Source organism: Mercenaria mercenaria, chromosome 1, assembly GCF_021730395.1.
Source record: "Mercenaria mercenaria strain notata chromosome 1, MADL_Memer_1, whole genome shotgun sequence".
NCBI lineage: Eukaryota > Metazoa > Mollusca > Bivalvia > Venerida > Veneridae > Mercenaria > Mercenaria mercenaria.
In genome coordinates, this window is record NC_069361.1 from 20,267,578 (window position 1) to 20,542,356 (window position 274,779).

At 32.6% G+C, this 274,779-nt stretch overlaps 9 protein-coding genes, 2 long non-coding RNA genes and 3 pseudogenes across 18 annotated transcripts; 1 reads left to right on the top strand and 13 right to left on the bottom strand.

Moving 5' to 3' along the window:
* Positions 1-14,788: 14,788 nt before the first annotated feature.
* On the bottom strand, positions 14,789-20,749 carry LOC123544841 (tryptophan--tRNA ligase, cytoplasmic-like). Its single transcript, XM_045330912.2, has 8 exons — positions 20,520-20,749; positions 19,985-20,099; positions 19,437-19,556; positions 18,358-18,543; positions 16,655-16,862; positions 16,242-16,415; positions 15,697-15,849; positions 14,789-15,501 (listed from the first exon to the last, which is right to left on the bottom strand). Exons 1-8 carry the CDS (start codon positions 20,614-20,616, stop codon positions 15,346-15,348), a joined length of 1,209 nt encoding a protein of 402 aa, XP_045186847.1. The 5' UTR covers positions 20,617-20,749; the 3' UTR covers positions 14,789-15,345.
* A 12,743-nt stretch (positions 20,750-33,492) lies between these two features.
* On the bottom strand, positions 33,493-43,032 carry LOC128556424 (uncharacterized). Its single transcript, XM_053541587.1, has 5 exons — positions 42,625-43,032; positions 38,137-38,183; positions 37,025-37,096; positions 36,607-36,689; positions 33,493-36,323 (listed from the first exon to the last, which is right to left on the bottom strand). The coding sequence occupies exons 1-5, from the start codon at positions 42,655-42,657 to the stop codon at positions 36,028-36,030; spliced, it is 531 nt and encodes a 176-aa protein (XP_053397562.1). The 5' UTR covers positions 42,658-43,032; the 3' UTR covers positions 33,493-36,027.
* A 5,119-nt stretch (positions 43,033-48,151) lies between these two features.
* LOC123524174 (tryptophan--tRNA ligase, cytoplasmic-like) lies at positions 48,152-53,407 on the bottom strand (annotated as a pseudogene).
* A 147-nt stretch (positions 53,408-53,554) lies between these two features.
* LOC123544840 (tryptophan--tRNA ligase, cytoplasmic-like) lies at positions 53,555-59,914 on the bottom strand. Of its 3 annotated transcripts, XM_045330911.2 has the most exons (8): positions 59,518-59,905; positions 58,971-59,079; positions 58,485-58,604; positions 57,876-58,058; positions 56,404-56,617; positions 55,875-56,048; positions 55,502-55,642; positions 53,555-54,450 (listed from the first exon to the last, which is right to left on the bottom strand). In XM_045330911.2, exons 1-8 carry the CDS (start codon positions 59,630-59,632, stop codon positions 54,286-54,288), a joined length of 1,221 nt encoding a protein of 406 aa, XP_045186846.2. In that variant the 5' UTR covers positions 59,633-59,905; the 3' UTR covers positions 53,555-54,285. The 3 variants fall into 3 exon arrangements, with proteins under 3 accessions (XP_045186846.2, XP_053397568.1, XP_053397570.1); XM_053541593.1 differs by lacking the exon at positions 55,502-55,642 and having other exon boundaries at positions 59,518-59,914; XM_053541595.1 differs by lacking the exon at positions 58,971-59,079 and having other exon boundaries at positions 59,518-59,902.
* A 12,639-nt stretch (positions 59,915-72,553) lies between these two features.
* LOC128556439 (tryptophan--tRNA ligase, cytoplasmic-like) lies at positions 72,554-84,295 on the bottom strand. Of its 2 annotated transcripts, none has more exons than XM_053541619.1 (8): positions 79,855-84,295; positions 79,388-79,495; positions 78,888-79,007; positions 78,210-78,413; positions 77,380-77,587; positions 76,298-76,456; positions 75,757-75,867; positions 72,554-73,707 (listed from the first exon to the last, which is right to left on the bottom strand). In XM_053541619.1, the coding sequence occupies exons 3-7, from the start codon at positions 79,001-79,003 to the stop codon at positions 75,856-75,858; spliced, it is 699 nt and encodes a 232-aa protein (XP_053397594.1). In that variant the 5' UTR covers positions 79,004-79,007; positions 79,388-79,495; positions 79,855-84,295; the 3' UTR covers positions 72,554-73,707; positions 75,757-75,855. The 2 variants fall into 2 exon arrangements, with proteins under 2 accessions (XP_053397594.1, XP_053397596.1); XM_053541621.1 differs by having other exon boundaries at positions 79,388-79,509.
* Positions 82,333-115,545, top strand: LOC123544778 (tryptophan--tRNA ligase, cytoplasmic-like). 2 transcript variants are annotated; one of them, XM_053541613.1, is made up of 8 exons: positions 82,333-82,463; positions 104,970-105,078; positions 105,433-105,552; positions 105,810-105,995; positions 106,458-106,671; positions 113,342-113,518; positions 113,740-113,880; positions 114,168-115,545. In XM_053541613.1, the coding sequence occupies exons 2-8, from the start codon at positions 105,074-105,076 to the stop codon at positions 114,324-114,326; spliced, it is 1,002 nt and encodes a 333-aa protein (XP_053397588.1). In that variant the 5' UTR covers positions 82,333-82,463; positions 104,970-105,073; the 3' UTR covers positions 114,327-115,545. The 2 variants fall into 2 exon arrangements, with proteins under 2 accessions (XP_053397588.1, XP_053397585.1); XM_053541610.1 differs by lacking the exon at positions 82,333-82,463 and adding an exon at positions 104,010-104,288.
* On the bottom strand, positions 84,325-117,011 carry LOC128556445 (uncharacterized). Its single transcript, XR_008370674.1, has 4 exons — positions 116,291-117,011; positions 90,854-90,900; positions 89,823-89,894; positions 84,325-89,723 (listed from the first exon to the last, which is right to left on the bottom strand). It is a non-coding gene; the product is annotated as an uncharacterized LOC128556445 (long non-coding RNA).
* On the bottom strand, positions 93,773-99,622 carry LOC128556442 (uncharacterized). Its single transcript, XM_053541622.1, has 3 exons — positions 99,131-99,622; positions 96,647-96,765; positions 93,773-96,088 (listed from the first exon to the last, which is right to left on the bottom strand). The coding sequence occupies exons 1-3, from the start codon at positions 99,170-99,172 to the stop codon at positions 95,773-95,775; spliced, it is 477 nt and encodes a 158-aa protein (XP_053397597.1). The 5' UTR covers positions 99,173-99,622; the 3' UTR covers positions 93,773-95,772.
* A 4,109-nt stretch (positions 117,012-121,120) lies between the features above and the next one.
* On the bottom strand, positions 121,121-142,756 carry LOC123544751 (tryptophan--tRNA ligase, cytoplasmic-like). 2 transcript variants are annotated; one of them, XM_053541634.1, is made up of 9 exons: positions 142,432-142,737; positions 138,889-139,023; positions 129,979-130,087; positions 128,726-128,860; positions 127,267-127,449; positions 126,253-126,460; positions 124,822-124,995; positions 123,846-123,929; positions 121,121-121,730 (listed from the first exon to the last, which is right to left on the bottom strand). In XM_053541634.1, the coding sequence occupies exons 1-9, from the start codon at positions 142,481-142,483 to the stop codon at positions 121,587-121,589; spliced, it is 1,224 nt and encodes a 407-aa protein (XP_053397609.1). In that variant the 5' UTR covers positions 142,484-142,737; the 3' UTR covers positions 121,121-121,586. The 2 variants fall into 2 exon arrangements, with proteins under 2 accessions (XP_053397609.1, XP_053397616.1); XM_053541641.1 differs by lacking the exon at positions 127,267-127,449 and having other exon boundaries at positions 142,432-142,756.
* A 781-nt stretch (positions 142,757-143,537) lies between these two features.
* On the bottom strand, positions 143,538-193,118 carry LOC123544769 (tryptophan--tRNA ligase, cytoplasmic-like; annotated as a pseudogene).
* A 13,636-nt stretch (positions 193,119-206,754) lies between these two features.
* On the bottom strand, positions 206,755-213,808 carry LOC128556449 (tryptophan--tRNA ligase, cytoplasmic-like). The gene is made up of 8 exons (XM_053541643.1): positions 213,611-213,808; positions 211,374-211,482; positions 211,017-211,136; positions 209,692-209,874; positions 209,277-209,490; positions 208,952-209,125; positions 208,584-208,724; positions 206,755-208,313 (listed from the first exon to the last, which is right to left on the bottom strand). The coding sequence occupies exons 1-8, from the start codon at positions 213,723-213,725 to the stop codon at positions 208,155-208,157; spliced, it is 1,215 nt and encodes a 404-aa protein (XP_053397618.1). The 5' UTR covers positions 213,726-213,808; the 3' UTR covers positions 206,755-208,154.
* Positions 213,809-217,434: 3,626 nt separating this feature from the next.
* Positions 217,435-223,337, bottom strand: LOC128556460 (tryptophan--tRNA ligase, cytoplasmic-like; annotated as a pseudogene).
* A 2,555-nt stretch (positions 223,338-225,892) lies between these two features.
* LOC123544844 (uncharacterized) lies at positions 225,893-256,843 on the bottom strand. 2 transcript variants are annotated; one of them, XM_045330916.2, is made up of 5 exons: positions 256,435-256,842; positions 229,936-229,979; positions 229,704-229,775; positions 229,275-229,357; positions 225,893-228,541 (listed from the first exon to the last, which is right to left on the bottom strand). In XM_045330916.2, the coding sequence occupies exons 1-5, from the start codon at positions 256,465-256,467 to the stop codon at positions 228,246-228,248; spliced, it is 528 nt and encodes a 175-aa protein (XP_045186851.2). In that variant the 5' UTR covers positions 256,468-256,842; the 3' UTR covers positions 225,893-228,245. The 2 variants fall into 2 exon arrangements, with proteins under 2 accessions (XP_045186851.2, XP_053397645.1); XM_053541670.1 differs by lacking the exon at positions 229,704-229,775 and having other exon boundaries at positions 256,435-256,843.
* A 2,438-nt stretch (positions 256,844-259,281) lies between these two features.
* On the bottom strand, positions 259,282-273,346 carry LOC123544787 (uncharacterized). 2 transcript variants are annotated; one of them, XR_008370687.1, is made up of 7 exons: positions 272,453-273,346; positions 272,163-272,209; positions 271,195-271,266; positions 263,331-268,681; positions 261,567-261,755; positions 261,116-261,250; positions 259,282-260,718 (listed from the first exon to the last, which is right to left on the bottom strand). It is a non-coding gene; the product is annotated as an uncharacterized LOC123544787 (long non-coding RNA). The 2 variants fall into 2 exon arrangements; XR_008370686.1 differs by having other exon boundaries at positions 261,567-261,743; positions 272,453-273,255.
* Between the last annotated feature and the right edge of the window lie 1,433 nt (positions 273,347-274,779).

The window sequence follows — 274,779 nt, forward strand, 5'->3', positions numbered from 1 at the left end:
GATCAGTTAATCATTCACTTAACTAAACTAGCTGCTGCTTACAGAAAAAGTTATAAATTTTGTGGGAGAGTAAGTACCGGATTATATATTACAGCCGGTGTCTTTGGTTGTTCAGCTGCATTAGCACTTGTTCCAGCTATTCCTATATTTATAGCAGTTGCTGGCGCTGTTCCATCAGTAATTACCATATTTACTAACAGACTAAATCTTGACGACAAGAAATTTATTTTAAAAGCACATCATCACAAAATAAAACAACTAATAACAAAAGCACGGATTGGAAAAGTAAATAAAGAAGAAGAGAAACAAGTTATTCAGGATATTTTTACAATACTATTAGAAATGCAGAAAGAAAAAAATATTCAATGCCTTTTGAAACGTATATGAAGGAATTTAAACTTAACGGATATAAAAGTAAAAAAGAAGAAGAGCTGTATTAAATTTTACGTGTGTTTTTAGAGATTTTTTTCTATAAGTATATTATATATAGATGGTTAATAGAAAGGTAGATAGAATGATTATGCCAAAATTATCTAGCACTTTAGGAGAAATAATGAATCCAGACAAAAATTCATATAAGAAAGTTCTTAAAAGAAGAAATGTTATTAAATCAAAACTTGATCAAATAGTTAGCGATGAATATAAAAACCATGTTATTGATAAATTACAAAATGTTATAGATCCTTATCTTCGTAAAAGAACTTTATTTGAATGGAACTGTGGTTGTTTATTAACTGAAGAAGAAAATGCTGTACCCTCGAGTACTAAAACCTCTAGTTTTAAAAAGTTATGTGATTGTCCCAGACCAAATAATATTCGAAACAATCCTAAAAAAGTTATTGTAACCGACTGTGATACTAATGAAGAAAAAACATATAAAAGCAATTATGCAGCTTCTAAAGACCTTGGCATTAATTCTGGGTTAATAACAATGTGCTGCAAAGGAGAAAACCGAGTAAAATGTGGAATATCAAAAGTTAATGGAAAAAGATATAAATTTAAATATTTTATTTCTTCTTAAAGATAATTTAAAACTTTATTTATTTTATTATTTTTTAATTATTTTTTTAATCCTTTTTTGCTTAACGAATTTTATTTTCTAAATATAATATATAGATGGAAATCGAGAGATCCACAAAACAATATTATAAGAAATTTGAAATTAAAATTACATATAGACAAGATCCAAAGAATCAATTATATTTAACTATAAACGACTCTTATGAAATACTTAAATCTGAATTTAAAAACTTTAAAAGGTATAAAAATAAACGTTGTTTTAAAAATAACTTTTGCAAAAATGGATAAAACTGATACAATATATAAATCAGCTTATTTTCAATCAAAGGCTTTAGAAATTATTAACACAAATGAAATAAAAAAAACTTTACATCAAGCTTTTGATGAAATAATAAATAGAATTGGTAATTGGATTTCTGAAGGAAGTGACTGGAGAATAGAGTCAGTTGATGCTCATTATATAAATAGATATAAGTATAGTCCATTGGCTGCTTCAAGTTATTTAGAATTACCAAAACCATTACAACATCCAATGAAAGGATTAATAAATATAAAGAATGATGATAACGAATGTTTTAGATGGTGTCATTTAGCTTACAAATTTCCTGTTGAAAAAAATCCTCAAAATATTTCAAAATATAAAAAACATATAAACGATCTTGATTATACTGGAATTAAATTTCCTGTTACATTAAATCAAATACCTAAAATAGAAGTTTTAAATGAAATATCATTTAATATATTTGGATATGAAGAAAATAGTATTTATCCATTGTACATATCAAAATATCAATACGAAGAACACTGTGATATGTTGTTAATTACTAATGATAAAATAAATGATGATGACTGTAAGCCCTCAAGAACTGTAGTCCAACATTATGTTTGGATAAAAGACTTTAATAGATTAATGTTTAACAAAACCAAACATAAAGAAAAAAAATATTTCTGTAAAAGTTGTTTACAACATTTTACATATGAAAGAATATTAAATGAACATATTCCAAATTGTTTAGCTATTAATGGTACCCAAGGTGTAAAAATGCCAAAAGAGGGAAGTAAAGTACAATTTAAAAATTATCATAAAGGTTTAGCAGTACCTTTTGTAATTTATGCTGATTTTGAATCAATAACTAAAAAAGTTTTAACTGCTTTACCATCAACTGAATCTTCATTTACTGAACCATATCAAAATCATATAGATTGCGGTTACGGCTATAAAGTTGTTTGTTGTTATGACGATAAATATACTAAACCAACCCAGATTTATAGAGGCCCTAATGCAGTTTATAAGTTTATTGAAAAAATGCTTGAGGAAGTGGAATATTGTAAAGAAATATTTAGTGTTAACTTTAACAAAGAACTAAGAATGTCTAAAAAAGATGAAATTGAATTTAAAAAACAAAAGTTTTGTCATATTTGTGAAAAAGAATATATAGAAGATTCAATCAAAGTACGTGATCACTGTCATATAACAGGAAAATTCAGAGGAAGTGCTCACTCAGAATGTAATATTAATTTTAAACTAACACATAAAATTCCTGTTATTTTTCATAATTTAAGAGGTTATGACGGTCATTTTATTATGCAACAAATAGGGAAATTTAAAAAAGAAATTAATGTTATTCCTAACAATATGGAAAGATATATGGCATTTATGATTTCTGACTTGGTTTTTATTGATTCATTCCAATTTATGTCTCAATCATTGGATAACTTAGTAAAAAATATTCCAGAATTTAAATATTTATCTCAAGAATTTAATAAAATAGAATTATTAAAAACAAAAGGTGTTTATCCATATGATTACATGGATTCATTTAAAAAGTTCAAAGAAACAGAATTACCTTCTAAAGAAGAGTTTTATTCAATTTTAAATGAAACTAATATTTCTGATAATGAATACGAACATGCTAAAAATGTTTGGAATAAATTTAAAATTAAAACAATGGGAGAATATCATGATCTATATTTAAAAACTGATGTATTACTTTTAGCTGATGTATTTGAAAATTTTAGAAAACTATGTTTGGAGTACTACAAATTAGATCCTTGTCATTATTTTAGTAGCCCTGGTTTAGCTTGGGATGCAATGTTAAAAATGACTGGAATTAAATTAGATTTAATAACTGATATTGATATGTATCTTTTTATTGAAAAGGGACTGAGAGGAGGAATAAGTTATATTTCAAACAGATACAGTAAAGCAAACAATAAATATATGAAAGATTATAATTCAAAAGAAGAAAGCAAATACATTATGTACCTTGACGCCAATAATCTTTACGGTTGGGCTATGTGTCAACCTTTACCCTCTGGAAACTTTAAATTTATATCCGAAAAACAATTCAAGAAATTAATTGCAAAAGGTAAAACTAACTTTATAGTTGAATGTGATCTTGAATATCCAAAAGAATTACATAAAACCCACAACGATTATCCTTTAGCTCCTGAAAAAATTATTATACCAGATCAATGGCTTTCTGATTATAGTAAAAATATTAAAACAGAATTTGAAATAGGAAAAAGTAATGTAAAAAAATTAGTTCCAACTTTAATGAAAAAACAAAATTATGTAGTTCATTATAAAAATCTTGAACTATATACACAATTAGGGTTAAAAGTAACAAAAATACATAAAATATTAACTTTTGATTCATCTCCTTGGTTAAAAAAATATATTGATTTTAATACTCAAAAAAGATCTAAAGCAAAAAATTCATTTGAAAAGGACTTTTTTAAGTTAATGAACAATTCTGTATTCGGTAAGACGATGGAGAATTTACGCAAGAGGGTTAATATTAAATTAACTCATGATGAAAATATTTTATTAAAATACATAGCCAAACCTTCATTTGTTAGTTCAACGATGTTTAACAAGAATTTGTTTGGTATTCATAGAATAAAAGAAAGTTTGTTATTAAACAGACCTTGTTATGTTGGAATGTGCATTCTAGATTTATCAAAATATTTAATGTATGATTTTCATTATAATTACATTAAGGAAAAGTACGAGGATAATTGTAAATTACTATTCACTGACACTGATTCATTATGTTATGAAATAAAAACCAAAGATGCATATGAGGATTTTTATAAGGACAAAGATTTATTTGATAATAGTGATTACGATAGTAATTCAAAATTTTATTTTGATAATAATAAAAAAGTAATTGGAAAATTTAAAGATGAAGCTGCCGGCATTTCCATTGTTGAATTTGTCGGATTAAGAAGTAAAATGTATTCTTATTTATTAGAAAATGAAGTTAATGTTAAAAAATGTAAAGGAATTAAAAAACTTGTTGTTAAGAAAACAATAGTTCATAAAAATTACAAAGATACTTTGTTTAATTCAACCCAAAGTAATCACACTTTTAAAGTTATTCGTTCTAATAAACACAATCTTTCCAGTTATGTTATAAATAAAACATCTTTATCATGTTATGATGATAAAAGATATATTCTTGATAATGGTATTGATACATTAGCTTATTCTTAAATTAAAACTTAAATTAACTCTTAAATTAAAACTTAAATTAACTCTTAAATTAAAATCTAAATTAACTCTTAAATTATAGAACCATAAATTGTTAATTGAATATTCATAACATTTAAAGAATTAATATAAATAACATCATTTATTTTAAATTCATTTGCATAATTAATAGAAATAGATTATTTTTTCTGTTATTTTTTGCATGTAACTTTAAAAGAATTACATTTTCTTTATTTTTTATTTGTAATTTAGCTTCTCTTTATCTAATTTAATTGCATCAACAAGAATAATTAAAATGCAATTAAAATTAATTCTTACATTATTACCATTTTGAACTAAACCAGGACTAGCATTTACAGTTTTCCATTGAAATAATCCACCATCAGTATCTTGGGTATAACTTGTTAAAAACAATGGAGGTTTTCTTATTAATTGCCTTTCTATTTTATTTACTTTTTCATTTATATTATTGAATATTCCCATTATATTAATTATTCCAGTTAAATAAATGTCCTTATTAGTTAAAATAATTTATAATAGTTTGTTCATTTTGTTTTACATTATTAATTTTTAGTATTTTATACAGTAAATCATACAACGGTACTTTATCTTGTAACATTTTAATGAAAAATAAACAATAATATCCGCAAAGCATACTTATTTTGTCTTGATATTGAACATTGTTGTATTTTACATTTGGTATATACTTAATTACTTCTTTCGGCGGAGGAAGTCCAAATGGGTCAAAGTACAAAGTATTCAAGTAACAAACCCAATGTGTTCCAGGACCAATAGAATCGTCCAAATTTATAATTCCACACTCGCCCTTTACTTTTAATTTTAATTTTGGTAGACCTGTGGTCTCCGAGAGTTCACTCTTGGTAAATTATTCTACTAAACACACCCCTAAAGTTTTTAATTTTTAATTGTTTTACCATTGTTCAATTTCAAAGTTAGATATTGGTTTGTTTATAAATTTTATTTTTTTTTTACTAAATTTTATTTTCTTTTTACTAAATTTTATTTTTTTTTTACTATAGGAATTCGTCTGTAAGGTCTTCGTTGAGAATCAATCTGTAATCCTTTCCACTTAACAAAGATGTAATCAAAGGTATCCCTAGACTAGCAGCCAACATACCTAAAAACCCACCGTTCTGTTTTTGTTTTTGTGTTAATTTAATCACTCCAGATCCTACTAGTTGCTTTCTTTGATTAGGTGTAAGATATGGTGATATCATATTTCTCTTATCATTAGCTACTGAAATCATACCATTTCCAAGTATTTTACTAACACCAGTACTGGCCAGTCCAGAAAGGGCTCCAATGCCTAGAGGGGCTAATATTTTTGGAGCTATTTTTGCTGCCATTGGAAGAATTGTTTTTCCTAACAAACCAGCTAAAGCTCCTAAAAATCCACCATTTTGACCTTGACTGGACATTTGGCTTTTTGAAATTATAATTTCTAATCCCTTCTTATTTGCAACAGCTTTTTTAATTTGATTAATTTGTGTTTTTGTTAAAAGTAAAGGGAAGTTTCCATGTAATTGTTCATGTTTTAATCTAAAAGTATGTGGAATTTTGTTGTTGTAGGCTCGGGCTAAATTTTTCTTTTGTCCATCTGTAAGGTTAACTTTATATTCAATATAATTTGATGTCATTATATATAATTTATATTTATTTTATTTAATTTATATTTATTTTATTTAATTTATATTTATTTTATTTAAACAATGACAAGTTCATTTAAACAATGACAAGTTCATTTCCAATAGTATTTATTTCAACTGTTTCCTCATATAATACAATTGCGTAAACACGAATATTAGCTGCTGGTGGAATATTTAATTTAGCTGTTAATGTAATATGCTTAGGATCTTCTGTTATTACTTCCTTTTTATATTCCAAGTTAAAATGAACAAATCCATACAAACTTTGAAAATTAAATCTATTTAGCAGACTTCCAGTAGTCTTGTTATTTTGTTTATAATAATAATTAATTACATCATCATATATTCTTGATATACTTGTGTATTCTGTTTCTGGATAAAAAACACCATTACCAACTTCAAGACGACAAGAACTCAAAATGCAATTTTCATTTGCTGCATTAATTTTAAATGTATCTAACAAATGTGGATTATGTTCTTGTGAATTACTTTTATCAGGTCGTTGTAAATAAATAAATACGTGTTGTGGTTTTATTACACCAGCTGTTATTCTAAAGGTTATATTAGTTTGTTGTGTATCAGTTGATTGTGTCACCATTTCCCTAAGGTATGACCATCTTGCTTTTGTAAATCTTTCAGTAGCAATTAGATCAAACCCAAATTCATTAAAAATCAAACGTGGAACCCATAGAATTAATTTTGTTACAATTACTCTACCAGCATCAGCAGCATTAGCTCTAAAAATTAATTCATCATCATCTGTCAGCTGTAGTGTTATTTGAATTTGACTTGAGGGTATAATATTAGTTTCTAAACCCTGAAAAAAATGAATAATTATTTAGTGGAATTTTAGCATTTACCTCTTTACCACCTTGGAGTAATTCTTTTCTAAATTTGAAACCTGAATTATCAGCAGTAGCAGCAGTATCAGTAGTATCTAAATAAATAAATTCATTTGTTCCAGTTGATTTTGCATAATCTTCAGATAGTTCAACTAAATTTTTTACATTTACTACCTTATATAAATTATTACAATCATAAACAATTTTTCCATTTTGTTTAACCACTAACTGATCAATTAATGAAGCTGCATTATTAATTAGAGCAATTTGGTCATCAGCATAATTATTACCATTAGCAAGCTTATTTACTTTAAAACTTACTTCAAAATAACCATTAAACCAATCAAAATATGAACTTCTATCATTAATTGTAAAGTGATATCCGTTTTTTTGTTGTTTAACATTATTTCCCAGGACAGATATTAATGCTGTATCTAATTGAATAGGAGTTAATTCATATCTTTCACAATATTGTTTTGTTCTAAACATGTATATATTATATATTATTTTTTATTTTATTTTTTATTAAAGTTAAAACTTTAGTTTTTATAAATTAATTTGTTAATACGTTTTTGTCGAGCTAAAGCCCCAGATCCTGACAATAATCTATTTAATCTTATATTAATATCCTCCTCTTTATCATTATTATTTTTATTATTATTTTTACTGTTATTCTTTTCTTGTAATTCCTTAGCAATTAAATTACCAACTGCCGGAGCAGGTTTCTTTTTAAGTTTTTCAACAATTTTATCAGCAGTTAAATTTCCAACTTCTGTGCCAACCTTTTTTGTTCCACTTTCAAGTGCTGCTTTTCCTGCTGTTTCCAAAGTTTTTTTTCCAGCTGTGCCAATTGAAGATGCAACTCCGCTTGAAAACAATTTCGTTAAAGTGTCAAAGATACCTGTTCCGTGTATGATTTCTTTTCCTGTGTGAGTATCAACATAAATAAATATTCCTTTATTTTTGTCATAAACTTTTTTGTACATTATATAAAACTAAAATTTATAATTTCATAATTAAAGTTTTAAAACTTTAGTTTTAATTAATTTCTTTTAAAATTAGTGTAAAACTTGTTTCAACCTCATTAAAATTAATTATTCTACCAAATACATCTGTAATATATATTCTAATTGAATTTATAATATATTTATTAATTTCAGAATATCCAACTCTTTGTGGTTCTTTTGTAAATGGATAAGCTCTTGTTAAATCTGCAGTACTTAAAGCATAGATAATATCACTGAAATTACCATCAACAAGTGAATTATCAATAAGATCACAATGAATGTAAATTGTATCAACAGAGTTAGTTATATTTGGTGTTGTAGTTCCCCATTCGGTATTTCTCAATGCTTTTTTTCTCAAATCCAAGCAATGTATGAAATTTGACATTCTTAAATCCAACATAAAATTATCTGTAATTGAAATCAAAATCTTAAAAACTACTTAAATCAAATTCCAACTTATTGGAGCAATTTCTGATTTATTAAATTCAAAATCATCATTACTTATTAATGTTTCCCTAATATAATTATTAATATCTGTGTAACTGTAAGAACCATTTGTAAATATAATATCTTTCCATTCTTTACCATTATGATAACGAATTTTTTTATTGTCATATTCATCACTAATATTATGCCAAGAGTAGGTCATAGTGTTAATACTATCCAAACCAACAACATAAGTTTTTTTTTATCTAAAATTAAAGAACGACTAAATCTGATTGTAAAATCACTCGGTTTATTTTTATTATCTTTAACTGTTTCAGAACTTAATACTATTTTTTGTTCCATTTATATATTCAAGAAAAATAATTTTTATATAACATTTCATGTTGTTCTGGTAAAAGTGAATTCATTTTTAATAGTTCATCAATTATTCTAATACCTTCATTTTTTAGTTCCTCATTATTATTTCCAGCATCAATTGAACCACAAATTAACTCCAAGTCATTAACCAATTCTTTTGGATTACATGGACAAACGTCATAACCTTGTCCCCTAATTACTTTTTTAAATTTCATAGATCTTTTATTGATAGGTAATCCTGACTTTTCTGTTAATTCTTTAAATATTTTTCTTGAATGAATTGAATGCTTTTTCTTATTGTTATATCTTTTATTAATCAAATCAATTAAATCATCATCAACTTTAGTGTTAATGACTTCTTTTCCAGTTATTCTATCCTTAGCAATTAACTTATTTTGGCCATAAAGTTTATTTAAGTTAATAATTAAATTACCATATTGTCCATTTGGTGAAACTTTATATGGGTTATGATATCTTATTCCTTTTCCTTTTTTAATTACCTCTGATTCATCAATCATTTTTGTTAAGCGTTCACCATATCTTTTAAGATTTTTTCTGTCTAATTCTAACTCCGAAACATACTCACCTGCAGCCATAGGTTCTGCATTTGTAAATTCAACTATTTCATCTGGATTTGTTTTACTGTGTTCATTTATTTTACGAGTACATCTCTTTAATTTTTCGGTAACCTCTTTTCTTGTTTTTATCCAATCATCTTTATTTTTGTTTATTATTAACTCTGATAATACAGGTAACTTCCAATCTGATAATACATTTTTATCAATATTTACATCTAAATTTACCTCAAATTCTTCTGATTTTTCAATTGTATCTTTAGTTGTATCATCAGATGTTTCAGTTATTCCCATCTTTTCTCTTCCGTAATCTTCTAATCTTTTAAGTTCATCTTGAGGAACCCATCCGACAGGTTCATCCCCCCAATCTACTGGTATATATTCTTGTTGTCTTTTAGATTTTTCAACTTTTCCAGGAGACCCTGTAATTGGTGGTGGTTCTTGGAATAGCTGTGGTACACCCTGGTATGTTTGTATGTCTTTTATTTCATCACCTAGTAATGCTAATTGTTGTTTTATTCCAGGTAATGCTTTTAACTGACTTGATAATTGTTCTTTTTGACTTTCTATCTTTTCAGTAATTGGTTTATAAATTTCAGTATACATATCCCGATTTGTAGCTTTTCTTATTTTTTCTCTCATTATTTCTTCTCTAAGAGCTCTCATCTTTTGTCCGACTAATTTTTTTCTTATTCTTATTTCATTAAGTTTCGATTGCATTTATATATAATAATGTAAGATAATGTAAGATATTGTAAAATAATGTAAGATATTGTAAAATAATGTAATATAAAGTTTTAAAACTTTAGTTTTTAATTATATAAATGGAAATTCCAAATTATGATACAAAAAGTGATAAATCCAATAACTTTAAACAATTTTATCCTTTTATGCCAGATTCATGTTTTAGAATGTTAATATGTGGATCTTCTGGATCTGGAAAAACAAATACATTAATGCATATACTTCGAAAACCTCTTATATATTATGATAAATTATACTTGTATGCTAAAAACTTAGAACAATCTAAATATCAAGATTTAATTAACCATTTAAGCCAAATTGCAAAAAAATTTAAAGTAGATCCAAATGAAGTACTTGAATGTTCAGCTGATCCCAACCAAATTGAACCTTGTGAGAATCTTGAATCAGAAAAACAAAAAGTAGTAATATTTGATGATTTTGTATGTGAAGATAAAAAAGTTCAAAATGAAATAACAAAATACTTTATTCAAGGACGTCACAAAAACTGTTGTGTTATTTATTTAAGTCAGTCTTACTATAAAACACCAAAGATATTCGAATTAACTGTTCACATTATATTTTATTTGAAAGTCCAGGTAAACGAGAAATGATATGATTTGTAATGAACAAATGTAGATCGTGATACTTTTGCTAATGCAACAAATCAAAAATATGATTTCTTATATATTGACAAACCAAGGAAGTTTTTAAGAAAAAACTTTACTGGTAATATATAATGGGAGTTTTTAATGATACAAAACAAATAAGTGAAACTGAAAGTGTAAGTAAAGTTAAATTTGATATTGATTTAAGTGATTATGCTACTAAAAAACAATATAAAAAGCTTAGAAAGGACATGGAATCATATCTTCACAGAAATAAGGAACTTGATAACACAATGAACAGAGCATTAGATATGGGAGGTAATAAAATAATTAACCTAGGAAATCCAGATAAATCCACCGATGTAGTTTCAAGACGGTTTGTGTATAAAAAAATTCAAAGTGTAATAGATGACTATAATCTTGAAGATATTAAAAGTATAAAACCCGACACTAGAAGCAAAAGTAAAGAATATTGAAGAATTACAAAAGATTTTAAAAAGAATTTTATTATTAATAGTTGAATTACAAGGTAAAATTGAAGAAGAAATGAAGCTATGACTGATTCTATTAAAGAACTTGAAGAGAAATCTGATTTGACAGATGACAATATAAAAAAAGTATTTAGAAAATAATTTTGAAAAGTTATACACTCAAGTTCAAGAATTAAAAGATAGTATGATTAAACATGAAGAACTAAAAGACAAGATTATTGAAGCTGAAAAAAAGTTACAAAATATGTATCAGTTAGAAATTAGAACAGAAATAAATAAACTAAATACTGAAACTGAAAAAAAGCATAAAGATTTATTAGAATTAATTTCAAATAAACTTGCAGAATATAAATCTGAATTGGAAAAGGCAGCTTCACAAAGAGGTGATGATCATGACACAGCATTAGAGGATTTTAAAGAAGAAATTAATTCTAAAATAGATGACTTTAAAAAAACAAATTCGAAATTTGGGTTAGTATTGTTGACAACCGTCATAATTTAAAGTATGCAGACTTAAGTAATATTACAAAAAAATTACAAGAAGATATGACACAGCTTAATGCTAAAGTTGAAGAACATAAAAATGAACTGGACTTTGTAGTTGAAAAATCAGTTAAACAAGGAGAGTCAATTACTGCTAATACTGAAGCAATTATTGCTAATACTAAAGCAATTAACACAGTTATTAATCAGATAGAAAATTTGAAGAAACAACTTGTAGACCTGATTAATAATGTTGATGCAAGTCACAATATAAAGTACGAAGAGTTAAGTAAACTTAAAAGTTTATTACAAGAAGATATTAATAAATTTAATAATCAAATTAATGATAAAATTAAAAAAATAATAAATGATTTGGACTCTGTAGTTAAAATATCAGCCAAACAAGGAGAATCAATCACTGCTAATACCCAAGTAATTACTGCTAATACTAAAGCAATAACCGCTAATGTCGAAGAAATTACCACTAATACCCAAGAAATTACAAAAGTAAAAAATGTTTTCTTAAAACAAGAAACACAATTAGCTAGAACAAAAGGTGTTGTTGACAATTTATCTGCTTCTGAAGTTGCTACAACAAAACGAGTTGATGATTTAGCTGAAATAATTCTTAAACTTAAAAAGAAAGACAGGAAAATAGAAAAAAGGGTAGAGGAAGTGAGACATGAAGCGTTTCTCTTTGAATACTATTATAATCATACTTTTGATTACATACAAATGAAAAAGTATTTTGACCGTCGTGGTGCCTGGATACATTCAACATATAAAAATATGGCCGATCTGAACTATTTAAATATATTTGAAATAAGACCTGGAATTATCTTAGATTATAAAGATTTTATAAGCATAAACCAACAATATAAAATAGATGTACTAGATATGCTTTTGAGTGGTGTGTGTTTATAGTCAGAAAAACCGGAACTTATATAATAGATATTAAGATTTTATTAAAGGGTGCAAGCTCCCGGGTGAACCGTATAAAACCGACTAAAAGCCCAATATCACATTTTATATTTAGGTGGCGAAATAATAGGCCTCAGGATGATGTTTTACTTTTTGGTATATTTGATAATGTAAATATAACAGCTGAGGCAGCTGAGGACTTTGATACTGATAAGTTAATATCTATGTATAAAAAAAAAATTAAAATTTATCTAAAACAAGGAACAATGTTTGATATTCACCGTATTTACGATTCAGCATTTACAGAATTAACATTTATGCTTTTGATGGGCAGTTACATCAAATTCTACATATCAGATGAACCTGTATCCTATGATAGAAACAGCCTTTTGGATTAAAGGTTTAATTAAAAGATTAATTAAAAGTTTTAATTACTATGTGTACCCTAATAATATACTTACTAATTGAAAATAAGATCAAATATGTTGTATAAACAACTCCTCGGTATATGTTTATATTAAAAGGAATGCAATAAATTATCTGTTTAACTTATAATATTGATTGTAAACACACCGTGTGTCACCAAATTACAAAGCTATAATCTATACGTTTAATGGTTTTAAAAATTTTTATGAATTACAGCGTAATTCTCAATAAACTGTTTCAACAAAAACTGACACATATGTCGTCTGCGAAACGTTCTATACTAAGGTCATTAAGTGCAGACGGATTACAGCGTAATTCTCAATAAACTGTTTCAACAAAAACTATTTATCAACACCGGTGTCATTTTCAAGTTTATCAATATCAACAACTTTAAACAAATATTGGTTTAATGCACCGGTGCCGCTTTATTGATTATTGCAAATAACAGCTGATCAAAGGAATGTGATAATGAATCGTCTGTTTAACTGCGGTATAATAGTTAGTATATAAATAAGAAATTCGAAAGTAATATTACAGGAGGTACATTTTATAGTTAATTATTTTTAATATATTTTAGATTTTGTTCTCATTTTTGTTAACTGGTAAGGTTTTGTCAAGTTAAAGCAACCTGAAAACCTGTTTTTTTCTTATTTTTTAAATTGTCCGGCATTGGTCAGTTCGGACCAAAGACTAAATCTTTTTTTGGTTAAACCAAAGGTTTTCATTCGGTTTAACTAAAGATTTAAAAGATTTTCAGGGTATTAAGTAGTATTCTAAGTTTAGGGCAAGGTTAAAGTCCACTTATAGAATAGGAACAAGGGGTCAGGGGGGGGGTTAAAATGCCAAAAACCCCATGTATCTAACTACTGCCGCTCCAAATCATACAACACGGTTTCAGTATGAAATGAGTTTAGAAGGCGCCAAACTTTAATGAATCGTTTCATACTTCGGTGCATCGCAATAAGTTTTTCAATGCGTCGTTCCATATTTAAATGGATGGAATGAAGTTATGTATTAAATGGTTTCAAAATACAATGCGTTGAATGCAAATATATTGGACGGGATGGAGTTTTAGACTAGACGTCATTGAAATGCACTGCACTGACTGACTTGATTATGAATGGATTGTATATTTACTAATTTTGGCGGTAAACGCCGCCCATACAAAATGTATTCAAGACTTATCCCAAACTTGCAACTTTCTCCAACTTTTGAACATGCGCAAAAAATTTAGCGATCCGTAGCCATTTGAGCGTGAATTTAGTCCAGCTTGGTTAAAACATATTCATCCGTAGTTACATTGTAAACGTACTAAAGAGTAGTTATCCTTACTGAAACGTACCTTGACGTAGTTGAACGTAGTTATCCGAGGCTGCCCGCGTTCTTAAGCGTACTTCAACGTAGTTCACCGTAGACCCGTCCACTCGCTGGGCAAGTTGCCAGTCGCAGTAAAACGTATACTTTCGGGATATATACTCGGGCAAGCAACGAAATGTCGCTAACTTATTTGATACGGGCCACAATAATAACAGAACTCAAATTTGTTAGTGTTTACGTGCAGCTCACTTAGCCGACGTACGCCGGAGCGTTTGTTCATTCAAAACCAGCGGGATTATTTCATTGCTGCTCATTTGACCGGCATACCGAGTTGGCCGAAAAGAGTTAATCCAATAAGCATGATCCAACATCAAGACAGAAACAGTAAAATAAAACAACTAATTTACTATATAAATCGAGAGACACTCGTGAATATGATTATGATAATTTTTGACTTTCTTTGGTTATCTTTATATTTTAGTAATATTTTTGACAAACATTATAAGTAAAATCACTTCACATAAACAAATTACATAACAAATGCTCAGCCGGAAACACAATGTGCACATCTAACTGTTTTAACCATACTGAATACGAGCATCACTTTATTTAGTATGAGGAGATGCCAAACTAGAAGACTCTTATTACAATGCATTGTAAAAGTGTAGGTTTTCAGTATCATTATTGAATAGAAACCTGTTATATACACACATATAATTCATTGATTTGTTTGGAATAACATTCTATAGGGAAATCAATGTCAATGAGATACTATTCTTTTCTAGGTTGCGTTGTACTCTTCCATAGCTTTTGCACATACTGTGATATTTGACAAAGCACGTTAATGATAACACTCGTCAAATGTTATATTAAATTCTGGTTACAAGAATTTACACTAAACAAAAGCCGCTGTTTCAAGAACGTTTTAGAAAAAAATGTGTTTACTTCTATTTGTAAGTAAGTAGTCTTGGCGACATATATTTTGTCACAATGTCGTCCGTGACGTTTTCACGCTTCTCTTGAATTTCTCTGATTGTTTTCTTGAGAATTAGGATCAATTTGTTCTTCAGTTCCATCGATGATAAATTCTCTTCTTCGTAAGCCTATAAAATACCATATTAATTGAAATAAATACTCTATAAAATGTGTCTTTACAAATAAGAGGTCACTCATCTTTGAGAAGCTTTATTTAGGAACTACTATTTCTGTGATTTTTTAAATTCGCTTTTATATCATGTGACTATTTAAGTGTAATGCAGAGATAAATTCATTTATTGAAATTACAAAAATAGTATCACCTGTTTGATTCCGTTCCATTCCGTTTCATCTTCAACAAAGAACTTCGCCAATTGATAAGGGATGTCTGCTTCTAGGCTCTTACCATAAACTGGACCCATTTCGCTGCTAACTGTGTCATTTCCCTGAACCTTCACGTCTTGTATCTTATGTATCTTAATGTAAACATTAAATACACAGTTCCGACGTTACATTCAGGCTACTAGATATCTGTTTACAGATGATGAACACACATATCATCCGATTTGCAGTCCATATGGTAATAACTACTTAAACATGTACAATACAGTTTACTAAAGTTAGTGACTCGTGCTTAATACATCACGAAAAATGTATTCCTGAAGCACACGTCAGCTTCTCCATTCTTCAAAATCATTTTATTAAGTTATAAGCATTGTCTGTTTAAATCGTTAATTGAACACGCTTAAAAATGCATGAAGAGACAGTATTCAAATACGTGTCGCAATTGCGACGCTATTATTTGAAAATGAACTCGTCCGCATGTTGTTAAACTTAATGAAAAACAAATTTAAATATCAAAATATACCTTCTCTTCAATCTCGTGTTCTCCGTCGTTGAGAAAAATTGCAGTACTTGCATCACTAGCGCTCATTTTCTTTATGGCTCCACCAAGAGCAGGAAGGAAAGTAGTATGGATTAAAGCTGGTTCTTTAACTTTCATGAATCGAGACGTTTCCTTTGTTACTTCAAAAAAAATGTGCTGGAATGGGTATAAAATGGTCTCGTATAAAAAGGTACTGAATTTTACAAAAATAATTCATTTAAATATAATCTTTAAACCATTTACATGAAGGTTTCTAAGACATTAAATCTTTATATATTTTTTACTTGTATCTCCTTTATCTATTAGACGAATAAATTCATTAAAGGAGTATTTTAAGGTCGATATTTCAACAAACAATTACGTTAAATACCAATATTGTTGTAAGAATTAGTAACCTGGTCTAAAGCACAAGGAATAAGACACGCCATGTCCTCACTGTCACGAAATATTCCAGGGAAAGAAGAGCTGAAACTTGGGGCGGCCTGTATTGCTGGAAAGCTGGTCTTGCCTATCGAGTCACGTTTGCTAATTCCGAATTTGTTCATCACTTCTTCATTTGTGACTAATTTCTCAATTCTGCAGATGTTCTTGTAAAAAGGGGGACTATAGTAATGTGTAAAATAATTGACTGTTATTATAACGATATGTTTATTATACATATGAACATAAAAATAACTAACTTAGGAATTATACGAGCTCAACTGGGCATGAAAACATAAGTACATATGAATATATAAAACTTTCAACGTTTTTGACGTGTGTACTCTAGGTTCTTCAATTATTTTCGTACTTTTTGTTTGACCAGATACTTTTATTATATGCCCGTTTTGAAATAAACGTATTGTGTGATGGCGCATGCGTCTGCCTGTCTGACCGTTCGTTACAAATCCTGTCCGGAGCATAACTTTTTAACCATTGAAGATATTGAATGTAAACTTGGAATGTAGTACAGGGCGATGTGACAATGTGCAGATTGCTTGATCCGGCTCTGTAGGTCAAATGTCAAGATCATCAATTAAGCTAAACGACCAAAACTGTCCATATTTAGTGTATGGAGCATAAGTAATTATATGTGCAAGGTATTGACTTCAAACTTGGTATGTAGGTAGGTGGTTGAAAGTTAAAGTAAAGAGCACAGAAACCAGATCTGTAGACTAAAGGTAAAGGTCACAAATTGAGTTCAAATGACAATCTGTCCTTCATATTTCGTGTGTCCGGGTTATAACTTATTACTCGTTCAAGGTATTGACTTCATACTTGGCATGTAGGTTGGTAGTGATGAGGCTATGTGTTGAGAATATCAACTTGGTCCGTAGGTTAATCACCAAGGTTGCAAACTGAGCTAAAAGGTCAAACTGTCCGTCATATTGAGTGTCCGGATCATAAGTTATTAACCATTCAAAGTATTGACTTCAAACTTTAGATGTAGGTAGGTGGTGATAAGTCGATGTTTACATTGCATTAATCAAAGTGGAAGGTCAAAGGTCAATGTCACAGTGAGGTCAAATATGCCATTCATACTTTGTGTCTAGAGCATAATGTAAAATTATTGAGGTATGGACACTTGTAATATAGGCAGATGGTGATGAGACTATGTGAAACCTGCAACAATCTACATTCCCCAACACATTAACCCCGTCCCCAAAACATACACACATGCGCACACTGCTTCAGCATTCTCCCCCACCCCCTCCAACACACTCCAAAATGAATTTTTAAATTTTATTCTTTCTTTAAATTTTACTTCCGTCGTCCACTGATATAACGTATATTGCCCCGTTTAGCGGAGCTCTTGTCTTCAGTATGTGATCGCGAGTTCAATTTCAGGTCGAGGCGTATGTTACCCATGTCATTCGTCCTAATCCTCTGATTCATGAAAAAAAAGTTGGCATTACTTACAAAGAACGGGTTGGCTCTTCTAAAAGATCTAGGAACACTGATTGGGTTAGCAACCCACCGTTACGTAACTGCATTGCTGTTAAAATAAACAACGTTCAACTCAAGGCGAATAAAACATAGTTTAGAACCCAAAAATATACAAATACATCAGAACATAAAAATAAGCAGAATAACTCAAGTCAAAATGATATTTACTTACCACATATATTCGAAGTTAGAAAATATAAATGTTTTCTTCTCATCAAAACCAAATGCTATTATGTCTTTCGCATTCTTACGTGACAGATTAATTGCTGCTTCTGGTGTAGGAATATCCTTCCACAAATATTTTTCATCATCAGTCAACTGTATTACAAGAGGTACGTCAAATGTATCTTGCAGCCACCTGAATGTAGCAAATATTGTAATCAATAATATGATTCGCAGCCATTGGAATTGAATTTAAGTATGCTTTAATACTTCATTGACATTGTTTGTGCAAGCTTAAAGGTCCATTACTAAGGGAAAGTGAGTTGGCAATTTTTTCATAGCCAGTGCATAGACTTCTGCAAGACACTAAATAATGAAGATTGGCAGGTCAAAATTTACAGAAGGTCTTTGGAACTCAAAGAAATGTATGTGTATTATGTTGAAATTTCAATGAATCGACAGAATGACCCCCCAGGTCTTTTTAACTTTCTCCATACTTCATAGAAAAATAATTGTACATATACTGCGATTTATTTCGAATTTCTACATACCAACTTTCATTTTCCAATAAAATGAAATAGTTTCTGTGCTTTTTAAAAGAAATTAAAATGTTCACTTTCCTTAGTATAGGACCTTTAACATTTTTGAACGAATGTTGATCTTTCTATTGGAACAAACTCAAAATAATAAAATATAATAAGGAAAAAGACAAAAGTAATTTTTGCCATAAGTTCTAATGTATACGTTTCTGTCTAATTCACATATTTTCAAGCTTAGCTGGAATGTAATTTTATTCTTAAAGGAGTCAATTTAGAATCACGTTTCGTTATTTGTTTCTTACCTCTATAACATGGATATATACATAAGATCTCAGTAAATCAATCAAAAGTAAAACACAAGTAAAACAAAAGATTATTTTGGAACTTGGATTTGTGCTGTAGTATGGTTATTATGTGGTTCTAAATTAATATTTTTGAACAATTGAACAACCTTTTTTATGAATATTTGAAATATGAAGAACTCGAAGAACACAACCACGTAACTTAACAATAATGACTTTAATTAGTAGTTATTTTTTACAATACATACTTTGTAAACTGAAAAGGTACAAGATGCCCAACATGCAAGGATTTTGACGAAGGCCCACGTCCTGTATATAGGTAAAATGGCTTTCCCTCTTGGTACAAATCCAAGATGTGATGCATCATACTGCCAAAATAAAACTAGCCCAGATATCATATCAGTACAAGTTAAGAATTTTACATTTAGTTTACATCATTGAAATTGAATAAGAAATGAACGGTTTTGTTTATCATAATGACAGCTCAGCATATAAATGCATATGTGATAAAGCGATGATATTTTACTGTCCGGCATTATTTCAATAAACACTCAAACTGACAATTAAACCATCTGTTTACTTTTTTGCTATATTTGCAAATGAACGTGCTATTTGCTGCAAAGGATAACGTATGAAGTGTGGGCTGACACCTGATATAAGACATTGCTACCTACGAAACAACCTAGATCGTAGTCAATGCTACAAGTATTTTAAAGCAATGATGCCTGCTCTCCCTGGACACATTCAAGACTTAGTAAATAATTGTCTTTTCAATTTCACTATTGCTTAAGCATACCTGTGAGAAATGACAATTCCTCGTTTCAGAAAGTGATGGGCTGGTTTTCCAGTTATATCTTCTATCCTTTCTATCAACTCCTCATTAATCTTCTCACAGTCTGCATAATGTTCTCCTGAAGAATGTATGTTATACGTATATTTGAATAAAGCCTAAATCTGAGTAGGTCTGAGCATGTCACTGCAACAATGGTTGTAGATTAAAAGATTAATTCCTAATATTTACGACTAAGATGTAGCATAGAATTGGGCTTAACTGATCATAAATATCTGATCTCACCTTACATTAATGACACAGAACAGGAAGATCAAACAAATACAAGAAAGTGACATGAATTTCACGTGACATAAAGGGCGTAGCACAGAATATTCAAACAAATACAAGAAAGTGACATACAATTTACCTGACATAAAGGGCGTAGCATAGAGTAATCAAACAAATACAAGAAAGTGACATACATTTAACCTGAGTGACATAAATAATCAAACAAATACAAGAAAGTAACAGACATTGCATCGTCAAGAACAGAGCTTACCTTTTAAGAGTTTCTCATAGTCAATTCCACTCGCCGAGGTTGCTACCACTTCCCACGGAGTAACAACATCTTGAACAGCAGCTTTTTTATTTGCCATAACAACAAAAGTATTAATACAGCTATACGAAGTACTAAACGAAAATACTGAATCAACTTATTCGCGTATAATCTTGTAAATTTAGCGGGATTTATTAGGTTGTCAGTCGATCAGGTTTCGACTTGATAGAAAGAGCAAAAGATTTTACACAGAAAATGATATGGCAAAATCTTTGGAAATGTGCCAATAGAGTGAGGTCGATATAGCATGAAATCAAAGTAAAATCGTCAAAAAAAGGTAGGTTCAAAAGTAAACACAATGATAACTAAACCGTCTCAAGCATGGGCATGTAAAGTTCTGCACGATATAAATGAAAGATAAATGGAATAATAAAACACACATTTTAACAAATAGATAAAACATGCATTAAGTAGGATTACAACAGGGAACTGCATAGGAACGGTCTGTGAAACTGAGGAGGTTAAGCCAATTATTTGTGTCATACTTCACTCTTTATCCATATTAATCATTTGTATAGTACGTGACAATATGAATAAAATGGATTCCCGTGTGGTGAATTCCAAACATACGAGACATGCATATCCCCATATATTTAATATAAAATAACGCTGGCAATTCGCGAAAGTCGGAGATTGAAACAAACAATCATAGCGCTTGTTGATACAATCAAAACGTAACTAAAAAAACTAATATCAGAAAATATGTTTTGTTACATCGCTCACCTGCGTTTCACAGTTTTGACAGGGTCACGCAGGGAAAACATCTGTGAAAAGATTTTGAAATAGGGTTTGTGTTAATGATATAATGCATTTTATTCGACCCGTTGAAGTTAATCTCTGACTTTTGCACATAATGGAAATCTATAAAGAACCGAGCAAAATAGGTACAGCAAACCGATGACTAAAATTCAACGCTACTTTGGTTACAATGTAAGGTAGATGACCACTGAATAAGAAATCAGGTTGCCGAATATACTACATGTTCTGCACAATAATGCAGTGGACCGTCGCCCCGCCAGGTCGATTAAAACGCACTATAGGAAGACTTATAAAACTAAACAAACGGGTGGTGTGTGTGGATGGTGGCGGAGAAGACGACAACAGATGCTGTGGCATAATATCATAAAAATATTTGAGGACAGGATTCTTAAGGGTCGGGGGATATGTGGGTTAGAATTTTATACTGAATGATTTGAGTTTGAGGGTCACAAAAGGTTAGCAATTATTTAGCATTAGGGCCAGTGGTTTTAGAGAAGATTTTCAATGTTCAATAATGCAAAAAAGAAAATCACTAGCCTCACCATTTGGTAGCCATGTTTTTAAGAATCTGAAAGATTGGAAGGAAGTTTTTAGCGTCAAGTAAGGGGGCGGCCAAGTTTTTCAATTAAAAACTATTATAAAAAGGAATTCACCAAATATATCTCTGCGAAATCATTTTGAAATCAGAGAAGTACTTTAAGAGAAGACGACTTTCGAAAATTTCAAAATAGCCGCGAGGTTTTAAAATGCAGTTCGTGGTGGAAAGGTTGTCTTTATTATCTTTACTAGCTATGAAATTAGAACATTCGTAAACTTCTTTATGTTGAATTTAACGTTTTATATCATATATCCGTGTCTTTTGTTTGGTTTTATGTCTGAATAGTTAAAGTGATTTATGGTCTTTTATATTTTTATGTCTACTGTAATGCTTTTCCTAACGTATGAAAATATTTGTATAATATTGTATAAATCTAACATATAAAATGATAATCGATAAAAACAAAAAATCAGTAGGGTGTGAAAAAGCTGTATCTAGATTTCAAAGCCTTTCAGCATATCGAGACTACTTCAACAATATAAGTACAATTGATATTTTAAACTTTTACCCAAAATATGTAAATACAGTTTAGTTTGGTCAATGTTTTGTCACATTAGTTATGTATGTTTGCTTTTGAATAAAGGCAGAAAACAACGAAATAGCGGATTAAATTGTAAAAGAACATTAACTAGGAGAGGGTCTAAACTATAAAAAAAAACCCAAAGAAGACATTGTCATAAATGTAAGCAGTATAAAGCTAGAAGAGTAATTCGATGACCTTGAATTAGTGTATCTATTTCTCAATATCACACAAAGAAATGTGTTTCAAGTGCAAGTAAAACTAGTTTTTATTTATAGATCGTCCTTCATTTTTCGTGGAAACGTAACTGAATTCCGAAAATTGATTAGTAGACCCATTACAAATATATGTAAGTATAAGTATCAATTAATATGCCTTTTTTAAACTTGCATCTTATCGATTTGATTAATATAATGATGAAATGTCGCTAAGATACAAAAATATGTATGTACATTCAAATAATTCTCCCTTGGATTTCGCATTAAAAATATTAAAGAATCGATGTGCAAAATCGATACAAACAAAATATGTATGTAGCCTTACTCGAGAGGTAGGGCTTACAGCCTTACTATGTTTTAAAATAAAATTGTTAAATGTACTTGAGAGCGACAAAGAGTACTCCTCTCTTCGAACAGACCCGTTTATACACAGATAAAATAACTTTGTTAAGAAATGCATGATACATAGCTTATTAAATCTGAAGTCATGGTATTAAAATTTTCAAATGGTACTTGATCATAATTACCACACCTACACCGCGGACAACACAATTTCCATTGTCACAAAGTGGTCCTTTGTTCTGCTTGATTGACAAACAGATGCTCTCATTCCGAGTTCGATCTTGGCATTCAACGCTTAAATGTGTACGAAGCATGAGGTTCGAATGTCAAACACCAGTGTATCGCCTCAGTTACCTTCATTCATTAATGATATTAGTAAAAGGCATACAGCTGGCATATTAGCAGTTTTATTTTCTTTTGATATTTGTTTTCTCTAAATTTCAAGCATTCGCTTTGCCTGACATTATCACACAGTAATTGCATCATAATATGAAATGTCTACATATTGTCACTGATAGGAAAGAAATACAACCAATCAATATTGAAACTCTTATTCATCTATACTCTGACTACTGAGCTCAACATATTTGGATTATCGTTGATTTTTTTATTGTGCGCGGAAAAGTAGTTATATGAATTAGCCAGTGACAATTGATCAATTGATCATTAACAACACATAGGTTTATTATAGACATTGTGTCTGAAATCATTCGTCCTCCACCTCTGATAATTCATGTGGGGAAGTTGGCAGTTACTTGCGGAGAACAGGTTTGTACTGGTACAGAATCCAGGAACACTGGTTAGGTTAACTGCCCGCCGTTACATGACTGAAATACTGTTGAAAAACGGCGTTAAACCCAAAACAAACAAAAACATAGTTTTATTACATTTTAATGCGAAATTTTAATACGGGTGTTAATTCGGGATCATTGATTTCAACTCATTTAGATTCGAAGAGTGAATACTGCTTATGCCGGTGCTAGGGTACGTGGGCAGTCTTGCATTTTCCATTACTGTTCATGAACAGACTCAATCAAACCAAGTCTACAATTTTCACTGTTTGCATTGTTCTCGGTGCTTCCGAAGGATCTAATTTCCAGATTACATTTATTTCACAACAGCGGGTATTAAAATGTCGCCCCGACTTTATCTTAGTGTTGTTATATTTTCTGGTCCTTGGGGATCATTGATTTCAACTCATTTAGATTTGAAAATTGAATAATGCTTAAGCCGGTGCCAGGGGACGTGTTACATTTTCCATTACTGCTCATGAACAGACTCAATCAAACTGAGTCTGCAATTTTCATTGTTTGCATTTTTCTCGGTGCTTCCGAAGGATCTACTTTCCAGATTATATTGATAAGATATTCATGAAAGAAAAAAGGATTTTTTTCTTATTTTGCTAAAGGAAAAATTGAGAGAGTTAGTTGCAGCTCCTTGATTTTTTCATCCGCTTCTATATTTAAAGGCATACCAGTTTCATTCTCAGTCATTGAAAATTCATTTGTCTCAGTATTACTATTTACTATGTATTGATAGTTCCATTGACGTGTTGTTTCCGATTACCCGTCTTTCTGGCTCTCGAAAATCAAATTTTGTTGTCAGCACTTCAACTTTTCAGAATGTTCATTACATCGATGAATGTTTTAAATCCACATACGCAATAACAACAATTATGTTGTTAATACAGTAATCATTTATGGGTTTTTACTGTACAACGATGCTCGTTCACCCTTGTAGAAGATTGACTTCCTTTTCTATGGTAACATGTCGGTCTTTCGAAATCACTTTGAATCCTCTAACACCGCTGAGTAATTTTGACAGATAACCTCTAACTGATATCGAATGTAAGCTATTTGTATACAATATCCCGAAACAACCTGCAGTTTAATAGTATTTAGATGTGATCTGACTAGAATCATATCATTAACTATAATATTAGTACGTAGCAACCTGTAAACCAGCTATTCAATCTTTGATGATTTATTTCATTTTAACAAGAACAAGAGTCTCAGAAAAAGGCCATCTTACAATAAGTGAAATTGCTTTGCAATACAAAGTTTCCTTCCGGGTACATCCTTTAATACGATCGAGTGTGATATTTCAGGTTCTGCTATATAATACTAAATTAATAATTTGGATCCAAAATGCAACATTAATTTTCCCGAGTCTTACTGTGTTAAGAAATTGTGTAAAATGTGTATACAATTATCTAATTGCGAAACAAAGTTATGCTCCGGACACAAAGTATTTCTATATCCTCTAATAAGAGGTTTGAACTCATAGTTTGACTTTAGAGCAGGGCCTTGCATGTACGACACCGTCTTGCTATGGTAAACGTTTGTGTAAATATGTCAATATCTTTAAAAAAATAACAAAGTTTCGGACAAGAATTAGTGCTTCATAAACTGATGAAGTAATGTAAAATTTGCATGTTGGTTAATACAGGTAGGTATCAGGACACAATATATAACACTGAGCAACATACTAGAGACCAAAGTGTGACCTTTGCATAAGAGGTACCTACCTGAATGTGTATCGTATATCCTTAATTTATGGATATTACTTGTGTGAAGTCATTTGAAAACCTGGTCAAGAAATTGCAGACGAACGGACGCAAGGATGTACGGAACAAGCGACAATCACTGTTTTGTGACCAGCAGGGCGGTTAAAATGGTGTTTATCAAGACATTATTAGAAATAGTAGGAAGGGATCATTCATAAGTATATAGAAACGTGTACACTGATTGCGTATGCACGCGTATAATCAAATAAAAACAAAAGAAATTGCAAATTAAAGATACATAAAATATTTACAAAACTAGAAATAGTGGAAACTCTACAGGTCACCAAAAATATGCACGAGTAGGGTATCTTAAAATGACAACTAGACCGTGTGCACTTGTATTCTCGATAGCCAACATAATTTACAGCTGCCTGTTGTATTTTAGGCAGTCCTGTTTTTCACCCATATCTAGTAAACGTCTAATTTCTCTCCAAAAGGAACGTAGAACCAAGAAATTTCCAAAATGACACATCTGTTGAAAACGAACGATTAAAGCTTTCACAGAAGACACTTGCATAAACCTTGGATTTTGTCGAGTCTTTTAGACTGAAAAAGAGTTGTTCGGAAATTTCTAAACACTTAACGATAGTGCTCAGACTGGAACACATGAATGTAAGGTATGCCCATTCCTTAACGAAACTTTTAAACAGTCTTCATATAAATGGAAATCAATGAAAAGCTCAACCCTCCCATTTACGTCAGGTCTAATTTAATATTGGACTGCATGTGGAAAAAACAGGACTGCAGGTGGAAGAAAACAGTATTGAGCCCCACTGAAAGCAGTCCAGTAATAAAAGTACAAATGAATGACGTCATGACAGTGTTTCAAACTATTAATACAGAGATAATACATGTTTTTGTGTATTAATTTAAGCAGAAGTCCGTGGAAATGTTTGTGACCGAGCCGAACCACGAAATTACACACATATCCAAACAAACGAGTATTATCGCTGTTCTCGCACGAAGACTAAATTTATTGATTTAATGCATGATGATCTTACGACTCCGGTACAATTTTTAATTTCAATTCTGTTGTATTTGGAAACGGTAAACATGTTTAAAATATCTATAACCAGAGTCAACAAATCAACACCACTTCCAAAAACATGTAATGAAGGTTTTTAGACTTTTTTTAAATTCTCGTCATCACATATATGACATTTCGCATATTACATAAAATTTGGTTGTCGGGTAAAAGTAACTTAACATTCGGGATTTTTGAGTACATACACTTTTCAAATACGGATGAATACGATTGTTTGACATACTTTTCAATATTTATACGAATTCTGTGAGAGATAAGATAAGAAACATAGCGCCTGATACTTGCGATTCAATACACTCACGGTTATCGACAAAAACTGAACAGACGCTGAGTTAAAAAGGTAGTAAAAAGAGGGAGTACCGAGTAAGTACATTGTTAGATATGTAGGGGGGTGTCAGTGCGTTTAGGGTTGGTAACTGTTACGGTAAAACATACTATAGATTATGCCACAAAAAGATATTATTATGGAAGAAACAAGACGCAGATACCAGATGTCCATCTGCGCAGGAATGAATGTCCGTCCCTGGCTAAGCACTTCAAAAATAAAAGGCATATATTAAGAGCACGTGAATCGCCTTGTTAATACATGATTTTTATAATTCACGGGCGGATTAAGTGAAAGAGGAAAATATCTGTAAAAGTAATGGATGCTCCCTAAGTATAATTCACAGACTGGTTACATATTTTACGAATGTTGAATAATCAAAGGGCAATATCTCATTGAAAAATCATTCCGACAGTTCATGAAGAAAAAATGCGCATCACCCCTAAGAGTGAAGCATCCTGTGAGAGTTCGCTGAATTTTAGCCTTTGGATGTTTATAAATACTCCAGATTAGGATAGTGCTATAGTTTACTAATGTTTAATATAATATAATTCTTATCCGGAGTATTACTCAGCAACCATTGGTTGGATTACGCTAAACTGCATAGGAAGCTTTACAATCAAAGGGAGGTGCGCATATTGTCTTCGTGTTCCGGTTGGATGATTTTTCTTGTGCGTTTCAACATTGATATACTATAGTACCATTCTTGTCCGGAGTATTCTTTAGCAACCGCCGGTTTGAATTTAGCCGAACTTCATTTAAGCTATACTACCAAGAGTACATGGACATATTATTTAAGTGTTGCTAAATTCCAAGAAATACTCTGGACATGAATTCTAGTATAGGATACTACTGTTGAATAATTATCTACTGTTTCTAGTATGGCTCAATTCCAACATATAGCATGTAAAATGTATTATTTAATGTATTATTGTAATCATTTAATGTGTCGTTGTTTTATGTATTATTACTCAATGTAAAATGTTACTGTTTTGTTTGTATAGTATTACATGTGTAATTGTTGAGTTCTGCTAAAGCCGGGCTTGAGGGCAAGGACGGTAGCATCCACTTTCACTGCCGTCCACGAACAGACTTAATCAAATCTTCCTTGCAACATTTTCAACATTTTCTTCTTTTTCGTGTTGAGCGACCTGTGGAATTTCATTTTTATTTCAGTTTAAACAAAATAAATGCGTATTCAGACATTTATCGAGTATAATGCAACTTTGATGCATATTAGAATGCAATTTCTTTAGACTGTAAAAATGAAACAAAATCGCTAGCTGTGCTTGATAGACGATGAAAATATGCAATGTATTTATTGACAAGAAGGTCTACAACATTCCATGTTCGTGCATATAACTTCCACCATCTATAAGTAACATTTTAAATGCAAAGCCGTGCTTTTGGATACAGTGTCAAAATAACTAATTGCAAGACTGTTGTTGACCTCTACTCAAAACCTATCGACATGACAAACGTGTAAGAAAGCATCGTGAAAGTGAAAACAGCTCTGAATGTAATAGAGAGAACGTTCTCACAGTCAAAATGGTTAAAACGTACACAACTTGCTAGTATCTTAGAAACATATTTTTTGGTTGAAGACAGATGTCGGTGTAGTATGTCAATTGGTCTGTTGCGTCAAGTGTGGTGTGTTGTGTGCTTGTCACCTTCCGCTTTCAGTCTCCGCCGCTGGTTAGCCTTCTGGTGAAAAAGGAGCCGAGTGCGTAAGTCTTCCCTGCAAGAACATAGCCTCTCTGCAGACAAGCCCTTTTGCAGTGCCTCCGAGTTGGAGCCATCCGGTAACTGAGCACCTTGCGGCTTCAGGCAGAACTACAGGGGACTCGGACGAGGTCTGCCCTCAGACATGTGGCATGCCAGGCTCACCGGTGTGTGAACACGCACTGATGCCTATGAACAGACCCCCAGCTATGGGACAAATAGCTCCTGTGTTCCCAGGATAGGGTTTTAACTCAGAACTAAGGGTGAGGTAACCCAGAAAGAAACCTAGAGAGATGAAGACAGAGGTGCTGGGCCATTGGTACTCTCTTAACGAACCACAGCACCATGCAATATCGCTATGACTACACAGCCATCCGGTATTCAACAATGTGGTGCTGAATCTCTGAGGTCCCTCCAGGGGGATTCAGTGCCGGGCGGCTCTGAGCCTCGACAGAGTCCACCCACAGCTACTCAGGGTCCCTCCTTCAATCCACAATTTCAGAGAAGAAAGAGGAACATACCATGGAGAAGAATCAATCCGCATCAACCTTTCAGGTTGATGCATTGGAATGCGGAGGGTGTCTTCAAGAAGAAAGCTGAACTTGAGCATATCCTCCATGAGAAAGACATCAATGTCTGTTGCATTCAGGAAACTCACCTACAGCCAGAGAAATCCTTCAAAGTCAGAGGATACCAGTGTTTCCGCTGTGACAGAATTGGCAGACGAAAAGGAGGCATCATGACATTGGTCAGGAACAACATCAGCGCCAACAGACCAACACGCATATTGATGACTCCGAGTTCCAAGTTCTGAGCCTCAGAAAGAACGAGATTAGTTTGAAACTTGTGAACATATACTCTCCAAGTGACAAAGCTCTGTCCCTTGACAAAGTTACAACTGATGAAACCAGGTTCATCATTGTAGGAGACTTTAACAGCCACTCACAAAGCTGATGATCACCTGGATAAACGTGGAGAGGAAGTGGAGACCTGGCAAGATGATAACAAGCTAAACCTCATCAACAAGCCAGACGACCCCCCCCCCCCCCCCCCAACTGTTTACTCCAGAAGCTGGCGGACAACATCAACCCCTGATCTTGCTTTATGTACTGATGACATACATGGATATGTCAAGTGAGAAGTCAATGAACAACTAGGAGGTAGCGACCATCGCCAAGTCCAACGTACAATGTACAGTATAGCCTCTACTTCACCTTACATCCGCAGATGGAACTACAAGAAGGCCAGGTTGACATTTTACCAAAGTCTGAGTGATAAGCTCTGTAAAGACATCAGAGTGGAAGGTAGAGACATCAACCGGGTTGTCAAAGACTTCAACGCCAGTTTACTTAAGGCTGATTACAGCGCCATTCCAAGGGGAGCAAGAAAAAACTTTAAGCCCTACTGCAGTGATGAGTTGGAGAATCTATAGGCAAAGTTATCAGAAGCCAGGGAGGAAGCAGAAAACAATCCCTTACAAGAAAGTAACCTCTCTCTACAGCAAGCCAAGGCCAGGTACAAACGGGAAGCACAGAGGAAGAGCTGGAGAAACAAAACAGCCTCGCTCAACCTAGAGCGAGATGGCAAAAAGCTGTGGAGATTGACGAGACAGCTGAACGATGAAGAAACAGGAAGAGGCTCAGTAACTTTTGAAGAGAATGGAGAACTGTTGACGGATAAACAAGCGGCAAACACGTTTGCCTCTAACAACAAAGATGTTTCCAACATCCCCATCAACAGGGAAGGCAAAGGGAAGCCCGAAGAGAAAAAAGGGAAAGGCAGACAAGCCAAGTGACACCAGACTTAGGCAGTTGAAGACAAAGAAGTCTCCTGGACCAGATGGAGACACAAATGAAATGCTGATCCATCTAGGCACTGAAGCAATTTGCAAACTCCTGGAAATTTACAACTACAGCTGGACTGCTTCCACAGATATGGAAAGAGGCAGTCATGATCCCCATCAATAAGAAAGAGAAGGATCCAAAGAAGGCTGCAAGCTACCGCTCAATACACTGGTCTTCCGTAAGCCAGCTGAATGGCTTCCTCACATGAACGAATTCTATATCCAAAGTAAGGTTTCGAACAAACATAGGTGAGGGTAAGTTACCCGAAGTCAGAGACATAACGACTAGGTCCCGGAGGAGCCTCCATTTATAGATACTTTATCGAACTTGTACGTTTATTACGACGCAATATGAACTTGATATCAATCAATGTTGAATAGTTCTACCGAGCTGCTATCGGTGGTATTTGCTTTTGGTCCGAGAGCTCGCGGACTTCTATTGCATCAATTGAGAACAAAAGAAGTTTATAATTTTTGGAAACAATATTTCATATCTTCCATGAAAACCCAGTGTCAAAGCCGTGCCTATCTATATTTCGTTCACTTATGTTTGTGATAGGGGAGCTAAAAATCACTTGTTAAAATTTAAGGGATAGGGTAAAGTTTATGACCATTTTTTTCACTGTTTAATTACAGTAACTATCTAATTGTCAGTAAATGTATATATGTTAACCAATGTTACATTTACTTTTTCTAACGTTTTTAATATGTATTCACTGAATGTAATCCGTTTAAATGTCTGTTTATCAGGCAAAGTCAGCAGTACAAAGGTAACCCCAAAACTGCCAAGGGTAAAGCTTATATCAAAGGTCAAAGGTCAAATTTGTTTGAAAAATTGAATGAATAGTTTCCTGTTTGAAATAAAACAGCTATTTCTGATCATTATTTGTAACTGCTCGTGATTTATTTTAATGTATATATGTCCCACAATGTCAGTAATAAAGATATCGTCTAAAATCAGACAAGTTCAAATGTGATATTAAGGGTCAAAGATCATTTTCAAGTAAAAGGATGAAAAAATAGCTCTTTAACTTTTCTTCTTGTTAATGCTATTTTGTAGATATTAATCAACAATATCAATTCATTTTAATGTATAAAAGGTAGGCGATGTCTGATATGCATTTACTATTACAAAACATTCAAGGTCAAGCACAATTTCAAAGGTCAAAGGTAAAAAAATGAGTAAAATGTTGCAATAATATCACCTGTTTGTTATAATTTTTATTGTTTAAAAGTATTTGTTTTGTCATTTTAGTAACTGATCGTTGTTCATTTTACTGTATATATGTCAGACGATGTCATGGAAGAGAAAATAAGTCATGGTCGAACCTGGTATGAAAGGTCCGGAGTCATTTTTGTGTAAAAGATCGAATTATAGCATACTTACTCATTACTTTGTTCAAAAATAATAGCGCTTGTTACAATTTTTCTGTAAGCAATTTATTTTAATGTATACGTGTCAAGCAAGGTCAGGAATGTAGGTCTTATCCAAATAACGCAAAACCAAACCTATGATCAAAGGTCAAAGGTCAAATTTGCGTGATAATTAGCCAAAAAAAAAACAGATTTTTTTGCAATGATTTTTCATTATTTTTTGAGGGTATTTGAAAACTATTAACTAATTATTATTCATTTTAAAGTATATATAACAGATGATATCATTCTTGAAATAATAATGAAAAATTAGACAAGGTCAAATCTGACACTAAAGGTCCAAGATGAGGGCTTTCAAAAATCTCGCCATTATGGAAAAACTTGCTGGAACAAGTTGGGGAGTAAATGCAAAGATCCTCTGCAATTCTACACAGGCAACGTACGTCCCGAAGCAGAGTACGCATCAACCTTATTGGTACCTGCTTCCAAAACCAGTAAAGATAAACTGGACAAAGTTAAATTTCAGGTCTGAGGATAAACCCGGGGCAATGAAAACAACTCCAATAAAAATTTTCTGTTGGCCAACCCTCTAATGACTGTTGGCCAAATTTTCTTTCTGTCGATCATCAAATACACACCATTAAAGATGAATGTTCATTTTTTAAAACATGCCAGTAATACTTGTTCAATGCAGAGTAAGAATAATATTTTGACACACACAATGATGAAAAGAGGGTGTTCTTTGTTGTGATTGCCATTGTAGAATATGTGTTGATACTAATAATTGTAAAATCTAAACTAGATGTTTCACATAATCCTCTCCTAGAAAACATTATATATGAACAGATGATGTATATTTATCTGTTTCAAGCACTGTTCCTTATTTTCCTAAGGCAATTTGATAAAGTAAAACTTCTGTGTTATCATTTTTAAAACTCGTAAACACAAACTAATCGGAACTTTTGGTTTCGGTAAATATATTAAGATCACATACAGTCACGGGAAACCGGTAAAGTAAAAATAAAGAAGGCTCACTGTGGGTCTAAAATAATACATTAAACATAAGGTTGCTATAATTATTTTTTTTCCAAGTAGCTTAAGCTTGACGTCGAAATTGATGTATTATGTTGGGAACTCGGATTCTACACCATCTCATTTTCAAAGTTCAATCTGTTTTGTTTATTCAAATCAGAACATGTTCGCTACATTCTAATATGCTTTTCTCTGTCAAAACACATTACAATGACAATGCCGTCACGTTAACGTGCGATGACGTCAAAGATTTTGATGCGACCAAGAAAAAACGCTTCTGTATTTTATCTAGTGTTTGAGATTAAGGGATATTAGAATCGAAATAATTTATAGCACAAGCGTGTTTTAACACTTTTTACACACTCGGTAGGTAATAAGTCGTTCAAATAATTTCACTCTGGCTGCGCTCTCGTGAAATTATTACGCCCGACACGATGCATACATAGTGTTAAAGCACGCTTTTGCTATGAATTATTTCTTAAATTAAATCACGGATGTTGTGTAAGCTTTGTCAAGCTTTACAAACGGTTTACATAGCAGAGTAAACAAAAAGTAGAACAAAACAACCAAAATAAGATAAGATGAGATTTATTCGTGAATAAAAATTAATGGTAATCACAAAAATATCACAGGTAGTTAATTATCACAAAGGTCACATAGTTGCTGATACAAATATTGTCACATAAAAAGGGATCAATCTAGTTAAAAGCTTTATATGTTTAGAGACATGTATATGACACAGGATAACCCATTACTGTTTTTCAACTTATTTCCAGTTGGGTCCTTTAATATAAAATAATACAACTTCTGATTTCTGAAATTTTATAGCGTTTTTATTCAAAACTGTTTCAATAAAGTACGACTAAATCTCCTTTATATGTCTCACTATATATAAAGATTGTGTACTTACCGAAACTTAATTTAACCAGGTAGATGATTACCTGTCTTTCCTAGAATTTTGCAACAGTACAAAAAAAAATGAAAATAACGTTATGCGTAATGTCATTTACAAACATGCAGTCCCTAGTGATTAGTACGTTTGTATGCAATATTATTCTGTTAAACCTAGTATAATTACGCCTGTATTATAGTCAGCAGGGGGGTATGACGTGTCGAATATTTATTAGAGGATTGAGAGAAACTGACATACTGTTAAAAAACGGCTGTTTAAACGTCTGATTCAGTATTAACATAACCAGTGCTCCTGGATTCTGTACCATTACAAACTTGTTTTCTACAAGTAACTGCAAAGGTAACCCAAAACAGACAAACAAATCATAAGATGAGTATGTAGGCCGAGAGCCTTTGTGTACTTTAAATTTCTTTTTACTGCGGTCCGCGTAACTTGAATTCTATAAGAACTATAAATGTTTATTATCATAAGATTAATAAGTAGGCCAAGAACAATAGCTCTCTATTGAATTTGTCAGCATTATAGACCATTTTGACTTAGAAAATCAGTACTTATTGGTTGTTTGTTGTTTCAGTTCACTTTCTTGAATACCTACTCTAGCTTTGAAACAAATTTATTAATTAAGATGAGTGAGAAGGCCAAGAACCATAGCTCTTTTCTTGCATATTTTCCAGCACTTGCAGACAAGCGATGACACCCGCAGGTGGTGCTCTTGTTCATTTATCTATCTATCTATATGTTGAATAGAGTGACATAATAAGGTTGATCTGCATGAAATTTTGAATGATTAGTTTCTTAGAATAATGCGTACAGAAAATATTATGCGGAGTCTTTTAAGAATACTTCCTTATATCTTTATATATATATCTTTTTAGATCCAACATATTAGAATAGTAATGTTTTGCTTTTTGAACACTTTCTGACACATAACAGCAAATGATGAATCTGTATTGATATCACTCAAAACAGTATTTTCATTATTTCACAACTGGTCTGACCCTTAAGAGTTCTCTTCATTACTATCTAAAACAGGGTACTTATGTTATAGCGTTTTCGTTTGTAATTTGCTAAATGATCACACAACACATACAAAATCATTTAACTAAATTCTAATATCTTAAAGAATGATAAAGTTAATATGTTTTCTGTGATGCATCATTTATCTTTCAAAACCAACATTTGTCGGCGTATACTACAAACACATGACATCTCAAAGACTAATGAATAAATAACAAGCTGGACTAATTGTCAAGTTTTAAACTTATGACGTAACACATCCTGACTTTCTATCGGATTTTTAAATTCTGTCTTCCACCCAAATGCCTGGTCATAAATCTAATATATAATACATTACATATATATCAAATGAGTGTAAACGAAACAACTCAGAATGTTCAGAATGTAGCTGACATTTCTTATGTCACATACTATAAATTAGATATACTGTACATGTTTAATATTTTTTTTTGTTTTTCAACCCTGAAAAAAAAACTAGACCATTTAGTAATACATACTCTTCTTGACAAATCATATTTTACCTCAGTTCAGTCCTAGTCATAATCGCGCTAGATAACCTACCACCTATGCTTTATGTAAAATGGAACTTATTTAAAAGATTGACCCTTTTAAATGTATTTGATATCTCGTGTAAAACGTTGTCAGTACTGATGAAATGTGATGATGAATAGTTTCAGTCAAAGGCACTCGCTGTAAAACTAGCTCAAAAAGTTCCCAGATTAAAGCTGTGTCTAATTTGAATTTTGAAATGCAAATATATCATAAAAACCGACAGGCAAAGACACACTAAATGATTTCAACAAGATTGTGTCAAAATAAGGGTAAATGACATGCAAAACAAAGAACTTGAAAACTGTATGAATCCGCTATTTTGCAACTATCATTTTTAGCTGGGGATTTAGCTATGTAACGTTTATATACCCGAATAACATCTAAGTTCGAGATGCGTCATTCAAACAAAGGTATTGAAATGAAGAGTGTCTTATTTTATCATACATATGGTCAAAATGTTGAAAAAGACGAACAACACAACACTGAATGAATATGGAAGAACAATAATTATAAAGTTTAGTACAACATTTTTACATATAAAACAAGAGAAAAGCACTTGTACAAACTTGTAGCACTGCATAATGTAAACGTTTCAACAGAAAAATATGTCACACACTAGTAATTTTTATTCATGCATGGAACTTTCGGAAGTCACACTCACGGGTTTCCCATCCCAGTGGGAATCATGAAGCAGTGGTTGCTGATCATGGGAACTAGCAATGCATTTCTCTATTTTGCTGCTTGGTAGTTTGAACAGCGATTCTGTGAACGAGATGCTCGAGAAGTTCCTTGGTAAAACAAAGGTCTTGGTACTCTTACCCTTCCCAAAATCGTCAACTTGAATGGTCACAACACACTCCTTAGGGTTTTGATTTGCTGAAAGCATGTTGCTCACGCGTTGCTGTTGCGAACCAAGGATTTCTGAGGAGGTATAAAACCATTTATTACAACAATGAAATTATACATGACGTTGGTAGAAGCGGAAGTAAGATCTAACAAAGACATATTCAATCGCAATGCAATCGCTTTGTAATCGTTACATACTGTTCAATGTATTACTAGATAATAAAGCCCGGTTTCGGTCAATGTACATAATCATCATTATATTGATTTGACGTTTCAAAATATCAGTGAACATGGGAAGTATTTGAGGTAAATCAATTACAAACCATGGAATAAATCTGTTTTGTAAAAGCACACGTACCTCTGTTCCTTTTACGTCCATGCATGATATACCAGCAGGCTCCACTGATAACAAGTACCAAAAGAAGTAGTGCTGCTCCACCCCTGAAATACGTTTTTGATTAATATTTCACTAAGTTCAAGACAAAGCGGGTGACATCAGCTATTCTGTCACAATCATATAGCAAACATTTTCTTATTTGTTCTAGCTTTCTAAACGAAATGTTTCTCATAGACAGTAATTTTTTTTCGACTCTTATTCAAACAGATAGAATATTGAAAACTACAATTAGCTATTAATCATTAGATTTCCTATTGCCTAGTTATTCTATTTTTTCTCATATTCATAGTTAGTTTGTAAAAAAGGAAGTTTCTGTTTTTAAGAAATCTTTGCAAAATTTAAGAACCACACTTTGTCGAAAATAAATACACAGACATACCAGAAGAGATATGTATCCAAGTTTTCATTGTCGCAACACCGCGACTCACAACACCTCTGTATGGCATTACATCTGAAATAATTCACGTGTACACTATCTAAATATAATTTTAGTACAATTTATATACATGTAAAATAAAGCTTTCACGGGTTTCTATACTGCGCATGACATCCATTTAATACCCCAGTCACGGCGCGGATAGCTACGTCTAGCCATAGACAGAAACGTAGTAATCCGTATCGATCCGTACCTGAGCCGTAAGGATACGGATTACTACTTTATGGTACGGCTCAAGTACGGATCGATACGGATAACTACGTTTCTATCAGTAGCTAGACGTAGCTTTCCGCACCGTATGTGTGACTGAGCGTTCTTTTTCAGGATACCCGCCATTTTTAATAAGAAATGTTTCTTCGAATATTTTTTTCTAACAAAAGGTGTGCCAAACATTAATGCTAAATAGTTGAAATATGGCTAATAATGTACCATTTCACCAAATAAATACCATTTAACCAAATATATTCTACTTTTTGCGAACAAAAATAGTTTCACCCTTATTTTTGGCTGATATTTAAGATTTACAATGGAGTAGGGGTATGTAATTTCAAATATCTATTAAAGTAGATGAGGTTTGGTTTTGATATTTTGAAAATCTTAATGTCAAAATTTGTTTAATCTAAATACGTTTATACGTTTATTTCCGTTGAAAATAAAGTGGGTGGGGTAATTAGTCAACATGATAAAAGGAAAGAGATTTGTTAGTGACAATTATGCTTATATCATATAAACATCACCTTGCATTCATATTAACCTGAAAGGCCCGAAATCACTATCACATTAAAGTGGGATAATATAGTTACGTTTTATAAAGTACCACCTTTTTTTAAATTTCACAAAAATTCAGAAATGTTTAAACAGTGGGTGAAGAAAATTAACACGAGTTCGGTGACCTATGTTTTTCTTCTTTTGTCTGTCTTGTAAACTAATGTTCTTTAAGCTCACGGAGTATGAAAACATTCATGAAGTTAGAAATAATTCGATCCTACATCCTTAAGAATAAACATTTTGACGCCAATAAATGTGTAAACTGAAAAGTCTATTTATATACTTACTGGAATTGTTTTTCTGTGTAACCATCTAATTGATAGGTACATGTTATCTGCAATATAAATAGCTGTTATAATAATCAACGTATTCACAAAAAAGGTTGACAAAAACAGTGTTTTTATTTCAATAGAAAGGTAACAAAATATAACTTGCAAAATAGTTTGATATACATGTAATTTAATTTAATTCAATGATGCTTAGAATGGACAGGGGTTTAAAATATTTCAGAACTAGCGGTGCTTTTGAGAACAGCGCATGTCTCCCACAACAGCCTAATCATCTGAATAGTAAGTCTGTATTTGTATACTGTTTGTGGCCTATTGGTATTCACATGTTGAAGTAACCGGTGACAATGCTGTGTCGGTGTACAATGCTGTTCGGCGGTAGCGGAGGGGAGTAACCGTCTACAATGCTGCGCCGGTAGTTGTTGGTAATTATGTTCAAGGGCCATAATTCCGAAGTGCCTGGACCGATTTGGCTAGTTATCGAATTTGGCCGAGTCAGACATATTATGTTCAAGTTTGGTGGAGATCGGATGCGAAATGTTCAACTTAGAGTGCGGACAAGCTTTGTGCCAAACACACAAACACACACACACACACACACACACAGAGAGAGAGAGAGAGAGAGAGAGAGAGAGAGAGAGAGAGAGTAGTGGGGATTCAAAATATTTATTACGTTTTATCAAAATTGACAAAAATACAATAGCTTAATTTATATTTCCAGGTTTCATGTTCACCGCCGTTCGAATACATCTGCGGATGTCTCTAAATTGCTTTTTGCACTTTTAGCATGTGTAAATTTTGAGTTCTGCTCAATCCGGGGCTAGAGGGCGTGGACGGTAGCATGCATTTCCACTACCGTCCATGAACAGGTTCAATCAAACCGAGCCTGCAACATTTTCGTTTTTGTCGTGTTGAGCGACCTGTGAAGTTTCCACTTTCTTTTCTCTATTAAATCAGGAACACAGTATAGTAAAGATTAATAAGAAATAAAATTAAAACTGAAGTATATTTTGATAAATTTATATTAAATGTAAAAACGTTTTACAAACAAAGACAAATATCAAACAAGTAATAACATGTACTAAAAACGCAGCCTCCACAAAACGAACCCCACAGCACGTAGACGTGCACACACACACACACACACACACACACATACACACATACACACACACGCGCGCCAACACACACACACACACACGCACGCACACGCACACGCACACAGGACAAAACGATGGAACAAACAAAGGAACACAGTAGGGCACCGCCTTGGAACGGTCAGTGGCAAAAACAGCACTAGGGAGCTTAAACCGGTTTATGGTGCGCACCCAACCTCACTCTTTGCCCCACCATTTTCCGAAGATAAGGGACAGTGTAAATAAAAGTAATCCCCGCCAGGTGAATCTCTAATGAAATCTGGAAAGTAGATCCCTCGGAAGCACCGAGAACAAGGAAAACTGTGAAAATTGCAGACTCAGGTTGATTGAGTCTGTTCATGAGCAGAAATGGAAAATGCAAGACTGCCCACGCCCCCTAGCACAGGCTTAAGCAGTATTCAATCTTCAAATCTGAATAAGTTGAAATCAATGATCCCGAAGGACCAGAAAATATAACAACACTGAGATGAAGTCGGGGCGAGTTTTTCGGCCGCCACACAGCACTTAACACCCGCTGTTGTGAAGTAAATAAAATCTGGAAAGTAGATCCCTAACACACGTAATGGAAACAAAAAAGGTATGGCATGTAAAACACAAAAATGCCCTTGCATAAATATATGAAAAGCAAACCTTAAGAACCAAAAACGTATGTACTCAATGTCTTTTTAGAAGATAGAGCAACAAGAGAAACACCCTTAATGGCCCGACGAAACAGGCCAGAGGAACAGATATCAAAACAGTGTAGTCCTGGTAGGATTTAAGAACTGCTTATCATAGAGTCCCCCTCTTCCGTCAGACACAATCAAAGAGGGAAGCGTAGTGTCCAACTGTAACCGGGTTGAACACTAAACATGCGGTTTGTCTCAAAAATAGCTAAAAATTGTCTGCAAATGATTTTACCAAATACAGTTGGAAAATTAACATGACCCAAGATCTCACGAAGTTTGTAAACCACATCCCCAATAAAAAGCGTTTAGAAATACTTTCTTGCAGAAGTGTCTATAATTTACTATTGAATTATAAAACTAAATCAGAATTACGATAGTAAAATTTAGCAAAATATTTACGCAATTTGTAATGCCCGTAGCCTTGCTGAAGAAGTTTATTTGTAATATATTGATTGCGTTCATTGAAATCCTTGACATGACTAAACGCTCTAGCAAATTAAATTAATTGGGAATATATATACTAAACCTACATATGATATGCCAGTCTGAACTTTGTATTCTTTAAAACTAATGGAATTACAGTCTTAAAGCTAGTTTATAAATTCACTTTATGTTCATTACAAGGGTGATTAGGTATCAAATTTGAGGTGTTCTTGAACATTTTATTTTGACTGTTTCATTTTTAATGTCAAATTATTTCTTAAATATAAACATGTTTTAGCAAATCATATGGAAAATCCTTTAGCCAAGCATTTCATTGATTTTACATTGATAACACAGATGGCTCTGTTATCTCAGCGGAATAAAAAATCTTATTAAATAAATTATTGACTTTAAAAGACTGGTTTGGAATCCTTCAGTATAACGTTTAAATCGCAAGAAGCAAGGAAAACAATAGCTCTGGAAACACGTAATATTCCTTTGATGCATTAAGTCACTATGCACTGAACGTTTGACATACCGATCTTAAATAAAAAATATGGGTCTTTTACCAGTCCTATGAGCTATTTTGACCTTGTCTGCTCCAGGTTAGCAGCTTCATTTATGATTTGAATTTAATCAAATTTGCACAAGACTTGTGTCACCATAAGATTTTGGTTCCTTTCCTGAACCGGCCAGATCCCATGATGGGTTCCAGAGTTATGGCCCCTGAAAAGGTCAAAATTAGCTGTTTTGACCTTGTCTGCACAATAGCAGTTTTATTTATAATTTGATTTTAACCAAACTTGCACACAACTTGTATCTACATTTGTCCTACTAAACCCTATAACAAAAAAGTCATTTACTGGCCACATGCAATAATCCTGTCAAGTTTGACAACTGTCCACCAAAACGTTCTTCAATTATCGATCGGACTTTTGACCTACTAATCCCACAACAACCGGAATCATCTACCGGCCACATGCAATTATATGGTGTTTTACGATTGTAGGTCAAAGCGTTCTTCGGTAACCGATCGGAAACCGATTTACAGCTAAAGATCACAATGACCTTGACCTTTTACCTAATGACGCTAATAATGGTAGTCACTAATGACTACAGGCAATTATCCTGTAGGCTGAAACATTCTTCAGTTATCGATTGGAAATTAAATCAGTTTTCAACTTGAAGGTTGTGTTAACCTTGACCTTTGAGCAACCGAACCATATGTGATTCATCTGCCGCTCACATCCTATCTGTCTACCAGTTGTGAGGTTTCTTCGCAAGAGTGTTCTTCAGTTATAAATCAGAAACTACAGGGACGGAGAGAAAAACGCACGGTCAGATTAATATCTACCACCATGTACCAAGGGAGGCATAAATTCATGCTGCAAGCGGAAATCAGACTAAGATGAAAAAAATAAAATGAGATTCAGTCGGTAATATCGTTAAAATTATTGGGTGTATTTTCATTTCAGGCTGATAATACTTAAAATATAAACGTTTCATACCCACAAAAATGCAGAGCAAAATATAAACTTAAGTTTGATCAAGAGTACCAGTAGAGCGTTGTTGTTGGCAATACTGCATAGTCACAAGAAACATAGATTGCGACATTTATAATGTTATTTACTACATTCGTCTCAAAACATATTGATGACATTATGTATGACGGCATCGACGCAGATGTGCTACATCCGCCGACATATATTTAAAAAAGGACGAACGCACGGGAGGTACAACCACATTCAAAGAACGTTGTCATCCATACAGCAACTATTTACTAAAGTTATGATATCAAAGATACTCTGCAGACTATGCATTATTATTATATAACGTTTCATTAAAACGTCTTTGAAATGTAATTATTTTATCACGAAAATACACTCTAAATTAAATGCATTCATTATAGGCACAATTAGCTTTGTCTTTAGTTTCACATTGTTTACTATTTGAACCAGCTGGACTGAGCAAAGTCTGCCTCTCACAAAGTATACGTAAAATCCCTCTATTGGATATTCCTAATGGTTAAACTTTTGTGTAAACACCCACACTTAGTATGGACTAAAATATGTAATTAGAAACTGCATACTAGTTTGTGTATCACTCGAACCAGTAAACATTTTTTCCAAGTGGTCAGTTAAATACAATTTTTACGATACTAAGAGTTTTAGTTTTTTCTTTCAAATGAAAGCAAAAAGAACTAAATTGGTAGTAAAAGGGAAGATAAACAGAGTAAATACCTTTGGTGCTCCGGGACTGTTGATCTTGTCCATTTTGTAGTTACACGTAATTACGTTTTGAAATGATGTGATGATTATGTCAAATATATTTTCCTTTTTCACTAGTATATTTACCAGTAATACACACGCCAAGGAAACATAAAGTATTTGTTTTCAAAAGCTGACCAGTAGAACTCATTGTCTTTGAAATAGTGCTGTTGTTGAGGATCAGATTTATGTTCCATTGTTTTGTGTTTAAAACATATAAAATAAAAATTATGACAAAATCAAAGACAATGTAGCGTCAAAATGTTAAGTTTTCAACAAACTCCTTTCCTTTTAAATAAGTTTTTATTTTGTCACTGTATAATGTTACATCCACGCAGTATCTAATTTTAAACTACAACAAACAAATCCGGCTTATGCAATTTTCTTTTTTATCTAGATTTAGTAAACTCGGGGAAACCAATACATAGTTCGATATTGATCTGTATGTATCGTTTTACTGACAGAGATCGTGTTTCGTGTTTATTTAAACTATAATGAATCATATAACTGTACCTTTCAAACATAATAATTATTCATTAATTAGTACAATAACACATTTTTTCAGCAATTATGCAATTGTGGTATCAAAAATCAATTGATTCAAAAATGTTTAAAACACATTTATGCAACAAAATAAATATTATCAGGTACATGTGCTAAGGTGGATGGTTGGTACAACACTTGATCGGTCTATCCAGAGGACCTGGGTTGTTTGATTCTCCGCTGACACAATGGACTTTCTAAATTACTGATAATAATATTTCTCACTTAAACAGAACAGTACTGGTTATAATCCCTGGTGTCCAGGAAATCGTGTAGGGGTGTTCTACACCAGGAAGATAAGGAAACAGGCTGACAATCAAAATAAAAAAGAGACTAGGCTATTTCAAGTGGAATTCTATTACAAAATAATTGAAAGGACTCCAAGGTCCTTAAGGACCAGAAAATATAAAACACTGAATCCAAGTTTTCATAGCTGCCACACTGCACTTATACACTGCTGTTGTTTTTTGTAATTAAAGGTGTTAAAAGATCCTTTGGAAGCATAGAATGCAACCAAGCAGACTCAGCTTGATTTAGTCTAATCGTGACAGGTAATGGAAAGTGCAACACCTCTCATGCCCCCTAGCCGTACAAGAATTGATGACCCTTCTCAACGACGAAATAAATTAATAAGATAGCTTGTATTGTACGACGATGAAATTCGAGTCTAAATTGACATTTAGTAAGATCTTGTTATGTTACTGAACAGAATGTGTGTAAATTCAGTACTAATGATACTGTGTCTTCTACGTTTGACAGCATGTGTAAATAACCACAGCCCACGTCAAGACTTGAACATTTGAATTCAAATACTACGTCAGATTTGTTTGAAATCGTATAATGTTATAAACATATAGAGTATCTTTTTATCAAATGATCTGCTGCACATGAGACTGGTTCTTGCGTAAATCAAAGTTCCCATCTCAGTGTCAATGCACTCTTTGATGAGAAAATAAAGTAAGGTAAGTCACTTTTAAGACGCAGCACCTTTGAACAGCAGTCCCAATCAGTTTATAAATTCTATTTAAGTATAAAGTGTTTAAGTTAAGCTGTAACCTCTTTAAAGACTGGAAAATTCTTTTTTCTGTATCATATTACCTCATTTCATTGTCAAGGTACTCGTTGTCGCAACTAAAACGGGTTGACTGGTATTTTTGTATTCCAGTTGAACGTTCGAAAATTTCTTATATGTGCTTCGTTGACAGTCGAAATTTACAGTCTTGAAACGTTCTTTCCACCTGTGTCTTATACTTGATGGACATGTGTTTAAATCCTTCTGTCACATTTCCTTGTGTACTCAACTACTACAGTTTTCAAATGAAACATGGTAAACATAACTAACATGAAGTTGGCAGTACGGTTTTCAGGACTTAATATCAAATATTATTTCTTGGCCGTTTCATGGACTTTATCTAAACATTGTGTTCTCCTCTCTTACAACTCAATCTACTTCAAACTTGGTTTAAAACATCAATCATAAAGTGGACATACGTATAATATCAGGATAATTTAATTTTAATAAAACAAAAATTAGGTACGCATCATTAACATCGGGTGGAATTGCGCCTATTATCAGTAGTTTTATATTCAATTTTGTGCAAGCTCATCTTTAAGACTTTTGATATAATTCTATCACGCTTTCAAGCTATTCATATTGCATGTGTTTACAATGTTGACCTCATTTTTATGTGTTGTGAAACATTTGACTATTTTGGATGCCGAGCTCAACTTTTAAGTTTGAATTTTGAATCTGCTCAACAAAGGATATTATCACAATATCAAGCCAGCTCGACAAACAGCCTAATGTCAATCTAGATTGATATAAATAACCGACAATAAAATTGATTACACGTTTAAGAATGTCGTAAATGTCGATATACAGAAGGTTTTGTGGGCTTTTTTAATCTCGGCTAGCTTGTTATACGAAACTGATATTAAAGCCAATTTAAGCTTACACCAAAATAAAATAAAATAATGCACTGCTTCAATCGAGAATCGATCCGACTTTAACTCATCCCATAAGATTTGAAAAGAACAACAGGGAAGGAGACATATATTTTTTAATTCGAAAGTAAACATCTCATTCGGTATATCTCATATTACCGTAGAAGGGTCGATTCCGTATCATTTTAAAGCAGCAGGCCTCCAGAAAATATTTTAAAAATTCCAATTCAAGAAAAAAAAGATGACCGCGTCGGGAATCGAACCCTGGACCGCCGCGGCAATAAAAACATTTTCCCTAGTCGTAACCAATGGCGCTATAGCTGAAGTAGAAAATAATGACTTCAAAATACAGATATTTATAATCGAGACAGTTTACATGGAGTGAAAGCGTGACAAAGGCTTTTCGATTTTCATCGTAAAAAGTAGTAAAAACAGCAAACTCTCATGTGTTTAACATAAAGTTTGTCAGTAATTAAGTTAAAGCATTTATTTCAAGATATCTAAAAAATATTTTCATATTAAATATTATATATTTTTTTTGTTGTCGAACGATCTGTAGGCATGCCGCTTAAAAGGTAGGTTTTGGAATAAAAACAACACTGCCCATATTTCTACTGATGTGCAAGACGTTGCGGTTCGGACAAGTTATGTGGACGCTTATTAGGCACAAGGAAAAGGCGTATTCTTCCAAAAACGCCGAAGTCAGACGCTCTATGCATGTGCCGGAAGGGCACAGTTTTAATTCAATAGCAAATATCTCATTCGGTATTTCGCATGTTACCGTAGAAGGATCGATTCCGTATCATTTTAGAAGTAGATTTTGAAATAAAAACAACACTGCCCATATTAGTACAGATGTGCAAGACGTTGCGGTTCGGACAAGTCATGTTGTCATTGACATTTATTAGTCACAAGGAAAAGGCGTATTCTTCCAAAAAATCCGTGTCAGACGCTCTATGCATGTGCCGAAGGGCTCAGTTTCTAATTCGATAGTATTTATCTCATTCGATATATCGCATGTTACGGTAGAGGGATCGATCCCGATTTTCGTTGCTTCGCGACAAAAATCTGTAGGATCGATTCCCTATTATACAACATTTACTACATGATGTAATTGTGGTGACATTGCAACTCGTATTATTGCAAACTATATATAGAAACGCTGGTGTAATCTGAGACTTCCTAGACATTTTATGCTGCAGTGGGCTTTCAGCATTTACGAGTGACAATTGCCCATATTTAACCAAGGTTTACATCCTAAAATTGGATTTTTGGTAAATTATTTATACAAGATTAACGAGCCGCTTGAAGAAGAATAGTATGTTAAACTACTTTGTAGATTTATTTCAATGAGAGAGGTTATATTTATCTGCGTGTCATGCAAACAAACATTCTTTGATTATATGAAAGTTGTGCGTCATTTTGTTTACACTAGAAATTAGAGAAAGACAGCGTGTGTACAAATAATATTTAAAGACGGTAATTGAAAAGAAGAGAAACCTGTATTAAAAGCATGAGATACATTTGAGAAATATTATAATAGGGCGGCTTTGCAAAACATAACAAAATACAAATCTAAACGAAGACTGTCACCAGTCACCTTGTAATGAATTGTCGCTAAGTTACGGCACGTATCTTTTGCAGGGCTTTGCATTGCAAAACAGGATATTGAAAAAAAATTGACGCTTTTATTTAAAGTAGAAAAGGTTATTGAGTTAGTTATATGAAATAGCTTGTTTTATCTTCTTATCAGACCATCAAGTTAATTATAGCCATTAAATGAAAAGCTGACAGTTCTTAAGGTCTATAATAAGATACTTGTGAGCCCAAGTGTAGTTTTGGTTGTTTTGCATGTGCAGGAGAACAATGTTTGTTATATAACAGTTTAATCTGTGAACATCAGTCCCTGTCAAAGTCGAAAGTCTGGTTTTAAGAAAATTCTGGTTTTAAGTTTAACCACAGACATTTCACGGGTGTTACATTATTTTTATTATTCTGATTTAAGAAGGCAGAGTTTTTCAATACCTTATACAGTTTCACAAAACCATGAAATGTATAATATTGAAAATAAATACTTGAGCCGCAATATGAGAAAGCCAGCATGGTGCCCATGTGACCAGCGCCTGCGCATCCACGCAGTCTGGTCAGGATCCATGCTGTTCGCTTACGTTTCCTTGCAATAGGCTTTGAAAGCGAACAGCATGGATCCTGACCAGACTGCGTTGATCCATGCTGGTCGCAAATGCACTGTGTTGTTTCTTTTTCATTGTACGGCTCATTTTGTATTTTCTAACGTCTTATTCGGTCAATTCAGTATATCCTGTGGTATGAAATTATCAGCTAATTGCATTCCTATTCATGTTATATTTAAAACGAAATATTAATAATTACATGGTATTATTGACTCTTAATGTATAAAACAGTCTATTCTTTCCAAATGGATATAATATTTCACTGAAAAAAAATGTTTACATTTTTTCATCGGCCAGGGAAAATGGATTAGAGTTTCTGGTATTCAGAGTAGGCTACCGCCCCACTTTTGGAGGAATTAAACAATATCTTTTATTAGTTAAGACTCTTATTTAACATTCTCAATCTTGTTACATACGCTATCTAGTTTGGTAGATAAACAATAAAAACGAACAACTGTAATAATTGACACACTTAAAATTAATAATGATTTATATCAAGCAGTCTTTTAAGTTCATACAACTTACATAAATGCAACACAGAGGAATGTGTAGACTGTATCTGTTGAGATAAAATAATCTGTAATAATATTAATTTCTTTCAGGAAAACATTTTCTCTCTAGGCTCGACAGGGGTAAAAGATATTGTTTTGTTTTTCCAGAAAGTGGTATTAAAGAGGATTGATTTTATGGCCAGTTGCATTTAATGACTCTAACAATTGATGCCAGTCTAATGAATGCGTTGTATCGAGTCTAGATCCTTGTTTCAACTATTTTTCTACTGATATCATATGACCCAGACAGGATGAAATGAAATTAAACGATTTTTAAGTCAAACACGTTGTTTTTAATGCCAGCATATTCAAGTTATTACAATTTCAAGTACAATGTAGAATAAATAACGCCTGGTTTAATGGTACAAACACTCCAGGAAGTTTTATCTTTATCATTTTGTTTTAAAACTGCATAGATTCTAACTAGCTTCGAATAAAACAGTTCGCTCGGTAGGGTAGGGTAAGTATTCAGGACGTGTTTGTAAAAATAACAATCACTGTTACTTCCGCAGTCGTAAAATCTATATAAATGTTGACACACAAATTCGCACATGCACACACACAATTTTTCTGTGATAGAAAAACACGATTTTATTTCACATTTTTGAACATATTTATTTAATTTTACACTGTACAATCGTGGCTATAGCTCGATTTTCTTTGACAAATCTTATGTATAAGCCTTAAAAGTCCTGAAAATCTGCTTCTTTAAAACAACTTTAGCTAAACGAAATAGCAAGCGAACAAGCCTATTGATTTTCTAAATTTTATCTGAATGCAATCAAATAATAAGACAGAATACAATCAAATTTTACACTATAAAACGTTATGTCTGTTAAATCATGTGGAAAAAAAACATGTTTAAGTATATAAAACATCTTTGTACTACATTGTTTATCCACGAATTATATAAATGCATATCTATCAAATATATTTACCGGTTAGTATTTATTTTGTTCGACATTGATTTTTTGTTAATTATATCATTAAATACCAATTTACATTTTAGATATTATTGCTTAATAGCTTTGTGTTCAAACCAAGATTTTTCAGTTAAAACATTTAGTTAAATCATGACCATGAACGTTTAAATATATATACTTGCATACATATACTTAAATGATCTACATACATTCAGCAATGACAAATTGAACATTGTATTTCAATGTCTCAGTCAATTAAAAGTAACACAACAATATTCATAAGCGACGACTTTTTATATATATCAATTATATCAAGTTGTTATATGAAGTCTTTGTAGTAATGATGAATTGGTTTATTTATGCCGTCAATACTGAAGGTTGAGCTTTCTCGGTGTCATGAACTTTTTCACCATTTTGTCAGTGACATGTTCTCGATTTCTACTGTGCTCACCTACAAGCCGCTGTAATACTGTAATCAATTCTTCCTTCAGTTTTCCTGTCGTCAGTGTACCGTTTGAATATTCCTGGAAGAATCATTTGGAGGTATTTGTTAACGTGCACTAAAATAAAGCCAATGTCATTTGTTCTTAAATTAGCCTATACTGAATCAAATGACATAGAATAATAGCAACTATTACCCCCCTTTAACCAACAATACCATTTATGTCAAAATTCAGCATAACCGCTATTTAGATATTTTTTCAAATATTTAGACGTGTTTAATGAAATAAAGTTTGAAAAGACAACATTCTGAAATACATTTTAAGTACTAGTGTGTATTACCTTTTTAATTGTTGCTAATTTTTCAACATCTTCCAAGAAACATGTGAGATATTGATAGGAAACATCTGTGTCACAGTTGCCTCCCTGTTGCTTGTGTTTTTCCATTTTTGCGCCACGTCCCGAGTATGCATATCGCTTAATCTTATGGAAATATACAAATTAATTGTTTTCATTGGATAAAATATATTTCAAGATTGTTTCATTTTATACCATTTATATGAGGAACCTTTGGAAGCATAGAATCTTAATCTAATTATTAGACAAACGTGTCGAATGGTCTATTTAACAAAGTTTTCGGCATCTTTAGACGTATTTGCAAAAACGAAACATACAGAATGAATTTACAATTGAAAGCGTATGGTTACCTTATTGTCGATTTCTTCGTCCGTGTCTGTCAGAAAAATTGAAGAGGTTGGGTCACTTTCACTCAGTACTTTGAGCTCCCGGCAGTGTAGGAAAGAATGTTGAGTGAATCAGGGCAGGTTTGAAACATCCCATTCTAGGAGCTACGTCTCATGTCATTCTAATGTAGGGGTCCTAAAATAAAACTGCTTGTAATCAACAAGAAGTAATATCTCTTTATTGATTTTATCATTTGCAGACGGTCATAACCATTGTTATGACCGATTGATTTATTAATTAAAACTATATAATGTAGCTAATATTATAATTCAACAAATAAATGGAAATCGTACTTGGTCTATGGCACATGGAATAAGGCACGACACATCTACTTTGCCGTTGAAGATCATCGGGAATGAAGAGTTGAAATTTGGATCTGCTTGTATAGCTGGAAATGCAATCTTTCCAATACTGTCACTAGGAGCAAAACCAAATATCGCCTTTGCTTAGCTGAATGTAACCAGCTTCTGACTTCTGCACATTTTCATATGAAATTCTGGGCAAGACCTGTCGTTACAAAAAGCACGCGTGAGATATATATATGAAAGTAACTTAACATTTTTGTTTCTTAATTTTATACTAAAAACAATTCTCACAGTATAACTTCTTTTTCTATCATGACACTGTTTATATAACCTTTATCCCGAAAATTAGAAAAGAAAAACAAACAATACAGCGAACTGATATACCTATAAATGATCAATTGCAGTACATACCCGATATATTCAACATCGCTGAATATGAATGTTTTCTCAACGTCAAAGCTAAGAGCAATAATGCCCTTCGTGTTCTCATGGGCTAGCCTGTTGGCTTCCTCTATTGTCATATCTTTCCCTAGAATTTTTTCATCATCAGTCATCTGTATCACCAAAGGCACGTCAAAAGTATTCTGTAGCCATCTACAAATTGAAATTATAAAATGATTGTTGCTAATCACTATCGTATATCGTATTGACGTGATTGAAAAGGCTGATGTGTTGATATAAAAACGCTTCATATATCGTAATCAGCCCGGTATAGTTTCGGTGGCTAATTTGTCTTGTTGCAACCCATCATAAACATATTTTAAAGCTCCTTTTTTGAAAGGAATAAAAGTCGGTAACGATTTTACCATTAGTCGCAAAATTTTCTAAAAGATTTTTTTTTTTTAAAAAAAAAACGCGGTTCACCATTACATTCATTAATGTTTTAGTTTTTGAAAATACATGCAATAAATACACGAAATAAATAAATAAACAAATGTATTACATTACTTTCAAATACCATAAAATGTATTCAAAATACAATCATTGTCAAGCGTTTCATATTTTGTTAAATACTAGGTTGTTGATTATTTCGCCAGTGACAAATTCTATAGAGGTTTACTTATGTATTTATGATGTGTTTATTAAGTTATTGAGTTATACTAGGAGGTGTGCCTTCTACCATAATAGCACACCTATGATAAACCGTCTGCATATTATGATACAAGGTAGCAATTATGGCTAGAATTTTCAAAAGCACAGCCAAACCATATATTGACCTTTATCTATAATATAGTCGAAATTATTCCCAATATATTTACGTACTATATGTGGCTAAATTTTCAAAAAGAAAATCGTGGCTCAATTTTGCTTTAATTTTTGTCAATACATGCAATGCATTCTGTAATTACACGTATTACAACCCGAGCGCAACATGTACATGTTTAGTGTAGCTCAAAAGAAACCACCATATTAGATTTAATTTAAAGAATTAGGATGACTAAATGATATGAAATATTTGCATAAAAGAATGAAATATTTTATGCTGTCAGATAGATGTTTTGTCTTCACTTTTCTTAAGAATAAGGACAAAGCGTTTTAAGCGTGAAGAACGTATGAGTGGAAACATTCAAGGTTGAATGTTAAGGGTATGGAATGGTAGTTTATCACTTATTTCGTGAAGATGAAAGGAATTAGATGTCCAATATGCATTGCTTCTGAAGATGGTCCACGACAATATGTAGAGGAAAAATGGTTTCTTTTGTTCATACAAAGTAAGAATTTCATGCATGTCAAAAAAACAACAACATTTAACTGATTTTTTACTTAGTTTATAATATTTTTGTTAACATACAGTAAGGCTAGTTTTAACTTAGTCTACTGAAATTTACAATCCGAATGTTCACGATTCGTGAATTACTGGTGATATTACCAACCGTATTCAATTAAACAAAAAGGTGCAAATGACTACCTTACTCGTATGTTCTTTTTGCATATAATGATAAGATGAAACTTGCTCGTAGCGCATTGAGAAGAAAACACCTCTCTGCAACAAATGATGCAACTTCAACTTCTAACTCTGCTATACCACTCGTTCAAACGTTCAGCCTTTTTATTGTAGCTTTACTGAATGCAAGTTGTTGACGTTAAGCTATTTGTCTACTTGAAACTCAATTGCCATACATTTGGTCTCGGGTAAAACATACAAAACAGAATACATTTGAAATGAATCATAAGTTTTATACATTATTGTGGAATTTATACATGGATGCGAAACAGAAAGCATTTTAGATAAAATCAGTCTTCTAAAAATAAATCATTACTTTGATCTAAAAATAAATTTTGCAATATCATTCAAACGTCAGTTGGAATTGAAGGTGCATGTTCCTGTTTTTATATTCTTTTTCAATCATTTAATTTCTTCTTCTACACAGTGGCTGGGAGCGAGTGCTAAACGTTTTAGTTAAAACGATTATTTTCTGTTTGTAGCGTATTATATTCATTTAGTTACATACTGATATCGCAGTTTACCATTATAACATTGCTTATAGAGATCATAAACTTACGTTGTAGCATAACATCGTTCATACGTCTGTGGTGCATTTTTGCAGAGGAAATTATATTTAAGTGACCTTAATGCATAATATTACAAGAGAATTCAGTCCCTAGATTGTAAGTCCTACACAAGATAACAAGGCTGATAAACAAATAATAGCATGGATTTTCGCAAAGTACATCACATATTTGACAAACGACGAATGATAACTTTTGTTGTGGTGTAAAATACAATAAACAAATGCATATGATGTAAGTATTAAGAACAATAACTTGTTTTACTGCGTAGATAACTTGCGTAATATTATTTGGAAACCAATCTTGGTGTATTTCGGTCTTTAAATAGAACTTGTATCTGTATCAGTATTTGTCTTATTAAAACAAGTTGCGTACTTATTCATGATAATGCATCTGCGAACAAAAGCAATATTGTACAGCAATGTTTTACAGGACCAATAGTTTGAGCAATAGCAGCACCATTCTTTTCGCTTTTCTTTGCTGAAAAAAGCCACTTGGCGTCACTACAACCCCAGAAGAGCGTTTGGTAGCGCAGAGTATCGGTGTCTGTATAGTATATCAAGGACAGACTACTCTGTGGCTTTTAGGTCAAGGAAAAACCGGATAGGAAAGTGTATTTCTGTTAAGTGTGAATGTTCCGAGGGGCTGGTGTAAGCAATATGCTTAAATACATATAACTCTATGTTTAATATGAATAGTCGCAAAATTATCTGTACTCCTTTCAAAAAAAGAAATAACAAAATGCTATAAATAGTTATGGCTTTTATATTTGAAGATAAACAAGTAGTATTTCTTGAATATTTTTCGACTAATAAACTAACAAAACAATTCTGGAAAGGAAGAAAAAAAGTTGAGTGTGTTAAGGATTAGAAATAATACTCTAATTAAAAAGTATTCTTCATCACACAGCTTGTAAATGCATATGGCGTATTATATTCAATGTGGCACTATGCACGTCTTACTGCACATAGTGTGTTTTTAGTTAATGTTTTATAAAAGCAATTTTCGGTCATGTCATTGAAAGTTTACTGCCAACCAGTCAACATGAAAGAGCTTACAATATTAACATTGAATTAAAATTATATCGATCGTTTATTTTCGTATCAGTTCTTTACCACAAACAGGAAATTTTATATTCATAAAAATCAGTCAATATCTGTTCAACGTTATCAGACGGACATATTATATGAACACGGCAATCATATTCCAGATATAATTCAACGAATCTCGTTCACAACTTCTATTTAAACAACCTCTTCAAAACCTATTCAAAACAAAATGGCTTTATTCATAATAGAATAACACCAGTGCTTTCCTACAGTATAAATAATTTAGGAAGTTATAATACCTTTTATGAATAGTCTTCATGGATACAAGATTAACATCAAACAAAATTTGCAACAAGTAATATACACGCGTTTCAAGCACATATATATCAAATTATTGGTATCATTTAGATACAAGTTAACAAGTGTATTTGTTATGTAACTATTGAACATTCTAGGTTTCTTGGGGTCATGTATTGTTTGACCATTTCTTTTGTAACTAATGCTCGATTCTGTCTGTGTTTTCCAATGATCTTCTGAAGCAATTTTATTAATATCTCCTGCAACTGTTCTCGTGCCAAAACGCCACATGCATAGTCCTGCAAACGAATGAAATTGATTAAGTCGGCATAATACATTGTATTGCTGAACAGCAGCGCAAATTTGTCAACAGGTTTTGAATTAAAGGCCATATTACAATCTCTGGCAAAAAGAGTCAAAAGCTCTTTAATACAATAATAAAAACTTTTATATTTATATTTATTATGAGTAACGAAAGGTCAAGACATTCAGGTAAGGAGAGTGGTATCAAAATAAAAATTACAATAATTGCTTCACTTGTAGCAATCAAACTGCGCAAGACATGAAATGTAAAAAGAAATTGTACTACCACATGTTATACATAATTACATATCAAATTTGATTTTTTTCAACAGTTAAGTAATACGTATCGTGATTAATTATTGTGTACGTGGTCACTGGCACTAGACCAGAAAGAAATGACACTATGCATTTTATACCCTACCCCAGGGTACACTGCAAGAACCATGGTCATGAATTTAGGCGAAAAGTAAACAAACAAAAACAGTATACAAAATATACCCAGTTATACAATAAAACTCGAAATGTTGAATGAAATTAATCGTAGAAATATTCTGAATTTAAAGGCATACATAGGTACGCATTTGTATTGTTTATCTAATTCACAATGCACATATACCGCATATATACATTATAGCGTACACGTGTAGTTAAACGACGACTGAAATACACTTTCACATCAGCAAGTCAGAACGAGTTTGTAATCTAGACCGGAACTCTATTACGGAGGTTTATCCATATTTTTTCTGTAACGTTTATAAAATTAATGAAACTATAAACTACGCGTTATTTCTCTGAGATATGAAATATTGAAGGAATATGATAGGTAAACAATGGAAGATAAATTACCACTTGCTCAATATCCATAGTACACATTTACCGAACTACGCATTTTAGATGAGAAATGTGCGACTGAAATCGGTTGATATATTGTCCGTTCATGACCATGGTTCTTAGAGTAATCCTAGTGATAAGGTATAACATGTACTGTGGCACTTTCTTCTTATCTGATGGTAACCACCTAAAGTTTAATTTGAAAGTACCAATTACCCTTTCAATCTGTGTGAATTTATCATCATCTGTCATTAAGTATGTTAAATATTGATATGATATATCTGTAAGGTAGCTGCCCCTTTTCTTATGTTCGTCTGTCATGTTTATACCGCCTTCTGAATCTGCGTATCTTTTAATCTAGAATATTCCATAAATCAATTAAAATTTACTGCAAGAATATTACCTTAGACTGTTGTTGAGATAATACGATACATTTATCGTTGACATTTGGTATATTTGACATGAAGTTTTTCAATGAAACTAAGTATGACCATATACACCATGCATTTAAGGATGATACTAAATATTTCATGAAATCCTATACTTTTACAACATTGCAAAATGTTCACTACATCAGAACTACACGCACCTTAATTCTTATTTCTTCGTCTGTATCTGTTAGAAAAATGGACGCATTTGGGTCACTAGCACTCATTTTAGTTTGTACACCTTGCAAAGCTGGCACAAATGTCGAATGGATAACTGCTGGTTTGACTCCTCCAAGTTTTTGGGCAACATCCCTTGTCATTCTGAAATAAGGATCCTGCAATAGAAATTATTTTCTTATATTTATCATTGAAATAAAACATTTTATTTAAACTAACTTGTTTTTGTTCTATTCCTTTTGGTAGTCAAACCTTTCAAAGTCCTGCCATCTTCATATCTTTAAAATACTACGAAAAACAAATGTTTCAAGTTTTAATTTGAAGAGTTTTCTCTCTCTTGCCGGAGATTTACCATCTTCTGAAAGGAAACACGCTAATAATTTTTTTCCCGAGATTTACAACAGAGTAATTCTAAAAGCACTGATAAGTATTGAAGATTGAACAAAATCAAATTGTATATTTACGTGTGTAACTAAATTTCGGTTAACTGGCAATTAATATAAATGTACACACCTGGTCTATTGCACAAGGAATCAGACAAGGGATATCCTTCTTACTTTTGAACAATCTTGGAAATGAAGAACTGAAGCTAGGTGCAGCTTGAATTGCCGGAAAACTGATCTTTCCAATACTGTCACTGACGTCAAAACCAAATATACCCTTCACTTGGCTATATGTGACTAATTTTTGCACTTTACATATGTTCATATAAAATTCAGGACAAGAGCTAAAAGGTGAAAGAAAAACATGTCTTTGATTAGTAATGCAATATTTTTCAAAGAAGATATTGGTGATGGTAATGGTGATAATGATGATGATGATGATGATAATGATGATAACAGAAGTAATATTGAAACGGTTTTAAATATCATTATAATAGTCATTATCATTATGTTATTAATTATCAATACTATTATCATTATCAAGATTATCAATGTTATATCTATATCAGTATTATTTCATTATTATTATCATTATTATTATCAATATATATCACAGTTACAATAATAATAATAACACCAATTATGGTGATTCAGAAAACAATAATGATAATTATTATTATCAATATTACTATTCTTATTATCATTATTATTATTACTCTTATTTTATTGTTATTAATTACAATACATTCATACACATATACCTGATTCAGAAATATATTGTTCATACTTTTTTTGAAGTGTTTCAAAAATCATTAGAATTCTATGTGCGTTTTAGCATGCACATTAGAAATAATACATTCAAATAGAAATACCGGTAAGCGGACTTACAGGGAGCTTTAACATGAACACACAAAAAAATACTTTTCAAATGAAATGAAGCAGAAAGAGGTAATGTGTGTTATATTTCATATTTCATGACAAATTGTCAAGAGTAGCGCATTTCAGATATTGATACTATTAATCTTCATTGCATAATTACATTGTCCATAGCCGCATTCAAAGGCCCAATAGACCGTTAAGACTCAATAATACCGCGTTTTTTTTCCGTTGAACATGGCTCAGAGGACAGGTTTTGTTAATATATATATTAAGAGACGTTTGTATTCTTTTATTTCTTTTGGATGAGCAGATATGAATAAAAGAAATTACACAATATAAATTATTGTTTTGATGATGCTCAACGATAACTTTTAATATATGGTTTTATATTCGTTTTGTAATAAAGATGGCATTTATAACAACAATTATGATAAAGATTTTATTAAATGAAATGGTGGTGATGATGATGTAGTAAAATAATATAACAATAACAGTAGAGAAATAACGAATTAAACGATTAACAAGAAGTTTGTGAAAAACTATTTTTATCTATATTTTATGTAGGTGTGAAATGGTATTGCTATTATTTCTTAATCAATATTGCGCATGATAATCCATTTAAATGAAAATAAATCGCTTATTTAACATTTAAAACCCTTATCGTCAATACACTTAACTGATCTTATAGACGCATTCAGTTGTTATATGCCATAATATACTCACCTTATGTATTCTATATCACTAAATATGAATGTCTTATTGATGTCAAATCCTAAAGCAATTATATCCTTTGCATTTTCATGAGCATATCTATTAGCCTCCTCTACTGTTATATCATTCCATATGAATTTTTCATCGTCAGTCAACTGAATTACTAACGGTACATCGAATGTTTCTTGAAGCCACCTAAAATGATAACAACTATTTTCAGTTCCTACAGTTTATTTCCTAATCTAAGTGGCACTATGTTAGGGTATTTAGAGAAAATTGATAAGATGGATTTAGCAAATGATGAGGAAAAGACAATCTTAAGTATTAACCCTTATAACAGGTACATACATTTAAATTATTAACTGTTTGTATATCAATTGGTGCAGGGTCACTCAAAATTCATTTCTAAAGACCCTGATTGATCGAAGCGATATATTTAAATTGTTTGAGAAGCGTCACATTAGACAATATTTAGAAAAAAGACATGTCTTTTCATCTTTAGAAGTTTGTCACGCGACATACATTTGAAGATTTTTTCTAAAGCATCTCTATGAAATTCTGTGACTGTTACACATATATATGTTTTGAAATTAATGCAGTATAATACCAATGTTCACGTACTTTGTAAATATGAAAGGAATTAAATGCCCAAGATGCATTGCCTCTGAAGATGGTCCCCGGCCTGTGTACAAGTAGAATGGTTGCTTTTGTTCGTACAATGTCAGAATTCCATGCATGTCTCTATCAAATAAAATATATGTTATACTTATAAAACACATTTCAATCTCACAAGATATAATTGATAAGCAAACAAGGAAATCAAATAGAGTCTTAGATGGTTCCGTAATATTCAATGGTATTGATGAATGGTATTGAAATGTATTAAACTTTCGAAATTCCTGAAATCATTTTGTCATAGTTATATTGTGAATGTAAGCACTTCACACATTTGTTATAACTTTCCATTTTTTTTTCATAACGACATAAAAATCGGCGGAAGCTTGATTTATTGTCTTTATCATTTGATTTTGTATTCAAATAATATAGTTTGTACGAAAGCATAGAAATAAAATAATAAAATGTTTTTGGATTTTTCTGATGTCATACCTCATGGAAAAGAATACACCCCGCCGTAGAAGATGATGTGCTCGTTTTCCTGTCAAATTCTCTATTTTCGTGATCAAGTTATCATCAATTTTTTGGCTGCCAAATTTTGCTAAAATACAATTTTTAATTTATCCAAAATAATAATATAACTTTGTTTGCAAGTTTTCGAGAAGTGATTTCTGATTTTCCAAAGGGAAAAAAAAAAAAATTTACGTCATATTATGACGTGAATGTGTAAGATACTTATATACTTAGTCATTAAATATCAACGTTAATGAGACAGGCAAGAACATCTTAAATAAAATTCACATCACCGGAACGTATCAAGACATTGAATACAATGGTTTGCAAAATGACTTTTACATAGTAAGTATGAATTCTGTATGCATTGTTTATGAATATATGCACGCATCACAATTGTGACTTGTTGACTTAAAAAACTGAGTAATGCTATTAATTACACCAGCTATGCAATTCAATATACAATTTGTTTTTAATATTTGAGCAATAACATAATTTCTGTATGTCAAACAATAATACGACATACTTATGAGTTTGTCATAGTCAATCCCCGTTGCAGATTTGCTGGCCACATGCCAAGGATCAACGAAATCCTCATCACTAGAACTATATTCAGGTAATTCAGTCTCTCCACTTTTCATTTTGTTTTAAATTATTTGATAACTGACACAAAAGTTAAACTCTTTATCAAAAGAAATTTCCTTGTGAAATTGCTTATTCCATCTTTGAGCCAGTACATAACTATGTACCATAGGTAAAATAACACGTTTATGTAGCACAATTACAGTCATGCTTACTGTCATTTCTTTAAAGTAAAAATAAACTTGAAATAGCAAAAACAAACATAACTTTCACAATGCAGTTCAAGGAATTATTACATAAATACTTTTCCTAGAAGAAAATGTTATAAATCAATAGATTAAGGCCATGTATATCATTTAAGCAATGACCTGTTATTTTATAATGAATGAACGATTATAAAAGTTGTGGGGATAAACAAGGTAAATACAATGTTATTGGTAATATTATCAGGTACATTATTGCAAGGACACGTGAAATCTTATACATTAGCAAATTATAATTGCCGCATTTATTGTACCTGTGTATTGTAAGTCACTGAGGAGGAACATTTAGTATTAACCGCTTTGTGCCCGCTTAAGGGAGTTACGCGATCTTCAAAGTCATGACATCATAATATTAGCCAATGATTGATATGTATCTTAATTGTGATTTGTGTATGTCTGTGTGTTTAAGGTGGGGCTACAAATAAGGAACACCCATTTTCTCCCAATGCTACTGAATCACGCCTCTCGGTAAAATTGTTAGTCTTTCATGATTTTAAAATCCACTTTTTTATCAGAAAAAGCAGACCAGCCTAACTTTAACTGAGTGTACAGTATGTGTAAACAGTGATATTAAAAGCATGTTATCACATCATTTTACTAAAACGATCCAAGCACTTATCAAATACTTGACAAAGTTTTATTTTGTTTTTAAAGGAACTTGAACTACGTTTATTGCGAAGAACTACAAAGTGGCAGTCGTTGAACATTGCTGAATAGTTTTAGTGACATTTATTTTGGCAATATTTATTAAAAGTTTACTGCGCGTCTATTTTGATTTGTACAGCAAAAAACGTAAAGTGTTATGCAGTAAGAGCAAAAGCGTAATGACCATGTGAATCATCTGACCATGACTGTTTATCCTTGAATATAAAGCATAAAAGCTTTATCATGAAAGGACACAATTCCATCAAGAAAGAAACCAGATCAAAACAGTTTCTTTTAGAATCATTTAAACTATTCAATGTCATTTCCAATGTTAACCATTATCTTTTATTTGACCGAGAGACCTGGATGCAAAGGTGACCCAATACGGAAAAGTCATTAGAATTCATTTAAGCTAAAGAATTGGCCCTTAGCATGATGGTATGGTTTTATATGATTTGACCCAGTGTCTTAGTTTTTGACCTTATATTACGAAAAAAACAAAGTAAAATATCAAACAGGGAATGCCACGCCTCAAAAGCGCAGTTTTATAGTTGTCATAAAGACCAAAATTTGGAGCCTGTACAATGCTTTCAAGATTTTAGTTCCATGTAAATCATTTTCAATATTTACCTAAGTATATATGATAAGGACCAAGGTTCTGACTATGTTTCTTACAAATAAGGCAGACAATTTGGCTTTTTGAGTGTTTACAAGGTTTCTCTACGATTTTACCTAAAGAACTTATTTCGACAGTGTTTTAGATGAAGACAGACATTCTGACCGAATAGTATCTTAAAGATCAGGTAAAATATGGCTTTTTTATTGTTGATTTCCTCCAGTTGAATGGGGATGTGCCCCGACATCTAATAGAATATATATTTCTCAGTTAATTTGGGTTGCCAGAGCGTGTAGTCATGTTGCGGCTTTCAATGAACGTAATCTACGTTTAAGTAAGGCTGTGTTATCATAAATAACGTAAATATTTTGCTAAATTTTACTATCGTTATTCAGATTTGGTTTTAAGCTTAATATCAATAAGAAGACAATTCTATGAGAAGAAACTTCAAAAGATTTTGTTTCAAGGTAATTTGTCAGCTGTATTTGGACGCTATGCTTTTCCCTTTGACTGTCTGAGTGAAGAGGCGGGGACTCTATGATAGGCACATTTTAAACTCTCCGGTACTGAGCTGTTTCGATATCTGTCAACTGGCCTGTTTTTGTCGGATCCTTAAGGGTGTTTCCTTTGCTCTGCTTTCCACAAAAGTATTGAATACATGCGTTTACGGTTTTAATATTTGCTTTAAATATGACAATACAAGAGCATTTGTTTTGTGTTTTACTTTCCATGCTTTCTCGTGCCATAGCGTGTATTAGGAATTCACCAAGCGGGAATTACTTTTATTTCCATGTTCTGTGACTTTGGAACATGGTGGGGGTAAGAGTAAGGTAAGGTGCGCACCTTTAAACGGTTTAAGGTTCCCAGTGGTGGATTAACCATTTACCGTTTAAAGGCGGTGCGCCACTTTGTTTCTTTGTCTTTTCATTTTGTCGTCGTGTGTTTGCTTTGTCTGTGAGTGAATGTGCGTGTTTGTACGTGTATTCGTGTATGCTAAACAAACTGCTGTGTAGCAGATATAGGAAAAGATCTAAAATCACCACTTGTAAATATATTCGAGGTTGACGGCATTTCACCCCGTCTGAATACTTGTTTACAAATTCTTACAGTGGTAAGTTTGAAAAATAATTAATAGTATCTTGGAGGATCACTGAGGATTTCCTAGGTTACCTTACCCAATGTTTTATTTAAAAGATGATGACCATACTTTCAATATTTGTTTAAATTTAAACACTGTTTCTTTCAGATGATTAATCCTTCAGTCAAAACCTTGTTTCAAAGAATTTTGTCGCGACGCGATATCGAAAATGAAAATTGCGTAATCCCTTGCTTATGAGTCATACTATGCATCAGACTTTCAAATGTACTATTGAAATAGATATTTTGAATAAATTATGTTCAAATTAATGGCTTTATTTAAAAAGAAATGACGTTGCATGTGTATGCTATTCAGAAAATTCATGAAAATTTGACAAGTAGGACTTTTTCTTGAAATCAAGACCTTTCTCATCCTAGGATTTGAAAACAGCACTCAGCAGCAATTATTTTAATAATTGATCATATAAACTATAACTTTGAGGCAAAAAAGAAGTCCCAGATACACTAGATATATCATATATAATAGTAATAACGATAAATGTACATCATAAATATGCATTAGAAATTAATATGAAAACAGCACTGAAACTGTTTTCTCTTAATCATAATGTTTCTATCTGAGCACGTTGTATGTTTCTCTAACTTTACAGCCTTGTTTCGTTTCGACGTTTCCAAATTACCAGACCAAATGTGTTTTATATTGAAAAGAATTTCTTTTTCAATCAGTGCATACCTATTTATATCTTCGTTACGATATACAAATATTTCCTAAATATAGAAATAATTGTTTTCGTATAGTTCACTTGTATATGACAGTATCGTATGATTTGACTAAACATTGAAAATGTGTTTATGAAAGAACAGATACAGCAGGGTCATTGACTATGTCTTTGATGAAGGAATTCGAGACATTGTTGTTTACTTATCATACGGTCATGGTGTATGTGTCTTCCAATTTAAACTAAAGTTATTTTTATTGCAACTAACCAATATTAATGACTGTTAAAATAGGTCTAAATAGCAATGTGTTTGAATAAACAATTCTTCCTGTTATTGTTATATTGTGTATAGTCAGCAAGACAAGTGTAATATTGTATGTCAATACACGCATTGTTTTGTACTCATTCGAAAGTATCTTTTAGTTAGCACTTCGGATTTGTCTCAGTCTTTTAATTGATTGTTCGCTATATTTCTTCTTTGTTTCATTTTTGAAATAAAATGAAAATAGTTTGTTATGAATGTATTTTATTGAGAAACAATTTCTCATGATTATCTTTAGTTATATGAGGTCATAAAGTGAATAAACAAATTCTCTATTTCAGACAGTTCATTTCATCATTGTAAAATATTACGTGGCTTGTTTAAAATATGCGAAATGTATTTATTTCACTCAATCGCAGATGTGTTTGCATGCAAGATTTTATTGTAAATATTTTAAAATATATCCAGATATTGCAAAATGTTTCATAAAAATAACAAGAAATTTTCACAGCAAACCAATGTTTATTTGACTCTATGTATGACAGAACATATTGAACAATTATAACATAATTTCATTGTAACAAAATCTATGCAAATGGGTTTGTAAATATTTTATGCATGCTGTAACTATGTACATCTAAAACGTTTAATGCAATAAAGCAATTGTTACATTTTCAACAATTAACTTTTGAGCTGAAAAACAAAAAAATACATTAATAGTTTAAAACGTTTTAGTGTTGGTATTTTCCCCCGCAGCTAGATACAGTTTACAACTTTTCACAATGGCCTGAAACCTTTATTATTGAAATACTGAATAAATCGAGACAGCAACTTGTTTTTATAATAATATTTATTTCGAAATCTGAAGCGTTTAAGTCGGTTTAATTAACACAATTAAGATAACGTGTTTCTGCTATTTGTAAACATCAGCACCTGACATTTATTTTAACTAGCCACAGACATGACATTGAGATAGCTACAAATAGAAAGATTGTATATACAATTACTAGACAAAACATAGTGTAATAAAATGCTTAGTGCTCAGAGATACTCCTTTTCTGAAAGCAACGTATATCAAATGCATTAATATTTTTGTGTCATTTTTCAAGAAACTCATGTACCGATACGAACTAGGATTGATTATCTTTGAATATTGCTATATCCCTGTAACTAATGAAAGAGTTCTCGTTGGGAGTTAACAGTACGCCCATAAAAATGTTGAACTGTCAGTGCCATGAACTAATTGTCTAAAACACAATAAAACAAACATTAGACGTAATCATTAATAAGCAGTTGTGTCGTTTGGTGCCATCTCCTAGTGATCTGAAATATAAGTAAGTTCCATGTTATAACATATTTAAATTCAGGTGTACAAAGTAACTTTGCAAACAAAACAGTGATAAGGTCATTCCGGTGTTTTATTCGACTGGAACCTGCACAGTAATCAGATATCACGCACATAAAAGCGGAGAACGGGTAAAATACATAATGTGAATTATCACAATAGGGATAATTTACATCAATTATTTACTTTATAATCTTTAAAACGATTCTTCTGAAGCATAGACTGAAACCGAGCAAAATAACAGCGCACTCGGTTTGACCTAGTTTGTTCATGAGACGAAATGGAAAATGAAACACCCATCATTTCTTTCAGCACTAATACGAATTGTCTCAAACTGAAACATTATATACATTTTATCAAAAATTCATTGATTTTTAATCATGACTTCCGAAGACATGTTCTTGTCATTGCAAAGTAAGTATGCTGACTGGACCGGCATTCGTTTTGATTTAAAATGCACTTATATTTCAACTATTCATTTTGTCAAGTGGCAAGTTAGCGATTAAAAACTATTTTCATGTTAAAAGGAGGAAAATTGGTCCAACAGATAATGAAAAGGTACAGAATAAATGGAAATACATCAGTTGATGGGAATTCCTATACTTTTTACGCGCATCTTTCTGCGCAGACAATTCTATCAATGAACAAGTGAAGTGAAGTCAACATTTGTTGAAACATGTGATAGCCAATCTTAGATATGAGGAATGTTGTATAAAAATAACATTTTTCTATAAGTTTTACCAGTATCAAATGTTGATACTTGTTTTCATTGAATTGTCACGTATCATGCCTGACATGTATCATGCAACTTGCCATTTGTGACCGTGTTCTGACAGCGCGTTTTAGTACAAAGACAGTATTGTTAATATAATGTTAGACATTTATCTTTGTATTGATAAGACAATATCTCCTTTCAAATCATTTGGTATTCAATTATAGAAAGATTTAAGAATATTTTTGACTTCTAGCGGATTTATTCCATTTGGTCAAGTTCAGTTTATTTTTTTGTCCGTCTGAACAGGTGTTGATTCAAGCGGTCGTAACATGTAATTAAGCCTGGTTACCCATACCTTTTTGGTTATTTTTATGTTCACAATACAATTATCAATACTTAAGGAAAACAAAAAAAATCTATGAAACATTTTTTGTTTTCAAAATTTAAAAAGAATATTCTTTATATGAGTATTTTTCATTGAATGTGAAAATTAAACAAGATTTATTTTTATTTGTACCCATCATTGTAATGATATTGTATTACAAATATGACTATGATATGAAATAGATAAATAAACCTAATTGTGCTGTTTTGTGTAATGTTTTTGTTGGTACTTATAAAAAAAAAAAACAGAAAATTATGGAAACGTTGAAAACAACGCTAGTAGTTTTAGCAACAGTGGGTGTGTTCAAAACAATTTTTCACAAAAACAAGTTTGGTGACCCATTTTTAGCTCACCTGAGCATTGCTTTTGTGATCGCTCGATGCCCGGCGTCTGTCTGTCGTCTGTCAGTCTGTCAACATTTAGCTTGTGTATGCGATAGAGGCTTTATTTTTCAACTGATCTTCATGAAATTTTGTCAGAATGATTACCTTGATGAAATCTAGGCCAACTTTGTAAATGGGTTATCTGGGATCAAACACCAGCTCACTAGGTCAAATCAAAGAAAAAAAATTGTGTATGCGATAGAGGCTGTATTTTTCAATTGATCTTCATGATTTCGGTCAGAATTATTAACTTGATAAAATCTAGGCCAAGTTCAAAAATGTGTCATCTGGGGTAAAAAAACTAGGTCACTGAGAAAAATAAAATATCTTGTGTATGTGACAGAGGCTTTATTTTTCAATTGATCTTCATGAAATTATGTCAAAATAATTGCCTTGATAAAATTTAGGTCAAGTTTGAAAATTGGTCATCTGGGATCAAAAACTAGGTAACTAGGTCAAATCAAGTAAAACCTTGTGTGGATTATGTCTAAGTAAGGTTTGAATGTTGGTCATCTGGTGTCAAAAACTAGGCCACTCAGTCAAATCAAAGATAAACATTGTGTACGCAATAGGGGCTTCATTTTGCATTAGATATTCATAAAATTTGGTCAGAATGATAGCTTCTATAAAATCTAGGTCTGGGGTTTAAAACTAGGTCACTAGTTCAAATCAAATAAAATCTTGTATATGCGATAGAGGCTGTATTTTTCAACTGATCTTCATGAAATTTAGTCAGAATGATAGCCTTTATTAAATCTAGGTCAAGTTTGAAAATGGAGCATCTTCGGTCAAAAAATAGGTTACTAGGTCAAGTCAAGGAAAACCCTTGTCTATACAATAGGGGCTACATTTGACACTGGATTTTCATAAAATTTAGTCAGAATGGCTGCCTTCATACAATCTAGGTCAAGTTTGAATATGGGTCAACTAGAATCAAAAACTAGGTCACTAGCTCAAATCAAACAAAAACCTAGTGTGTGCGATAGACGATGTATTTTTCGATTGATTTTCATAAAATTTGGTCAGGTCAGAATGATAGCCTTGATAAAATCTATGTCAAGTTCGAAAATGGGTCATCTGGGGTCTAAAACTAGGTTACCAGGTCAAATCAATGAAAATACCTGTTTACACTTAAGATTTTTGCTGCAATTTTAATGGAAATTGATCAGAATATTTGTTTCCATAAAATCACTAGGTCAAATATGTTTACACTGTTATGTTGTGTTTCTCAGGTGTGCGTCCTAGGGCCATCTTGGCTCTTTTGATTTTATTTGTTGATTGTTTTCAGCACAAAATTTCCTATCAGATATGTGATGTTGAAAACAAATCTATGAAATAAAAAAAAAACTATAGGAATTCTCAGGTACATGATTTCGTAAGATATTCTATGATTTATCTGCTTTGAATGCGAGTTATCTTTTATGGAGATCAACTCAGCAAATAAGTATTATGATGTTTGAAACTCACTTCTTTCTTTTCCAAAAGAAAGCATTCAACATTTGGAGGGTTAATCATTCCAAACGCCCAGAATATGATACTTTTTAAAGTTAAAGTGATTTTTGTAATATGTAATGAGTATGCGATTTTTTTCAATTGAAAGCACTATGTAAAATACTGTCTCGTAAATTTATTGTAATGTATTTATTTTTTGCTGAATTTACAAACAGAAATTTGATTTAGAAACAAAACTCATGAAGCAGTATCTTGAAAGCATAAAACAGGTATTAAGAAAAATATTATATGTCTCAATTAACAACTCTTTAATTCAATTATTTAGCACAGAAGTTTGTAATTTTTCTAAATTTATATTATACAAATTTCTTGCATGAAACATTAAAATCTTTAATGTTTCATTAATATGCATATATAAACGTTAATAAAATGAAATTAAAAGTTTCAGAATAAATGTCTGATAATTTTTTAAATTGTCATGTGTTCTGCCTTGGCATTATTTTTGTTTCTTTTCTAACTGTAAAATCTTTTGCAAAATATTCATGGCAAATTGATAACGGAATTTCTATTGGAAATTTACTCTTATTTCTATAAGGATTTAGCAGAACAATACTTTGATTATTCTTGTTTGACTAATTTCTGTCATTTTTTATCACGACATGTATATTTTTTTAGAAATAGGAAATTATTGCGTTTTACTTATGCAGGTACAATTAATAGTTATTAATAGGTAATGCTCGGATATTGGCGGAAAGAAAATCCTTACCTTTTCCCCAGTTAAAGTGGCATTTTCATGTTTTATGTAAGTCAGTTCTGATTTTTATTCATTGTGGATCTATACTTAACATTTAAGGAGAATTTGTTTGCATTGATAGACATGTAAACAAACCTTATTACCCAGAGGTCATGCCAAACTTTTAGCCGTCAGTTTGAAACATATTCCTTTGTGTTGACCTGTCAGAAATAAATCTCTCTTAGAAGATACATAAACCCTACTTTTCTTGGAAATGTTGGTGTTTTATAGGTCATTAACGGACATAAGGCTAGTTATTCTTTTTTGTAAATGGGCCTGGCTATGTGTTGCAGCTCTCAGAAGAATATTGTTAATTTATATAGAGCATATAGCAAATTTATTCACTACTGTGCAGCCTCCAAGAAGTTAAATAGCGTTACGATATAACGATAAAATTTCATTTGAAATTACTTTAAGAACCACGAACGAATAACCAAATATCTAACTTGGAAAGCAGTAGAGTGGGGCTCCGCCGTCAAGTGGTCAGTAGTAATATACAATATATTTATTTAATTTTATACCTTCTTTTCAAAATGTGGAAAACGACTAAGAATAAAATACTGATTTCCCTCCTATTATCACTTAAGGGAAAACCGGTTTAAACTGTTCTGTGCAACAGTTCGCTGATAATTTTCATGTCATGTTCGAAGCTAAGAAATGATATTGTCGCAGGTTTTCAACCGTTACAGCAACGGTCCTAAAGAGCCATTTGATGGCCGTAAAATCTTTATGTACTTTTATTTAGTGTAATATTTACTCAAAAATACCTTTAGTGTTCCGGGATTGTTGATCTTGTCCATCTTGCCGTTACAAGTACGAATGTGTTGAAATGTTTTGATGATGTTGTCAATTGTTTTTTTCACAATATTTTACCAGTAGTATACACGCCAAGGAAACATAAAGTATTTGTTTTCAAAAGCTGACCAGTAGAATTCATTGTCTAGGAAGTAGTACAGCTGTTGAGGATTTCTTTTAGATTCCATTGTTTTTTGTAAAAAAATATAAATTTAAAAGAAAGTTATTACAAAACCAAAGACAATGTAGCGTCAAAACGTTACAATATAAAACGTATTCCTTTTCTTTTTATCAATCTTTAATTTTAAATCCTGCTTTTCACTCCTTTCTGTTTCACAACTTTAACAACGATACGCAAATTTCTTTTATCTATTTTCTGTTTCTAAATTTAGTAAAGTAGTTCGATATTGATCATGTACCGTGTGTTTACAATTTAAACCTGTTACAAGAATGTATGTTAATATGAAACATATCTTTACTGTACTAGGCAAAAGTAAAAACCTACGTAATATAATGGAGTTAAACATAATTTTCAGATAATGTATATAATACAAATAAAATGTTCTCAAGAAAAATAATGTTAAACGTGTATATGCAACGGCTACTATGGAAAGCCTGTAGGGACATTATCATACCCTAACAAAATGATACTTGGTAGCTTTTATAGTAATTATTTTAATCGAGCTAATATTTTGGTTTATGAGACTGGACTGGCTGGGATAGTAAGATTAGGGCATATAGCTTGGCGCTTGAACATTTTCAATCTATGTGAATTTCTGGAGTTTATGTTTCTTTACATGCTTTGTTTGAAGATGCGTTATGGTTTAGCAACATGACCCCTAAATGTTGAAAGTCCATCTGTCAGTCACGAAACATTTACGAAGAAAAACTTCACATCACTGAAATCGAATTTGATATAACTTGACGCAATGACAGATCGCAATTACAGAAAGTGTTGAGTATGAAAATAATAACTTAAAGTTAAATGATTATAGAATATTTCTCTTTTTGTACTTAAATGTATTAATGAAAGAAATTGCACAGCTGCTTTAGAACTATGACTTTATCTTGAATTATTTAAGAAATGTTTCCAGTTTATTTGATTTCGCATTTTGTTACTTTAAAGTCAGTGAGTATAAAAATATTTAGGGAATTTAATTGCATTTGATTCATTGAAAGATTGAAACGAGACAACATATACAGTACAACTCTATTTTGAATACAAGTAGGTTTTGTGTGGTCTTCCTTTTTTCCTAATTATTTATTTTTCATTTAATAAACATAGTTACCTCAGCTCAATTTTATTTTTGAAACGCATTAATTACCCGATTATCATTTATAGTTGTCATTATTTTCACTGTATTGTATTGTATCATTATTTGTATCAGACTATTTGCACAAATGTCAGTACAATGGTTTTGCCATTGTGGATAAAGATTCCACATGCTGAATCTTGTAAGGTTCTATCACTTTCTTTACAACACAGGCCATTCTTGGAATACCAATGTAGTTTTGTCATACTGTATAATGGTATATTACATTAAGTGGAATTGATCTTGATGTTTCTTTATTGTGCGTAATAATATGAGCCGCACCATGTGAAAACCAGTATATTGCTTTTGTGACCAGAATTGATTCAGACCAGACTGTGCATTAGCGCAGTCTGATCAGGATCCATGCTGTTCGCTAACCGTTTCTCTGATTGCAATAGACTTTGAAAGCGAACGGCATGGACCCTGACCAGACTGCGTGGAAGCACAGGCTGTTCTGGATTCATGCTGGTTGCAAACGCACTACGCTAGTTTTCTCATCGCGCGGCTCATATATAAAACAATCGATTTGATATTATACGAATATGTTCGTTTTTTATTGTTTTATGATTAAATTGTTTACTGTTGCCATTTATGTATGGTGCAACTGTGCCACATGCTCATTTATTGTCAAATGAAAACAAAACTTACACAACTTACTATACAAAACTTTCCCCCTGTCTCCTTGCCTTAACAATTCGTGTATCAATGATGTTTACATGATTTAAACTGTGAACTCAAATTCGGACGGACAGACAGAAAGAATTAAGTTACATTACAAGTTATAACTAATACTAAAATTGATAGATAGTATCAAATTTTGTCCGGTTTGTGTGACTAGTGAGGTAAAAGTGTTTTCTTTATTTGCTGTGAAACAGAATATTGAAGACTAATGATTACAATAAAACATTCAAACTTTTAAGTCATTACTAATATTCTATAAATAAAATTGGAAACTCCCTAGGTCGCTCATTTCAAGTAAACATGTTTCCGCGCTAATTTTTACTTTTTTATTGATTTTCCTCTCCGCATAAAAAATGTCGTTTGTTTTCAGTTTGAATCAAAACCATCGTCATCGTATAGGAAATGATCTAAGAAATACTCACAGAAATAAGAAATTTCTCGCCGTTTTATCAATTCACCAGTGTAGTACTGCCAAAACACGCGTATGAATACAAACAAGTTACAAACAATGGTTTCATTATTTTTTAAACCAATCAAATGGTTTGAAGTAATATACATTCTAACTTTACAAATTTATTGAACCGATTCATTAATACTTAAATTTTCTCTAAAACCGCAGTATCATAATATGAAAAAGCAGCCTATACATGTATATAGAAAGACGGTCCTTCTTACATGATTATTGACGCACAAAGCATTTAAACTTTACGAGGAGCGGTGGTCTAGTGGATAAGGTTTCGGCCGCTCAATCCAGGGGTCGTGGGTTCGAGCCCCACTGGGTTCACGACCATGACTTCTCATGTGACACCAGTACTGGTTTTTCCAGGAAGCGGACTCGAGTGTGGTTTCAATAAGCTTGAAGCTTTCATCACAATCGAGCTAAAACAAATTAGTATAAACTAAACTTTACGAGAGGACTTTTCTCCCCTGTTAAAACATAATATAATACTTTCCAATTTAGGACAATCAAGTCCTAACAAAGAAATGTCACTGTTGTAACTTGTTTGAATCATTATTTAAATAATTACTCATTGAAGTTGGCATATTGCCTTATCAATGTGTCGCTCTAAAGCATAAGATCACAAATTAAATTTATAATATAGTAGATATAATACAGACTACTTTTGGGTTTGTACATGTTTGTCCGTATGAGTTTAGATAAAGCATATCCTTGATGAATAGCTTAGATGAAAATGTCTTCATTGTTCGAGGACTTTGGATCGCAGTTCAGCAGGCCGTCTAATTAGTAATATGGACATTTTGAATTTATAACCACGCACAATAAGAGTAAGAGAAATCATATTGCAAACATCTATTTCAATGCGCACTGTTTATATTGATTGAAACTAAGTTCATTTCTTAGCCGGGTCTTATCGGCTATTTACTTATATCTTCCGCGACTACATTTTCTTTTACATCCTTGTTCTTTTGTAGCCTTTTACTTTTGATACGGCCGAAAGATACATCAATTTCAGGTAATTTGCTTTAATTCATACATCAGCAACAAACACTTCAGTATTTTATCTTTTTATTTCGTTTTAATAACATCCGTTTAGTTATCGTCAAACTAATATTAGAAACAATATATATGCAATCTCAAACATAGCCACTGGAAAAACTTTTTGCCGCTCTTATGCATTAAATCTCTTACGAGCGCCATTTCAAGGTAAGATTTAGTCATATGAAAGTTAATTTCGACTTGTATTTCCGTAAATCGTTCACTCCATTATAGTCGAAATTAAGCGTATAAAGTGTTTTTGGTGCTTTGTAACAGTTCACTCAGTTTGCAATCTCGTATTTTAATTGTATAACAAACATATTTTGCAGATAGAAAAACAAATATGTATGTACCGTAAATGACAATCAAAGGAAAACGTATAATTTAGATCTGAATTAATACTATTCACTACAAATGATGATAAAGCAATTGAAGAAAGGTGATATATTTACAATATGGACACTCTGTCATGTAAGCCTTGCAACGTGGTTGCACATTGTATACGTATATAACCATTTCTGTACATGTCATGAATATACATCATAATATGTATTTATATGTCTGATTATGTGACACAACTGCTAATTTAACTGCATGTATCATCAGATAGTACAAGCAAACGTATCTGCTAAAAAGTCAATGGACTGTTTCAGTAACTGTCACTTTTTGGCATATTTAACAACACAGGCTTTGTAGTTTATTATCATAATTCTTGCAAGTTAAGACATGTAGTGAAAACGGTCAGAGTTTCCACTCTTACTGTTTATCCATAATATTATATTTTAATTGCTTTAAATGTTAAGAAGACAGTTATTGTAATATAACAAAAATAGCATAATAAACTAGAAATTATAAACATAATGGAAGAAGTCGTAGAAGCGGAAATCTGATATTTTATCTGGAGACATACTACACGTATATGTTTGTCTTTCATACCGCTCAATTTGAATGGAAAACAATGTTTAAATCACACTAAGTTTTTGTTTTTGAGCTTAAATATTTTTTTTGGATCCATGATTGTACTTGTAGTTTAGTGGTCTCGGTGTCATGAACCTTTTAACCATCCCGTCTGTGACTTGTTCCCATCTTTGTCTGATTTCGCCAATTATTGTCCTCAGAGTCTCAATCAGTTTTTCTTTCAACTCACCAGACTTTTACCTTCATCGTGTTTCTGACAAACAAAGAAATATTAAGACATCCTATAGCTGTTGAGCTGATAGCCTGTACATTTAAGGATGTAAGAACGTTTAAAGGATATCTGCCATTTAAGAAAAAAACGTGTCTTCGAATATTTCTTTCTAACAAAATTTATGCCAAGCATTAATGCCAAATAGTTAAAATATGGCTTTCAATGTACCTTTTGACTAGATTCTACCTGCTGCAAAAACATTTTATGCCCCCGAAGGGAGGCATATTAGTTTTCAACTGTCCGTTCGTACGTTAGTTCGTTCGTTCATAACAACGTTAACTTTTTGCATGAAGGCACTTTACTCGCGAACCACTGCACCCAGAACCTTCAAACTTCACATGCTGATAGTACTTATTGAGTACATCAACCCCTACTGACATTGGGGTCGCCAGATCAAAGGTCAAGGTCACAGGGGCCAACGTTAACTTTTTAAATAAAGGCACTTTACTCGCGAACCACTGACCCAGGACCTTCAAACTTCACATACTGATAGTACTTACTGAGTACACTACCCCTACTAAATTTGGAGTCACCAAGTCAAAGGTCAAGATCACAGGGGCCAACGTTAACTTTTTGCATGAAGAAACTTTACTCGTGAACCACTGCACCCAGGACCTTCAAACTTCACATGCTGATAGTACTTATTGATTACACCACACCTACTGACATTGGGGTCACTAGGTCAAAGGTCAAGGTCACAGGGGCCAACGTTAACTTTTTGCATGAAGGAACTTTACTCCCGAACCACTGCACCCAGGGTCTTCAAACTTCACAAGCTGATAGTACTTACTGAGCACACCACTCCTACTGACTTTGGGGTTACCAGGTCAAAGGTCACGGTCACAGGGTCCAACGTTAACTTTTTGCATGAAGGCACTTTACTCGCGAACCACTTCACCCAGAACCTTCAAACTTCACATGCTGACAGTACTTATTGAGTACACCACCCATACTGACTTTGGGGTCACCAGGTCAAAGGTCAGGGTAAGCAGGTCAAAGGCCAAGGTGATGCGGGGGCATTTGTCACCATTAGTGACAGCTCTTGTTTCAACAATATTTTTTGCTGGAATTTGCCTAAAATTGATGTAAGGTGTACAACTGTGGTAGTGTCTTTAATTTCAAATATTCAGGAAGAATAAATCAAACAAAAATAAACAAAACATATCAAAATTCAATAGTTCTAAATATATATCTTGGATGCACGGTTACGCCAACATTCTTTCTTTCAATTTAAAGCATTTTTGTGTGTCACTAAAGCAGCACAATATTCTTTAAAATCTTAACGTCAGAATTTGTTTGGTAGACTTAAATACGTTTTACCCATTGAAAAAAGCGGGTGGAGTAAATATGCCAACATGTAAAAATAAAAGAGTTTTGTTAGTAACATTATGCGTATATGATACTAATATATTGTTTTCATAGTAACCTATATGACCTGAACCCCTTATAACATTAAATGGGATACAATTTGTTTTTACAAGTATATCCCCACTTTTCACAAACTTACTTAATCTTAAAAGTGGGCAAATAAAACTCCCAATAACATAAAAACGAGTGCGGTAAACTGTGCCTTCCCTGCCCTTATTTGTCTTAGAAACTAATATTCTTCATGCTCACAATGTATGAAAATATTCTTAACAATAGAAAAACTTTGATCCTACATCCTTTAGTAGTATTAGCATTTTACTACTGTTTGCTAAGACCCGTACCGCTATTTCTTGCTGTTGTTCTTTTCTGTCTATGAGGTAAACAGTAGTGTTCATTCGAAAGTAATTTACCTTGAATAAATGTTAAAAAGGATGTACAGTTTCAAACAAATGCTGCATTCTGCAATAGGAAATATTTCTTAAATAGGAAACATTAAAACTTTTAAAGAGAATCGATAGACATCATTTTGGTAATGTGTTTACTTTGTCGTTTTTTTAAATGTCAAATGACTTTCGTTAAGATGTGCTTATGTTTATGATTATGATGGCAAAAACGAATTTATTTGTAGAATTATACCAAGTGAAGAAAATTTTGTTGTTTTACCGTTTTGAGTCTGTCAAATTCATTATCATCTTCCATGAAGTAGCATAGATAATGTCAAATGACATCAACAGCACTCCCCTCAAGGTTTTGGTTTGGATTTTACTCACATATCTGAAGAAAATGGGGTTTTTTATTTTTAATTCAAACCTATGATAAAAAAAAACTTGATACATTTAGTGTTAAACTCTGAAAAGAAGAATATAATACAATCAAGCAACATAATAGCAGACTTTGCTTTATCAAATCTGCTAATGATGGATAACAAAATGTGCAGCATCCCTCATGTCTCTAGCATCCAGGGTATAAAAGTCATTTCATGAAAACGACACTCTCTTCGAAACGTTTTGAAATCAAATGATTCAACTTCATAGTCACATAAAGTTATATATATATTCGATTCTCAGGGATAACCGTTAGTGCCTAAAAATCAATGGAAGTATTGCATTTATAATGATCTCATAATTGTCAGTGCTAATCATTGTCCTTTTGTAGATATGAACTACGGCGAGTCTTTTATAAGTGGTAAATACGAATGTTTTACCTTCCTTTCAATTGCTTCGTCTGTATCCGTCAAATAAATTGATGATTCAGGCACACTATCCCTCATTTTAAATTGAAGTCCTCCAGCTAATGATGGCACAAATTTGCTCTGAATAAGAGCTGGCATTTTACAATCCAATATGGTGGCTACCTGTCTCGTCTTAAAAGAGAAAATATATATATAACTGGCGTTTGCGACCAGCATGAATTCAGACCAGCCTGCGCATCCGCACAGTCTGGTCAGGATCCATAATGTTCGCTTTCAAAGCCTATTGCAAACAGAGAAACCGTTAGCGAATAGCATGATAAAAAAGTGTGTAAGATGCATCGAAAGAAAACTATATTTGTATTCTTGAAAATGATACCACGAACAGGTGGTAAATAGCTCTATGGTGCATAAACATTTAGAGCTACAAGCGTTCTACAGTCGAATACGCTGTCCAAAGCTGTTAAAAGTACGTATTTGGTTTAATAAAGCTCAAACAGGTGCTTGCTTTAATTTTCTTTTCATTCTATTAATTTCTTTTACTCCCTTTAGATTGTGCTTTATCGAAATTAATAAATGAAATTTTAAAATGATGTTAAATTTTATAATATCATCGAAGTCAATAGTTTCATATTTATAAACACTTAGCAAAATTAGTCACAAACTTACAATAGTAATTGTTTTTACGGACATTTCAAGCCTATAAAATGCAGCTTCAGATTTAATTTTAAGCTCGAGATCTTAGTGATTCCTTATTTTTCCTGATACTTGTACATGTGCTGATAATCATCTCTTTTAACGCTATATATAACTATACATTTAAAAACTATAGTACACATTTTTGATATTCTTAGGGCATTGGACATTACCACGTTCATAACTCTAAATGTTTATATATATATATATAATTTTAAACTTCAAAATATACTACTATATTTATGTATTTGCCCTTAATTCCGATCATTTATAACACATTATGTGACCAGTAGTTTAACTGTTAGAACATTCCTCGTAAATAATACTAAGGACAATGAATATGAACAGATATGAAACATTAGTAGTTATGAAGTTACGGATGACACGCCATTTGCACTGACCTGATCAATAGCACATGGTACCAAGCATGGCACATCTCTATTGCCGTGGAATATGTGAGGGAAAGATGAGCTGAAACAGGGAGCAGCCTGTATTGCTGGGAAATTTATTTTTCCGATGTTACCTTCGTCATTAAAATCAAAGACGTTTTTCATCTTTGACGCACTGATACGCTTCTGGATTCGGCATATGTTTTTGTAATACTCAGGACTGCAACCAAAACAAAATAAAACAAATCACTTGACTGAGTGAATCAGATCACCAATAAATATTTACAATGCGTTTCCTTAAATAAAGATATACTAAGCTGATATATACCGAATTCCGACGAAACATGTGACTCTATCGGGGGAACATTTCAGAAGTCTTAATGCTCGAACGAGTAATTATTAACGGTCGCCACGTTGTTATTTGAAAAACGATCATTTTCTCCGACGTGACGGTCTCAGCGTGAAGCAGATGATATGACCCGTCGTTTGCTATTTCAACAGCCGCCGTTAGTAGAGCTAACAAATTTGTTGTTTCAGAGACATTTTACTTTAAAATATTCAACGTTGAATCAAATAAAACAATGTTACAGAAAGAAAAAACATTGTTATGTAAATATAAGGACTTAAATATGTAGTTACCAACAATGTATGAAATATATTGAGTTGCTGTAAGTGTGGATGGCTGCCTTAGGCCTCTTCACCAATTATACAGCCAAATGTATTTTATACACAGACGGTAACTGCATAGGGACAATTTATTGCTTAATAACAGTCAGATCATTTTGCTCGAATTTAATATATTCAGAGTAATACGCTTACGAATTCAAATAAAATTTTCTTACCACATGTATTCAAAATTACTAAATATGAATGTTTTGTTGACATCAAAACCTAGCGCTATTATATCCTTGACGTTTTCATGTGTTTGTTTACTTATAGTTTCTATTGAGACGCGTTCTTCACCATTTTGCAAGTCATCAGAAAAGTACTTTTCATCATCAGACATCTGTATCACAAGAGGAACATCAAATGCTTCTTGTAGCCACCTAAAATATAACATTCTGGTAACGTTTTAATATCATATATTTCGATAAAGGTTAGAATTCTTTATGTAAGAAAGACATCCAGCTGCCTTAAGAAGTTCGTTGGTTCCTCTCATGCCTAAAACAATGCACTTAAGATCTTCACCTACCATCAAAAGCTGTAGAAAAGCCGCAATATGAGCTAAATAGTGTCGTAGTAACTCAAAATCCAGTAAAAAGAAAACTAAAAACAAATTACAACTTCTTTGTTTGTGTTATTTTCATTATATTGACTTCACATGTATATATAGCAATTTTTTCTAGGTATTAAAAAATGCCAAATTATAACAATAACTGCATCACCTTTGTTATACTTCTGTTTCTATCGTTAAGGTTTGTATTGTTGGGTCTCACAACAGGATTGCGGCGTTATCTAATGTAGGATATGACATTTCAAATGTAACAGTAAATGTATGTTTATTAATGGTGGTAATTTACCTCGAGAACACGAATGGAATAAGATGTCCAATATGCATGTCTTCTGATGATGGTCTTCTACCAGTGTACAAATAAAACCTTTCTCCTTTCTCGTACGAGTCTATTATTTTCTCCATGTCTCTACAATATGGTATGTAAAATCATCTGCTTTTGTAGTACCCTATCAAACTACATATGATAATCTTATGAATATCGAATGCACTCAAGGGTGAAATCGGCAATTGTGAAACCAAGAAAAATTATTTCATAGATTTACAATATCCATTCATATTTAAGTGCATGTGCTATTTTTATATATCGAAACATTTAGATACCAGAATGAAAACAGTGCTTATGCAAAATACATTTGTAATAATATTTTCATAAGATTATCGGTTATGCAACATAAAATTATTCATTGAGTATATTGTAACTTAATTTCATTCTGAAATAATTATGTTCACATTTTACAATATCAAAGAGTTGGTTCCAGCATTATAACTGTTTTGAGACAAACATACCTATGTGAAAAAATATGCCCCTTTCCAGGAAGTGGATGACACGCCTGCCATTTTCGCTCCCCACTAGTCTTTTTATTCTTTCTCTAAGATCCTCATTAATTTTGTTTTCTTAGGATGAAAAACTAAAAGTTTTCATTTTCCGACGACAATGTCTTTGACAGGATGAATAATAACATTTGCATGTATATAAAAGTGTATGCTTTTGCATTAATCAACATGAATATCAATGAATATATAAAAAATAAAATCAAAATGGAAAAGCTAGTGACGTGTCTGTATCAAATTCTGACAATAGTATATCAATAATTTTATAAATAAAGTAAAATAATGTTTTTTTTTCATCATCTGATAATTCACGTAGTTTGTGTGAAAAATAATAATAAATCTAATTACAATCAACAAATAGCTATCTTTCAACTATGAATATATGATATTGATTTAGCCAGCGTATTATAAACGAAACTTACTAATCATTTTATCGTAATTAAATCCCAGTGTTCTTTTACTTTTTGCAACAAAAGATGAAACTTCGTCATTTTCGTGTTCTGAAGCTGAACTCACTTTAACAAGCTTTGTTTCCATCTTGCTATTTCCTCCTTCGGCCATTATTTACAAATATGAAAAGAGCAACGCCACAGTTAACGTTTTGATAGGAAAGTACAAGTACTACTTTTTCAAAGAAATCTTCCGATATTTATAGGTAAGGAGTTGTTGAATATTCTTTACTTCAACTTTCAACGTATGATAGTTCAAATAATCATACTTAACATTAATCGATCTAAAAACGTTTTCTGCCCAGATATGAAAGACTGCATAAAAAATAAATAAATGAAACGTCCGATTCCATTCATAAACATAGATCATGCCTCGACATGTGTTATCTGAGGTGAACATTGATCTATTAGGTATGCTATTTGTCGTACTATTAACAAATTGTCTAAACTCTGACACAAATTGCTTTTAAGTTCAGACCTCAAATAAGGGCATTTATTTCATGCTTAATTTGTCAATTTTAATTTAGTTTTCAATGGCAGATTACACATAATGATAATAAGGATAGAATTCAAAGCTAGGAAAAAGCTCAGTATGATCTTCTACAGATGAAAAAGTTGTATTGCTCATTTAAACTTTAAACTGCAAAATGTATTAAAGTCCAACATTAACGGGAAAACATCAGGAGTATGAAAAAAAGTATCTAGACTAAGTATACAAAACACGTTTACGTAACATTTACAAGATAATATACTAAGTACAGATAAATTCAAACCAACATATTTTAATAAGCACTTCTTTCATAAGTATAATCTTAATGATAAGTAGTTTTCCTAAATTACAGTTGAAAAACAATCCCTAAAATCTGGAATTGTGTTTAAACATTTCAGTCAATGAGCATTTGCTTAAAACTCTTTCGACTGACTGACAGAGCTGTGAAATTACTTTTAAACCCGTCAGCTAAAAAGGGCCTCCATGGCAAAGAGTTTAAGGATTCAAACATCAAATAATTTGGTCTTCAGGAAAGAAAAGTTCGATTTGTGTTAAAAAAAAATTAGGAATAGATTCAAAAGATCGTTTGGAAGCATTGAACAACACTTCTCCCGCCCTATAGTACCTGCTTTTGCGTATTTCTATCACAGAAAAAACGATTGTTCGCCGTTATCATGGAAACTCGTTTTCTTTTCATTAGGTTCAGATATGTCAACATAAATTATAAAAGCTGCTCTTTTTTTTTGAGAAAGCATAATATTATTGTTGTTTTAAAACCAGTGAAAGCATACTGCGTAAAATTTAATAACTTAGTTTCAACTTGATAAAGACTTATGAGTAATCAAGTTTATGTTGTGATTTTGTCTTCTGTTTTTCTTAAAGGTTTCCTAGTTTCAACGATCAAATCATATTGTACTTGTTAGACGGGGCATTTTATACGTATTGTCACCATAAATTATGTACTAAGCTAATATATACATTGCCGTAAATAAACTAAGCTGATATTGAAGTGACAAAGCAGTCGAAACATGTCTTTTTTTTCAAAATAGCTATACCTTAATATAGCTGTAAAAATAGCAAGGTTTGATACTAAATTCGAAACAACTTGATACGTTGTGAACTTGTGAAAGATTTTAAAAGGGACTTGATGTTTATTTCCGTATAGCTGATTGGAATTGTTATCAATTGTGCGAATGGTGATTAAACCTTCCTTTGTACTATGATCTTCCCTGTCTGATAAATTTGTCTGGATTAGGAACCTTCTTCATATTAAGCAATAAATCTGCGGCACTTCTTATCAAATTGATTTGTTTGTTGTATGTCAAAAAGATTAAACACTGAAAACTCTTTGATATTTTATCCCTATGTTTTACGTTTGTTCTTAAATACATTGGTTATATTTTTGAAGTTGAAGTTCAGTCAATAAATAATAAAACATCGTGAAAATGAAAGACCAACGGAAGTTAGAAAACAAAACTCACGTAACAGGTACTTTGAAAATAGCAAAAAATATCTAATATTACAGATAACAATGTTTGTAAACGGAATATTTGTAGTATATGTGCATTAAATTTGTACTCCGATATTAATCTACAGATCCCTTACCGCGTTTTTAATATCTTTGTAGAGATATGGATATAAGGATATAAAACTGTCAGATTTTTATTGTGCAATTAAGTAATATTTATTGTTCGAGGAATAGGTCTGCATCGTGTGGGATTTGTGAACCTAGCGGGCGTAGCGTGAATGATAACTGACTTACCTACATGCTCCTTTGTTTTACATAGTCCAGATTTGTTTCGGATTTGTAAAACGTTTGTAACATATACGTATAATTAAAAACAAATAATTAGAATAAGGAACAAGACCATGTGTGCTACAATTTATCTGATATTACTAATATAACAAAATGCCCAACTTGCTACGCACCTTCAAATATATTTGTCAGCAATTTGGACATGACATTTGTATTGCATGAAAAATGTGTATATTTGGAAAACATTGAGAAGATTATTATCTCTTTCTGAGGTCAGCAATGTGTGTGTAGTCAATTGGTCAGACTTTGATGCGAATTGCATTTTTTGAAGAAACTGTAAGTTTATTAAGTTCTTTTATTTTGCTACTTTACATTGCTGTAAAATGTATTTATCATTACATTATTATAAGAAATGCGTGCCATCCGTATCACGTTAGCCAGTGAATGGGGCGTGCCCATGACGATACACACAAATCGCAGAACTGGATTTTCCTGTACACTTTTGGTAAAATAATCTTAGCAAGGCTGGGAATTTCTCTCAGGGGTATATAATCTCGATTGGGATAAATAATATACGCCAATCAGTGTAACGAGGGTAACATAGAAACAATAGAAAACACTAAAGTTTTGATGAATGATTATTAAAAAAGTGCCAATGCCCATACCATCTTGACAATTTTGCAAGATACATGTATAAAAGTTGGGTTGGGGAGGTGGGGTGGGGGTACAAACAGAGATGTATAGTTTATAAGGACATACCTCAATACGAATTTACTTCTTTTCTTTTATTTAATACTTGACAATAGCTAGCTATGGATAAAAGTATGTCTTGGACATACTACAAGATGTACCTTTTTTCAAAAATCAGTGCAATTTTATTAAGCCGATATCATTTATTGAACTCAAAGTGATAGCATACTACTACTAATTAAGAGGTTTGTAGTTAAAGGCCTTTGTTCTTTGGTAACGACTGGAAAAAGCATAATTTCGTTTAAAGTTGTTCTCGATATTTAAAGGCATAAAAATGTCAACCGTTTATTTGATATTGGATTAACGATATTCAGCAAAATTAAGAACAATATTCAGAAACGGGAACTGTGCTTTGACCAGTCTCCCACCCATTATCACTTTTTAGAATTTTACAGCAAACTCTCGTTTAGATTAATTTTCAAGATAGGCAAAACTGGTCGAAATTTTTTACTTAGAACGGACCTTTTTCAAATAAGTGATAACACCAATCGTGCGCAGACCGTTAATTACATGCACGGACTTTTCATGATTATACTGCATTGTTACGGTAGCTTACGCATAATCTGATAGTTTAGATTTAATCTCTGACGACTGTGTAAATGTGCCGACACTTTGGCTCAGTGGATTGGACTAGCATCCGTGTGATCCGGTTTCGAAACCCGCTGCAGGCAGTTGGGATTTTTCGTCATAAAAAAATTCTGGTAAACAATAGAAGAAGGACAGGTCTGGTAATTGTTATAGACCTCTTAAGTGGTATATAAGGTGTTTATAGACCTTATCGAAACAAGGAATTCGGCAGGTAATGTTTATTTATGATGATACACGTGAAAAAGTATGAAAAGTCACCTCAACTAACTAACTAAATTCAAAATGTCCTAGCAAAACGAAAAAATCTTAATCTGAAATAGGTATGTTGTTATCAACTATCATTTTAATTACTGGGAGTGCTACGCGAATAAAGCTGTTCTGGTGTTACTGCATTGTTCATTACTGTCAGTAGTATCGGGTCTTTCTGAATATTTACTGTTGAGCTGAAGATCGCATTTATCTGAAAAAATTTCAATCTATTACTAGGCTGAATATTAAAAAATATAACTTGAAATGATTATTACTGAAACAAGAATAATGTGATATTTTTTCCATCACTTAAGTTGAATGTTTAACTTCTAAAACGAGTTTTCACATCAAAATGTTTCTAGATTTTTACTGATATAACTTGTTCTGTACTTTACAATTTTATAAGATCATACTTCATTCAATCAGCCAAATATGAAATGTTACTCCTGTTATGAACATCATGTATGGTTAAAACTCAGACCTTTAATTAAAGGAGTAGTTCTGATTCTATGGTTTTGAACTTAGGGGGTTTGTGTTCTTGGAACGTAGAATTTCCTATTTGCTGCTTGTTTTTGTTTCAAACAGTAATGGCGGCCGCGAGTCAAAGTGGTGTCAGAGTTTTCCATTAGTCAAATGTTTGTAAGATTTATTAGAATACCCATATAATGTATAGAACGCAACCATGTAAAACAATATCAGACTCGGTGGGATTTGAGGTAACAGAATATGAAACACGTCTCATGCCCCGTAGCACAGGCTTCAGTGGAATTCTATTAAACATATAAATTCATTGTGATAATAGAAAGCAGCTTGGGACATGCCAGTTGCAATTTTCCATTTGCTATTTGCTAAATGCTGTTTACCATTTCTAAATTAGTATTGTAGATTGCTGATTGTGAATTAACACAGTCATGAAAATTTCGTAACAGTTCTCTTATCTATATTCAGTCCGAAGAGAAACATACCTGTAACGACAGTGGTACGCGTACAGAGATATGCTATATGTCTGTAAGGTTTTGATTATGACATAGAGTATAAGAGTACAATGAAAAATTTGAATGTCGATGGATTGTCGCGTTTACCCGTGCGTACAGATCAAAATGATTGTAATGATGGAGAGGATGTGTTTAACACTTCTCAAATCAAGCAGTAACCGGTCACTAGCGCTCAAATAGCACGTGAGACACGTCGAGATAAACATTTTATCACGCGTATTTGAAAATGTTCAAAACGGTTGGAAGTCAGATGAAAATGATTCACTCTTGAAAGCATATTCCAATTAAAAAAGTGAATTATCAATCCGACGTGGATGTCTCATTTGGGGAATTCGAGTGGTCATACCAGCAAATTTTAGCTGTGTTACATGCTAACCATCCAGGCATAGTGTAAATGAAAAATCTAGCGCGAAGCTATGTATGGTGGGATGTTATTGAAAGAGATCTGTCAGCAGAAGGCACGTTCAGCTATTAACCTTCACCCTTTGGAATGGCCGAGTTCTCATTGGGAGCGCGTACATATAGATTTCGCCGGACCATTGTTAGGTAGAATGTTTTTAATAATTGTAGACGCGTATTCGAAATGGCCAGAAGTTATTGAAATGAAAAGTATTACATCCGAACGAACAGTATATGTTTTGCGTACAGTGTTTGCTTAAAACGGGTTACCTACACACATTGTTAGTGCGGATGGACTTCAGTTCTTATCAGATATTTTTGCAAAATTTACGAAAGATAATGGTATTTTGCATCTTAAATCTGCGCCATACAATCCAAGTACAAACGGACTTGCAGAAAGGTACTTGTCAAGTTGTAGTTACTTTCAAGGCAGGTATACGAGTTATGCATTTCGAAACGGGGGATTTCAATCAGAAACTTAATTGTTTTCTTTTACGGTATCGTAACACACCACACAGTACAACTAATGAGTCGCCCGCGAAACTTTTAATGGGTAGAAATTTATGATGTAGGCTAGATCTTGTCAGACCTGAAACAAAACGATATGTCTGATAACCAAATGAAATCTTCATTTTCCGACGACAGAAAATACCGTGAACTTGAAATCGGTGAAAATGTTCTAGCGCGTGATTACCGCGGTGAAGGAAAGTAGATAGGCGGTATAATAATTTCTCGTGATGGACGGCTAATGTATGAGATAGATGTAGGTTATAAGATACTATGACGGAGACATGCGAATCAGTTAAGAACAAGGCAGTCTGAAGGACAGCTAAATCCCCCGCCACTGCTATGGATAGTGAAAGGGTAAACCTTTGATTTTAGCTGTGACCTTGACCTTGAACTGACATGGCTGACTCATGAATTCTGCACAACGTCTTGATGAGGTGATCATTTGACCCAAGTTTCAAGAAAATCCTTCAAGGGGTTTAGGAGATACAGAGCTGAAACCTTTGACCTTCAGTTGTGACCTTGACCTTGAGTTGACATGGCTGTCTCATGAGTTCTTGATGAGGTGATCCTTTGACCCAAGTTTGATGAAAATCTTTGAAGGGGTTTAGGAGATACAGAGTGGACACAAAATGGAAGGCTCAAACCTTCGACCCTTAGTTGTGACCTTGACCTTGAGCTGGCATGGTTGACTCATAATTTCTGCACATCGTCTTGATGAGGTAATCATTTTACCTAAGTTTTATAAAATTCCTTTAAGGGGTTTAGCGGACACGAAATGGAAGGCTCAAACCTTTGACCTTCAGTTGTGACCTTGACCTTGAGCCGACATGGCTGACTCATAAGTTCTGCACATCGCCTTGATGAGGTGATCTTTGACCCAAGTTTGATGAAAATCCTTCAAGGAGTTTAGAAGATATAGAGCGGACACAGAATGGAAGGCTCAAACATTTGACCCTAAGTTGTGACCTTGACCTGGAGCCGGCATGACTGACTCATGGGTTCTGCACATCGTCTTGATGAGGTGATCATTTGACCCAAGTTTGATAAAATTCCTTCAAGGGGTTTAGGAGATATAGAGCGGACACAAAATGGAAGACTCAAACCTTTGACCTTGAGTTGTGACCTTGACCTTGAGCCGACAAGGCTGACTATGGGTTCTGCACATCGTCTTGATGAGGTGATCATTTGACCCAAGTTTTATAAAATTCCTTCAAGGGGTTTATGAGATATAAAGCGGACACAAAATGGCAGGCTCAAACCTTTGACCTTGAGTTGTGACCTTGCCCTTGAACCGACAAGGCTGACTCATGGGTTCTGCACATCGTCTTGATGAGGTGATCATTTGACCCAAGTTTCATGAAAATCCTTCAAGGGGTTTAGGAGATATGGACCGGACACGATTTTGTTACGGACGGAAGGACAGACGGAAGGACGGACGGAAGGACGGACGGACGGAAGAACGGAAGGACGGACGCAGACCATTCCTATAATCCCTCCGCCACGGCGGGGGATTAAAAACTGAAATGAATGAATCGCAATTGACAAATCAGCCGCATGAAATTGACACGGATTTATCAAAATAATTACTGTAAAATTATTCTACTTACATCCCAGAAGTTCAGAACATGCCGCGTGATATAAGTACTGATCATGAGAAACAAGATAATGCGGAGAAAACTGATAAGTCACCTGCCGTAATAAGCAGTAAACAGGACAGTGGTACTGAGAGGAGGTACCCATTACGGGACAAAAAGAAACCTCCAGACAGATACGGTTTTGATTAAAGTGTGATTATGTAGGAACAGTGTGATATTACATCCCCAAGATAAAAACAATTACTTGATATGTTAATCTTAAATGTAATTAGAACAATATGCTGAAACCGAGGACATATCTCATTTTACTACAGATTAGTTCAAGTAAACAAGTACGTTGGAAATGTTACAGAAATGAATCATTGTTGGAAATATTTCATTCATATTTTTCTTTTGTTGAATTCAACATTATGCTTATGTTACATTTTACTAATATTTGAATGTTGTGACCTTTAAATTAAAAAGGGAAGAAAATGATATATATCATGTATAATAAACACATGAAACCACGCCTTCAGGGCGTAACTTAAGTGCTACAGCAGGTATCTAATAATAATGTTAACCATATAGTGAGTAGTTCACGATTGTATCTTATTGAGTTTATACGTTACATATATTGAAGAGTATAAGTAAAACAATGAAGTGTTTGTCTCTCATATAAATAAACAACATCGGGTAGGACTTGATGGTGTATAAGATGATCGGGCAGCGTTCGTTCTTAAAAATGTCACTATTGTTTACGATCAAATTTGAGCTGATATGGCGGAGAAAGGTAGACATTAGCAGTTACAATATAAATATACAGGTGTGAGTACACCTGCTAGTGGAGGTCCACTGCATGCAGTGTATTACTGAGCTATAGCTTGACACGATTTACTGAAACAATACACCTGCTAGCTCCAGGACTTGAGGAGAGGTGAAAGGAAGTTGGGCTACGGATATTTCACTCTTGTGACCATATATGGAAGGTTTTCAATCTAGTTTGAGCTCCCGTCGACAGCCCTTTATATAAATGTAAATATTTGTTTATATCCTGCATATAGTTTCAAATACGGTGTAGTTCTCAAGAGGGTAGGATAGGTCATACATATATATTTGTTAGTATACTTCAATGCCTGCCAATGCTGGTTACAATATAATGATGTGTTGGTAGATATTATTTTTTTTATAATTTTACTATCTAAGGGTAAACAGAAGAATCTTAATTTGCCTTTATTACTTTTCACTTTCATATTTTACGGATATGATACAAGATTGAAATTTCCTAAACAAACTTCCGTAGATAATTATCCTTTCAGCACCTGTAACGTGACAAAACGTATTAGCGTTTGATGGCCCTTTCACGCTTCCGTAGAATCAATATTTATTATACGAAATTCATTTTGAAAATATTTCTGAAATGTCTAGGTCTGGAGCTCTCAGATACGAAATATCTTACACCAGAGGCTTATACTGAGAATTTCAGACAACATCAAAAAGGACCTTTTGAGCGATTTGACGAAGTTTCAAAAATCTCTATGTACCCTTGCTCCGTTACGGACACCTGTGGAATTTGTGTTTATTCCGAGTTCAAATATGTTTTCGTAGATGAAAAGCTGACATGTTGTGCTAAAGCTCAGGTATTTTCAAATCGTTAGAAAATGCTGAAAATTGACTCCGCATTAGGAAAAAAGGAAAAAAAAAACAAAAAAAAAAACAAAAAAAAAACGAAAAATAAAAAGAAGAAGTCCACGCGCATACATTTTGACGGAGTGACCCCTGCGCGTGACCCCTGACTATCGACCAATCCAAAGACGACTTTCGTTTTCAAGTTTTGCATGTCTACTTCCATTTCCTTTACTTCCGGAAATAGCTGAAGGTCGAGTGACGTCATTTTCTGTGTTGTCAAAAACATACATATGCCTGGCGAGATTGCATCAAAATGTGCCCGGTGTCCCAAGGATATCCACTTCAACTTTTATCTTTAGATCTTTATTTTAAATGAAGGAAGTCCTCTTCAACTGTTTATAATTACACTAAATATATAAATAAATTGTGTATGTAGAGCTACATTCAAATTTAGATTAGATGCAGTAGCACATGATTGTTAAACTGTTCCAGTGTTTAGCGGTAATATACATATATATTGTGTTTAGCTATATAATTTGTACAATTTTAAACCGAATATTCAGTACTGTAAATGTACTATTAATATAAATAAACTTGTCAATTATATAATCCGTATGTATATTTTGATGTAGTATAAATTTAATTAACACATATTAAAACAAATTTACGAAAAAAATAACAAGAAGAACTGAAATCAAACTGGTTAAAATTAATCTGTTTTATGAAAGCCTTATTTGAACCTCTGTAGATTCCACTTCCTGAAATTACCAGTCCTAGGTGTCATATGAGAAGGTGCGGTCTTGATCACAGTAAGGCCCGAGCCCCAGACACTCCGACTGAGAGGACTACATCTTAACAACTAGACTTCTGCTCCAAACTGAGAAGACTGTCATCAGTATGTGCTACAAAATAAACCCATCAGTGTTTTATTCCTTTTGTCGTCTTATGTGTTTATCACAAATAGAACACGTAAAATATATTTACGTTCCTAACAAACTTACCAGAAAAGAGGGTTTAGGGTGATATCAATACCGCAACACTGATCTCCACAACACATTTTATTGCTGCTGCATCTGTAAGGTATTCATTTATATTTTTGTATTATTTTTCACATCAGGCAAAGATAGTTGCGATTAAAAAAAAGACAATTACACAATATTCGAAACATTATAGTTATACAACTATGATATAGAAAATCACTTTATAGATTATAATTATAGATTAGCTACTAGAGTATGATGCATTTTTTTGGAATTTTTGTTGTTTTTTTAAATTGTGAATGTAGCCAGTCTATATCTTATATTTAATATAATATGATCTTTGAGAAAATCTCTAAAATAGACTGGGTTTTGTCATTATTACATAAAATATAAGAAAATTACAAAAGTTTACTTTTGTGATAAATTCTTTATTGTCAGTCTAGTGGTCAGTCTATTGGTAATATAAATAGTCTGTCTTTTTAAAAAATGCGGGTATGTATTTTCTCAAATACATCCAGACAATATGTTCTATAATTCATGCGATGATTCCAAATAAATGGAAACGTGTTCTTTTTATAAAAATTTTGTAACATGCAAGAAGGCCGTTATTTGGCAATGTATGAAGTCTGAGTGTGATGACATATTAGTTGTAACAAAACGCACAATGCAGTATTTCACCTTGTCTCCAGAGAAACATTGAAGTTTAAATAAGTTTAAAAGGGGTCACCGATGTTCTAATATTTCAGTCCTCTAAATCCTCTAAAAGAAACGCTAATTTAAAAGCAGTGTACGAGTGAATTATTCCAGAACACACATTGCATAGAACACCTAAATGATGACGACGTGCTATCGGGTGTGAGAGATAATGTTGAATATATTACTTCCAATTTCAAGATTTAATCATACGATTCTGTCATTATTTTGCTTAGTTGAGTTCTATGCATCCTGACAAAGCGTGTTATAAATTTTATCAAATCAATTAATAAATAAATTTGGTTTCGCGGTATCGGCAATTAACATAGTGCCAAGAGTTTGTCACATAATAAACTTACTTAAACTGTGTTTCATTATATCCATCGAACTGGTGTACGCATGTAATCTGTAATAGTATAAAAATGATTGTTTTCCATCATTTGGACACACAAAGAAATTTACATTTCTGCCATCAGGTTTTAATATTCCTAGACTAGAAATCTGTTGCATTGTTTATTCTAAGACCAAAACACAATCGCTTATATCGCTACACTTCATTGTTTTTTACCGATATCATTTATTATTTTCTGTAAAATTGAAGAATCATTGAAATAAGATAAATAAACTTTAGAGTAATAAAGTATTACATGATCTGTTCCCGAGCTGTCGATAAGATACATGTTACTTATTGCCTTTCATTATCTACTTTCTATTATGATTAAAGAGCGGTTGATTTATATCAATCAACACATAAATGGCTTCGTTTAGATGTTCAAGTAATGTAAATCAATTCGAGATTTTATAGTCATGTGTTTGATTTATAAATAGCTTTACCAAACATTTACGGATGCAAGAAAACATGTTCTGAAAACGGTTTACGTCTTGAATCCATTGTCTTACAGTTTAAGTTTAATCAACTGTATATTACATGTTTAAAGAACTATTTTCCGTTTTTTGTTACACGAAGTAGACAATATCTATTATTGATTACTTCTTATCTTTGAATTTTGGTAAACCAGCTTGGTATTTTTAGACATCATTCTATGCACTTAATCAATCGCATATTAAAGAGAAGGTGACGATTTAAGTCGAAATATGCATTGAAAATGAACAGATATAGCAATTAACAAAGACATATTGTTTTCGCATTGGTTGATGTATTTTAAATTCTGTATTCTAAGCTGATCTTAAAGGAGGAGCCTTGTTCAATTTATCTACATCCCGATATTTGATAACCCGGTTGTTGTTAATTTAAACACGTATAACATCCAGATGATTCAACTGAATCCCAGTCTGCTTGGTAGCTTTTTATTCTTCCAACCGATTTTCTGTATGTTGTTGTGATCTATTCTTGAAGGGAGTATTTTCCCATTACCTGAGGAGAGCGGGTCTATTAGCAAAATACCGTTTCATGCTATTGCAAGATCTTACATGCATATGTCCAAGAACAAACCTATCTTAATGTCTACAAAATGTGCTATTAAGCTAACAAAAATATAAGCATAAGTCTATGCTGAAAATCAGTAAACTAATAATACGTTTAAACATGTAAATTTTCAATGACCTAGGTGGGTGGATAGATAGATAGGTCGATCAATAGTTAGGTAGGAAAGTAGATTTTGAGTATGCACGTGTTGAACCGGATATAATATGTAGTGCTGTTCGGGCATATCGGTTTCACCCATAAAATGTAACGATGTAATTTTGCTACAAAAAAAAAACTAAATCTTGTAAGATTTCAGAAAGTTATTTTCTGTTAGCAGCTGCAATAAAGACAAACTGAATAAGAAAACACTATACAAATATTTTTACACTATTTGGTATTGGTATTTTTAACAAAGAAATGAAAATACAGTAAATTTAGGACGAACCCTATGAACTACACTTCTATATATCAGTTTGGATAAGTATGTTGAGGTATACGCATTATCGAAATTTCAGAAAAATTCATGAAAATATTTAGAAGAAAAAGAAAGAATGTTTAAAATATTTAAATTCTCTCAATTTTAAGATGAGAAAAATAATCCTTTCGCAGGTGAAAAAAACACGAATGACAAAAGCAGTCAAACATAATTCTGAATCAAAATTACCAAAGTTACTTTCAAACTTCATCATAGGCGCATTTCGCCTTGCTTGTTAAAACTACCATAAAACTCGTCAGTAAAGAAATAAATATACATTTGGTTTTAAATGTTTATTGTGGAGAGAGGAGATAATGTTATGCTATTCTAGCATAAAACGCGAAAAAACGAATAAATGAATACATTATCCCTCAACGTCATTAAATTTCCATGAAATGCGCGGGAATATCCGAGTTGTTTTTTCACGTTGACGTCATTTCAATTTGAATTATCCGTTTTCGGGCCGTAATGCGTTAACGCTTTGCCACGGAACGCGCATATATAAAAAGGTGTTATAACAGCACGTGCGCGCGAGAATCTCTCTGTTAACACACGTTTTCTCTCCTGTTAAAACACCCCCAAAAAGTGACAAGAACAGCAGTTTTATGCTAGAATAATATAATAAAATAATAAAATGATAATAAAAACTTCCAGCTCTTTGAAGTTTAGATATGATAGATGAAGAGATCTAAACAAAGAATTGCAAAATTTATGAAAAACAAATGTTTCTGAGGAATATGAATGTGTAATGTGATTGTTTATTCTGTTTAAATTCCAGTAGAGTGGCAACGCTTTTCACAGTTATAATGAAACATCGTTTAAATTAGAACAGATATTTTCAGAGACCATTTTTTCTCTTCGATAAGTTTGCATTTAAGAATTAAATGTATAAAAATTGTAGTGTATGTCCTGTTTTTAAAAAAAAATGATAATTTGCCAACTTGTTAACGCTAAAACGTTGTTCCTTTGCGGGAGATTCACATATAGCGTGACAAAACATTCTCTTTGCATTGTCCTGCAATAAAAGACATGCCTTTTAAGTGACGAAAACCCGCATGTTCTCTCATGAATCGTTAGATTTGACAGATTAGGTAAAATATCTATTCCATGTCTTATTACCAAATCCAATACAGTTTTTCCAAAATGTATTATGTCTTACAGTCAAAATATTTATTTTGATGGCTTGAACATTGTTTTGTACAAATCGGTTATACTTTGGTTATACTTCATATATGAATCTATGTATGCGAAGGAATCTGCGTGCCCATTAGGATGAGGTATAGAACAAGTTGCTTGCTTCATTCTTCACGTTGGCTGCCTATCACAAATGCAGTTTATAACGATATACATGCTAATGTTGAAGAAAAAACACAAAAACACAAGTGAACTTTTATTCAAAGTAAGAACGTGGAAAACAGAAAAAATAATTGTACCCAAGTAAACTGAACATGTGAAAGTTACGTTTATAAAAGTGTATTTCAAAAGCATTACCATGATGCAAGAATGCATAATGTGATTTAATGTGTATCTAAACATCAGAATAGTTGTCATTTATGTCATTTAATTAAACAATGGTAGACAAATATTTTTTCTTTAATTTATAATGTATGAACCAGTTTGACCTTATTTTATCTATTTGTATCGAAATACAAAGACTAAAGAACAATCAAAGAAAGGACTGAAGTATTTTGACTAAAACAATTGTGTTGAATATAAATCTAGTTCGTATTGTCTGTATTTTCACTGAAAATAATTGTTTGGCAAACTAATATACACTTCATTCTCCCTTGATCAAATGATATCTGGTTGGCCTAAACTGGTAAAACAAAATGCTGTTCAAAATAATATTAGTTATTACTATTTAAGTGAAATGCACATCAATGAGAACAATGTAAAATAAGAGACTCAAAAGTTAGTAAAATGTCTATTACAGACGCAGAAAATAAAAGAGCAATACTGGTTAAATATAACACAAACAAATGTACAGATAAAACCAAAGCAGATGTGAAAGTATGACTATAACACACAGTGTAGGAATTGGAAACCCCATTTATAAGGCATAAATACCAAAATGGTAAAAAGGAATTGATCCTTGTGTATTTTTATTGTGACGCTTGAAATTTCAATTGATGGACTCGTCTGTTGATTAAGGTATTGATTAAGGAAATCAGTATGGTTTGATTTACCTGATCTAGATTAAAACCACAACCCCTTATAGCTACTTAGAATGGCGGAATGGTTGCACACTGGCTTATCAACCAGGTGGCTTGAATTTAACACTCCAGCGGTGCTATTGTTTTCATTTGAAAATTTCGAGATGTAATTATATTATAACCATGATTTCAGTTTTATTTTGTTATCATTTATTTTCGTGATTATTGTCAATTAAGTCAATTTAAATTTTATCTAAATGTAAGATGCCATTCATAAGCGTTAAACATGGTATATCACCAGCTTTGTCAGTGGATTCCTGGAGTCCTCAGTTACAATGACAAGCACAGATTTTCCGAGCTGAGCATTACATATCATCAGTTTTTAGTTAACTTGCACATACATACAATTCATTGTTATTGTTTGTGTATTCTATGAAATACTGTATACTTATAAATCCCGCACTGTAACTCAAACGATAACATGTTTGATAATTATTATTTTTCTTCATTAAAACGTTTCAATACAAAAAATATTTTTGTATAACATAACAGTATGCAACTTCTATCATTCGCACCCTCTTGAGTATAACGATGCATGAGAACCATACCAATCAAACGATAATATAAACATGCTGTCGTTTAAATCATCGTGCGGGAGTAGTAGGTTTAAAAATTGATATTACAATACCCGACAGATTTTCATAATATTTTATATCTATTTCTTTTTTAATGCATTAGTTCATAGTTTTAAGTAAACTAGATGAACTTGTTTCGCTTTGAAAATAACTTTGGATTACTATTTGTCTATACGTAAATATGAGAATATAACTGCTAGATATTGTTCAATAATTCAGTGATCTCCATATTTATTCTTAAATCTACCATGGCAAAATAAATGCCTTTAAAACAAGCAAACGTGTTGTTGGTGGTGGTGGTTTTGTTTTTCCTTTCAAAAATCTTGCAATTAAATAATTGAGAAGTTAGGCAACATACTGTTTAATATGAGATTTTCAAGTGTGCCTGAATATAAGTTTTATAAAAACACATTAATTTAAAATTTCAGTCAAGAAAATAGCTTAATTCAGCTTAATCGTCCACGTCCCGTTAGTAAAGCAGTGAATACAAAGTTATAAAAGAATGTCTGCAAAACGTGCAAAATTTTTTGATCATACAAATATCCAATATATATATGATTAAATGATAAGAAACACACACATATACATATCACTGAAGGTCAACAAGTATTTTGGATAAAACTGTTCTCAAAATAAAACATTTCATGAATGCACATTTTCCTTCTTTGTGACAATGTATTTTCTCAGTCACTAACATATGATTAGTGTTCAGCATCTTGATATTTGGTAGATGAATTGTAACAACTCCGTCTTCGCCAGGAGCAGGTCGTGGGCGCTGTGCAGCTTTTATCAATACCTCTCGCGGTCCTGTGATTCCGCAAACACATTTGCGCACTTCACATATCCAGTGTAGGCCGTACATAACGACGACTATCAACAGGGCTACCAGAAAGAACCCAGCTATCCTGAATGTGTAATGGAAATATACTAATAGATTAGACAGTTAAGCTGTATGAAGATGACCTTTTCGTTTTAAATGCAATGTGGTTGTAATTCGTCATGTTTTATATTGTTCTGCTGTATATAGTTGATGTTAGTACTGGTTTTGGCTATTTTGGACTTATAGATGGCAGTTGGGTCCATAAAATGTTAAAATGTTACTTTGTTACAATTGAAGAAGAAAGGTCTTCTTTGGTTGAGTAGTTATGATCGCTATGTTTAACTTGCAACTCAATTCTATGTGTTTTTCCTCTCTAGAGGCATATGAGGAAACCAAACGATGGTTCCCCTGTCTTAACTAATGTATTGAGTGGTTATTCCTCCTCCATTAACGATGGAAGGTCAAACTATGCACTGAATTGTGTCGGTTTGACTAAACACATCAACCAGTTACTAGGAGGAATATTGAAACACAGTATTTTAATATAAACAGTGCAATCTCTTTTCAGTAAAGAAATAATTAGTCATTGTATGGAGGTATCTGGTCTTCGGAGGCGACATTAAGACAAGTCTTATTGTTTTACCATCTAAGTCGTATCTCAAAAGCATCATCAATACAACAGCCTCCTTCGCAGCAATACTCTGTGATTGGGCATAAATAACTCACTGCCGTTCGTGTATCCCATCGGCGGAAGCATACAATCGGCAAAAATGTAATATTATTATTTTCTTTCGGACCATTTAAGTATGTATTATCAAATGTTTCCTAAAGTTAAGATTTTTATACTCTGTGAGCTAATACTATATAAAGACATTAGTTTCTAAGAAAACTTAGAGCAGAAAAAAGCTCATGTCACGCCACTCATTTTTAATTTATAGGTCATTTTCTTCACCCACTGTCTAAGCATTTTATGAAATTAAGTGGAATTGATAAAACTGGTGTAATTTATAAAAAATATAATAGTCCACTTAGTTCTATATGGATTTTAGGTCTTACACTTTGAATACATGTTGATATCAGTATCTCGTTCATTTTAATATGTTTACATAATCATAGCACCCACTTTTACAATGAAAAATGTTATTAAATGTACAAAAAACTGTTGTGAAGATGTAACAAAAACTTGCTGTTTAAATGGCGCTTCAATTGTGCAATTAAAAGATATATTTAGAAAAAAAAACTGTAAACATCTTGTGATTTTTTTTATATTTTTAGTTCTTTTGGTTTACTTAATACCGTCTCAAAAATATAAAGTGCTATGCTGAAAAGTTTTGTTTCAATAATTAGCTTAGTATATATATTTATTTATCAGCCAGGAAAATATCAGAAAAAACCTGATCTGTCCCATTGTGCATCTTCCATTATATTAAAGCAAATACCGGCGAAAACATAAGGCTGAATTTTTTATTTCGCAACACGTTGGTTAAATGGTACATTATTTGCCATATTTTGCATTAACTTTCGGCATAAATTTCTCAGAAAAAATATTCAAAGAAGCAATTTCAAAATGGCGGATATCCTGACAAAAAGACGCTCGTACATCCTTAAAGTATATATTTTAACAGATTGCCATCAAAGTTGTTTTTAAAGTGATAACATAAAGAATACTAAATATTTTTCATCAATGCATAATATATCTTTCGGAAACATGTAAAACAGTTCCAGTTCAAAAGCATTTTTTCAGACATAAAGCTGCCTTGGCTTAATCTCTTTATTTAAAAGTCAAGTATGATATATAGACTGGCTCCTAGGCTTTGACAGGTTGAGAAAGAAAGCTTTCATATCATTTTATAAACATTTATTCCACCTTACACAAATAACTTCATGAAAAGTATTTAATCATGTTCATTTTTTAGGATATCACATTCGTATAAAAATATCAATAAGTTATTCTTTCCTCATTTACATTTATATCCTTTGAATATGATCCTTTGATATAAACACTTACTGGAGGGCATCAAAAGAAGTGCATTGTATGCACATTGCTTTACTGGTCGTTTAAAATTAAGTTTTATTTAATACACCTTATCATGGTTTAATAGATCTGATTAAAGAATCGTTATTCCACTCCTTGAATCTGACACAGCAACTTGTTTCCAGGAATTGTATTTCACAAGGTTCACAAGGCTACAGAACAAGAAATATTTGTCTTAATCATAAAATGATAATTGCAACCAAGCATTGTACTTAAAATGATAAAGAAAAATTATATCCACGCAGTTTTTATCATTTTCCTGTCAGCTATTTCTTGTTTGATAAAACCTAAATGACTGAAAACAGCAATCAGTTATTGTATTTTCTCTCATGCAAGTTCTCAATTCTCAATAATTATTCTTGAGTAATAAATCACGTATGTAAAATAAGCTTAAGTATTTTAGAGTCTTATCATTGTATATTAACATACATACAAATATAAAATTCATAAAAGTACAGTTCCATTCATTTCATTGAAGTAGAAGAGACTGATAAGTAAGTCATTAAAACACTCAATATTATACATTCCTAAAATTTCAACATCAATTCTAACCCGACTATAGAACATGTAAGCTATAATTCTAAAACATATACATATATATCTTGATAAGTTGTTTTAAAAATATGTAGATATATAAGTGATCTAAAATGATTCATTATTCCTGTTACTATTGAATATTGTCCCTACTACAACATACAACAGGACACAGCCACGACACATAACCTCAGACTATTCAGTGCTCTACTCAAATATTACTGTCATATTTTTGTTTCTATGCAATGTGTTCATACGAATATTAACATCTCCGCTAATCCTTACCTCTAAACAAATTTATTACATTTTATAGGGTCATTCATGCCACTGAAAGGTCTGAAAAAAAATTGTAAGGAACGGCAGAAACTTGGTCTCAAAATATTTTTTACGGATCGGTTATAAAACTGTGTCTTATAGAAGGAGATAACATCGTCTATGTCAACATACGAAAAGGCAAGAAGACATTTGGGCGGATGTTACAGACAAAAGCTACCATAGAGGATATAAAACATATATGCGTGTTCACAGAATAAAGTAAATTGTTGACTAAAATCATACTTGAAGCTTTCCGACACTGGTTATCAGCGTGATCAACTTCATGATATTTCTCAGGATTCCACAGGTTAAAGCCTAAGTGTTGTTTCAGCAATATTACCAAGACCAGTTACCATACCAAGTCCAAATTATTGAATACGTTATCCACTTCAAAGGTGTAAACACGGCCATTGTTAGAAACACTTTACAAAGTTTACAAATATAATTATGTCCTTGAATTCCATTGTTCATAGTTCCGGTAATTGTTTTATGTCAAAATATCTATCAAACTATATTCCAAGTTTTATTTGTTTGAAAAGAAAAACATATATTTTGTATGTATTTTAAACAACACTGACACGATAAAACGTCTCCCAAACAGTCGAAAATTATTAAACTTTAGAATAACATATGACGAAAAAGAACGCGGAAGATAAAACGTTGTAGGTCATATAACATTTTTTATCGTACACTATATATCCTTAGTACACCGGGCACAATTTTATGCAATCTCGCCAGGCGACAACGCATTAAATGACGTCACCTACAGCTATTTCCGGAAGTAACGAAAATGAAAGTAGACAGTCTAAACTTGAAAACGAAAGTCGCCTTTGCATTTATCGATAATCAGGAGTCACGCGAAGGGGTCGCTCCGTCTAAATGTATGCGCATGGACTTGTTTTTATTTTTTAAAATCTCTTTGCTAATGGGGAGTCGATTTTCAGCACTTTTTAATGATTTGAAAATACATGAGCACGACATGTTAGCTTTTCATCTACGAAAAAATATTTGAACATGGAATAAACACAAATCCAAAAGGGGTCCGTAACGGAGCAAGGGTATATAGTTTTTTTTATTTATTTTGTTAGGTTTAACGCCGCACTGACACAATTATAGGTCATATGGCCACGTTCCAGCTTTTGATGGTGGATGAAGACCCCAGGTGCCCCTCCGTGCATCATTTTATCACGAGCGGGCACCTGGGTAGAACCACCGACCTTCCGAACGCCAGCTAGATGGCTTCCTCACATAAAGAATTCAACACCCCGAGTGAGACTCGATGAAGAGCAAGTGATTTGAAACCAGCGACCTTAACCACTCGGCCACGGAGGCCCCTGCAAGGAAAAAAAACTTTGTCAAATATCTCAAAAGGTCCCTTTTGATGTTTTCTGAAAATGTCAATGTATGCATTGGATGTAAGATATTTCTGTATTTGAGAGCTTTCAGAAATATTTTCAAAATAAATTTCGTATAATGAGGTTTGCTTCTACGGAAGTGTGAAAGGGTCGTCAGACGCTTATACGTTATATAACGTTACAGGTGTGGAAAGGATATATAGATATGAAGTAACGACAAACATTGCAAAACAGATCTGTAAGTATAATATCTTGCAGAAACTCGACCACGTGATTAATATTGGTAAACGGTTTTTAACATGATTCGTAATTAAACATATACGTAGGAGTATGATAATTTATATGTGTATAAACATTTCCAAAAACTATAGTTAATGAAAACATAGAGCCTTTAAAGACGGCTGTAAATGCATTTGTATTAGAAAAAGGAGGTAGCATTTTAATGGGCTTAGGGACTTGCTGTATGTATTGCTCAGATTATTCCATTTCTAAATAAGTCCTATTTTATTACAGCGAAAAAATGTGCACCTAAATCTCTCACTTCTAGCATTTAAAATCAATTTAATGTATTAGACCCCTAATAGTAATATTTAAAAAATGGCACTTGCTTGAAGTTGACCATGTTTTGCACTGTGTTGCAAATTTTATACAACTTTTACCATGCCGTTTTTTTTCTAAATTTTACATAATTTATGGAATTTCCTCAAGCTCAAGTATAGACAAATTTCAATGTGATGGCCACTATTTAAAACGTTGCAGAGAATTCACTACAGCATTTATTTTGATAAAAGAAAATCAAACTATTGTTAAACAATTATAAAACACAAAATAAAACTGTAAATATCATTTCTTTCTAGGGTGCCACAAGTAAACAGATTTAATGAGACAGAATTCTAACTCCAACATTGAAAAATTAAGGTCGAATCCTGTATGTCTGTTTTGAATTTTGCTCACTTCATTCTAAAATAACCTTGGGGCAGAGGTATTGCATTTCTTCCACAATATGTAATCTAAAGAATGAAGGCAAAATAGAGAACTTTTACCGCATGTAACTCAGTATTTTAAAGATGTCTAACTCTACCCCTCCTGATTCAGAGGTATATTCACTTTGAACAGTAAGAAATCGCTTATAAAATGAAAATTTTCCACTTTTGTACAAGACATACATATTAAGTATTGAAAGAAGTAAAAACTTACTAGAAAAAAAGGAAAATATGGAAAACAAAATTGTTCCCAGTGGGGCTTGAACCTACGCCCCCCTGAAAATTGCAGTCAAAGTAGGCTTATGGTAGGAAGTGAATACTTTTCAAAAAGGAGGTACTCTATTACGGGTCCAATACCTTAAGTTGTTCTTTGCGTAGTTATATTTATCATTTCAATGGCATGCGAAGGTCACGTGTACCCAGTAACTATCACGCTTTAGTGGAATGTCAGCTTAGTGTTTTATTGATCAAGCTATAAAATATATATCTGACAAAATGGTAATTTTAGATAGATACCCACTTGAAAATGTATTGAATAAAACACAAGTCATGCATTGTCAAGCCTGTGTGCATGAAACAGCATGTAGCTAACAGTTCATATATCGGTTGGCATTGTCCGCGCTCTTACCCTAGACTTCGAAGACAACGCAAACGTCGAATGTTTAATAATAGAATCCATGCATTTTATAGCATATTTCTTAATGGTTGGCATTGTTACATATATAGACATGATATATCATTGATTGTGTTACGTCATGTATGTTCGATAAAAACATTTTTTTCTGTCATGCAAACAACTTGGAAATGTGCAAAATGTTTATCGGACCAATAATTATAATGTCACAGCTTATTACGGTTAACAGGAACAAACGTCAATCATTATCTCAGCCATAGATAACGGAGGCAGTTATTGACCCTTTAAGATTCATTTTACAAAATTCTCTCGTTTGATTGGTTAGTTTCACACTAAATTTAGCCAAACCAAATTAATAAACATAAGGGGAAATAAACAGACCAAGTGAAATTAGCAAATAAGTGAAATCAAATTGACTGTCGATAAGTACCAACAGTCGACAAAACCAGTAATTTATCTACTAGACATGTCCAGATAAAGCCTAGTACTGACTATAAAATCCGTACCGATTGAATAGTTCAACATTATATATGAAGGCCTGCTGTGCAATCGTGTTTGCAAAAAAGCATTTTTATGGCAGTCCGTTCAGAGATGTTTTATTGCAGAGTTTTGCTTATGACAATGCTATAAGAGCTGACGCTGTGGTAGCACCTAGTGACTACAAGAAATCAAAGATTATGGTTCGAAAGTTCAAGTTTCCGCTCCTACATCAAACATTACTAACATTCGGATAATAGTGCCGTCTATAGGTACTTTACACTTTGCAAGGTAAAGAACGGAGGTAAATTCAGAATTGGAACGTCTTCTGTATATTGTGCCATTCTACATGAGTATTCGCTGATATTGTTTACCTATGGCGGCCAAAAAATAGGTTAAAATAAAAAAAAAAACAAACAAAGAAAAAACAACAACATTGCAATAGAGCATGAATGGCGTTCTGCTTTACATAACCTCTCATAAACAGGCTCCTTCAAAATAAGTCAGGTTGTGTACACCTATTTTCATGTTTATTTAGGCAGTTACACTGCAATGCAATAAATCTTTGGAAATATTATTTTTAACTGAGATAGAAAACATAATTATAAATGTTATATAACTAAAGAGACATCATATAGGTCATGTCACGATTGATATCCAAGACTGTACTTGTCCTATATTTGTGTTCTTGGAGGTCGGTTTGGGGACGAGATGAAACCTAGCAATTACAGATTGGCCTGATTTACAGTTTCTGGCATTTCGAATGTAGTTACGGAACATGGAGATAAAGAATTGACAAAGCATCAAACTTTTTGATTAAACTTTTTGATTCAAGTGACTACGTCACAATGCCTGTATTTCAAACATACCTTTTATCTTATTGAAACATTCTGCATGTTACTAACTTTTACAAGGAACAAATAAAATGTTTTGTCCACTTTTTCTTTTTAATAGAGCTATATAAAATACATTAAATTTTCATGTCTATAAATCCACTACTACTCCCGTTGTAATTTTCATTACACCTACATGTAGGCATTCACGTGCAAACAGAAAGTGCAATTCGCGAACAGTTAAGTAAAAATAAAATAAATAAAATCGCTTTCTAAACATAATTTCTTTATACTATATAAGGTCTGTTGATGCATTGTAGAACTGCTGAATGTTGCATTCTATTTAAAATGAAACTGATATCAATTATGACTTAACTATATTTAACTAAGAAACTATAGGCAAAAAAGGGATGTCTAAATTTTACAGAATGTGTACGACTAATTCGAAAGTCTGTGTTGAATATTTCTGCTTAATTCAGTTATATTTTTATCTTTAAACATTATTTAGTGTGTTTTGATTATTTTGCAGAGGTCACTGTTAGAAATAAACTTTTTTTCTTTCTCGAGTGTTTATAAAGTCTCTCCAAAAAAAAAAGATCTCTGAAGTCTTGTTATAAAGTGTGAATTCAAACGATCAAACAAGACCGGAGTTTGTAGTGATGACACTATCCTATAACTTAAACTAGTAATAAGTAGAAAGCAAATACACTGGGTGTCTCTCCAAGGTTGTGTTTTTCTTTATCAGCAAATATATTTTATTTGTCACATGATTACCCGCGGATTTTGCAAAACGCAATGTTAAAATCAGATTGTCTTTCCACGAAAACTTACATGCAGACTTTTGCCAACCCGGTTATATTCAAGGTTAGAATATTGATCGGTTTGCTGTACAGCAAACCCGTGCACTATTTCTTAAAAGCGGACATTTCTTTACCTGTCGGCAAAAGAGGAATATTTTAATTTTAATAATTTGATAGTTGGATTTCATTTTAACTTTCATCAACTTCCATAAGCTTTAACTTGTTTTGAAAATGGCGGAAGAGCAATCGGAACAAACTGTAACACCATGGGAAGTGTTTACAAAATCTGAAACTGGGATTGACTATGATAAACTTATCCGTATGTTGTTAAGTTTTTATCAGTTACATTATAATTATTATTTTTATTTTTTATTTAAGTTTTCATAGTAACAGCGTTATAAGAATATTATTATATTATAAATAAAGAGAAAATTTTGAAGCATTCACTTTGATATTTTGATTATTATCGCACACGTCAGCCAACATATTATTATCAAATAAAGCAATTAAAGTTATTTCATGTGGTACTTAAGAAGTAATTTCTTCCTGCAAGAAATAGTACAGTTGTGTATTCCTCTTAATATGTCTGAGTTTAGAATGTTAACTTAGCGGAATGACACTTCTTCCATATCAGGTATTTGTCGAAATTACAATTTAAATTATTCAAAGGTATCCGTCATTTTCTATATAATTATACCTTTTGAATGATTGTTGTCCAAGGGAGACAGCTCTTGACAATATGAGTTCTTTATCAATGAAAAAAACTGATCGTTTATTGCTGGTGTTAAAAAGGGCTGCATATTTTTAAAACATGTTTTTATAGTTTATTTATTCACTGACTATAGAAACTGCTTATCGTTTGCATATAACGTAAATGTGTTTGTGTGAACATTCATATGTGGATAGCAACCGTTTGTTACTGTTTGTATACAGACTTCATATGACACTTATTTGAGAGATTTTCGTTCACATTTTCTAAACATTGTGTACATTATTACAGGCGATTTTGGCAGCACCAGGATAGACGAGGCACTGATCAACAGAATTGAAAAGGCAACAGAAAAACCTGTGCACCATCATCTGAGAAGAGGAGTCTTCTTTTCAATGAGGTTTGTATCTAAGATCAAACAACTTTGAATTATGAAACAATAGAATATATATATCTAAGTGCTTTCTTTATATCAAATAACATGAAAATAAATATGAATAGGTTGCCACAATATGAATTACATATATAAGACCTCAACGTAATGCTATGAGAAAGTTACATGAATTAGTACATTTTCATTTCAAACTTTCAAAGACGTTTTGATAGGTTACTGACACACAGGATGTTGCCCAACATCCAACGCAAAATAGGAATTAAGAAATCCTGGACATAACGACACAGCACAATCATTCCACTAAATGTTATTCAAGTCAACAGATCAAAATAAGTCACATGATTAAACATGTTTTAACAGAGACTTGGAGACCATATTGACGCTTTATGAACAGAAAAAGCCGTTTTTCCTGTACACAGGCCGGGGACCGTCTTCCGAAGCATTGCATCTGGGACACCTTATCCCCTTTATTTTCACGAAGTAAGTCAAATAAGCATTCTTCGACTACATATCTAACAGTAAATATGTATACCTCTCTTAACTAACAGTAATTGTTAGAAAGTACTTAGTTTTCTATCATTGAAAGCGTATATAACATTCAGCTATTTTAGGCCGTAAGTTTTTAACTTCATTACCATACTTTGACGACAAGGCTGATAACTGTCCCCGGTTCGATACACACAAAATAATAGAATTAAATCAATCATTTATCAACTTTTACCAATATCTTCCTTCAGATGGCTACAAGACACATTTGATGTCCCACTCGTCATACAAATGACAGACGATGAAAAATTTCTTGTGAAAGACAATTTGCCGCTAGAGGAAGCCAACAGACTGGCACATGAGAACGCTAAAGACATCATTGCCTTGGGGTTTGACATCAACAAAACATTCATCTTCAGTGATGTAGAGTATATAAGGTAACCGATTATTAACGTAATGATTTTGCCAAAAATAGTAATAATTTGAATAAAATACGCTAATCAAGTATTATAAATATGTATGAATATTTAATGCATTTTAATGAAACATCATCTTTGAGAAAAATGAAACCACTATATTAGTATGGTATATCACTTAATGATAATAATAATAATAATAATAATAATAATAATGTTAATAATAACAATAAAAATATAAGTAATGACAATGATAAAACATTAATATATCATTACACCTTCTCTTAAACAACTTAACAACGTTTTTGACCGTAGGTTATTTAAGACATAATGTATAGCAGAAGAGTGCTTTAACACTATTTATGCACGATGGGCGGTTATACGTCGGGCGTAATAATTGCACGAGGGCGAATTCATCGTAGAGTGTCTTTCCAATCTCTGGATATTTTCTAAATGAACTGTTCATTGTCTTTTTCTTTACAGTTTCTCTAGAGATTTTTATATGAACATGTGCAAAATTCAGAAGCATGTTACATTCAATCAAGCAAAAGGAATATTTGGATTTGGTCCAAGCGACAATGTTGGCAAGATCTGTTTTCCCGCAACACAAGCTGCGCCAAGTTTCAGTTCTTCTTTTCCTGAAATTTTCCATGGTAATAAGGACGTACCTTGTCTAATCCCTTGTGCCATTGATCAGGTATGTTAACAATTTTGATTCAGTGCTAAGAGGTCCAACTGGACTCACTATCATGTCTTCTCATGAGGCATCCGTGCACAATTATTTTAGTAAAATGTAAACTACGTCATAACAAGTAAAAATACTTACTCACTCTATGTCGTGAGTAAATCAATTATTCACTAATTTCATGTTCCTAACTACAAAAACAACAAACAAAAATATAGGATACAGGTCTTAGTATTTGACAGCATTCCAATGTACAAAAAAATCGAATATAATTGTCTTGCAAATGTCAGATGGTACGATGTTGTGCGATGTGGCGATGATCGACCAGTAGAAGTGGGGTAATTGTGGTTATCTTTATCTTTGTACACCACACAGCCTGAAAACATACTATCAGAATTTAGACAAACATACAATCAGATGTACATGAAAATCTAAATTGTAAAATGTGTTTTCTATTAGGTCCCGAATGAACCAAATGTAATAACTTGAACTCATCTAATCTAGAATAGTTAAACAGCATATAAGATGGCCATTCTGGTCTCTCTCAGCTTCGTTGAATAACCACAAAATAAGAAAAAAAGTGCAATGTGTAAAACATTACATTCTTTCAAGTTAAAATCAAAATACAATGAAAACTAGCTCAAAAGAGGATAACGGCAATTTCCATTTGATAACGAAAGAATAACATTGCATGGGGAAAACAGCATAAAATATATTGATATAGAACTAAATGCGTACTTGTGAATGTTACTTTTCTAAATGTAGATACCGAGTCTGGCATAAAGAATTCAGATGTTCTTATATAATGTTTAATGTATATCTGCCTTTAAAGTTCTAGTTATACATGAATACTCAACAGTAATAAATAGCAAGGAACTGTTCATGTCTATAGACCCTTTAAATATAAGGGACGTAACTGTGAACCTTATTTTCTATCAGAACATAAAGGAGACATAATGTCTGGCCTGAAATATCTCTCTAGAACTATATGATTACTCTTGTTTATATCACAGTCAAAAAGTCAAATCTGCCTTTAATATTCGAATACAGCTACAAGGCATCAGCAATAACTATTAAGAAAACTGAAATGTCTGTAAGGGTGGGTGGGCGGGAATAAACAAATAATCAAAATACTTGTTATGCTGTCAAATATTCAACCTCGAGTGAAGAATATCAGTTAACAATCACTTATATAGTGCACTGAAAACATGAGAAAATCGTGAATTGCAAGCAGAAAACGCCGTAAAATAACTACCGGGAACTTGAGACAAAAATAGTTAGCAGACGATGAAAAACGTGAATAATTTAATTTACTCACTCTATGTCGTGAGTAAATCAATTATTCACTAATTTCATGTTCCTAACTACAAAAACAACAAACAAAAATATAGGATACAGGTCTAAGTATTTGACAGCATTCCAATCGAGCTAAACAAAGAAGGTAATTGTAGTGTAATAAATTCAAAAGATTCTTCTAGAAATATCCAAAGTTTTCAGAACGCTAGCCAAAGTAAACGCAGCACAGCCTAATATTAATGTAACCTAGACAAAGCATTCAAAAGACAGTCAACGCAATAATGCACGACTAAAATGTACAGCCCATGCTTTCTCAGCACAGCCAAAGCAAAATATCATTTTTTACAGCAAACGCTTTCACAGCACAACCAAAGAGGGTCACTTTTTCGATACAGCGTACGCTTTAACAGCACTACCAAAGTAAAACGGTCATTTTTTCCAAACACTCACCGCTTTCACAGCACAGCTGAAGTAAAATAGACACATAGCTTGATACTAAAGAGTATACTTATCTTTCATTGCAGTTCTCACCAAGTTTTATATGAATTACATATCCATCTTACTATCTACATTAAGCTACAACTTGCACACCATCTGAAAATATTAATTCACATATAAACATTTCATTTGGAAAGAACTCGGCAAAAAAAAATTACAGACAACATTTCAAAGTTTAGCAGAAATGAAACGGCTAATGGTTTCGCATCACGGACACGAAATATAAAAATACAACAACATCATGTCTTGTTAACAGGGCAGTTCTATCCAAATGCTGAAAGTTTCACTAAAACGATATACGTTAAACCATTCACAACATCTAAAAGTAACACTTACTACAGAGTTTAAAATAAACACTTGTTTGGCTAGTCAGCTCTTTTGCGTTATAACCAGTCAAAACAGTAAAACCTTTTACAGTACAGTTAAAGCAAAACGGACATAGCTTCCTTAGCAAATTGAGCTTGAACAGGTAACACTTAGCCGTACAAGCACAATGTAAAAAATCAGTGCTTTCGCGTATCTTTTTAAATTAAGTTTGAAGCGACTCCCTATATTACAAATGTATACTTATCTATTCATTGTTGTTCTTAGCTCAACAGAAATAAATATCCACTAAACAAGGTAACACTGATCACTACATCTGAAAAGAACATAAAAAGATTAACGATTGATCTAGAAAAAAAATTAATATCTCACAGCACAATTAAAGTAACTAAATATGTCAAAAATGAAAAGACAAAATCACTGTCGTTTTCAAAACAACTTCATTTATCAAAATATAATAATCATTCATTAATGCAGTACCCAATGCTGTAGCTAATGACTTCAAAACACAGAAATAAAACGGTCAACAAAATGATACACGACAAAAATAAAACAGCCAACACTTCCATAGCACAGCCGACGTAAATTACAATACCTAACGTTTTCACAACACCAATAAAAAGGAAATCAACGCAATTATGCACGACTACAACAAAGCATCCCACACTTTCAAAATACGGCCAAAGTAAAAGTGTCATGGCTAATGTTTTCACAACACTGACTATAAGGCAGTCAACGCAATAATGTACGGTTAAAATAAACAGCCAACGCTTTCTCAGCACGGCCACAGTAAAAGGTTTCTTTTTCACCAAGAAAAGCAAAAGCTTACCCAGCACGACCAAAGTAAAACGGTCACTATTTCCACATTATAGCCAAATACTTATCTTCCGTCGCCGTTCTCACATATTCTTAAATAAAACATCTGAACAGTATATCAATCAAACAATCTCTTCGTTAAGCTAATAACTACATTTTGAAAAAAAAAACGTTTGAAATATATGTCAGCCAAACAATGTTATGTTTATCACATCTAAAATAATTAATGGATTAATGATTATATCTTGATGTAAAAACCAAGGTAAAAAGGACAGTAGCCTCATATTCGAAAACTTACAAGAACAAACACCATCACAGCACGGTCGTTTTTTCAAAAGCTACTGAATATATCAAAACGTAATAATCCGTCATTGAAAAGAACATTATATATCAGATATTTCATATTTTCATAGCAGTTTTTCGTACATTGTAGTTTTTTGTTAGCCTAACAACTTCAAAAATACATATCATCTACCGATCAACGTTTTCCTAATCACGACATCTGAAAACAACAATCAATAAATTGAAGATTAATCTGTATGTAAAACTCTCATAGTATAACAAAAATAAAACTGTCAGTGGTCTCAAAGTACGGCAAAGATGTAAAAACAAATGCATCATAGCACGGTCGTTCTTTAAAACAGCTCATTATACTTAAACATTATCTTTCACAGACATATCTCTTTTTGTAGCTGAATTTTTCACACAACTGTAATAAGACAGTCAACACAAAAATGCATGACTTAATAGCAGGAAACGTACTAATGCACGAAATATATACAGCTCATATTTTCGAAGTACGGCAGAAGTAAAAGCTACATAGCTAACTCAGTAAATATTGTCTCAAAAATCCATAAAAAGTACTCTGAAATGACTAGTGGTGCAAACTTATAGGCATAAGATTTTTGCAAGATACTCTTATAAATAACCAAATATATTGTGCAGGGAGTATTAAACAGTTGCAACGCTTTTGAAATAATGCAGACATTTTACATTATTCTTGCATTTTTTCCAATATCTAACTTTTATTTCACCCACTTCATCATTTTTCAGTGTCATATGCCAAACATGGCAGAAATGAACATATTGAAAAATTTTACCTACACTATGGCCGAGTAGCCATAAAAGCCAAATTTATCTAAAACATATACCTATCTTTTCATTGCAATTTTATTCTTGAAAACAACTTCACCACGTGGTCTACAATTAAGCAAATTAAAGCTTCTGTGCTAAACACAACATCACACAATTCAAAATCAGCATAACTGACGTATTGGTGACTTCATGTTACAACTAAACTATAAAACAAATATTACATTTTCATCATAGTTCTAACCAATTCTGAATGCTAAATTGCACATCAATAAACGATCTCTACGTTAAGCTGATCATCTCTAAAAAATTTTCTCAAAATTCCATAACAAGAGGGTACTCTGAAGTGACTCGTGGCATACGACTTTTTGCAAGATACTCTTAACGACCTAGTGACCTACTTTTTTCACCAACAAAATCTTTATGAAAATCATTTTTAAAAAACAGCTATACTACAAGATTTTAGGTGGACAGTTTAGGCCTTTCCTGAATAAATGTGTTTTGACAACTTCATCTGCAAACTTATTCAGGAAACCTCTTTTCAGCATAGTTTCAAAAAGATATATGAAAAACTATCTTAAACTGTAGAAACAAAATGTAATCGAAATGTAACTAAATACACTGATTTATGTACATATTGCTACAGTAATTTAATAAAATGTTAAGACATTACACACAATGTCTTGGCCTTATATATGTCCCTGTCAATTTGTAACTAGATACTTGTTATTTTTCATTTTCTTCATGCAAAGCATGTATAATTACCATCATGGAAATACAATAGAATACAGTTATTTTGTGGTGCCTCTTTAAAAATAACCAAATATAGTGTGCAGAAGGAACAAAGCGTTTCAACGCTTTTGAAGTAATGCAGCCAATTTACATTATTCTTGCATTTTTTCCAATATCTAACTTTATTTTCACCCACTTCATCGTATTTTTCAGTGTCATATATGCATTCTATGCCAAACATGGCGGAAATTAACATTGAACTTTTTTCACCTAAACTATGGGCAAGTAGCTTTAAAAACCAAATTTATCTAAACATATACTTATCTTTTCACTGCAAATTCATTCTTGAAAATATATCCACCACGAGGTCTACATTTAAGCAAGTCAAAGCTTATGTGCTGATCACAACATCACACGATTCAGAACCAATCAACATCTTTCTATTATTGTTTTCTCTTATCATGCTAAAAGCTAATAAAGCATCATCTGAAAAAAAGAATAATTAACATATCTAATATTAAATCGAATTGGAAACGCTTTAAATACGACCGAGCTCTAACTACTGAATCATTTACGCCCGATAAATTAAAGTACGAATACGTATGCTTCGCTTCGCTTCTACTTACAGATACAATATGCACACCTTTTATTTACTAGTTCATAAAACTCGTCCCAAAAGTATATACGTGTAATATTTACTTTCCTTCAATAGCAGGGTTTTTCATTGTGAATTTATATTAAATAACATTAACAATAAAATAACACATTAAGCAAGAAAACATCTGCAAAGTCACAGAGAAAAACAAATAAACGCATCTATTTGTGTTATACAAACCTTGTGCACATGTACCATAAAACTAACTGAAAATATACAAAACAGATAACAAATTTTAATATGCACGTTTTCTTTATTTGAACATTCTGACCAGACGGAGTAATTTGTTGCACCATTTGCAAGAAAACTTTGTGACCCGACACGACAAAACCTTCTCTGCGGTTATAAAAACCGAATCACAAAGGATTATGAAGTTCGTCACTTACAATCTTGCTATATAGGCAACATATCCGCCGCTTAAAATATTCAAAATGTTTCAAATTTCTACAGCCAACATTACCGCTAATTCAAGTACACAGTAGGCCGAAATTAAAACAAGATATTTTGTAAATCCGTATTAGCATATATCCCTTAGCACTGAGTAACCTTACCATGTCAATAATCTTTGTAAAAGATATTCTAGACAAAATCAAAACTTTAAGCAATATGAAATATCTCATTTTGTGGAAACAGTATGTTGATAAATTCTAGGACATTCCCGTTACACATGTCAAAATTTCAAACTCAAAATATTCATTTTGACAAAACACTACGAAATATAGAAAAAAGTAATAAATTACCTTTCCGAAATTTCTACCTTTTCCGCTGAGTATTACGTGGAGTGTTGATGAAAATGATGTCCAAAAACTGAATATTCGTCTCAGAAGGGTTTGTCAAGTTTTCTTACGAGAATAAACAAATAATCAAAATACTTGTTATGCTGCAAATATTCAACCTCGAGTGAAGAATATCAGTTAACAATCACTTATATAGTGCACTGAATATATGAGAAAATCGTGAATTGCAAGCAGAAAACGCGGTAAAATAACTACCGCGAACTGGAGACAAAAATAGTTAGCAGACGATGAAAAACGTGAATAATTTAATTTAAATTACTTAAAAATAAAGTGTTTGTAAAAATAAACACTGATATTAAGTTATTTAGATTGAAATAAGAAAAAAGTTTCACCACATACTTCGTTAACATTTTTGTAATTTGGCCAAAATCTTGTATCACGTCACAAAAAAGAGAACGTGGGATTTTGCTTAACCTTTATTTTTAGTATATTAGAATAGATATATTATTCCTGTTTTGCTTTCTGGAACCAGGATCCATACTTCAGGATGGCAAGAGATGTAGCTCCCAAACTTGGTTACCAGAAACCGGCTCTCATTCATTCCACATTCATTCCTGGGTTACGAGGAATGCAGTCCAAGATGGATGCTAGTGGTGATCCAAACAGCGTTATATTTGTAACTGATTCGGACGAACAAATCAGCAATAAGGTTATATGTTCGTTGATAAAATTAATCTGATCTCCAAATTATCTTTCTTCTAATCAAGGTAATTTTGTTATTGCACAATGAAAATACCAAAACATAGAGTTCAAAATTATTTGATGTCACACATTTTAGAAGTTAAATAATCTAATATGCGCATTTTGTACGTTTTTCAGTTCAGTTAATCTAAATATAGTAGCTAAAACTTTTATACGTTTACAAAACAGATTAAAAAGTATGCATACTCGGGCGGCGGCACAACAGCAGAAGAACATAAGAAGACAGGAGGTGACTGTGGAAAGGACGTGTCTTATCAGTATCTGACTTTCTTTATGGAAGATGATAGTAAACTAGAACAGATCAAACAGGTACCAGCCATGTTCTTGTAAAGGAATGTACAGACCAGAAAACACTCTAGGCGATATCATAATGTTAACGTTTTAGTTTTCACTCATCACTTATGTCGTTGAGTAAAGATTTTTGAATTAGCATGAAAAAATAGTTCAGCATTATCTGTCATCAGCAAATTGAAACAAAACAATCTTAAAGTACATTAATTAAAAACTTAAATTTATAACTTCTGATTTATGAATTTTTCACCATGACATTGAAACCTCGTTGTTTTACATATTCTAGTTTTACCCTGTATTTGCAGAATTACACGAGCGGCAAGTTATCTACGGGAGATTTGAAAGCAGAGCTGATTTCTGTACTGCAGAAGCTTATTTCCGGGCACAGACAAAAGCGTGAAAGAGTGACCGACCTGATGGTGAAGAAATTTATGTCTCCGAGAAAGTTAAACTATCCATACTAATAGCATGACGTCAGTTTTATACATGAAAAAGAGAACTGAAACTATGAATTTTTAAAATTACTGTTAAAAGATTAAGTAAATTAACGTGATGTGGAAATGAATAAGACTCTACAAAGGAAATTGATATTTGATGTAACCCTTATACGCTTCTATTTACATTATTTTTTAAACACAAACAAATGTGGTATAATCTTTCACTTGGTATCAACCAACATCATGATGAAAAATCAAATCACAAGTGAGAAATAAATAGCTCAGTTAACAAATGAAGGAGACAGTGTATTACTTTTGGTATACCTCATTAGTCGTATCTATGTGCGGGATAGTATGAATATGTGAGTTCAACACTGTTTTAAACAGATCGATGGGTTTATTTTTTGGGTCTGCAGCTATTGTTGTGGCTTATTATGTTTTTGATTTAATGTCAAATACACAAGTTTTTCAAAAATGAAATATCTTAATCTATTCATCAAAAATGAAATTTCCTAGCATAAACATCAAAGGTCTAAGTTAAATAAAATTATGTTGACTCATAGATTTTGTTCGTATAAATTTCGGTGCACTTCAATATTAATATTCATGGTCCACAAACCTTTTATTTGAGCTGACTAAGCAAATTGTACTGAAATATCGATACCATATATTGCCATCGGATCATTTTGTCAGTTATTATATTTTCTGTTATCAAAACTAAATATCGACTACCTATATACATTAATAGCAATGTACATTCAGCTGTCCATATAGACATTCTTAATGTCAGTTATTCACATGAATTTCGATACTGGGTTCAACAGTTCTATTCAAAAGGTTTACTTCAATTTGCAATAGATAAAAGACAAAAATCTTGCTGACAACAATAGATTTAACTGTCTAATTTGTACATTATCAAATATCATTCTTCCAAGAAGAACTTTAATTCTGTGAAATTATGCAGTTGCTTGAACAAATGAAATGCATACCTTCAAAACAAGTTATGAATTAATGGTCGAGGGTATTTCTGTTTTAAAATAGTTTGCCATCAATTATTTGAAATATTAATATGTATACACAACTTGCTCAATGAAATTAACAAGCCTAACTGAACAGACGTTATTGACTACAAACTTACAAATTAAATTTGAAACCAAATATATAAATCTCTTCGTAAATATACTCAGTTCTTGTCATTTCCTTTCTGTGTAATACGTATCTTCAATAAATATTTACAAAAACAGAACTTGTTCTTTTATATGCTGTTTTTAAAATAGAAAACGTGGAAACTTCACAGGTCACTCAACACGACAAAAACGAAAATGATGCAGGCTCAGTTTGATTGAGCCTGTTCATGGACGGTAGTGGAAATGCATGCTACCGTCCACGCCCTCTAGCCCCGGGTTGAGCAGAACTTAACATTTACACATGCTAAAAGTTCAAAAAGCAATTTAGAGACATCCGCAGATGTATTCAAACGGCGATGCACATTGAACCTTAAATGATAAACGTGTTGTGGCGTGTAATTCCATGAAAAGCGGCGTTTGGTCCCCAGATAAAGTAATGGGTTTGCCCCATACGAGAAAACAATGGGCAGAACTAAACAAACTGGAATTTAGAAAGGGGATCTGAGGTTATGGAGCATGCATATCAGCCTGCATATCACAGGAACTGTCAAAAGACAAAATTAAAAAGCAGGCACCATATCAAAGGGGTGATTATACAATACCCAAGGCTTTGAAAGCGGGAGTATTTGAACCACCTAGGCCGAAATGGTCATGCTGAGAAACTAAACAGTACCAATAACACGACATAAAAGTCGTGCTGAACAATCTGAGAAGATCGAAATATAACAGCCCTGAAATTTCATTTCATCATTTTAGATAGATTTGCCAAAAAACAAATATTATAATTATACTAAGGAGCGGCGATTAGGGTGCGGAAACCCAAACTTTGCCAATGTTTCAAAGAATGAGTAAGAAATCACTTACCTGTGCTGAACTTTATCATAAAGCAGCTGAGCGTATTTGACGTCACAGCTAACACAAATAATCCGACCATTGAATTTTTGTCTGCATCTGAGAATTTTGTATTTGTTATTAAAATACCCTAGTTCTGTCCGAAAATACGTCGGTATATGTACAGTTTGTTTTTGACGTTTGAGAGTTCAAATTATAGACTCGTCTGCCGAAAATCAGCATAATTTGCTTTGCCTTATTTAGCATAACTTTTAAGAATGACGTAATGCTTGCGTGCTTGTCTCTTACATAGGTGATCTGGGTAAAATACTCATACGACATTTTTTTCTCAGGGAAGATAACACGAGGAGTGTTTATAATCACTATTATTTTAGCGTTATTGATTGTAACTATATTTTCCGTTTCTATTGTCATGTACAGGTACATTTCATTTTAATTAAAATACCATTCACAATGCGTTAGGTTTTGCCAGCTTTGTCATTAAATCCTGGAACTCAGAGTCCACAGTTAAAAGTTTTGGCGCCAAGTATTACATAACATTATAACTTAACATTATTTACACATTACACATCGATTATGTTTTCTATACGATATTTTGTACCTTTTTGAATAAAAGCAGACTGCCATTATTATTTCACTTAATCCGTATAACATTGAAACTCTGACGGATATCGAATCCACACCAATAAATGCTTACATTTACCTGTACTATCACATTTATTAAGACGGTACATTTTCTTTCTTTCTTTTTTTATAGAATTAATCAATAATCGTATAAATGCCGGATTAAATCATACTATTTGTAAACATTACTCAAATAGCGGACCGTTCAATTATCAAAAGTACAAAAACATGGCTGACCTCAAAACCGAACTAAAATATATTATTATATTAAATTGTTATAGGGGTCTCCGTGGGCGAGTGGATTAGGTCGCTGACTTCAAATTACTTGCCCCTAATCGATGTGGGTTCAAGCCTCACTCGGAGCGTTAAATTCTTCATGTGAGGAAGCCATCTAGATGGCTTACGGAGGGTCGGTGGATCTAGTCAGGTGCTCGTGATAAAATAATGTACGGAGGGGCACTTGGTGTCTTTCTCCGCCATCAAAGCTGGAAAGTCGCCATATGACCTATAATTGTGTCAGTGCGACGTTAATTTTAACAAAATAGATATAAATAAATAAATAAATTATTATATATTAAATCGTCGGGATGTGAAAGCTTTTCCTACATTTGAGGTAACTGCCGTATTTATTTCTCCGCCATCAAAGCTGGGAAGTCGCCATATGACCTATAATTGTGTCAGTGCGACGTAAAACCAAATAGATATAAATAAATAAATCAATCAATAAATATATATATATTTAATCGTCGGAATGTGAAAGCCTTTCCTACATTAGAGGTAACTGCCGTATTTATTTGTACATTAATATTGACTAACGAATCGTGGCCACATGTCTAGATTTTTAGGAGTTTTTTACCTTCATTGTGATCATGCAGACCTTGCCAGTTTATATAAATATGCTTTGGTAAACAATATGGTAGAAAAAGTTGCAATGGTATAATAATCTGAAATAACAGTATAACAGTTCACTAATTTTGTGCGCAAACAATTTCAATGTGTTAGTGAATATGAATTATTACGCTCAGCAGAACATATGTTCATGCCAATCAATTGCCTAATTTGCTGGTAGTATTCGTTTTAACAAGAAGAATAAGAGACCTGACTTCTTTGAAATCTTGCAATTCCTTGAAAAACATTTAAAGCATACGTGGAAAATAATGCATATTTTAGACCCGACTACATTACTTCTATTTAAAAATGACAAAGTAATGCACTCGATGGTCCTTTAAAACTTTAAATTTACTAAGTAATAATAGCTTTTAAATTAATAATGTGTTGGAGTGCCGATAATCAAAACAATAACGATTGAAATACATATGCCTAAGTAATGGTTAAATCAGCCATCAGGTTATCACAACTTATGATTTATGAATATTTGAGAAAGCGTCTTAATTACAACTTAACATAAGAGACTGTTTATTCAATTTTATATATTAATTTTAATCATCTCAATTTGTTTTCTAAAACTTTTTCGTGGATGGTCAAATGAATTTTGACTCTACCTAGCAAAAATGTAGGTTAAACATGTTAAACAATCCCTACATTGATTTTAAATGATAAAAAAATAAAAATTAGATTCTGAACGAAATGGCCTCTTTCTAATATATGCTTCCTGCACATGGGTTAAATTCTATACCACTTATATCGTACTGATTTCCTCAAAATCTGCTTGACTTTAATTTCAGACTCACTTTTCTGTTAATTCATAATTTCTTTGCAAAGCCTTAATATTAAAACCGGTCGGTACAGGATTGTGTTACAAATGCGATATGAAAGTATTTGAAAATAAATATCATTTAATAAGTGTGCGCTTAGAACAGAAATTAAAAACAAATACTATTGACAATGGCTGCATAATTATTTTTACTTTTCGAAAACCTGACATTGAATCTTAAATGTACAACTAACAAACCAGCAACATTTATATACTCATCGAAATATTTAAGGATCTCCTTAATTAAAAAATTACAGAAAATTAATACACCCGAACTGAAAATGTATTTGTTTTAAATATAATCTATTTAAATAAATTCATTTTGGCTTGTATGAATGATTCATGAACATCATGAAAACATAATTTGATGCATTTATCCTTTCTATAAAATATAAAACGGAAATCTTTTCAAAGTAAATAGATCGTAATGTTTTAACTTTTCCTTTAATGCTGGCCTAGCCTGAATGTATTTGATTCTAAACTTAAAATGCCATTTTTTAAATAATCAAAATGCTTACAAAAGCATCTGTGTAGTATTTATAATTGTTGATATGGTAAAAGCTGTATTAGAATGATATGAATATGCTTTAATTTCTTTTTTGAGAAAGAAAATACAGATTGAAAAGATGACATCTTGCCAGATAAACAGGCTCCAACTATGTCTACTGTAAGTGAGATTGCACCATTTGAGGTATAAGACTTTTCAAGGCAGTGGGACATGCCAAGAAACACACCGCCCCCCCCCCCCCCCCCCCCCCCCCCCCCCCCCACCCCCCCCCTCATCCACTTAACCAAAATCCTTGTTCCTTGGTTTATTATATGGGATTGCACTTTTGAAACATGATGATAAGATTAAACCTATCATGTACTGAAAAGGTATGCATAGTACATTAAACAGTGATATGCTCGGAATGTACAATAGTGCAATATGCAGATAATCTGTCTACATTAATCAAAGTGTTAGCATATTATCGCACACTTATTATAAAATGTTGATATTGTGACAAAGTATACTAAATGTTTAGGCCAATAAGACTGAATACTCGTTTGAAGCGAGATACCTTTACAAGTAAGACAATTAACATGGTTTTGGTTCAATTAAATATGACGATCTATGGCTTTATTTTTTCTGCAAATGTCAATAATCCATTTGTGCATATCAAAAAACTTATTCTTCCAGGAAGGTTAAAATTTTTACTTCTTTGAAATCTTGAATTTCCTTTAAAACATAAAAAACACATGTGTGTAAACAAATTAAACATTAAGTTCAAAGTTTTATCTTCAGTCAATAATGCCGTAGATCGATAAATTGTTTTAATAATGATACGAATATTACACTTGAAAAGCATGAAAAAAAAACAGGAAAGTGATAAACAAGTTTTAAAGCAATAATCAAATACCTAGTCACCGGCGTAGTTTCAAATGAAAAGGTTCATTTAAGCTCTTAACAGCCTACACAATTTGAAAGTTGTTTTTTCTAATAGGTGATACTTAACAAATTTCAATATTGTTTGCGACCAGAATATTTGTTTATTTGGTTGTGACGGACAATCATGCCTATATTAAAAAGTTAAGTGTTGAATAAGAAATGTTTTCTTAAAAATTGAAGTTTTCCATTTCAGTATTGTAAAAGAAGTTTTAGCCTCGGATATCATATCACGTGCACTTTTGCGCATAAAATAAACCCAGTCTAAGAACAGGACAATAAATGGTGACTGTTTAAAGTGTTTTATTTCTAAATTTATGACGTGTCTTCAATGGCTGTTTTCCCATTGTTTTGATTTCGGACAATACCTGTTTTAAATGTTTCCTTCGAAATCCAATTACATTATGATTATCGTTGATGTGTAGTATGTTTCTGCGTTTGATACACAGTGCATATGTTATTCAAAAGTGCATTCTAGTGGACAAAATGTTGTGGCTTAGTGCGAAAGTTTTAGAGATATTATTGTTTTATTTTCTTAAATATACCCGTTGGCCAAAACTAAAATCCATTGAGCTAATATATATTTTGAGTCGTATACACATAATTTTCTTTAATAGTGTAGTCTTCTGTCCGAATTTTAATCATCTGACCGACGAATAAGTTTGTAGATACAAATATGTTAGTTACATAATGTGATCTGTCAGTATAAACATTTTTTTCTCTCTGTTTTGAGATCAATGGTGGGAAAACAGAATTCTCGTTCATGAACATCTTTCTTATTTTGTAAGAAAGTTTAGTGGTAAATTAAAACAAAGGCATCATCAGCATGTGAGCCAGTTCGATTTCAGTGACAACTTGATCAGAAAGAGTACATCTGAATTCATTTGTTCTCAAGCCACATTTTGTAGGGAAGTTGTATGTTAGATGACATTGGTTTAGTTAATTTACTCTGGATAACATAATCTGAATAGTGCTAAATTGGTATTATAGCAACGTCAAACAATTAACAAATGAACAATCAGCATCTGCCAGAACGACTGTTCTAAATTTAGATACATAGCAAAAATAAAACAATATATTCTTTTTGCATATTTATTAAACAGCCAAGATAATAATCTGTGTAAAACTTTATAAATAAAAAGTAATTCATCAAATTCTTCTTTATCTTTTGTCTTTTTTCTGTCGATGCAAAACAGTGATTGTTACAATACAATAAAATATCATTTACGTATTAAACATCATGGAAAAATATAGTTTGGAAAGTTTGTGCTAAAGCTGCTCTTGTTACTAATAGGAATTACACAAAGTGTTTACACGAAAACCAGTCTGCTTTTACTTATATAAACTCAGAAGACAATGCTCTCACTAATAGATAGCAATGGCACATTCTTTATTGAGATGAAAGTATGTGTTGTTGATGCCGCTTAAAAAGTTGGCTCAAATTACCGAATATAAAAGGAAGGTCACTTTCTTGCATATTTCCATCATGTTTAAATTTAAAGATTCACTGTCAAAATAAAATCGTATACATTTTAAATACATTTTTATTTCTTTGGTGACATAAACTTTTGAAACCTTTCCTCCGAAATGTTATTCCGTCTTCTTTTGAATTCTGTCACAAATTTTGTGAGAACAGCAAGTAATTCCTTCTTGAGATTTGCTGTAGACAGAGAGCCTGATGAATATTCCTGAAATTCCAAAAGCAGTAACAGGTATTGTCTAATAGTCATAAAAATAATAACTTTGATGTTTAAATTAATGACAACGACCTATAAGTGAAATAAAAAAAGCACAATTCTGTTTCCATGTACTTTCCTCATTTATATCAAAGCAGTCTTGGTTTCGCATAATTGCTAATATTGAATATTTGAATTGAGTATTTTTACTCCTAATAGCGATCGAAAAAACATTATCTTAGTACAACGTGAGACAAAAAAAGTCTGACATGGTGAAATGTTTATAAAATATACCAAAATCTTGCACAAAATTTCACAACCTAGAGGGTAAGGGTATATACCAAACATTCATCTTATAAGACATTCACTTTTAGATATTATTACGTTGTTCACTTGATAAAATCAAGGTCGGTCTGTATCTTTAACAGAATAAACTGCTCAGATTTAACTGATGGTTGTTTTGTTTTGAAAACAACGAGATGGTGGCCATAATTATGACTGTAAAAAGGTTCATTTAGAAATAAACTAGTACGTCTGTTAATTTTCGAAATATAATTTAAAATGATAGTTCATGTTTTATAAATAGTGTTTGAAACAAATGAAAAACGTTTATAAAAATAATTGGACGCTAACAAATATCTTTATTTAAGACAAGTATCAGACCAAAACAAAATTTTAGGGAGAGTAATTATGGAAGCATTAAATCGCAACGTACAGCTTTGAAAAAAAATGACCTTGTTTGCTCATATGAACACATTTCAATTTTTTTCATGATCTGTTCATACCAAATACATTCATATTCGTTGGCATGGTCAGATAGACAATAGAATAAAACAAGAAATATCTTTAAAAAAGATGGTCGGCGAATTGTAATAAGACAAGAAGTTTATGAAGTTTTCATGTGATTTGTGTATTCTGTCATCTCTCTTACATTTTGCAAATAGCAAAACTTAACACGACACTTTAGCAATTTAAATGGTTCCCTTTTAATTTTCACAAAGGTCTCGTAGGATTGCAGTTCTGTTTCGTTTTTTTTTTCTTGACGAATTAACGAATCATGAATTACAGCAGTGGTCTGGAAGACACTTCTCTACCTAAAAGACTTTAATCGATTGGCTAATCACATGCTTAGTCATGTGATACGCAGAACGTATTCAGCTCTCTCTGTAAATTGATATATGTTGGTATTTGAACAAGTTTTTATTATATTTATTAATGTTACTGATCATTTTAGATATATCAATATTCTTGCTAAATATACTGAGCGAAACGTAGCTTTAAAACTGTAAACAGCGTCCTTAAGGATAAACGCTTTGTCAGACATTTCACTCAGCGTTGCACATTCAGCAGAGTGAAAAACATAGACACTATCATCCAATTAGGCAGAGTGTTGCATAAATCTTTAATGCGTTATCAAGTAATCTGATTTGAAAACTTCAGTAACGTGGCATTGGTTAGTCCAGGTCACGAATTTGTTCTTAGACTGCGTTCGCCGGAAAAAAAAGTGCTGACTTGATTTAACTATATCTGTACATGAGTGCAACGTTCCGCATACCCCTAGCACTTCTATCATTAGGTTAAAGATTTTCCATGATCCCAGAGAACCAGAATATATGACAACACCGATTTCATCTATTTGTTTTAGACAGATTAAAAACCAAAAGGAAAGGCTTTCTGTATTGGTTATTATGTTTTGAAATTTCTATTCTGCCAAGTACATAATATACTTCTGGTTCCAATAGTCTATTTTAAAGACAACACTTATCTTCTAATTCATTATGCTGAGCATTATTGTAAGTTTCACATATTTCTCAAGGCGGTTAATTGGAAAAATTGAAACAAATACTAATGTGAAAATAAAACAGTCTGAATAACAAAACGCTGCTTTATCTTCTGTTTTTAATTACAATTTTGTTTTATCTCATATGTATCCGTTCAAATGGATAGAAAGAGCTGACCACATGAAATAATAATCATTAGGTTGGATCCCCTTTTTAAAGGGAATTTGACCTCAGGCTCCATAGCTGCCTCCAAGACTGTACTCTTGTTGACATTTTTTTCATCCTATGTTAACGTACATTCAACAAACACTGTCGCACGATTATTATTCATTTTCTTTAACATTACCTCCTGTTTTTGTTCAAACCTTCTGTTGTCTTCCATGAAGTAAGAAAGATATTGAAATAATATCTCTCTATCACAGTTTTGTATCTGTTATAAAAATAAAAATAAAGTAGTTAGTGAGCATAAACTGATAATATATGATCTTAAAGTGCTGTATCATTAGCATTAGTTCGATTACACGTGAAAGTCAAATAGTAGTGTATCTTATTTCATTGAAACTTAAAGGACATTAAGTGTACGCTATTTTTTCTTATGGATCAATATCTATATACCTGAGATAATCAAACTGCAACATAAAGAGTCATAACTTAAAATTTTGCAATAGTTCAGGCCTAACTTTATTTGATTGGCGACGAAATAGTTATCTGTAATCGTAATCGGTCTTTGTTTTGTAGCGTTAGAATACACTTTATATCTCATATTACAAGAGCAACTCTAGCGTAGCATAATACGCGCATTATTACATAACCTGAACAGAAAAAGCTACACCATAACAGATGTATTTGTATATGACCCTGAACAGAAAAGAAACATTAGGCTAGATGAAAGGGTCATATAGCCACTTCCTAAGTGTACACCTTTATTGCGAAATTACTGCAACGGACAGGTGTTTGCGGTACATTGATTGAGTACTACCATGATAAGGCAACAATACAGTGTGTGTATGGTAAATTAGTTATGAACTGAATTATTTTGCCTTTTAATTTCTTAGGACAAAAATTTAACAATAGCGAAAACGTTTGCAACTGTGCAAAATTTAAGAAGCTGGGCTACCACCTACTGCTGCATAAAAACTACAAATATAAACATCTGCTGCTCTGAGACAACAGTGAGAAGGCACTGTCCATCTTATGCCAAAACCTTCGTACTGTCTGAGTTCGGAAACAAGAAAGTAAAAATTAATAATACCGTGGCGTACTTTCAATGGGCATATCAAACGAAATTCATTCAAAAGAGGATATATATATATTCATTTCACCTTTCTATCGATTACATGTTTGTCATCTGTAAGAAAAATTGCTCCCTCCGGATGACTGGCACTCATTTTCCATTGTTGGCCTTTCAGAGAAGCCAGAAACTTTGTATGCAAAACAGCTGGCTTTCCAGAGCCTAATTTGGGAGCAGTTTCTCTTGCCATTCTAAAGATGGAATCCTTAAATAAATAAATGAAAAAGAACATTAACAAAATACTGCATGTGACACTGGCCAGAAATGTACGCCATTACGTAAGAAAAATATATAAAACCAATCGATCTTCAGAAACTTGAAAAACATCGATAAATGTACCGAAATGACAAAACTACACTGGCATCGAAAAGCTTTTACATGCCCTACCTATCCACGAATCGTCCCAAGTATAGCCTTTTCGGGTTCAATTGCTGAAATAAAATATTGTGCTTTATTTTATCAACACAAGGATTTCAGTCGACCGTAGTTCCTTTTACCGTGGTAGAAAAGGTAATTGTTTATTCTCAACTTTTGCCGCAAGTATTCTACAATTTTCGATTTAACAGCCTTACTAGAGATATGTAATCAGTGATATTTCTCCTGTAGTTATAAAAGCTTTGGACGGTCACCCTGTTGACTCAAAAAGGAGAGCGAAGTTCTACAGATCGCAGGATTGACAGTTTTATCCCCGGTCAAGGCGTATGTTCTCCGTGGCAATTTGATAAAGAACATTGTGTCTGAAAACATTCGATTCGTTCTCCAACTATGCTCCATGAGGAAAAGTTGGCAGATACTTGCTGAGAACAGACACTGGTGCAGAATCCATAAATACTGATTAAGTTAACTTCTATCCGTTACATAGCTGAAAAACAAAACTGTAAAAACGACAAAACACCGAAATCAAACAACAAACACACATTTTTCTATACATATCTCTATTATTCAATTGGACAAGAGCAATTTTAAATCATTATGTTGATAAGGAAATATTCCAATTTATACCGAAGATTGCTTGTAAACATTAAGTATGTCGGAGCACATTTTCATCTTAAATACATTGTGAAAGTATCCTGAGGTAGTAAATCAATCAACTGAGATGTACTGTAAAATGTCTTCAGTGAAATCAAGAAATACGTGCAGTGGTTGCACACCTATGTTCTATTTCCAGCATGGTTATAATAATGCCATAAAACTATATTTTAGATATATCTGTTCTTAGAAACAGTTTTTAGTTCCTGCTGATGACACGAATACATAGCGTTATACAGACCAATTCAAACCAAATATATTATGCAGTGAATTTGGGTTTGGCTGTATGGATCTTATTAAGGTCAAACTCCAAAAGAAAGTTTCGAGCAATTTCAAAAAAAAAAAGTTTAACACAGTTGGAAGCCATTACATTTGGTACATATTCTTCAACACAAAATAATGCAAACTAGCAGTACTGTAGATTTACTATTACCTGATCTATAGCACATGGTATCAGACATGGAATGTCTTTTCTTCCGTTGAAGAATTCTGGGAAGGACGAGCTAAAACTAGGAGCAGCTTGTATAGCGGGAAAAGTAAGCTTTCCGATACAATCGTCGTCTTCAAATCCAAACCGATCTTTGATGTCCATGACATTGCACAGTTTTTCTATCCTGCATATGTTTTTGTAAAATTCGGGCCTGTAAAATTAAATAGTCTGGACATGCATTTTACACTAAACGAAAGATTAAAGGGATCAGAATACATATCCAGATTGTAATAAATTACTAGATATCTTTTGATGTTAATGCAGAGGAAACCAAGATAAACATGTTTGGTGTAATAAATAACCACATATGCAAATAAAGAATGTAAATTGCTGGCTTATATTGAATTAGTTTTAAACGTGGTTTTATACATGCATTCTTTACAGTAGAAATATTGTATTTTCACAGGACACACTGTATCAGTAATGTATACAATGATTGTTAGGGTTCGGACACACTTTTCAAACACAACCAATGCCGACGTTATGAAATAGGACAATTTCGGAGTTAGTATTTGTCATTTATCACTTAGCATTGAGCACTGGCCTTCCGTAGAAGATTACAGATCATATGGCGACTTTCTAGAGTTGATGCTCCGGCATGAAAACACAAGTAGAACGACTTTGACCAATTTACCAAGGGCGGTTTTCCTAAATAATGCAATACGGTAAAACGCAATTTTTATGGAAGCTGAATATCGTGCACCAGTCAGTTACAGGGATAATGTCTATGCTAATTATTCCGCTACCCCCTATATAAGTTCCTTCTTCAAGTTTGTCTTACGAACGATATTAAACAAGATTTTAAACTAGATCTATACGTCTTCTGCTCAATTTAACTGAAGAATCTTAATAAGGCAAGAACATATTTTCGTTATTTTGTATGTTCAGACTTTCTGTTTAAATTATAAAGATAATAATTTACTGCAATTGGCACAGTAATATAAAAAATATATATACCGCATATATTGTATGTCTGTGAAAATGAAAGTTTTCTTGGGATCAAATCCAAATGCAATGATGTCTTTGATATTTTCATGAGCCATTGTGGTTGCGTCGTCAATTTGAATATCCTTCCACAAGAACTTTTCGTCATCGGTGATTTGTATTACAAGAGGGGTGTTGAAAGTATCTTGAAACCATCTAAGAAATATACTTATTATATTAAGATATATAATTGCTGTTGTTTAAATAAAATTCACGTTTAATTTGGCCAGTTTAGATAAATTTAATACGTAGTTGTAGACAGTACAGGAAAAAGAGAACAGGAACAAACGATACTAAACAATGACTGATTAGAGAACTACATGTTGTATAATAATTATGCACTGAGTCGTTAATAATTTATGTATTAAAAACACTTCTTTATACAAACAACTAAATTCTTCATGATGCAAATGAAAAATCGTCAACTGAATGTGCAGGGGCATTAAAGTGCGCTGCAAGGTGAGGAAATGATCTGAGAACTATCTAATATCAAAGCAATGTCTTCGTTTATTCTGTCCAATCAAAATATTTTTTTCTGACATCTTTTTTTTAATATTATGAGATACATTTCTTTCTGATATACAGTTAGGAAGTTAAACTATTTGAATTTTGACCTCTGAGTTTGACCTTGACCTTCGACTTAGGTTATGCGCTATGCGTGATAGTGTTATGAAAATCTATCCAACAGATAAGAAAATATGGAGCGGATACAAAATTAAGCTATTTGTATTTTAACTCCAAGTATGACATTGATCTTTGACTGCGTATCCGGATGTTTATGCTCTCGTCTTCGTGTGGAAAACAATTGATGATTGTCATATAAAAATCCTCTAAGCGGTTTTTCCAGTATGAAGTAGACAAGTCAAGCAAAGCAATATTACATTTGACCTCCAAGCATGACCCTGATCTTGGATCTAGTGACCTGCTTTGTGTGCTCTGCAAGTATTCTTGACGGGGTTAACCATTTAGGAGGTCTAGTTTAATAAATGAGCCGCGCCATGAGAAAACCAACATAGTGGGTTTGCGACCAGCATGGATCCAGACCAGCCTGCGCATTCGCGCAGTCTGATCAGGATCAATGCTGTTCGCTAAAAGTTTCTGTAACTGCAATAGTCTGGTCTGGATCCATGCTGGTCGCAAACCCACTATGTTGGTTATCTCATGGCACGGCTCAAATACCTTCCCATTGATTACGAAAATGTAGAGCAGACACGCTGGAAGAGGGGAAAAACAACGCACTGACGAACGCACATATCGAATGAACATAGCGCAGGTCAATTGTCTGTGCTTAAAGACGTATTCATTGAAGGACCAAAAATGTTAATTGGTTTATCATGACGGCTGCATACAAACACATATTATTATACACCAATTTCGGGTAGTTGAATGCAAACATCGTATAAATTGAAAACATACAATTGAAACTACAAACTTTGTAAGAATAAATGGAATAGCATGTCCAAGATGCATTGTTTTTGACGATGGTCCTCGACCTGTGTATAGGTAAAAACTGTCATTCCAGATTCCCTGTGAGACCTTGAACCCCTCCATTATTCTGTCCATGTCTCTGCAATATATTGTTGATATTGTTCATGATATTATGTTAAACATATGTTGCAACAGTACGTGATGCAAAGGGACGTAATTGATTGTTTAAAATTTTGGCTGACGGCAATTCTGTTGACATTGCGTTTGAAATCTTGAAACATGCAAATGTCCGCTTCTGCTAATTTTGACATTTAATGAATGATGATTTTTGTCAGTTTTACTTGAACAGGATAGGCATTCATAATGATGCGTATTACATTTAGGATGATATGATTGTTATTCATTAAGTGAACAACATATGTTAAGATTTTTTTTTCGGACGTTTTATGGTTCCACAGTTTTATGTATAGGATTGTAGTGGGTCATTTGTGGCATTGGTTTGCGTAGACCGTTTACATTCTGATTTTGTATGTAATATTCTCTCTAATGATACTTTTAAGGTGTTTCGTGGCTTTTTAATTAAGGATATTGAGTTCGAAACCGTCTCTCGTCTCTCAACGATGTGCTATTCATGTTCCCGCGAGAGCATGAAATAATGCCAGAAACGACAAATTGAGTCTTCCGCCACCATCAAAAACTACAAAAGTTGCCATATGACGTAAATTATGTCGGTGTGACTAAAAAATTGGCAACTATTAACAACACAGTGTTATAAAATTATTTTAAGTCGGCAGATAATATACTGATACTACTTTAAATTGGAAAATTGAATAATCTAGACCCTTATGCATTCTAGCTGAATATATTTCCCGTCCAGCCTTGGTATCCGTATTTTTAGTTGAGTTTAACGTCGCACCAACACAATTATTGGTCATATGGCGACTTTCCAGCTTTGATGGTGGAGGAAGATCCCAGGTGCCCCTTCGTGCATTATAGAACCACCGACCTTCCGTAAGCCAGCTGGATTACTCCTCACCCGTATTTTCTATCAATGTACTTTTAATAAAAACAAAATGTATGAGTATTTTTCATTTTTGCATTACATGCATTAATAGTTGAAGAAAGGCCAATCAATCAAGCAGTTTCTAAACACTCATTGTTACTATGACATTCAATTAATAAAACGCCGAACTACAGTTACTGAAAGATTACTAGGAGAAGACAAAATGAGGTGGGGTTTTTTTGTTATCATTTTACCTATGGGAAACAGCAATGTTTCGGGAAATCAGATGATGAACTGGTCTTCTTATTAGAACTTCCATCTTTTCAATTAGCTGTCTGTCAATCTTTTTACAATTTAACCGCTCTGAAATTGGACATTAAATTAGGAATTTGAATGACCTGTTTCATGAGACTGCTCGTACCAATGCTGTACCAAAAACTTTTAAAGTCAATATATGAGTATGTTCATTATTACACAAATGAGCTAAGTTACTTTTATAATCTTCTTCCAGTAAATAGAAACAATTTATGCCTTAGATTTTTTAGACTTAATAATATATTAAAACATTTGCGCGTGCCCAATAAAATTTTCTACAATGTTTCCCTAATAATGGTTTAAACACAGACACATGATTAATGAAAAATGTCCCGTGGAGTTGTAGGAGACAAAAGCTCAATGATTCTCAGGGGTAACTTTATTGCATAGCAATGAAATAAAACACTGGAAAATGTAAACATCATCTTGGCATTGTAACTGAAAATACAAACTTCAAGTAGGAGCTATCTATATTAAATATATGTGTAGTTAACAGCATCAAAATACAAGGACTGTGAAAAATATTAAAATATCATTTCCTGAAAAAGAGGTATTTGAGCTGGAAAAAAATGATCCAGGGTGAAATATTTGAACAAAAATTGTTACAACTCCTCAAAGACTTTATGATAGGCTAAGGTGGCTATTGACCTAGAACCTCATGCAAACTATCACTGCGAAAAAAGGGTCAATATACGGGAGTGTACGGTCCCGTATATTTCGAAAATACGGGCGTATACGGGATGTATATTACAAATATACGGACCTAATATACGATCCCGTATTCGGAACATCTAGTATACGGGAAGTCCGTATATTTGTCATGCATATACGGGATCCCGTATACGCCGAATATACATAAATGTATATTTCCCGATATATGCAATATACGAAATTTCCTAAAAAATCCTAGAAATGGTGTTTTATTCGTGTCCTGCTTTAACATAAGTTTCATTTTCATGTATTCGAAGGTCTTGAGACTTTTTTCCCGTATACTTTCCGTAATTTAGAATATACGGAACACGTATACGAGCCTGTATTATTCGAATAGTACGTTAATATACGGATCCCGTATTTTTGTCATATACGGACTGTGACTGCATCTAATATACGGGGCATATACGGACTTGTATTTTCTAATATACGGGCTTCGGATTTTTTCCGTATACGCATGATATACGTAGTATACGGATCCCGTATTTTTGTCATATACGGACTGTGATTGCATTTAATATACGGGGCATATACGGACTTGTATTTTCTAATATACGGGCTTCGGATTTTTTCCGTATACGCATGATATACTAAGTATACGGATCCCGTACTTTTTGATATACGGGGCATATACGAAACTGTACTTTTTGATATACGTGCTACGGACTTGTCCCGTATATGCATGGTATAGGCAATATACGGATCCCGTACTTGTGTCATATACGGGGAAAATACGAAACTGTATTTTTTATTATACGGGCTACGGACTAGTCCCGTATATGCATGGTATACGCAATATACGGATCCCGTACTTGTGTCATATACGGAATGTATTTGCATCTGATATACGGGGATATACGAACCTGTAGTTTTTGATATACGGGCCAGGTTTTTCCCCGTTTATGCAAGACATGCAGAGTATACAGATTCCACATTTGTGTCACATTTAGACTGAATTTGGTTTTCGTATTCGGGGAATTCACGGACCAGTATTTCTAAAAGATACATTTACCAGACTTTTCCCGTATATGCATGTATAGTAACAAATCCCGTATTTTTCTTTTATGTAAACTGATTTTGTAATATGGGCACACACTGAAAGATGACAAAATGAATGTCGGTGATACCTACAGCAGAATACGGTATGTTAGAAAAAGCAAGACAAAGACAGGGTATGAGAAAAAAATCATATTTGTTATTAATTGGAGACATGTCAGATTAAACTAACATTTTATTCAACTTAAATACTTTTTAAATCAGTTTTCAAACGGTTATAAATCATTTTCATTTCTTGTCCAAATGAAATAAGCAGAATTAAAATGTGAGTAATCAATAACATCAAGCATTTCTTTATATTATTATATGTTCATTTCTGATTGAAAAACTAGCAATTCGCCCATTTAATTCTGCGCGGTTGACTCAACAAATCAGTTGAGTATCACTTCTTTTACTATTGTCTGTACATGTTTTCGTTATTCCCATGAATGCTAATTACCGCTATAGGCTTTTCGATTTGCCGTCTTCTAAAAAGAGCAGTACACCCCTCCTAATGTCCGAAGATGTACTTTAAAAAGACGCATGTTGGTTCTATACTGGAACACGATATGTAAGCAGGTTACAAATGATGAACCACATGGAAATATTCAGTTTCCTGATCTCAATAAGTATAAGCTTTTATCTGTTGTTACGAATGTCACTGAGAACGAATGGCTCATCCGGGCTGTCTGTCTGCATCTGTTGATCAAACATAGTAGAAACTTCACACATAAGTATATTCTCTATCGTGAAAATAAATAGTCGTCCCGTTTTCTGATTTCAGTCAACAACTCTTGTGTCAACCTGGAATAAAAAAAAATGCACGCATTAAAAGTTATAAAAAATGGACTCTTGCAATTCATGGATACTGATAATTATATCTATTAAATGATGTGAAAATTATGACGAATAAAATGACATGTGGTCGCGCCGGGAAACGAACCCTGACCGCAGCGGCAATAAAGTAAGTTTTCCACTGTCGTTACCAATTATAACGCAAGGGAGGGTTTAGTGTTTAATGCGCGTTAAATATACAATTTTATCGTAAAAATTAGTTAAAACATCTAATTCTCATGTGTTTCCGCAACATTATAGTCTGTCAGTATACGTAGCATAATTATACACCATTAATATCCATATATCTAAAAAAATATAATGCCGTGCCATGAGAAAACCAACATAGTGGGTTTGCGACCAGCATGTATCGAGACCAGCCTGCGCATCCGTGCAGTCTGGTCAGGAGCCATGCTGTTCGCTTTCTTAGCCTAGTGGAATTAGAAAAACTGTTAGCAAACAGCATGGATCCTGAGCAGACTGCGCGGATGCGCAGGTTGGTCTCGATCCATGCTGGTCGAAAACTTAGAGTATGTTGGCTTTCTCATGGCACGGTTCAATTATATATTTTTTTTCTGTTCTCGTCGGACGATCTGGAGGCCAGTGCCTTTTTTTAGTATTCGTTTAAACATTGCGTTATTTCTTAAATTTATTTTAACCCCAAGATTGCATACCGTTTACACTAAAAATAAGATAATTTAATTGTGTCAAATGTTTAATCACCCTTTAAATTTCATTGTGTATTACCATATTGCCTGGGGATAAGAAATATCCGGTCAGTGTTGTTTCAAGCTGGGTCATAAAAATATGATAACCCACTTACTACAAGTGATAGGTACTTTAAATTTTATGGTTTTATGGTTAACCTGTTAAGTACATCATTTTGCGCCCTGCTGAAAAAAAAAAGACGTTTGTGGTCATATTTGAAGATTTACAGCTGTAAAATGGCGTAAAACAGAGAACTGAAAAAATACCAGTCAATCGGAAATATCGTCAACTTTAATTTGTTAAAATGTCAAAATGGTCCGTTGAAAATCGATTTAAAATAACAGACTAAGCTCAGCAATTACTAATTGTTTGTATATGTATGGTCCTGAAAGTAAATGTTTGTTTTAGATGTATAATATGTAACGAATTTAAATATGTAGATACCATATTCATATTACTAAATATTACTTTATTTTGACAATAAAGTATTATATACATATTCGACTTGTTCCGCATTTCACTTTAATATTAATTTAAACTTCATTCAAGTATATCGTTAGTAAACCGTTTGCCTGTAAATGCATCAGATAAAAAATATAATGACCAAAGCTATTAGTTATCGATTCACCCACCCCCTACCCCCGTGTTACAACAACAACACTTTGTACGGAAATCGACAAATTGGATTATTTGTTCTCCCGCTTTATCGGTTTTAAAGATGTTACTAAAAATTGGTAATGCAAAAGATCTATAGTATGTACTATGTATTTTAGGTCACTATAAAATTCTTATAACTTTCAGATTAATAATCAAATTCTACATAATATAAATTGTTAATATTATCAACCTTTTTTTATATAATACTTTGAGGAAAAAAATACGCATCACAACCGCTTACATAGACTTACAAAGTCTGTAGAGATAAAATAATCTGTAATAGTATTAATTTCTTCATACTGACACTGATATTTTCGCAGAGAAAAACATTTTCTCTCTAGACAGAGGCAAGAGATGTTGTAATTTTTTGCAAAAGTGCCATCTAGAAAAAAGCGTTATTTTGTCAGATTACCGGTACCCATTTTCTAAAAATAAAAGATTGTAATTATTAACTTCATTAATGCTTTTCCGAGATTCCAGTTTTAATCGAATGAATGAACGTGCGTGCCGCCTTATTCATCTTAAAGCTAGCCTCGGCTACCTAGCTTCTACGAAATAAAACTTCTATCTGGAGTTGTTTTTTGTCCTTCAACTTTAATCTCGTTTAACCCCAATGGTATCATCAAATGATTTTTGCACGATATTTTTTTTTATTTCAAACACTTGCAACATCAACATTTGGTGACTGACACCCTTGTAGACTATCGGATGAAAGAATGAATGAAATAATAGTAAAATGATTAGTTGTGAAGAAATGATCAATTGAAAGAATGAATGAATGAACTACTTAACGGCTATTCTGAATTTCTTTTTTATATTAAGATTACAAAATTAAACTGACCTTTTTGACGCTTCTGAATTTGTTAAAGCAATAAAAAGCAACCCGTGTTTCCGATTAATTGAAATATAATTCGTGGTCTGGTTTGTCACAAAAAAAAATCAGTTTATTAAAAATTAAAACATATAAATCAAATAAGTACTTACTCGTGACTTCCTTTCCCTCTGAAATATGCAATACAGATTATCGCGTGCGGTCACTTGAGCCAGATGTTATCGCTTCGGGATATATGAACGCGCGAAGCGTGACGACGCGTGTTCTCAACTGATTGGATACCTAATATGTGTGCATTAAAGATCCCAATTAATTTGCGCTAATTTGTGTTAATTGGCATTCATCGAGTTTCTGATATTGTCAATTTGCAGGTAGAAAAATGTTAGAAATTGTCAGACTGGGTTACCAGGCTTAGGGTACATGGGCTATCTATCTGATTCAGTTAATATGCATACAATTATTATCAATTAATGTTGCAGTAAAACGTTCGGCAGAAATTATAGTACAGTTTAATTTTCGTGGAGATGGGTAAATCAGTGTAAAGCTTATATCAGTTTGATTTAATGAAAGACACTCATTAATCTTTGCCAATATTTTTCGAGCGTTTTCGTTAATTTTAAGCAATATTTGTATTTATACAGTCAATCAGTGCACGCCATCCACGTACCACGTTATCATTGCATTAAAAGTAAGGTAATGTGAGTTATTCGATACCTGTTTAATCATTATAAATTTTATTTTTTCTCTTAAAGTATTTATTTTTTAGTACTCTTGTGACTGGTAATGTATCTTTCTTTTTGTCTAGAATATTTTAGATAATCGACTTTTTTACAACGGTGAATATGATAACTTTTAATAAATAGACCATAAATATCACGGTGCGTTTGACAAATAAGTGGAAAGTTTGCAAATAAATTTAGGGGAAAAGGTATGGCCAAAACTCGAACCCACTACCCTGATATTGGCAGCTAAACGCTTTGCCTCCCAGCTACCTGCACATGCGATAGTATAATATCAACTAAGAATTATATATGTAATATTTGTATCGCTATTTATGTTTGGACATTGAAAATGAATTTATGGAAATATACGAAATATTCACATGTGCTAGGTCAATACTAAAGGACCCTACATCCACGAGAAATAAAATAGTCTGCCACAGTGTATACAACAGTGGAATAGAGGGGACATAGGAAACATTTTATTTATCACGTGCACACGTGTTAGCACCACATTCGCACATGTTAGATACCACGTGCGAATGTGTTGATTAACACGTGCGCACGTAATAACTGTCTTAGCTAACACGTTCGCATGTGATAGCTATCACGTTCGCAGTTGTTAGCTGACACGTTCGAACGTGAAATATTACCAACGAAACTAATCGAGATATCAGCCTTTTTTTCATAAACAAGAAACACTTACTTCGTAAATTACAGCTAACTATAAATAACACTTCCTTATGAAAGACATCCATTTAGAAAAATTGCAGATCATTCACGCTTTTTCATTGATCAGCTAAAACGTGCGCACGTGTTAGTTATCACATGGGCACATGGTAGTATAACGTGCTGTCACTTGCGCACGTGATAGTTATCACCCGCACACGTGTGAATTACCGCATACGCAGGTGGTAGCTAACACGTGCGCACAGAAAAAGTAAAATATTTCATATGAAAGGCGTTTGTTCGAATCTTTGGACGCAGACACATTATATCGATTATTTGTCGTCTGTAAAAATATTAGAATTGATTTCATAAGTAAAGTATCAATACATGTCTTATATACTTTTTCAGTACAAAATATAAATGGATAAGTTCCTCTTTTTTTCTATAGATATTTGCATTGTATGCACAAGCGTTGGAAATGTGCAGAAAAACAGTTAATTTATGCTTGCATTAGATTTTTACAATGGCGATGATCAACGGATGTATTATTACTACAATAAATAGGGATGAATTGATTAATCCTTTCTTTTTCTCAATCGGCTATTTAGATTAAATGTTAAAATAAATCGGAACGCGCTAGATGAAATGATGGATTCATTCATGTTTGATTTTAAATTTATACCTGTTTTGGTCCGTGAATGCTTTTTTCAGTTCATGTCATATTAGTATTAAACATTTCTTTCTTTCAATATTGGCATTCATTCTACATACACGTACAAGTTCGAAAACATGCAAAACGTTTGACCTTTGAAATGGCCGGAGAATATAATTTTCACTACACATATTGATTGCATCCCGTATTTTTGAAATATATAAGTTATTTAAACCCCGTATTTCCGGCATATACGGGAAATATGCGGAGTTGTATACCAAGCATATACGGACATATACGTCCCGTATTTTCGAAATATACAAATTCTTTAAATCCCGTATTTCCGGCATATACGGGAAATATACGGAGTTGTATACGAAGAATATACGGGAAATTTAATCCCTGTATTTTCAAAATATACAAACTATACATACCCCGTATATCCAGAATATACGGGAAATATACGGAGTTGTATACAAAGAATATACGGGAAATATAAGTCCCGTATTTTAAAATATACAAATTATTTAAATCCCGTATTTCTGGCATATACGGGAAATATACGGAATTGTACACCAAGCATATACGGACATATACGTGCCGTATTTTCGAAATATACAAATAATTTAAATCCGTATTTCCGGCATATACGGGAAATATACGGAGTTGTATACGAAGAATATACGGAAATTTAATCCCTGTATTTTCGAAATATACAAACTATACATATCCCGTATATCCAGAATATACGGGAAATATACGGGGTTGTATATACGTCCCGTATTTTCGTAATATACGGATTTATGTATTCCCGTACACCAGACATATACGGGAATATACGGTGTTGTATACGATCAGAATAACCCTTTTAGAATTTCCCGTATTTCATTAATATACGGGGTATCGTATACTAAGAATTCCGTATTTCATAGTATACGGAAATCCGTATTTTATTAGTATACGGACTTTTAAATATACAAGCCCCGTACACGCCCGTATTTTAGTTTTCCCGTATTTCTTCCCGTATATGGGTAATATACGGGGTCCCGTACACTCCCGTATATTAACTCTTTTTTCGCAGTGTATGCACTTTTTTACCTCTAATCATGGAAAAAGCATGCATACTTGCCACATGGATTAGCAACCCGAGTACAAAACTATGTAAAGATCGAATAATTGATTGCCCTGGGGAAAGTAGGACATTTCCTGTGGTGAAATTTGTCAACAAACAGACGATTTTTTTTAAAAAGTCAATACCCACAGAATTTCACAAGGTAAAATATGTTAAAAAGGCTACTGCTGGAAAGAGAACAATCTCAACTACCCATACATATGCGTCAAAGTATGGGAAAATATCTAAAAATATGAGAAAATCGAATAAATTAATTTCAAGACTGTTAAATGCATAACTGTGTTATAATACATGGCATTTAACATAGATAGGTTACTTTTCCTTTGCACTAATATAACATGGGCAGGATTAGGATTAACAAACACTCAACAATTTCACAATATAAACGGATTGTTTCCCTTGTGTAAAGAAGGCTTAGGGTAAGTCTCTACATCATCTGTAAAATGTATAATTTCTCAAGTAAATTTCGAGTTTTTCATTCATTGATAAAACAATTGTTTCCATTTAAGTTTGGTCAATATGAGGTGTATTTTATCAATTCGAGACATGTGAAAGGGACGCATCTTGAACAAATAGAAAAAGTTGAAACTTCACAGGTCGCTCAACACGACAAAAACGAAAATGTTGCACGCTCGGTTTGATCGAGTCTGTTCATGGACAGTAGTGGAAATGAATGCTACGGTCCACACCCTCTAGCCCCGGGTGGAGCGGAACTCAACATTTACACATGCTAAAAGTACAAAAAGCAATTTAGAGACATCCGCAAATGTTTTCAAACGACCCTGCGATCGATAGTATTTATTTTCATGTCTGATATTTTAATTGTTAGATACGTGGTTATTTTATTTCAATGAAAATATTAAACACACTGAAAATAATGATATTTGATATCAAATCTACCTATTATTTCGTCATAGTTAAATCCATGTTCAGTTCTGCTAATTGCTCTCCACGGGTCAACTTCATCAACCCATTCTGCGTCGGGACTTGCTTGTATTGGTCTATTGTTATCGTCTGTCTCATTTCCCGGGCAACCTATTTTTAAACATGGAATTTATATATATGACTTGTTCATTAGAAATTAAATATACATATACTTCTAATCTGTTTTCTGAAAGTTCTTTCAAGTGTTTCTTTATTGCCAATATAAGGATGACACATACCTTTTAATCAATTACATCATTGCAAATGTATTTTCAACACTTGCTAGTATGTGAAAATGACATGATTAAATTATTCAGATATATTGCAAAAAATACAGAAAACAAGAGGGTCATGAAGTCCCTATATCGCTCACCTGGTTAAATGGTTGATATGAGGATTTGCATTTAAGCTTCACCCCGGGGTCATGATTTGATAAAACTTGATAGAGATCCACTAGGAAATGCTACACACCAAATATTTAAGCTCTAGACCTTCTAATTTATTTCTAGACATTTTTTGGAAGATTTTCCTATGTACAATCAAGTAACCCCTGGGGCGGAGCCAATTTGACGCCGGGGGTCATGTTTTGAACAAATTTTGTAGAGTTCCTCTAGACAATGCTACATGTCAAATATCTAAGCTCTAGGCCTTATGGTTTATTTTTAGATTTTTTTGAAGATTTTTTTCCGATGTACAATTAAGTTACCGCTGGGGCGGGGTCAATTTTACCACAGAGATCATGATTTGAACAAAGTTTGTAAAAGTCTAATAGGCAATGTTACATATCAAATATCTAAAATCTAGGCCTTCTGATTTATGTTCAGCAAATTTATGAGTATTTCCCTATGTACAATCAAGTAACCCCTGGGGCTGGGTCAATTTGACCCCGGGGGGCCTGATTTGAACAAATTTTGTAGAGGTCCACTAAGCAATGCTACATGTCAAATATCTAAGCTCTAGGCCGTCTGGTTTATTTTTAGAAAATTTTGAAGGTTTTTCTATGTACAATCAAGTAACCCCATGGGGCGGGGTCAGTTTGACCCCGGGGGTCATGATTTGAACAAATTTTGTAGAAGTCTACTAGACAATGCTACGTATCAAATATCTAAGCTCTAGGCCGTCTGGTTTATTTTCTTTTTTAAATTGAAGATTTTCCTGTGTAAAATCAAGTGACCCCTAGGGCGGAGTCAATTTTGACCCGGAGGGTCATGATTTGAATAATTTATGTAGAGATCTACTAGGCAATGCTACATATTCAATATCTAAGCTATAGACCTTCTGGTTTATATTTAGAATTTTTTTGAAGATTTTCTTATGTAAAATCAAGTGATCCCTGGGGCGGAGTCAATTTTGACCCGGGGGTCATAATTTGAACAAATATTGTAGAAGTCCACTAGGCAATACTACATGTCAAATATCTAAGCTCTAGGCCTTCTGGTTTTTTTTTTTTTAATTTTTGAAGATTTTCCTATAGAAATCTATGTAAAATAAAGTGACCCCTGGGACAGGGTCAATTTTGACCCCGGGATCATGATTTGAACAACTTTAGTAGAAGTCCACTAGGCAATGCTACATGTCAAATATCTAAGCTCTAGGGCTTCTGGTTTTTGAGAAGAAGATTTTTAAAGTTTTTCCTTTCGGTTGCCATGGCAACCAGAGTTCTGCTTTGAATTCAATTCTTTGAACAATTTTGTAGAGCTTTACCCGAGGAACATTCCTGTGAAGTTTGGATGAAAAAATTGACCTAGCGGTTTATGAGGAGATGTCGTTTAAAGTAAAAGTTAACGGACGGACAACGGATGATTTTTTTTTAATTTTCCTATGTAAAATAATTTTGACCCCGGGGTCATGATCTGAACTTACTTGATAGAGGGCTACTAGGCAATGCTTCATACCAAATATCTAAGCTCTAGACCTTCTGGTTTTTGAGAATAATATTTTTAAAGTTTTTCCTTTCGGTTGCCATGGCAACCAGAGTTCTGCTTTGAATTCAATTCTTTGAACAATTTTTGTAGAGCTTTACCCGAGGAACATTCCTGTGAAGTTTGGATGAAAAAATTGGCCTAGCGGTTTATGAGGAGATGTCGTTTAAAGTAAAAGTTAACGGACGGACAACGGATGACGTACGACGGACGGCGAACGCCGGACGAAGTGCAATCACAAAAGCTCACCTTGTCACTCCGTGACAGGTGAGCTAATAAAATGAATCCCTGAACAGTCCATTTGTCCATGTTTCAGAAGATGTATGTTATATTTCACCACCGCAACAGCTCAATATCATATAATGACAAAACAAATGGCATTGATATAGAAGCTTTTATGACAAATTAGTTACGCACACAATTCATTGTTTCCAAAATTATAAATATTCTCCATATCAAAACAAAACTAATAAAGATTTAACAGGAAAAATAACATGTCACGTAGTGTCACTTTTCTATTTGACAAGTAATATAAAGGCTACTTTTCAGAAAAGCGCTATAGATTCATTTTAGTTTATAGATTAAGTTCATTTACTGTGTACTTTAAGAAAGTTAGAAGATAGGCCTTCTACATTTTGCATTTGGAGACAGTCAAATAAGCTGATTTTTCATGTCTCAGCATTACGAGTCAGAATAAAGTTACTTTTAACTGCCTAGTGTAAAGTTTTGGTCATACAGTATTCTTCTTTCAGGAAAATAAGTTATGACATATCAGTACAGTGTTTGAATGATATTACAAAGTTATATTAAGTATAACTTTTCAATTTCAAACATACTACAAATAACTTTTGCTGAAAAATGATGTATGGTTTGTACCATTTAAAATCAAATATTTTGCTTTAATTCTAATAAAAAATGATTTTGGATGCAAATAAAACGCCATTGTACCACATATAATCTGCATTTGTCTTGAATCTAGCTTCCAGGTGATCTATCTTCATAGGAATTCACTTTATCGTATTAAAATTTACAATCATTTTTAATTATTACTATGCCTCTATTAAGGGTATATCTTTAATCCAAAAAGACTTATCATTAATTGCATTTAGCTTTGTGTAACGTGTTATCGTATTAAAATCTTATAAACTTGTAGATAAATTCGTGTTCCTCAAGTAAGCATATCTTACATTTTAAGACGCAAGATTTCAGGCCAAAACATAGCAGAAACGGAGATTTTCACATAGTGGGTCCTTATTCTTAAATTACCCCGTACCCTCCGAGTACAAGGTTTCTCTCGCCCTCTTTTTCCTTATTGTTTTTCTATGGAACTTAGTACTATATGGGTCTTTGTTCGTCAATATGCCAAATCTTTGATAATTCTCTTGTAAGTAGATACGACAAAATACAGCATGCATATATTTTCAGCAAATAATGCCGCATGGCTTTAATCAAAACGACCGTTTAAAGGCATAGAAAACTGTTATTGTATTGTAAATGCAGGTAATGTAAATATGTTGCCGAATGTTTTAAATCGCAATGTTTCACTGACAGTGAAATTAAAGATTTAAGCATTTAAACTTGCAAAAAGAAATTTAACCTGTGGCCGAGGTTCCTGCAGAAGAGTTCTCAGTTTGTCTTTCGGATAGCATGACACTTCTTTCTTTTTGTCATATCCACTGATAATACAACTTCAACTTGGAAATATCCTGTGTAATAACTTGCAATTGACCTCTTCTAAAATGTCGGTAATACAAAATAATATCAAAATGTACCTAAGGAATCCTTTCTGATGAAATTATCAAAAACAGAAACAGGTCTTACAACGCCAATGTGTAGACGTGTACCTTGAAATCACTGCGGTAACTCCCGCCGCTTTAAAACATGCTCTTACACGTTGAATGTAATGTAACCAATATCTATTTTATAATGTAGGGCGCCGTACATGCGTGCATTGTATGACAAATCTACTAAATCGTTTTTGCCATATAATATTTGTCACTATCTACTTAATCTTGCGGATAAACGGGGAGTTCCTTTTCACTTCTAAGACGTTATCATTTTTACATAATATATGACATTTATGAAGGGCGTATAAAGTCAAACTTTTACGGTTTAAAAGTAGTGTAAAAATGCTTTTATTCGTTTTCTTGCTCTAAGAAACTATTGAACGTATAATATGACTGTAAATACCTTAACTGTTGATTATTTACGAAGAAAAGGCAATACGCTATTTTATTGTCAATATTGTCAAGTTACTAGATTTTAAGATAGCTTTTAAACAGTGTGAATTTTAATGTAGTAGAGTATCATTTTTTTGCAACCGAAGTATAAATGCATTTATTGATAGTAGCCCAACAAGACAATAATAAAATATTGTAGACTCGGTTTGGTTTAGCCTGTTCATTAACGACAGTGTAAATGAATGCTATCATTCATGCACGCTAGCCATGGGTTTAGCAGACACTAAAAAACAAAATAAAAACAATATAACTTTTTAAAACTAAATTCAATTTGATATAAAAGTAGTTTTAAAAATGTTGATTTACATTAAACTAAATAAGGTCAAATCGCAATTCAAAATTTAATATCAGACACACTTGATGAATATTTCTGTCAGTAAATATGCCAACAACACATTCAAGAACTTTCAACGAAATGAAACTCGTCTACATATCTTAAAGCTTAATGATAAGTATTTCTTTTTTAAATATTAAACCATATCTTCTGTTCAATCTCGTGTTCTCCGTCAGATAGAAAAATTGCAGAATTTTTATCACTAGCGCTCATTTTAGTTTTGGCTCCATTCAGAGCAGGAAGGAAGGTAGCATGGATTAAAGCTGGTTTTTTACCAATAATGAACGGAGCCACTTCTCTTGTTACTTGAAAGAAAATGTGCTGGAAGGGTGTATAATGAAATCATGTTAAAAAGGTACGGAATTATGCATTTTCATGACATGGCAATAAACGTTATAATGTACGAAAGTTTTTTTGGATTTTTACATAAAAATTCACTTTGATATAAACTTTAAATCAGTCTCATGAAAATTTCTAAGACGCAGTCTTTATAAATTTTTAACTTGTATCTGTTTTATCTATTATACGAATGAATTCATGCTATGAATATTGTGAATTCAAATATTTCAACAAATAATTACGTTAAATGTCAATAATGTTGTAAAAATTAGTAACCTGGTCTAAAGCACAAAGAATAAGACATGCAATGTCCTTATTGCCACAAAATATTTCAGGGAAAGAAGAGCTGAAACTTGGGGGCGGCCTGTATTGCTGGAAAACTGGTCTTGCCTATCGAGTCACGTTTGCCAATTCCAAACTTGTTCATTACCTCGCCATTTGTCACTAATTTCTCAATTCTGCAGATGTTCTTGTAAAAAGGTGGACTATGGTAATGTGTAAAACAACTGACTATAATCAAAACATTTTGTCTATTTATAATAAAAATCATTGACATATATAAACACAAGATAGGTCAATATGAACATTCTCAAATCCAAAGTTACCTCGTTAAATTAGGAATACTGTGTTGGGAATTGGGCATGAAAACTAAACTTAAAAATATATAACTTTCAGTCGAACAAGTGTTAACACAATAAACGTTTTGGGCATTGGTTTCCTATAGTCTCTAAACATCCCTGTTTTTTTAGCGTATAGATAGATTGCGATGTGACAATATGCTGAACGCTTGAAACGGCTCTGTAGGACAAAGGTCAAGGTCATAAATTAAGCTCAAATGTCAAATTTGGTCTGGGAAATCCAGTCTGACAATTTCGAACTTTTTTCTACCTGCAAATTTACAGCCTAGGGAAACAAGTTTTCCGACGACAGTGCCACCTATCTCACACCCGAAATATACGTGTGTATGATAACGAACGATAACTTCGGAAAGCAATAATCCACGGCTAAAAAAGAAGTGGAATTCTCACGGAAAAGACAGATCGGAATCGTGTACTTACGAAGGTTTCCGTACATTTCCGGGCCGCAGACAAATACCAGTTTGTACCTCCCATAGCTTTTCCAGCACGTTGTAACAACTTAAAGTATGTCAGAATGAACTTAAATGTGCATCATAGCTATCAAATTGTAAGATATTATAACACAACCAGTGATCTAAGAAATTTGCCGAATTTTCGGCAGCACTGTCTCGTTAGCGTTTCAAACAAGCGCAAAAATGATCTCATGCTGATTAGGCTATCTATAGAAGGTCGTTAATATGTAGTGGCATGGAAACTCCTTCAGATTTCCCCAGGCGTTGATAATATCAGAAACTATGAATGCCAATTAACACTAATTAGCGCAAATTAAGTAGGAGCTTTAATGCATAGATATTAGCTGTGATTTCTTCTGACAAAGCACAAATATTATCAACGGCTTCTCTGGCTAGCCAAAACTGTCCATATCTTGCCTTTGGAGCATAATTAGATAAACATGCGAGATACTAACTTCTAACTTGGCATGTTTGTAGTAGGCGATAAGATAATATGCCCAACTTAAAAGCCGTGCCTCTAGCTCAAAGATCTATGTCACAAATTGAGCTTAAAAGTCGATCTGTCCATTGCATTTCGTATCCGGAGCATTCCTTAATAACCATTCAAGGTACTGACTTCATACTTGATATGAAAGTAGGTAGTGATAAGGCAATGTACAGAGAACATAAATCAGTGTGTAGGTTTAAGATCAAGGTCACAAACTGAGCTCAAAGGTCACATCTGTCCGTCATATTTAACGTCCGGAGCTTAACTTATTAACCATTCAAGATTTTGACTTTAAACTTAGGATAGAGGTAGGTAGTGGTAATAAGTCGATGCGTGGTCGACCAAAGAGCATGGTCACAATATGGTCAAATCTGCCCATCATACTTTCAGTCGAAAGCATAATTTATAAAATATTAAAAGTATAGACTTGAAACTTGGAATATAGGCAGGTGGTGATGAGACGATGTGCAAACTGCAACAATCTTCACATCCCGAATACCCACTTACCTATGCCTAAAAAACAAAATATTTAGTTTCTTGCAGGTTAACATTTTATCAACACCGCACACACACGCGCGCGCGCACAAACGCACACTCCTTCAAACACCCATCCCCACTACACATACACCCCCCCCCCCCGCCACCAAATGATAATTTTTAAATTCGGGCGTATATTGCCCCACTTAATGGAGCTTTTGTCTTCATCACGAGGTCGTGAGTTCAATCCCAGAGCGAGGCGTATGTTCCCCTTGATGAATTGATAAAAGATTGTGCTTCTGAAATCATTTGTACTCCACCTCGAGAAAAAATGTGACATTTGTGGAGACATGGTTGGCACTTTTACAATAACCAGGAACACTGGTTAAATAATAACCAGGAACACTGGTTAAGTAACAACAAGGAACACTGGTTAAGTAATAACCAGGAACACTGGTTAAGTAAACGGCCCGCCGATACATAACTTAAATACTGTTGAAATAAACTCAACTCAAAACGAACAAAACATAATCAAGAACCAAAACATATACAAATAAATAAGCAGAATAATCCAAGTCATAATAAAATTTTCATACCACATATATCCGAAGTTAGAAAATATAAATGTTTTCTTCTCATCAAAACTAAATGCAATTATGTCTTTCGCATTCTGATGTGACAGTTTAACTGCTTCTTCTGGTGTTGGAATTTCCTTCCACAAGTATTTTTCATTATCAGTCGTCAACTGTATTACAAGAGGTACGTCAAATGTATCTTGCAGCCATCTGAATGTAGCAAATATTGTTATCAATCACAGACATTTGAATTGAAAATTTATATGCTTTAATACTTTCTCGACACTTCTTGTGCAAACCTTACATTTTTGAACAAATGTTATTCTTTCTATGGGAACAAACTAAAAACATAAGGAAAATGACAAAGTTATTTCGGCCATAAGTTCTAATGTGTAGTCATCTGTCTAATTAACACATTTTCAACCTTAACTGAAATCTAACTGAGTCAGAGTAAATTCAGCAATCATGTTTCGTAATTTGATTCTTACTTCTGTACCACGTCAACTAAACAATATTGTAGCTAAATGACTGTAATAGTTATAGTGAATACATGTTTTTCTAAAATAAATACTTTGTAAACTGAAAAGGTATTAGATGCCCAAGATGCAAGGATCCTGACGAAGGCCCACGTCCTGTATATAGGTAAAATGGTTTTCCCTCTTGGTACAAATCCAAGATGTTATTCATCATGCTGCCAAATGACAATAGCACAGATATCATATCAGCACATGTAACTTTAACTTTTAGTTAACAATACTGAAAATTAAGAAATAAGCTGGGTTTTTTTTCTATCATAATGATAGCTCAACATACACATGCCTATTTCATGAAACGACTGTATTTGCCTGTCCGATCTTTTTTCGATTTATACTCACTCTGACAAACCCTGTATCCACTTTTCAGCTATATTTCTAAACGAACATGATATTGTGTAAAGTGTAAAGTGTAGACGTACACTTCAAGCTAAGAAACATATACCAAATCGAATTAAATGCTATTAGTGTTTTAGAGAATTGTTACCTGCTATTTGCGAATGCGTTCCAATAAATGATTGTCTGACGATTGTTTTTATAATTCTTATCATTTCAGTCTCCGGTACTTGTTGGGAATATATTACCAGTTGCTGCATTATTACAGTATTTATTTTGCACTGTAATTCTTTAATACCATGATGACCCTGTATCGCTCACCTGAGTAATATGAGCTACATGTTTTCAAATGTCAAACTGATGCTAAAATATTAAGAAAGTAGGTCAGTAGGTCATATTTTGGTCACTGAAAATCAGTTTTAAGATCAGTATGTAAAGAAGTACATGTCATCCCAATTTCAAGGCTGTATCTAAAAAACAGCAAGAAAGTAGGTCAGTATGTCGTATACATGGTCACTGAAAGTCCGTTGCAAGACTGGTGTGCTAAACTGTACTTGTCATCCAAATTTCAAGTCTGTAACTTTAAAAACAAGAGAATTGGTCAGTTGGTCACACTCATGCTCTCTGAAATTCAATTTTACGATCAGTCTGCAAAACTGTACATGTCATCCAAATTTCAAGACTGTATCTTAAAGCAAGAAAGTAGGTCAGTAGATCACATTCATGGTCATAGAAAGTCAGTTTTAAGATCGGGGTGCAAAACTGTACATGTCATCTAAATTTTCAAGGCTGTATCTTAAAAAAAAAGCTTTTCCTTTGATTTGATCTGGTGACCTACTTTTTCATTCAACCTGACTCAGATTTAAACTTGACCAAAAGATCAATAAAATTAACATTCTAACCAAGTTTCATTAGGATATGGTGATAAATGTGGCCTCTAGAGCGTTAAGCACCTTTTCCTTTGATTTTTTGTTGTGACCTATTTTTATTTCCAGCCTGATCCAGATTTAAACTTGACCTAAATCTTATCAAGATTTACATTCTGACCAAGTTTCATGAAGATACATTTATAAATGTAGCCTCTAGAGTGTTAGCTAGCTTTTCCTTTGATCTGAACTGGTGGCCTAGTTTTTGACCCCACTTGACCCAGGTTTAAACTTGACCTAAAGATTATCAAGTTTAACATTCTGATCAAGTTTCATATAGATATTGTCCAAAATGTGGCTTCTAGAGTGTTAACAAGCTTTTCCCTTGAACTGACCTGGTGACCTGGTGTTTGACTCAATCTAACCCAGATTATAACTTGACCTTTAAATTATTAAGATTAACATTCCGGTCAAGTTTCATGAAGGTATTGTCAAAAATGTTGAACCCAGATGACCCAATATCAAAATCGTCCAAAATTTTATTGAGAGTAACATTCTGACAAAGTTTCATTACGATTTAGCAAAATTTGTGACCACTAGAGTGGTAACAGTCAAATCGTTGAAGACGGACGACGACCTACGATGGACGACAACGGACGACAGACACAGGGCGATCACAAAAGCTCGCCTTGTGCTCAAGTGCGCTAAAAACGGAGGACGAAAAAGTAAAACAGTTTAATTTTCAGTTTCATTACTGCTTAGGAATACCTGTGAGAAATGACAATTCCTCTTCTCAGAAAGCGATGGGCTGGTTTTCCAGTTAGAATTTCTATCCTTTTTATTAGCTCGTCATTAATCTTCTCACAGTCTGCAAAGTGTTCTCCTAAACAAGATGTTGTACGTAAATGGAAATAAAGATTAAAAGTGAGTAGGTTTGAGTTTGTCCCTGCAAAAATTGCTGTAGTTAAAAAGACAAATTCCTAATTATTACGATTAAGATATAACATTGAAGTGGGGCTTATTATTTATAAACGTCTCATTTCACCGTACATAAAGGATGCAGCAGAGAATAATAATCAGATAAAGACATGAAAACATCAGTCATTTTATCTAATATAAAAGGATGCAGCACAAAACAATCAAATAAAGACAGGAACGAATCAGACAAGAACGAATCAGACATTTCACCTTATATAACGGATGTAGCACAGAACAACCAAATAATGACAAGAAAGTATGACACTTAACATAAAAGAATGCAGCACAGAACAATGAAAAGACAAGAATGTATCACACATTTCACCTTGCATAAAGGTCGCAGCACAAAACAGTAAGAAAATCAATATACAAAAATGCAGAAGAATAATTTTGAAGGTTCGAGGTAATATTTCTAGGGGCGGGGGAGATGGCAAAAGTTCCAATTATACAGTAAAGAGAAAACTACTTCTGGCAGCCATGATTTTGATTAAACGGTAAGATTAGGAGGAATTCGTTAGAGGGTCACTTTATATTGGAATATTGCTGGAATTTGAAAACTGGTTTTACAATCGGACCAGCCGTTCAGGAGACAATATCTAAATATTTTCATTTAACATTATGTTGTAAAACTAGCCCCGATCCCGCTTGAGGCCGTGCCTTGAAACGAAACAGAGTTATTTGAATAATAATTGTAAATGTTTACATGACATGACCAGGGTCTGTTTTGTGTCCAGTTTATAACTGATTGCAATAATACTAGCCATAAATGTTTCCCATGATGAGACAATGTGTCAGGCGCAAAGCCCAGAACGCTAGTTTAAAAGTTAAGGTCACGACTGGAGATCATAAGTCAATAGGTGCGGTCTATACATATGTCATGCAAAACAGGAGCCGTGTGGCGGCCGTAAAAAGTCTCCCCGTACATTCAGTCAGGGCTGTTATATTTTGATCTTCTCAGCTCGTTCAGCACGACTTTTATGTCGTGTTACTAGTACTGTTTAGTTTCTCAGCATGAACATTTCGGCCTAGGTGGTTCCAATACTCCCGCTTTCATAGCTTTGGGTATTGTTTAATCACCCCTTGGCTATAGTGCCTGTTTTTTAATTTTGTCTTTTGGCAGTTCCTGTGATATGCAGGCTCCATAACCTCAGATCCCCTTTCTAAATTCCAGTTTGTTTAGTTCTGCTCACTGTATTCTCGTTTAGGGCAAACCCATTATTTTAACTGGGGACCATACGGCGCTTTTCATGGAATTACACACTAGTGTACCATTGAAGGTTCCATGTGCACCGCCGTATGAACACATCTGCGGATGTCTCTAAATTGTTTTATTTTTTTTTTTTTTGTACTTTTAGCATGTGTAAATGTTGAGTTCTGCTCAACCCGGGTCTAGAGGGCGTGTACGGTAGCATGCATTTCCACTACCGTCCATGAACAGGGTCAATCAAACCGAGCCTGCAACAAATTTCCCTCTGGATGGGACAACGTGTCTTGTGCAAAACCCGGACCCTTAGCTAAAAGTTCAAGTCACATTTGGCAGTCAAATGTTGGCATGGCTAGGGTCTGTTTCCTGTCCAGTCTGTAACTCAACAATCCTTAAAGGGCCACAAATGTACCTAATAATAAGACAATGTCTCATGCGCAACATTCAGACCGCTTACTCAAAGGTCAGTGTCACACTTGAAGGTCAAAGGTCGATAGCGTTTTTTCCTGTTTGATAAATAACTCTATCATCCATGAAGGGATTTTAATATTTCTTATCAGAAATATTTTCCATAACAAAACAACCTGTTTTACGCAACCCCTTATCCCTAACTCAAGGTTCAAGGCCACTGCCAGAAGGATATTTTCCTTTCTGGTCCATAACTCTGTCATCAATAAAGGGATTTTAATACTATTTGACATAAAGGTCCCCATAATGTGACCTGTGCAATACCCAGACCCCTAGTGCATACCTTATGGTCAAAAGTCAACATTGATCTTTTCCTGTCCAGTCTGTAAAATATTTTATATAAGCTCGTTTAATGTGGATCCAATTTAAAAGTTGTTGGCGTTTTTATTTCGAAACTTCCCTTTGATATTGATTTCTTACATTTTTTTCTCATATTTTCCCACCAATTTCAAAATTAAATGTTATCAAAATTGAAATTAAGTACTTTTTGTGTATTTATAGATGTTATGAAACCATCAGTCAACAATTGTAGCTTGTTTTATATGCAAATTTTAATCCAAGTGTTATGTTATAATATATACAAATACAAATACATGGCATTTATATAGCGCAAAAATATTGCGCTTTATAATTACATAACACACATTTAAAATATATACATACAAAATATGAACAGGATTCTAGAACTTTGATTTAGAGATTTGGACATGTATAAATACTATGTATTTTAACAAGACTACACTCATTGTTCATGAAACTGCCTAAATAAATGTGGTTTCAGTTTTGATCTAAAGCAGGCTTCAGACTGAATGATTTTCAGATAGCTAGGCAGATAGTTCCACCATTTGGGGCCAAGGACCGCCATAGATCTGTCTGCTTATTTTGTTCTCCGTCTAGGGATGTTACAGTTAGTGTCACTTTGTGAGCGAAGTCTGTATCGTTGTCGAATAGGTACAAACATTTCCCTCAGATATACTGGAGCTGTACCATTGATGACAGGAAAGACTATTAATAAAACTTTGAACATGACTCTAGCCTTAACTGGAAGTCAGTGTAATTCTTTCAGAAGTTCGGCAACTGGTTTTTCATAGGAAGCATTCTTGACTACTCTAGCGGCATGATTTTGGACTCGCTGTGGTTTATTGATTTGGTAGGCTGGAACTTCTGTAAATAAACTGTTGCAGAAGTCAATGTGAGAATGAACCAATCCATGCACTAATGATTCAGTTGACTTTTGTGTGAGATGTTTCCGTATAGCTCTAAGGTTTTGTAACTGCACATGAGCTATCTGACACCTTTTCTGAATGTGATGGTCAAAGTTGAGTGTATTGGTCATAGTTACACCCAGGTCTCTGACATGATCGACGCATTTTACGTCACACCCACCAACGTTTACACTTGTCGTGTTTAATTTCGCTAACTGTTGTCTGGTTCCATACATAATTATTTCAGTTTTAGACTGATTTATTTTCAGTTTGAAGGTTGTCATCCATTTTATGATTTCATTGAGACAACTGTCGAGTTGATGAAGAACAGTTGTCTCGTTTTGAGAATTTCCCGCTTGAATTTTTAACGCAATCTTGTGGTCGTCCGCGTATCCATAGAGATTTGCTGGATATTTCTACACCACTCGGTTGAGAGCCGATATATACAGGGTAAAGATCACCGGTCCGGCACAAGAACCCTGCGCGACACCAAACCTCAGTGGCTCCGTGTCAGTTGCTGACTGTTCGACTAAAACGTTCATTGTTCTGTTTGTGAGATAAGATTCTATCCATTTCAAGGGAGTGCTATGTAAACCAAAGTCATCTCGAAGGATTTGAATCTGTATCGGGATATCGATGGTATCGAACGCTGCACTCTAGTCGATCATGACCACGATTGTTATTTGATTTTCATCTATGGTTTCCAAAAGATCATTATACATCTTGACCATTGCTGTTTCAACCCCATGATATTTTCTATAGGCACTTTGGTAAACTGGAAGGAGATTGTTGGCTTCGATATGCTTATTGATTTGGTTGAGTGCAGCTTTTTCAAAACATTTGGAGAGGAATGTTAAATTTGACACTGGGTGATAGTTTTGCAGTTCAAGTGGGAGACCTTTCTTCTTCAACAAAGGTTTTATCACAGCACTTTTCCATTCCTCAGGGAACACACCAGATAGCAGTGACCGATTGACAATTTCTGTCACAAAGGGAGCAAATTGTGAAAAATGCTCCTCTAATTTCTTAGTTGGTATCACATCAAGTTCACAAGTTGTAGATTTTGATGCATATACAAGTTTCAAAATATCGTTTTCGGAAAGTGGTTTGAAGGCAGTAAATGTATTCATAATCACAGGTGGATTTGATTAGGAAGAATTACTATTGGGTGTTTCAGTTGATATGTTGTCAAGATCATTTCTCAACTTGACAATTTTATCAGCAAAGTATCGTATAAAGTCATTTGCCAAAGCTACTGCATTTGTGTGTAATGGGAGCGGATTGTCCTTCGACCTTCCCAGTAAATCGGATGTTACAGCATATAGCTTTTTGATGTTTCCTTCTGCCATATAAACAACATATTGTATATACAGTACAATATTTTTATACATCATTGACAGATATCAAATCATCCTGTAAGACTGAAGTAGAGAAAATAAGATGCATTCAAGTAGGGTACTTTGTATTTCATGGCAATACTTCATTCACTTGTTTTAAAACATGTATCAAAGTGATCAATGATTTGTTACATAACAGAGATACATATTATATCTAAGTCAGTATTTTGACTAGAAAGTTTGAATAAATTTTCCTATATGCTTTTTCTATCAAAAGTAAACTAAGAGTTTTCAGTCTGTTGCCTTTAACGGAATACGTCAGTTTCTGATCTTAGTTTAAGGAAAAAAATGTTTCACTCCAAATGAAGTTATTTTCACTTAAGCAGAATACAAATATTGATTGAATGTCCATATGATTGTTGTACTTAAAATATTCAAAATGATTTGAATAAAGTTCGACTAAATAAGTATGTTTATATTCCAAATGTTTTAGCATTGTGCACAGCATCCGATAAATAGAGACTACTTTAAACATTTTTCATTTCTACAAATGAAAGTGCGTATTTAGTTGTGTTGTTGTACTTCTGAATAAATGAGAGAATAAACAAAATAGCCCATTATGTTGTAAAAATATAGTAACTTGAACAAGGCCTTACACTATCAACAAGCTAACATTTGTTAAAACTATTACCAGTATAAAACAAGCCGTACTTGTTTAAAAGTTAAGGTCACGACTGGAGATCATAAGTCAATAGGTACTTGTATAGATCGTCCTTCAAATTTTCGTGGAAATGTAAGTTAATTCCAAAAACTCATTAGTCATACCTTTTCAAATACAGTTACTAAATAACCTTCGGTTTTTATTTCGTCTTACATATATCAAATATATCAATATTTTCTGTGGCAAGAAGTACTTCAACTTTCCATTAAAAACATTCAGTATTTTTATGCTTTTGTTGTTTATCTGGTCCTACTTGTTACATGTGTATAATCTATTCGAGAGTTGAAAATTGTTAAAATATACTAGTTAAAATGTGTATTCACACATATTTACTCTTGGTTTTCACGTGCAAAATTATAAGGAAGTTTATGTGCAAATTCGACCCTGTCACAAAATATATGAGCAAACGTGATAACTGGTATGGACTGCAAACGTTTCTGCTCTCATCAAACACACATGTAGGTTTGAGCCCGGTTATAGAAAAAAAAAACATTATTCCGGTAAGAAAAACATGATACATGGCTATTAAAAACCGCAGTCGTGTACTTAATCACAGACGATGAATGATCACCTTTTCAATCGCAAGGAGGACAGCAACGCTCGACTATTCAACAGCATTGTCGATTGAATGAATACGAAGTCGAAAAGGGGGCATAATTTTGTAAAAAAGCAAAATAGGGTTATGGAACTTGCATAGTACTTATCAGCTTATGACAGTGGACAATTGTGTGAAGTTTCAATCCATTCCTTTTAGTGGGTACTGAGATACCAGCTTACATATAAGAATTTAACCCAAAATTCCTATGTTGCAAAATTAATGCGAAGTTGAGTTATTGACCCTTTGCACTGCATGTCATATCATGACAGTGAACAAGTGTGTGAAGTTTCAATCCTTTCCCACTAGTGGATACTGAGATGCCAGCTTACATACAAAAACTTAACCAAAAATTTCTGTGCTGAAAAAGGGGCATAATTTTGTAAAAAAGCAAAATAAAGTTATGGGATCTACTTTGTGCAAGTCAGATCATGACAGTGAACAAGTGTGTGAATTTTCAATCCATTCCAATTAGTGAGTACTGAGATACCAGCTTACATACAAAACCTTAAACAAAAAATTCTAAGTCGAAAAATGGCATAATTTTGTAAAAAAGCAAAATAGAGTTATGGAACCTGTGCATTGTAAATCAGTTTATCACAATAAATAAGTGTGTGAAGTTTCAATCCATTCCCACAAGTAGTTACTGAGATACCAGCTTTAATACAAAACCTTAACCTAAAATTTTTAAGTCAAAAAAGGGGCATAATTTTGTAAAGAAGCAAAATAGAGTTATGAAACCTGTGCAATGTAAGTCAGATTATCACAGTGAATAAGTGTGTGAAGTTTCAATCCATTCCCACAAGTGGTTGCTGAGATACCAGCTTACATTCAAAAACTTAACCAAATCGGGACGCGGACGCCGACGCGGACGCAGACGCAGACGCCGACGCATGAGCGAGTCCAATAACTCTACTGTTCTATGAATAGTCGAGCTAAAAATGTATCCACTGTGGTCCTTTATGCTGTTGGCATTACATATAAATGCTGTTAATCTTGCCTTCATTCACTAATTACGTACTTATACAAGGCGTACATATAGCATATGAACAATTTCATTTTCAACAATCAGTTGTTTTTATAAAAGTAAGGAAATTATCAGGGTAGTATAGTGAATGTTGCCATAGTAGTAACATAATAATATTAAACCTCAGCATATTGTATCTGATAAAGTGAACACTTGTTCCGTGTATTTTAAGTTCACCTGAGCGTGTGTGTGTTCGTCCGGCCGTCGTCGGGAATCTTTTAAACGATATTTCCTAAAAAAAACACTGAATGGATTTAGATGAAACTTGGCCTCCTTGGATGTTCCTCTAACGGTTTTGCTTGGTTGCACATTGGTTGCAAGAGCAAAACAAAATCTTCAAACAACATCCCCTCCTTAACCACTAGTCCGATTTTCAGATATGCGTATTATATTGGAACCTTTAAAATTCTTCACGTATGAAACAGCTGGTCCGATTTTGAAATAGATCACACAGATTGTTCTTGTGTGGCCTTCTAGAAAGATTGTTCAAATTCTTTTGATTTGTCATAAACATGGCCGCCAGAGGAAGTTGTCGCATTATCAGTATATTTTAAAATGCAGACACGTATCGTAGTCAAGGACAAACAGAAATAACAATTTACAGTGACAAATTTTTAAATATAATTAAGTACATGTATATTCTTCTGAAATCAATGTATGTCATTTAATGTCTGTTCTTATGTACGCACTTTTGTTTAAAGCAGAACACGATATATAAAGTTAATTTAGGCAGGAAAAGAAAACACTTCCCACGGGTGAATGCATTAAAGCGAGGAATGTACAAAACTCTCGAAAAAAATCAGTCCCAGCCAAATAAATGCAAAGTAAATCGGAAGTAAGGAAAATCTAGTTTTTTCATTACCTGACTGATTTTGAACAAATGTACAGCAAAAATGGGAGTAGTTATTTAAGAAACACAATGCGCTAAGTCACAAAAGTGAAACCTGTCCCTTGTCTCAATAATCACAATGAATGCAAAACGTTGATGCAATAATCTACTACATTTCAGTATCAGATTCAAATGAAAAGTTACAAATTCCACTGAAATCAAAAGCATTAGTTCACTTTTTAACACTTTCGTTGTGTAAGGGGGGTAGTGACAAAATCTTAATAAAACAGACATTTCTAATAGGGATCTAACTCTATGAAATGGGTCCTTTTCCCTGAGATAACTCTCTAGCAGAATATACTAAGAACGAAAATTGTCATAAAATGTTTTACATGTAAAGCCAAGTTCCAAAAGCGAAACCCTCAGCGTCAGAATAGCACACAAATACAAACAAACGCGCACATGCACAAATATAAAACAAACACACTGGCAGGATTACAAAAGAAACAAAATAAAGGAACACAATGGGTCACCGCCTTGCAACATTCAGAGTCAAAACCACCATTCGGGAGCTTAAACTAATTTGTAGTTCGCAATATGTTCGTAAGTCATCGTAGACAGAAGACATGCAATGCAAATTAAAAGCATGTATATGCCTTTAGAAAACAACAAAAGAAATACAAGATATAAGATACAAGAAACTTCATTTAACGTCGGATATGACATAAATAATATTAGCATAAAGTAGTGGTAAAGTAAAAACAAACTTAAAGAAGCTGTAAGGGAACACACATACAATTACAGCAAGCAGAAAAGATAAGGTAAGGGAAGTAACCAGGTTACAGTAGATATATATTACTGACATGGTTACTCTCCCACTGGGGAATAAACATGCATATGAAACATGGATAAAGATTGAAGTTAAACAAAAAATAGTAGTTGACAATCGGGCATTGTGACAAGTGTATGACAAAATCCAGTCCTCTGAATCCCAAACTACCGAAAAAAAGGTGTAGAAAGTAAGACAAGGGCAATCGGTTAATTTGAAAATAGTGTAATCTATTAAATAGCTGCTGTAAAAAGTGTAAGAAATATTTTAATAATACATTATATACCACCATGTATGACCAGGTTTAAGATGCACAGCTAAAACATTCATAAAGCATAAAAAATAGCATTCAATACTTATAATAAATAGTTGGAATATCACATAGATACAAAGCCTTATAGCTAAAGCAGACATATTTACAGTCACATGCTAAGAAATGTCCTATGGAAATAAAAAGAGAAGCAAACAACATAATGAACACAAACATACTCCAAGGTTATCAGAGCTCCTGACTCTTACTGACGTTTGAATACCAGGCTACTCACCCAAGCTTCTCTATAGAAAAAAACAAAAAAGGTGTAAGTGTTTTGCTACATTTTGATAAAAACTTGTAATTGTTCGGTGGTAATTAGGAATTTAAGAAATAGAATAAGTTACTTCGTGTAGATTTATTGCATTTGAGACAGGAAAATTTCAAATCGAGTAAAGTTATTTCTGTAGAATGAGTTCAACTTTTCGTATGCCCTGATATTTTGTTCATTTATGAAAGCTATGTTTCTAAAGTTTCTGTTTCCAGGCAAAACAATTCCTAAAAAGGCTGGTTGATTGCCTGTATGATTGTCTGTTTGAACAGTACAGGTAGAAAAAATCTATGGCGCATTCTTTATAAAGACTTGTACAGTCAAACTTCGTTTGGACGAATTCGGATTATTCGCAAACTACTCTAGGCTCGAACTCACCGTCAGGTCTATATAATGTATAGTTTACGTCGGCTTGTACTACTTATACCGCGAAAATATTGTGCTTGTCCCGTCGAGCTCTAGCGAACACAGTTTGACTGTACTAACTGTTGACAGATCTAATGATTCCTACGGAAGCATAGATCCCAAGGACGAAAGAAAATAGCTAACTCGGTTTGATTAAGTCTGTTTATGAGTCTGACATGTGCACATTCTCTCAAGCATTATGTAAAATGGCCTATGCTGTCAGTTAAAACTGTTCCAGTAGTTTACGCATGTGCTGTAGTAATTTAAGGAATGTTAGGGCGTTTAGAAATACTATCTATGCACAAAAAGTAAGTGATATCAAAGTATAAATAAGATAACCGCAAATGTTGAGTATTTCTAATTCCATTAGCATGAAAATGGTTATCCGTTTTTTTGAATCAGCTAAATTATTATTTCTTTTCACATTAGGCTATTATAAGAATTGGTAACAACCCATCAGTTGTTTTCAATACAGTCAAACCTGTGTTAAAGACCACCTCTGAACAGAGACCACCTGTTCTGTTTCCCATTTTAACATTTACAGTGTATTTTAACTTTTGAATAAAGACCACTCCCAATAAAGACCGCATTTGTCTGTATCTACAATTTTGTTACTATTTGTTTATGTTGGTTCTATTGATGGCATAATTTCAAAAGGCTTAATAATTGTCAGTGAATTATATCGATTGTTATTAGAATGATCTTTATGATTGTGAGTATAGGGGTAAAGCATGTTTTTTTCTGTTACTATACCTTTAGAATTCCGAGTGATTGGTTGGTGATAGAATCAGGTACAGCAACCGAACCAATGTCTCACAAAGGAATCTACTGATGCTATAAAATGAGACTAATGTGTAAAATAAATATATTGTAAATCAAATTCAGTGCGGAATGTTAAAATGAACTACCCTTATATAAAAAATAACTTTTACGCTTATGATAAAATGAATAAACCCCATTATAGTCCCACTTCACAAGCTATAGACGCCTTAGTCTGACAATCGGCAGTATTTATTTATTATAAATCCACAGTTATGAATTTCAAATCCCCTTTCATGCTCTTCTCATCCTGCAGGAAGTTATTTTTACGCATTGTATATCTCTTAGTTACTATCGAACCACTATATTTCATCATTTTGATTAGCTGAACCACCATCTGTCAGTAATCATGAAAATACATGAAGACATAACTTCAATGTTTCTCTGAATGTGACTTATTGTTACTATTATAAAAATTCTAAAGCAACCTTTCTGATTTTTTTATATCTTTATTTTTACATTTTTATTTGCAAAACATCTGAATGACTAATTTTTTAGTGTCAAGATACTAGCTTTGTTTTCACAATGTTATCAAGTACATTCTGTCTGAAACCAAGTGTCAGATGTGTAAACTGTTACTACCTGATTTGTTTTCAATTTTTGTTTTGAACAGGAAGTGAGAGTGTAGAAGCAAAGTCAAAAATAATAAGGATCGAAACAGAAATAGCGTGCGGAATTTTCAGAATGAAATAATTCAAACATCGCATTAAGAGCTTCGGTGATGGTTCTTGAAATGTAGTACTTAATTACAAACACATAAAATATCATGATAAATTATCTGACAGATAGTAAAAAAGAAAGAAATAACAGCAAATCAAAGAAATAGTGTATAGATTAGCTAGTTGAAATCCTACGGATCTTTTCTATTTTGTTTATCACCGTACATGTACTGTGTACACCTATAATGTGACCAGTTAATCCTCTAAAATGGTCCTATTTAACCATCACCGCCTGGACAAAATAACATAAATATGTATCATATAATGAATCATCACCAGTATTGAAATCATTTCATATATGTAAATGTTACTTTCAACGGTATTTCAGTCATGTAACGGCGGTCAATTAACCTAATCAGTGTTTCTGGAGTCTCTACAAGTACTAGCCTTTTCCCCGCAAGTAACTGCCAACTTCCCAGTATATGATTTAGAAGAGCAGAAGAGGAGGACGAAATTACTCCTCACAATGTCTATTTTCAAATCGTCATCGAAAACATACATATCTCCCGGGAATCGAACTCACGAGGCCGCGATCCTTAGATCTGCGCTTTCGTTATTGAGCTAAAATTACTTCTTTTCTTACTCGATTTTGCACCGAGTTTCGGAAGAATATTCCCCAAAATGGTCCACGCTTTCATTAAACTCCTCTTGTTGGTGTTTTAACCACTGACAGCATTATTAGCAGACATTTCGACAGAACTAGACGGAATCGGCAAAGTTTCCGATCCAACGTTCTTAGAAACCGAATCAATCTGTCTTATTGTCATGATACATGCACAAACTACTAATATGTGAAACTATAGCAATACATTCAGCTACTGTTACTTGAGTAGGGCGTGCTGGTAGAACCAGAATTTGCCTGTGTATCTTTTTCAAGCCGTCTACTACCTGGTTCTCGAGCTTCTTGTCATTGTCCCTATCTTATGAAATAGGGTCAAATCACTTTCCCAGGCTCTTTATCGGGCTCTTCACTATGGATGGGATCTCCTCGTACTGTACTCGAAGTTTGAACCTCTCTGTCGTCTGTTTCTTCTTGATGATGAGATATCTGGATTTAGCATTCATTCTTGCCCATGAGGCAACGTTTGTCAGAGCTGTCAGCATCCATCTAGCTTAGTTTTCTGTACCTTAAGTCTTCATAATGTATAATATATCGATATATGTGCTTTACTGTCTGATTTAATTGAGAAAATATTTGCAAGAGAAACCATTAATTATTTGGCGTGTAATTATTATTTTGTTCATTCTTGTACCAGATTTATGTAGCGCCCTTTTCCATGATAAAACACGTTCAAAGGCTTTTTACATAGCACAAAGGCAGACAACCAGGGCGCAAAATTCATTCTCTACTAGTACAGACACAGAGCGATCAAGGGGACAGAGTGAGGAAAAGCCTCAAGAACGGACAAAGGGAAATCCTTTTAGATACAGACAGTCTGGTTCTTTAACGTGTATAGATAGCACCGATACACGCGAACCCATCTTTCCTGTGAAGAACAAGTACTGTCCTTTTAGTTAAGTGGGAGACACTCAAGAGAATCTAAGATATTTCCAATACCTGGACCAGGATTCAAACCCCGGACCGCTGGATGGACATTCAAGCGTTTAACCGCTAGACCATCAGGCCTCGAAAGCAATGAAACTAAGACATTTTTTCTAATAGTAAATGTAACAAATACACCCTATGGAGATGTGATAAGGTTTGTGAGCGCTAAGATTAGATTACATATTTATTAAAGGAAATCAATATTATTTCATATTTAGATTGCCTATCCAATAAGTGAAAGCTGAACTAGGGCCAGACTTCTGAAAGAGCGTGAGACAGATAGTAAAATATCATTTCTGATAGTATTCTAGAAATTTGTACAAGTTTTTGAACAAAACAAAAACATCACTTTATTGACATTTTTCCGTTTTCAACATCCCCCCAGACGCAACAAAATATTTTACAGGCCTTTGTAAATAAATATTATATACGTGTGTTGCAAAAATAATGCGGGGTGGGGGCGGTGTTCAAAACTGAAAACCCTACCTTCAGAGTGTGAGTACAATATTGTCACATACAAAGTTTTTGGCAATTATTGCATGTGTTTCCTACACCTTACATATCGGTAGTTATATTCGTTTTTGTAAATGCTTCAAACATAGAAAACACTACAGTATATATATCAAACTCACTGCAACGTCATCGGAACCTACCCCAACGTCACAAGCACTAACACCGACACCCACAGAAGTAACTTCGACATCACCAGAACTAACTCCGACGTCCCCAACACTTATCCCAACCCCGATGCAACTGGCAGAATTATCTAACATTTTTCTTTTTTGTATAACTTGCAAATGCAAGAATTGCATAATACTGAGGTTACATCCACATTAATGCCGATACTGGCTAGATAGGTTCTGTGCCATTGACATACTGGTCGACTCAGTCTTCTCCTACCATTATCTTTATTATTGTTTCATTCGCATCTGTTTTGCTAGCACTTATAAAAGTGCATGTATATAGTATATAACTCTCACTATAACAGCCCGCCCGCTTAGCTCAGTAGGTAAGAGCGTTGGTCTACGGATCGCGGGGTCGCGAGTTCGATCCTCGGACGGGGCGTATGTTCTCCGTGACTATTTGATAAACGACATTGTGTCTGAAATCATTAGTCCTCCACCTCTGATTCATGTGGAGTTGTTGGCAGTTACTTGCGGAGAACAGGTTTGTACTGGTACAGAATCTGGTTAGGTTAACTGCCCGCCCTTATATGACTGAAATACTGTTGAAAAACGGCGTTAAACCCAAAACAAAAAAACAAACAAACTCCCTATAATACCCACTCAGTATTGTACATGTGTACTGCATGTGTCAATACAGTAAATACAGTAAAACAATAGAAGTATAGAAAACAAACAATAGGCTGTGATTAATGGGCACTCGGATGAAATGAACTGAAGTACAGTTGGTTGACTAAACGTTTTGTTCCACTTTCTTTTTGTTTTTGTGTTTTGCTTTTCAGTTATTTTCAAAAATGCTCTGCATTGTAAAAGTTTACTTATTGTTTTAAAACATTTTATAATAGATATACCTTAAATACATAATGCTTATTTCACTGAAAATACACATTGCACATTTTACAGAAAATATGAACCTTAGTCGCAAAATGCTCGAATTTCAACAAAACAAATATCAAAATAAAACAATATTTTTGTTACAGTTTGATAGAAATATAACTTATTTATGTGTATCTGAAGCCATTATATCAAATTATCTATTATTGAAATCAAATCATGAAATTGTATTTAAATTAAGGCAAACTCCCTAGAATTTTGTCCGATGTCCTTTGACAATAAAACTTATAGACTTGTGATTGGTATCCCTAAGTGCACTAACTGCCCTCTATTCGTTGCTGATTTATTCTAATACTGTTAACTAGATTTCATGCTCAGTTAGACCACTGAGACGCAGTTTGACATTATTGAAGTTTTTAATATAACCTTGATGTACCTTGGTGATATTTTAAATATGGACATTCTATGTTTTTCAAAAATGCTGAAACACATTTATCAAGAATAATAACAGCTTAAAAGGCTAATACCTTCATATTTACTGGTTAGCAACCACCAGATCCGGATGACCCACAAAACCAAACGTTCTCGTAAACACTGTTTTTTACTTTGATCATTTGTTGTCGATCAATTGGACGCTTGCTTTTCAACAACACAGCGAAGCAACAACAGTTAAATGTAAAATGGAAAAAGTGGAAACTCCACAGGTCGCTCAACATAACAAAAACGAAAATGTTGCAGGCTCGGTTTGATTGAGCCTGTTCATGGACGGTAGTTAAAATGCGTGCTACCGTCCACGCCCTCTAGCCCCGGGTTGAGCAGAACTCAACATTTACACATGCTAAAAGTACAAAAAAACACTTTAAGAGACATCCGCAGATGTGTTCATACGGCGGTGCACATTGAACCTTCAATGCTACACTAGCGTGTAATTCCATGAAAAGCGGCGTATGGTCCCCAGTTAAAATAATAGGTTTGCCCTAAACGAGAAAACAATGAACAGAACTAAACATATTTGACAAGAAATGCTACCTTTCATTTCGTCTTCTTTCACACAGCCTGTTAACATTTGGGGGAAGTTGGAAGTGGCACGTTGCGAATGCGCAATATTTCTGTGCGGCCCCGAAATTAAATCTACAGGTTTACATGTAATGTCATGTAAGCACTTAAAGCAGGGGTAAATATAGCTTTGATAATTTAGTGCATGATTTCAAAACAGCATCAAACATATTTTCATATCAAAATATCCACTATGAAAAGTGAAATTTTAAAAAGATTAATAATAGGGAGAGATACGCCCATATTTTTAATTCAAATGAGGAAATACGTACAACTCTATGCACTCAGACAGTGTACAGTTGCTTTCCCTTGGTTTATTATAATATTTAATTCACTGTTAGCCGTACATTCAAAATCAATATAAAACCTAGAAAAGAAATAAACAACATTCAGACTTATAATTATCAACTCTTAGCTTGCTAGTCGCAATTGTTCTTTGTGTCGAAATACATAACATGAAATGGCAAAAATTGGTGAGACACACATATTACGAAAAGTCGGCAATTAAAGGCATATCTGACTGATTTCTATATGTATAAAGGCAAACACTTGCCTACAGACGGTGGCGAAAAGATAAAACGGCGTGGACGCGGTACTAAACTCTGAAATTCCCACACGGTAACCATACTATTTTGTCATATAAAGACACATCTGACAGTTTTCTATATGTATGTAGACAAAAATTTTTCTACAGGCAGAATTTCTTAAAACTTTGTGAACTGACTGAAATTAAGTTTAAGACGAAAATATGTATTAAAAATCATAGATACCGGTGTCAGATCTTGAATTATCTGCCCTTGAAAATACTAAAAAATTCAGTTTTCTAGGGCAGATAATTCAAGATCAAGACAAGGGAAATATTTATATTTCTGTTTCAGTCATCATATGCATTCAAGTTTAAAGAAATTCTGTCCATGGAAAAGACCAGGACTTTGAGGTATCATTTTGCCATGTTCATAGTCAAGGACATTTGCCACTGTCTATATTGACATTGTGCGAAATTTTCTTACGGACATAATTTCTTCTTTAAACTGTGTTTACTGACAGAGAACAAAATCAAAAAACAGAAATGAAAAATTAAGAAAATCATAGGTACCCAGCCTTGGTCATGCATTTTCTCCCCTTGAAAGTAGGAAATACCCAAAAACCTATTTTCAATGACAGACAATTCAAAATCAAGCATCGGTACCTATTATTATTAATACATACTTCCGTTTTAAACTGGATTCTTAGTCAGTACACAGAGTTTAAAAAAATCTGTCTATAGGAACATATACATTTAGAAAACTGTCAGATGTGTTTTTAAATGACCAAACAGCGGGGTTGCCGCAACCTGACTAAAGTACATCTCCTATTACGCTACGCTTAGGATCTAAACGTCGTGCTATTGATAGCCTCGTTCTGACGACCTTTCCGCTAGCCAATCAGAGCCTTACTTGCAACATTTTGTAAATCTATATTAAGCTTGGGTGTTTTCTTATTTACAATTCTAATGACGACCACATCGCAACTACGCACTCGTGTTTTGAGAGGAATCATATGTCATGGTACCGACTTGGTCACGTAAAATGTCAGACAGCCGATTAGCTCAGTCGGTAGGGCACTCGCCCTGTAAGCGAGGGGTATCTGGTTCGAGCCCCGGTCTGACTGAACATTTTTCTTACTCTATGACATTCGACGCTATTTTGATGGTGCAGCTTGTTGAAACAAGTCGTCTGATTTGAAAAAAAAATAGATTTGCGAAAATAATAAAAGCAATATTGGAAATCCAAAATACAGTCAAACCTGTGTTAAAGACCACCTCTGAACAGAGACCACCTGGCTCTAAAGACCATATGTTTTGTTTCCCATTTTAACATTTACAGTGTATTTTAACCTGGGAATAAAGACAACCTCCCAATAAAGACCACGTTTTGGCATTCCTTAGGGTAGTCCTTATAGACAGGTTTGACTGTATACAGAAGACGAACGTGAATGGGTCATTCTCAGATCTTCGTTTAGATCCAGTACTTTAGTCAGAGTTTAGTACCGCGTCCACGCAGTTTTATCTTACCGCCAGAAGACCCTCTAACAACTTGGTTTTTGGTGATGCCATGGGCTGCAAATGATAGGACGTTTTAACCTGTATACGCCTTCAGACTAAAAACCACTTGATAAGCCAACCATCCTATCTATGCTGCAGAAATTGATGAAAATGCTTCAATATACAGATTAAGCAAAAGACCCAGATGTAATATTACAAGATTCATTGATGATTCTAACATGTTTCGACATGGAAAAAGCTTCAATAAGCATTAATTTGCTTTCAGCTTAATCCTTGTCATTTTTGTTGTGTTCAATATGTTTTCATGTAGCTGTATATAGACGAATAAAATATGTTTAAACCAAAGAAGGAAGTCAAGTGTTGTGAGTTCTGTGATATACAACCCGGTGTAATAGCCCAGTTTTCCCCCCAGTCAGTTCTTTCCCCGGGGAAGAAACTGATAAGTCAATTCTTTCCCCCGGGGAAAAAACTGACTGGTCAGTTTCTCTCTCTCTCTCTCTCTCTCTCTCTCTCTCTCTCTCTCTCTCTCTCTCTCTCTGTCTGAAAAGGCATTGAGTACATACGGTTTTGGGTCTAAAGGTTTGCTTTTTATATATTTATACACGAGCATTTTTGTGTTTTACATGCCATGCCTTTTGTTTCCATTGCGTGTGTTAGAGATTCACCTGGAAGGGATTACTTTTATTTACACTGTCCCGTGTGTTTGGAACATGGTGGGGGTAAGAGTGAGGTTGGGTGCGCACCATAAACCGGTTTAAGCTCCCCAGTGTTGTTTTTGCCACTGACCGTTCCAAGGCGATGCCCCACTGTGTTCCTTTGCTTGTTCGTTTTGTCCTCATGTGTTGGCTTTGTGTGTGTGTGCGTGTATGTGTATGTGTGTGTGTGTTTGTGGTGTGTACGTCTGCGTGCTGTAGGTTTCGTTTTGGGGAGGCTGCGTTTTTGGTACGTGGCATTCCCTGTTTGATATTTGTCTTTGTTTTTTATCCCAATAACAATATGAGACCTGATATAAATTACGCCTGGGGGTTTTGTGGCTGGAGCAAGAACTACCGCTCGGTGATAGAGACATACAAATATAATTATGTGAAATCGTTATGCTTTTATTTAGCACTGCTAAAATTCATTTTATAACTACTGAAATAACGTTTGGCGCTGTCTAAAGGCAGAATGAGGCTCATGACAGTCAGTGAAAGGGGATTCTGTTTTCTGTTGGAAAAGCAGGGCGGTCGAAGTAAAAATATTTTATATCAACATGATATGAACACGACATGTTATAATAATATTTCACAAAACAGATTCTTTGGCAACCAGTCAAATATTTGAAAAATGTTTTATTTTACAAATGCACTTTTATTGTGGGTTTAGCGTCACACCGACATAATTATATATCGTGTGGTTACTTCCCAGCGGAGGAGGAAGATCCCAGATGCCCCCATTTCAGGCATGGGCGGGCACCTGTGCAGAACCATTGGTCTTCCATAAGCCAGCTGAATGGCTTCCTCACACGAACGAATTTTATACCCAAAGTAAGGTTTCGAACAAACAGCGGTGAGGGCAAGTTTCCCGAAGTCAGATACTTAACCAATAGGTCCGGAGGCGCCTCCATTTATAGATACTTGAACGAACTTGTACGTTTATTACGACGCAGTATGAACTTGATATCATTCAATGTTGAATAGTTCTACCAAGCTGCTATCAGTGGTATTTGCTTTCTTAATTGATTATAAAATCTATGAGAAGATCCTTTAGTGCAAGCAAAGTAATATTCGACTTGGTTTGATTTTGTCTGTTCATGAGACGTATTGAAATGTGCAACATCCCTCACGCCCCATCACTGGCTTAAGCGGATTCCATTATAGTAAGAAAGAATGTAGACTCCATGATCCTAAGGGAGTAGTAAATATTTTTTAAAAATCTCTGTGTCCATGTACGTTTACAACTTTGTTCTATGTATTTCATTTTGAACAGTACAGAAAAGGATAATGCATAGCGTAAAAATGTAAAATACATTAGTTGTCACATTAACAATTGTGCCAAACCCACCGTGAAATTCCTTTCCAATTGAAATAGCCGGTTAGCGTTTTTTGAGACAATTAATATGTAAATATAATTTCAATGCCACCACAAAACAACGCAAAACATCATAAGAAAGTGAAAATTTTGTCTAGGTTCTGTACTATTGTATTCTACCAAGCCTATAAATACATGCTGTATAGTGTTTTACAGTTCATATCAAAAACTACAAACACTAATATATACAAACCATTGTTATCATGAATGCAAAAACAGATATCAAATAAAACGTATAAAGATATAATTAAAGACTTATAGGATAGAATACTGTTTTACATGTATACCCGGTCAGTTCATGTATTGATATGAAAAGAAGTGGTGCTTTCGGCAGACTTTTAAAGGTGGTCGATATCTCATCATCCCTAATCTAGCATAGCGGATGTAACAAATTAAAATGAAACTTGCCAAGTAGTTAGTGTAATGAAAATCAACACAGTAAAACGCCAATACATTCAAAACGTATGAAATACAGCGTTGAATTATCAAATGAAACAAAATAAGATCTGTGCGTCAACCTGTATTGTAATTTATACATGTACAACTAACGAATAAATAAAACAAATTACTTATAATTGAAACATCTATGTGTGATGACTTTTTCCAAATACTCGCATCTCACTATGGAGACACTATGGAGGATCTCAGAGCATGGCAAAACTTAGTGAAATCTGTTCATAACCATATTGGAACTGTCTTTCTTCAAGCAAAATTAATTAAAATTTTGTTCAGAATATCTGAACTATATCTAGATAAGATATAAGAATTTCATCATGGTATCCAACATGTAGGAATGAAATGAAAGTTTATTATAAACATAAAATTGCGAACTCTGGGCCCGCCAAGAAGATACAATTTCAATCTTCAAGTAACCATCAACTATAATGTTTGGTATTTTCATGTACGAAAATTATTAAACCAAATAAGGAAACCTAAGCAATTAGCAAACTGCGTCCTTTGCAACCGTCATAAAACACTTTTTAATGGAAATGAGTAATGTGTAAGGTCTGTATACAGTCGAAGTGAAATTTAGCTATGTGTAGACATGAAGTATAAGTGAAGTGTAGCTATGTGAAGACATGAAATGTTAGTGCAGTCTAGATATGTGAAGATATAAAGTACAAGGGGATCGTTGTCAAATGAAGACATGAAGTGTCAGTAAAGCGTTACTATGTGAAGACATGACACTAAGTGAAGAAGCTATATATACAGATGTAATATATAATTGAAATGTAGCTATGTGAACAAATAAAGTGTATATGAAATGCAGCTATATGAGGACATAAAGTGGAAGTGAAGTATATTTATGTAAAGACATGACGTATGAGTGAATAATAGGTAGGTGAAGACGTGAAGTGTCAGTGAAGATGAAGTATGTATATACACGAAGTGTCAGTGAAGTGTATATATGCGAAAACAAGAAATGTCTGTGAAGTGTAGCCATGTGAAGAAATGCATGGAGTGTAAGTGAAATTTAGCTATGTAAAAACATAAAGTCTAATTAAAAGGTAAGAATGTGAGTAGTTAGAAACATGATGTTTTTGAAACAGTATAACCTCATTTGACCTTTTGACCCTTGGTCAGGACTGGTCAATGCCGGACAATTTAAAATCCCAGGTTTAAACCCGTAAAAACCTCTGATTTAACAAAGAAGATTTTAATTAAAGATGATTTAAAATGAAGAAAACATATTCTTTCATTTAAAAATATTTCCACTTAAAAAACATTAAACACTACACCGAGAGACAATATTAGAATAAGTTTGGGCCTAATATAAACATCCAGGAAGTAAAATATAATGTGGTTGAATTTAGACCACATTTATTTTATCTTTAATCACCTTTTACTTTCCTTGTTTGTAATCCGTCTCATAGATAAAACAACTGTTAAAGACATTAGAAATACACAAAATGTAACACAATACCAATAAATTACATTAATAATAATCCAGTAAACTTAAAATTTCACAAAACTATAAAATACACAGACCGGGAAACCAAATGCTAAATAATTAAAAAAAATATAAAAAGTCAGATTTACAAAGCATCCCCCTGGTTAAAATTGAAATTAAAAAAAAACAAGTAATAACTCCCTTGATAACTGAAATTCATACAAATTAATTTTATTAATATGAAGAATAAAATACTGTAAGGACCATTGTTATATTAAAACAAAAAGTAAATTGAATAAATTAAGAAACACATGAAAAATAAAATTATGATAATTTCACAACCAGTAACACTATTTTAAAAAAGAATATACTCTATATAAACCGGTTCAACTTTTATATCATTGAGTCTTTTTGTGTGACTTATTCCGAAGTCATCTACCTTCCTTTCTTTAGAGTAGCTTCAGTATGGTTGTGTACTGGTAGCCTGTCTGTTAACGGTTACTGCATGCTGTTATGACATTGACTGTTTGCACTAGAAAGAATTCATCCGTCATGTGTAATAAAAAAGCATAAAAAAAAAAAAAAAAAAAAAAAAAAACTGAATTGCCTTACTTCGTCTGTCTCTAGTTTCGATTTCGGGAGCAACAACAATGGGGTTAATATTCTGGCTGCAATACCTGCAGGTTTGATGAATTTAGAAAACCCACTTATGTGATCCCTACAATGAGTCTCTTAGAAATCTATGGTTTCCCCCCGCGTCGTGTGCACTAAAAATGCTACCGGCGTCGGGTTAAAATAAACGTACACAACACGCTTTTGCATTTTTAACAAATATTAAACAAGATTACAAGATTTAATACAACAACGAATTCACTCCAACCGTTGAGTATGCTATAGGTAGACCATGATGAAATATCATAATACTTTTATTTATGAAAACACTCAATCGTTGTGAGTATGCCATAGGCATATGGCATGATTGAACATACGCTTTTCAGTTATATGAAGAAATATTCCCATTATATTAATTATTCCCAGATATATAAAACACAGTAATAATAAAAGTTTTAATTAAAGTTTTTACCAAATTTTTTCTATCATAAAATGCATATTCATCCATATGTAGAATCTATGTTACGATCCGCCAAAACAAATATTACTTTTGTAGAGTTGAATCGTTTATAAGGATAATGTCAAACTTTGTCCCCTTGTGTTAATAATTTTAATTTTTTTCTTATACTTAATATAACTGATCAGTGTCATAGTCCTCAGCTGTTATATTTACATTATAAAATATACCACCTAATTAACAAGAAATGATTCAATAAATCGCTCCAAACATTCCGCCATCTAATCTAAAATTGCCAATGGACTTTTAATCGTTGATCCGGTTCACCTAAACCTGGTCCCCGTGAATTAAAGAGTAATATCTATTATTAAATTCCATTTTTTCGGACCAACAAAAACACACCCTTCAAAAACACATCTGTACAGCTAGGTATTTCTTGGTCTATGTTATAAAATCTTTATAATCTACAATAATCCAGTTTAATTCAAATGCATTAAATATTCAGTCCGTCATATCTTCATATGTTAATTCATAACCAGCATCATGACTCAAAATACTTTGGTCATTTTACGTAATCATAAAAACTTTATTAAAGTATTCAAAGAGAAACACATCATGTTACGTTTTCTATTTTTCTTTTTCCAATACTTATTTTATTTTTTTATCTTTCTTTTTAAGTTGAAGAATTATTTCAGCGAAATCATCAGTCGATTTGTTGTACAACTCATAAGCAGATAAATTGTCCAATCAACGCCTTTTGTTCTAGCTAATTTGTTTCTTGTTGTAAAAACAGTTTTTACTTTGTAATTTCTTGTTTAGTGTAATTTCTTCAACATGGTGTTATTCTTTTAGTATTTACATAATTACTTTATTACATGATTGATTCTCCTGTGTACTATATCAACTACAGATCCCAGATCTTTTATTATTTTTTTAATGTATCATAAATTTATCTTTAAAATTCCTAATATCTTGTGTAATAAACCTTAAGTGTACTTAATTCCCGTACTTTAAATTGTGCGTGTGTCAACAGTAATAATCAAGTTCCGAATTGTTTCTTAAAATTTCTAGCGATCATTATTGGTTATTTGCTTTAGCTTTAGCAGTGATTGAGTCTCCTTGTTTAACTGATTTTTCAACTACAAAGTCCAGTTCATTGTATTTATTCAACTTACATTAATTCATTATATCTTCTTGTAATTTTTTTGTAATATTACTTATCTGCATACTTTAAATTTGCTTGTCAACAGTACTAACCAAACTCGATTTGTTTTTAAAGTCATCATTTAGAATTGAGCTCTTTTTATAATCTAATGCTGTGTACATGATCACCCGCGGTTGATACCTTTCAGTTCAGATTATATTCTGCAAGTTTATTTAACTTAATTCTATTAACTTTATGCTTATTCAGTTTCATATTTAGTTTATTATTTCTGTTTTTGATTTCTAATGATACATATTTTGGTAACTTTTTGTCTCAGTTTTCTTCAATAATCTTTCTTCTTGTTTAATCATACTATCTTTTAATTTTGAACTTGATTGTATAACTTTTCAAATTGGTTCTAAATACTTTCTTATTTTCGTCGTCAATTCTTATTTCTCTTCAAGTTCTTTATTATAATCAACCATAGCTTGCCATTTCTTTTGCAATTTTATCTTGTAATTCAACTTGAATAATGAATTGTTTTTTAAGTCTTTGTTACTTCTTCATATTCTTTACGCGCTTCTATGTGGTTTTATAGATTGATGTCTTCATGATATATTTATCTATTACACTTGAAACTTTTTTAAACATAAACCGTCTTGAAACTGCATCGTTGGGTTATCTGTTCTCCTATTATAGTTTATTTCCTCCCATAACTAATGCTCTGTTCATTGTGTTATAAGTTCCTTATTTTTGTGAAGAATACGTTCCGTTTCCTTTTTAAGTTGTGAATTGTTTTTTATACATAATCACTTAAATCACAACAAATTAACCTTACTATACACCAGGTTCAACTTATTTGTTCTATATTATTAAAACCTCCCATTAGATAATTATATAGTACCATAAAGTTTTTTCTAAAAAACTTCCTTGTTTGTCAATATATAAGATATCATATTTTTGATTTGTTGCATTGCAAAGATTTAGGTGAATATTGGTTTCATTACAAATCATGTCATTTCTCTTTTACATGGACTTTCAAATAAAATAATAAGGTAACATTAATTCTGATATCTTTGGTTATAGTAAACTGACTTAAATAAATACACAACAGTTTTTTGTATGTCCTTGAATAAAGTATTTTGTTATTTCATTTTGAACCTTTTTTATCATTCACATACAAAATCATCAATATACTACTTTTTGTTGTTTGATTCAAGATTCCACAGGTTCAATTGTTGGATCATCGAATATTCAAAGTTTTTTCATTTGAGCTCTTTAATTTTTTGCAAATTGACTTAAGTTGTTAATTAAATCCTTGATATTTAGATGACTAAGTTTTTTAGCAATACAGAGAATTATCATATATATAAGAGTTTTCGAAGTATAATGCATTAGTGGTATTTGTTTTTCCAGATCCAGACGATCCACTATTACATTCTAAAACATAATCTGCATAAAGGATAAAATAAATTAAAATATGGATTGATTACTTTTGTATCAAATTTGGAATTTCCATTTATATATAATAATACATAATCTGACATTATAATACATTATTTACATATTGTTACATTATCTTACGTTTTTTATATAAACAATCAAATCTTAATGAAATAAGAATAAGAAAAAAATTAGTCGCAAAAGATGAACTCTTAGAGAAAAATATAAGAAAAAATTATAAAAGCTACAAATCGGTTAGTATACTGAAATTTATAAGCCAATTAACGAAAAAAATAAAATCAAAAAAAGATTTCAATCATTAAAATCATTACTGGATTTAAAGAACAACTTGCTGGAATTCCAAAAGTTTGCTGATAAGAAGACAAAAGCAAAAATCTAAAATGGTGGAAAGCATTCCCAAAACCAAGACGAAGTATTAACCGCCGAAAGAGCTTTTGGGTTTGTTGATGAAGATATGATTGAAGACACTAGAAATTTTCCTGAAGAATCAGAAGAAATTAGAAAGAATTGGGAGCAAGACAAAAGAATGTTACAGTTAATTTAATAAAGATATTGATTAGATCTTTTTAGGATGAAAAACAATATAGACGCCGCAGAAAGTGTTGGATTTTTTTCACAGCAATTCGAAAGATCCAGATGAAGAAAAATGACTAAAAGAAGTAAAAATATCATAGAAAAGCATCAAATGATAGAAAAAATATTGGTAATGAATCTGGTGCAATAACTAAAAAAAACAAAAGAAATAGAGGGGAACAAATTTCGATCTGAGCAAAAGGAAGCCAGTTAATAGGCTAAGTCGGAAAATTATAAAAATATAGAGAAGAATCATTGATATTTTAAAACAAGAAAAAAGTAATGGGATAAGAATAAATATCATAACCCATAGAATGTTCACGCAAATGGAACAATATGGAATTATATTAACTTAAATAAACTTTATGACACAACAAATTAATGGCTAAGGGCAAAGAACCGGAAAAGAAGTAATAATACTGTATTGATTAGGATTTGATTGATTTGATTAATAAAAATATAACAATAATAAAAAACATTCAATTCATTCTAGAAAAAATATTAAAGAAATTGCAGCAGAAAATCAGGATTTCCTATCAATAAATATCTATAAAAGTAAAAAAAGTAATTAGAGACACGGTTATGACGTTTGTCCAATAATCCAAAGAATTGGTTATGAGTTTGGTTAATTGTGTGTTCAATTGATGCTGGAAATTATATAAGTACAAAAAATAAGGTATTAGAATAATTGATAACTATTAAAAATGAATCAATCTTACCAAAAAGAACAGTTAAATGTTATATAAAAATTATTTTTCTTGAATTTAAATTTTAGTTATATATAATGGAACAAAAAATATATTAATCTGAAACAGTTAAAGATAATAACAAAAATACTCCGATTGGATTTTACTATCAATTTAGTCTTCTTTAATTTTAGATAAAAAAAAACGTATGTTTTGTTTGGTTAGTATTACACATGACCTACTCTTGGCATTAATATGAGTGATGAAATAAGTTAATAAAAGAATCGTTTTATAAATAATGGTAAGGATTGAGAAGATAGCATATTTACAAATGTTCGTTACAGTTACACTGATATGAATAATTACAGAAGAACAAATTAATAAGATGATTAGAATGGATAATTCAGACATTGCTCCAATATTTTGGAACTTGATTAAGTTTTTTAATTTTGATTCAATTAAAGATAATTTATGTGGATTAGGAATGTCAAATGTTCATACATTCTTTGATTTGAGAAAAAGCTTAAACAAAATCTGAATGGGGTACACAACACCAAGATATAACTAACTCTGTGATACAATTTCATCATTGTGATCGTATTGATAATTCCACTTGTTATGGTAAGTTCAGTGATATATCTATGCTTTAAGTACTGCAGATTTAACAAGAGCCTTATCCATTTACAAAAGATCCACAAAGAGTGATATTTTCTGAAATTAATAAATAGAGTATAAATTCAATTAGTATATAATTTACAATTATTGTTAGAATAATTAATTTTAAGAGGTTGAAACAATTTACACATATTAATAAAATATGGAAATATAAATTTAGTTCTATAATGTACAAGAAGTTTATCGCCCAAAAATAAAGAATATTTTAATTTATGTTGAGGCTCAGACCGAAGAAGAAAGTATACCACGAACAGGATCTGGACACTTTAACGAAATTGTTTTCAACGGAGTGCATCTTCATTTAGCACAGCTGAAAAAAAAGCTCTGGAAACACAGAAAACTGCGTTAGAAAGTGGAACAAAAAAGGTTGGAACAGAAGTTGGAAATTTAGCTTTAAATAAAATTGTTGAAAAATTTAAAAGAAACTGCTACGGCAGTTGGAATTAATTGCTAAGAAGTACAAAATAGAATAACATTAAAATAATAAAAATAATAATGATAAAGAGGATATATTCATATAGAATAAATAGGAATATTGTCAGGATCTGGGACACGTAACACGTTATACAGATTAAGTTATAAAAAACTAAAGTTTTAACTTAATAAAAACTAAAGTTTTACTTAAAAAAAAATAAATAATATATATATAACATTTTTAGACAAAAGAATATTTGAAAGATATGAATAAACTCCTATTCAATAGATACAGCTTTAATTTCTGGCTTGAATTTTGTTATAGCAACAAAAAAACGAGATATCACTTTAAAACTAATGATAAAGCCCATATTTTGATTGTTAAGCTTATTTGAAGATTTTATAAGTAAATAAGCTTGCAACGTATTAAATAGGCTGTGGAGTCAATTGCTTTAATTAATTGATCAGTTAGTGTTAAACAAAAGAAAAATGTTTAGATTGTAATAATTTTTAGATAAAGTAGGAATTGTAAAGATTTGGTTGAATTGTCTAAGATTAGGTAAAACTACTAACAAATAATTTATCTATTAGATACGACGTGTTTTCTGAGAAAGCAAAATGGGTCAACTGGATATAATTCGGTTTGCTAATAGAAAAGTATAATCGAAGATGGTAATGAGGTAAATGCTAAGAATCCATTAAATAAATTATTCATTTTTCAGTTAATACTAATATTTTACCTCCAAGCAAATGCAAATATCACGCACAACAGGAGAGAATTAATTTTAGAGCTGCTGAGACCCAGTAGGGTAATTTTAACAAAATAATTCTATGGGTTCCACGTTTAATTTTCAAGAATTTGGACTTAATCTATTGCTGATAGATTACAAAGCAAGATGGTCATACCTTCGGAATAGATCAATCAACTGATTACACACCAATTTTACAACTTTTAGATAACGGCGTTTAACAAAACCACAACATGTATTTGTTTATTTACAACGACCTGATAAAAGTAATGCACAAATACAAATCCACATTATGAGATAACATTTAAATTGTATCAGCTGAAGTACTTGTACTGTGAGCGCTGTCGTCTTAAGTGTAATTGGTGTGTTTTTTATCAGAAACAATATACACAAGTATATCAAGAATATAGATATGTATTAATTATTATGATAAACTAATAATAAGACACGGAGTCTGCAAATAAATCAAAAAAAAAACTTTAATATATTTGGATGTGCATTTTAACTTTAATATACAAAAAGTAATAACAAATCAAAACAATACATAACAATTAAAATTAATTACACATTCCCTTCCAATTATCGTAGTTTACGCAATTGTATTATATGAAAACATTGAAATAAAATACTATGGAAATTGAACCTGTTATTGTTTTAAATAAGAATAAATATAAAGTTATTTTTAAAATGTATCAAAATAATTGAATATAAATTAACATAACAATGACAAAAGAAAAATTTAGCACAAGCTTATAAATCATATAATAAAATTCCACATACTTTTTAGATTAAAACATGAACAATTACATTGAAACTTTTCTCTACTTTAACAAAAACACAAAAATCAATAAAAAAGCGTTGCAAATAAGAAGGATAGAAATAAAAATTTCCAAAAACAAATGTCCATCAAGGTCAAAATTGTGAGTTTTAGAGCTTTGGCTTTTGTAAAAAACCTTTCTTCCATGGCAGCAAAAAACCCAAAAAGAGAGCCCTCTAGGCATCGGACCCCTCTCTGCTGGCATTCTGGAGTTTATAAGTTTATGTGGGAATGGATAGTTCTTACTAATATAATAGAATATTATATCACGCAAATCTTACTCTAATCAAAGAAAGCAAACTAGTAGATCCTGGAGTGATGAAATTAACAAAAAATAAAAACAATAATGCGGCTTTTAGGTATGTTGGCTGCTAGTCTAGGGATACCTTTGATTACATCTTTGTTATGGTAAGGGACAGGTCAGGGTGGAAAGGATAAATTCCCCAGGAACCAAAGGTTTTGTCCTACAGATTTGATTCGCAGAAAAACCTTACAACGAATTCCTATAGTAAAAAAAAATTATAAACAAACCAATTGCTTATCGGGTATGGTATGGTAAAACAATTAAAATTAAAACTTTAGGTTGGTAATTTAATAGAATAATTTGCTAAAATTATAATAAAGGACGATGTGAATAATCAATTTAATGACCTGCTGACCTGAACCAATTGGGTTTTACTTAAATAATATGTACTTCGATAAAACCAAGGTTTTCTGAAAATCTTGTTATGTCGATCCAGTGGGACTGCCTCCCGCCGAATGAAGTAATAGTATATACCAAATGTAAAATACAACAATTCAATATCAAGACAAAACAATATGCTTGGCGGATATTATGTTGTGATGGTTTTTGCATTAAAATGTTACAAGATGTAAAAATAACCATTTTATGATTTATGGTATAAAAACTAAAAATTAATATGTAAAACAGAAATGAACAAACTATTATAAAATATTTTTACCTATAAGGACATGTAAATTTTTCTTCCGGTTTTAATTATAAACTTATTAAAACTGTGTGTTTTAATTCATCTGAATAATTATATAATGGAATAGTTATAATATAAATAAAAAGTAAATAAAATAAAACAATTAAAAAAAACCTCCATGTTTTTAAACATGTTTATACACAAGATACCGGATAGTGATATTTCAATGGAAAACTGTAATTGCTATCCTGGTTTAGAGTACAAAATGGTAATAATGTAAAATTAATTTTATTGCATCTTAGTATCTGTTGAGCATTGTAAGTGGTAATAAAGGAGAAGCTAAATTATAACTTAAAAATAAAGAAATGTAATTCTTCAATATGAAGATTAAAAAAGTAACAGAAAAAATGAATCTATTTCTATTAATTATCTTAATAAAATTAAAATAAATGATTTATTTTATAATTAATTCTTAACGTTTAATCAATATCCAGTTAACAATTATGGTTCTATAATAAAGATTAATTAAAGAATTAAATTTAAGAATTAATTTAAAATTAATTTAAGAGGTTAATTAAGAATAAGCTAATAGAATACCATTATCAAGAATAGAAACCTTTATCGTCATAACATGATAAAGATGTTTCTTTATAACATAACTGAAAGATTGTGTTTATCAAGCGAATAACTTAAAGGTGTGATAGTTTGGTTGAATTAAACAATGTATCTTTGTTATTTGTATGAACTAATTGTTCTCTTAACAACAAATTTTTTAATTCCTTACAGTTTTTAACGTTAACTTCGTTTTCTAATAAATATTAATAGCATTTTAACTTTCTAATCCGACAAATTCAACAATGGGAATGCCGCAGCTTCATCTTGAATTGGTCCATTACTTTTTATTATGTCAATAAAATTTTGGAGTTGTTATCGTAATCACTATTATCAAATAAATCTTTGTCCTCATGAACAATCCCTCATATGCATCTTTGGTTTATTGGGGGGTTTGTTTTTATTTTTTTATTTCATAATATAATGAATCATTCAGTGAATAGTAAATTACAATTACACTCGTACTTTCCTTAATGTAATTATAAGAAAATCCAACATTAAATAGTTATTTGATATCAAAATAAAAAATAAAAAATAAATCTAAAATGCACTTTCAACAATTACAAGTTCTGTTTAATAACAAACTTTCTTTATTCTATGAATTCCAAACAAATGCTTGGTAAACTGCGTAACTTAACAAATAAAGTTTTGCTATATATTTTAATAAAAGGTTTTCATCAATGAGTTAATTTTAATATTAACCCTCTTGCTAAATTCTCCATCGCTTACCGATACAGAATTGATCATTACCTAAAAAAGCTTTTTCAAAATAATTTTTTGCTTAGATCTTTTTGAGTATAAAATCATATACTTTTTTAACCAGGACGTCGTCAAAAGTTAATAGTTTGTGTATTTTGTTACTTTAACCCTAATTGTGTATATAGTTCTAGATTTTTAGAATTAACGACATAATTTTTTGTGTTCATTATTTGAACTAATTATTTTTTACATTAACGTTTTCCTATTTCAAATTTGTTTTATTATTTTTTACTATAATTGGAAGCCTTCCGTCTGGTATTTTAATTTTTTCGGACTAAAGATAATCGTTTGTGGTTTTATTTAATTCCTTTGGGATATTCAAGATCCACATCTACCATAAATTACTTTGACCTGGGCAAGGTTGTTCTTGATTGGGTTTCAATATAATTGATAAAAGTTTTCCAAGCAAAGGTTGACACAGCCCAACGAAAGATTTTTGCATCTGGTGCATAATGTATTTGCTGTCCAGTTTAGATCAAATCTTTCATATATTTATTTGTTTGCTTTACTTATCTGTTTGAAATATGCTTTTCTCATCTCAGTCCTTTCAATTTAAAGAACATATCAAATATCAGTTTTAAAATCTAATTTATTCCAGTCATTTTAACATTGCATCCCATCTAAACCATGGCAACTGAAATAATGACAAGGATCCTAATTTGTAGTACTCTAAAACATAATTTACTAAAATTTTCTGATACATCACTAAAAGTAATACTACAGGTTTTTTCAGATTAATAATCTTGATATTCGCCCATTGTTTTTATTTTAAATTTTTCCAGATATTTTTAGCAGCTCATATTCGTTGCAATATTGTGGTTTCATTAAAATTGATAAAATCTTCTTAAAGGTAATTTTGTTTCTTTGAATTTTTTAAATGAATCCCTGTAATTCATAATGTATAAACACCTTTGTTTTAATATTCTAGTAACAGAATTCTTGCGATAATATTTAAAATTTGGAATATTTTTTTACTAGGTTATCCAATGATGAGACACTAAATTGGGAATGAATCAATAAAGATCAAGTCGAAATCATAAAGCAATATATCTGTTCCATATTTGTTAGGATAACATTAATTTCTTTTTTTGAATTTTCCTATTTGCTGCATAATAAACTACCCTCATAACCTCTTAAATTATAAGAAAAAAAAAAAAAAAAATAACATGAATTTTGTGTGTTTTAGTCTACAATTAATAGTACATTTTCTGAGTAGCACTTTCCTCTGAATTTTCCTGTATATATGACAATGATCCCGACAGGATTTTCTTTTCCCCTTATATTCTTTTTCACAGATATGACCAAAACTTTTGTTTTTTAAATTCGCCATTCATCTTTTTAGAACTTCTCAAATCCTTGTTAAAATGTTCTTTAAGATATTTCTTTACAATATCCTCTTCTCTGCATTTTTTCAATAAACTTTTAAACCTGCTTCTTAGGGCCTCTAAATTCTGGGTGTTTAGTATAACTGTTATCATTACAACAAACACCTATAACCGAAACCACAATTCTATATGAATTTTGATATGGGTCATAAAATGAAGATTCAGTTGATGTAAAGCATTAAAACTTTTTTAGTTATTGAATCAAGAATCAGCAGAAATACAAAAGTAACTGCTAAACCTTTATGATAATTTTTTTAAATTTACTTTACTTCCCCCTTGGCATTTTACACCTTGGGTACCATTAATACTAAACAATTTGTAGTGTTCATTTAATTATTCTTTCGTGAGAAAAATGTGCAGCACAGCTTTACAGAGTGTTTTTTAGTTTGCATGTTTTGTTTGTTAAACATTAATCTATTAAGTCTTTATCCGAAACATAATGTTGGACTTGGGTCTCTGGTGATTTCCAGTCGCCATTTATCTTATCTTTAGTATTTAATAACATATCACAGTCGTCTTCGTATTGATATTTTGATATTAACAATGGATAAATTCCCCGTAGTTCGTCATATCCAAAATATTATTAATGATATATCATTTAAAACTTCAATTTTAGTATTTGAGTTAATGCTACAGAAATTTAATTCCAGGATAATCAAGATCTTTGATTGTTTTTTATATTTTAAACTCTATGAGGATTTTCTTTAACAGGAATTTTTTTTTTATAAGCTAAATGACACCATCTAAAACTTTCGTTATCGTCATCTTTATATTCATTAAATCCTTTCATTGGATGTTGTAATGGTTTGGTAATTCTAAATAACTTGAACAGCCAAAGGACATATACTTATAGCTAATTATATAATGAGCATCAACTGAATCTATTCTCCACCGCTTCCTCAGAAATACCAATTACCAATTCTATTTATTTATTTTCATCAAACGCTTGATGTAAATTTTGTTTATCATTTGTGTTAATAATTTCTAAAGCCCTTGATTGAAAATATGCTGATTTATATATTTGTATCAGTTTTATCCATTTTTGCAAAACTTAATTTGTAAACAACGATTATTTTTATACCTTTTAAAGTTTTAAGTTCAATTTAAGTATTCATAAGAGTCGTTTATCGTTTAAATTAATTGATTTCTTGGGAATCTTGTCCTATAGTATTTTATTCACATTTTCATATAATATCGTTTGTAGATCTAGAAGTTCCATCTATAATTATTTTTAGAAAATAAAATCGTTAAAGCAAAAAGAATAAAAAAATAATCAAAAAATAATGAAATAAATAAAGTTTTAAATTATCTTTACAAGAATTAAAATATTTAAACTTATATCTTTTTCCCAGTTGTTTTTGATATCCACATTTTACTCGTTTTCACGCTTTGCAGCACTTTGTTATAAACCCAGAATTAAACCAAGTCTTTAGACGCTGCATAATTGCTTTTAATGTTTTTTCTTCATTATATCACAGTCGGTACAATAAGCATTTTTTAGGATTGTTTCGAATATTAATTGTCTGGACAGTCACATATCTTCAGCATTTTTCTCTTCAGTTATAGCAACCACATTTCTTTTTCAAATAAATTATTTTTAAAAGATAAGGACTAAAAATTTTTGAATTTTTAAACTAACTATTTGTTTAAATTTTTTGTTTTAAATAACATTTTTTCTTTTAAGAACTTTTTTTTATTTTAATTTTATCTGGTTTCATTTTTCTCCAAAATCTAGAAAATTTTGGCTAATCATTCATTACCTTTCTTTTAACCATTAATTAAATTATTTAGAAAAAAATTTTTTAAAAACGCCCCTATGAAATTATATTGTTTTGAAAATTTTTTATATTTCTATATCTTTTTAATAAATTTAAAAGTCATTTTTTTTAAATTGATCAAATGTAAAATTTTAAAACCTTCTTGAACATTCTGTTTAAACCATTTTCGTGAATTTTTTAGTTTTTCTAAAAAAAATCAAAAACCAATTTTTTTTTTTCCTTCCGTTGTTTCTTTTTTGGAGTCTTTTAAAAAAATTCTGGTGGGTTTAAAAACATAAACAAAATCCATAAATTTGGGGTTTTTTTCCTTTGGGTTTATAATTGTCATTTAAAGAAAAATTTAAATTGCCCCCGGGGGGTCTTTAAAAACCCTTTTCGTGATGTTGTTTTTAAAAACGTTACTGTTTTAAATAACAACTTTAAAGGGCAAAAACCACAAACGTTTACAAAGAAAAACTTTTTATAGACATTTAAAGTTGTTAGCTAAAGGAAAATATTTGGAAGGTTTCTTGAGCACAGTTAAAAAAGGTTATATAAATTTTAACAAGTCCAAAACCTTTTTGCATTGGGCAGGGTTGGAATTATATTAAAATTAGGATTAATTCTTTAAAATCTAAAAACGTCTTTTTCCTGTGCAATTTCCCTTCAACTGATAAAATTTTTTTCTATTTATAAAAATTATAAAAAAAACTTTAAAATTTTTAATAACTTTATTATCCTTTAATACAGCCTTCTTTTTTTTTATTTTTATATCCGTTTTAAGTTTAAATTTCCCTTTCTATGCATTTCAAAGGTGTGAAAAATTTTTTTTTTCTTCCTGTTTTTCTAATTATTGTAAAAATTCTTGAAAAACCTTTTATTTTTTCCTTTATTTACTTTTCCAATTCGTGTTTTGTTTAAGTTGTTTTAAATTTGTTGATGTCTTTTAAAAAAATTTCTTGTCGCCAATTTTTTTAGTCTGTTAAAAATAGGGTAATTCGGATCCGGCCGCAACTGCTACAAATAAGGAATGCTGGACAAGTGTAATGCCTGAAAACCAAAGAAAACCTGTTTAAATATATAACCCAGTACTTACTCTTCCGAAAAACTTTAACTTTTGAAGCACCTTTTATTTTAAGGAATTTTAAATTTGATCGATTGTTTTATTCCATTATTTTAAAAATTTAAATTTTTTTTATTACTCATTTATATAATTAAACTTTTTTTTCTAAATTAAATTTCTTCCAAATTCACTAACGGCCCAACTTTTAAAATTTTTATGAAACTTTCCTTTTTTACAAAAGCTTTTTTTCTTATAGCTCGCCCCTAATAACTTTTTTATTCAAAAAAAACCTTTTGTGTAGTAGGTAAAAGTCTTTTTCATAAAATAAAACCTTGAATTTTTCATATTTAAATCTTTAAAAGGTAGTTCGGGGTTTGAATTATTTTTAAAAATTTATAATATTCCTCTGCCCCAGTTTGGTGTTTCCTTTTTAAAAATGTTTTTTAAGTTACTTAACGAACCCCTCACCAATTTTAAATTTTGCTTTACCTTTGGTTCTTTAATTACTATAAAAATTAAAAGAAAACAGTACCTTTATTTAAGTTTTTACTACTTCGGTTAGGTCATTTTATACAGAAATTTTTTTTTTTGTTATTTTATCAACCATATCCGCAAATTCTAATAAGTATAAGTATTATTTTCTGTAAATATTTCCCCCTTATTCTTTTTAAAAGTTCTATTGAATCTTCAATTTACTACAGCTTTGCCTTCATTTAAAATTTGATACATATTTTCTTTTTTATTCAAAATGTTCCAACTTTTTATTAAAAATTTTTTCCTTCATCCATCCCAAAATTTTTGGGAATCGCCCTTTTAAAAATTTTTTTTTCAAAGTTCTGTAACGATTCTCCGGTTTTACTTTTTAAAGGAATAAACCAAACATATATACTGAAACTTTTCTCCTTATTGATTTAAAAGCTTGCATTTTAAAAAATCAGCTGACCCCCAATATCATCAATGTCATTAACTTTACCCTTTGTTTTGAAAATTTTGTTTAAATTGGTTTTTGAATCTTCTCTAATTTATCACTCCAATTTATTTCGGGGGGTAAAAAGTTTGCTTACCCCTTTTTCCCTTTTTTGATTTTTGCCGGACCAAGTTTGATTTCTTTTTTAAAGCTGGTTTTCAACTAAATTTTTCAATTTTTTTCCAAAAGTTTTTGACTTAGTTCTTTTAAATTGGAAAACATTTGTTTATCACATTCACTTTTACTTATCCCCGTCTGCAAAAATCATGATTCATACAAAGCATCTAGTTCGTTAAAAGGGGGTCCTTTCTAGGGGGGTTTCCCCGGGCCCAATTTTTAAACCCGGGGTGGTAAGTCCCCGTTTTTTGGGAACAAAGGTAACATTGCTTTATGGGTATCTAATTTACCCCCTTTTTTTTTTTAACAATTTTTTATTTGTTTTTTTTGCAAGATTTACATTTTGCTTTTATCATTGCCTCCCGTTTTTTTTTGTAACATAATGGGGGTTTATATTTTCATAAATTTTTTTTCTTTCAAACATATATTTTTTTTTTGTAAACTCATCTATTTATATGTGTTTTTTTAAATTTTTTAAAAATTTTTAGTCGGTTTTTATGGGTTTAAAACCCGTGGGTTTTAAATTGTCCGGGTTGCCATCCCCGACCAAGGGTCAAAAGGTCAAAAGAGGTTAACTGTTTTTAAAAAAACATGTTTCTAAATACTAAAATGAAAATTTAAATGTTTTTTAAGTTAGCTATGTGGGACTAAAGTGCCTGAAATATATGAGATGTAAAAATTAAAACATTTTAGATATCAGCAAAAAAATGCATTTTTAAAAAAGGGTTGTAACTGTTACCAAAAATTTTCAAAAGAGGGAATTTTAACACCAATAAATTGGGTTTTAGTCACGCTCAAAGAAATCATTCAAAGTAAAAGAAAAATAACGGTATAGTGCATTTCAGATGGTACTTCGTTGGTATTTTTCCCTTTTAAAAATTTGTCAATTTTTTTGTACACGTGGTTTTTATTTTTCCTTTTGAACGTTTTTTTTTTTCCAATTATCAATGGAAAAAGCAAAATGACTTTTCGCCTTGTTTGCTTTGAAAATAGTTGGCTTTGGATCTTCTAATTCCTGGGGGTTCCCTGTTTCTTTTGGGATCTTTCTTCCATTGACAAACCCCCCTTCTCTGCTTGACCGTAATTTTATAAACATTGCACTTTTTCGGTTATACACTGATTTTGTTCCTTGTTTCTTGCGATTACTGTAGTAGCACCACAGTAGCAGAACTGATGTGCACACCAGTATACAAAGTGCCCCTCCCAAACTGGAATGGAATTAATACCCTTATTTCATTTAATTTCATTTTAAATATTTCATTACAGAGCAGATCAATTTTTCAATAATTTTCAATGATGACAAAAATATATCATAAATTTCATATAAAAGTATTGTATTTAATCACTTGAAACATCAATAAAAGGAGATAAATGACCTGGTGCTGACTATTGCAGATTAATATTTTGATAAATGTGTATTTTAATGTCAAACATATTTTTTTCTCAGATGTAATGCTACTGTTACTCACAATATTTTATTATCCAACGGATTATCGTCACAGCATCCGTCTTCGCAACAGTACTCTGCGAGCGAGCACCTAAGATAAGAAATATAATTTTATTTAAGAAACGAAAAACGAATTATACAAAGACAACAAGAATATACCAAATTTTAAAGATCTAAACGAAAAACATGTATGCAAGAAAATTATCAGAAACATGCTTGATAATGTTTAATCATTCTTAATTAATGTTAGCTTTTCGTATTTGAAACAAAAAAACAACTTACAGATATTCTTCTCCTTTGTTTTCATCCAAACATCTTGTCTGAAAGAAAAAGATGTAAAAATATTTATCATTAAAACTAACAAGGTTCTGCCTTACTCTAGTGTATCTTGATTTAGTTAAAAGGTGCCCCAAACAATTGCAAAAAGATGTAAGTTAATGCACAAAATATAAGTTATTCATTTTAAAGTCCCAACATCAATTCATAACATGTATCATCATTCTTATTACTACCTCTTCTCAGCAGGATATTAACTCAATTAAGACAGCATCGTGACAAACCAGTTTTTAATTACAATGGGACAATTCATACATGTATTAAATGCATTCATGAGAGGTTTGTTAAGTTTAAAAAATATTTATTTACTTCCTTCTGGTTAATGTTGGTAAGGCTTTGGTAAGATCATAATAAAGAGCATACAATGGTCTTCCACCAAAAATGCTTTCATGACATTTTAGACTCTTAGTTTTACATTTTGCACTGATAAAAAAATAATAGAATTTTCAACATGTTCTGCTTTAAGTTGTTGAAATCAGGCTAAGCATTTCATTTACTTTTGCTCTAGGCAATAATTAATAGGCTGACAATACAAGAGCAGTCTATTTTGCTTCAAACTTTTACAGGTTTCTAATCTGTTTAGTGATATGTAGAAAACAACATACATATTTAGTAATTTGATCAACTAAGAAATTAACTGATAAAAATAAATTTAAAAGATGGCTTTGAAAATAAATACGCTGCATATCTGACATGATCAAACAGGCACAAAACCAAGCTGTAACTGACTTATAAGATCGACCGTTGCTTGAACTTAAATATACTTTAGAATATAAACTTTGAGAAAATATCCCGCTAACTTCCCACTACATACCAGCATGCCAGTCCGTCAAAATATAAGCTTTTCGTTAAGATGTACGTAAATAGTTATGATATTTATAATCAAAGGGTTATCATCATTTTTTATCATGCAATTACTTTGGAAACTGCCCGAAAACACGTGCTTGATATTGTTCTCAGGGGCCAATGTTTACTTTTTGCATGAAGGCACTTTACTCGTGAACCACTGCACCCAGGACCTTCAAACTTCACATGCTGATAGTACTTATTGAGTACACGACCCCTACTGACTTTGGGGTCACCTGGTCAAAGTTCAAGGTAACAGGGGCCAATGATAACTTTTTGCATGAAGGCAATTTACTCGCGAACCACTGCACCCAGGACCTTCAAACTTCACATGCTGATAGTACGTATTAATTACATGACCCCTATGGACTGTGGAGTCACCAGGTCAAAGATCAAGGTCACAGGGGCCAATGTTAACTTTTTGCATGAAGGCACTTTACTCGCGAACCACTGCACCCAGGACATTCAAACTTCACATGCGGATATTACTTATTGAGTACACGACCCCTATTGACTTTGGTGTCACCAGGTTAAAGGGCAAGGTCACAAGGTCAAAGGTCAAGGCGCTGCGGGGGCATTTATCACCATTAGTGACAGCTCTTGTTTTATCGCGACAATAAGGTGATAACCAAATTGGGCCCGCCCATATTGACGGACTTGCTTTGACACCACTTCGATTTGAACTTTAGTTTAATTACATATTCCAGTTTTAATGTTGTTTTACATCTTACTCAAATTCTGTAATCTTAGCTAGTAATTTTCTCGGCTCTGACTGTCTCCATTTTTATCCAACAGACAATAGTACTAGACGTCAGTAGGTAACGTACATCATGACATTAAAAAAGACGATTGTCAAAAGACAATTCTATTTCAACAAAATACAATCATGCTAACGCGACTTTCCCTAGTGATTTAACTGTCGTTACTTCGTCATTTTAAACTACAACAATGAAAGCTCAAAGTGGAAATCACGATGATGAAGTCAGAAGCACGACATTAAAAACGCACAATAATGTCTCTAGGCATTTTTGTTTCTTGTTTTCATTATAGCACTTAGTTTCGTATATTACCATCTGGTTTCGACTTTCATCATCGTGATTTCGAAATTCCGTACAGTTATTTCTTCAGTACCGTTGTTTCTTGTTTGGGTTAACAAAAATCGTGGTTTGTGGGCGGGGAAATAAAAGTGCTCCACACGAATTACAACTCCTGGTACGAGATAGATATTATTGTAATGACTATACAACGTTGCTTCATTGATTACCAGATATTTGATTGTCAAATTATTAAAAATCTAGCAAGGTTGACGGGCGATTTAGGGACAGCATTTTCTTTTCTTTCTTTTTTTTCTTTGGCTGGGTTAAACGTCTACACAATTATAGATCATATATCTACTTTCCAGCTTTTCATAGTAGAGGAAGACCCCTCTGGGCATTATTCCGTTACGCTCCGGTACATGGGTAGAACCACTGACCTACCCTACTGTAAGCCTGTTTGATGGCTTCCTCATATGAAGACTTGTATGCTCCAAAAGCTGCTACACACATCGATGTGTAGCAAGAGATGATTTCAAGCCAGCGACCTGAAGCCACTCGCCCAGGTTTGAAATAGAAATGTAACAAAAACAAGGCAAAGAAATTCAAACGACGATTAAAAACAATAGATAGCTCATAATTATGATTACTTCTACAACTAATTTTACGCATCAGTTATATATAAAGACAAGTTAAATTTAAGACAGTCAAACCGTACGACTCTTACGCTAAATTTTAATCGTGGACGCACAAACTCTTCACTTACTTATCTACTGTAAAAACGTAAAAAAAGTAAAAAAATAAATGTCAAAATGGATAATCATTTAGGTTTCTCGACTGGAGAGCATAATTTAGACAAAAAACGTTATTTCAGTTTGTTTGTTTTGGGTTTAACGCTGTTTTTTTTCAACAGTATTTCAGTTTTGTAACGGCAGACTGTTAACCTAACCAGTGTTCTTGGATTCTGTACCAGTGCAAACCTGTTATCCGCAAGTAACTGCCAACTTCCCCGCATGAATCAGAGGTGGAGGACGATGGATTTCAGACACAATGCATTTTACAAGATTGTCTCGGAGAACATACGCCTCGCCCTGGGCTCGAACTAACGACCCCAAGATCCGTAGATCTGCGCTCTCCCTATTGAGCTAAGCGGGCGGGCTATTTCAGGTTAAGATACAAAATGCAAAATTATTAACTTGACGTTTGCACTAACCTACTGTCGACATTGGCACCCAATGTTGTTTTTATCTATAAATATAAAGGAGTACATTAAACATTTATTTGTTATATATGATAATTGTTCCAATTATATTCTTTGTCTGTGCAAAGCCATTTAAGGATTAATAGCAATATCGTGAAAACGCCTTCGTCAAAGCCAAAGAGTGGTATCCGGCGTGAACCCGTCTTAGAAAATTGTGATAACCACCTTAATGTATGATTTTCGCCCGACCTCGACTCACAAAATTTACTATTGCAACGGATATTCATTTAAGTTTCTCGATTAGAGAGCATAATTTAGATGAAACACTATTTCAGTTTGAGATACAGTGTTGTTTGTCTATGATTAATAGCAGAAACGATTTTCTTCTTTGGACAATAGATACATTTGAACACCATACATTTGACATCTTTTTGGACATAGAGCAATAAACAATATATACGAAGAAGAAAAAAAAAATAAAAGTGTTGTCATTGTCTGAAATATTAAAGAGAATTAACTGGGTAAAAGCGACTAACATGCCAACCGCACATGTAATTATGCTTAAAGATCAAAACTGCAGACATAGGAATCATGGACGTTTAATGGTAAAGTTATGACAAAAAATGTTATGTAGTTTACATGTCCGTAGAAATCAGATTGTCAAAGACTTAGTTAAGCTGTACTGAAATTCCAATATTAGCGTTATATCTTTCTTATTCGTTTAAATTCTCTTCTAAATGTCATTTTTATTGTCTCAACAAACATTTTTTATCACATCCAATGAATATGCAAACACATTTTTTTGTAAATAATGAATACTGATTTATCAATAAAAAGCAAGTTTATATAGAAAATGTAAGGAGAACAAGTTTTATTCTCGTTGCAAATTGTCAAAAAACATGAATCCTAATATCAAATTTTAACAAAAGGCATGGTAGTGGGTCGGACTAACGCTAAAAATCAAGCGAAATCTTGACTGTAAAAATACAGTTATATGTAGTAAGACATGACATTAAGCTAAAACCTTATTTGAAAACAAAAGCCGTTTCTTTTTGTGGTAAACGAATACAAAAGAAGTATTCTGTACAAGAAAAAAAGTATAATGCTTAAAAAATATATAACCCTTTGTTGGCTTTGTTTTTAATTATTATAATTATAACTGTATGATATTAGACATTATGTATGTGTATTTAGATATTATATCGACCACCCAGCCGATATTAAGGAGGTCGTGTAACTTAACATGCGTATTTGTGTATACCTGACGTGCGGATTTACATCAACGCTTACGACAATCTAAATGTGACTGTAAATTCATTCTGCTGAAATAAATTCATTAACCTGTCTCCGTTCTAATGTTTAATTGTGTAATGATGCTCAAATAATGAATAAATTTTCGTATAAACGCTATTAAACATTGTTGCGTTAAAATGACGTCATCGACGTCATGACGTCACGTGTCAGTTACTGCACAAAATGAATGGCCTTTTTCTTGTAAGTACGTAATTCTGAGCATATCTTTATTTAAGCTATTTTTGAACAGCAATAATTTTCCAAAATATTTTATGAGTCTTTCGTTTTGAATAATGTTCAATAGTTTTAAGCTACTTATGTTGAAATCTCATAAGGAATGTAAATATTCGATGATGGTACCTGATGTTATTGGGAATATGCGAGTTTACTAATTACGGCCATTTTCAAAACAATATTGGGCAGTATGATTTGTAATACCTAAATTGTACAAGAAGCGACAGAGAGAAAAAAAATTGAGATTGTAGCAGCTAAAAACATCAAATTACACGAAATACAATAATTTGCTGTAGTTCAATTACTAGTAATTTGAATCTACCCTGGTGTCAAGGTATACTACATCCTAAATTCGACAGTGAAACTCGGCAATTATGAGAAAACTTGCCTGATATGATATTCGAGTCTTTTGACTGACTGAAAGAAAAACTCGCCTAAAATAGAACCCTTGCATTCCAGTTATTTTTCTCTTTTAGACGTCATTTTAAAAATTAAGAAACACTTGTGCTCTTTTTTCTGACTCTAATTTAGCTCAATGTAAGAAGCTCTCGAGGAGTTTCCTAGTAAAAAAAAAGAACAGATCTAGCATTTTATTTACTCTTTGCAGTTATTAAAATCGATTGTGCGTCAAACACCACGTCTTTATAGCCCTGTAGATTTCGGTAATCTTGAAATATAGCGGCCATATATATTCTTCAAAATATTTTATTTATGTCATTCATTTTCGCTGAATAACACTACTTTGCCGAACATAAGACTGCATCTTTAACTCAAAGGGACGAATACAGATGTATGTTTTAGATATAGGATTTCCTTGATTGTGTGTGAGTACCCGATTGCAGCAATGTTTTGTATAACAGTCAAACTGTGAGGTTAGTTTTAATTCATTTGTTTAGTGCCTTTATGAAAAGTAGTCATGACGACAAATCAAAGAAGTTTTTTCCGTTCATACGGAAATACAGTCAATCACGTTTGTGATTCACATAAAATAATACATATTGCATGTCATTTTATAAAACTGCCAATAATTTTATGATTTCATAATAACCTTTTTATTACGCCTCTGACGTCAGGCAAATATGATTGTTCTCTGCCTAATAGATAGGCCATTATGATATCACTTAATAACTAGCAGTATAGTACAAATACATAGGTTGAATTATCTTTGCACACTATGATGTTTACAAAAAATCTCTTACATATGGCCCGATGACTCTTTGAATGGACATCCTCCGCTGTTGTTGAATTAGAAGCGCTGCTTTCGTTGAATCAAATTTTCTTTCTGTCGATCATCAAATACACATCATTAATGATGAATGTTCAGTTTTAAAACATGCCAGTAGTACTTGTTCAATGCAGAGTAATATTTTGACACACACAATGATGAAAAGAGGGTGTTCTTTGTTGTGATTATCATTGTAGAATATGTGTTGATACTAATAATTATAAAATCTAAACCAGATGTTTCACATATTCCTCTCATAGCAAACATTATATATGAACAGATGATGTATATTTATTTGTTTTCAAACACTGTTCCTTATTTCCTTAAGTTCTTTAACTTTTTATTTGCAATTTGATAAAGTAAAACTTCTGTGTTATCATTTAACTCGTAAAACACAAACTAATCAAAACTTTTGGTTTCGGTAGTTATATAAAGATCACACACAGTCACGGGAAACCGGTAAAGTAAAAATAAAGAAGGCTCACTGCGGGTCTAAAATAATAAGTTAAACATAAGGTTGCTATAATAAGTTTTTTCCCAGTAGCTTAAGCTTGACGTCGAAATTGATGTATTATGTTGGGAACTCGGATTCTACACCATCTCATTTTCAAAATTCAATCTGTTTTTTTTTTAAATCAAAAGCATGTCCGCTACATTCTAATATGCTTGTCTCTGTTAAAACACTCTTACGCTAGAATGACGTCACGTTAACGTGCGGTGACGTCAAATTTTTTGTTGTGACCAAGAAAGAGCGCTTCTATATTTTATCTAGTGTTTGAGATTAGGGGATATTAGAATCGAAATAATTTATAGCACAAGCGTGCTTTAACACTTTTTACACACTCGGGTGGTATATACGTCGTTCAAATAATTTCTCTCGGGCTGCGCTCTCGTGAAATTATTACGCCCGACGTATAACCACCCATCGTGCATAGATAGTGTTAAAGCACGCTTTTGCTATAAATTATTTCTTAATTCAAATCACAGATGTTGTGTAAGCTTTGTCAAGCTTTACAAACGGTTACTTAGCAGAGTAAACAAAAAGTAGGATAAAACAACCAAAATAAGATAAGATAAGATTTATTTGTGAATAAATAAGTCGTGGTAATCACAAAAATATCACAGGTAGTTAATTATCACAAAGGTCACATAGTTGTTGATACAAATATTGTCACATAAAAAGGGTTCAATCTAGTTAAAAGCTTAATGTGTTTAGAGACATCTATATGACACAGGATAACCCATTAATGTTTTTCAACTTATTTCCAGTTGGGTCTTTTAATATGAAATAATACAACTTCTGATTTCTGAAATTTTACAGCGTTTCTATTCATAACCGTTTCAATAAAGTACGACTAAATCTCCTTTATACGTCTCACTATAAAGATTGTTTACTTAAGTGCCTCAACTTAATTTAACCAGGTAGATGATTACCTGTCTTTCCTAGAATTTTGCAGCGGTACAAAATCGAAAATGAAAATAAGGATATGCGTAATATCATTGGCAAACATGCAGTCCCTAATGATTAGTACGTTTGTATGCAATATCATTCTGTAAAAATGTTAAACCTAGTATAATTACGCCTGTATTATGGTCAGCAGGGGGGTATGACGTGTAGAATATTTATTAGAGGATTGAGAGAAACTGACATACTGTTGAAAAACGGCTGTTTTAACGGCTGTTTCAGTATTAACCTAACCAGTGCTCCTGGATCCTGTACCATTAGAAACCTGTTCTCCACAAGTAACTGCAAAGGTAACCCAAAACAGACAAACAAATCATTAGATGAGTATGTAGGCTGATAGCCTTTCTGTACTTTCATTTTTTTTTACAACGGTCCACGTAACTTGAATTCTATAAGAACTATAGATGTTTATTATCATAAGATTAATAAGTAGGCCAAGAACAATAGCTCTCTATTGAATTTGTCAGCATTATACACCATTTGAATTTAGAAAATCAGTACTTCTTGGTTGTTTGTTGTTTAAGCTCACTTTCTTGAATACCTACTATAGCATTGAAACAAATTTATTAATTGAGTAAGAAGGCCAAGAACCATAGCTCTTGTCTTGCATATTGTCCAGCACTTGCAGACAAGCGATGACACCCGCAGGTGGTGCTCTTGTTCATTTATCTATCTATATGTTGAATAGAGTGACATAATAAGGTTGATCTGCGTAAAGTTTCGAATGACTAGTTTCTTAAAACAATGTGTACAGAAAATATTATGCGGAGTCTTTTAAGAATACTTTCTTATTTGGAAGAGATATCTAATCATGAAAAATAACAATAAATGATAATTGCGAACCAATGTTTATTTGTCTTCAGACAAAGAATATTACATGTTTTGTTTGCTAACGTAAAACAAATGAATGATATAGAGTGACAGTTTAGTAGTAATAAGACACTCTTACAAAATTAACAGGATGTGTTGAAACTGGTTTGAGGGTTATTCAAAATCATTTTCTCTGAGAAGTTTCATTGCAATATCAATTGATGTTAATTATCTATATATTCAACAATGGTTCTATTTTCATTTGTAAAGCACTCGTATAAGGTAGTGTCACATATCGAAATGAGGAACAAAAAAGTATATATATCTTTTTAGATCCAACACATGAGGGTAATATTAGAATAGTAAAGTTTTGCTTTTTGAACGCTTTCTGACACATAGCAGCAAATGATAAATCTGTATTGATATCACTCAAAACAGTATTTTCATTATTTCACAACTGGTCTGACCCTTATGAGTTCTCTTCATTACTATCTAAAATAGGGCACTTATGTTATAGTGTTTTCGTCTGTAATTTGCTGAATGATCACACAACACATACACAACCATTTAATTAAATTCTAGTATATTAAAGCGTACTAAAGTTAATATGTTTTTGCGATGCATCATTTATCTTTTACTACAAACACATGACATCTCAAATACAAATGAATAAATAACAAACTAGACTAATTGGCAAGTTTTAAACTTATGACATAACACATCCTGACTTTCTATCGGATTTTTAAATTCTATCTTCATCCCAAATGCCTAGTCATAAATCTAATATATAATACATTACATATATATCAAATGAGTGTAAACCGAAACAACTCAGAATGTTCAGAATGTAGCTGACATTTCTTATGTCACATATTATAAACTCAATATATTGTACATATGTAATAATGTTTTTCAACCATAAAAAAATAAACAAGACCATTTAGTAATACATACTCTTCTTGACATAGCGTATTTTACCTCAGTTCAGTCCTAGGCATAATCGCGCTAGATAACCCACCACCTATGCTTTATATAAAATGGAACTTATTTAAAAGATTGACCTTTTTAAATGTATTTAATATCTCGATGAAAACGTTCTCAGTACTGATGAAAGATGAAAAAGAGTGATGATGAATAGTTTCAGTCAAAGACACTCGCTGTAAAACTAGCTCAAATAAGTTCCCAGATTGAAGCTGTGTCCAATTTAAATTTTGAAATGCCAATATATCATAAAAACCGACAGGCAAAGACACACTAAATGATTTCAACAAGACTGTGCCATGAAAATAAGGATAAATGACATGCAAAACAAAGAACTTGAAAACTGTTTGAATCCACTATTTTGCAATTATCATTTTTAGCTGGGGATTTAGCTATGTAACGTTTATACACCCGAATAACATCTATATTCGAGATGCGTCGTTCGAACAAAGGTATTGAATGAAGAGTGTCCTATTTTATCATACATAAGGTCAAAATGTTGAAAAAGGCGAACAACACAACACTGAATGAATATGGTGGAATAATAATAATAAAGTTTAGTACAACATTTATACATACTTGTAGCACTGCATAATGTAAACGTTTCAACAGAAAAATATGTCACACACGTGTAAATTTTATGCATGCATGGGACTTTCGGAAGTCACATTCGCGGGTTTCCCATCCCAGTGGGAATCATCAAGCAGTGGTTGCTGATCATGGGAACCAGCAATGCATTTCTCTATTTTGCTGTTTGGTATTTTGAACAGCGATTCTGTGAACGAGATGCTCGAGAAGTTCCTTGGTAAAACAGAGGTCTTGGTACTCTTACTCTTTCCAACATCGTCAACTTGGACGGTTACAACACACTCCTTAGGGTTTTGATTTGCTGAAAGCATGTTGCTCACGCGTTGCTTTTGTGAACCAAGGATTTCTGAGGTATCAAACCATTTATTTCAACAATGAAATTATTCGTGACGTTGGTAAAAGCTGAAGTAAGATCTAGCAAAAACATATTCAATGGTAATGCAATCGTTATGCAACCGTATTTGTCAATCTATTACTGGATGTAAATAAAGCCCCGGTTTCGGTCAATGTATATAATAATCATTATATTGATTTAAGGTTTCAAAATATCAATGAACATGGGAAGTATTTTAGGTTAATATATTACAGAGCACGTTTTTTAAAAGCACAGGTACCTCTGTTCCTTTTACGTCCATGCATGATATACCAGCATGCTCCACTGATAACAAGTACCAAAAGAAGTAGTGCTACTCCACCTCTGAAATACATGTTTTTAATTCATATTTCAAGACACAGCAGATGGTATTAGCTATTTTGTCACATTCATATCATAGCAAACTTTTTTCTTATTTGTTCTAGCTTTCTAAACGAAATGTGTTTCATAGACAGTGAAATAAGGTTTTGTCGACACTTATTCAAACAGAATATCGAAAAAAAAATAGCTTTTGACCATTCGGTTTCCTACTGTCTAGTTATTCTTTTTTTTCTCATGTTCATAGTAAGTTTGGAAAAAAATGGAGGTTTCCCTCCTAAAGAAATCTTTGCGAAATTTAAGAACCACACTTTGTCGAAAATAAAATCTACAGACATACCACATGAGATACGTATCAAAGATCACATTGTCGCAACACCGCGACCCACACCACTTCTGTATGGCATTACATCTGAAATAATTCACGAGTATATTGTCTAAATACAATTTGCTGTACAATTTATATACATATAAAATTAAAGCTTTCACGGGTTTTTTATACTGCACATGACATCCAATTTAAGAATAAGCATTGTGACGGCAATAAATGTGTGAACTGAAAAGTCTATTTATATGCATGTACTTACTGGAATTGTTTTTCTGTGTAAACATCTAATTGATAGGTACATGTTATCTGCAATATAAATAGCTGTTATTATCAACGTATTTACAAAAAAAGGTGGACAAAAACAGTGTTTTTTTCTCAATAAAGAGCTAACAAAATATAACCTGCAAAATGATTTGATATAATTTAATGATGCTTATAATGGACATGGGTTTAAAATATTTCAGAATAAAAACTACTTGTATTATCCTTATCAGATGAATGTTTTACATATCTTAAAATCATTCAGTTTATTATTGGTTAACAATTACTTTTGAAAAATAATGATTCTGATAGCATTTTTATCATTATTTCCAAACGTATATATACCTCGGATACTGCATGTATTTTAAAGTAATTACCTCTTAAATTATTAGATCAAGAGGATGTTTTATTAAGAATTCAAAATATTTATTACGTTTTATCAAAATTGACAAAAGTACAATGACTTAAATCAGACCCACAGTATAGTTAAAATGGATAAGAAATAAAATTAAAACTGAAATATATTTTAATGAATTTATATTAAATGTAAAAACGTTTTACATCAAAATAATAAACCTACATATGATATGCTAGTCTGAATTATGAATTCTTTAAAACTTATGGACTTACAGTTAAAGTTAGTTTATAAATTCACTTTATGTTCATTACAAGGTCTTTGTGTGCGAGTGTGTGTGTGTGCGTGTGTGTGTGCGAGTGTGTGTTTGTGTGTGTGGTGTGCACATCTGCGTGCTGTGGGTTTCGTTTTGGGGAGGCTGCGTTTTTGGTACGTGGCATTCCCTGTTTGATAATTGTCTTTGTTTTTTATTAGGTATTAAATTTGATGTGTTCTTGAAAAAGTTATGATAACTGGGTTTTTAATGTCAACATATTTCTTAAACATAAACATGTTTAGCAAATCATCAGGAAAATTATTTTGCCCAGCATTTCATTCCTTTTACATTGATAACACAGATTATCATAGGTTATCACAGATATCATAGGGATCTCAGCGGAATAAAAAATCTTATTAAATCAACTTACTGATTTTAAAAGACCGGATTAAGGTCCTTCAATATAATGTTTAAACCGGAAGAAGCAAGGAAAATATTAGCTCGTAGAACACGAAATGCCCTCCTTGATGCATTCAGTAACTGCACAAGGAACAGAAATTATTTGGTCACTGTGCACTGGACGTTTGATATACTGACCTCAAATGAAATAATATTGGCCATTTAACAGTCATAAGTGACCTCCGTATCAAATGTGATCTACGTCAATGCATTCTCTAGTTATTTGGCAAAAATGTTCTACTGTTCTGGGTCAATGTGACCTTGACCTTTGACACACTGACCTCAAAATCAATAATGGTCATCTGAAGTTTCGTGATCCTAGGCCCAAGTGTTCTCAAGTTATCGTCAGGAAATGGTTTTACAATGACCTTTGGCCTACAGACCTCAAACTTAATACAGGTCATCTGCTGGTCATGATCAACCTCCCTTTTAAGTTTCGTGATCCTAGGCATAAGCGTTCCCAAGTTATCGCTCGGAAACGGTTAAACTGTTCATGGTCACTGTGACCTTTACATTTGAGCTACTGATCTCAAAATCAAAAGTGGTCATCTGCTGGTCATGATCAACCTCTCTATCAAGTTTCATGATATTAGGCCCAAGCGTTCTTGAGTTATCATCCGGAAACCGTTTGATTTTTCCGGGTCACTGTGACCTTTACCTTTAATCTACTGATCTCAAAATCAAAACGGATCATTTGCTAGTTATGCCCAACCTTCCTATCAACTTTCATGATCCTAAGCCTAAGCGTTCTTGAGTTATCATCCGGAAACTAATTGGTCTACAAACCGACCGACATACCGACCGACCGACAGACCAACCGACATCTGCAAAACAATTTACCCCTCCTTCTTCGAAGGGGGGGGGGGGGATTTTAATCAAAGTGGCATGTAGAAAAAGCATTCTTTATCCAATTATTTTACAGTTGCCTTATAGGTACGTGCCTACAATTTCTCTCAAAATGTAAAAATATATAAATGAAAAAAAGCAATAAAATTGAAGGATCGTCGTTGTAGGGATGTTATGTATACATCAAATATTTCTTTTTTGATAAAATCGGTTCTAAGCCGCTGAAGGCTTTCAGGGAAAGGTTTGTAAGATTAGATCTTTTTTAACATGGTCGATCAGGACTCTCTTGTTATTGCTAGCTTATATGTCACTGATAAGAAAACCAAACGACGTATTCTTATTGTAACCTGGTCGTCTTCACTGTCCCACCCAATCCATGATGCCTGATTCATGTGTAGCGTCTGACCTTGTGACTTGTAATCAACGTCAGGACAAAAATACCTCGCCGCTCGTGGTATGTGCCTATCTGTTTTTGTTTTTTCATTTTGTTGCACGTTAAGTTTATTTTTATCTCTGATCTATTTCATTTCTTGGTTTGAACAACATGATATTTACGAATTAGATTTGTTAAAATTATATGCAAAATTAAACTGAAGTTTTTGAGCGTTTGTATGTCACTTGTCGAGTTGTTCAATTCCGGAGTTTTTAATAATCAATGTTTCAATCAATTAAGAAATTTTAATCATTTGCAAACAATTTATAGCTGATATAATGTCATGTCTGTGCAATCAAAAATCCACGAATTTATCAAACCAAACACGGAAATAGAACAAACGAGATGCACTTGTAAAACTTTGATCTTGCCCTTTGACCTTTTGACCCTAACATAATACAGGTCATCTACTGACCATAGGCAATCATCCTTTGAAGTTTGTGAACTGTACGCAGAACCATTCTTTAGTTACTGAACTGAAACCATTTCAGTCGCGAGGTCACTGTTACCAAGTCATTTGACCTACTAACCCCATAACAATACAGGTCACTGACCACAGGCAATCATCCTGTAAAATTTGATATCTGTAGGCAAAGGTATTAAGCGGAAAACATTTTCGGTATCAATAGCATCGTTTTACAACTATAGGCCAATATAGGTTCTTAGTTATTGTGCAGCAATTGTTTTCAGTCTAATTGTTATTATGACCTTGACCTTTGTCCTACTGAACCCCATAACAAAAATAGTCATTTACTGGCCACATGCAATAATCCTGTGAAGTTTGACGACTTTACACCAAAACGTTCATTCAGTTATCGATCGGACCTTTGACCTACTGATCCCAAAACAACAGGAGTCATCTACCGGCCACATGCAATTATCATATGAAGTTTTACGATTGTAGGTCAAAGCGTTCTTCAGTAACCGATCGGAAACCGATTTACAGCTAAATATCACCATGACCTTGACTTTTTACCTTATGACGCTAAAAATAGGAGTCACTACTGACCACAGAAATCAGTTTTCAACTCTGAAGTCATGATGAACTTGACCTTTGAACAACCGACCATTATATGATTCATCTACCGCTCACATCCTGCCTGTCTACCAATTTTGAGGTTCCTGCGCATACGCGTTCTTCAGTTAACAATCGGTAACTATTGGGACGGATGGAAATACGCACGGTCAGATTAATATATGCCGCCCTGTACCAGGGGTGGCATAAAATAGAAAAAGTGGAAACTCCACAGGTCGCTCAATACAACAAAAAAACGAAAATGTTGCAGGCTGAATCGTGAATGGAGCTTTCATGTTACAAGCGCAATCGTGAGAGGAGCTTTCGTGCCTAAAATATTGTTTTCAGAAGAAAACATGAAATATGATATTAGATTCAATCGGTTATATCGTTACAATTACTGAGCGAATTTTCATTTTAGGCTTATAAGAAAATAAACGTCCGACATCCATAAAAATGCTGAGCAAAAATGAGTTTAAGTTGGATCATTAGTATCGTACCAATAGGACGTTGTTGGTGGTAATACTTCATAATCACAAGGAAATGGAATTCGAAATTTGTAATATTATTTAGATTTACTACATTCGTTTCAAAACATATTGATGACGATATGAATGACGCTATGAAATCCAGTGATGAAAATTGAAATAAAGGACGAAAGTCCGGAAGGTAAAGCCACATTCTAGGAACGTTGGCGTCCATACAACACCCAGTTACTAAAGTTTTGATATCAAAGATACTCTGCAGACTATGCATCACGTTTTTATTATTACGTTTCATAAATTATTACGAAAATGCACACTTAATGCACTTAAGTATAGACACCATTAGTTTTGTCTAATTTCATTCCGTTTTTGAACAAGCTTAAAGGACTAAAATATGTGATTAGAAACTGCAAAGTTTATAACTATAAATACTAGCTTGTGTACCACTCGAACCAGAAAACATTTCCTCAAGTGGTCAATTACATACAATTTCTCTGACTACACTAAAATGTTCAAGTATGATGATTGTTACTCCAAAGAAAAAAGAGTAAACTAATTTGGTAGTAATAGGTAATGTAAACAGATTTATACCTTTGGCGCCCCGGGACTGTTGATCTTGTTCATTTTGTAGTTACACGTACGTATGTTTTGAAATGGTTTGATGATGATGTCAAAATTTCTTCTTTTTCACTAAACTTTACCAATAATACACACGCCAAGGAAACATAAAATATTTGTTTTCAAAAGCTGACCAGTAGAATCCATTTTCTTTGAAATAGTGTAGTTGACGAGGCTTCGATTTAGATTCCATTATGTTTTGTTTAAACATATAAATGAAATTTATTATAAAATCAAAGACCATGTATCGTCAAAATAATAAGTTTTTAAAGTATTCCTTTTCTTTTAATTAAGTTATATTTTATCACTGTATAATTTTAACTCCACACTAAATTTCATTTTGAAACTACAACAAACTAAACCGGCTTATGCAATTTTCTTTTTTATCGAGTTTAGTAATGCACCTATCAATATTTTGCCCGTCCGGGGGGCGGCGGGCTGACCCAGGGGAATTTGACATTTCAAAAATTTTGTTGTCTAAATCCCCACCCTAGAGACAACCTTTTTTGTCTAAATCCCACCCTAGAGCCTGGTTGGTACATCAAATGTTTGTCAAATTCCCGCCTGTCGGGAATGGTCTTCTGTCTATAGTCCCGTGTATGCCCGCCGCACCCCCGGGCGGGCAAAATATTGACAAGTGCAAAAACTCTGGGAAACCAGTATATAGTTCAATATTGATCTTTATGTATCGTTTTACTAAAGTATACAGACTGCTTTAAATTGAAGAATGTATGTGTATTTGAAACTAAACCATAATGAATCATAAGGCTGTTCTTTTCAAAAGTAACAACATATCTTATTCATTAGTGTTACAATGCCACATTTTTCAGCAATTATGCAAATGTGGTATCAAATAGCAATTGATTCAAAAGTGTTTTAAAACCATTTATGCAACAACAAAAATTATCAGGTACATGTTCTATGGTGGACGGTTGTCCAGTGGTGCAACACTTGGTCTGTCAATTAAGAACCCCTGGGTTTGATTCTCCGCTGATGCAATGGACTTTCTGAAATGCTGATCATAGTATTTCTCACTTAAACAAAACTGGTTTTAATCTCTGGGGAACAGGATCTCGTGTTTAGGTTTTCTACACCGGGAAGAAACAGGTTGTCAATAATTAAAAAAGAGCCAGTCTATTTTAGCCAGACATGTACGTATCCAAACATCTCTCTCTCTCTCTCCCTCTCTCGCTGTCTCTCTCTCCCTCTTCTTTTATGGAGGCTTTCTCTCACTAGTAAGATCGCTCTGTATCTGTAATAGTAGATGATGGATTTCGTGCCTTTATGTTTGTATGTAAAGCATCTTTAACTTGTTTATCATGAAAAGAATGTTGTGTTAATTTTGTATAATAATGATAAAGGTCCTGCTTCCTGCATATTTGGTAGACATGTGTCGAGCATAAACCACAGCTCCCCATGCCAAAGACTATGAGACATTTGGAAGTAAAATATCATGTTAGATTTTGTTTGTACCATAATCTGACAAAATATAGGACATCTGTTTTATTAAATGATGTTTGCTGACATGCAACTGAGTGTCTTGCGTATATTCAAGTTCCCTATCTCAGTGGTCAAGGTCACACTTGGATTCAGAAGTCAAGAGTTCCTACGAACCTCATTTTCCTTCAAAATGCACTCAGTTTTTTTTATAGACGTAACCACTATATAAAGTGTAACTTGTAAGAACAAGGATGGATATTCGATGAAAAAGTCTCTTTTCAAGAACGCATCCCCCTCAAACAGCAGCGAATCAGTTTATCATGTTTCTATTTACAAAGTATACGAACGGTGTAACAGTTACGCTGTTAACTGTTCCAAGTACTCCCGGAAAGTTTCCTATATTTTATATATCAGATTACCCCCCTTTAATTGTTAACTGTGCATATGTATCGCATTCTAAGCATCGGGCATTTGACTTTGGTATTTTTGTATTCCAACTGGACATTCGAACATCAATTTTATGCACTTCGTTGACAGTCGACATTGAGAGTCTTGAAACATTATTTCCCCCTGAGTCGAGTCCAGATGAACATGTGTTTAAATCCGTCTGTCACATATTCTTGTGTACTCAATTTCTACAGTTTTCAAATGTAACTTGGTCTATATCATCAACAAGAAGCTGACATGTGCGTTAGTCAGGACTTCATATCCAATTTGTTTCTTGAATTATGGTCGTTTCTTGGACTTGAAATATTACTGTTTCAGCTAAATATTGTGGTCTCCACCCCTACAACTCCATCTTATTCAAATGAAACTTGGTTTACAGCATCAACATGTAATGGACATGCGTATAATATCAGGATCATTCAATTCCAATGTAAACCAGGTATGCATCATCAACAATTAAGTAGAATTGCGCATATTATCAGAAGTTTAATATCCAATCAATTTTAAAAGCAAACTCATCTTTAAGAATTTATGATATAATTCAATGAAGCTTTCAAGCTATTTTCCAATATTGTCCTTATTCATTTTAAATGTTGACATACAACATTCGACATTATAGTGCTTGAACACATTTTGGTGTTTGGTAAGCGCTACATTTAACATAGAAATTTCTTTCAAGCCAGCCCGACATACAGTCTTCAAATTTTTGACACAGTCTAATGTCGATCTAGATTGATATAGGTAAACGTTAAGGTCGATTGTGCACTTTTTTAAGTGCAGCTAGCTCGTCATAAGATACTGATATTATAGCTTATTTTAAAACGTTCACTAAAATGAAATATTATATAACATTTACATGATGTAATCGTTGTGACATTGCAACTTGTATCGAGATTAAATAAAAGCAAACTATATACAGACACGCTAGTTGAGAAATCTGAAACTCCCTAGACATTTTACGCTGCAGTAGCTTTGACAATCGCACATTTTTAACCAAGATTTCCATCTTAAAGTTTGAATTTTTGGTATAGTGTTTAAATAAGATTAAAGCTCCGCTAGAAGAAAAATAGCATGTTAAAACTACTTTGTAGATTTATCTAAATGAGAGAGGTTATATTTGTCTGCGTGTCTTGTCAACAAACATATTTTTGATCATATGAATGTTGTATGTCATTTTGTTTACACTAGGAATTAGAGAAAGACAGCATGTGTTCAAATGAAATTTAAAGACGGAAATTGAAAAGAAGAGAAACCTGTATTAAAAGCACGAGATAAGTTTGAGGAATATTTTAATAAAGCGGTTTTGCAAAACATAACAAAATATAAATTTGAACGAAGACTGTCACCAGTCACCTTTTAATGAATTGTCGCTAAGTTACGGCACGTATCTCATGCAAGGATTGCAATGCGAAACAGGACATTGAAAATTTTGACGCTTTTATGTAAAGTAGAAAAGGTTATTGGGTTGGTTATATGAAATAGCTTGTTTTATCTCCTTATCAGACAATCAAATTGATTATAGCCATTTAATGAAAACCTGGCAGTTCTTAAGGTCTATAATAAAATACTTGTGAGCTCAAGTGTAGTTTTGCTTGTTTTGCATGTGCAGGAGAGCAATGTTTGTTATATAAAATTTCAATCAGTGACCACTAGTCCCTGTCGAAGTCGAAAGTCTGGTTTTAAGAGAATTCTGGTTTTAAGAAGTTGACCCACAGACTTTTCACGGGTGTTACATTATAAGGGCAGGCAGAGTGGTTCATTACTTTATACAGTTTCACAAAACCATGCCATGTATAATATTGAAAATAAATAGTTTGTATTTTCCAACGTCTTATTTGGTCATTTCTGTGTATTCTGTGGTATCAGCCTTCGCTTATGAAATTATCAGCTTATAAAATTCATATTCATATTACAATTAAAACGAAATATTGGTAATTATATGACATTATTGACTCTTAATGTATAAAACAGTTCATTGTTTCCAAATGGAAATGATATTTTACTGATAAAATTGTTTACATTTTTTATCGGCCAGGGAAAATGGGCCGAATTTTACAATTCATAGTTTTTGGTATTCAGAGTAGGCTATCGTCCAGCTTTCGAAGGAATTGAACAATATCTTTTATTCAGTAAAAAACAAAGACAAATATCAAACAGGGAATGCCACGTACCAAAAACGCAGCCTCCCCAAAACGAAACCCTCAACACGCAGACGCGTACACCACAAACACATACACATACACGCACACACACACAAAGCCAACACATTAGGACAAAACATACAAACAAAGGAACACAGTGGGGCACCGCCTTGGAACGGTCAGTGGCAAAAACACCACTGGGGAGCTTAAACCGGTTTATGGTGCGCACCCAACCTCACTCTTACCCCCACCATGTTCCAAAGACACGTGACAGTGTAAATAAAAGTAATCCCCTCCAGCTGAATCTCTAACACTCTTATTTTACATTCTTAATTTGTTTTACATACGTATTTATTTTGGTAGATAAACAATACAAAAAACGAAAAATTGTAATAATTGACACACCAATTATTTATTATGATTTATATCAAGCAGTCTTTAAGTTCATACAACTTATTTAATTAAATGCAACAAATGCAACACAGAGGAATGCGTTATATCGGGTATGTTTTAAAAAGGATTTTGAGTACATTTTCCCTTTCCTTGTTTGAAAAATGGCTTGATCCTTGGTTGCATTACTGTTTTACTGATATCATATGACCCAGACAGGTTAAAATGAAATCAAACGATTTTTAAGTCAAGCACGTTTTTTAATGCCAGCATATTTAAGTTATTACAATTTCAAGTACAAAGTAGAATAAATAACGTCTGGTTTAATGAAACAAAACACTTCAGGAAGTTTTATCTTTATCATTTTTTTTAAACAGGTTTACATGCGTCTGCACAAATTCTAACTAGTTTCGAATAAAATATTTCGCTCGATAGGGTGTAGTATCCAGGACGGTTTTGTTTAAATAACAATCAGTGTTACTTCCGAAATCGATTATCTATATAAATGTTGACACACACATTCGCACACGCACATACACATTTTTTCTGTGATAGAAAAACACATTTATTTTACATTTGTGAACATATTCATTTAATTCTACACTGTAAAATCGTGTCTATGGCTCGAATATCTTTGACACATCTTATGTATAAGCCTTGAATATCTTGGAATTCTGCTTTTTTCAACCCACTTTAGCTAAACGAAATAGCAAGCGAACGAGCCTATTGATTTATTTGCTGAATTTTATCTGTATGCAACGAAGTAATAAAACAGAGTACAATCAAATTTTACACTGTAAAACTTTTGATCTGTTAAATCATGTGGGTATATAAAACAACTTTATACTATATCCACGAATTAAATACAGTGCAACATCTGTAGGGCGACATCCTTTGGGAGATACAACTATTGACTGTTATGCAGAGGTTGTTGTTCTGGAGAGGTAAATTTGATAGTATATATTTCAGCTTAGGGAAATTTTGATGATTTTGTTAAAGAGAGGCTTTTGCTTAAGAGAGGGTCGCTCTGGAGAGGTTGTACTGTACATGCATATTTATCACATAAACTTACCGGTTAGTATTTATTTTGTTCGACATTGATTTTTGTTAATTATATCATTAAATACCAATTTACATTTTAGATATAATTGGTTAATAGCTTTGTGTACAAAACCAAGCTTTTTCAGTTAAAACATTTAGTTAAATCATGAATGTTTAAATACTTATACTTGAATGATCTACTACATACATTCAGCAATGGCAAATTGAAAAATGTTATTCAATGTCTCAGTCAATTAAAAGTAACATAACAATATTCATATGTAACGGCTTTTTATATCATTTGATAATTTTATATGAAGTCTTTGTAGTAATGATGAATTGGTTTATTTATGCCGTCAATACTGAAAGTTGAGCTTTCTCGGTGTCATGAACTTTTTCACCATTTCATCAGTGACATGTTCTCGATTTCTTCTGTGATCACCTACAAGCCGCTGTAATACTGTAATCAATTCTTCCTTCAGTTTTCCTGTCGTCAGTGTACCGTTTGAATATTCCTGGAAGAATCATTTGGAGGTATTTGTTAACATGCACTAAAATAACAAAACCAATGTCATTTGTTCTTTCATCAGTCTATACTGAATCAAATGACATAGAATAATAACAACTATTACCCCCCTTTAACCGACAATACCATTTATGTCAAAATTCAGCATAAATGCTATTTAGATTATATTTCAAATATTTAGACGTTTTCTGTGAAATAAAGTTTGAAAATATCGTAAAGACAACATTCTAAAATACTTTTTAGTACTAGTATGTATTACCTGTTTAATTGTTGCTAATTTTTCATCATCTTCCAAGAAAAAGGTGAGATATTGATAAGAAACATCTGTGTCACAGTTGCCTCCCTTTTGCTTGTGTTCTTCTATTGTAGCGCCACCTCCAGAGTATGCATATCGCTTTATCTTAAATAATATAAAAATATACAGATTAATTACTTTCATTGGATGACAGAGTTGTTTCATTTTGTAAAATCTATATGAGGATCCTTTGGAAGCATAGAATACAAACTTAATCTAATTATCAAACAAACGAGTCGAAAGGTCTATTTAACAAAGTTTTCGGCATCTTTAGACATATTTGCAAAAACGAAACATTCAGAATGAATTTACAGTTGAAAGCGTATGGTTACCTTATTTTCGATTTCTTCGTCCGTGTCTGTCAGAAAAATTGAAGAGGTTGGGTCACTGGCACTCATTTTACTTTGAGCTCCTTGCAGTGCAGGAAAGAATGTTGAGTGAATCAGAGCAGGTTTCAAACATCCCATTCTAGGAGCTACGTCTCTTGTCATTCTAAAGTAGGGGTCCTGAAATAAGACTGCTTGTAATCAACAAGAAATCTCTCTTCATTGATTTTACCACATAACAGACAGTCATAACCATTGTTAAAGACTGATAACATTATTAATTGAAAACAATAGCTATGATTATAATTTAACCAATAAATGGAAATCGTACTTGGTCTATGGCGCATGGAATAAGGCACGGAACATCTACTTTGCCGTTAAAGATCTTTGGGAACGAAGAGCTGAAACTTGGAGCTGCTTGTATAGCTGGAAATGCAATCTTTCCAATACTGTCACTAGGAGCAAAACCAAATATCGCCTTTGCCTGGCTGAATGTAACCAGCTTCTGAATTCTGCACATGTTCATGTAAAATTCTGGACATGACCTGTCATTACAAAAAGTAGGCGTGAGGTATTTATATGAAAGTAACAACATTTATTTCTTAATTTTATACTAAAAACAATTCTCAAAGTATAACTTTTCTTTTTCTATCATGTTTGTTTAACCTTTATCCCGAAAATTAGAAAAGAAAAACAAACAGTACAGCAAACTGATATACCTATAAATGATCAATTGCAGTACATACCCGATATATTCAACATCGCTGAATATGAATGTTTTCTCAACGTCAAAGCCAAGAGCAATAATGTCCTTTGTGTTCTCATGGGCTAGCCTGTTAGCTTCCTCTATTGTCATATCTTTCCATAGAAATTTTTCATCATCAGTCATCTGTATCACCAAAGGCACGTCAAAAGTATCCTGTAGCCATCTACAAATTGAAATTATAAAATGATTGTTGCTAAGCACTATCGTATATCGTATTGACGTGATTGAAAACGCTGACGTGTTGAAAAAAAGAAATCGCTTCCTGTATCGTAATCAGTCCGGTATATTTTCGGTGACTCCACCCTTTCGGAATAATTGACCGTTAATTTGTCTTGTTGTAATCCATCAAAAGCATGTTTTTAAAGCGCCTATTTTGGAAATGAATAAAAATTGGTAACGATTTTGCTAAAAGTAGCTTAATTTTCTAAAAGATTTTTAAAAAAATCGCGGTTCTCCATTACATTCATTAACGTTTTAGTTTTTGAAAATGCATGCAATAGATTCTGTATTTACACGAATTAAGTAATAAATAAATAAATAAATAAATAAATACATTACATTACATTACTTTCAAATACCATAAAATATATTCAAAATACAACCCTTATCAAGCGCGTCATATTTTGTTAAATCCTAGGTTGTTGATTATTACGTATAGGAGCTGAGTTTCAAACGCTATTTCCATTTCCGTCAGTGACAGATTCTATAGAAGTGTACTGATGTATTTAAAGCTCATGAATCTTTCCGTATAGTACTTCTGTTTATTAAGAGGACTTATGCAAGGAGGTCTGCCTTCTGTCATAATGGCACACCTATGATAAACCGTCTGGCCATTATGGTACAAGGTAGCAATTATGGTCAGAAATTTTTAAAGCATACCCGAACCGTATATTGACCTTTTCTTATAATATAACCGAAATCATTCCCAATATATTTACGTACAATCAGTGGCTAAATTTTCAAAAAAAAAACAATAAATAAAATCGTGGGTGGCTCACTTTTGCTTTATTTTTGTTCATTCATTCAATGGATTCTGTATTTACACGTATTACAACCCGAGCTCAACATGTACATGTTTAGTGTAACTCAAAAGAAACCACTATATTAGATCTGATTTAAAGAATTAGGATGATTTTATGATATACAGATTTGCATATAAGAATGAAACATTTGATGCTGTCAGGTGGATGTTTTGTCTTCATTTTTCTTAAGTATAAGGACAAAGTGTTTTCACCGTGAAGAACGTACCAGTGGAAACATTCAAGATTGGATGTTAAGGGTATGGGATGGTAGTTTATCACTTACTTCGTGAAGATGAATGGAATAAGATGTCCAAGATGCATTGCTTCTGAAGATGGTCCACGACCAGTGTAGAGGAAAAATGGTTGCTTTTGTTCATACAGAGTAAGAATTTCATGCATGTCTCTGTAAAATAAAGAATAAAGAACAAAATTTAACTGATTTTTACTTAGTTTGTAATATTTTTGTTTGCATACAGTAAGAGTATTTTTAACTACTGAACTATGCAAAGTCCGAAAGTTCACGATTCGTAAGTTAGTGATGATATTACCAACCGTATTTAATTAAACAAAAACGCGCAAATGACTACTTTACTCGTTTGTTCTTTTTTGCATATAATGATAAGGTGAAACTTGCTCGTACCGCATTGAGAAGAAAACACCTCTCCGCAACAAATGATGCACGTGTTTCCCAGTGGCTTTCTCCATTCGTTTTATGAGCTCATCGTCAATTTTTGTACTGCCAAATTTCGCTGTTAAAATATATCAACTATTCATTAACTCTATAGGCACGCTATTCAAAAGTCATACATAAAATACTTTAGTTGTATTGCATGTTCTATGACGAAAAGAAGTTCTAGTACTCTTTTGATGTAATCTTGAACGAAATGAAGCTGGATATCACTCATAGTTTACAGCACAAAGGTTATCTAACAAAGAAAACATTATGTACATTTGAATATGAAGAACATGTAGACAATGTTGATAACTATGTTTGCATAAATGGCATTGCGATAAATCTCATAATATTTACATTACATGCCTCAGGGGAAGGGTGCTATTACGGCCGTTTGTTTCCTTATTTCCTGATTTGTGCATTCTCTGACCACCACCATTCACAATATCATTCATGGGTGTTAACTGTTCATTCTTCGCACGCATAAGTTCTCAGACATTTTAAGTTTCACGAAAAACATTCTTATATACATTCATAAAAATATATATTCATTATTCACTACAAATCTTCTCTTGATGTGTTTTTCAACTTACTTTACTTAGTGGCACTGCTTTCATTCTTATTCTTTTCTTTCTTAATTTTCTTCCTTTTTTAATATATTTTTTTGTTATTTTTCGTTTTTTCTTTCTTATTCATTTTCATCTCCCTTCATGTCATATCAATAAGAGTAACAGCCTTGCAATGTTCGCATTTTTATATCACGTGTTATTATGTTTACTTTAGTCTATATCTGTTATTATATATGCGACATAAAAACAATATAATTTCCTTAAATGTAATCCAACGCTTTCCCGTACTTTTCTCACAAATGAGTTTTTGGGGTTTTAGTGTGCGGATTACAAATAACGTTTATTTTAAAACCACCTGTACATGATTTTATATTATCTTAATCTCTGTTCATTGTACTACAAACTGTTTATGCCACTAATAATTAATTTGTTCATAATACATTATTTTTATTCATGTCTTTTAATTCATTGTATATATTAGGATGATTCTTACATTATTATGTTAGAGGACCATATGTTAGACTGGCTATAGCCAAATATGTTATCCTCTTTAAATAAAGTTGTTATTATTATTATTATTGTTATTATTATTATTATTCAAACATTATTAGTTGATACCAATCTGACTGAAGTACTTGATCTTCTAAACGAAGATCTGAGAACGACCCATTCACATACGTCTTCTGTATATTTTGGATTTCCAGTATTGCGATTTTTAATTTAACCAATCAGACGACTTGTTCGAATGCCAAAGAGTAAGAAAAATATGCAGTTATTTCAGGGCTCGAACCCGGGACCCCCCGCTTACAAAGCAAGTGGCCTACCGACTGAGCTAACCGGTCATCTGACACAATACGACATCAGAATTGTAAATATTAAAAGTCAAGGCTACAGGTAGATTTGCAAAATGTTGTAAGCTAGGCTCTGATTGGCTAGCGAAAGGGTCATCAGAACGAGGCCATGAATAGGTCGTTCTCAGATCCTATGCGTAGCGTAATAGGATATGTACTTTAGTCAGATTGAGTTGATACTGCACCTATTACTGTAACAATTACGTTATGGCATTCGGTGTTTCTGAATTATCTGCTAGTAGTGACTTTTGTCCGTAAGTTACTCACACTTTTCTGACCAAATTTAATTTTCCCTTTATATTTCTTTCCTAAATCTGAAACAGTTTAGAAAATGGACTTACCTTTATAACCGAAATTTATTAAATGAATTATAACCATGTTACAGTTTATTGCAGTTTCAAGGTGGTACCTAAGTTTTATTTTTTGACTAAACATGAATTACAATGTTATTATTCTGTAAGTGAAGAATAACAGGCGGATGAATAAACTACTTATCATACCTAAACAAAAATAATAACTTATCTTTGTCTTAAAATCATTGTATCTACATCGCCATTTTCAAAAATGTTTGGAATATTACATTTATATAATACACAATCGCTTGAGTGAGAATAGGTGTGCACCATAAACCGGTTTAAAACAGTACTGCTTTGCCACTGAACGTACCAAAGCATTGTCTCTCTTTATTTCATTCATACATGTTATCAACATTGCTTTTATTTCATTCATATTTTAGCAATCTTTAAATTTATACCCAATATTTACTAGTAGCAAAAAAATATACTTATGAGTTTGTCATAGTCTATCCCGGTTGCAGACTTGCTGACAACGTTCCACGGATCAACAACATCCTCTTGAACTTCTAACTCTGCTTTTCCACTTTCCACTCGTTCAGCCATTTTCTTATAACTTAAGTGAATGCAAGTTGTCGACGTTAAAACTACTTGAAACTCAATAGTCGTACTTTTGGTTTCGGGTAAAACTTAGATACGAAACAGAAAGCAAGTTAGATAAAATCAGTCTTCTTAAAATAAATCATTACTTTGATTTTAAAATAATTTTTTCAATATTCAAACGTCAATTGGATTTGAAGTGCGTGTTCCTGTTTTTGGATCGATTATCTCTCAAAATCGATCAAAAGTTAACAAGTAGAAATTTCCTTACAGCAGACCGAACAAAAGTAGTGCCGTAAGTACAAACAAATACATGTAGTTCCGTGCCGTACATTTCTTTAACCATCAAAATATAATTATTTTGCCACGACGGTATTTTTAGCTGTCGAACGTCAATTTTAACGTATTTTTCAGTCGGTATAAAATACATATCTGTTGTTTTTGGTCCTGACTGCAGTAACATATTAATGCGCGAAAACTAGGTCACCGGACAAACGTCGAAGATATAAATAAATTTATTGGCTTATATATTTACGACAATTTTGATTCTGGCTAATAAATTTACGATTATAGTAGCATAGCATAGCGACACATGGGAAAATATAAAAAGTGGAAACTCCACAGGTCCCTCAACACAACAAAAACGAAAATGTTGCAGGCTCGCTAGTGGAAATGCATGCTACCGTCCACGCCCTCTAGCAGAACTCAACATTTACACACGCTAAAAGTACAAAAAAGAAATGTCCAGACATTCGCTGATGTGTTCATACGGCGGTGCACATGGAACCTTCAATGCTACACTAGTGTGTAATTCCATTAAAAGCGACGTATGGTCCCCAGTTAAAATAATGGGTTTGCCCTAAACGAGAAAACAATGGGCAGAACTAAACAAACTGGAATTTAGAAAGGGGATCTGAGGTTATGAAGCCTGCATATCATAGGAACTGCCAGAAGACAAAATTAAGAAGCAGGCACCATATCCAAGGGATTATACAATAATCAAAGCTGTGAAAGCGGGAGTATTGGAACCACCCAGGCGAAATGTTCATGCTGAGAAACTAAACAGTACCAATAACACGACATAAACGTCGTGCTGAACGATCTGAGAAGATCGAAATATAACAGCCCTGATTGAACGGCCGCCATACGGCACAAACAACGCTGCTGTGATAATAAAATAGAAAAAGTGGAAACTCCACAGGTCGCTCAACACAACGAAAACGAAAATGTTGCAAGCTCGGTTAGATTGAGCCTGCTTATGGACGGTAGTGGAAATGCATGCTACGTTGTGAGTTGTAAATATTTGTGAATGAGAAATATTTGCTCCATTTTATAGATGTTAAATACAAATGTACATGTATTCCATCAAAATGTTGATACAGTAATGAAATGACGGCGCTAGGAACATTACACGTTGGTTCACTTTGAACAGCATGTTACACTTTACTATTGATTTTTCTCCGCGCCTAATTCACAAATGATTCATAGGTGTGTCACTCAGTTTGCATGCCTATACCGGATTGACAGCAGTCGGAATACTGGCGAGTAAGCGCTATGTCTGCCCGATATAAAAATATGACCACTAATCGGCAAAGTGTTATGTGTGTAAAAATCCCCTCAGTACCTAACCATTCATATATGCTAAACATATCAAAAACAACAAAGGTCAAGTATTGGCCAGATGTCGAAAAGAATTGAAACTTAAATGTAATAAACGTAAGCTATTTGGCATGCCGATTTCAACGTTGATGAGTTTTTGTCAATTACTGTGAACTGCGTAAAAGACGGAGTATCCCCAGTGACGGATAGACGGTTTGATACCGGCCTAGACATGATATCGGTCCGACTTAAAACCAGTGAGCAAAACTATAATGGTCTGACATCATTTTACGATATGAGATTAGAGGCATCATATGTACACAGAGTATAGCTTACGTATAACAGATCAGAGGCTAATAAGTTATATGTTTCGAAAAATAATTGACTAGGAGTATGTATAAAACAGTCATATTTTTACATGCGGAGAAGGCAGTGCTTAGGTAGCCGGTTCCGACAATGTCAAATAGCTAATGTTAATTGATAAATCGATGCTAATCGTCAAAATCTGTGGTGTTCAAAGACAATCGATCCTCCAGTACTTTCAGTCCTTTGATTTTAAATTCTTTTCACAATCCTTTAATTTCCTCTTCTACGCAGTGACTGACAACAGGTGTAAACATTATTGTTAAAAAGACTTTTTTCTCTCTCTGTAACGTATTGTTTTCATTTAGTTACATACTGATATCGCAGTTTACCTTTCTAACACTGGTTAAAGAGATCATAAACTAACGTTTTAGCAAAATATCCGTGCATACGTCTGTGGTGCATTTTTGTATACCATTTACATAGAGGAAATTATATTTAAGTGACCTTAATGCATAATATTACAAGAGAATTCAGTGCCTAGATTGTAACTCCTACATTAGATAACAAGGCTGATAAACAAATAACAGCATGGACGTTTTCAAAGTACTTCACATATTTGACATAGATGAATGTTAACTTTGGTTGTGGTGTAAAATACAATGAAAACATGCATATTATATGCAAGTATTAAGAACAATAACTTGTTTTACTGCGCAGATTACTTGCGTTATCTTATTGGGAAACCAATCCTGGTGTATAAAACTTGTACCTGTATCAATGACTTGTTTTACTGCGTAGATTACTTGCGCCTTCTTATTGGGAAACCAATATTGGTGTATTTCTGACTTTAAATAAAACTTGTATCTGTATCAGTATTTGTCTTATAAAACAAATTGCGTACAGAAACAAATTTTTACCTTTTCAAACCTTACGAGAGAAATTCAGAAAAAAAGCTATTACTACAAGAGCATGATGTTTTAAAGACTGTTTCAATAGCCATGTACGTTAAAAATTTCAACACAATCGATTTTGTTTCAGCTTAGTTAAAAGCGTTTTAACACACCAAATTCGTTAACACTGACGTCATTTTGTCGTAAGCAAGGAGGATCCAGGTAGGAATGAAATAAGGTCTTACATGAAAATGCACTGTTCTCAATATACCAGCAATCAGGCTGTGCAAGAATTTTACACTGCTTACGGTGATTCATCCGAATCCTAAGTCACGGTTCATAGGTGCGTAAGGGAGAATCTAGTGTCCAAGATCTACCTCGTGTAGGACGCCCTAAAACATCAGCATCCTCTCAAAACATCGCTGCTGTAGCAGCCATTGTAGCAGCAGACTCAAAATATACAGTTGCCAAAAGTAGCTGCAACAGTTGGCATTTTATCCGGAGGTGTTCATAAAATTGCTGACTATACACATAAAATAATCGAATGTTTGTGCAAATTTGGTATCCTAGCTTTTTACCAAAGAGCGAAAAATGCGTAATGGCTGCAATGTGGCAAAAGCATCACAAAATATATAAACTTGGGTAATACAATATTATTTCGAACCTCAAAGGCGGATAAACAGCAAACTAAAGCTTAGGAAAGAATGACAACTTGTTGAAGAAAGAACCAAAGCTTCAAACGAGTTGTACGCACCATTTCTTAAGTTCCAAAAGCCCTGTTGTGCACAGACCCAGTACATGCGCAGGAAATTTCATATTCATAAAAATCAGTCAACATCTGTTCAAACAGAATAAGAAACATTATCAGACGGACATATTAAATGAACACGGCAATCATATTCCAGATATAATTCAACCAATCTCGTTCACAACTTTTATTTAAACAACCTCGAACAACCTCTTCGAAACAATATGGCTTTATTTATAATAGACTAACACCAGTGCTTTCATATAGTATAAATAATTTAGGAAGTTATAAAACTATCTTATGAATAGTCTTTATGGATACCAGATTAACATCAACAAAATTTGCAACAAGTAATATACACGCGTTTCAAGCACACACACACATATATATATATCAAATTATTTGTATCATTTAGAAACAAGTTAACAAGTCTGTTTGTTATATAACTATTGAACATTCTAGGTTTCTTCGGGTCATGTATTGTTTGACCATTTCTGTTGTGACTAATGCTCGATTCTGTCTGTGTTTTCCAATAATCTTCTGAAGCAATTTTATTAATATCTCCTGCAACTGTTCTCGTGTCAATACGCCACATGCATAATCCTGCAAACAAATAAAATTGATTAAATCGGCATAATACATTGTATTCCAGAACAGCAACGCAATCTTATACACAGGCTCTTAAGTTAAAAGCTTATTAACAATCTCTGGCACAAAAGAAAACGTCAAAACCTCTTCAATACAAGTATAAAAGGGTTCATATTTAGATTAATTATTAGTAACGAAAGGTCAAGACATTCAGGTAAGGAGAGTGGTATCAAAATGAAAATTACATTAATTACATCACTGATAGTAATCAAACTGCACAAGACATGTAATTTAAAATCGAATTGTACTACCACATGTTACACATATTTACATTTCAAATTTAATATGTTTAACAGTTAAGTAATAAGTATCGAGATTAATGATTCCTATCTTAATTATTGTGTACATGATCACTGGCACCAGACCAGTAAGGAAATACATATTATACCCTACCCTCAGGTACACTGTAAGAACCAGGTCATGAATTTAGGCGAAATGTAAACAAACGAAAACAGAATAAAAAATATTCACAGTTATACAATAAAACTCGAAATGATGAATGAAATTCATCGTAGAAATGATTTTGAATTTGAAGCCATACATTGGTACGCATTTGTATTGTTTATCTAATTCACAATGCACATGTATGCTGCATATACACATTATAGCGTACACGTGTAGTTAAACGACGACTGACATACATTTTCACATCAGCCAATCAGAACGAGTTTGTAATCTAGACCGGAACTCCATTAAGGAAGTTTATCCATATTTTTTCTGTAACGTTGGTAAAACTATAAACTACGCGTTGTTTCTCTGAGATGAGAACTGTTGAAGGAATATGACCGGTTAACAACGGAAGATAAATTACCACTTGCTCAATATCCATAGTACACATTTACCGAACTACGTATTTTAGATGAGTAATGCGCGACTGAAATGGGTTAATATATTTTCCCGTTCATGACCATGGCTTATAATCTATCTAGGGGTAGGGTATAACATGTACAGTGACATTTTCTTTCTGATCTGATGCCAGTGTACATGATAACCACCTAAAGTCTAATTTGAAAGTATCAATTACCCTTTCAATCTGTGTAAATTTATCATCATCTTGCATTAAGTATGTTAAGTACTGATATGATATGTCTGTAAGGTAGCTGCCCTTTTTCTTTTGTTCATCTTTCATATTTATACCTCCGTCTCAATCTGCGTATCTTTTAATCTAGAATATTAAAATTTGCTGCAAGAATATTACGTTAGACTGTTATTCGAATGATACAATACATTTGTCGTTAATATATTATATATTTGACATGAAATTGTTCAATAAAAGTATGTATGACCATTTACACCATGCATTTTAGGATGAAACAAAATATTTCATGATAACCTATACTTTTAAAACATTACAACTGTTCACTACTTCAGAACTAAACGCACCTTAATTCTTATTTCGTCGTCTGTATTTGTTAGAAAAATGGACGCATTTGGGTCACTAGCACTCATTTTAGTTTGTACACCTTGCAATGCTGGCACAAATGTCAAATGGATAACTGCTGGTTTGACTCCTCCAAGGTTTTGGGCAACATCCCTTGTCATTCTGAAATAGGGATCCTGCAATATAAATAATCTACTTATATTTATTATTGAAATGAAACACTTTATTTAAACTAACTTGTTTTTGTTCTATTCCTTTTGGTGGTCAACCCTTTCAAAGTCCTGCCATCTTCATATCTTTAAAATACTACGAAAAACAAATGCTTTCAAGTTTTAATTTGAAGAGTTTTCTCTCTCTTGTCGGAGATTTACCATCTTCTGAAAGGAAACACGCTAATAATTGTTTGTTTTTTCCCGAGATTTACCACAGAGTGATTCTAAAAGCACTGATAAGTATTGAAGATTGAACAAAATCAAATTGTACATTTACGTGCGTAACTTAAATTTCGGTTAACTGGCAATTGATATAAATGTACACACCTGGTCTATTGCACAGGGAATCAGACAAGGGATATCATTCTTCCTTTTAAAATCATCTTGGAAATGAAGAACTAAAGCTAGGTGCAGCTTGAATTGCCGGAAAACTGATCTTTCCAATACTGTCACTGACGTCAAAACCAAATATACCCTTCACCTGGCTATATGTGACTAAATTTTGCACCTTACATATGTTCATATAAAATTCGGGACAAGAGCTAAAACGTGAAAAAAACATGTCTTTGATTAGTAATGCAATATTTTTCAAAGAAAATATTGGTGATGATGATGTTGATAATAATGATAACAGAAGTAATATTGAAATGGTTTTAAATATCATTATAATAGTCATTATCATTATATTATTAATTATCAATACTATTATCATTATCAAGATTATTAATGTTATATCTATATCATTATTATTTCATTATTATTATTATCATTACATTATGAATCACTATTACAATAATAATAACAACACCAATTATGGTGATTCAGAAAATAATAATGATAATTATTATTATTATTATTATCAGCATTATTATTATTACTTTTATTTTATTGTTATTAATTACAATACATTCATACACATGTACCTGATTCAGAAATATGTTGCTCAAACTTTTTTTTCAGATGTTTCAAAAATTATTAGAATTCTATGTGCGTTTTAGCATGTACATTAGAAACAATACATTCAAATAACAATACCGGTAAGCGGACTTACAGGTAGCTTTAATATGAACACACAAAAAATACTTTTCAAATGAAATGAAGCAAAAAGAGGTAATGTGTGTTATATTTCATATTTCATGACAAATTGTCAAGAGTAGCGCATTTCAGATATTGATACTATTATTCAACATTGCATAAGTACATTGTCCCTAGCCACATTCAAAGGCCCAAAAGATCGTTAGGACTCAATAATACCGCGATTGCTTTCCGTTGAACATGGCTCAAAGGACAGGTTTTGTTAAAATATATATTAAGAGATGTTAGTATTTTTTATTTATTTTAGTTGAGCTGATATGAATAAAAGAAATCACACAATAGAAATTATTATTTTGATGATGCTAAACGATAACTTTTAATATATGGTTTTATATTATTTTTGTAATAAAGATGGCATTTATAACAATATGATAAAGATTTTATTAAATGAAATGGTGGTGATGATGATGATGATGATAATCGTAGTAAAATAATATAACAATAACAGTAGAGAAATAACGAATTAAACGACTACCAAGAAATTTGTGAAAAAGTCTTTTTATCTATATTTTATATAAGTGTGAAATGGTATTGCTTTCATTCCTACATCAATATTGCGTATGATAATCCATTTAAATGAAATTAAATCGCTTATTTAACATTTAAAACCCTTATCGTCAATACACATAACTGATCTTATAGACGCATTCAGTTGTTATATGCCATAATATACTCACCTTATATATTCTATATCACTATGTCTTGAATGTCTTATTGATGTCAAATCCTAAAGCAATTATATCCTTTGCATTTTCATGAGCATATCTATTAGCCTCCTCTACGGTTATATCATTCCATATGAATTTTTCATCACCACCTAAAATGATGACAACTGTTTTCATTTCCTACAGTTTGTTTACTAATCTAAGTGGTACTATGTTAGGGTATTTAGAGAAAATTGATAACATGGGTTTAGCAAATGATGAGGAAAAGTCTAAATCTAAATCTAAAGTATTAACCCTTATAACAGGTACATAAATTTAAATTACTAACTTTTTGTATATCATTTGGTGCAGGGTTACTCAAAATTCATTTCTAAAGACCCTGACTGAGGAAAGCGAAATATTTAAATTGTTTGAAAAGCGTCACATAAGACAGTATTTAGAAAAAAAACATGTCTTTTCATCTTCAGAAGTTTGTCACGTGACATACATTTGAAGAATTTTTCTAAGGGATCTCTATGAAATACTGTGACTGTTACACATATATTTGTTTTGAAATTAATGCACTATAATACCAATGTTAACGTACTTTGTAAATATGAAAGGAATTAAATGCCCAAGATGCATTGCCTCTGAAGATGGTCCCCGGCCTGTGTACAAGTAGAATGGTTGCTTTTGTTCGTACAATGTCAGAATTCCATGCATGTCTCTACCAAACAAAATATATGTTATACTTATAAAACACATTTCAATCTCACAAGATTTAATTAATAAGCAAACAAGTAAATTAAACAGAGTCTTAGATGGTTCCGTAATATTCAATGGTATTGATGAATGGTATTGAAATATATTAAATTTTCGAAAATCTTGAAATAATTTTGTCATAGTTATATTGTGAATGTAAGCACTTCACACGTTCGTTATAATTCCATTTTTGTCATAACGACATAAAAATCGGCGGAAGCTCGATTTATTGTCTTTATCATTTGATTTTGTATTCATATAATATAGCTTGTACCAAAATATAGAAATAAAATCATAAAATGTTATTGGATTTTTCTGATGTCTTACCTCATGGAAAAGAATACACCCCGCCGTAGAAGATGATGTGCTCGTTTTCCTGTCAAATTCTCTATTTTCGTGATCAATTTATCATCAATTTTCTGACTGCCAAATTTTGCTAAAATACCATTTTTAATATTATCCAAAACAATAATATAACTTTGTTTGCAGGTTTTCGAGAAGTGATTTCTGATTTTCCAAAGGGGAAAAAATAAGCTACAAGTGTGCATATTGATATCGTAATTAAAATTTAACGTCATATTATGACGTGAATGTGTAAGATACTTATATACTTAGTCATTAAATATCAACGTCAATGAGACAGGCAAGAACATCTTAAATAAAATTCACATCACCGGAATGTATCAAGACATTGAATAGAATGGATTGCAAAATGACTTTTACATAGTAAGTATGAATTCTGTATGCATTGTTTATGAATATATGCACGCATCACAATTGTGATTTGTTTATTTAAAAAAAAACTGAAGTAATGCTATTAACTACACCAGCTATGCAATTCAATATAAATATTTTATTTTAAATATTTGAGCAAAAACATAATTTCTGTATGTCAAACAATAATACGACATACTTATGAGTTTATCATAGTCAATCCCTGTTGCAGATTTGCTGGCTACATGCCAAGGATCAACGAAATCCTCATCACTAGAACTATCTTCAGGTAATTCAGTCTCCCCACTTTTCATTTTGTTTTAAATTATTTTATAACTGACACAAAAGTTAAACTCTTTATCAAAAGAAATTTCCTTGTGAAATTGCTTATTCCGTCTTTGAGACAGTACATAACTACGTAACATAGGTAAAATAACACGTTTATGTATAACAATTACAGTCATGCTTACTGACATTTCTTTAAAGTAAAAAAACTAAAATAACTATAACAAACATTACTTTCACAATGCAGTTCAAGGAATTATTACATAAACACTTTTTCTAGAAGAAAATATTATAAATCAATAGATTAAGGCCATGTTTATCATTTAAGCAATGACCTGTTATTTTATAATGAATGTTTTGAGGCTAGACAAGGTAAATACATTATTATTGGTAATATTATCAGGTGCATTATTGCAAGGACACTTGAAATCTTATACATTGGCAAATCATAATTGCCGTATTTATTGTACCTGTGTATGGTAAGTCACTGAGGAGTAACATTGAGTATTAACCGCCTCGTGCCCGCTTAAGGGAGTTACGCGATCTTCAATGTCATGACATCACAATATTAGCCAATGATTGATATGTATCTTAATTGAGATTTGTGTATGTCTGTGTGTTTAAGGCGGGGCTACAAATAAGGAACACCCACTTTCTCTCTATGCTACTGAATCACGCCTCTCGGTAAAATTGTTAGTCTTTCATGATTTTAAAATCCACCTTTTTATCAGAAAAAGCAGACCAGCCTAACTTTAACTGAGTGTACAATATGTGTAAACAGTGATATTAAAAGCATGTAATCACATCATTTTACTAAAACGATCCAAACACTTATCAAATACTTGACAAAGTTTTATTTTGTTTTAAAAGAAACCTGAACGATACGTTTATTGCGACGAACTAAAAATTGGCTGTCGTTGAACATTGCTGAATAGTTTTAGTGACATTTATTTTGGCAAGATTTATTAAAAGTTTACTGCGCGTCTATTTTGATTTGTACAGCAAAAAACGTAAAGTGTTATGCAATAAGAGCAAGAGCGTCATGGCGGTCCTCGGCCGCTCATCTGACCATGACTGTTTATCCTTTAATATAAAGCATAAAAAACTTTATCATGAAAGGACACAATTCTATCAAGAACGAAACCAGATCAAAAAGGTTTCTTTTAGAATCATTTAAAGTATTCAATGTCATTTCCAATGTTAACCATTATCTTTTATTTGACCGAGAGACCTGGATGCCAAGGTGACCCAATACGGAAAAGTCATTAGAATTCATTTAAGCTAAAGAATTGGCCCTTAGCATGATGATACGGTTTTATATGATTTGACCTAGTGTCTTAGTTTTTGACATTATATTATGAAGTTTTATTGTTGTCATCAAGACCAAATTCGGAGCACTTACAATGCTTTCAAGATTTTAGTTCCATATAAATCATTTTCAAAATTTACCTAAGTATATATGATAAGGACAAAGGTTCTGACTATGTTTCTTACAAATAAGGCAGACAATTTGGCTTTTTGAGTGTTTACAAGGTTTCTCTACGATTTTACCTAGTGAACCTATTTTGACTGTGTTTTAGATGAAGACAGACATTCTGACCGAATAGTATCTTGAAGATCAGGTAAAATATGGCTTCTTTATTGTTGATTTCCTCAATTTGGATGGGGATGTGCCCCGACATCTAATAGAATATATATTTCTCAGTTAATTTGGTTTGCCAGAGCGTGTAGTCATGTTGAGGCTTTCAATGAACGTAATCTACGTTTAAGTAAGGCTAAGTTTTATAAATAACGTAAATATTTTGCTAAATTTTACTATCGTTATTCAGATTTTGTTTTAAGCTTAATATCAATTAGAAGACAATTCTATGAGAAGAAACTTCGTACGATTTTGAGTCAAGGTAATTTTCCAGCTGTATTTGGACGCTACGCTTTTCCCTTAGAAATTAATATGAAAACAACACTGAAACTGTTTTCTCTTAATCATAATGTTTCTATCTGAGCATGATGTATGTCTCTCTAACTTTACAGCCTTGTTTCGTTTCGGCATTTTCAAATTATCAGACCAAATGTGTTTTATATTGAAAAGAAATACCTTTTCAGACATTGCATACCTATTTATATCTTCGTTACAATATGCAAATATTTCCTAAATGTAGAAATAATTGTTTTCATATAGTTCAGTTTTATATGACAGTATCGTATGATTTGACTAAACATTGAAAATGTGTTTATAAAAGAACAGATACAGCAGGGTCATTGACTATGCCTTTGATGAAGGAATTCGAGACATTTTTGTTTACTTATCATACGGGCATGGTGTATGTGTCTTCCAATTTAAGGTAAAGTTTTTTTTATTGCAACTAACCAATACTAATGACTGTTAAAATAGGTCTAAATAGCAATGTGTTTGAATAAACCATTCTTCCTATTATTGTTATATTGTGTATAGTCAGCTAAGACAAGTGTAATATTGTATGTCTATACACGCATTGTTATGTACTCATTCGACAAAATCTTTTAGTTAGCACTTCGGATTTTGTCTCAGTCTTTTAATTGATTGCTCACTATCATTCTTTTTGTTTTTTCATTTTTTGAAATAAAATGAAAATAGTTTGTTATGAATGTATTTCATTGAGAAACAATTTCTTATGATTATGTTTAGTTATATTAGGTCGTAAAGTGAATAAACACATTCTATATTTCAGACAGATCATATCATCATTGTAAAATATTACGTGTCTTGGTTAAAATGCGCGAAATGTATTTATTTCACTCAATCGCATATGTGTTTGCGGTTCCGCCCGTCCATAGCATGCATGCTTTTATTGTTAATATTCTAATATATATCCAGATATTGCAAAATGTTTCACAAAAATAACAAGAAACTTTCACAGCAAACCAATGTTTATTTGACTCTATGTATGACAGAACATATTGAACAATTATAACATAATTTCATTGTAACAAAATCTATGCAAACATGTTTGTACATATTTTATCCATGCTGTAACTATGAACATCTAAAACGTTTAATGCAATAAAACAATTGTTACATTTTCAACAAGTAACCTTCGAGCTGAAAAAACCCAAACATCAATAGTTTAAAACGTTTTAGTGTTTGTATTTTTCCCTGCAGCTAGATACAGTTTACAACTTTTCAGAATGGCTGCATGTGTCTATTGTATTTGATACCTACGTTATTTTCAAACCTGAAACCTTTATTATTGAAATACTGAATAAATCGAGACAGCAACTTGTTTTTATAATAAAAATTTATTGCGAAATCTGAAGCGTTTAAGCCGGTTTAATTAACACAGTTAAGATATAGTGTTTCTGCTATTTGTACACATCAGCACCTGACATATATGTTATCTAGCCACAGACATGACATTGAGATAGCCACAAATAGAAAGATTGTATATACAATAACTAGACAAAACATGGTGTATTAAAATGCTTAGTGCTCAGAGATACTCCTTTTTTGAAAGCAACGTATATCAAATGTATTAATATTTTTGTGTCATTTTTCAAGAAACTCATGTACCGATACGAACTGGAATTGATTATCTTTGAATATTGCTATATCCCTATAACTAATGAAAGAGTTCTCGTTGGGAGTTTATAGTACGCCCATAAAAATGTTGAACTGACAGTGCCATGAACTTATTGTCTAAAACACAATAAAAACAAACATTAGACGTAATCATTAATAAGCAGTTGTATCGTTTGGTGCCATCTCCTAGTGGGGCGTGGGTGCGGAACAAAGAAATGGCTCAGTCAAACCGACCCTGCAACATTTTCGTTTATGTCGTATTTGTTGATCTGTGGTGTTCCACATTTACCTATTTTCAAGTATTGGTATTTCATTGTGTTAAGTAATTTTAAAGCTTTATCAACGTTTCACCATGGCAATTTTACTAACTCAAGAAATGTTTTTTTACGGTAGAGGTCCCTAGCAAGTCTTTTTTTCTCTTATGTTTAATCTGTATTTTAATTGTAGCAATGCCTCAAAAATATGAATTTTACATTATAACAGTCATATAATCTTTTAAACCTGTAATATACTTTAACGTTAAAGCTCAAAAACACACTTTAAAACAAAACAAATGCTAATATATTACTTTTAAGCACAAAACCAAATATTGGAATTTATAAATAGATACATTTCACGTTATTGATGAAATGCTCGATTGATCTCAAGTCTCTATGTTTTTAGATATATGACCCAATTTTGATGTACTCCTTCTATTTTCCGGTAGGTTTTATCAAGTGTTACATATCGGTCATGAAAATTGTCAGGGTTAACTCTGCAAGAGACAAAGTGTCAGTTTAAAGAGAAACATACAAAATACAGATATTTTCTAAGTTAAGCTCTGAATGGAGTTCTTGTACGTAATATATCGTCATAATATTTTTTTTGAAACTTTTCATCCCTGAATATCTATCATGTGTCTCATATATCATATGTATCAAACCATTTGATGTTTTCTATACGATATGAAGATATAGTTAGCCGGTTAGATAGGATAAGAGCATATGGGCAAGTCAATACGAGTTTTCATATTATACAACAAACTAACATGTATTGTAGTCAGATATCATAACTACACAGGCATTGAAACGATGAGTGTCATATTAGACCTTTATAAAGACGAAAACCGCAACTCAGAATAAATATAAAATAATCCGTAATGAAACGGTTTCCACACAGTTTATACATTTATGGAGATAGTACCTTAAATATAACAAAAGCAAGGAGATTGATTTGCAAGTTCATCAAATTACCAAAGTATATGACATACTTGTATTATTGAAAGTTTTCATATTAAAAAGTGAGTTTTAAAGATAACTGTGTTGTTGTATGTGTGATTGAAATTGATAGACAAAGCAAAATTTAACAAAAATGATATAGAGCTATCCATTGAAGAATCATATACCCTGACACCACTAAAGCAAACGTGCCTGTGATTAGTGATTGTATTAATTGAAACAATAATAAAGTAAGATTTCACTTACACTAACTTTGCATTTAGCAAAATGTCTCAATCTATGAACAAATATTTAAGCGCATCACAAGATGAATTAGTAAAATTGATATTATATTGATCTCTGATCCTCTGCTTACATGCTAAAAAGAAAACAAGAAAATACACATCACCACAAGCAAAGAAAACGTAAATTGCTGACAATTTGTCAGCGCTCTTGAGTAAATGTTATTGTATCACACATGGGTCATTTATTATGTATTCATGTGACTTTCAGACGTCACACTTTTGGGGTTGCCATCCCAGTGGAAATCATCAAGCAGTGGTTGCTGATCATGGGAACCAGCAATGCATTTCTCTATTTTACTGTTTGGAAGCTTGAACAGCGATTCTGTGAATGAGATGCTTGAGAAGTTCCTTGGTAACAGTGCGGTCTTGGTACTCTTACTCTTCTCAACATCGTCAACTTGAATGGTTACAATACATTCATTGGGGTTTTGATTTGCTGAAAGCATGTTGCTAACGCGTTGCTTCTGTGTACCAAGAATATCTGAAAAAATGAAACATTTACTATATGATTACACAACAATGTATTTGTAAGCGACTCTTTAAATTAAACAGTAAGATCCAGCTATGATATATTGAATATCTACAACCCTTAATAAGTTCCATTTTAAGGTTTAATTCTTCCTGGTTTTCCTATATTTTGTTAGGACTTTGAATATTGTATTATTTAGAATGAAAAATATCAAATCATTCTATTTGCACAATAAAAGTGGGCCTTAACTTCGACAAGATTATGTACATGTTTTAGTTTTATTCATAAAAACTCAAAAAAATACGTATTGCAAATGTTTCCAGCATGTAACTCGATGGATATACAGAATGTAACGATGACAAAAACATGTACATCGTCTTAAAAGGGGAACAATCATTTGGTAAATGGCAGTCTCTAATGACAAAACTTCGCAAGAAAAATCTGCTAAAACAATGATAAACTTCATTTTGTGCAATTCTGGCACTCGGACATTATTGCAAATGGTTCAATATGTAAAACGTGATAAGGCGTAGTTCCTCTATATGTTCGTTTTCCTGAATTCATGAAAACATAGAGCATGGCAAGTAGGTGGCACTTATTTCGAGTTTGGTGTTTATGTGCGCTTTAGTTTAATTGTAGAACAACGCTTCCTTCACACGAAATGGGGAAATATTTGAGGCCTATATATTTATCTGCATGAAATGAATAAATATTTAATTTGTACTAATAAGACAATTGCATGTACCTCTACTTCTCTTACGTCCATTCATGATATACCAGCAACATACACTGATCAAAAGTACCAAAACAAGCAGTACTACACCGCCCCTGCAACACAATCATTAATTATTTAACAAAGGAAGAGATATAACAAATATTGACCTCCATTTCTTTGTAACAGGTGTACGATATTGTTAACACTGTGAACCTTAATTTTGCTTGTCTTTAGAAAAGAACGGATTCGTCTCATACACAGTGTTTTCAGGTCATTCGCAAAATTATAGCACTAACAGTAAAGCAGACATAGATTTGTCAGTGACAGTACACTATTAATCCTGTAATTTACCCTATACCAACCATAAACTTTCCGTTTTAAGGAATCTTTGGTTCATGCAATTTGAAAGTTACACTAAGTTTAAATTGTGAACTACTATCAACATTTATCAAAACGAACCAGATGAGATATGTATCCAAGTTCTCATCGTCGCAGCATCGCGACCCGCAACATTTTTGTATGGCTCTACATCTGAAATAATTTATGCATTTTTATTATATATTTTTCCTGTACAAATCATAGATTTCTGCATGGAAGAAATTCAATTCAGCATCATTTACAGGTTCTGGTGTGTTTAACAATTGATATTGGTCATAGATGCGCTAATATAAATTCTAAAATGTATACTTACTGGAACTGTTTTTCTGTGTACAAATCTAGATAAGTACATGTTATCTGAAATATAAATAATTATCATTGTTATAAGCACATTTAAAATCCGGTGTACAAAATAACTTTGCAAACAAAACAGTGATAAGGTAATTACGGAGTTTTATTCGACTGAAACCTGCACAGTAATCAGATATTATGCACATAAAGCGAACGGTTAAAATACATATGTACATAATGTGAATTATTATAATAAGAATATTTTATATCAGTTATTTACTTCATAATCTTTGAAAAGATTCTTCTTAAGCAAGCATAGACTGCAACCGAGAAAATAACAGTACCCCCGGTTTGACCGAGTCTGAATAATGCGAAAGAAATGGAAAATGAAACACCAACTATGTCTTTTAGCATTGACTTAAGCGGAACTCTATTACAAATGTATAAAAAATACCTGAATCATTATATACATATTTTTCAAACATTCATTAATTTTAACATGACTTCCGAACACATGTTCTTGTCATTTCAAAGAAAGTATATTTATTGGACCGGTATTCGTGTTGATTAAAAATGCATTTATAGTTCAACGATTAAAAACTATGTTCATGTTATAAGGGAGATTCAAATAGATAATGAAAAGGTACAAAATTAATGGAAATTTATAATTCCGCCTACTACGGATCTCGTACAGCCAAGCAGATGCAGCAACTACTAAAATACAAGGACGCTTCATTTTAGAAATTAATCAAGGCTAAAAATCTGTGCAAGTTTAGCAAAAGAAGCTATGAGTAACAGATCATAAGTGTTTCCTTCTTGATGTAAATTCAACTTTACCTATTTTCACATCTTTGAAAACTGTATTATTACCTATTTAGTATTGTTAAATCAGTTTCTTTCCTTTTCTGCATCATGCTTATTATAAATTGTTGTTACCAACTGCTTCTCAAGTAGTTAAGACATGTCTATTCATTCATTTATTTATGAAAAAGTTATCTTAAAACCCGGGATTTACTTTCATTTCATTTTTGCTTGGTGATGACGTTGCATCCCTGATCACACAGTCGTCGACATAGTGGACAAAGTACCAACATAAGTAATTTGAATTATTCACAAACACAGACACAAATACCTATTCAACAGCAAGCACCCCTCTTAATTCAACAAGATCCAAATGAAATGCCCCCTTGGGTTCACATTCTACAAGGATTAGAAACAAGGCTGTATGTTAGACTAAATGGAATAGAAACCCAGTTACAGAGACAGTGGGATCAGTGGCAGAGTTTAGAAGATACAATTAGATCACAGAATGCAAGAGTAAATGTTATAGAAAGTCAGGTACAAGATACAAATGCTATCAAAAACTCAGTGTCAAGGGTTGACCAAAAAGTAAGTAAGCTTGATGAAAATATGAAAACTTATGGAAAACAAATTGGTGGTTACCAAGACAGCATAGAACTTGTAAGTGATTTGTATAAAAAAACACATCTTTTGAACAAACACAATTAAAAAATAAAGTAGAGGCCTTACAGAAACAGATGAATAGACTTGAAACAAACATACAGGAGCTTAAAGAATCTGCAGTGTAGAAGTATGCAAGAAAACCTGATATTCTATAATATAAAAAAAGCTGAACTACAAGAAGGATAACATGAAAATACTGAACAAACACTACATGAATTTATTAATGAGAAAATGAATATAAAGCAAACAATAAAATTCCAAAGAGAACACAGACTTGGAAGGAGAAGAAGAGATCAATGAAAGCCACGCCCAATTATTGCATTATTCAAAGATGACAAAGATAGAGACCTCATTAAACATACAGCCCCAGAGACACTAAAAGAAACAAAGTTTGGTGTAAAAGAACAATTCCCAAAAGAAATTGAAAATCGCAGAAAGTTGTTATACCCTAAACTGAGAGAGGCAAAAGAGGGCCAAAAGGTAAAACTGGTAAGAGATAAATTGTTTATAGAAAATGAAAGGTATATACCAGACAAAGATTCAGTCCTAAGAAATACTGATAGAAATGAGGGCATACATTACAATAGAAGAAACCCTACACAACAACCTAAACAAAAAGAATATAGTCATAGAAAGGTGTACTATGGAAAATCTACAAATAGACAGTACCAAACTCCTATACCTAGATACACAGCACAAGACAGTGCAAACATAAGTACCCCAGTTGCAAACAGATATCAACCCCTAGCTCATATGGTAGATGCAGATGATAAAAGTTATAATCATTCTGGCAAAAGACCAGCAAAGTCCCCAATAGACACTTACATAGAAACCAAAAACATAGAGAATACCCCAAAGCCAATACTCTGACAATGAAAGTGATGTTGAATATCAACAAATTACATATGACAAAGTTTTGTCAGAATCAGAAAACCACCAAAATGATAATGAAGCAGCACAACTTTTAAGTTTATGAAGTTGAACAGGAAGGAAATGAATTCTAGCAGGATACAGAGGGCAACTTGCATTCTAAGCAAGAAAGTAATACTGTGACAGAACAAGAGATAAAACTATGCTCAATAAATGTTTGTGGTTTGAAATCAAGGCTTAATTGCCCAGAGTTTATAGAATTTATAAAAACATATGACATTATCAGCATCCAAGAAAGTAAACTTGATGATTTAGGTACTGTTACAATTGATGGCTATCAAATATATATGAATAACATGCATGAGAATTCTAGACACAGGTCTGGAGGAATTTGCCTCATAGTTAAAAATGAATTGAGAACAAATATTACAGTTTTAAAAACCGAAAGCAAATTAGTGCTATGGTTTAGATTAGATTTTAAACACAATAATGAGTGTAAACATATCATTGGTGGTGTCATATATATTCCACCTATAAGAACCAGATATTCTAACCAAGACCCATATCTAGAATTGCAAACAGAAATAAGTAAGTTTAATGATCAATGTCTTCCCTTGTTTGGAGATTTCAATTCACGTGTTGGAATAAAATGTGATTTTGTTCAGTGTGATGAGTTTATTCTACACACAAATGGAAATGATGAGCTTATATATGAAAACAATGAAATTTTAACAATATCAAATGAGAACAATGTGCCTTTAGAAAGAAAGGTTGTAGATAAAGCTACAAATGAGTATGGTCATATGTTGATTGATTTTTGTGCTTGTAATGACCTATTTATCATTAATGGTAGAGTTGGTTCAGACTATGTAAATACAAGTACTACATGTAAGGGAAAAAGTACAATAGATTATTTCATATGTACAGTAAAGTTATTTGAGATAGTTAAGAATATACAGGTAGAGAATTTCTCAGATTTGATATCAGATGTACATAACCCAGTTACTTTAACAATTGGTTTACAAAAGGAAAAAAGAGGTAGAAATGATATAGAAAAAATCATTTGTGATGAAAATTTAATCAAACTATGGGATTGCAATATTAGCAATGATAATTTTATAAAAAATATTGACTGCCTCGAAGTAGAAAGTATACTCGATAATCTGAATACATTAACAGACTCTAGCATGGTGAACCAGGCCAACATAGACCAAATTGTTGAGAATATAAACTCCATATTTATGGACAGTTGTAAATCAACATTTGGGGTAAAACAGCATAGAAGAAAAAATAAAAAAAAGATCAAAACATTTAAGCCTTGGTTCAACCAAGACTGCTTTAGCATGAGAAACCAGTACCATATTGCATGGAAGATGTATAATAAAAATTGATCAGAAAGAAATAAAGAAATATTAAAGAATGTTAGCAAACAGTATGAAAAATAAAATAAATACAACACATAAACTACATAATAGGAATAAAATAGAAAGTCTAAGAATATTAAAGGGGAATAACCCAAAAGAATATTGGAATACAATAAATAATTTAAATGAAACACACCAAGAACAACATGTTAAACTTGATGACTTATATCAATATTTCAAAAACATAAATGCCAGTAAAAATACAAGTTCAACCGATGATAATGCAAGTAATATTGAAGAAATAACAAGATTAAATGAGATAAATGAAGATATAAATATTGCAATTACAGAAGAAGAGATAATAGAAACTGTAAAAGCAATAAAAAATAATAAAAGTCCAGGGGTAGATAATATTTTATATGAGCATATTAAAAGCACCTTAAATATAATGTTACCAGTTTATGTAAAGCTATTTAACATTATTTTTGATTCTGGGGTAATACCTGGATACTGAACTGAAGGTAATGTCATACCAATATATAAAAATAAGGGAAATATTAAAGCACCAGAAAATTATAGACCTATCACATTTTTAAGTTGCTTTGGAAAATAATTTACAGTTATTATAAATAATCGATTAAACAAATTTGCTGAGGAAAGTGATTTAATACGAAACTGTCAAGCAGGTTTTAGAAAGAAACACTCAACAATAGATAATTTGTTTGTTTTAACTTGTCTCTTAGATATATTAGGCGCACAAAAGAAACAAATGTTCTGTGTGTTCATTGATTTTAAACATGCTTTTGATACTGTATTGCGACAAGGACTTTGGACAAAACTACTGAACTGTAATATAAATGGTAAATGTTTTAATGTTATCAAAAATATGTATGTAGATATAAAATCTAGAATAAATACAAACACAGGATATTCTCAGTTTTTCTTTTGTATGACCGGGGTAAGACAAGGTGAAAACCTTTCTCCCTTATTATTTGCAATCTATTTAAGTGATCTAGAAAACTTTCTCAGTAATGAAGATGTAAATGGTATCAAATGTAACATAAGCCTTGATGACATTGGAATGTATTTTGAACTGTTTATAATATAATATGCTGATGATACAGTTTTATTAAGTGAAAGCAGCGCAGACTTACAGAAAAGTTTAAATGTATTTGAAGACTATTGTAAACAGTGGAAATTAAAAGTTAATACACTAAAAACTAAAGTTCTTATCTTTGGCTCAAGGAGTAAAAATATGAAAATCATTTTCATTTTAATGGTGAAACTCTAGAAATAACAAATGAATATAAATATCTTGGTCTCTATTTATCAAAAACAAAAAGTTTCATTAAAACTAAAAAACACATTGCAGAACAGGCAAATAAGGCCATGTTCTCTTTACTCAAGAAAACAAGAGCTCTTAATTTATCTATTGACTTGCAAGTTGATCTATATAATAAAGTTATTAAACCAATTTTGTTATACGGATGTGAATTATGGGGATTTTCAAATAATAAAGATATTGAAACTGTACAGCTAAAATTTTTAAAACTAATACTTAATCTTAAAAAGTCGACACCATCACATATGGTATATGGGGAATGAGGTGTCACACCCTTACAGCTAGACATTAATTCTAGAATGATAAGTTTCTGGAGTAAATTAACTGATAGAACAAGTAATAAATTATCTAATAACATGTATATAATTCTAAATGGGTTACAGGAACAAGGGAAATTAAATTCATAATGGTTAATATATATAAAAAATTGAGTACAAAAAACTGGATTTGGAAATATATGGGATCAACAGACAGAAATGAATAGAAAATGGTTTCCAAAGGCTTTTAAACAAAAATTAAATTATCAATACTTACAAGAATGGAATGATATGATATCAAAATCAACAAGCAGTTATAATTATAAATTATTTAAGGACAATTTCAGAATGAATAAATATTTCTTCTTATTACCTAACTATTTTTGTAAAATTTAACGGCTTTTCGCACTAGAAACCACAGACTTCCAGTTGAAGTTGGTAGGTGGACAAGATTATCATTGGCAGAGAGAAAATGTAACCTATGTGAACAAACTGAACTAGGAGATGAATTTCATTACCTACTTCGTTGTAATTTTTTTCAAGAACAGAGGAAGCAATTGATAAAACAGTATTATTATAGAAACCCCTATATAATAAAATGTTCTCACCTTTTGAACAGTGGAAATAAATTTGAATTAATAAGATTGTGCAAATTTTTAAATATTGTTATGAAAACTGTTAGAAACTAGAAGATGCTTTTGCAAAAAAAGCGCATGTCTTCCCCAATGCAAAGTGGTATAGGCAAGAAGTCAATAGGAGTCAGGAGCGAAAGTCAAAGAGACACTGATGGTTGGCTGCAATAGGGATCATCTACTTGGCATGTCCAGTCATCCTGCTAAGTTTCAATTCTCTTGGCCTAGTGGTTCTCCAGTCACTGTTCAGGCTCCTGTGACCTTGACCTATGATCAAGTGACCCCAAAATAAATAGGGGTCATCTGCTCTGCATGTCCAATCATCCTATTAAGTTTCAACATTCTAGATCAAGTGGTTCTCAAGTTATTTTCCGGAAATGATTTCACATGACCAGGCCCCTGTGACCTTAACCTTTAATAGACTGACCCAAAAATCAATAGGGGTCATCTACTCTGCATGTTCAATTATCCTATGAAGTTTCAAAATTCTTGATCAAGAGGTTCTCAAGTTATTGATCGGAAATGGTTATCAATGTTCAGGCCCCTGTGACCTCGATCTTTAACAGAGTGACCCCAAAATCGATAGAGGTCATCTACTCTGCATGAGCAATCATCCTATGAAGTTTCAACATTCTGGGTTGAGTGGTTTTCAAGTTACTGACCGGAAATTGTTTTCCATGTTCAGGCCCCTGTGACCTTGACCTTTAATAAAGTGACCCCAAAATTAATTGGGGTAATTTACTCTGTATGTCTAATTATCCTATAAAGTTTTAACATTCTGGGTCAAGAGGTTCTCAAGTTAATGATCAGAAACGGTTTTCCATGTTCAGGCCCCTGTGACCTTGACCTTTAACAGAGTGACCCCAAAATTGATTTGGATCATCTACTCTGCATGACCAATCATCCTATTAGGTTTCAACATTCTGGGTCAAGCTGTTCTCAAGTTACTGACCGGAAATGTTTTTCAATGTTCAGGCCCCTGTGACCTAGACCTTTAACAGAATGACCCTAAAATCGATAGGGGTCATCTACTTTGCATGTACAATCATCCTATGGAGTTTCAACATTCTGGGTCAAGTGGTACTCAAGTTATTGATTGGAAATGGTTTTACATGTTCAGGCCCCTGTGACCTTGACCTTTAACAGAGTGATCCCAAAAACAATAGGGGTCATCTACTCTACATGACCAATCATTCTATGAAGTTCCAACATTCTGGGTCAAGTGGTTCTCTAGTTATTGATCAGGAATGGTTTTCAATATTCAGGCCCCTGTGACCTTGACCTTTGACGGAGTGACCCCAAAATCAATAGGGTCATCTACTCTTCATGACCAATCATCCTATTAAGTTTCAACATTCTGGGTCAAGTGGTTCTCTAGTTATTGATCGGAAATCGTTTTCAATATTCAGGCCCCTGTGACCTTGACCTTTGAAAGGGTGACCCCAAAAACAATAGGGGTCGTCTACTCCAGCAGCCCTACAACCCTATGAAGTTTGAAGGTTCTAGGTCAAATGGTTCTCCAGTTATTGCTCGGAAATGAAGTGTGACGTACGGACGGACGGACGGACAGGGCAAAAACAATTTGTCTCCTCCAGAGGGGGGGGGGGGGGGAGACATAATAATCCTTTAAGATTTGAAGAGACCGGTAGCAAGTTTTACAATATTATTCCAAATGATCCATGTTGAATTTTGTTAATATTTTGTTAATTTTATTGTATAACTACTGCTGACTATATAACCTGTTTGTAGTATATGTTATATTACATGCAATTGTCTATGTTTTAAATATATATTAACTCAAGCAGAACTAGTTCTAACTGAACTATAGTATAGTTCTTACAAGTAACACTGACTGTACAGTATATGGAACTTATATATGATAATGTTATATATATGTAGATATCTTGTTTTAAGATACATAAATATTGTCATATAACTGATCTCTAAGATATCCACCAATTTAAAATGCAAGTTAAATCGCTCTTTTCTTTCGTTTCGCAAACGAGTGTACACATTTGCTGCATTTCTGTGCTGTAATAGATTATTTCCATAGGATATGCTATTTAAATTATGATAGCATATTATTGTATATGGAATTATGAGCACATAAATACCATGTATATTTTAATACTCATTTTTAATACCATGTATATTTTAATAATCATTTTCACTTTATTTAAGTACATCTAAAGTGTGAATAATTAATTATTCCAAATCTGTAAAGTTTAAACAGGAAGTCCTGATCCTAAATGCATCCTCATAATCACAGACATTTGGCACAGGGCTCAGTTGGAAACTAATACCCACTCCCCCAAGTACTACCCCACTCTTATACACTACAACCCCCTCCCATACCCTCCCCACACCCCCATTCCAAAATAACACAAAAAATGTTTAACACATCTCTTTAGGATTATTGTCTTTGACATTATAACTCAACATTTACCTAATATATATTCAATATTATGTCATTATAATATACAGTTGAGTCTATGCAGAAGACAGGGTTTTTCAAAAATATAACCCTTTTGTACAATACTGACACCTGACACAGTGAACTTATATAATAATAATACAATTGACAAGGTTTATGCAAATACAAGCTCCTGCCAATCATATTTTAAAATTAGCAATACTCACTAAAACTGTAGGGCTTATGAAAATACTTACATTCTGACGTAGATATAAGTTTCAGGTTTTTGATTTGGTCTTCATGAACCAAGATATCACTTCCCCAAAATCACAAAATAAATGGTCAGATTTCACACAAAATAAATAACTTATATCCATATTCCAAGAATACAAATATCCGTGAATACACACAATTTCATATTTTTTTATTGTATTTTCCTGGAAAGCATACTCCAGTATACAGTAATTAATTAATTCACTAGGTTATTAATTCATAAATATTTCCACGTGGCATCCTTTTATGCCGAAATTTGTCCATCAGTCACACAAACCGTTGTAAAAACACACCCAGGCGATTACACGCTTCATAGCATTAACTCGGAACACGACCTATTTTTAACATTTCTACTGATATGATTAGTAATTAAGGCAAAGAAATACCGCAGCATTGGATGTAGTACTATTATTCTGTAATACTAATAGCAATATCTATATTATCTTCTTTTTTGTGTGTGTTAAGAAATTTTTATTGTTGCCCTCATGTATATAATAATGTATTTGTCTCATGTTTTTGTATATTTGTACAAATTGAGAGGTAATAAACTTTGAAACTTCTATACATGTCCTTACCAAACAAGCCAATGATGGAAGTAGGCAAGTAAGCAAGACTTTGTTTTTATTCAAACACAGATTTTGTCACTTTGACCTGTCATTTAAATGAAACGAGATATTTTGACTATGAGTCGGTCGTAGATTTCTTATTGGCATGCTTTTGAATTGAGTTTTGCCTCGAATACCCTTTAATCTAATTTCATGAGAATGCCAATAAATGATTGAATGACAAAACTGTAATTCATTATTGACAACATTTTGTTAGGAATGTCCTATCTAAGAGTTGCAATATACTATATGATGTTGTTGTTCTCCTATGTGTACATACTTAATCTAAATACATTCTGCTGAATGAAACAGTTACATTAATTAAAATAGTAACGCACAACTGAAACTCAAATATCTTTTTTTCCCGTTGGGATTAACGTCGCAACGTCTCAGTAAGATCATATAGCAACGTTCCAGCTTTGACGGTGTAGGAAGACCCCGGGTGCCCCTCCTTACATTACTTCATCACGTGGGGGACACCTGTTTAGAACTACCATTATTCAGCTGGATAAAGTCTCGATAATACCTTGAATACAGCACTACAAACGTGATAAGATATCAACTTACGTCTTAATTGTTAAACGAACATTGGAAAGTAACGAGATCAATTAAATCTAGCGTTGATTAGTGACAAAAAGAACTTGTCATTATTTGATGTAAAAACTTAAAGATAACAACGATTTAACACGTTGTTTCATGTGTTTTTACATTTCATCATTAATATTTCAATGTTATGTTAAATTAGATGTACAACACCATTGAAAATGTTATTGTATAGAATGGCGTTTAATCAAATTGATCAGTTTCAGTTTCAGTTTGTGCAGAGATGCGTTGTTTTCATAAATAGTAATAACATAAACTTTCCTGTTTTGGTAATACAATCTCAATTGACTTTTCAAATTTTATTGAATTACTTATTTAAAATATATTTTGTAGTATTCTTCAATACAACAAGTAAGTTTTTAAAAGTCTGTAAAAAATAATAGATTAAAGCAGTCTGTGTTGTCAGAGAATGGACAAATCAGGGCAAACTAATCAAGAACCTATGAAAATTAAACAATTTTAGATATGCTTTAGTCCTGCTTGAAGAATATTGATATTCCTACTTTAACCTGACCACAAGTCTAACGGGGTGCATATGAAATTGCAGTAAATATATTGTAAATATCAATATTTTAAGAAGATCAGTCCTGCAACAGTATAAATAAAACTCGTTTTGTTATGTATGATTTTAAAGTGCTTTGCAAGTATTGCCAATTTCAGTCATCGGTGGTTATCTATACTTCTGGATTCTGAATTCTGGATTCGTAATGTTGCAGGTAAGGCAATTCAATATCCTGATAGGTCTGGAAAAATTCTTATATGCATGTTCATTATATTCAAGTTTAATTCTTATTTTATCAATCAAAAAGTGCATCACAGAAAACTCTATATCTTTTCTTATTCTCTATTAATGTTGCATTATGTCTAAAAAAATAATGCTTGAAACTAAAACGGAAAATAAATATGTTATGTATATAAAAATAATTGGGAGTAACAAATTTATTTGAATTTGTATCGTTTGATTTTTTGCGCTTCAAATTCTTTTTTATAGGCTCGTCTGTTTATTATGGAAATCAGCATGAATTGCTAAGATTTATTTAGTCTAAATAGGTTAGCACCACTACCTTTTATAAGCACCAACAATGGGGTTTGTTTCAATACGAAAGTAAAACAAAACAATTTATATTATTACTAAAGGTGGTCAATTATGTTTAAAGGTTTATTAGATCCAAATGACTTATATAAGAACATGAACAGTTTCTTAAAAAGTTTATGTAAACAGAAATATAACAGATTAATGTGTATTTAACAGTACTATGTTTTGATTTTGAAATCTATATTGGATGCGAACGGGTAGAAATAGTAATTCTATATATAGATTCAGCTACATAATGTTAATTCAAATATTTAACAATTACATCATTCCTTTGGCGAAGTGTATGTATCAAATTTATGCTTAAGTTAAAATAACTCTTACACTTGGTTATGCAACAGGGATAAGAAAAACAAATGTTTAATGACAGCCAGTGATAATCTTACTTGTAATATGCGCTAAGTGAACACAGTTGAGGAGGTAGATTTCTTGGTTACCTGGATAAATTCAAATTAGTTGCAGCATTTGTTTTTATATTTCATGTAATTTAATGTTTTAGATGCAACAATCTGACGTTCGTTTATCTTTGTCCCTTTGAGTACAATTTTTATCCAGGGCTGAAGTACATAACCATCCAAAGATATACACCTGGAAAAAATGAAGCACCCCCTAATATTTTGGTCTATTGTACATTAGAAATGAACGCGTCTGAAATTTTATTTTTGCAGTGGGCACGAATAATATTCCGTAGATGGAAGTAAAGCTTTGACACACAGTGGCAATAATTGTACTCATAGATATAGGCGAGAATTTCGTGCACCCCGTGTTTTTTGCAAAAAGGCAGTATTCTTATGCAACATATTCGCATACATGTAATGCATTTTTTTGTTTTGCTATTTCGCATAGTTCAGCCATAGTAACGTTTATATGGCGGGAGACGACTATCGGAAGCGCAAAGATGAAAAAATGTCGGGATGTTTTCGTCGGGAATGTCTTTCAAAGAAATCTGGCACTAACTAGGCTGCCACTCTACTGTTCTCAGCAGGATGATAAGGAAACATCGTCAGACGAATGATGTCAAGGATCTGCTAAGGTCATGGAGACCTCGTATAACGTCGCAATGAGAGGATCGAGCCCTGGTCCGGTTAGTGTGACGACAACCCTTTTCTACGAGTACATGTAATAAGCCCTTATGGCTACCTAATCGACGCCTATCTCTGTATACGCTTCGAAATCGCTTAAAGGCGGCTGGACTAGCCACACGAAGAATGAGTAAGCGGCCCCTGCTAACAAATGAGCATGAAAGAACGCGTTTGCGATGGTGTTTGACCAGACGAGGTTGGAATTTGTGGACATGACGGCGAATTCTCTGGTCGGAGGAGAGCAAGTTTTAGCTGCATGTTACAGATGGCCCAATGAGAGTCTGGCGACACCAAAACACGACTTAAACACCAAGAAACATCAAGCCATCAGTTCCTAACGGCGGGGATTCTATAATGGTGTGGATGCGCAACACATGACGAAAAGATGGACTTGCTGACTTAACACGGCAGATTGACAGGTAAACGTTACATTGAAGACGTCCTCGAGCCGGTAGTTGTGCCTTATTTTTATAACCATCTACTTGTCACTAGGCCTGTGTTTATGAACGACAATGCTAGACCCAACCGTTCAATGGCAGTGATGCAATTGAAACTTTGCCCTGGCCAACTTGAAGCTCGGATTTGAATCCGCTGGAGCATATCTGTGATATTTTCTTGGGCGTCGGATACAGAAAATGGACTCTTCTTCACAGAGTCATGACCTGGAAGCAGCTTTGAATCGCATGTGGCATCAGCTAACCATTCATTAAATTCGGCGTCTGAGGGATGAGACGTAGGGTTGATGCAGTCATCTGTTCAGGTGGCGACTTCACCCGGTATTGAACAAGCAAGGTACAAACTTGATCTAGAGACTTCATTTGACATTTTTACCAAGACACTGTAACAAAAAAAAATGGACTGATGCAATTTGCAACTCCATACTTAAACAGACGTCTGTTTAAGGGGGAAACGACTACGTCTTGAATACCGTTTAATACCATTTTTGGTATATAAAGACTGTATGTTTTTGTCAGTTGTTGCATTTTTATGATTGCTACAGTGTTAATATTGCAAAGTTTACCTTTTTTCAGTGATTTTAGTATTAAGGTTTTCATGAGAAAGTTTGACACTGAAGCCACTGTAAAAATCTAGAGGGTGCTTAAATTTTTTCCGAGTCTATATTTCATATTGAAATTCTGCGTAGTTGATAATGTTATTTGTATGCGTGCTAGCTTTAAAAACAAGCTTAAAATATATATGTCGGGAAGCTCATGTTTTCGCGGTAACGCATTTCCCTCATTGTTAAACAAATATGTATGATAACGGTTCTACGAGGTTGTCAGTGCCATTCCGTTAATAATCAATATGGAATATTAGGGTAATACTATTAGCAGAATACTAAAAACTTTACATAGTACCCTATTTCTTACATCTTACATGCCTATCTGTGTAAGACGGGGTATACCCTACCCGAAGGAAAGTATGGAATGGAAAACCGAGCGTCAGCGAGGTTTTTTCCAAGCTGTCCCGAGGGTTTTGAAAACAGCTGTTTTACGCAAACAGACATGTTAGATTATTTTTCTTGCCTGTAACTTTCAAAGTAGATCGTGAAGACAAATAGATTTGCGTATCTCATGGCATTATTTACATAGTTTATGACGTCATAATAGTGCCAGTACTATGTAAAGTCCTCTAAGTGTACGGTATTTTAAGAAATGTTTTTTTCCCTAGGGAAAAACGGGAATATCTATCCCAGGCGCGTGCTCAAATAAATGTATACTTTCATTGCTAGTTAGGCAAGAATAAGTAGAATTCAAAATCTAATGTAGCTTCAAAATCTATTATCTCTAAAGAAAGTAATATATTAGCGTTATTCGCATTTATTTAAACGAATTTCAAAGCTTTAAATACAATCAATAGTACTCCCCATTTTGCATTTTTATGGAAAATCATTTTAGTTGGAATTATTATTGTCATTCCTAGTGTTTAAATATAGATAAAAAGCTGAAGCTGTGTTCCTTGAATAGACCAATGTCAACGCCTTTGAATTTTACATTTAAATATATAGCCTACGGGATTCGTTTCCATGGCAACTTTAATTTAATTAAAGAAATAAATCTTATCTACCAAACCTTGAACAAGTTCAAAGCATACTTTAAGCATGGCCATAATGGTTAATCTTTCATCCAGTTATATTCCAATATTTCAATAACATCAGTTAGCATCATCCATATTCTTACATTCCTCATAACATTTCATGATAACTATACAAAAACTGCCAATTATTGATTATTATTCAGAACGAAAGACTCATAGAATTTTTTCGGCAAATAACGGCTGTTTAAAATTAGTTCAAATAAAAACAAATGCTCAGAATTACGTACTTTTAAGATGAAAGCTATTAATTTCGCCCGGCTATTGACACGTACCGTCATGACGTCGATGACGTCATTTTAAGGTAGTTCGATACATTTTGTGCGCATGCGCGAATGCTCTCGGTTTACGTAAAGTCGAAAAATTTAAGTTTGTTGATTTTTACTTATTTCTTGCTTGCTTTCCAAGAGAATCTTCAATAATCGGCATCTTAATGAAAAGGTAGAAGGAAACTATTCGTTGAGGCTTTAAATCTAAGTTTATCGCGGGATTTTTAACGACATTCACCGGTTTCGTAAAGCGGTCGTTTGTTTTGGCGCAATGCGGAAGTGTCGTCTTGATGCAGTTTTTTGGCTAAAAAGTTGACGAATCTTCGTCTCACTACGTCTGTCATTTGTTTTACGTTTGCCATCAGTTTTAGGCAGTAACTGTTAGCTGTCGAGAGTACCGGAACAGACTGTGAAGTATTTCTATAGATCTAAATATGGTTCGTAAAAAATGACACTTTGTCTGGCATTCGGAATTCCTACACTAGCGATCCATGAGGACTTTATCCAGTTTCCAGAATGGCAGGAAGGAAGGACTTATTGAATTGGACCACTTGTCAAGGCAGCTTACAAAAGTCAGAAATTTAAAAGCAGCCACTCGGCGACAGTAAGCTTGTTTACATTTTCCATAAGATTTCCAAAATAAATACTGGGAAAAAAAACATGGAAATACATACGACATCAACACAAAATAGCACAGCACCAGAATGAATGCGGAAGTTGTCACGAGTGGTGTGGCATTGTTCCTGTTCATTTATGGTTTACAGATTCCAAAAGTCTGCTGAGTCATGTAAAATATATTGTATTGTCATTTGATTGTAGATCATACTGTACTGTAATTGTTTATTAATTATTTTAGTTCATTCTAAAGCCCTCAACAGACGGTAGGTTTTTGTTGTACAACACCAATTAAATTTAAGATGTACAGCCAAATGTTATCGTGTGTTCGATGCTTTTCCTTGATTTCGTAAATTTTTCTTGACCTACAGATTAGGACATGTTCTATTTTGTAAGATTTGAGCCGCGTCATGAGAAAACCAACATATTGCCTTTCCGACCAGCATCAGCACAGTCTTGTCCATGCTGTTCGCTATGAAATGGTTTCTCTAATTGCAATAGACTTTGAAAGCAAACATCATTGATCCTGATCAGACTGCGTGGATGCACAGGCTGGTCTTGATCCATGCTGGTCGCAAGTCACTATGTGAAAAGTTAAATGATTTGAGCCGCGTCATGAGAAAACCGACATATTGCCTTTCCGACTAGCATCTGCGAAGTCTTGTCCATGCTGTTCGCTAACGATTTCTCTAATTGCAATAGACTTTGAAAGCAAACATCATTGATCCTGATCAGACTGCGTGGATGCACAGGCTGGTCTTGATCCATGCTGGTCGCAAAGTCACTGTGTGAAAAGTTAAATGATTTGAGCCGCGTCATGAGAAAACCAACATTGCCTTTCCGACCAGCATCTGCACAGTCTTGTCCATGCTGTTCGCTATGAAACGGTTTCTCTAATTGCAATAGACTTTGAAAGCAAACATCATTGATGCTGATCAGACTGCGTGGATGCACAGGCTGGTCTTGATCCATGCTGGTCGCAAAGCCACTATGTTGGTTTGTTTTCTTACGGAGTGACTCATTTGTGTCATGCATTTATAACCATATTCATGGGATATTATTTTTTATTAAGAATGGTTACATTCTTTTTAGTACCTAATGCACTATGTTTACTAGGTAAAGCTCTGTTATTTAAATGGGAGTGGAATACTGTCTAAATGTGAAAGATGTACAATTTTAAAATTGTACATCTTTGAGATAATTAGTGTTGTACAACTAGAACTTAATGTCTGTTGAGGCCTTAAGGTTCTTTTCTCTTTTCTGGAGTAATGGACCATTGTGCTTAAATATGTTTTATCATGATGATTTATGAATGAATTAATAAAGACCTAGTATACATAATTTTAAAATATTTAATTATAAGTAATCAAGTTAGTATTCTGTAACAATGCGAATTGTAGTGATTGTCAATTTTCAGAACCAGATATGATTATGTCTATTTTCAGAACCAGATATGAGTAGAGTACAGTTTGAGAAATGTCTTGGTAGAACAGATACTAAGGAAATAATAAAGAGCAGAACAGACAACATTTCTCCTTCTTATAACTGGTAAAGTTCCAAGTAAGGGCGAGTACAATAATGCAGCCCCAGTGAGAGTTCGTGATGAGGTGTCAACTGTAAATGTGTGGTCGTTAAATGATGTGCAGTCAGATTGACAAGTATTTGAAGTAACATTAATTTATAAACTAACAGTTCTGAGAGAAATTTTTGCTGAGCTTTGTGCAGGATACTCACTAATTTTATATTATAAGTACAATGTCAGATGTACTCCAGACTTCACACATATGTTGATGTTTATACATATGTGGTGATTAATTTGTCAAGTGAATGAATTTTATGAATAATGTTACTTAGTGGGTGACAGAACAGAAGTACAAAGTCAGTTACAGAGGTCGACAACACTGAGTTTAGGATACAGAAAACATCCGGTGATTCTGACGAAACAGCATACATAGAAAGATTATACTAGTAAAATGAAAACTTATAGTGTATGGAAAAGTTTGGAAACAGGTTTATCATTGACAGAAGAGACAGTTTTTACAGACTGGTCTACACTTATTTTGATTTGACTTTTACACGGTGATTCCTCCAGTAAACAGCTAGTGATCTGAGAGAATTGTGTTCATTATATCATACAGGTTTAGAGTGGATGTAAAATTAATGTGTATTTAAATCAATCAAAATTTTTCAAAATTGTATGTTGAAACTTTACAACTGTTTAGTATTTCAGTAATCAGTTAGGATTTTTGAGTGATTTCAATAAAGTACAAATGAAAAAAAAAAGAATCACTATCAGCCAAGATGATGTGCTATTGTAAAAGATAGAAAGAAAATTCACAAGTCACATTAACTTGGTGAAAGGGATTTTAACAGAATTAAACTATAATTGGTGAAGGATTCTGCATGTTGTATCAAATAGCTATAATGTATTTTATAGTTCTTTGGATGTATCTTCTATCTATCTCTTTTCAAACTAAATTTTATCTCTTAAATCTATTGAAATCTATTGAAATTGCCATCAAAATAAAACTTTATTTTAAAAACAATATATTTAACAATTAAAAGGTATATTCAACAAGCCAGTACTTTGTTACTAATCTTAGTCAGTGGAATTTATTTTTAGACTTGTCTTATTTTTTTTATTCAGTTTCTGGATTCCCATTTATTAGTTACAGTACACATTTTGGGATTCCAGCAATTTTCCACATCCTCATTACAAGGTAGTATTGATTTTTCATTGGTCCAGTGGTTAACTAATTTTAGCATAAAGTAAAACTGTTCTATTAATAGATTTTCAGAAAATCTGTTTGAGTATTTATACCCAGTATACAAATTCATGTACTTTTATTTGATTTGAACATTACTGTTTAATATTATCCTGAACAAATTACAGGTTTTCTTTGCTTTATATTAGAGAATTTTGGTAAATTTCATTGATGAAAGGTACTTTTCTCAAATAGTCAATTAATAGAAATTTTCAAATATAATATCTTGTGCAGTTAAATAAAATTTTAATTAAAAAGAAATTTATTTATTTCAGTACTAGTCAGTTCTGCACTTGAAAGATACTTTGATAGGTTTTTGGTCTACTACACACTTTATATATTTCTATGGCCTGATTAGAAGTAGCTTGTTGGTTTAATTCAGTAACTTACTACAGAAAGAATTATTTAAGGTAGCTCAACACAACTTCTGGACATTAAGGTGATTTATTATCATGTATGATATAAGATAATTTTCATTGAGAGTCCTACATACCAGAACATTTTTGAGTGACAATTAGAAATATTTTAGATTACTTGGGGTTCATTACCTGTTAGAAATATTTAAGGTGGTTAACCATCTGTTAGAAAATGATAATACGGTACAGTACTGGGACTTGTTTTTGTAGGCAATTATCACAACATGAAATTTTATAGGTGCTGAATTAAAGGTATTGTCGTGGTGTTTATAACTCCCCCGCCACAAGTGGTGGGGGTTTTAGGAATGGTATCTGTCCATCCTTCCCTACTTCCGTCCTTCCATCTTCCGTCCTTCCATCTGCCGTCCTTTCGTAACATTTTGTGTCCACTCTGTATCTCCTAAACCCCTTGAACATGTTGAAGGATTTTCATGAAACTTGGTTCAAATGATCACCTCATCAAGGCAATGTGCAGAACCCATGAGTCACCCATGTCGGTTCAAAGTCAAGGTCACAACTCAAAGCCTTCATTTTTGTGTCTGCTCTGTATCTCCTAAACCCCTTCAAGTGTGCTGTTAACAGACAGCTTTTGTGATATATCAGGAGCACATAATTCCGGACAAGCTGGTCTGATCATACCCAAAATCGAGTTATTCCAAGAGCCTGTGCTCGTATACATTACCATTAAATCTGATCAAAATTGTTATGAAAATGTTCAAACTAGAGCGTTAAAATTATCAAATATTGGAACTTTTTATATAACAGGGACAGATAACTCTGGACTTGCTAGTCTGAAAATGCCTGAAATCTAGGTCTTGCAAGACCCTATGGCCGTACTAATTGTCTATTTTAGACAATTTTCTAAGTTTATTAGAGATTTCTTTAAATAAAAATGATACAGTTGTAAAAAATGGGTAAAGCTATTTTTTACTATATCAGGGGCACATTACTCTTGATATCTAGTCGGATCATCCCCATAATGCAACACATTCCAGATAATGTAGCCATGAATACTGTTTTTTTTACTTTGGTGAAGATTGTTGTAGTAATATTCATGCTGGAGTGTTAACAATGCTATATAATTCATACTTAACTTTAAAAAAGTGGGTGGGGTAATATTACATCTGTTTTTTTATGATGAAATGTCGATGTAAATGGTTTGGAACTATTTTGTTATTTAAAATTATGTTTTGCACACAAGTTCATATTGTTTAGGCGTTTTTATTTCATGAAAATATTTGTTGTTACAGCTTATTTGCCAGCAGACCCCAATATTCTAAAATTTTGGTACTTTCATGATAAAATACAGAATATCTTTCTTATATGTTCGGTGACCCCCATTTTTTTACCCTTATTTTGAAGCAATTTTGAGACACAATGTATACAAAAAGTATTTCAAAAATCTTAATTGTAGAAATAATGTTATGCTATCTTTAGACTGATACAAGTACTGGTCCCATTGGAAAAAAGTGGGTGGCGTAATTATATTGCCTTGTGAAAATGAGTAACAGTATTATGTGAAAATCATTAAAATTTCATACTGACTTCATAACATATTCAAACTGAATTGTTAGAAGTACAATTATTTTACAACTGATAAAGATAGTTTGTGTTTTGAAATGTACCCCCAATTTTTTCCAGGTTTTTCAAATTTTACTTTTGTCTTGACAGTGTGTGTAGAAAATGGCCGATATAATGAAAAGGAGTTCGGTGACCTACCGTTTTTTTTGCTTTCATATGAAATAGATACTAAAGATCTTCAAACATGCAATGTATGAAAAAATTCTTAATTGTAGAACAAATTGGCCTGAAACGTATCCAACATCCTTAAGGCAACAATGTTTGGTACTTTTTCAGCAGTAATGTTTACATTATTTCCGCATTATTAAACCATAAAGCATCAGATCAGAAACATATTAGTTTTTTTTCTCAGAAATATATGATCATTATGTGTACAAACACACGTTGTCGTAAATCCTCACGTTAGCTTCCGGTTTGACATGCGCACATATAAATATTAAAGTAACCTACATCCTTAACTGCATATGCTCATATGTAAAACTTCAAACAAATAGCTTTGATACTACTTAATCCTACTAATGTCTCTGTCCATTGTGCTTTAGTTCAACGCATGATGCGCGTACGCTAGATAAAACGACACGACACACTACACGACGAACGACACAGTGACACGTCCCGTGACAACAATTTCATGTAGTATGCGATCAAACAAGCGACAAAACGAAACGGCAAACGACATGATGCAGAAAATACTACGTGTGACATTAATATTGCGATATCGTGTCGTATTGTCGCCCGTCGTATTGTGTTCGGAGCGTCGTGTCTGAATGTCTTATGTCGTGTCCCGCTAAATTTTGGTTGTCGCTTGTCATATTTCATGTCATGCGCGGACCTAGAAAAGTAGACGGCCGACAAACAACGCGACGTGCGACGCATGATACGACGGGCGGCAATGCGAGAGGACTTCGCAACAGTAAAGCCTAGCGTCGTTTCATGTTGTCGTTCATTGTGTCGCATTGTCGTGCATAATGATGTAATGGCGAGCATCGCGTCGGGCATTGTGAGTCGACCTGACGATACACTACATCAGTTAAAGGGAATTTCCATAGCTTTTCATGCGCATCTTTCTGCGCAGCTGATTCTGTCAATGGAACAAGTTAAGTGAAGTCAACATTTGTTGAAACATGTGATAGACAATCTTTGATATGAGGAATCTCGTATAAAATAACATTTTGCAATAGGTTTTAACAGTTATCAAATGTTGATACTAGTTTATATTGTATTTACATGTAACATGCCTGACATGTATCGTGCAAGTTGCCATTTGTGGTCGTGTTCTTACAGGGCGTTTAAGTACAAAGACAGTAGTTTTCATATATTGTTAGACAATTAACTTTGTATTGATAAGACAATATCTCCTTTCAAATCATTTGGTATTCAATTATAGATAGGATTAAGAATATTTTTAGCAGATTTAATCTATTTGGTCAAGTTTAAGTTATTTTTTCGTCTGAACAGGTGTAGATTCAAGCGGTCGTAACATATAATTTAGCCTGGTGACCCATACCTTTTTGGTTATTCTATGTTAACAATACAATTATCAGTACTTAAGGAAAACAGAAAAATTCCATGAAACAATTTTTTTTCTTTACAATGAATATTTTTCATTGAAAGTTTCTATGAAACAGAATTTATTTTCATTTGTACCCATCATTGTAATGATATTGTATTACAAATATGACTATGAGATGAAATAGATATATAAACCCTATTGTGCCGTCTTCATGGAAACGAAAACACTGACCACTTTTCATTAAGAGTGGACCAAAAAAGTGGCCTCATAAGTGTAAACAAGTATTTTCTTCAATTTGACATAATGACCTTGACCTAGATTTGATCAAGGCAATCAGTCTGACCAAATTCATGAAGCTCAATTGAAAATTACAGTCTCTATCGCATACAAAACGCTTTTTTATTTATCCTAGCGACCTAGTTTTTGATCCCAGTTGACCCATATTCAAGCTTGACCTTAATTGGATCAAGGCTATCATTCTGGCCAAATTTCATGAGGATCAATTGAAAAATACAGTCTCCATTGCATACACAAAGATTTCTTTGATTTGACATTGGAACTTAGGTTTTGACCACAGATGATCATTATTCTAAGTTGACCTTTATTTCATCAAGGCAATCATTCTGACTAAATTTTATCAATATCCAGTGTAAAATGCAGCCCCTGTTGCGAACAAAGGGTTTTTCTTCAATTTTACCGGGTGACCTAGTTTTTGACCCTAGATGACCAATATTCAAACCCAACCTAGAATTTATCCAGACAAACATTGATTAAATTTCATGAAGATCTGGTGTAAAATGCAGCCGCTATCGCATACACAAGGTTTTCCTTTGATTTGACCTAGTGTCCTAGCTTTTGACCACAGATAACCAACATTCGAATTTGACTTAGAATTCATCAAGGCAATCATTCTGATCAAAATTCATGAAGATCAATTGAAAAATACATCCTCTATCGCACACACAAGGTTTTTATTTCATTTTCACCTAGTGACCTAGTTTTTGACTTCAGGTAACTTATTTTCAAAACTATTATAGATCTTATCAAGGTTATCATTCTGACAAACATTCATGAAGATCAGTTGAAAAATACAGCATTTATCGCATACACAAAGCTTTTTTTTCAACTGATCTTCATGAAATTTTGTCAGACTAATAACCTTGATAAAATGTAGGCCAAATTCGAAAATGGGTCATCCGGGATCAAAAACTAGGTCACTAGGTCAAATCAAAGAAAAAGCTTTTGTGTGCGTTAGAGGCTGCATTTTTGAATTGATCTTTATGATTTTTGTCAGATTGATAACCTTGATAAATTCTAGGCTAAGTTCGAAAATGGGTCATCTCGTGTCGAAAACTAGGTCATTTGGTCAAATCAAAGAAAAACCTTGTGTATACGATAGAAGCTGTATTTTTCAATTGACCTTCATGAATTTTTCTCAGAATGATTGCCTTAATAAAATCTAGGTCATGTTTGAATATAATTTAATGTGGTTCAAAAACTAGGTTACTAGGTCATAACAAAAAAAAACCTTGTGTATGCAATAGGGACTACATTTTACATATAATCTTCATGAAATTTGATCAGAATATTTATCTAGATCAAATCTAGGTCAAGGTTGAATGTTGGTTATGTGGTGTCACAAACTAGATCACTCAGTCAAATAAAAGAAAAACCTTGTGTACGCAATAGGGGCTTTATTTTGCACTGGATATTCATAAAATTTGGTTAGAATGATAGCCTTGATGAAATCTAGGTCAAGATCGAATACGGATCATCTGGGGTTAAAAACTAGGTCGCAAGTTTAAATCAAATAAAACATTGTGTATGAGATAAAGGCTGTATTTTTCAATTGATTTTCATGAAATGTGGTCAGAATGTTAGCCTTCATGAAATCTAGATCAAGTTCGAAAATGGGTCATCTAGGGTAAAAAACTAGGTCGCAAGTTTAAATCAAATAAAACATTGTGTATGCGATAGAGGTTGTATTTTTTATCTGATCTTCATGAGATTTAGCCGGAATGACAGCCTTTATTAAATTTAGGTCAAGTTTGAAAATGGGGCATCTGCGGTCAAAAACTAGGTCACTAGGTCAAATCAAGGAAAAACCTCGTGTATACAATAGGAGATGCATTTTACTCTGGATTTTCACAAAGTTTAGTCAGAATGATTGCCTTGATGAAATCTAGGTCAGGTTTGAATATGGGTAATCTGGGATCAAAAACTAGGTCACTAGGTCAAATCAAAGAAAAAACTTTTGTAAGCGATATAGGCTGTATTTTTTAATTGATCTTCATGAAATATAGTCAGAATGTTAGCCTTTATGAAATCTAGTCAAGTTTGAAAATGTGTCATCTGGGGTCAAAAACTAAGTCACTAGGCCAAATTGAAGAAAATGTAGGGATAATACACGTTTTTTTTTTTTTTGTGTATTAACGTCTGCAGAAGCCCGCGGGATTGTTTGTGACCGAGACCGAAGGTCGAGGTCACAAACATATCTCAAGGGCTTCTGCAGGCGTTAATACACAAAACAAACGTGTATTGTCGCTATTCTTGCATAAAAAACATTACACGACGACTAAATGCATTGTTTTCATATGTGATGACTTGACGATTCCGGTACATTTTTTATTTACCATTCTTGTTCTTGGAAACGGTAAACATGTTTTAAATATCCATAACCGGGGCACACATAACAATAACACTACTAAAAGCGTGATTTGAAGGTTTTTTGAGCATCTTATTTTTATTTTTAGTTATTACAAACGTTACATTACACATAATTTGCATATAACTAAAAAATTTGATAAACAGGAACACAATTATTAACAACTTTACATTCGAATTATTTTGAGTACGAACAAACAGAGTACGGATGAGTACGAAGCTAGTGACTAGCTTTCGAGGTTTATTATATGAATTCTGCGAACAATCAGGTAAAAACAAACCGACTGATACTAACAAAAATCATTAATATAATACCTAAAAAGGGGCAATAGCACAAGTTACACGCGATACTTATTTATTCACAGTTATTTACAATAACTGAACAGACGCCTTATAAAGGGAGTAAACTCTAAGAGAAGCTAGAGCGTACATTGATGGGGGCAGTACGTTTGGGTTGGAAACTGATACAGCTAAACATACTATGGATTACATTGTATCTATAATGCTACAAGAAGAGGTTATTATGGAAGAAACAAGATGCAGATGCCAAATATCAGTCTGCGCAGAAATACATACATACGTCCCTGGCAAAGCATTTCAAAAATAAAAATCATGTATTAACAGCACGTGAATTGCCTTGTTTGCACACGATTTTTCTCCCGTTTATACATGGGCGGATCCAGTGAAAAAAGTAGTTTTTATGCAAGAATACTTGTTTATACTCATAACTTTTGCTCCAAACTTAATGAAAATTGGTCAGAATATTTGTTTCCATCTGTTATGGAGATCAACTCAGCAAATAGGTACTTTGATGTTTTGAAACTCACTTCCTTCTTTTCCAAAAGAAAGCATTCAACATTCCGAGGGTTAATCATTCCTAAGGCCCGGAGTAAGACACTTTTTAAAGTTAGAGAGATTTTAGTAATAAGTAATGATTATTTGATTTTTTTTTCAAATTGAAAGCCCTGTGTAAAATACTGTCTTGTAAATTTTTGTAATATATTTATTTTAATTTAGAAACAAAAACACATTGAATCAGTTTCTTATAAGCATAAAACAGGTATTAAGAAAAATACCATATGTCTCAATTAACAACTCTTCAAATAAATGAATTAGCAAAGAAGTGTGTAAACTTTCTACAATTATATTATGCAAATTTCTTGCATGAAACATTAAGATCTAATCTAATAGTCATGTGATGCAATTTTTAAATCTCACTGGAAAAGAGAAGTAGGTAAACAAATGAACATGAATAAGCCTTATCAAAATGAAAACAAATAAAATACTGAAAAGTCTTTAATCTAAATTAAAATCTTTAATGTCTCATTAATATGCATATATAAACGTATATAAAATGAAATTAAAAGTTTTAAATATCTGATTAATTTTTAAAATGTCTTGTTCTGCCTTGGCATTATTTTTGTTTCTTTTCTAATTGTAAATTTTGACAATATTCATGGCAAATTAAGATATTTCTCATGGTCGTTTAATGTGTTATCCCTTTATTATTTCATTCTTAAAAAAATTAATTGTAGAAGAATGTGTATGATAAATTTAAGGTCTTAACTGATAACGGAATTTCTATTGAAATTTTACTCTTATTCCTGTAATGATTTAGCAGGACAATACCTTGATTATTCTTGTTTGACTAATTTCTGTCATTTTTATCTTGATTCCAATGCCATGTATAATTTTTTTGAAACTAATGAATGAAATTAATGCGTTTTACAAATGCATTTACAATAGCACTTAATAGGTAATGCTCGGATATTGGCGGAAAGAAAAATACTTAATTTTTCCCCAGTTAAATTGGCATTTTCATGTTTTATGTAAGCCAGTTCAGATTTTATTCATTGCGGATCTATACTTAACATTTAAGGAGATATTGTTTTGCATTTATAGAATGAAAACGATCCTTATTTCTCATGAGTCATGCAAATATTTTAGCTGTCAATTTGAAAGATCTTCCGTAGTGTTGACCCGTCAGAAAAAAAATCTCTCTTAGAAGATAAATGACCTCTACTTTTTTTTGGAAATATTGGTGTTTTATAGGTCCTTGAAGAACATAAGGCTAGTAATTCTTTTTAAATGGGTCTGGCTATGTGTTACAGCTCTCAGAAGAGTACTGTTAATTTATGTGGAGGATATAGCAAATTTATTCACTACTGTGCAGCCTCCAAGAACTTAAATAGCGTTACCATATAACGATAAAATTTCATTTGAATTTACTTCAAGAACCACGAACGAATAATTAAATATATGACTTGGAAAAAGAGTGGAGTGGTGCTCCGCCGTGGAACGGTAAGTGGTAATATACAATATATTTATTTTATACCTCCTTTGCAAAATATGGAAAACGACTAAGAATAAAATACTGATTTCCCTCCTATTATCACTTAATAAGGGAAACCCGGTTTTAACCATGGTCAGATTACGAAAATTAAATTGTTCTGTGTAACAGTTCGCTGGTGTTTCATGCCATGTCGAAGCTAAGAAATGATATTGTCGCAGGTTTTCAACCGTAACAGCAACGGTCCTAAAGAGCCATTTGATGGCCGTAAAATATCTAGGTACTTTTATTTAGTGTAATAATTACTCTAAAATACCTTAGGCGTTCCGGGACTGTTGATCTTGTCCATCTTCTTGTTACAGGTACGAATGTGTTGAAATGTTTTGATGATGTCAATTGTTTTTTCACAATATTTTACCAGTAGTATACACGCCAAGGAAACATAAAGTATTTGTTTTCAAAAGCTGACCAGTAGAATTCATTGTCTAGGAAGTAGTAGAGCTGTTGAGGATTTCTTTTAGATTCCATTGTTTTTGTAAAAATTATAAATGTAAAAGAAAGTTATGACAAAACTAAAGACAACGTATTGTCAAAACGTTACAATATTAACGTACTCCTCTTCGTTTTGTTAATTTTATATTTTTATTCCAAATTTTCACTCCTTTCTGTTTCACAACTTTAACAACGATACGCAAATTTCTTTTATCTATTATCTGTTTCTAAATTTAGTAAAGTAGTTCGATATTGATCATGTACCGTGTGTTTACAATTTAAACCTGTTACAAGAATATATGTTAATATGAAACATGTCCATAAAATCATTTTACTGTAATAGGCAAATGTAAAAACTTACGTAAAAATGGTGTTAAATACGATTTTCAGAAGATGCATATAATACAAATATAAATTTTTCTGGAGAAAAAAAGTTAAACGAGTATATGCAACGGCTTCTATGGAAGGCCTGTAAGGACATTATCATACCCTAGCAAAATGATACTTGGTACCTTATAAAGTAATTATTTTGATTCAACCGCCAGTTTCATCGAGCTAATATATTGGTTTTTGAGACTGGACTGGTTGGGCTAGTAAAATAACGGCCTGTAAGTTGGAGCTAGTACAATTTCTGGAGGTTGTGTTTCTTTATATGCATTGCTTTAAGATGTGTTATGTTTTAGGTTTTAGCAACACGACCCCTAAATATGGGAGTCAATCTGTCCGTCGCGAAACATTTAATACGACAAAAAACGTCACGTCACTGAAATGGAATTGATATAATTTGACGCAATAACACATCGCAATTACAGAAAATGTTGAGTATGAAAATAATAACTTAAATGACTGTTGAATAATTCCCTTTTTTGTACTTGAGGGTTCGCAATTTTAACATATAGTATTAATGATTTCTAATCCTTGGAAGATAATCTTATGTAAATTGATATATTAATAGGTATTAATAAAAGAAATTGCCGAGCTTAAGAACTCTACTTTATCTTGAATTATCTGAGAAATGTCTCCAGTTTATCTACTTGATTTCGCATTTGTTACTTTTAAGTCAGCGTGTATAAAAATATTTAGGGAATTTAATTGCATTTGATTCAGTGAAAGATTGAAACGAGATAACATAGACAGTACAACTCTATCTTGAATACTAGTAGTTTTTATTGTGGTCTTCCTTTTTGTTCTGAATTTTTATTTTTCATTTAATTAACATGGTTATCGTAGCTCGATTTTTTTTAAACGCATTAATTACCCGATTATCATTTATAGTTGTCATTATTTTCACTACATTGTATTATATCATTATTTGAATCGGATTATTTGCACAAATGGCAGTTCAATGGTTTAGTCAATTTGGGCAAAGAATCCACATGCTGAATCTTGTAAGGTTCTATCACTTTCTTTACATCACAGGCCATTCGAGGAGTACCAATGTACGTTTTGGCATATTATATCCAATCTTAGTATATTAATGGTATATTGCATTACGTGGAATTGATCTTGCTGTTTCTTTTTGTGCATAATAATAATTGAGCCTGTGCGTCCGCGCAGTCTGGTCTGGATCCATGCTGGTCGCAAACGCACTATGTTGGTTTTCTCATTGCGCTGCTCATATGTAAAACAATCGATTTGATATTATACGGATATGTTTGTTTGTTTATTGTTTTATGATTAAACTGTTTACTGTTGCCATGTATATATTATTATATGTGCCACATATTCATTTATTGTTCAATGAAAACAAAATTTACCTAACTTACTATACAAAACTTTCCCCTGGCCACCTTGCCTTAATGATTCGTGTATCAATGCTGTTTACATGATTAAAATTGTGAGCTCAAAGTCGGACTAACGGATGATTATATATTTATAACTAATACTAAAATTGATAATTAATATAATATTTTTCCCGTATGTGCGATTAGTGAGGTAAAAGAGTCTTATTTATTTGTTATGTAACAGAATAAGGAGGGCTGATGATCACAATAAAACATTCAAACTTTTAAGTCATTACTAATATTCTATAAATAAAATTGGAAACTCCCCAGGTTGCTTATATCAAGTAAACATGTTTCCGCACTGATTTTTACTTCGTCATGGTATAGGAAATGATCTAAGAAATAATCAAGTTTTCATACTCAGAGAAATAAGAAAGTTCTCGCCGTTTTATGAATTCAGCATTAAAGTACTGCCAAAACACGCGTATGAATACAAACAAATTACAAACAATGGGTTCATTATTTTTTTAAACCTATCAAATGGTTTGAATTCATTTACATTCCAACTTTACAATTTTACTGGGCCAATTCATTGATACTTAAATTCTCTAAAACTGCATAATCATGATATGAAAAAGCAGCCTATACATGTATACAGATAGACGGTCCTTCTTACATGATTATTGACTCACATAGTATTTAAAATTTTACGAGAGGACTTTTAAACCATGTTGAAACGTAATATTATACTTTCCAATTTAGGACAATTAAGTCCTAACAAAGAAATGTCACTGTTGTAACTTGTTTAAATCATTATTCTAATAATTACTCTTTGAAGTGTGAAAATCCGGTTTGGCACATTGCCTTATCAATGTGTTACTCTAAAGCATATAGATCATAAATTAAATTCATAATATAGTAGATATAATACAGACTGCTTTTGGGTTTGTACGTGTTTGTCCGTATGAATATAGATAAAGCAAATCCTTTATGAACAGCTTGAATGTCTTCATTGTTCGAAGACTTTGGATCGCTATCTAGTCGTAACTCTTTTCAGGCCGTCAAAATAGTAATTTGGAACTTTTGAATTTTTAACCACGCGAAATAAGAGTAACAGAAATCATATTGCGAACATCTATTTCAATGCGCACTGTTGATATTGATTGGAACTCAGTTCATTTCTTAGCTTTTCAATGTGTGTCGGGTCATAGCGGCTATTTACTAATATCTTCCCCTGACTACATTTACTTTTACATCCTCGGTCTTTTGTAGTTTTTCACTTGTGATATGGTCGATAGATACATCAATTTCAAGTAATTTGCTATAATTCATACATCAGTAATAAACGCTTTAGTATTTTATCTTGTTTATTTCGTTTTAATAACATCCGTTTCGTTATCGTCAAACTAATATTAGAAACAATATATATGCAAACTCAAAAACATATCCACCGGGATAACTTTTTGCCGCTCCTCTGCATTTAATCTCTTACGAACGCCTTCTCAAGGTAAGATTGAGTCATATGAAAGTTTATTTAACATTCACCTCTTTTTGTAAAAGTGACGTGACTAAATTCCGACTTATATTTCCATACAGCGTATGATTTAAATCTAAATAAATATTATTCACTACAAATGATGATAAAGCATTTGAAGAAAGGTGATATATTTACAATATTGACATTTTAATTGTCGTGTAAGCTTTGCAATGTGATTACGCATTGTATACGTATATAAACGTTTATTTGATATATACATCTCATGAATATACATCATAATACGTATTTATATGTCTGTTTATGTGGCACAACTGCTAATTTAACTGCATGTATCATTAAACAGTACAAGCAAACTTATCGGCTAAAAAGTCAATGGATTGTTTTAATAACTATCACTATATGGCATATTTAACAACACAGGATTTATAGTTTATTGCAAGTTAATAGAGTTTCCACTCTTACTTTCTATCCATAATATTATATTTTAATTGCCTTAAATGTTAAGATGACAGTTATTGCAATGTGACAAAAAAGATAGCATAATAAACTGGAAATTATAAACATAATGAACATGATGAAAGAAGTCGTAGAAATAGAAATTTGATGTTTTATCTGGAGACATACTATATCTATTTGTTTGTCTTTCATACCGTTAAATTTGAATTTATAACAATGTTTAAATCACAAGTTTTTGTTTTTGAGCTACAACATTTCTGTGGACCCATGATTGTACTTGTAGTTCAGTTGTCTCGGTGTCATGAACCTATCAACCATCTCGTCCGTGACTTGTTTCCGTCTTTGTCTAATTTCGCCGATTGTTTTCTTCAGAATCTCAATCAGTTTTTCTTTCAGAAACATCAGACTGAATTTCACCTGTATCGTATTTCTGACAAATATAGAAAAAGTAAGGCATCTTATTACTGTTGAATTGATGATCTACATTTTGCGTAGAAACGCATGGCCATTTCTTTCTATTGTTTCTATTCCGCCTATTGTTTTTCTTGATGAGGTTAACAATAGAAAGTTTAATTGCCACGTAATTTACCTTTTATAACTGTTATACTATCGATATATATGTTCAAACAAATATTACAGTTAGAAATAAGAATTGTTTGTTCTAAAATAAGAAAAAGTATAACTTTAAAAGACAATAATTATTGATAGGCATCATTTCGGCTTTAATTTTATCGTTTGTTGAATGACTTTATGTTTTATGATTTTATGATTACATAATAAAAATTTTCTGTTGATTTATACCAAGTGAAAATGTTTGGTTGTTTTACCTGTTCTAGTGTGTAAACCTCATCATCTTTCATGAAGAAGTATAGATAATGCCAAATGACATCAACTTAACTTTTTCTCAAACCCATGTCTTTTTTCTCACTTTCAGAGATTGGGTTTGGATTGTAGGCGCGTATCTGAAGAAATTTAAAAATCAAATCAAACCTACTTTAAAACTACTAGATACTTTCATTAATAAACTGTGTGAAAAGAAGCATAGAACGCAACCAAGCAATATAATAGCATACAGTGCAACCTCTGTAGAGCAACACCCCTTGGTAGATACAGATATTGATACAGAGGTTTGTTGTTCTGGAGAGGTAAATAAGAAAATAGATTTCAGCATAGGGAAATTCGGTAGTATTGCAATTAAAATGATCTCATGATTGTTGATGTTCATAATTGTCCTTTAATAAACATGACCTTATTTTGTAGAAAGTACTGAAGTTTTACCTTTCTTTCAATTGCTTCGTCTGTATCATTCAAACAAATGGACGGTTCATCCATACTGGAACTCATTTTAGATTGAACTCCTTGTTTTAAAGATGGAACAAATTTGCCGTGAATAAGAGCTGGCATTTTACAGTCCATTTTGGTGGCTACCTCTCTCGTCAAGACAAAGTAACAGTCCTAAAGGAGAAACTATATATAAAACCGATACACTTTCATATCTAACAAATATTCAGCATACAAAAACATTTATTTTGTATGAACCTCAATCGCTTCTTTTGACATGGTTGATAACTTGTATAAACGAGTGACGTTCTATGAGATATGATCCTATCCTCATTACTTTTATTTGTTATAATTGATCAAAAAAGTGTGTAAGATGCATCGATAGAATGCTTGAAAAAATACCATATAGAGGTGGTAAATAGTTCTACGCTGTATAAAAATTTAGTAATACTAGCATGGAACAGTCAGCTGAATGGGCCGTCCTTTGTACCACTGTGAAGCTGTGAAAAGTACAAACATGTATGTTTATGTGTTTAAACAAAAGACAAACTAGTGCTGCAGTATTTCTTTTTTATTAATTTCTTGTACTCCTTTTAGATTGTACTTTATTGAAATTAATAAATGTGATTTGAAAATCATGCATCATCGCATGATATTAAATTGACATAAAGTCAATTTCAAAATTGCTGTAAATAAAGAAGTGCCATATTTATCAACGCTTAAAACAATTAGTCACAAACTTAAAACAGTAATTGTTAACTCAAGCCAATAAAATACAGTTTTAGTTTTAATTTTAATGTCTTCTAAGCTTTAAGTTTATAAAGTTTAAGTTAAAAAGCGTTGAGAGATCTGAAAAAATCCTTATTTTTCCTTATATTTTTCATTTGCCGATAAAATCATATTTATCGCACGCTATATATAAGTGTATATTTTAAAGGCACTGGCCTCCAGATTTTGGCTAAAATTGTATTTCTTTAAAATTGAAGTTTAGTCATTTTATGAACATCAGAACATGAGTTTCGTTTCTAAACTATCTTAAAATACCAAATCAAGAAAAAAAGATAGCCGAGTCGGTAATCGAACCCGGTCTTTACCACCACGGAGAAATATGTATCTAACGACCATTAAATGTAGATATATATAAATAAGGCAGTTTACCTAGAGTAAAGCGCACAAAAACGCTTCGATTTTCAGTGTAAAATTAGTAATAACAAATTCTAATGTTTTTTCACAACATATAGTCCCTCAGTAATTAAGCTTCAAAGCTGTCTTTAGAAATAAAGCATTAATTTCCTGATACCTAAACTCTTCTTTTTTGCAGAAGATCTGGAGGCCAGTGCCTTTAAAAGCCATGTAATTGCCAGATAGTGCACCTTTATGACATTCAATGTATTTGACGGTACCACGTTTGTACCTCTACATGTTTATACAGCACAGAGATGTGGGTCATTTTAAAGGCTCATAAAGCCTTTTTTTTAAAATATAGCTGCCACATTTTCTGTTATGATTTTCTAAACATATAATGCTGCAAAACATCTATTTTGATAGTTTCATCTGTTTTAAACACAAAATGTACACCTTTAAACTTTTATGGTTAAATTGAACCTTTCCACTGATGTATCGTGCATACCATTCTGATCAATTATAACAGAATCATGAAAGTAGTAAAATATATTAAAACACTCCTCGTTTATAATAACGAAAATGCGTTTGAAAATATACATAACTTTAGTTACGACGTTACGGATTATTTGCACTCACCTGATCTATGGCACATGGTACCAAGCATGGCACATCTCTCTTGCCGTAGAATATGTGAGGGAAAGAAGAGCTGAAACAAGGAGCAGCCTGTATTGCTGGAAAAATTATTTTTCCGATGTTACCTTCGTCCTTAAAATCAAAGACGCTTTTCATCATTGACACCCTGATACGCTTCTGGACTCGGCATATGTTTTTGTGATACTCAGGGCTGCAACCCAAAAAAACGTAAAACAAATTTGGGTGAATCAGATCATCGTTAAATATTTACAGTGACTTTCCTTAGATAAAGCTATACATGTATTCAACTGATATTTACAGAATTTCGATGCAACTTGTGACTCCAATGGCGGAACATTTCAGAAGTCTCGATTGAGTCACGTCACGTTGTCATTTAAAGTACGAACATTTTCTCCAAAGTTCCAATGTTTGCTATTTTAACTGTTGCCTTTAGTTGACCTAGAAACGTTGTTTCAGAGATCTTTTACTTTAAAACATTCAACGTTGAATCAAATAAATCAATTTTACAGAAAGAAAAACAACTTAGCTGTACATAAAAGGACCAAATCATGATTATGTAGTTAACAACAATATATAAAACACATTGAGTTGTCTGCGCGCATGATAGCTTTGGGCCACCCATTAAACAGCCAAATTAACAATTTATTGCTTAATAGCAGTCAGAACATATTGCTCGAATTTAAGATATTCAGAGTAATGCGCTTACTCATTTCATTTAACTAATTTCTTTATAGTTTCTATTGATATGCTTTCTTAACAATTTTTCAAGTCCTCGGAAAAATACTTTTCATCATCAGACATCTGTATCACAAGAGGAACATCAAATGTTTCTTGTAGCCACCTGAAATAAAACATATTGTAACGTTTTAGTAGTATTCATTTGGATAAACGTAGGTTAGAAGTCAACATGTGAGGACGTTATCTGGCTACCTTAAAGAAGTTTGATAGTTCTACTCATGTCTGAAACAATAGCTTAATGGGCACCTAGAATCGTCTTCTACCATAACAAGTTGAAAAGCCGCAATATGACCTTAATAAAGTAGTGTCATAGTAACTGGAACCCAATAAAAACAAACAGAAAACAAACTTCTTTGTTTGTGTAAATTTCAATTATTTTGACCCCACTCATGTTTTAACAAAAGTAGGTCTTATAGACCATTTCAATAACCGTACAGTTATCCAATTAAACAAAGCAAACACGCATATAAGGAACTATTACTTAAATGCCTGGAAGGAAAATGTTATAACGGTACCTAAATTACGAGCTTACAGACTGTTTAAAACTGAATTTAAAAAAAACAATATGTAGATTTAAATTTAAAACGTAATGAACGATCTCTTCTTGCACAGTTAAGGTGTGGCATTTTACCAATTCGAGTAGAGACTGAGCGATATATAGGAGAACGCATCGAGCAAAGACTCTGTAAAATGTGTGATACGGGACTAATTGAAGACGAAATCCATTTTGTTATCAACTGTACCTTTTACAACAATTTAAGGTTGCAATACTTTAATGACATTGTTTGTTTGTTTGTTTTGGGTTTAACGCCGTTTTTCAACATTATTTCAGTCATGTAACGGCGGGCAGCTAACCTAACCAGTGTTCCTGGATTCTGTACCAGTACAAACCTGTTCTCCGCAAGTAACTGCCAACTTCCCCACATGAATCAGAGGTGGAGGACTAATGATTTCAGACACAATGTCGTTTATCAAATAGTCACGGAGAACATACGCCCCGCCCGAGGATCGAACGCACGACCCCGCGATCCGTAGACCGACGCTCTACCTACTGAGCTAAGCGGGCGGGCTTTTAATGACATTGCTTTAGGGGATATTTACATAAGTATGAGCGACTCTGAGAAACTTGTATATCCTGTGAACATTTACCCAAGAAGATTAGCTAAGTTCTTAATGGATGCATATTTAAAGCGTAAAAATTGTCTGTTTCACTGATAATTCGTGTTCTATTTTTGTGTATTAAATGTGAAACATTTCTTTTATATGTATGACGAAAGATGTTCTCGTTACACTTTGAATTGTTTTTATTTATTATTATAACATGATAATATAATAACATGATAAGACTGCGTCAAATTGTAGTTGCTACAAATGTATTGATAACTCTGTTCACACTACATCTTTATATATGTTAAAATATGAGGTGACTTATAGGCCCACAGGGCCGGGTGCAAATAATTTGTTATATGAAAATTGTATTATTTATGTGTAAATTGCACGTGTCACATTAATAAATAAACATTTACTTGTAGCAATTGATCTAGGTATTAACGATTGCCAGTTAGAAAGATTTTCACTAACTGTATCACATTTGTTATATTTCTGTATCTATCATTGAGAAATCTGGTCTCAAAACAGGACTGAAAGGTATTCTAGTTTTGAAAATAGGACATGATATTCCAGATGTACCAGTTAATGTGTATTCTTTAATAGTGGTAATTTACTTCGAGAACACGAAGGGAATAAGATGTCCAATATGCATGGCTTCTGAAGAAGGTCCTCTACTTGTGTACAAATAAAACCTTTCCCCTTTCTCGTATGAGTCCAAAATTTTCTCCATATCTCTAAAATATGTTAAGTAAAGTGATCTGCTTTTGCAGTAGCTTATCAAACTGAATATGATATTCACATAAATATCAAATGTATTAGAGGGTGAAATCGGCTATTGTGGGACCAAGACATACAATTTCTCAGGTTCACAGTATCCGCTGTCATTTTCAAGTGCACGAGATATTTATTTTACTAGAACGAAACAAACAAATTCCAGAATGAAAAAGATGCTTATGAAAACATTAAATATATTTCCACTCTGGTAGGGTGATGTCGCATATATGCCAATATCGGCAAAAATAATAATATCTATTTAAGGTTATGGGTTGATACTGCATATGCGACATAATTGAAATTAGTTATTGTAACTCAGTTTTTTCATGTGTTAATTATATACACACTTTACAATACCAGTTGTTTCTATTGATTTAATAATTATTTCTTTAACAAGATAAGCATACCTATGTGAAAAAAAAATATGTCCCTATTCAGGAAGGTGTTGACAGGTCCGTCGTTTTTTTCCCGTACTATTTCTATTCTTCTAAGATTCTCATCAACTTTGTTTTCTTAACATGAAAACAAATGAACGTTATCATTTTCCAAAAAGACTGTCTCTGACAAGACAAATAGTAACATTTGCAATGATATGAAACAATATTTTTGCATTTATCAATTCGTTTTCAGAGTAATTAAAATTTTAATCATCTGACAATTCACGTAGTTTGTATGAATTTATCAAAAATTAATTATACATAACTCCAAAAATACTCTACAAAGGGCTTTCTTTCTACTACGTTTAAATGGCATCAATATAATCAATGTGATATAAACTAAACTAACTGATCATTTTTTTTTTGTATTTAAATCCCCTTTTGCTTTTACTTTTTGCCATAAAGGGTGTAACTGTATCTATTTCGTCTTCTGACGAACAACTGTCAGCAACTGGCTTAAACCTCTCTAGTTCGTCCTCAGCCATTATTTACAAATATGACTGAAAGCAACACCACAGTAAGCTTTTTAACAGGGAAGTGAAATGCTTCGCTCGTACTATTCATTACTTCGATTTACAACGTATGAAAGTTTAATCAGCCAATCTTAAGATCTAACGATCTTAAATACTATTTTACCCATACATGAAAGATTGTAAAAAAAAATCAAATGTACGGTTAGATCGTGCCTCGACATGTAATATCTCAGGTGAACATTGATACATTGTATATTATCTATGCTCATTGTTATTGATCTGGAGACTGCGATTATTTTTTTGGCAAATACTCTAAACTCCTACCACAAAATGCAATAGAATTCAGATCTGATGAAAGAATATTTATTCTATGCTATATTTGTCATGTCAATATAGTTTTCAAGGGCACGTTACACATAATAACAATGATAACAATAATAATAGTAGTAGATTTCAATGCTAGGTGAAAGCTCAGGGGGATCCGCTTCAGCTAAATAGGTTATACTGCCTCATTCTATTTATTTCAAGATGTGTAATGCATCAATTATTTCCCACAATTACAGGACAATATCAGAAGAATACAAAATGCATAATTGAAAATGGCAACATCACAAGCTGCTCGTTTTCTTTTTGTTTTTGTTTTTTTTTTAACATATTGTTTTGGCAGCTAGATAAACTGATCTTCAATAAGTACTGTATACTTAATAATAGTTTCTAACTTAGTTTGAATTCGATAAAAACCTACGAGTAATCAAATCTAATGTTATTTTCATTACTGTGTTTTCCTAATATAAGTTTTCTATTTACAACATGCAAATTAGATTGTATTTGTTAGACAAACAGAATTTTGATACATATTGTCACCATAAGTTGTGAACTAACGTGTTATATTTCGAGCTGACATTGACGTTGTCCGAGGACTTAAACAAAAGGTCGAAACAAGTTCTTTTTTTCAAAATCGCTGTACCTAATGATAGCTGAAAGATGAGAAGGATTGATACTAAACTCGAAACAGCTGGATACGTTGTGAAAATGTTGGAGATTTAAAAAGGGACTAGTTTATTTCCGTATAGCTGAATAAAATTGTTGTCAATTGTGCAAATGGTGATTAAATTTACCTTTGCACTATGATCATCCCTTCTCTGATAAATTTGTCTAGTCTGGATAAAGAACCTTCTATACTTTAAGCAATAAATCGGTGGCACTTCTTATCAAACTGATTCGTTTGTTGTATGTCAAACAGATAAAACACTGACATAACTTTGATCTTTCATCCCTAGTATGTTTTATTTTTACTCTTAAATACACTGCTTATAAAATGACTTGAAGTGCAGTCAATGAACAATAAAACATTGTGAAAATAAAAGCACACTGTCAGGTACTTCAAAAATAGCAAAACAGACCCTCTGATATTACAGATTTCCGTGTTTGTAAACAGAATATTTGCAGTTTATTTGCATTAAATTGGTACTTAAATTTAACTACATATCCCTTACCGCGAATTTAATATCTATGTAGAGATTTGGATATAAAACTGTCAGATTTTTATTGTGCAATTAATGTATATTTATGGTGATACAAGTGCAAAAGAATGAAAAGTCACCAACTAACTAACTAAATTCAAAATGTCCTTAACAACGGACGAATCTTAATCTGAAATAGTTTTATATTGTAATGTATGTTGTTATCAACTATCATTTTGATTACTGGGCGTGCTGTGGGAATAAAACTGTTTTGGGGTTACAGCCTTGTTCATCACTGTCAGTAGTATCGGTACTTTTGAGATGAAGATCGCTGTTATCTGAAATACAATTTTAATCTATTACTAGGCTGAATATTAAAAAATGTTAATATCGTAAATCATAACTGAAACCAGAATAAAGTGACACTTTTTCCATAAATTAAGTTGAATGTTTAACGCTTAAAACGACTTTTTACATTAAAAATATTTCTAGATTTATACTAATATAACTTGTTTTGTACTTTACAGTTTTATATTTGTATGTATTTGATTTAATGCTTGTATTAAATGTGATGTATACATGTGTGAATATATATATATATATATATATATATATATATATATATATATATATATATATATATATAAACAATACAATATGATTAAACTTTACAGTTTTATAAGATCATACTTCATCACATCAGCCAAAATATGAAATGTTACTCCTGTTATGAACATCATGTATGGTTACGACTCAGACGCGTCGACCTTAATTGAAAGAGTAATTCTGATTCTAGAATTTTGAACTGAGGTGGTCTGTGTTCTTCGAACGTACATTTTCCTATTTGCTGTTTGTCTTTGTTCCAAAACACTAATCTCAAACTGTATCAATGAACTCTTATCTTGTTAACGCCGAGGACTTCGATGAAAGGACTGGAACCCATATAAAGATGATGGAGTCATGCAATAGGGCAGCAATGGAAAAAAGTTTTTGTATATGTATTAGCCGTAATGGCGGCCGCGAGTCAAAGTGGTAAAACTTGATGACATTATTCTACATATTTTTTCCTTTTAATCACGTTATCAATATTCAACAAATACGGAAGAAAATTGTATTAATGCTTGTGCTTTGCGCCATAATCTGAAAATACGAATAAATCACTGATGTCCATTCAGATAAAAAGTGCAATAATTCACTCTACAATGATATAAAAAAAATAATTATTTCGTTTTTTTTTTAAATAACTATTATTATGTTCAGTGTATAATCACCGGTTAGTCATAATCAAAAACTAATTCTTACGTTCTTGAAAGGCAGAAATAGGAAACTTAAGTTACGAGTCAGAGAAATAGATTGATTCTTGCATCGTTGATAAATTTAAAAACAAGCGTTGCACAGAGGTATTTAAAAATGACCCCTTTTGGGACCAAAACCAAAGAGCCAGGAACTCACGAAAGCTTTTTTGGTAAATTATGAAGTCGATATCGTTTAAAAATAAATGTATTGATCTTTATCCTTTCATAAAATCCATGTTTATGTCGACCAATATTTTTCCTATTTCTAAGGTTGCAATATCTGTTGATACGTTTTATGTAAGAGAGATATTTTACTTGCCTCTCTTATTGGTATGTCGTCTGCATGTAGCGCATGCAATGAAACCCATGAGAAAAATTGCTAACAGCAAAGCTACTCCAATCCTGAAAATGCTTTGTATATTAGTAATTGCATTACGAATGATTGTAAAATTTATTAGAATGCTCATATAATGTATAGCACGCAACCAAGTAAAACAATATTACACTCTGTTGGATTTGAGGTAAAAGAATGTGAAACACTTCTCATACCCCGTAGCAAAATGCCCAACTTTATAGTGATGCTTCACTGGAATATCACGCCGTAGACACGTGGCATGATACCCAACCCAGTCACATTATACTGACACCAGGCTGACCAGTCCTAGCACTATCCTCTTAATGCTGAGCGCCAAGCAACGTAGCTACTAGTACCATTTTTACGTCTTTGGTATGACGCGGCCGGTATTCGAACCCACGATCTCCCGCACTCGAAGCGGACACTCTACCACTAGGCTACCGAGGCGGTTACCGGTGTCATTTGAGAAGGTGTTGTCGTGATCGCAGTAGAGCTCGATCCCCCGACACTCGGACTTAGATGTCTACATCTTAACAACTAGACTTCCGCTCCAAACTGGGAAGACTTTCAACAATAAGTGTTACAAAATAAACCCATCAGTGTTTTATTCCTTTTGTCGTCTTATGTTTTATCTCAAATAGAACACGTAAAATATATTTACGTTCTTAAGGATGACTACCCGTAATAGGCTTCAATTTCACCAGAAGCGTACATATAACTTGATACTTTAAGCTTTGAAAATGTCAAACGATAGAAATAAGGTGCATATTGACAAGTTATATAGCGACAGAAGTTCTCAAAAATTTCCTTTAGATTACCTTCCTTGATAATTTTGGTTTTTCATGAGTTATCTCCCCTGAAAACTAGAAAAATATAATTTTCTCCTTTTCCCTGCGGGGAATTTTAGATTTCTTTTTGATATTTGTATCAGAATCATATAATGCAGCTTTCTACCGCAGAATTTTCTCGAAACTCAAGCTCAGATTCTCATAATCGAAGAAATTATATATTTCCTATAGGCATCAATGTTAACTTCAATACTGATTATCTCCCCAAAAAATGATAAAATTCGAAAAATCTCTCGGTGAAATGTTTTTAATTTTGAATGTCTTTAAAGTGACCAAATTTCATTTAAATATAACCACCCAGTTACAAGATATGAAATATGGCTATTACACCATGTTATCCTTAATAAACTTACCAGAAGAGAGGGTTACCGGTGATATCAATGTCGCAACACTGATCTCCACAGCATATTTCATTGCTGCTGCATCTGTAAGGTATTCATTTATATTTTTGTATTATTGTTCACATCAGGCAAAGATAGTTGTGGTTAAAAGAAAGATAGTTACAAAATATTCGAAACATTATACAACAATGATATAAAAATCACTTTATAAGTTATATAGACTAGCTCCTAGACTATGATGCATTTTTTTTTCAAAATTGGGAATGTAGCCCGTCTTTATCCTATGCCCAATATCATATGATACAACAATCATTATTACATAAAATATAAGACAAATAACAAAAGTTTTAATTTTGTGATAAATGCTTTATTGTCTGTCTAGTGGCAAGTCTGGTTATATAAATAGTCTGTCTTTCTAAACAATACGGGTATGTATTTTCTCAAATACATCCAGACAATATTTTCTATAGTTTATGCGATTATTCCAAATAAATGGAAACGTTTTCTTTTTATAAAAATAAAGTAACATGCAAGAAAGCCGTTATTTGACAATGTATGAAATCAGAGTGTGATGACATCCGAGTTGTAACAAAATGTACAATGCAGTTTTTACCCAGTCACCATAGAAACATTGAAGCTTAAATTAACGGTAGTTTAAAAAAGGCCGCCGATGTTCTAATATTTTAGTCCTCTAAATCCTCTAAAAGAAACGCTAATTTAAAAGCAGTGTACGAATGAATGTATCCAGAACATACATTGCACAGTACACCAAAATGATAACGACGTGCTATTGGGTGTGAGAGATAATGTTGAACATATTACTTCCTTATTTCACGATTTAGTCATACGATTCTGCCATTATTTTGCTTAGTTGATTTCTATGCATCCTGACAAAGAGTGTTACAATTTTTATCAAATAAATAAATAAATAAATTTGACAATTAACATAGCGCCAAGAGTTTGTCACATAATAAACTTACTTAAACTGTGTTTCATTATATCCATCGAACTGGTGTATGCATGTAATCTGTAATAGAAAAAACCGATTGTTTTCCATCATTTAAACACACAAAGAAATTTACATTTCTGCCATCAGGTTTTAATATCCCAGACCAGAAACCTGTGGCATTGTTTATTCTAAGACCAAAACACATTCGCTTATATACGTATCTACACTGTATTGATATTTACTGATATTATTTATTATTTTCTGTAAAGTTAAAGAATCATTGAAATAAGTTTAATTAACTTTAGAGTAATAAAGTATTACCTGAATAGTTCCAGCGCTGTCGATAATATACATGTTACGTATTGCTTTTTTATTTTATAATTTCTTGTATGATAAAAGACCGCTTGATTTACATCAAGTTACACACTATTGTCTTCGTTGTTGACGAGTCCAAGAGGTGTTCAAGTAATGTAAGTAAATTCGAGTTTTTATAGTCATGCGTTTAATTCATAAATAGCTTTACCAAATATTTACGGATGAAAGAAAACATGTTCTGAAAACAGTATGCGTCCAGAATCCATTGTCTTACAACACCCTAGGTTTAATCAAATGAATATTACTTGTTTAAAGAACTATTTTACCTTATTTAGTTACACGGTATCTACAATATGTATTATATTTGATTTGTGGTAAACCAGCTTGGTATTTTTAGACATTATTCTACGCAGTTAATCAAGAAGGTGACGGTTTATGTCGAAATCTGCATTTTGAAAATGAACAGATACAGCAGTACACGCAAAAGATATACTGCTTTCGCATTAGTTGATGTATTTTGAATCCTGTAATCTAAGCTGATCTTAAAGGTGGAGCCTTGCATCCCGATATTTGATAACCCGGCTGTTGTTAATGCAAACACTTATAACATCCAGATGACTCAACTGAATCCCAGTCTGCTATAAATTTGCTTGGTAGCTTTTTATTTTGCTAACTGATTTTCTTTGTGTTATTGTGATCTATTCTTGTAGGTAGTACTTTCCCATTAACTGAGGAGAGCGGTTCTATCAGTAAAATACCTTTTCAGGCAATTGCAAGATGAACGATGTATATGTTCAAGAACAAACTTTAAAAGCTACAAAAATGTGCTATAACCAACAAAAATAAAAGCATAAGTCTATATTGAAAACCAGTAACCTTAAATTATGTGTAAACATGTAAAATTTTAATGACCTAGGTAGGTGGGTGAAAACGTAGGTAGGCCGGTCAGCCGGTCGGTCGGTCGATAGTTAGGTAGGAATGTAGGTTTTGAGTAAATATGCACGTGCTGAACCAGAGCTGTTTGGAAATGTAAATTATTATAAAGTTCACCCATAAAATGTGACTATGTAATTTTCATCTCGTCCTTTTACTACAAAAAGCAAATCTGGTAAAAGTTTGCAGATTTTTTTATCTGTTAGCAGCTGCAATAAAGAGACAATTCAAACAAATACTAAAATACAGGAAATTTAGGGCGAAACATGTGAACTAAATTTCTATATGTCATTTTGGATAAGTAGGTTGAGGCATACAAATTTATCGATAATTCAGGAAAATTTATGAAACGAGAAAATGAGATTGTCTTTAAAATATTTGAATTCTCTCATTTTTAAGAGGACAAAATAATTCGTTCTCAGGTGAGTGAAAAGAAGCACGAATGACAAAAACAGTCAAACATATATCTGAATCAAAATTACCTTCGAACTTCATCGTAGGCGTATTTCGCCCTACTTGTTAAAACAATCATAGAACTCATCAGTAAAGAAATAAAGATATATCTGGTTTCAAATTTTCATCGCGGAGAAAGATAATTTTACACAAGAAAAACTTCCAGCTCTTTGAAGTTTAGATATAATAGATGAAGAGGTCTTAACTGTTTATCAAGAGGACGAGGAACTTTTTAATATTCTTTCATAATCACAGTTGTGCATATCATATTATCTAAGACGAAAAATATTTGTAAAAATAAAGAAATTGCACAATTTATGAAAACAAATGTTTCGTAGGAATATGTGTAATGTTTATTCTGTTCAAACAGAATGGTAACGCTTTGAACAGATTGTTTGAGAAAGACGGGTATTTCAATAAGTTTTCTATTTCAACAAATACAGTTTAATTTTTTAGAGACCATTTTAACTTTTGGATAAGTCTGAATTTAAGATTTAATTGTACAATAATTATAGTGTATGTCCTATTATCTAACATTATGATAATTTGCCAACTTATTTACTCTTAAATGTCGTTTCTTTTCGGGACGTACCCCTACAGCGTGACAACACTTTTTTGTATTTTCCTGCAATAAAGTGGCGAAAACCCGCATGTTTTCATAAATCGTTAGATTTGATAGATTAGGTCAAAGTATATATTCCGTATCTTATTACCAAAATCAATTCATTTTTTTTTTTTCAAAATGTATTATGGCCTATTATATACAGTCAAATTATTTATCATTGAGAGCTTGAACTTTGGTTTTGTACAAATCTGTTATACTTTGGGGATATAAATTCATGGAGTTCATTGTTTGAAGGTAAAATGAAAGCGACTAACTAAATTTCGTCGATTGAAAAAAAGCTCGAAATTATGAAAATTACCCTCCATCGAATTTTAATTATTTA

What these genes read in the sequence shown, in the direction of transcription:
- LOC123544841 (XM_045330912.2), bottom strand. Translation starts at nt 20,616, where the DNA reads ATGGCAAATAAAAAAGCTGCTGTTCAAGATGTTGTTACTCCGTGGGAA. An exon ending in AACACGAGATTGAAGAGAAG is followed by an intron (nt 15,850 to 16,241) that starts GTATATTTTGAT and finishes GTTTACATTAAG; the next exon opens with ATACATAAGATACAAGACGT. An exon ending in AATGGAACGGAATCAAACAG is followed by an intron (nt 15,502 to 15,696) that starts GTGATACTATTT and finishes GGTATTTTATAG; the next exon opens with GCTTACGAAGAAGAGAATTT.
- LOC128556424 (XM_053541587.1), bottom strand. Translation starts at nt 42,657, where the DNA reads ATGGACAAGATCAACAGTCCCGGAGCACCAAAG. An exon ending in ACAGTCCCGGAGCACCAAAG is followed by an intron (nt 38,184 to 42,624) that starts GTATTTACTCTG and finishes TTTATATTGCAG; the next exon opens with ATAACATGTACCTATCAATT. An exon ending in TTGGATACATATCTCTTCTG is followed by an intron (nt 36,690 to 37,024) that starts GTATGTCTGTGT and finishes AACGTATTTCAG; the next exon opens with GGGTGGAGCAGCACTACTTC.
- LOC123544840 (XM_045330911.2), bottom strand. Translation starts at nt 59,632, where the DNA reads ATGAAAAGTGGAGAGACTGAATTACCTGAATATAGTTCTAGTGATGAG. An exon ending in ACGAAGAAATAAGAATTAAG is followed by an intron (nt 55,643 to 55,874) that starts GTGCGTGTAGTT and finishes GGAATATTCTAG; the next exon opens with ATTAAAAGATACGCAGATTC. An exon ending in AATTCACACAGATTGAAAGG is followed by an intron (nt 54,451 to 55,501) that starts GTAATTGGTACT and finishes ATTCGTTTGCAG; the next exon opens with GACTATGCATGTGGCGTTTT.
- LOC128556439 (XM_053541619.1), bottom strand. Translation starts at nt 79,003, where the DNA reads ATGGAGAAAATAATAGACTCGTACGAGAAAGGAGAAAGGTTTTATTTG. An exon ending in ATTCCATTCGTGTTCTCGAG is followed by an intron (nt 78,414 to 78,887) that starts GTAAATTACCAC and finishes GTTATATTTTAG; the next exon opens with GTGGCTACAAGAAGCATTTG. An exon ending in TACCATGTGCTATTGATCAG is followed by an intron (nt 76,457 to 77,379) that starts GTCAGTGCAAAT and finishes TTCTCTTTTAAG; the next exon opens with ACGAGACAGGTAGCCACCAT.
- LOC128556442 (XM_053541622.1), bottom strand. Translation starts at nt 99,172, where the DNA reads ATGAAGTTGATCACGCTGATAACCAGTGTCGGAAAGCTTCAA. An exon ending in CCAGTGTCGGAAAGCTTCAA is followed by an intron (nt 96,766 to 99,130) that starts GTATGATTTTAG and finishes ACATTTTTGCCG; the next exon opens with ATTGTATGCTTCCGCCGATG. An exon ending in TTTGAGATACGACTTAGATG is followed by an intron (nt 96,089 to 96,646) that starts GTAAAACAATAA and finishes TTACACATTCAG; the next exon opens with GATAGCTGGGTTCTTTCTGG.
- LOC123544778 (XM_053541610.1), top strand. Translation starts at nt 104,201, where the DNA reads ATGGCGGAAGAGCAATCGGAACAAACTGTAACACCATGGGAAGTGTTT. An exon ending in GGAGTCTTCTTTTCAATGAG is followed by an intron (nt 105,079 to 105,432) that starts GTTTGTATCTAA and finishes ATGTTTTAACAG; the next exon opens with AGACTTGGAGACCATATTGA. An exon ending in TCCCTTGTGCCATTGATCAG is followed by an intron (nt 106,672 to 113,341) that starts GTATGTTAACAA and finishes TTCTGGAACCAG; the next exon opens with GATCCATACTTCAGGATGGC.
- LOC123544751 (XM_053541634.1), bottom strand. Translation starts at nt 142,483, where the DNA reads ATGCTATCCGAAAGACAAACTGAGAACTCTTCTGCAGGAACCTCGGCC. An exon ending in TGCAGGAACCTCGGCCACAG is followed by an intron (nt 139,024 to 142,431) that starts GTTAAATTTCTT and finishes GTTTAAAAATAG; the next exon opens with GTTGCCCGGGAAATGAGACA. An exon ending in TAACTATGACGAAATAATAG is followed by an intron (nt 130,088 to 138,888) that starts GTAGATTTGATA and finishes GTCCAATTTCAG; the next exon opens with AGCGGTTAAATTGTAAAAAG.
- LOC128556449 (XM_053541643.1), bottom strand. Translation starts at nt 213,725, where the DNA reads ATGGCTGAACGAGTGGAAAGTGGAAAAGCAGAGTTAGAAGTTCAAGAG. An exon ending in GGTGTTTTCTTCTCAATGCG is followed by an intron (nt 211,137 to 211,373) that starts GTACGAGCAAGT and finishes TTTATTTTACAG; the next exon opens with AGACATGCATGAAATTCTTA. An exon ending in AATTAGCAACAATTAAACAG is followed by an intron (nt 208,314 to 208,583) that starts GTAATACATACT and finishes TGATTCTTCCAG; the next exon opens with GAATATTCAAACGGTACACT.
- LOC123544844 (XM_045330916.2), bottom strand. Translation starts at nt 256,467, where the DNA reads ATGGACAAGATCAACAGTCCCGGAACGCCTAAG. An exon ending in TACACAGAAAAACAGTTCCA is followed by an intron (nt 229,776 to 229,935) that starts GTAAGTATACAT and finishes AAATTATTTCAG; the next exon opens with ATGTAGAGCCATACAAAAAT. An exon ending in TGGACGTAAGAGAAGTAGAG is followed by an intron (nt 228,542 to 229,274) that starts GTACATGCAATT and finishes TCATTTTTTCAG; the next exon opens with ATATTCTTGGTACACAGAAG.